Source organism: Sebastes umbrosus, chromosome 24, assembly GCF_015220745.1.
Source record: "Sebastes umbrosus isolate fSebUmb1 chromosome 24, fSebUmb1.pri, whole genome shotgun sequence".
Classification (NCBI taxonomy): domain Eukaryota; kingdom Metazoa; phylum Chordata; class Actinopteri; order Perciformes; family Sebastidae; genus Sebastes; species Sebastes umbrosus.
Window position 1 is genome coordinate 9,286,151 of NC_051292.1, and position 242,158 is coordinate 9,528,308.

Consider the following 242,158-nt stretch of genomic DNA (forward strand, 5'->3'; position numbering starts at 1 on the left):
ACAACTAAACTGCATTGTGAATTATGTTTCGAGGGAAGCGTGTTTTGTCGCGGATTGCGCTTGTTTTTGTCACAGGGTGACATGTCAAAATTAGCACAAACTGTAGTTTATTTTCAGATAATCCGACATGCCTCATCCTACTGCTGTAACTCACTAGAGCACCAAATGTGTATTCATCCACCGCTGAAAATAGTCCCAAACAAATGCACTATTTACTCCTGTTTGAGTAACGTTTGCTAAAAAAATACAGTGCCCTGCTGTTTTAGGAGATTATTTAAGCTTAAAAACAAAACAAAAAATATGTATTCACGACCAGTTTTTAAAGATTAACAACCCTAACTACGAACCTTTTGGGGAATTAAAAAGTGCTGAGAGAGAGAGACGAATGCATTCTTGGGTTTTTGCCTATTTGTTTGTTGACAATGAGGAAAACATTTAGTCTATGCAGAGTATAAATAGGTACATAATGGATGATGTAATGTTACAGTAGGTCTTTAGTCACCGTTACAGCACGCATACATAATGTTTAAGTGCCTGACTTCACACGATAAAGACTCGATTCTTCTTATTCTGGTAGCAGCAGACAAAACTGTAGCTCCTAGCCGTGCAACACTTTTATCCCCCCCCCACAGAAACCTCTCTCTCTCATTAGCATGCACTTGTCCTCCAGTGTTTTTCTCTGCCCGGTTTGTCAAGCGCTGATCTTTCCTTCAGAGGCCGAGTGATAAAGGCCCCGCCGAGTAAACAAGCCGTGGAGAATGGCCTCTTGTCTTTTTATTATTGCCTCCTAATGCGGCACTCATTCCTGCCGTGATGGAGTGGGGTTGGAACCAACAAACGCCGTGTTAAAGGGGAGGAGGGGGGTTAACTGTCATACACCCATACACACAGGAAACAGACAAATATATACATTTATATGCATTTCTCTCACTTTTTCTGATCCTTTTTTTATGTCAAGATTAGCTGTAACATCTGCAGTGAAGTTTTGATGTATTTCCATTGTTCATTGAAAACTGCTCAGCATGTCAGGTATTGTAGTGCTGTCTGGAAAATACATGTAGTAAACCCCCCTTCTCTCTCTCTCTTTCTGGTCTCCAGACTAAAAGGAGGGGTGGGTGGTGGGGGTTTTGGAGGGAAAAAGGGTGGCGAAGGTCACTTTGATGTGACTATAAAGACACACAGCAGGCCAGTGGAAAGAGATGAAAGAGACGGGGAGCAGAAGTAAAATAGATCCTGGTTGGAGGAGATGCATTCTCTCTCTTCTTCTCCTTCTCCCGCAAAACATCCACAGGATAATGATGTTGTATCATAAACAAGAGGTGGCCGGGGAATAGAGCAGGCATCTCGCAATTAAAGTGAGCAAACAACATTTTTTTGAAGCGAGCTGACAGCAAGCTACGGGGCTGGATTCACGAGTACTGCAGCTATGCTGAAACTAAGCTCATGTCTGAATCAAAAAACAGTTAATAAATTCATTAAAATAGGGCATTTGGCACATACAGATCATCCACTGTGACTCATTTACTGAATGATTAATACATTCTGCCGCCTGATTTTTTAAGATGCTCTTGATTACGCCATGAAGCAAAGTAGATAGCTGTCATGAAATGTAGTTCGCCTGCATGTTCATGTTTAATATCTAAAATCGTTTTATAATCAGGTTTGTTCATATTTACACCATGTTCCTAAAGATTGCATGGAGTCTGGCGTGCTTCATGCAGTTGCCTGCCCCCGTTAGGCTCAGCTGTGTACTGCACATGAATCACCAGCTCTGTGTCGTCCTCTCTATTGCCTGAATGGGGTGACAAAGTTTAGCGACCACAGAATGTCAGATTTAAGTATGTTAGAGCGCTGATGGACAGAAAACCTGCACAGTGAGATGATGAAATCTTGTGTTTCTGGGTGTCTACTTTGAGGTTTTCCCTCTCTGTGTGCTCCTGTGCGTGCTGCTTCTAACTGAAAGTGTTTTGATGATTGAGCTGTTTTTGGTATTGAAGGTAGCACATACACATGGGAGGAGGAGCGGTGAGACAGCAGCCAGACGCCAGATGTTTCCATAGAATCCAACCAGCCAGCACAGCAGAAGCTAGATTAGTGTACGCGGCACAGTGGGTTGAAAGTGTGTGTGTGTAATTATTACCCTGGCCAGGGCATGCCCATAGCCTGGGTGGCCCAGTAGGAATTCAGCAGTGGCAGAAAAAGTCTGGAAATAGCGCAGGATGTGAGAGATCTGGTGAAAAGGAGGAGGGAGAATCCTGGTGGAGTATTTGGGGAAAATATATATCACAGGGGCAGACGAAGGGGTGTGCACGCGCGTAGATGTGCTTATAAGATAAAGATCAGATGAAACTTTAATGATCCCAAGGGGAAATTGGGTCACTGCGGCAGCGGAGGGGAAGTGTGAAGATAAAAATACAACAAACAGAGCAGTTTTTGGAGATTAAAGATGCTGCGGCTGCATCGTTTTAATGCGGCGCTCCTGCAGTCTGTTAGAGCTCTCAACCTGTATTTCCTTATGCATGCTTAAAAATGCTCTGAGGTGTCACTCAGTGAATACCAAAGGGGATCACTTCTTGACCCTTGATGTGCTCACAATGCCCTCACACACACACACACACACTCTTTTCGAGATGCTGATAGGGTCAAGTCGAGGCTATCTCCAGCTTATCTCCCCCACCGTCAGATCTGAAGCCGTCAGTGTCTGTCGGTGATGAAGAGAAGAAAAGCTTGAAGGCCTCGACTGGGATCACTCAGCCCTCTCAGAAAACACTACTAGACTCTCACGCGGTTTCCTCCTTGAACCTCCAGCCGGCTGACTGGCGAAACACACATATGGGGAGGGAGGTGTTGAGAGAGTGAAAGAGGTGTGTGTGTGTGTGGGGGAGAAGGAGAGGGAGAGTTATCAGTCATGCTGTCAGTCTCCGGGGCAGCTTGTGATAAGAGAGGCAGCGGTTGGTATCTATCTCCCCCTCTCTCTCTCTCTCTCTCTCTCTCACACACACACACCAAACGGGGGAGAAAGCCCCTGTTGTGTTCCCCTCCGCCACCCATGAGCGAACGCAGCGCAGGTGTGCCGGGGTGAGGAGTCGGTCTGTACAGAACGCCGGCCATTTGTCGACTGTATTTTGGGGCAGAGAGGGAATACAGATGGGCTAAAAAAAACACATTAGAAGAAGAGGTTCACATATCGCAGCGGAGTGTTTGATTTCACTGCTGCGGAGCTTAAACAGCCTCTGACACTGAGACATGCAGCTGGGGCTCATACTATAGCAAACTTTGGTAACACTTCATTTTAAAGGTCCGCAAATTTCATGGTGATTAGGTGATCAATTTCAAATACATTACCTAATCACCATGAAATTTGCAGACCTGTAAAATGACTCATCGTCAATTGAAAATCCAAGAAAAACAGACATCACAGAATAGTATATATGAAGGTTCCAGCATGTACTCCCTTGTGGGAGATCAATACAAACATATTCCGCCCACGACATCCCCCCTCTATATCTCTCTCTTTTTCCTCAGCTTCTCTCGTGGACGGTTGCCCTCCATTAGCCATGCGTTGACCTAATATTTTGGGGGTTGAAAGCTCACGGTGGGGGCAGAGATGTTGACAAATGGGAGAGAAGGGTATCAAATGACCCTCAGGGAATGGGAGAGAGGGGGGGGACGGAAGAGAGCAAGAAGTGACCCAGCGTTGCGTGAAGGTTTTATAGTCAGAGTTGCCAAGTCGGCTTATTATAAGTGACTTTGGGCTTGTTTTCTTGAGAAGTCGCTTACAAATATTGTTAGATGCCGGTTGCAGTTTTTTGGGGCCTGTTTCTTAAGTGTAGTTGCGTATTTGGGCTCCTGTCTCTCTCCTCTATACCCGGTCGATGGAGTTTAGCTAACAATGCCAGGTATTAAGTGGGCGAAATATGGCAAAAAGTACAACACAGAACGGGAAAAAGAGAGCGGACTTAAAGGTTAGATTCGCCCTCAAGCGGGGCACGATTCAAAGGCAGTTTGCCGTTTATGCAAGTGTGATATACGAGCACATCGTGCCAATCTGGTTAGACAAGAAAGAACATGAAAAATGTAAAGTTACAAGCTAAAAAATGAAATACAAAAATGTAATAAAACTTCTTTAAGTTTAGTTAACAAGAAAAATGTAAAGTTACAAGCTAAAAATTGTTGCAAAAATGACATGAAACGTTCAATTTCTTTTAGTTTATAACATAAAAGTGGATGCAATGCAATGCAACAATGAAAGGAAATGCATGCAATCTAAAATACATGTATATGAAGTGATCAAGTGTCTGTCTCTCTCTCTCTCATAATGTGTTAGGTAGTTAAGGTCGCTTGTTTTGGGCTTTTTTTCGGTGGGAGAGTTGCTTCTTTTGGGCTTGTTTTTATAGACCTGGTTGAGTTTAAGAGTTCAATCAATGATTTCTCAGCACAAATAGTACAACTCGCAAGCATAAACAACTCCACACGATACGGCAAACTGGTTGACGCCAGTGCCGACCCCCCACCAACCCGCCCACAGGCTCAGATTAGCCAATCAGAGTGACGCCTGACAGCCGCAGCACCCTCAGGCTAGAGGTGGGCTTAAAGAAATGACTGACAGGTCGTATAAGAAAGCTGCAAGTTGATGGCATCTAGTCGACCTGGAGGGGGTGGGGGGTGACAGTTGACTGAGGTGACAGACAGTGACACCCAGACCTGTCATACAACCTTCTGTCAAGGGCACGGGGGTCTTTTGTTGACTTTGTTTACAGCTCATGGGAGAACGAGGCAAGACGATGACTGTAAAAGCCTATTTTGTTCACCGTTAAGTACTATAAGGGGGTAAAAGTTCACACGAGAGAAGTTGTGTGTTGTCAAGAAAAAGTTTCCCATGACCTGTAGGAGCACACCTAGCTGTTTCCAAATATAAAGCTACATACTGTACCTCATTACTCAGCCACTCCATTACATTACACCGCTTGTAACACAAGCCATACAGGCAGGGACACATGGGCTGGACGCTGCACGGAGAGAGAGGCCTTTCTCAGCAGATTATTTTGGTCTCACTACTGTGTCATTACACGGCCCCGCCGCTCTGTATTTAGGCCGGCTGATTGCAGGGCACGGATTGGGCAGGGCCGAGGGCTGAGGTGGGCTCTCCCTCCAGTTGAGTTGAGGGCTCTCTGACATTGGCTTTGGGGTCGTTTGATGTGTTCTTGCGGTGAGAGGCGGCCTTGTGCCATGTTTGCTGTGCAGCCGCCCCTTACCCAAGTCAGACACTCCCTCCTCTGCCTCACTCTCTCTGGGGGTTTTCTCCTCCTCCTCCTCCTCCTCCTCTGTTCCTTTGAAAACAGCCTTTAGGAGAAGTTGTGCACCCTGGTTTACCATCACTGTTGCTTCCAACCCAATCCTGGTACTGTTTTGGAGCGGGTGTAATATAGGCCACTTACCTGTGAGCTAAAATCAGATTGAGTACCGGATGGAGAATGTTAAAGTCTTTCACCCTTAAGAAGTCGATGCATTAATAACATAAGATTACTACGTACCTCTTATTTTTTTGTCACTAATTGTGGTAAGCATGGTAATATATTGATTTAATTTGTTTATTGTGCAGAAAAATCATCATCAACATCCATATCTTCATCATCCCTTATCCATCCTTCAACCTGCACCCATTAACCTCTCTGCATAAATGGTTAACTGGCTCTTGGATCCTGGTGTTTAATGTGCATCCCAGCTAGAAGCTCAACGGTCCAGCATTAATACTTTCAAACAAGGCAACAATGATCTAACTTAAAGGCCCAGATTATTTAGTCTTTTTTTTTTCCAATCACAATATGTGTCTTATCTGGGTCTTATCTGTGGGGTGCTTCATATCTGTGGTATCTTCACACAGAGAGAGAGAGAGAGAAAGAGAGAGAGAGGGAGAGAGAGTTGGGCGCGTGCATGTGTGCTCTCTCTCTCTACTGGAGGTGGGCGGAGTCGAGGCGTCGTGGCTGTAACGCGATAGCTGCTCAGCTCAAAATCATTCTCACACACACACACACACACCTCCCAGACTGTGGACACACTTACCGGTCCGGTGTCATCAGGCAGTAACGGAGCCGCCGCTACCAGAGAGAGACACAGAGAGACAGGAGGAGAGAGGAGCGGTGCTGCAAGGAGGTGGCACACGGACATGAGCGCTCTTCTTTCTTTTTTGGAGAGCTAGAGCGCACACGTCTTATTTCTTATTCTGTGGACTTGCCGGCGCTTTCTGAGAGAGTCTCTCTCACTGTGGACTCCAGCGTTCGAGAAGCCATCCAGCGTTCGAGAAGCCATTCAGCGTTCTGGAACCCTCGCGTGCGCAACGTTCGGCGCACCTTGGAGCCGCTCTGTCTCTGGCGCGTCTCTGGAGCGCACCAGCCTCTCCAAGCTGCGGAGCGCACAGCACTAAATCGATCCAGGAGTTTGTTTTTGGTCACTATTTTTTTTTTTTTTTTTTGTGGATGAGGTTGAGTGGCTCTGTTTATAAATGGACTTAAATAGAAAAATCTGTGAATTTCTTCAAAGACATGTAGTTGGCATATAGTTCCCCTCCAACCATGGTTTAATAAACGGGATTATTGCTTTTTTGACTGCTGCCTGGTGCTATACAGGGGTGTGGATTTTTTTTTGCAGCGTTTCCTCTTCTCCAGACTGTGGAAAACACTATAAACTGAGCGAGTTTCTTCATCATCCAAGATGGATTTTGAGTCATCGCTGATTGGATTTTTAATGGCAATGTGTCATCTGGCGTTGGGAGTCAGAGGAGGAGAAGAGGGTGAGTTTTTAGTAGACTTCTTTGGGTTTTGACGCACGCCACCAGAAAACACTCAAATGGGGAAAAAAAAAAAATCTAAATCAGTCTAAACATCACATTAGATGAATCTGCTGCTTTCCCAAGAGATTCTTGTCATGTGGTTCATGTTAATTCAATAGCCTGGCATGGTAAAGCCATTGTGTGACACCCAAATGGATATTTCTTTTTGCGTAATTATGGGAGACATTGAGAAAGGCTCATGGTTTATATGTATATATAGGCTTAATGTGTGTGAGTTCCATCAGAATCACAGATGACTTTTTAAATGAAAGTGTGCCAAAGCCAGCTGTTACACATCTCCAACTAAAGAACTTGGGATGCTTTCATGAAATATTTAGAAGATCATGAAAACAGTTGTGTGTCCCATCAGCTCGACTGGGAGCTGATAGACTCCTATATACCTACCATCTTCTCACTGGGCTGGGAATGAGCTGATTATATGCATGAACCTTTTTGGAAATTCATTGTTTACACAGAGTTTTTCTATCCGATTGAATTATTCATCAAGGGAAATAAACAAACCGGTGTAATTAAAATGATCTCTCACATCCGGATGGAGACAGGTTTGAGGCGTGGGTCCAGACTATTACCTGCTATTTTAGACATCCGCATGGTGTCCAAGACACCCGTGCGTAAAAGCGACACTGTCACCAGTATGATTCCACTAATAGGACTGTAATCATCACCATTATAATCTTCATCAGCCACCACGAGGCTCCTCTCCTTCATTACCTCCTGGTATACTCCTTGGGGTCTTCTGTGCAGATCCTTTGCTTTAAGGCACTTAAGAAGGGCTAATTCTCTCCATAACGCACAGAAAACGACAAAAGCTCGAGCACCAAACGGCTCCAGATTTATTTGGGAGCCTCATTAAATGTGGATTTAACACCAGGGAGCACCCTGTTCCATCTGGAGACATGATCAGATCATGATAAGAAGGAGTCGTTGCTCCATTATGTCACCAGAAAATGAGCAGGGTGATGGTTTGTGTGTTTTGCCACACAAAGAAGTATATCCTTGATGCAATATACACCTCAAGTGCAACTTTGTGTACATTTTATTTATTACATCTACCCATCTACCTATTTTACAAGTGCAATTACCTCTGTTTGCATTACATCTATTTTTATATTTATACTTATAGTGTAACACTTCATTTTCTATTTATTTATTACATCTTACTTTACCTGTTTTATTTGTCTTATTATAACTGTGTGTGTGTGTTTTACCTATCTGCCTTGTTTAGTCTTGTCAAGTAGTTGTTTTAAAGCACTGACCAGAAGTTGCAATCTCATTGTATTTAATACAATGACTATAAAGCTTTCTATTCTCTATCTATTCTAAGTGACGCCACGCGCTGGTGGGATGACACATGGCCACTCTGGTATTCCTGTTGGTTTTACGGTGGTTTGACTCCGGGGTGTCACAGCTTTATGTTTTAATGTGGATGCATGTGGTGGATTTTATACGCACAAGGGACATTCACACAATTTGATTGATGACACAGTTATCTTTCCCTATCATAATGAGTTGATTAGTCAGAATAATAGTTTTTTTAGAGTGCTGTAGTTGCTTTCATGATCCATGATGAGTGTTGAAGCCTTTACTACACCACCCTGCTGGCCATGTCTCTAAAGGAAGCCAGGCTCTGTTCCCTTCATACTGGCTCCTCTGCCTCTTGTTGTGGCTACTTGTTTGAAATAGGACAGTCACCCCATCTGAGTTTCTGTGTGCGTGTTTTACTGGCTGCCTGTGTACCCCCCTTGATCAGACACAGATGTGGGCCTCTTGGCAGCCATCAGGCAAGCAAGAAGCTATCCCCCCCCACTCTCTCCACCTCCACCACCACCACCACCACTCTCTCTCTCTTCCCCCTGCCAAGACACTGCACCGCATGTCCCTGCCTCTATGCTCCCCTCAAGAGCCACATTACACACAGATGCCAGAGGGAAAGAGAGACTGAAGGGGGGAACAGAACGGAGACAAGAACGGGGAGGTTCAGAGAGAGAGAGATGTGAGAGGGGGACAGAAAGACAGAGAAGAATGGAGGGGCAGATGCAAAAAGCTATACCTAAAGGCATAGAGAAAGTGAGCGCCGGCATCCACCGGGTCTTAATGTGAAGGAACAGAAGGGAACGAGGAAGCGTGGGGCGGGGGGTGGATTGTGCATCAAACAGAGTGAGAGAGGAAAAGGGCAACATCAAAGCGTGCAGGGGTCACCGGACTTAGAGGGAACAGATCGGTTTATGAAGTGACACTCGTCTGGTGCGACATGGTTAAAGTGTGGTAAGAGGTGAAGTGTGTCTACCATTAAAAACACACACTGTTACCAAAAGTCACATTCCTGCTTTTAATGATGGATTCCATCTGGTTTGAGCCACTTGGTACATGTCAAGTAGATGCAAGACTGAAGCGTACGTGTAGAAATCTTACGTGGTGTAAAAGGACCCATGAAAGATTGGACGTTTCCAGTTGTGGCCAGCTGTTCTCTGCTGGTGCCTTGTAGAAAAGGTCCCATTTTCATGTCTCAACACCTACTGTATTTGCTGCGATCTTTATATATCCGAGATATAGAGACCTCCACTCCACTTGTACTGTAATCACAATAGTTTGACTCGGTGACATGTACATCAATTACTTCTTACCACAAGCATTAATATTCAGGCCATTAAGCAGCTCATTTGCATGTTTATTGAGTGGGCGGCTGTGCATCCTCTCCACCTTTTCGTATTGACTTCTTCCTATTCTTTTAATCATTTCTTTTTCCAAATGTTAGCTCCTGGCTGAATGGACTTTTTTTTATCTTCTTTGTTGGTCTTTTTTATCGTCCTCTATTTGTTTTATTCCTTCGCCTTTTCTCTCCTCTCCGCAAACCCTGCCCTGCAATTCTTTGCATTTTCTCTGTGTTTTAATCTGCCCCAGCTCTCAGAGGTATCAGCTGCGAAAACAAGGTCACCTATTAGCATTCATAGCCAAAGACAAACCGAGCGGCCCCGTTCAATACCAGTCAGGTATGAGAGTCACAGGCTGACGCAAAAAAAAGCCCTGGAACAGCCCTGCCGCGCTCGGGGTGAAATTAAAAACAAGACCCCCATAAATAAAACAGAGCTGGGTCTTTCACTCTGCCGCATTAGCCGCACAGGGGGGTCTTAACGGGTGCTCAGGGACGGGTTTAGATGGGAGCTGGAGGGGGGTTAGCATTGTCAAGAGGCAAAGCGTTTGAAATTTACTGTAATTCACAAGCAGGGTTAAAGAGGAAAGGGTACAAGTGTGAATTAAAAGAAACTGCTGAGAGATTGTAAGAACTGCAATTCTCCCCCAGAAAGGTTTTTTTTATAAGCAGTCAGTTCCACTGAAAGGTAACATCCTGTAAGGTGGGGGGTAGAGGGCGGCAACAAATCTCCAAGACTCTCGCAGCAATTCTTCACAGCTCTCCGCGGCTGATGTGGGCTCAGCCGTCTCCACTCGTTACACAGGGAAATCTTTTGTGAAAAAGAAGTGCTTCGGCTGTGCAGGTTTTTAGACAAAAGAGCGCTCCAAGGGAGGAAGAGATATGATACTGTAGTCAGTCAGGTAGTGTTTAGGATTAGGCCTCCTCCATTACCCCCCTTCCTGCAGGCAACCAGCAACCATCTGTTTACTCGATTGATCCATTGAACCATTGATCACGATGGCCAGCAACCGTGCATTTAGCTGATTAGCATGGGGCACTTATCCTGTTAGGGAGGGAGGAGGAGGAAGAGAGAAAGAAAAGGGAGGCAGAGAGAGGAAAAGAGAATTTGGGGGATATAATCTGCCTTTGATGTAGCCTTTGTTAAGTCTTAAAAGAAAAAAAAATCCTCCCTTAAACACATTTAACACTGTTTAACAAAAAGGCATGTTGCATGTCTGGGCTGATTGATGTTTGCTCAATTTTTATCTATTCTGGTAGATAACAGAATATGTTGAATCAATCTAAAGCATCAATACATATTATTTTGTGAGAGTGAATGGACAGCTTTTGTACAGATTGTCGCAAATATCTATATATGTAAATATTAGGTCTGTCCTCGACCAAAAAATGTCTTAGTTGACTAACATACAATTTTGTCGACTAATCGATTAGTTGATTTAATCGACAGAGTTTCTCCACAAAAGCACCACTTAAATCTTGTGTTTACCAGAGATGTGCTCATAAGTTTCTTGGAAATAAGTCATGAAAAAAGCATAAAAAACGACAAATCGGGTAAAGAAATCTTAGTCGACTGAGACCAAAACGACCGATTAGTCGACAAATTGACTAAAAGGGGGCAAATATATAGATAGAAATGCATACGAGAAGACATTTAGCTCACTAGCAAGGGTGTAATGTCCACTTTTGAAGTAGCATTCATATATTTTTAGGGTTTTGTTGTTGTTTATTTAGTTTTTTACTTAATGTACCCCCCATCAAGTTAAAAAAAAGTCTCCCAGAAAGTTTAGAAACCCACATCTTGATGATATTCAATCGTATATCAGTGAGGATTTTTCATTAACTGCTATTAATACCGCTCATATACCACCGCCTCTATCCCCTGAAGCACCGTCATTCTACCTCAGCATAAAGGTGTTCAAGCACCAATGAAAGTGAATCTCTTCTTCTTCGCCCCTTCCTCCTCATCCTCTCCCTCTCCTTGGGTCCAGTCTAGTGTGGAATGGGTGAGATTAAAAGCAGTCAGAGAGACAACCCCTGCTCTTGACTGAATGGATGAGTGCTGCCCACTCTCCCCTCTCATTCCCTCACTCTGGGCGATAGCACTTTTTAATTAAGGTGGGGGGGCGGGGCGGGGGGAGGCGAGGGAGGGTGGGAGGGGCGAGAGACACTAGGAATGATGGAGGGATTTATCAGCGCCTCTCCTCACACTCGCAGCTTATCCCAGAGCGTGACGCCATACTTCTCCCGATAAGGCGGCTAATAGAAATGAGAGCGCGGGCGTGCACGTACACACACACACACACACACACACACACACACACAGAACAGAACGTGAGCAAAGACATGCAGACATATGCACATTTTCCGAGATAATGAAGATAAAGGCACAGCGGGTACAAAGACGTCTCTGGGTTTGACTTGATCTGGAGCGACTTGAAAATGTGCAGATTTGACTTAACATTCATTTCATTGACACAATCTACGCTGGAAACAAATGATGTGACATATATTTATAGTATTTCTGCTGCATTTCCACACAATACTCGGAATAACAATGAAAAACACACTTTTGCAAATACACTTTCGCTCTTACATACAGTGTACACACATAGTGGGGACATAGTCCTCATAAAGCCTAATAAATGCCTGGTCCCCGCATGGTAGAAACATGTGGTGCTTGTGTGTGTGTGTGTGTGTGTGTGCAGACATATGCACATTTTCCCAGATAATGAAGATAAAGACACAGCGGGTACAAAGACGTCTCTGGGTTTGACTTGATCTGGTGTGACTAGAAAGTGTGCACACACTGATTTTACTTAACATTCATTTCATTGACACAGTCTACACTGAAAACAAGTGATGTGACACACACACACACACATATATATTTATAGTATTTCTGCTGCATTTCCACACAATACTCTGAATAATAATGAAAAACACACTTTTGCAAATACACTCTCGCTCTTACAATACAGTGTACACACATAGTGGGGACATAGTCCTCATAAAAGCCTAATAGATGCTCGGTCCCCGCATGGTAGAAACATATGTGGTGCTTGTGTGTGTAGACAGATTGGCTCCTCTAGTAGAAGAGACAGTGTAATTCATGAAGCTCGCTGGCAGCTCCTGAGTGCTTCCCCTGTGTTACTCATCCAACACCACAAGTTCTGTTCTCACCGACACACTCTGCTTAACAGTGAAACACACACACACACACACACGCGTCATATGCATATATTTTGTACTAACTAATTGCCAGGGATATTCAAGCAATTAGGACAAAAATACACACATCTGTCTTCTCACGGCGGTTCATTTAGTGCAGATATATTGCTGCTGCATCCCCATCATTCTTTATTTTTTTTCTTAGCAGCAGCAAACAAACACACACCAACCCACGCACACACACACACACACTCAAACACACATGCTGCCAGTGCTAGTGTGTGTGTGTGTGAGCTGACTGACAGAGGTTTCCCAGTGGGGTCAGTGTCTACAGGGAGCCGCTGGATAGCAGGCATGTCTTAATGAGGCTCGTCAGGCTCTCTGCGCCGCACACACACACACACACACACACACACACACACACAGTCCCTTCGCTCCATCTCTTCCCTCACTCTCTTCCTCACCCTCCGTATTTCTCCTTCCTCATCACCTTTTGTCGCCTCCCTCTCTCCCTCCCTCTCCGGCTGTCACTTCGTCTCCTCTCTTCCTCGCTCTTCCCACCTAGTGCCTCGCACCCGCCCATCGTACATCAACCCCACCCACCGCCTTCGCCCTCCTCCCTCGTCCGATCAATCTTCCCCCCCTTCCTCCTCAATCCATCTTTTATCCGTCGCCTCACTGTCTCTCCTCCTCTTCAATCCACCCTTCTCTTTCATCCTCTCCTTCGCCTCCTCCATTTTTCCTCCCCGCTGTAATCCTTTTCCCCCCCTCCTCCTTCCCTTTCCCACTCCTTCTCGCCTCCACCTCCTCCTCTTCATCCTTCTTGGAGGCCACTGAATGGGCAGCTCAGGGGAAAAGTGTCGAGGCTGCAGGATTCTCCCCCAAACGGCTTAATCTGCCGAGGCTCCGCGTGCTGATAGCCTCCTGCACACCGTTCCCTCCATAGGCTTCCCAACAATAGCTGTCTGTCTGCACAGCAGATAAAGAGATGTCTGTGTGTGTGTGTCTGTCTCTGTCATTCTTTGCTATCCCTGCTATCTTTTTGAAATTTTTCAGTTAGCTGTTTTTCCCACCTCTGTCGGCCTCTATGATTGACAGGCCCTCTGTATGTATTTGGATTTGTGCGTGCGTGGGTGGCCGTTTGAAGCAGCGACTGTGTGTGTGTGTGTGTAAAAGCGTGGGTGTGCGTTTAAGCACGCATCCCCATACGTGCCTTCATATGTGCACACGCAGCTGAACTTGTGTGTTTGTGTAACAGCTTGTGCGTGCGTGTGTGTGTGTGTGTGTGTGCATGGTGGGCGGCTGGAGTCGTGCACTCGCGCGAAAAATCACCGGCAGCTGTGTGCGCCTGGTGTGTGTGTGTGTGTGTGTGTGCGAGCGTGGGCATCGCTCCTCTCCAGCAACAAAGTAAGGAAGCCATCGCAGCTCTATCAAATGTCAGAGAATCTTAAGTGTGCCTTTTAAGCACAATAGGCGGTGGAAATGTCAACACTTGAAGGGTCTATTACACTTCAAGCCTTTGGTGCTGTTTTTTTTTTTTTTTTCTTCTTTCTTTTCCGCTTCCTTTATTGATGCTTTCACAGAAAATTTTGAAAGAAACAGGCGAGAATATCAACCCATTTATGTCAAGAATAGATGCATCTCAGCTGGCTGAGTGGTTAAGCCCACCATTTGGCAGCGTATTGTTAATGGCGGCATACCATGAGCTTTAGTTTGTTGTCTGATATAGCAGTTTCCCTTCCTTCCGCCGTCTGGATGTTGTTTTCCCTTATTTTTTCCGACGCGCTTCAGCTGCGATATTAAGAAAACAGTCGTCCCTTTGAGTTCAATATCACAAAGTTCATTACATTTAGAGATCCCCCTGGTGCACCGGCAACCACACACATGCAGACATAGAGCTAAAACACCCTCCCGCTGTTGTCATGGAGAACACGTTGCGCCTTTGCCTCCGTAAAGAATAATAATGCCTGCAAATCTATTGCAATGCAAGAGTAATAAAAGAACCATTGTGCTGCGTGTGTGGTGTCCCATTGGGTGTGTGCATGCAAAATACATGTTTCTTTTGTATGTGAGTTTATGTGTTTAGCGTGTTTATGGGAGATAACGCAAAGCGCGAGCACCGCCGTAGCTGAGCAGAGAATAGGGCCTTTTGTTGCCGCGTGAGCTTCTCATTACAGAGTCGGGGTGACCCCCCAGAACCCCTCGCTAGACAGGCCGTCTGCGTGTCACTTCCTGTCTAAGCCTGCCGAGCGATGCCATTGGCAGGCTATTGTTCCTGGGAGAGCGTGATAGGATCAGGGAATGTGTCCTAATGTTTGCAGATTGGCTTGCCGGAGCAACAATTACACTTGGTGAACGCTCCCGACGGGGGAACTGGAGAGATAAGAGCCTGGGTGTGGAAGAGGGTGGAAAAGGCTCTCTATATATGTGTGTGTGTGTGTGTGTGTGTGTGTGCGCACTCACTAAATGCAGCATTGATGATCTTTTATTGTTTTAATAGCTTACCCATGTGGCTCGCATTGAGAATCCACAATGGAGAAGTGGTTTTTTATTTCCAATTTCCTCCTAACTGACGGCCTAAATTGCTTTTCTTTGTTTTACAGTTCATTTGTTGCTCATCACATCTTCATACAGAGAAAAGTGAATGAAGGAGCATCTCTTATAGGGAGTGTGCCTTTTTTGCTGGGGGATTTAAATGGGTTTTGACAGATGTCAAAATGTATGTTTCAAATAAAAACATACTGTATTGTTCATGTATTTTTGTCTGTTTTACAATCATTAACTCTGCACCCTCTCTCCCACAGCGCCAGAGTGCGGAGGCGTCTTCGATGCCAGCGAGGCCGGTTACATCACCTCCCCCGGTTACCCTCTGGAGTACCCGCCTCACCAGAACTGCCACTGGATCATCACGGCGCCGGAGCCCTCGCAGCGCATCGTCCTCAACTTCAACCCGCACTTTGAGATCGAGCGGCTGGACTGCAAGTAAGACGAAGGGGGGAAAAGGAGTCATGTCACGGTGACGTCTGAAACCAATAATGGTGTATTATTATTCTGGCTGAATGATGATTTGTGTTGACATTTTCATTAGTACGCTGCAAAAAGCATTTTCATCTCAAACAAGTAATTTCCTACTATTATAATTTACTGCCGGCGGTTTGGCGTGATTCCCAAAGTTGTTGAAACATTTTCCACATTTTGACCACAACAGGTCAATTGCAACGGATATTTTAGCACAGGCTCTCTGCAGAACGCAGGCCATTAGGCCGACTGTGGTTTTTCTTTTTGTGCGAAATAATTATTTATGGAGAGAATGGCGAGCACATTAGATCCTTCAGCGCCGTCCCTTTTTGCATTCACACCATTACACCCAGTCCCTGCCCAGTGCGGCCGCAGACTTTTAGCGTTTGCCTTTTTTTTTAAAGGCAATTACTGGCTTAAATTCCTTGCTCAAGGGCACGTCAGTAACCTCAACAAAATGTTTTTAGTTTCCACATCTCATTTCGCACAGCGGTGAATACAGATGAGCAAAGACCGAATGGAAAGAATGATTCAAAGGCCATGTGCTTCTTCCACTGGTTAAACTGCTGATGTAATACATTTTGCCAAAAGATATTTTGGTTTTATTCAGCTTGGAACTATTTTTTTCATGCCGAAGGGCCAAACAGGATGAAAGAAAAGGAGTCATGATGTAGTTGTAGTTTGAGGCAGAGAGAGGATAAACAGAGAAGAAGAAGAGGATGAAGGCCAGCTGTGTGTCTGGATATGACTGCGTTGGTCAGTTTCCTTTCTCAGAGACATGAATAATGTGAATCATATGCTCTTCTATTGTCTTTGACCTCAGAGGAAGAAGTCACGGTCTCCACTGTTTAATCCACTTTTATACAACGGAGTCGGGAGAATGTTACACAACTCACCCACTTTGAGACTTTTGGGGTTTTAAAGTGAACACAGATGAGGTTTATCAGTGTAGTCTCTGCAATTACGACTCTCCTTTCTCTCTTAAATTGAAGAATTAATAATCCCAGATGGGTGTTTTTTTTGCATTGTTCCCTGACAAAGCACTTTCGTCTGGCCTGGAGAAAGCAACTTTCATGATGACATCAATGGTGAAAGGGTTTTGTAACGATTGTCGAGGCTGGGAAGCGTTATTTTGACGTGTCGGCTTTGTGTCTCCAGGTTTCTGTCGCTTCTGTCAAAAAGCAAAAAATGTTGCATAATTATATCTCCCTCGCAATATGTTTCTCGGTAATAAAGCCTTTACACAGTAGCGGTGTGGACTTCCCCGTCGTAGTGGCAGAAGAGAGGAGCGGCTCAGCTGTTGATAAGCAGTGTGTCAAGCAGTTTCTCACAGCCCAAGGCGTGCAGGGCAGTAGGAGGCCGAGGGAGGAGGAAGAGAAACTGAAATGCCTCCTCTTTTTCTCCACACACGGTTTTATTGGGATGGTTTTTTTTACAATCGCCTGGAGGGGCTGAGGCCTTGGCCTGCCCTCTAACACACACTCCCACTCAATCTCCCTTGTACGTATGAGTGTGTGCATGTGTGTCAGCGAGCGTGGGTGGTGAAAAAGGCGTCTCCGTGTGAGTAACTCTGCAAGCATGTAAGTGAGTTTGTAGCTCCGCTTTCGCTCTCCCCTCCATCCATCCATCCATCCTCCAAGCCTCCTTGCGATGACCCCCGTTTTCAAGGCGGATCACGCCAACATTTATTTATGCATAACCTCTAGCACTAATGTGTTTGCCCTTCTGTGTTTCATGGAGGAAGCATTTCCCTTTGGGGGCGCAGGAATAAGTGGAAAAAGCCAAAGTACGGCTCGATATCCCTGCTCTCTCCGTCCTGTGCTATGCTTTTTACCCGGATTGATCCGAGCCCTGTAGCGCTGTTACGGGCTGCTTCCTTTTTCTTTTTTTTTTTGCCTGTATGATTAGGCACGGCAGTGTGAGCGAGCAGAGTCGATTTTTGCATGTTTTCACGGATCCTCGGCGAGGGTTAGGGCGCGGGGAGCCGGAGGGCTGCAGAGGTGGAGGGGCCCACCATCTTGGTCAAGGCTGGAAATGTGCGTGACAGCTGGGATTTAGAGAGACCGGCAGCGCAGAGAAGCAGAGCTGTGTGTTACCTGAATGACGCAGAGCTGTGTGGTCTGGACTGCTGATTGCAGAAAAGGAAAAAATACGATATCATGCTCATAATATATGGACATATGTTTATACGCTTAGCATGCAACCTGTCTGCGTAAGAGAACGCTCATGAGCCATCATATTCCCCCTTGGGCACTTTAGGCCCCTTATAAAACCCAGAAAAGTGCTTGGTCAGCCCACGCAAAGGGGTCTGAACCCTGGCTAATATCCCTGGCCAGCTGGTGATTTCCCCTCAGTGGGTTCAAACAGTCAGCACAGACGATGTAACGCAGCCAAACCACGCCTCCACTGCAGCAATCAAATCGGCAGCCCTATGCAGGCGCTCCGTGTCTGAGGTGGCACTTTAATTCAGGATTTCATTTCAGGGGGAGTCCGGCCGCGTGCCAAATAGCTCTTACCTCCAGGTTGCCAGCCGATTGATGTGAACTAAATGTAATAAAGGCTAGATGAAATATCAGGCCCATATCTCTAATGCAATCTGCCATCACCGAGCCCCAGGATGCTACCTGGTGATATACCAGCAGCTGAACTGTTCTCATCTTCCTCCCTCCCTCTCTCTTGATCTATCCTCCCTTTTTGTTCTTTCATTCTCTCCTCTAGCCCCGAGGACCAAGTGTTTTATTTTTACACACTTGAATTAAACATACAGATGCGCACACAAGACGCCGTAAAGCTGTAGTCATTCCAGAAGATCCATTTCTTCCACCTTTGTGGTTTTTATTTTCTCACTTTTATTTGGTTATTTGTTATCGACTGCAGCCTGAGGTGGCAAGATATAACTTTATACACACATGGAGCTGCAAATCCCTTTGGCCTGTCACATGCCTGCTCACCAGCACCAACACATAGCAACGACTCTCCTGTGTGTGTGTGCGCGCATGATATCACCCTCTTTCCAATACCCAAAGGGGGCGCAGAGAGGTGTGGGATCAATGTCTGTATTCCACTTGTAATGGGAAATCGATAGATGATCAGCAATGGCCGGGGGACACGGATGAGAGAGAAGGAGGTGAAGAGGAGGAGGGTGATGGTTAAGGATGAAAGGAGAGACAGATGAGTTGCCAGAGGTCGCGACTAAAGGGAGTTGTTCAGGTTCGGATTCGTCAATATCTGGCACTTTGCCGGCGTTTAGGACAAGATCATGGTCATCGCCGTCCAGCGGTCATGACTATTACAGTTGTCAGCGCTGTAATGATGATATAATAAGTATGATTAAAGCTGGAGGAGGCGAGTTGGAGCAAATATGATTACAAAAATATATAAAACGGTCACTATGTCCTGACAGTAGTACATGAGACGGAAGAGAAAAATGATGTGCCTCTGCATCCTAATGTGCTCCTAAAGGCATCTGCAAGATTTCACAGACCGGAGGAAAACAACCAATCAGAGCCGAGCTGGAGCCTCGCCGTCTCTGAGCAGCTGTCAATCACTCGTGAACTCCGATCAAAAGGTCAAACTAGGCAGCGCTGATCAAATATGAATCAATATTCTGTTACTGTAATGCCTATTTCTGGCCTCAAATGTTCTCAGAAACATCTTGTAGTGTACTGTTTAGCTGTAAAATGAGAAAGTTTGTGACCATGATGAGATCAGTTGAGGAAATACCAAGCACCGCCCACCCGCCGGAAGCAAACTTTCTCATTTTACAGCTAAACAGTACACTACAAGATGTTTCTGAACACATTTGAGGCCAGAAATAGGCATTACAGTAACTGAATATTGACTCATATTTGATCAGCGCTGCCTAGTTTGACCTTTTGTTCAGAGTTTGCAAGTGATTGACAGCTGCCTCCGTTGAATGAGCAGCCAATAGGAACACTCTCTCTCTGAAATGACCTGTGATTGGCCATAGTCTCCCGTCACAAGTTAGATTTTCTAAAGCCTGAAAACAGAGCCATGAGGAGGTGCAGAAGTCTCTCTCAGAACACTTGAATTGCAATATGCTGAAAGGTTATTATGGGATTTTTGCCCAATGATGCCAAAAATATACTGCCTACTGCTGCTTTAAATATAAAAAAAAATTATCAACCAGCTTTGTGTAAAGCTCTACAGTCCAAATACATATACGCAAAGTGGACTGGAAGGTCTGAATAGTGTCTGGATGAGTTGCAACCATCATCTTGAATACATGTTGATAGAGGTGGATTTAAAATGCATCCAGCGGGGGCGGCGGGGTCACGGCTTCAGCTCAGACAGCAGTTACAGTCTGATGTTTCAGATCGATGCTGCACTAGAAGGTCCGGGGCCGAGCCCAGACGGCCTGTGGTCAGCGGTTTGGCCTCAGTCATGTGTAAGTATGAGCCAGTGACGGACAGCGGGAGAGGGAGGTGAGGCGGGAGGAGACGAGGAAGAGGAGGAGGAGTGCTGTTTGTTTTTGGGGCTAGATTGAAGATGGCAGGCCTCGCGGATCTGCAGGGATTTCACTCGCAGTATCTAGTTAATATTTCAGAGGCACTTATGGTTTATTAGAGTCCCCATCGAGGGCGGGAGGAGTGGGTGGTGGTGTGTGTGTGTGTACGTAGATGTGTGTGTGTCTACTGTACACCCTCCGCCTCACTTAATTTCTGCTTCTGTACATCACCGAGAGGGAGAAGAAAAGAAGCGACAGACGTTTCTTTTCTTCATTGTTTACCCGATCGGGAGGCTCCGAGGAGTGGAAAACAGGGGGGGAAAAAAACACACACACACAATGGAGCGAGAGAGGGAAAAATCATTTCAACCGGAGGCCTCAAGTGTCTGAGCGCCGCCAAGTTTGGTTTGCCGAAACAGCTGTTGCTCTTTTATAGGCATGAACAAAATAAACGAGACGAACCGTGACGCGCCCACAGCAGATTACGTGTTAATCTTTTGTGTAATGTGTGTAATGCTTTATGTATTTTATGTAGATGGAGCTAAATGAAACGCAAGCTTTTTTTGCAGACAGGTAAATGAGAACTCCTTTGATGATGAAAAGATGCACAGATAGTGACCAGACCTATAAATATACATGCGACGTGTATGTACTGCTGTTTCTCTGTGGCGAGGTGCCGATGCCTGCAGGGGACATCCCTAGTCCTCGACAAACAGCAAAGGTGTGAAAGGCAATTAGTTGTTTTGGCGGAGTGATATATGAGAGCAGAGGAAGAGGAGGCATGTCTGGACTGGTGCAGGATTACTAGGCCCTTAAGGGTTTTTAGTTTCCTTAACCCTTCTCCCTCTGCTCCAGCTATTCTCTACGGGCGACATGAGGAAGAGGGGTTGTGAAACTGGTGCCCCGTAATGGCTCCCTAAACACAGGTCTGGGTCAGACAGACCCAGACAGAGCGCCAGACAGACAGACAGAGAGCTGGGAATGGGGGGATGGATGGTGTCAGACATGGGCGTGGTTTGAATCCAAAAAAAAACGAATGGAATCTGGGCTGCGTGAACATGCGTGTGAGTGGTATGCGACGCTAATGTGTCTTCACGTGTGCGAGTGATTTATGTATGTGTGTCGTGGAATGCGTGCGTTTCGAGAGAGACAGACAGACTCTCACACGTCAGGCCCTCATGCATGTATTCATCAGAGCCTGGGGAGAGGCTGAGCGAACAGGTCAATAATCACATCTGAGGAACACTCACTCACTGACGCTAATCCACGACAGGAGAGAGCGAGACAGAGAGAGAGAAGGATAGAGGCCCACTCCAGAATCAATTAAAACCTAATTAGGCTCTCAGCTCTTTTATCCTCGGCGTTGGCGATACTCGCTGAGTGTGTGTGCGCGCACGCACCGCGTTTGTCCACATCTGTACGCGTCCGCCCATGAGTGTGTTTGTTGGCACGGTGTGTGTGTTTTCCCCGAGCATGTGTCAGTTACAGCCCTAAGCAGGCGTGCTTAGGGATAGCCGCGGTGGCTCTTACAGGCTCACCGTGGGAGCTCGCAGCTAAAGCCGCCGCGATCGCCTCTGTAATGCGGGATTACAACCAAGACATGTATAAGAGAGTTGGACTTCTGTGCTCTTCAGGCCTACTTTGGTGCAGATTTGCCTCAGCCTCAACCGTCACATACTTAAACACTGCTAACACTGGAACTTTTACAATAAGACAGCACAAACACGTGGAGGAATGACATCTGTCTTTGAATAATTCACGTGTTCTTCCATGCTGGTGCGCAGATATAATGTGAATTGGTGAAAGAGCACTCCAGCGATTTTAGTATTGCACTTCCATACAGTTGAGGGCCTCAAGGGAGAAAGAACAGGCAGCATCGCCGCAGCAGAGGCAGATAGATCCGGACCTTTAGTCAAAAATGATGGATCCAGCAATAGAGTGCTGCAGGAATGAGTCCTAAAACCGGGAAATGAGTTAGTCATTTTAGCACTTTCAGTTCCCTGATCTTGAGGTCAGTGTTTTTTTTTAGTTAGATGCCTGGAATAAGGTCTGTGGTCTCATGCAAAAGTGGTCGTTTATAGCCTGACGTTAGCTTTTTACTTCTGGCGATTGCTTCAAAAATCATAAAAGTGGTGTTCATTTGTGGAGATTATCTTGCTGAACAAAACGTGTAAGTAGAGTTTATTTTCCGCAATAATCCAAAAGCCAATGGAAGAATCCCATTGGCTTTTTGTCAAGGGAACCCAGGTCGATGCTACCTTCCTTGTTGGCCTACAAAAATACCCTGCAGCACTCTATTCCCATAATCCAACTGGAAACCACCTTTCATTAGACCCCTCCATCCCTGATGACACCCTCATCACACCCACCAAATATTGGTGTTTTCCTAAACATATTTCTGATGCCAAAACATGCCAGAACATTTCCTACTTTTTTAGTTCCACGGTGGTGACAATGTTGTGGTGATATTACAGGCTCATTGCAGCGTTTTCACAACCAGATCCTCACCTGTACATGCGCCACTCTGACCCACATTAATGTGGTTGGGATTATCCCCCCATCAGCAGTCTTAGTTTGAATGCTCTGTGTAGGAATCAGAAACACTGCAGGAAGGAGATAGCCAAAAAAGAGGCTTACCGACTCTACTTAATCCACGCTTTATTCCAAGTCGCGGCACAAAAGCCGCTTTAGATGTCATAAAGGAACACAGCCTAGTGTTGATTGGTGCCTCTCGGCTTTACTGGAGACTTTTCAGTTTGAGGAAGTAGTAGAGAACAAAAAAAACTGTTTCCTGTTTAAAAAGTGGCTGCAGAGACGTCGGTGATGCTTCTTCGGCATCAAAGCGCCCATCACAGTAATTAGTGAGACAACAGCGGCCCTGTTGTCTTTTTGACGGCTTCGTCATGTGAACTAATTGAGACGAGTGTGTGTGATGGGAGGGCGAGCTCGGTGTAGCTGCGGGCTCCTGTGGCGATGCAGTTAGTTACGCAGGAAATCACAATATGGGGGGGGTGAAGAGACACTTGATAGGAATGTAGAGAGAGAGAGAAGCAGGGATGAATATTACGGAGACCAAAAATTACAAGGAAATGTTTCACGGTTGCGCAACTTGAAATACAATAACATGCATATTTAGCCAAAAATGTAAACACATGCTTACAAAAAGAGGTAGAAAAGTGAAGTTTACTTCTAGTATGATTGCCCGTTTGGCAAGTCGAATTCAGTTAAAACAGTACTTAAGCACTGAGATGGCAACAAACAGAAATTAAGGAGTTTTCCACACCTTCCAATATTGTCACAACCCCAAATTATTACCTTTTAAAAAAGCCGGCGGTTCTCCTGTCAGCTGGCAAGCATGGGCTGCTCCTTGCTTAATCATATCAACAGAGCTACGGTATCAATTATTGGAGGTAATGCACACTGTGTTTTATAGCAAATGACAGTTTGCATTGTGCAGCAGTCGCCCGTCTGAGGCCTCAGGATGTTGTCGAGTAAATAGTGACATTGAAACTTTCTCTATAAACAGCATGGTGGAGCACTTACAGGGCTGTAGTAGCTATTTAAACATACTGATAGAGATGGAATTTAAGCCCAATGATGCCAAAAATATTCTGCCTACTGCCACTTTAATCTCTCCTTTCCGTCTTATTCTGTATTTATATGGGTATATAAACCTATATTTGACCCGGCAGCCGTGTCATGTTATGCATACTCTGTGTGTGACTGTGCTGCTGCATGTTTCTAATAATGTTAGAGGGATGACACACGGCACTATGAGCTAATTCTGGATCAGCCAGGTGGGCTCTACTCCCATAAACACACACTGACCTGACAGTTAAGAATTTGCTTTCATCGTTCGGGGTCAGTCGGCTAGTCAAAGGTTATAATGAGCTGAGGGCTCAAGCATGTGGAAGCAATTCGTGTTTATCTATGCTAATTCTTCTTGGCCAACGCCGTCACCTTTCCTCTCTCTAAGCCCTCGCCTCTTTACTTTTTCATGACTGTCTATTTTTACGCTTCTTATTAATGAATCCATCCAGCCGTCTGTTTGAATGCATCTTCGCCCTCTGAGTACGTTTCTGTTTGAATCACAGTCCCTCCCTCCGTCTTCTTTCCTTGTGATCCAACATTCAGTGATTTGAGGGATTGCTCGCCCCGAGCTGATGTAAAAGGGATCTGAGCCCGTTGTCCCGAGCAACAATGGGGTTGTAAGAGCTAAATTTATTGAATGCAGCTGAGGGGAAAGAGCACAAGTAAGGTGGAGGAGCTTTGACTGAGAGCCAGGTCTGTGGCAGATATATTTACTTGTGTCTTAATGTTGTGTTCCTGAATGCTTCGCATGGACACTGTGTATTCTGTCCTGAGGCTGAACTCTGATGGGAACACCTGTCTGGTTTTTATTAGCTTAGCTTGTTGCATAACCCCATAACTATCTATCTATGTTTATCTCCCCACCGCTCCGCCGCTCTCCTTTTATCTCTTCACCTCTCTTAATTCCTTCCTGCTGCATTAATAAGCCCAACTGAAGATTGTTTTCTGCAGGGAAACGTTTCTTTAAAGCAACAGGAAATAACCATCTTTCTTTGTTATTTCTCTTCAGGTATGACTTCATCGAGATCCGCGACGGGACTTCGGAGAATGCCGACGTTCTGGGTCGACACTGCAGCAACATCGCCCCGGCGCCAATCATCTCATCCGGAGCCTCCCTCCAGATCCGATTTGTATCGGACTACGCCCACCAGGGGGCGGGCTTCTCTCTGCGCTACGAGATCTTCAAGACAGGTGAGGGACCTGAAACATGATTGGCAGTTTAGAAGAAGAGAGATGTGTGTGATTGGTTGGTCAAAGTTCGGTTTATAATGCTAATCAGCTTTGTGATTTTATCAAAAGTGCAACATACTTTATTGTATAGTCACACCTACAATATCATTGTTGATATATGAATTGTTATTTTATAGTATTTAGTTTAAAATTCCATTTTAAATCTGCCAACTGAATGACTGACATTTACTTAAAGGTGCAGTATGTAAGATTTGGCGGCAATAGTGTTGAGGTTGCAGATTGCAACCAACTGAAACGTCTTCTTCTAAATGCTCCGTCATATTTCTACAGTAGCCCAGAACTGACAAATACATAGATACACTAGATAGGGCCATTTGTGTTTCCTTGTTTTCGTCCTACGAGAGAAGTTTTAGTTGGTTGCAATCTGCAACCACACCGCTAGATGCTACCAAATCCTCCACACTGCACCTTTAAAGCTAAATATTAAGCCAGCTAGAACTGTATATGCTGATCTTTTACCCTTTGATTTATTATAATCTTGTTTCAGTTTTACATTTTGCTGATGTGCGGTTTGGAATACAAAGCATAGCAGCAGCTTCATGTTTGATTCATGTTGCTTATTTTTACGATACGGACGTAATCTCGCTAAAAGTGCCAGAGCTACTCTGTGTCTGTCACCACAGTTGGCCAGGCTCCACTGCTCATTGCATATCATTTATCTAAATGTATTCAAAGACCTCTGTGGGAAACGCAACTTTTCCACACTCTGAACCAAAACACTGTGCTTTAATACTTAAGTTAATGATTTTGTCTTTGCCCCGTGTTAATGGCCCGAAACCTGTGATCATTCACCCCAACTCTCTTACAACAATTTACATCAGCAGAGGCAGCCGTGCATATAAACAAAAGTTAAAGAGAGAGGAGGAGAAAAAGTACTTTCAAGCCTCCTGAAAGCATGTGAGGAATGCTTGCTTAATTGGAGCGGGATCCGCTTCCTCTGGGAAGATGAAGGGGGGGTTGGTGTAGGAGGTGGCGGTGGGATGATGGAGAGAGCTTCAAGGCAACTTGGAGTTGGACTTAAAGGTTAAAGGTTTATGGGTAGAGGCGGCGGCGAGGAGATTGATGGGGATGAGTGTGTGCGTGTGCCGAAATGGAATTTTCTCGAGGTCGCCGAAGTGCACGAGGCGGAGCGCACACTGCAGGTGAGATTGTAGTGGGAAGTGTATTTGTTTTGGTGGAGGTGGAGGTGGTGAGGTGTGTGTAGTAGAAGGAGAGGTGAAGTGGTCAGGCGGCCTTGAGGCAGCTGAAGGATTTATATCCAAGAGCCAGCTGATTGGCGCCCCATTCATTTAAATTCTGACTTTTAGCACTCTAAATGTATTTTGACTGAAAAACAAAAAATGAAAGGAGTGTTTCTATTAAAAAGCCATTGAAGAAAAGTCAGGGTTTATGGAGCACAAATAAATGAGCATTCATCCCTACAGAGAGCACTGAGTTATCACCTCCTACCTTCTCCGGTTTTGTGTCAAACGAATGTGACCCACATTTGACGTTCAGCTCCGTTACCAAGGCCACCAGCTCGAACCCCGACGATGTAATAGTGTAGATTGCATCTGTATCACACACACATACACACAGATGGATTGAAGGCTGCTGGATAGGGGATGCGGTTGCCATGGCTTTAACAAGATCCTGGTATAAATTCAGGGGGCATAAGAGATTGTGTCACCGTGTGAGCACATGTAGGTGTCTGCTCGCTGCATGTGTGGGTGGTTCCACTCTGCTTGTTGTGTGAGATTCTGTCTGTCTGTATGTATGCGGAGGCGGGAGGATAGATGTTTGTGAGAGAGAGAGAGAGAGAGAGCTGGTGGGGAAATGATTGGGGTGAAGGGAGATATAGGCCGTCAAAAGCAGGAGTGAGTCAGAGTGAAAATGTATTCAGGATGCGTGATTGAGGCCATGTGTTAATTACGGCGTCTCCAGCGCCTGCATGCTCTTCTCATCACGGCTGTTTGTCTTAGCGTGGCAGGCCCGGGCCACGAGGTTTCCACTAAACACAGCTCACAACTTCTGACGGGAACGCGGCGATCCCGGCGGAGATGTGTTTATTTACCGGAGTGGAAGTAATTGCGCCGCCATTACTTTTACCCTCGCTAATGGATTTTAGTTGCATTTTTCTGTGTACCTGTAATTACTGAGCAGCTTCGGAAGACTTTTTACTGACGTATGATTTGATGTATTTTGTCATTATGAAAGCTGCGAAAGTGTGAGGAAAATCCTAGATTGCACTGGAGCACAATATTTGTGTGTGTACGGTGTGTTTGTCTATGAGTGTTTATGGGGGCGTATGTGTTTTTAAAGGGTGCGTCCTCGCAGAGATCGAAATCTCAGCACGCAGCTGGGGAGATGTGTGTTCAGCTTCCTTCCCATATTAAACAGCTTACGGGCCAGGCCGACCCCGCCACACTGTGTCTAGATGTCAGACAGTGTGTGTCTGCTTTTGGCTGTGTGTGTGTGTTTGTGAGTGTAAGACGCACATCTTGGCCCGCTTTTCCGTACTATGAACTAATGACACCGCGGCTTGTTTTTGTTTTGTTCATTCAACCCTATTACATAAGCGGTGACTGTAACAACTCTAGGGGGTTTTCGAGCTGGACAAGCAATCTGTTTGTCAACGCGCGCGTATGTGTGTGTGTGTGTGTGTGTGTGTGTGTGTGTGTGTGTGTGTGTGTGTAATGGGGTACAGTGCCGCAAAAGCTAATTATTTCCAGCGAGGAGGAGCAGGAGTCGACCTTTGACTCTACATCCATCCTGATACCCCTCCACCCTCCAGTACACCTCCCGAGGGGAGCGTTTGCCCCAAAACAACATCCATCCACCTTACACACACACACACACACACATTCAGCACACGTATGCCTTAATCCCGGCGTACAGTGAAAGTGCACGCCTCCCCTCCTCCCCATTATTGTTGTGGCCTACTTTACCCCTACTCATGCGTGCTTAACCCTTTATTCAGCCCCGTCTACCACCCCCCCACACACACCCCACCCATTCCTCATACACTTTCACTTACAGTCACGTGCTTCTGACGCTGTTACCACGGCTACAGCGGGAAGACTTGCCAGTCAAGCCCCCTTTTTTTCCCCAGTTCCCCCCAAAGCCCACCACTAGCGCGGCGGGGGCAGATAACGTCGCAGCCAATCCCGAGTTAAGACGCCGGGGCCGGGAGCACCCCAGGGCGTTGGGTCCCCTCCGTGACCGCTGCGGTGGCATCTGTGGGGTCGCGGCGGGGAGCGCACGCAGCCTTAGGCGGGACCGCCGACCAAGTGCCAGTCACAACATTGGCGATGTATGTGTTTCTGCTGCCATCGCATAGATTTGAATGCCAACGGTTGTTACTATATGTGGTGTTTATTCATGCCAACGCTGAAATCAAGTCATTAACCAGCAAAGGTAAATTAAATTCATGAATAAATAAATTGGATGAGCGCAAAGAGTGTTTAAAACTGATCAGTGATGAAATGAATGAGGAAATCAAATGACTTTGATCACAAACAGCAGGAGGCTTTTTTGCTTTTTTTTCGAGATTAAAACAACTTGATGGTGGCGTTCCATTCCTCAACACATAACAGAGGCATCAGCGTGATACGTGACTTACGAGGAGCATTCCTTTCTATATAAAGCTGCACCAGACTGATGTCTCTCTGGGTCCATAAAAGTGTCGAGTTGCGGCGCGCCGACAACGCTGTTTTTCTTTTCCTGGGTCTTCTTCTTGTTCGCGGTGTTGTTGTTGTTATTGTGGATTTTCCAGCCCAACCCCACGCCCCTTCACATTCACGCACACGCACACCCCTCCCCAGATGCCTCGGGAGAGATTTTTTCTTCAATGAAATGTGGAAGTGCGCTCCGGCAGGGTTACATGAGAGACCCGCGTGTGTCTGAGCAGCAGATGCATGTCAGACGGAGACAGGCAGGTAGAGAGCGGAGGAGGGGCGAGACGGTTTTTTGATGTGCCGCGCGCCGAGGTGAGCCCTCAGCGAGAGTTGCGTGCCGAGTACAGGACGAGCGAGGCGACGGCAGACGAGTTAAAAGAGTGAATGAACACAGACTCGGCTTGTCGCTGCTGAGAAGACAGGGAAACGAAGGAGAGGAGGAGGGAGGGAGGGAGTGAGGGGGTTGCCCTGACACAACATGTGGAGCTGCTACTACATCAGGCACTCATGTGCGAGAGTCGAGTGCTTTCTACCCAGCAACTCGCCCTCTCGCCCCCCATGCGTCACGCTCGCACTCACACCATGACCTCCCCCTTCTTTGCCAGCACACAGCTCTCGCCAAATGGCAGCTCACGGTGCGACGCAAACACCAACCGGGGCCGCGCATAAGGCGAGCATGTGCGAGCGTGTGTGTGTGTGTGTAAGACACGGGCCGAGGGTTGACGGAGGGGAGGCAGTAACGGGGACTTGTTTTTGGCGTGCTCATATACTGTGAACTAATGAGAAGGTACTCATGCATACCCAAATATATGAGCACATGCACGCACACAGCGTTGGCACGTGGCTGCGCGTGAGTGTGTGCGAAAGTGACTATTCCGTGTGTGTGTGAGTAAAAACACACAAGAGTGGTGTGTTTGGAGGCGATGGAGTCAAGCTGTGCTCAGATTGAAGTTTTTCGGCAGCAGGGCTCCAGACTGCTGCACCGTGACCCAGTAAGGAAACAAGGCCAGTGTGTTACTGGGTCTCACGCTCGCTGTGAAGCCATCACACACACCTTCAGCACTCACGCAGGGAGACAAACACGCCAGCAGCAAAAAGATACACATGTGAGGAGCTTAATAAAAAGGCGTGCGCAACAAAAAAAGACATGGCATATGGGCTCATGCATACTGCATTTACTGTAAGCACGTTACAATCACATGCATTTTAATGGATTCATAGCATTCATGTTCAGTAACTGTAGACGCAAAAACACACAGAGAGGTGAGGTCGAGGGGATCGGGAGATATTGCCGGTAGCTTGCTGCAAATTGCCGTCATATTTCAACATGCCTAGTTTTCTGTGTGTGTGTGTGTGTGTGTGTTCTTGTACAGCTATCTTTGTGAGGACCAATTTGAGTTTTAGAAGTACAGAGTGAGGACATTTTGGCTGGTCCTCACCTCTGGACAGACCTTCAAAGGCCTGTTTGACGCTTCAAACTTGGTATTAAGATCCAGGTAAGAATTAGGTTTAGGTTAGGGGCTAGGGAATGCATTATGTCAATGAGTGTCCTGGCAAAGATAGAAGTACACGACTGCGTGCATGTGTGTGTGTAGGCAGCCAGGCTCCCAGCATGAAGGCAGATGATCCACGGTTGTGTTTTGATGTGTGTGTGGGAGTCGAAACACAAGAGGTCGAGTGCTGCTTTTAACATGCGTGGGAAGATCGCGTACGTTCGTGTCAACATGTTCGATCGAGTGACTGGTACATACATTGTAGAGGCATTAATGCACACACATGAGTCAACGAAAACATGTGAGACAGTTTGGCATTGAAATAGAAAAAAAAAACAGACAAGAGGAAGCTGCTAGAGAAGAGAAAAACAAGGCGCGAGAGAGATACTGTACAGACGGTGCTGATTGGGGTCAGTTCTCTGCCATTAACCGAGTGTAGACAGGGGGGAGGGCCGGAGCAGCCAGCCGACCCCTCAGCTTTTACAAGGCTGTCTGATAATAAGGACTGGTGCCTTGGAGGAATGCTGCAGACGCCGTTCGTGGAATGTCTGCGCTCCCTAAACGCTGCTTTTTCCGAATGTGTATCTGCTTATCAAACGCTGCCTGGCACTTCAGCTGCTGGATGCAACAACACTACTCCCAGGTTTGAAATCCACCAGAAAGCTTCTCCCCGGAGTCTCTTCAACCTGGCCCTCCCTATCTGCCTGAACGGTGGGAAAATACAACCAGAACAGACTCTTTTCCTTATGCTAGTTAGACGCTCGCCAGTTGCGAGCGTCTTGGGAAAGTAATGAAATGTGTCTTCTATTAGATGTAATTGAGAAGTTGGGAAAACCAGCGTCCGACTGCGAGTGCATTTTATAAATAGCCACAAGAAGAAGCGGTGATTTAAGTGGCATCGGTTGGCATTTGTGACATGTGCAGTTAGACGGAGAGCTAATGAAAATGCTGTCTCTTAGCAACATTACCGCACGGAGATACTCGCCTTCCTGGCAAGCGTAAAAATAGAGACACAGCAAGACAGACTGTTTATAGCCGACATGTAAAGATAGAAAGCAAATGGACAGGGTTTGTGAATGAGACTGTGTGTGTGTGCTGGACCGTCAGCTCTCTCTCTCCCACCCTCATTGATGTGCCGGTCCATAAACACTCGGCCGTGACTCAGGCTCCCTAGCGGGGCCGTGGAGCAGTGGCTGATGGGTAGATGATCTGAGCCACACAGCTGCTGCAGCTCAAGGTGAGCCGCCCCGGGCGCATAAATCTGCATGGGTAATGAGGAGCCGCCGCAAAGGGCCCACTTAGAGCCATTACACAACGTTTGTGGAGAGTGTGTGTGTGTGTGTGAGAGAGTGTTAGAGAATGTTTTGAATATAGAGCAGGGGTCAGTCTACTACCCGCTTTAGCCTCGCATGTATCGTTGAGTTATGTAACGTATAAGGATGGGGTCGCAATAAAGCCATCAGACATAATATAACTTATTTTCTGAATCACGTCTTTATTGTTTTTGAGTGTGTCAAATATGGTGGCGGAGCTATTAACCCGCTCATATGGCGCGCTGCTACGTTAGATACTCACTCGCTGTGTATTTTCTCCTCCATCAGTGATCATAAACTGTGTATTTGTGCGCCACAGCTACTGTATATTCCGGCGCGCTGTCAGTGATGAACGACTCTCCGAAACACCCTCTGCAAGTCAGATGAGATCTCCGAGCGTGATCGATCGCTCGCCGCCTGCGTCTCCTCCTAATACGACCGATTGCTTATTCCTCTCTAACTATCCTCTTATCCTCGGCGACAGGGTCGGAATTCTGCTTCCGCAACTTCACCAGCTCCTCCGGCATGATCGAGTCCCCGGGCTTCCCGGATAAGTACCCGCACAACCTGGAGTGCTCCTACATGATCATCGCCCCGCCGCACATGGACATCACGCTCACGTTCCTGACCTTTGACCTGGAGAACGACCCCCTGCTGGTGGGAGAGGGCGACTGCAAGTACGACTGGCTGGACGTGTGGGACGGGCTGCCACAAGGTGAGGGCACACATACCGACTCAAAACACACATTATTAAGGTGCCTGGAAACACACACATCATATCCACATTCAGAACCCACACAGACTCACGCAATCCCCCACATTCCCACACAGAAAATTTGCATACCGGTCTCCAATTTCCTGAGCAGCCGTCGCCCTCTTTGATGTATGCAGCCTCACCGTGCATTCCTCCACATTACATAGAGGAAACATTATTTCACACAGGGAGCCGAAAGTGCCTCGACACCCCTAAGGAGCAGCCCTTTCCCATGCCCCTCTTCCCTCTCCATAATAACACCCTTCATCACCCCCTTCCTATCCTCCCTGTCCTCCCTCCTTATCACCTAGCGCTTCCTTCCTCCCCCGGGCGAGCGAGAGTGATGGCCCGCGATGCGTATCTGTTTTGTATCCAATAGGAGGTGGCGAGCGCTGCGAAAGTGGCCGAGATCAGGAAGTGGCGAGGAAAAAACATTTGAGGATAATATCAAGGGCTTTGATAGTGACCGCCATAGGGTGATGTTAGTTGCTGTAGAGCTGATGAAAAGCGCATTAGCAGCGGTGAGCGGTTTATTCCCACCTCTCCTCTTCTTTTCCCAATTCTTTTTTTTTTTGAAATATGAAGCACAGAGCTGAGGATTTGCTCTAATTATTCTATTTTCAGTTGCTAAAAAGGGATCCAAGTGGATTTAAAATTCCAATTATAGCCTTGAATTTGGGGAGCTTTGATGGCTGAAAACAATTTATACCATTCAAAGTTGAGAATTAGGAGGAAATTAAAGTGTAACCCAGTTCCAGTGAGCCGAGTCCTCGGGCATGAAAGGGGGGACAAGACGGACGGGCGAAGAATTTGGCGTCTGGTGAAGGAGCTCCCCTTGAGACTGTTGTAATCCTCGCTGCTGTGTGTGTGTATGTGTGTGTGCAGCTGATCCCAGTGCAGCTTGCGTTAAGGCAGGGATTCCAGTCCCCCTGCTGGGCCCTGGCTGAGACACACATGGCAGATGGAGGGATGGACAGGAGAGGAATGATGGGAGGAAGCATGCTGCGACTCATTAGACAACACTTACTGAAGCAGCGTGGCCACTGGAAACCTGTCTTTGCAGTGCTGGGCTCATTTTCCTATTTTACTTTGAAAGGACAGCAAATGCAAATACATACTACTCAGTTTTTCAAAATAAAAGCACAAACTTTTCCAGTTTTGGCGTTTTATCACCCTGAAAACGATTTAAAAATGGAACTAGACCAAAAAAACAACATAAAACATGTTTACATCAGTGTGATTCATGTGTGTGTGTGTGTTTGCAGTGTCTCCTCTGATCGGCCGGTACTGCGGGACAAAGATCCCCCCAGAGATCCAGTCGTCCTCCGGCCTGCTGTCCCTCTCCTTCCACACCGACATGGCCGTGGCCAAAGACGGCTTCTCCGCCCGCTACAACATGACGCACAAAGAAGTCAGCGACTGTGAGTGCGAGATAACTTTTAGCGAGTGTGTGTGCTGTGTCGGTTTGTTTACCTGCTTTTTTTTTTTTTTTATCACCACCTGTATTTCCTCTCTTTCAACCGCCTCTTCTCTGCTGACACTCATCTTTCTTTCTACATCTTTCACTCCTCTTACCCTCTCGATCTTTTCAGCTCTGCCTACTTTAATGCTATTTAAATCTCCCTCACCCCTCTCAGTCTGTTTTGCTCTCTCCTGAGAGAGCATGGTTTCTCAGAAAATCTTCTTTTAGAATATAAATTAACTTCACCTCAATTTGCCTCCGCTCACCTGTTGGGCCGCTTTCTGTCTCCCTTTGCCCTTTCTCTGTCTGGATTTACCTTTCCGTCTCCATCTCCGAGCTCTATAATGTGCTGCTTAGATCTTCCCTGTCAGTCTCTTTAAAAAATGTTCTTGCATCTGTCATCCATTCTATTCAACTTCCCTTCCTTCCTCTTTTTTTTTTTTTCCTTACAGCTTATTTTCCGTCTTCACTGTAGAGCCACGTCAACAAATATTAACGCTCTGCTTTCTCCATCCTCCCCTCTCTTTCTCCCCCCCGCCAGCGTTCCACTGCAGCATGGCGCTCGGCATGGAGTCGGGGAAGATCAGCGACGATCAGATCACCGCCTCGACGACCTTCTACGACAACCGCTGGTTGCCGCGGCAGGCCCGCCTCAACAACGACGACAACGCCTGGACGCCTTCAGAGGACAGCAACAAGGAGTTCATACAGGTGCGGTTTTAAACGTGATGTGACCATAAAGACCACACAGATCTGAGCGTTACTTTCACTCGCTGAGGACAATAAATGCAGAGTGTCTCAGTGATACTAGAGGAGCATCTCGTATACAGTGAGGACACACACACACACACGCTGAAAAGGAAATAGAGGAACTGCGAAGTGATGATAAGGAAGTGCTTCTGCGCTCTCAATCTTTCCTGTCTCAAACACACGGCGGCCCGCGCGCGTGCACGCATACGTGGACACACACAAGAGCGGGCGGGAACGCGGCGTGATTGATGAAGGCGCTCTTCGGGAATGCATCCGAACACCACGCCATTGATCTTTGCCTCCAGCCTTCCTCCCCTTTACACACGACAATGCAACGACACACACACACACACAGCACCTAAGCTACCGCAGCAGTAGGCCACAGTCGGCGTCCATCTCCTGCTGTCTGTGTGACAGATAGACAGACGCAGCAGCTGTTATCTACATCAGCGCAATAAATCCCTACAGCCGCTCTATTACTCTGTTTTATTCTAATCTATTTTAAATTTCTTCTTCGCTCCCTTTTTTTTCCAGGTCGACCTCCACTTCCTGAAGGTTCTGACGGGCATCGCCACACAGGGGGCCGTTTCCAAGGAGACGCAGAAGTCCTACTACGTCACCACATTCAAGCTGGAGGTCAGCACCAACGGGGAGGACTGGATGGTCTACCGGCACGGCAAGAACCACAAGGTAGGAACTAGTAGAAGGACGTGAACTTGTACTTACAAGCTCCTCTCTTTCTCTAACCTTTACACTGCCAACAACAGAGGCTGTTGTGTGTGCGGCGTCCGAGAGCCGTATCACTACATGGAACATTCCTGAAGGAGTCGTAGGACTGTTTATGAACCTCAGTCATGACCCCAGTCATGAGGTAGAGAAAGAGGGGACGGGAGGGAGGAAGAGATAGAGATAGAGAGAGGAGGGCAAGCTGACAAACAAGAACAATGGAGTCCTCTATGTGCCCTTATCTGGGCTGGCTATTCATCATCTCTCTCTCACACCAACGTGCACACACACACACTCATAAACACACACGGTTGTGGAGTCAGACCAGGTGTGGACGGACTGAGCAAGTTTTAAGAGTTTCATAGCAGCGGGGTGTTTTAAATCAAAAGTGCAGCGCTATTCGGTAACTAAAGAGGAATGACAGGTATGAGTATACATTAATAGCAGCTGGCACTCATGCCAACAAATAAATAATATATAATCTATGTATATCAACAACAAGACTCCCCAGTCACTGCCAGCGAATCACGCTGAAAGCTCACTGTCACGCCAAGGACTTGCAATGAATGAGTGAATAGTGTGTGATGTAGTCAAGCTGCACTTAGCAATCAAGTATTTACAGTGTCTGGAATGTAGAGTCTCTAATCTCAGGATACATGCAAGATAGTTTTGAGTTATGAGCCCTATGCACCACTTTAAACTGAATTAGGCAGTGATGAGAGCAGCGGGGTGCTTGTGTATGAATGTATACAGTGCAGGTTGTTGTTGCAGTAAGCCCGTCTCCAGGGGATTTGAACTCCGTCCCTCACATCTGGGTTAAGGTCACTGTGGATTTCAAGCAGAAAAATAGAGAGTGGAGGGGGAATATGTATGAAGGGTTAATCCACAATCACACACCCACACAGACCGGGGGGCCCCCTTCTGTGCTACGCCAGTGATTGGTTTGGGTGCGATCGACGGGGGGTATTTGAAACGGGAGATTATTGAGCGAAACGTGGATTTGACTTAAAAAGTCAACATCTGTGCAATTTATTAGAACCCCCTACCCCGCACTCGTCCCACATACACACACATACAACATCCGCGGACCCCCCCTTTTAAATAACCTCTGGCTGATCCCTCCGTCTGGAGATCAGTGCGCTGCGTATGTATATGATGTCTGTCTGTTCCGTGTAATCTGAGTCCACTAATCCGTCTGAGCAAAAACTCTCAGACTGATGCATCAACATGCATTTAGGACGGGTATGAGTGGTTGCTTTGGAAATTTGGTTATGTGCTCAGCATACACGCAGGAATAAATGAAAGATCAATAAAAGATAGCAGACACATTGGAGTCAGTATCAGCCAAGCGAAGAGTTTAATATTCCTCCAAAACATTATTTATATGAAATGTAGATATGATTAAATATACCATCTGTTTGTGATGATCATGAAGAAAAGATGACTCCATGCGTGATAGGGCTCTCGAATTACACTTAAAGGATTTATTGAGCGTTCACATTCTCTGATGTGTAATACAGAGATCTCAGATTACGTCGGATCTCTTTGTATTTGCTGCGGACAGTGACGGATGGCTCAGGAATACCACTTTAGACTGATCGCACACAATTTGCAGCCCATGATTTGCCTCACTTTTGTCCACTGTACTCAGCCAGGTTCTTCCTCCGGGTCCCCGCGGGTTTTTGCGGTTGAATCTTCCGTGACTGCTAATCCACCGGTCTTGTCGTACAAACTCCCAGTTAGCCCGTCCTAAGCTCCCAAAAGAGCCCTTAAGTGGGTGAAACTGAATTCTCGTCAGGGGGTCCTATAATGACAGGGATTTGGTTCTTCTAATTGTCATTTAACAGTGAGCTGGAAGCTAATGTGGCTTTGGAATTGGGAGCGCGCGTGTGTCCGTGCATCAGATATGAATCAGCCATGATATAAAAAGGATCGGCTTGGCAGCTCTTTGCCTCGCTGTGTTTGTTATTCCGGGGGGGTAGCAAGAGCGCGTCACCATTTATTGTCAAGATTGGTGTTCTTATTTGTTAACAAAGACCGGAGGATTTAATGCCAATAAGGATTATTTGACAGAAAGAGAGGAGCTAAAAAAAGGATTGCGGGAATGGCGCTTTTTTTTTTTTTTAAAGAAATGAAAGTGCTGTCGGAAGAGAAAAACACCAGCGCTGCAGATTGCAATCACCTCAGTCACACCGGCTTTGTGCACATGTGTGTGTGTGTTTTTCACTCACTTTCTGCACGCCAACACATTTTCACTTTGACACCCATGTGACTTGTTAATTTCTAAATCACACTACTCACATATGCACCTCATTACTTGATGAGACGCTGGCACACTGAGGAATTGAGGCAACACATAGATACACACACACACACACACACATACGATGATTTTTTTGTTAACATTAAAGGCACACACACTGAGGAAAATCCCATCAGCCCCAGCGCTAACCAAGCATTGTGTTACTGAAAAGCATTGTGAGGCTGTGCTAAATCTGTCCAACACACACACAAAGTAACCTGGGAGAGAGAGAGCGAAAAACGCCCACGCAGCGTTTCAGCCCGCTCCTCCATCACACTGTCACACACCCTCATACAGACACTTTTTTTACTCACTCGTTCTTCAAGCTAATACGTTAAACAAACATCATACTGCATGTGCTCACACACACTTTGACACCGGACAATTTCTAAGGATCACTGCTTCAACCTCACACACACACACACCGCTAGCTCCTCTTAGAGGCAGTAAAGGAGAGCGGCCAGCTGGAACCAGTTCCTACTGTCAACATCTTCATAGCGAGGACGAGGGAGGGTGAGAACGTCTGGAGGAGAGAGAGGGGTGGTGGGGAGGGGGGAATAACTAGAGCAAGAAGACGAGTGTAATGGACAGAGAAAAGAGACTGGGACCGAGGGAGCGACGCTGGGATGAAAAAGCGTCCGGGAAACGAGTAATGTCTTGTGCAGAGCTCGCCGCGTCTCCCCGCGGTGCCATCAGCTTGAAGGAAAACACTGGCAGAGGAAGCAGACATGTGCCAAAAAGCACAGAAACAGAGCGAGATGGTGAATGAATCAAGCTGTGATTGTATACATCTATCCACACCTTGTTTTCCAGAGAACAAATTCTCTTCGCTCTAACCAGACTCCAGTGAAATTTACTCTGTTTTTGAGCTTCTTTTGTACTCAGAGGGTGTTTACTACTTCCACGGTGACCTCGTTCTCCAGAGAGGTCATCAATAGTTAAATACCCATGGTGCCTGTGTCCCGCCAATGTCCACACAAACTAGTCTGGCTGCCCCATGCTGCTGTGTGTGTGTGCGGGGCTTCGTTATATTTTCATGACTCTCCGCACTAGGAGACACAACATGACAACGTTAATTATTCAGCCCACCTCGCCTGCGCGTCACGTGACGGCTCGCATATACAAAAAAAACACGTCGGTCGTCAGGCAGATTAGAGAGGCAGGTCCAGACAGCAGACTGGCAGCTGTGCTCATCTACAATATCCATTTCCAATTCACGCCACATTCCTAGTTAGTCAAAAAGTAACCACGTTATCTATGAAATTGGTTAATGAGCAACCATCTGCTTCCTCAGGCAGTTGACCTTTAACCTTGGAAGTGATGAGTTAGGGGTCACATGAGCGACCTCACAGGTACCCCCCGACAATAGACGGGAGGAAGTGGAGGAGACAGAAGAAGTCTTCTGTCTAACTTTGTTCTCTCACATCCAAAGGAAAAAATGTTAAAAGCCTCCAGAGAGCCGATTCGTATTGAACACATTGTTCTTTTTGTTGTTGGCCAGATTCTCTGCTTTTATCCAAAGATGAAAAGAAAGCAGAGCAGCTGGCAAATATTGTAATGCACCCGACTAATGGCCTCTTAGTCATGACGGGCATCTCCTAAGACATTTCTGGGAAGTTGTAGTGGACGAATATTTTACAGACTTTTCCAGAACTTTACATTTTTGAAACTTTTTGCGCACCTCATCATGCCATGTTTACATCTTGTTTTGCCTTGGCGGAGGTCTGCGCTCTCCGAGTGCACTTCTAGTTTACTTATATTTCTCTACATATACAGTATTGTGTTATATATTGTAGCATTATGTCCTTTATTTGTATTTTCTTACATTTCTTTATGTTTTAGAGCAACTTTAACGCCCCAATTTCCCAATAAGTATATCTGATTCTGATTGAATGATGGTGTTTGCCAGATTATGAACTTTAAATAATGATTCATTCATATCAAAATGGAGGAAATTCCATTGGATTGAGCCTTATTAGGAGATAAATACTTCGACGGCGCATTTCCTGTTTCAGTGATGAATTTGTTCGTTGTTCGCTCGCCACCACTCCCTGCCTCCTCTTCCACATTCCTCATTCAGTTCTATCTGCTGCCCTCCATTCAACCTCTCTCCCTCTCACCCGCCTCCTCATCTGTTTTTAACTATTCTTCCGAGGACTCGTCCTCCCTGCAGTCATCTTCTTGTTTTTCCTGTCCTTCCATGCTGCTCTTTGTTTCGCAGACAGAATATCTGGGAGCGGTAGAGATGGGTTCGCTTGAACGCGAAAGGCGAACCCCCCCCCCCTCCATCATACGCTCGTCTTTGTGTGTGAGCATGCGTGGGTGTTTACATAACCCCCATAAGAGCCCACATCCACTGTTTGGCCTCTTAGGTAAACACAACGGCTGTCTATCCTCAATCCAACGGCAGATACAGCCGAGATATAGACCCGCTTATCTGTTCAAACACTCCCGCTGCTTTGTATTACCACTGTCAGCTCCACTTGATTAAATCAGGCCATGCCCAAAATCAAATAAAACCCCTCGAGTAGGATTTTGAAGTCTCTCATATTCCCACTGCTTATGGAATTTCTGGATCATTTTTTTTTTTTTTTCTTGAAGCATGCGCCAGACAGGGAATTTTACAAATAGGTCACTTTACACCAAATATGGCATATTTTTTATCACTTATAATGAAAAACAGCATTATGAAAACAAGAGGGAATCAGATTTTTAGGCTAAGGGAGCTCTGGTTTGATCATCCTGAGTAAAAGAGAAATCATGTAGGGATCTTTTTTTTTGAAAGAAATGATGCCTTTTAATCTTTAATTCAGCTGCTTGTAGCAGTTGTCTTTCCATCTTTCCGTTGTGCACAGTGGCCGTGACGCTAGTGAGTGTGGTTTTTGCGAGTGGGTCTCCTATCAGCCAGGCCCGGTCGACCACAGACAGATAGAGTGAATGACACTTAACACAGTCCGTTAAAAGACACTTCCTCCGCTGAGTGTGGAGGATGTATATGTATGTGGGATCCTGTGGTTTCCTGTGTGCGGTTTCAGTTTGTAGCCACCAACAAGAGGAAGAAAGGCGATGTGGGTGTGAGAGGATGTGTGCAGACGTATCAACAGTACGGTTTTGAAGAATACATTTAAATGGATGGATGGATGTGACACAAATAAAGGAAGACTCTTGTCTGTCATTGAATGTGCATCCAACGCCCTCGAGCATCATGGGAAGCTTTCCCCGACCCACAACAGGAAGTAACATGACCACCCTGGTTCCATTTGCCCTCCGACCCCTTACTGCCGCACCCCGCCGCTTGAGCGCAAATGGAAGGAAAGGGAGTGTTCGCGGAGAAGAAGTGAATGTTATGGGAAGTTAATTTCACTCGCATCCTGCCCACCTGGACGCGCTTCCTTTCGTCTGACGGCCAATCATGTTTCTCTCGTGTCAGGTCATGTCTCCCACCGCTTTCTACGGAGGACGTTTGAGTGAGCACAGTGTGTGTGTGTGTGAGAACCCCTCATCCATCCTTGGGCTTTCCCAGCCTCCTAGCGTCGAACCTTTGACCCCAAAACACATCGACAGCTGTGCCGGTGACACCGGATCCGTGTTTGGGTTGTCTCCGCTTTGTCCGGCCTGCCACTGTGTTTTGCGTGTAGCCAAGCGAAACCGTGCACCGTGGGTGGGTGGGTGTGAGAAAGAGAGAGATAAGATACTGGCATCTCCTTCAGACAGTAACCTCTTCTGTTTATTTCCCCAGATTTTCCACGCCAACACAGACCCAGCTGAGGTGGTTCTGAACCGAGTCCCGCAGCCAGTCCTGGCCCGGTTCGTGCGCATCCGACCACAGACCTGGAGGAACGGCATCGCCCTGCGCTTCGAGATCTACGGATGCCAGATCACAGGTGTGTTTTCTAACTTTTACTTTGCCCTAAAGAAGGTCGACTCTGCCAGAATCATTCTTAAAGTTCGTTTCCTGCTGCACTTTTGGACTCGGCTTCTTGTTCAAAGGCGATTCCAACAGAGCTGATGAGAGATTTAGGGATTCAAACCAGCAATATCCTACTCTGAAGCCTTCCTTTTCTGTTGTCCTGCCATGATGAAAAGAAACGCCAAATATAAATTTGCTTAAAAAAAGAAACATCTGCAAAAAATAACTGTAAAAACCAGGAACACACACACTCACTCACTCACACATCACATGTGTGTTTAGACTTTTTTCCCACACTCCTCCCTGCTATCTTTTAAACATAGCGAGCCTCGGGCTAATTAAAGGAAACTTTTACTCTATTCTTCCTTCCAGTGTCATTTCCCTCTCTCTTGACGCTTCTTCTTCTCGGCGCTCGCTCTCTGTCTCCATCTCCCCGGCGACGCCTCTTTCCCCCCCTCTCATGGCTTTAGATCCGTTTTTGAAGCGTCCTCTTTGCTCCGCGAGCTCGTCTATATTGAGAAATGAGTTTCGATCAATCATTCATGGCTCCCCCGTTCACTCGTACATCAGAAACTGTGATTCGCTTCAGCCTCAACAGCTGCTATTGAAATAACTATTAGCTCTTACAGTACAGGTACACACACACACACACACAGGTTCTAAATATAGCGGATGACCTCAAAAGCACGCACACGCTTTGGGATGTACACAGACACCACCCACCGACACAAACACACACGTATATACACTTCCTGCGCCTTTTATTCATTATTTACATCTCCTGCTTTTGCAGTGACATAACAGCATGAAACTTTGATCTGTGTTCTCTTAAACCGTCAGCACAACTAACATCTCCCCGTCTCTCTCTTCCTCTTCCTCAAGCTCTCTCCTCCTCCTCCCTCCGTCCTTCCCTCTCCCACTGTTTGTCTCTCTAGGAGTCTCATCTTCCTCTCCTCCCAGCTTCCCCAAGCCTTCATCCTCTCCAACTCTATTTCTCTCGCTTTTTTTTTCCTCCACTCTTTCCGCTCTCTACTTCCCTGCCTCCCAACTCCTCGTATTATACCTCTCTTATCCCCTTAATCCTCATTTCTCCCTCTCACACACTCCCTCGGCAAGTTACTTCCAACGCTACCCGCTCATCCGTATCTGAATGAGCTTCATTTCCAAGTGCTTTTGCATGTACGTGGAACTTTCCACCCCTCACCGTCTGTAAATATACATAAAATGCACAGTGATGCTATTGTAGAGAATATAAAGATGCAATATTTAAAATGTTTGTGTGAGATGTGAAGTACACGAATGCAAAGCAGGGATGCTTTTATCCCACTAATGGCGGTCTAATTGAACATGAAGCAGTAGTGCTGCGCTGCACATCTCTTCTCCTCCAGTCTCTCCCAGTCTACGCTCTTAATGCTCAGTGGCCAGTAGTGCAATCCTGTGGTGAGGCTTAACAGCTCCCAGGTGGGAATGTGTGTAACAGCGTGAGTGAATGTTAGGTCGCCGTGGAAACTTCTCCATCAGCCCCCACCTGAGGTGAAGGTTAAAGTTGTGTCTATGTCCTCTCCAGATGCTCCGTGTTCGGACCTGCAGGGCCTGCTGTCCGGCCTGCTGCCCGACGCACAGATCTCCGCCTCCTCCAGCAGGGATATGGTGTGGAACCCCAGCACCGCCCGCTTGGTGGCTAGTCGCTCCGGCTGGTTTCCCGCACCCGCACAGCCCCTCGCTGGAGAGGAGTGGCTCCAGGTACAAGATTTGCATTTATTCTACACTTCGACTGCATGTTTCCAGATGACATCACCAACAATAAAATATGATATTAATGTTAAAATAAATACCGAAATACATGCATCTACTGGTACCTATAGTGCATTTTATATTATGTGCCATTGGGTCAGGTTTAGTACGACGGAGTATTAGGACCACATTAAGGGGAAAAAAATAAATCAGAGATTTCGAGAATAAAGTCGTAATATTACGAGATTAAAGTCATAAGTTTACGAGAAAAAAGTCGTATTATGAGAATAAAGTCATAGGTTTACGAGAAAAAAGTCGTAGTATTATGAGAATAAAGTCGTAATATTATAAAGTAGTAATTTTACGTGTTATTTTAGTGGGGAAATAGAGCAGCATGTGAAAAGGAGGAACGTGGAGCATCTTGTGAAGTTATCTTTTAACATATCAGCACCACATTATCATTAGTATCAGGACCTTGAAAAGATTGTGCAAGAAACTGCGTTTATTCCGAAGAAAGAACCACAAAATTGCCTCTTTTGTGGAGGAGGAAACAACTTTTTGCTCATAAAGTTCTGACTTTTTTTTTCTTGAAATACTATGACTTTATTCTCATCAAATTACGACTTTCTTCTCGTAATTTTATGACTTTATTCTCGAAATCTCAGATTTTTTTTCCCACCTCCATGTGGCCCCTAATACTCCGTCGTAGGTTTAGTGCTAAATATGCAAGACGAAAGCCAGCCTGCTTGTGGTGTCATTTGTTCAGGCGTCGTTCCAGCCGCCAGAGGCGAGCGAGCTACAAAACAAGAAGCACAGCTGCAATAAAACACAACCATGTGTTGTTTTGTGTAAAGTGCAAATTCACTACAATGCATTTATCTGAATCTAATCTCTGCAGGTGGACCTCGGCCTGCCCAAGACGGTGCGCGGCGTGATCACCCAGGGAGCGAGGGGAGGCGACGCAGGAAGCGGGGCGACCACAGACAACCGGGCGTTCGTCAGAAAGTACAAAGTGGCGCACAGCCTGAACGGGAAGGAGTGGAATTTCATCATGGATAGAAAGACCAGCCTGCCCAAGGTATGTGAGGGCGGGAGATAGACGGGGAGAAATTGCAAATAACCTCCCCCGTACAGACGTCAAGATTTATATATTTGTGTGTTTTTGGACAGATCTTTGAGGGTAACACACACTACGACACCCCAGAGCTGCGCCACTTTGAGGAGATCGTGTCCCAGTACATCCGGCTGTATCCAGAGAGGTGGTCTCCAGCAGGAATCGGGATGAGAGTGGAGATACTGGGCTGTGACCTTCCAGGTAGGACACTCTGCTGTTGCGTAAAATGACAGGGAAGCATTTTTATGTATGATAATTTGCTGCCTGCAGTGCTCTATTCCAGGCTGAATTATTTCCCCCCCCACCCCGCGCTGTAATGAACTGATCTAACCAGAACTGAATGGACCTTGAGGAAAGCGGCTCCACCAGAAAAAGTGATCCTCACATTAGATATGCATGAGAGGCATTAGAGGCTTGAGAGGAGAAGAGACACATAGTGGAAAGCTTGGTTGTGATTTTTTGAGATTGTTTCACCTGGAAGATATTAGTTAGCTACAACAAGTGTTCATCAGCAGGGAGTGGACAGGGTTCGGTTTGAAGGAATGCGTCCCCAGAGAGAAAGAGAGCATTTGGTTTGTTCACTCTCCAGCGTGGTCTGTTATCCAGATGTGAGGTAGCAGTGCAGAACACCGGCACACATATGGACTCTCACTATTTACCACTCCCTCTGTGCCTGAACAGGACGACCGGGCTGTATAGCACAACATGCTCAACACTTACATACACACTCTGCAGACTCCCAACATTCACACACACACCACTGTACTGTAATCACACCACCATAAATGCAAGTTAGCCTTCACTGAGGTGACTTGTGTGTGTCAGCGTGTGTGTTTGATGAAGTGCACTGCTCTCTAGTTGAAATAGAGACGAAAGTTACTATAACAAACTTTCATTTTGTGTTGATTTTGGCGGCACCTGTGGGCAAAAGCAGTTGTGTTTCAGAGAAACAAGACTCACAAACCTCTAATTTTACTGCAGTACTTGTGCGGACATACAGTCAAAGACGCACAGAGTAGGTCTGCTCTGAAGTGAAGGGTGCAATACGAGTGTGCTTTAATTCACATGCAGTCCATTTGCTGCTCTAAACACATATGTTATCTGGTATGTTTTGCATTCACCCTTTTTCATTGACAAGTGACTTGTGCGAAGGGCACGACAACAACGAATGAACAGAAACGCCAAAATGAAAGAGGGGTGATTTTTATCAGATGGTACGGAGGGGTTTTAGGTGAAAACGTGTCGCAACTGTTGAGGGTCACACATTGTTCACAGGCCTCCAAAACTCAGCGGGAATAGAGAATTACTGGGTGACATCCTGTAAATCATTCACTTCCCTTTTCACTCAAACTATTCTTTCTGTTCCGTCTTCAGTTGAGCGCTCTTTTTCAATTCCTTCTCATTGATATGGTTTAGCAAATGGATGTATTTTTTTAGCCCCAAATCTTAGTGTATAATAGCAGCAGCTACCACAGTGAATCAAAATAAGGTCTCTCCGTTCCTACACATGGTTGCAGTTCGTTCTTTTCCCACCCTGAGGCCCAGTGCGTGGGTCCATAAATGTTTTTGTTCTTTTTTCTTTTTTTGCCTCCCCTCCTCCTCCTCCTCCTCCGTTACTCATCACTAGCACCTCTTTTCCATGCTCACTGCCGTTGCTCCTGACTCCTTCTGTTTACCCCTGTTGATGCACTACTATCTCACTCACACACACACACACACACACAGACTCTACAGTGATAGTTTTTTCTAGTATATGCGCTCCAAAAAATGAAAAATGTATGAGCTCAGGATGGAAATTTTAGAGACTGATCTGTAAAAAAAAAAAAAAAAATGCAAAATATCATCTCTGCCTTTTTCCAGGAGGATCATTTCAGTCTTAGGAGCACACTGAATTGTAGCTGCACATACACACCTGTAATGTAAATCTCTAGGTGTCTCCTGGTTTCCTTCGTAACATCAGTAAATATGGCGGAGCTCAACTATAAAATGATTTTTCACAGTTGGGTCCTATACTTATTTTGGCGGTTCATATACATCACTGTGAAAGCATCCCATCCTTTAGGACCGCTTCAGTGTGTGTGTATGTGTGTGTGTGTGTGTGTGTGTGTGTGTGTATGAACGTTGATCTGAGCACTTAACCCCACCCACCAGCATATCAAACAATGGCTACTTGTCTTTCCCATCATGTTCTTTTGGGGTGTGTGAATATGTGTGTGTGTGTGCGCATCCATTCATCAGTGTGTGTGTGTGTGTGTGTGTGTGTGTGTGTGTGTGTGTGTGACTGCCAAGCGGAGATTTACAGAAAAGCTTTCTACATAATTGAAGATTTTTTTTTTTTCTCTTCTCCGACATATCGCTGAGTCAGATTCTTTTGGAGGGAGCAATGTCTTTTAGCAGAGAGCTCTTTCCACCCTGTGTGTACGTGTGTGGTGAAAAAATAGGCATGTGTGTGCGCGAGTGTTTTTTTTACGAGCATATGTGTATGCATGTGCAGCTGCGGGCGTACGTGGGAGTGCGCACCTCCATTATCTATGCCAGCAGCTCCCCTGGGTCCGGTTCTAAGTGTTGGCGTCTCATCCCGTGCATGATGATGACTTGCATCATCACCTGCAGCAAGCAGACACATTATGTAAGACAACACTCCGCTGCAGAGGGACTCTTCCTGCATTACAAGGCCCCCCCCCCCCAACTCTGCTGCGCATGTACAGTAGGCCTCCTCGCGCAGCTCCGTGACATCACCAAGGGCAGGGCTCGGGGTGAGGTAGGCAGGTCACATACGTTCGCGCACATTCCCTCACGTAAACATACGCACCCACACGAAGTCGCTCCCATTCCCATTGCCCCCGACACTCCTGTCACACCCTGGAAAGGTCAGCGCATTTACACTGTGACAAGGCCTGACCTTTGAAAGCGTAGAGTGCTCAGGAGCTGGGGAGAATCTTAATGGAGTAGGCCGTGTGTTTATGTGTGTTTAGTTGGGCCCGCACACATGGGAGAGCGTGTGCTCCAGCGCCCATAGGTTTATTTTAACGCCCGGTCCCAAGACTTAAGTGGACTCAAAGGTTAAACTGGAATAAAAAGGCAAAAAAGAAGAGACAGAATAAAGAGGAGAGGAGATGGAGGTTTGAGGAAGAGGGGTTGCTTTCCCTCGCCTTACCTTCCCGGTGGGCCGGCAGCGATAAGAGTCTCATTAGGTGGTTAATGACAGGCATAAAGGACGTGACATTAACGCTGGGGTAATGTCAGAAGCCGTCGCCAGCTGTGGCCGGCCCTTTCATGTCTGCCATTTCTCCAGCTGGGGCGCCGCCGCGCTCGTTTCCACAGGAAGTTCCTTTAAGCGGATCAATTGTGTATCACGCCGCGTTTGTTGCCCTTAGTGCCTTTAATGATAATGGTTGTCACGCCGAAAGACCAGTAGGAGGCTCTAATGTGTTGCCACTAACAGCCGGCCAGCAGAGTAAAGTGTGGGGATGAATCCATTACTTTTTTGTTGTGTTTTCGTTTCCAACTGATGAGCTTCGTCTCACAGGAGATCTTCAGGCTTTGCAGGGAAAGTTAACAAAGCGATATGAAATATAATATGCTTAATGTGAGTTAAATAAGAAAATGAAGCCATGGTCATATATCTACGACGAAGTATTAGGGCCACATTGAGGAAAAAATAAATAAATCTGAGATTTCGAGAATAATGTCATAATATTACGAGAAAAAAGTCGTAATATTATCATTTTTATAATTTTAAAATATTATAATAATTGATGTGCAAGTTATGACTTTATTCTCGTAATATTACGATTTTTTTCTCGTAAAGTTATGACTTTATTCTCGTAATATTATGATTTTTTTCTCGTAAAGTTATGACTTTATTCTCGTAATATTATGATTTTTTTCTCGTAAAGTTATGACTTTATTCTCGTAATATTACAACTTTTCTTTCTTGAAATAGTATGACTTTATTCTCATTAAATTTACGACTTTTTTCTTGTAATATTATGACTTTATTCTCAAAGTCTCCGATTATTTTTTCCCTCAATGTGGCCCTAATACTGGATATACAGCTTACACAGTTTATTCACATGATAAATTTGGATCATAGACGTGACCCAAACCTCCGCGCAAACTCCCACAACACACCAGCGTCGACCCATCTGCTCCTAATAACGCAGCGCTTTCTCCCACTTCACATTCCAAACTGCGGCCTGCTCAACACGTGTCTGTTTGTGCGCACATGTGATGTGTTTTAACGAGCAAACTGTTATGCCTCGGTGTGTTCTTTCTGTGTGATATATGCGTGCTTCAATCGATGTTAAGGGGGCAGCGCGAGAAATCATGCATTTCACTTTGTGTTTGCTCTCCCCTTCTTCTGAGCGCGCGTGAGTTATAGAGTGAGCGAGACACTCGGTAAAACACACGATAGCTCACACATGACACAGGAAAACAGAGTGTGTGTGTGTGTGCTCTGTATCGCCCCTGACAGCCAGTGAGTAGTCCCAGAGTGTGATCAAGCCGTCCAAGGTCGAGGGGAGTTTGTTGGACACATCCATCCATCAGCTTTAACCCCACTTCTGCATGTGTGTGACTCTGCATCTGTGTGTATTAGCATGTGGACACGTCTGCATAGTTGAGTCACTGTTGGACAGACACTGACGCCGGAGCATCCAGTCACAACATGACCGGGGCCCCCCTTGGGTGCTCTTGGGCTATCTGTGCTCGCCTCTGTCTGTCTCCGGCACTCTGGGTGGGATGGAGACAGGAGACGGGAGATAGTTCAGTTTCAGACAGTGACCTCACACCCTCGATTATGACATGCGCTTTAATTCACTCTTAATATACCGCACACTGAGACACGCTGTTTACATGCTGAATTATGCGTAATAAATGACTCAGTTTCCTGTTTAAAACATCGTCTCACTGCTATTAAAGCGAACCTAAACTGTTTGTGCAAAAGAGAGTTATATGCAAGGGAACGCATGTGAAACATTGGTCCCATAAAACGGCAGATTTTCATTTTTACACTTTACCTTTTCTATGGATTAAAGGTCCAGTGTGTAGCATTTAGGGAGAAGTTTCAGAATGGATGGTTATTAAAGATGTATTAAACACTATACCTCATTACTTCCTGGTCCTTTGTTGCTTATCACTTCCCCTCCCATCTGTATTTCCCGGCCCTCCCTCACGTATGCTACCATTGAAGGAGAAACTCCACATAAACAATCTCTCAAACAAACATCGGGTGATTAATGCGTCCTCTTTACACAGTCATCTAACGTCTGAGGATTGTTTCACACGCCCACCTTTGACCTGAGTTGTGTTTGTTTCCGTAGAAACCACCACGACGGCCGACACCGTCACGCCAACTCTGCCTGCTGACATTGAAACCACCACCATCCCCATTACGACTACAGGTGAGTCCAGTACTTCACATTAGGTAGCAGTAATAGAACAGATGAAAGGATATTATGTAGAGCAGTTGTGAATGCTTCTTTATCTGAAATGATTCCTCATTTGTGGTCTCCCGCTCTGACTCTCTTTTCCTCTCCGCCTCTACAGTCGCCACCTCTCATCCACAAGGCGTGTGCGACTTTGACCACGACCTGTGTGGGTGGACGCACGACCCCAACGCCCCTCTGCTCTGGTCGCTGCACAGCCACGGTGAGTCTCCTCAACAGTCATGTTTAAGGTCGTGTCTGGTTAGACAACGACTCGGAGCTACGACGGGAGTATTAGGGCCACATTGAGGGAGGAAAAATCTGAGATTTTGAGAATATAGTCATAATATTACGAGAAAAAAGTCATAATTTAATGCGAATAAAGTCATACTATTTCAAGAAGTTGTAACTTTACGAGAAAAAAGTCGGAATATTACAAGAATAAAGTCTTAATACTACATAATACTACTAGCCCTAATACTCTAATCCTGAGCTGCTTCAGGGAGCTGAAGTTTCTCTCAGTGTAGCATCTGATTGAAAGAGACCTGCAGAGGATGCCTGGATGATTTTACAAACAATACAACAGACATCTCAGATTCGATTTCGGTGCTACATGGGAGAAGCTTCTTTTATGTATGCAGCTGCAGGGAGAATTTCATTTGGGCGCAGAAAATTGCACAAATGCATTAAGTTTATTTTATCAACTTCTGCAAGTCTAGACCAGACGCTAATTAAATGGAGTCATTTTGTGCTTGTGCGTCTTCGTCGAGTCCTTTTTTTCAATTTGATTAAAACAATTCCTTAAATTGAAAGCGGTCTAATTCAGCAGCGACATCATCCAGCCAGCCACGCTGCTCTTTGAGAATGAATCGAGAGGGAAGCCGCCGCCGCCGCCACCGCCGCCATATCAGGCAGCCTCACATGTGACATGCACCATCTCTCCGTGTGTCAAAAACGCGTGACGTCTCGGCAAGAAAGGGGTTAAGACCCAGTAGCTCCAATTAAGTTCAGAGCAGGAGATTCCAAAGACGACGTATTCCCAGCCGTCCATTGCTGCCCCTCCATTACCGCAGGTTCATCCCCGATGATGCTGTGTAGACTTCCATCTTACATACTCCTTGAAGAAATAATTATTCACTTTCCCTTCACGCATACACGCGGATCACAAGTGCAGCTTTTGGCGTGTTATTAAAAACTATAGAAGACGTATCCTGCTGGGTTTAGGGAGGAGTTTTTTTTTATAGCACTATTTATAATTTCTCACAGGCAGGGTAAGGGATTGTTATCCCAACCTTGTTTTAAAATTCACTGGTCTCGAGCAAGTCTCCATGAAAGATTCAGCATTCCTCCAGCTGGAGAGAATTAAACAAGAGGTTCAGCATGCCCCCTTTTTATGTCCAAAAATTTGTGATGTCACCTGGGTCGTGTTCGGCGGGGCAAAACGGATCACACAGCAAAAGGCAGAAACGCTCCCGAAGCGTGACCGATTTAGGTCATAGCCGTCTTTGACAGGGGGGGGCTTCAAAGCAGCGTCTTTCATCACGGCCCGGATTGGAAAGGGTTGCCTAGATTAGTCCGGTTGCGGCTTTCATGTATGGAGTATCATTTCCAGCCGTTTTGACACGCCACGCCAGCCTTTGATTCTCCTGCCGATGTCAAAGGTCAGGAATCCCAGCCAGCAAAGGATCATTATTTCACTGCTATCAAATCACAGTTTAATCCTCTACAGGGGACCCAGAAAGAATGATCTCCTCACCTCTTGACCTCAGCCATGAAACCAATTATTAGACACAGAGGTGGAATAAATACTGCGATATTTGGTTTGATATAGTAAAAACATGCTAAACAGGCTTCATAGAATCCTTGTTTGCGTCTCGCTGCAGGACACCGCTGTGAAATGGATTAATAATGCTCTGTCGTGCCGCGTACGGCGAGGCGGTCTCGATTATGAGCTGTCTGGCGAACAAGAGGCACAACAACGGGGGGGTTCGCAGCAGGACGCCGCGGCGGAAGAGGCTGCAAAACACCTCGCGGAGTCACAAATGTTTCACTCGCACCTCCTCCTATAGGCGAATCCACACACATATATACACAAGAAAATAGTGTCATGTGGCGCACACACACACACACACACTCCATTCCAGGGCTGCGAAGGGCCAAGAGACATACTGTCACACACACTGTCTGAAGTGTCACACACAGGCGAGCCTGGGCGTATGGCGGGCAGAGGGGAGCTGTCAAGTCGGTGGAAGATTTGTCCCTCCAGATACTGCTTGTCGGATCGGCTGGAAAGACCGCACACACACACACGCACACACGGCGAAAGGTTATCGACCCAGTCACTCAATAAGTTGAGCGTGGCTGCATGCTACTGTAAGGTGCTTTTGGATAAAAAGCAGATGCTTGTGGTGTTACTGGGAAACTAAAACAACACACTCTGGAAAATATTCCTCCCTGATTTGCTGCTTTTTCCTGGCCTGTAAGACGCGTAGCTGCTCCGACACACACACAGTTGTACATGATAAAGCAGGTGATTTAATCTGCAGATTGTTGATACTGGACATTTTCCCACAGGGCCCACTTAAGAAATTCCTCACCAGACGCCTCCTCGACTCACACACACACTCAAACGTACTCGCCGATCTCTCACAATGGAATTCATGTCGGCATCCAATTTGCAAACTAAACATCCTCTGGTGTAAACAAACGGAGCGGCGTTGCGTTTTTTTCCGTTGGACCTTTCCGTTGTTTAAGTCATTTACCTGGAAGGGAATGAAGAGAAATAGTCCCCGAGGGTCTTGGCTGGAGTTCTGGTAGCACTCACCGGACCTATTCTCCTGCGTGTTTACATTTGTCATTTCCCTATTGTTCGCCGCGACTATTGTGTATGCGGGCGATCCCGTTCCTGTTAGCAACTGGTGATTCATTTCGTTATTGTTCGACATATCTGTAATTGTGTGAAAAACATACTGTACATGTGTGCATATGGATATACTGTATATATGTGATGATTTATGGTTTAGAATTGTGTGAATTGTTCCAGCAGCATCCATTTACAACCGTCGACACGTCCCTTTCATATTTCCTACTTTTTATTGCCTCGAGGGCTGAAATGAAAAGCCATTAAAATCTCTTTTTTCACTTTCATTTGACTGAAACAACCAGCAAACTCAAGGTTAAAACAAAGCTCTGCTCATTTCTTGCCAATGTGTTACAAATACTAAAAACAGCTTGGTTGCATATCGTTGCTGTGAAATGATTTTACTTGATCCAAAGTTTATCCGATTAGGTTTTTTGAAAGAGTTTCATATGTTCAGAGTTAGTCTGTAAGCACATCTGGATTTAGGAACCGTACTTGAAAGAGCGTGTGGTGCCTCAACTGTACATTTACATTACACACACTTAGTCAAACTAATCGTATCATCCCCCCTCCCCTCCAGAGCTCAACAGCTATCTGTACATGGACGCCAGCCTGAAGACGGAGCAGCAGCAAGCGCGCCTCGTGAGCCCCGTGGTGGTGGCGGAAGCCGGGCCCTTCTGCCTCATCTTCTCCTACCAGCTGTCCGGGGAGGCCCAGGGCCACCTGAAGGTCCTGCTGCGGGACGCCCACAACGAGGAGAGCGTAGTGTGGACGCTGAAAGACGACCAGGGCCCTGTCTGGAGGGAGGGTCGCACCATCCTGCCGCAATCTCCTAAAGACTTCCAGGTAAACCCACATAAAGATTGGAATGCACTTTATCTTGTATGCTGAAAGAGAAAAAGTCATAACTTCTAGCCAATATCAGCTATATTAAAGTATGTCTGCTTGATAATACATATCTGGGTCAAACCCTTTATTATATATCTCCCCGGAAAGTGAGTTGTGTCTTTATCCAGGCTGGTTAGAGGCAGATACGTTCATCTTCGGAGCGTATGAACGCATCCGTTTTAATCTCTGTCACCTTAGGCCGGGGTTTGACTTCAAAAAGCAGCTAAAGTGAGCCATATTGTCTCTATTGGCTGCGTGATTGTTTGGGGATCGCTGCGCATTTGTCAGAGACATCACAAGCAGTTAACGTTCTCATAAAAAAGTCAGCTCGCAGAAAGACGGCGGAGGATGATTGCGAGCGTTGAGTGTAACTTTGAATATCACAGGCGCTGTATTAAGTTTTTATCCTCTTTCTCCTCCTCTTCCTGCTTGTCCCCATTCTCAATTTTTCCTCCACCCCCCTCTGCTCCTGTTGCCTTCATCCGTCTACCTCCTCCTCCTCCTCTTCCTCTTCCTCCCCTGTTTTGCGGTAGGTTGTGATGGAGGGTTTCTTTGTGCACGGCACCAGAGGACACATCTGGATAGACAACATCCACATGAGCCCCAGCACCCCTCTGAAAGAGTGTACACGTAAGTCACACAAACACACTCCAGCTCTCTGACAGACAGACTGTATTGTTTTTCTGCCTCCAAAATATCTTTTCCCTCCAGAAGAATATTGTAAAAAATAAACAAACCCACATCCATTTGACCCACAAGCTCCCTCTCATCCTCTGTCAACCCCCAACATCTCCTCATCGTCTCGCCCTCCATCAATCTGCCATCTCCCTTCCACCTCCTCCACTCTTAGCCCGAAGGTCCTTGAACAGTGACACACACGGAGTGATAAACACCCTCGATCCTCCCTCCACTCCCTCGCTCTCCCATCCCAGCTTTCAGAGACTGCCTCCCCTCCCAAAGAGCCCGCCGAATACAGAGATGAAAGCAGGAAGGAGAGGGAGGGACAGCGTTTATTCCTCCACAAAAAGAAAAAGAAGAATAGGAAAAGTAGGCCATAAACGCCCCGTGGGCCCCGGCGATGCTAATCTATGTTTCATTAGATTCCTCTTTCTCTCCTCTTCCTCTATCTCGCTGCTCTGTCGTATTTGTAAACAGAGCTTTTCCCCGAGCCGTCAAAGGGAATTACTAGACAGGCTGTTTCCCAAGCAACTTTCCGGGCGCTGCCTGGTGTGAGCCGAGCGCCAGCGCGGCCCCCTTAATCTGGCCAGAGCAGGGGCTTTGGAGAGGGTCTTAAACAGATCAGAGACCGAGCCGGGGGTTCAGAGCCAGAAAACCCTGCCGTCATCACTTCTGACTGACTTCCAGTGTGCTGCGGAGCCGGAATCGCGGCGGGGAGCAGGCGGGGCGGCGTTGAGGTTTGCGGCAAACACTTGTGTTTGTTTTAGCGTTGAGTCTTGAGCGAGTCAAAGATGACATTCCCAGCCCACCTCCTGCCTCCACGCTGCTGTGTTTACTCCTTCCTCCACTCCTTCGCCACTCCCAAAGCATTCTGGGATGTTGCTTATCACCCAACGCAGTTGAGTTTTTCACAGCTCGTTGGGGTTCCCGCCAAAAGGCGCCGGTTCCCGAGTCGGTTTCCCTCTTTCTCCCTCCAACACACACACACACACACACCAGGTCTTTGTGTTTGCATTCCAGGCAATCAAAGTGAAAGTTCAGCTCTGTGCATTTGCAGCAAGCCAAAAAAAAAAAAAAACAGTTTAACTGGACTCGGCAGATAAACAACTTGAAATGCGTGAACTTTGCGAAACGCACACACACACACACACGTATACACGTATAACTCATAGCCCATCTCAGATTCCCCACTCGCACAATGTTTGAAATTGCGTTCTGGCAAAGGAGCCGGGTAAATGCCATAACTCATGTGAGTTATCTGAGGAATTAAGTTAAATTTCCTCAGGAGGACTTTGATAGTCTTGTGACATTTCTGTGACATTTGGCTGACTTTTTCCCGTCGTATTTAAAAGTTATCTAACAGTCTCTCTCTTTTCTCCTCCCGTCTCTCTTTCTCTGTCCTCGCAGAACCCTTTGCGGCTTTTTCTCCCGAAAATTCAGGTGAGTTTGACTTTTTTGGTATGACGTCACTTCCTCTCTGGTCTTGCTTCCTGCCCGTTGGTATGCACTAGCCTGGGGTTTTTTGCTTGGTGGCACTAAGTTGTCTCATCAGCCCTAAAGCGGTCCCTTCACCGACAACACCGAGGCTGCTAGAGTGAATAAATCTGCATTCATTATTATTAAAACTAGTGATTCATCATCACCAAACACATACTAAACCCCTCGCTAAAATCTTAATTATCAAATTTGCAAAATACAAAATGAGTTTCTCAAAAATTGAAGTTGGGGAAAAAGATTTTAATGTGCTGTTGTGCACTACTTTTTTAGTTTTTACCTCGTCAGTCTCAGCGGAAACAAAGGATTAGTCTCAAAAGAGCCAACTCTGCGTGCAAGGCAAGCTAAATCAAGCGCACCTCATGGAGCCAGATATTTGAAAAGAGCTACATATTCTCAGCTCGGCGCTGCCTGACACAGCCTGAAGGGTTTTAAATAACTGTCTGCCTCATGAAAAATATTTAGAGCATCCTGGGGGACTCTATGAGATTGATGTTGTGTTTTGGCATCTCATAATGTCTTCCAATAAGATAAGAGCTCGGCGGTTTCAGTGCGAATGTGATGTGTGTGCACTTCCTCGGCTTTTCTACTCCTGCGCCTTCACACACACACAGAGAGAGAGTCTCTAACCCTTGACAAACACACACACGTTAATATCACCACACACACCAGTGTCCCCAGTGAAATGCAATCAGATAGAGTGACTGAGCAGCGGCAAGCACGGGTGTCTCTCTCTCCTCTCCCTAACTCAGCTCTGTCTAATGAGTGTGTGCAGTGTGAAGTAGCAGCAGCACGCACCATTTCCCTCTGTAATTATGTGACACGGTCCAAAAATCAGGATGTATTCAGCTCTGCTTCACTTTCCCTAGTTCAATTTGACATTCTCTTCTCTCCATATCAAGTTTGGATGGTGCATTTTTTATTTTTTTTATTTTAGTTTTTCAGTGTCTTCAGGGGTTCGTTTTTTTTGCATAGTCGACTAGAGGCTTCTTGGAAGGTGGTTAGCTTGTTCTTACCAAGAATTTGAGAAGGGGGTTCAAGCCAGGGGCGGCAGAGTAGAGGATCTGTGGAGATAGTCTCCAAGGAGACAGAGCTTGGCTTGAGGAGGAGAGGACTGGCCAGGAGGCTGATGCATGAGAAAGAGGAAAAATGAAAAACGAAGAACAGAGAAACAGGATAAATTATGCACTCAAAACAAATCTGCCAACTCGAGCCAGCAAAAATAACAAATCCCAATCCAATATCGGCTCATGAGAGCTCTGGAACACTGGATTCCCAAGTGGTGTCCGTCCGACTGATTCTTGCATGGTTCTGAGACTTTATCAGCGGGCTGTTTTTGTGACTTCCTGTGCCAGTTGCGAAACAGGAAGAGGAAGCTCCTTAATTCAATGTGTGTGGGTGCTTTTATGACTAATTATTTTGGCTTTCACACCAAGTCATTTCCATTGGAGCTTTTTGAAAAATTGCATAGACTGGATGAACCATTGGACTGATTTCAAACCAAATCTCTTGATGATCTTGGTGTGAAACCTCCAACTGCAACCCAAGCTACATGAGAGACATGGATGCATTTTAATTTTTTTACTTTTTTTGTTGGCCTGGGAGGTTTATTTTATTTTTTTGCAACTGGCATGCTTGTGCATGCTCACATGAGGCCTGCTGTTCGTATGATGACGACCAATAGGGATGGAAAATAGAGAATTAAATGTAGAAAAAGTGCCACTCCTCTCTTTTCCCCCTGGCCAATATACTCTGTATCTCTCCACCAGGGGGAGGCGTTCCTGTGCCTCCCTTGCCCATCCACTGGTATTACATTATGGCCGCCGGGGGCGCCCTCCTTCTCCTTGCTGTGGCCATCTTGGTCAGGGCCCTCTGTTGCTGCCGACAACACCTGGCCACCAAGAAGAGCCAACTGTCGGTGGCCTATCACAGCTCCTCGCAGTGCTTCCAGTACTCTAACTGGTCCTCCAGTATGGCCGCCCCAGGGGTGGAGCCAGTCCTGACAGTGAGGCTGGACAGCCGGGACCGACACCGTACCCTCTGCTGAAAAAGAAGCACTTAGCCGCGTTGTGTTTGGCAGAGCAGGACGCCAACTCGTGATGTCGGTGGCGACATCCACTCGACGAAAACCCCCTCCCTCATTTAGTTTACAGTTGCAAAGGGTGATGATGACTAAACTGCCAAGTGGGAATTTGCAAAGAAACACTGTGCTCTCTCTCTCTATGTGTCTCTAATGGATGTAGCTGCGGTTGCTGTTTTCTTCTTTGTTCCATTAAGGAGTTTGCTGTTGACATTTCACACTATGCTGCTCCTGATGAGAGGACTGAAGTCTGTTATTTATCCGAGCAGCTTGCCTCGGACCATTGAGTGCCGTCTGGCTCCTCATAACCCCAACGGTCCTCCTGGAATGACCCCAGCACGGACGTACACACAGACATGTGTGGGGCTGGGAAGAGAAGGGGGTCGAGCCGGTTTCCGCCGCGAGAGCCAGCCAGAGCTGCCAAACCACAGGCTAAAACAAGACCCCAGAGACACGAGGAGCTCTGCAGCACTGAGAGAGAGAGAGGAGAAAACTGTTAGGCTGAGAGGCATTCAACGTGCTCGCTGTGGAAACGATCTGGCAAGCCCCAGAAAATAAAGCTCTTGGTACCTCTGTAATAACAACACGAGATAGCTGTGATATGAGTTGTACCAATAGTGAGGGGGTTGTCCTCCTTCCATTGTGCTTTTCAACAGAGCATGTGCACATTTAAAAACAAAAGGAATGCAAATCCATCATACTTTAAGTCCTGCATCACAAATGGAGATAACCAGCTCGTTTGATTGAACGTCTTGTCTCCTCCTGATAAAGGCATCAGTCAGTGATGGATGCGGCCGTCTTCAGTGTTTAGTGTTTCATCTTGATTCTCTGGCGTAATAAAGCACGTTGTTCCCACTCCCACTTAGGCTCCGCACCACCCACTCCCCCGTTGTTCCCCCATGTCTTTTTGAGCTGCCCAGATGAAAACTCGTGCTGAGCCGAGCCTCGTTGTGATTTCAGTGGGAATATGTGCTTGTTGTTTTTAGGGTTGTAAATAGACACAGCTGTCTGCCATCACCGTTTTCTGTCTTGATTTATGCTCCTACAAATCCCACAATGCCGCCGAACCAGCTGGATGCCATAAGTGCAGTGTTTTGTTGTATATGTGCACCCTTGAGAGGGATCCAAGATGTTATGGAAAACAGAGCGGAGCTCCAGCTATCGACGGTTCTTCCTCTAGTGCCATAAGACGCCATGAATGGCTATTAACATATAATAAGACGTAGCTATTGCACTCATACTAATGTTTAACATATCTAAAAAGCCTATTTTATTGTGAAATTTCTCCAACCGAGAGACAAATTGGCACCAGTTTCTGTCTCATCAGTCGGTGCAAGAGGTGGGGAGATTCAGTTCAACACCCCAGATTGAATGAAATTGAGGTCTTCACTCTGCGGCTTAACGGGCCGTGCTTTCGTGATCTGTCACACCAGCAAAAAATCCATCACCCCCACTATAGCCCCGCAGCTCAGCAGAACGCACCTCCATTTGTCGCCACAATTTCCAAGCTGCACTTTTCTCCTCAGAGTGAAAAAGAAGTGTTTTTTGGCACGCTCTCGCTCTGCGCTTTTAAATCAGCTCGGAGAGGAGGGGATTGGACACCCTACTCGGGCCATCTCGACACCGTTACGCTCCAAGCCTCTAATAGTTGTAATTAGTTAATGGACAGATAACATTTATTAAGGCTGCGGTAAGCACTTTTCCCTCCCATCTACCGCACCTCCGCCGCCCCGATCCGCTGCCAACTCCAGTTGCCCCGGAAACAGCATTAATAACGCCATTGGCTATCAAAAGACCTCCAGATCTAGACGTGTGCCTTGCCAAGCAGCTACTCCCACTCCCGCACGCTTGCCAAGAGCAGCGAGCGCAAACTCACACACGTAGACACACAAAGTGAAAAAGAAAAACTCATCTAAAGTATAAGTACACTTGAGCTATTTGGCTCCAGCCATCGCTAGTTTTTACCCCACTTATAATCTTCCACTTCACGTACATTTCAATTTTCGGTTCACACCCACCTGGCAGTGAGTTTTCATAGAAGCACTACTTAAATGTTGTTGTTGTTTTTCCTTTCATCATCTTATACACCACTCTTAAACTTGACAGTTAACAGTGTCGATGATTTTAACGGTGATAATGATGGGTTAATGTTAATTATTTGATGATGTTTGCATCTTTATTCACACGGAATGAACAGTCTTATACCATCAGTATGCTATGTGATGACTGTGTGTTCGACAGGAATGTATCATAATGATCTTTCTCTATTAATAAAGTCATATTTTTCTATTATTCCGAGACTTATGTGTGTGTGGATGCAGAATAAGCACCAGTGAATATGAGTTATGTATCAGTGTGGTTCTGTTATTGTTGATTTCAGTACAAAAGGTGTTCAATTAGAACCATAAACAGCCAAATGCTGTGCTATAAAGACCATGTTTCCTGTGCTTCTCTCCAACAGTTAAGATACCAAATGAATTTGGAGACGGACGTCTTTTCAGTGGCAGAGACCCGCTAGGTGGAGGTAAAGCACCTTTTCATGAGTAAAGGCAGAATTTTAGTCGCTTCTCACGTCCGTGAAATTAACTTTTCTCGTCCACTTTTGTTCGCAGTGTTACAGTTCCCCGAGTGGAACACGGCGTCCCCGTCGTCCGAGCCCCCGGTGACCCGCGTCTCCGAGAAGGACAACTCGTGGCTGTACACCCTGGACCCCATCCTGGTCACCATCATCGTCATGAGCTCCCTGGGAGTGTTGCTCGGGGCGGTGTGCGCCGGCCTCCTCCTCTACTGCACCTGCTCCTACAGCGGCCTGTCGTCCCGCTCCTCCACCACGCTGGAGAACTACAACTTCGAGCTGTACGACGGCCTCAAGCACAAGGTCAAGCTGAACCAACAGCGCTGCTGCACCGAGGCGTGAGGAGGTTTTTTTCAAAGGGGAGGAAAACGCAAAAAAAGGAGAACAAGGAAACCTCTCACTATTTTCTTCATTTCCTCCAGTTCACTTTCAGTTTGGTGGTGCAGATCCCCTGGAACGCATGGACAACGAGAAAGCCACTTTTTTTTTTTTTTAACTGCTCGGAAAAACGTGGCACAGTCCAGTGTTGGTAGTTTTTGTGTGGAAGGAACCAACGAGAGAAAGACTGGGGTGTTACCCAGACGGATCGTTCCACTGCGGGGACGTTAGGCCTCAAAAAATATCTACACATATCAATTACAGATTCCTGCTCCACCAAAAGAGAACTGTCTTTAAAAGCATCATAGACTTGTTAGAGGTCTAGTTTTGAAGCTGGATACTGTTAAGCTACACAGTCAGAACACGTCGTGTTGGAACGGTGGTAGGTTAGGAACGTGCTTAGAAAGCGTCTTTTTTGATCACATGTGAACACAGTGGCCTAGAACTTAGCTCCTTTGTGTGGCCCGTTGGCTTTTTTTTGTTCCGTCGTAGACTCTGCTACCGATCAGCCTCAGTTATCCTCTTAGTTCCTGACAGTCTGTGGTATTTTTAGTCCCAGACGTCCATCGAGTTTCTGCTCGGTCACTCTCTTTCTGTTTAATGTTTTCCTTCTGGCCTATCGCCAGGCTGCGATGCAGATAAAAAAAAGAGGTGTATGTGTGTGTAGAGGTGGGGAGGGGGAAGGAAGAAGGGTGGAGGGGGGGGGATTTTAACACATTCTTTTAATGACAGAGAGAGTTATTGTTAGATTTAGTTGTTACTGGTTCCTGTCAGAGAGAAGGTCATGTTTACATTGTGGTTAATGGTGAAAGGTCAAGGAGCTTTCGGTCGGTGCAACCTATGGATTGCTGGTAAGGGCAGGGACTGAAAACCACTGACAAACAAAGAGAGAGTGAGACTGACGGAGCTTTCTCTCTCACAGGGAGGCGACGACGTTCTCCCCTTGTGCTTCTCCATCGACTGACCGTGTGCTTCGGACACACAACAAGCCTTAAAAGCAAAACTGTATCGCGGAAAATGTTTGAAAAAAGGAAACGTTGAGGCGACGCAAAGAGAGGATCTCTCTCTCTTTGTACATGTGGACCTCAAAAGCCATGATTTAAAGGACCTACTCCCCCCCCAACTCACACACAGATCACACCACCACCACCTCAAAACTACCGGCTAATCGTGGCCTGTTTTTTTTTTTTAATGTCGGCTCTTGCACAGCAAGGCGGGACTGTTTTGAATCAGAAATTGTCTTGCACGCTCTGAATGGACTCATAAGCCATGAGAAAAGGAGAGGGCGAGAGAAGAAGAAGTCTCCCTCCCACGCACATGCACACACACTTCACTTGTATATACAGATGTATATACAGAACACGAACACACACCCTCTCTCGCTCACAAACACACGCAGTGAGAGGACCGAAAAATGAAGGGAACAATAATTGCTGCTGACAAGCTCTATATTTGATGCCATGGATTCACTCGAACATTTCATCCCACCGTCACCATGTACACACACGCACACACACACACACACACACACGTGCTGTCCCTCTCCTCTGAGGCCCGCTTCTCTGGACCCCACTGACTCTCTTCAAAGTGCCTTGGAGCCTCGGGGGTCCAGTTTGCCTTTGGAGCCGGTATCAGACACAGTAACTTGACACTGACAGTGACAGTAACACAGCGCCCCCTTCTGCCTGGGAGGACCAAACAACGTTTAAAAAAAGGACAGGATCCCCCCACACCACCCCCCTTTCGCACTGCTCAGACTGCTGTTGTTGTTGTTTTAAAGGGGTCTTTGTACAGAAATGCTCTTTTTATGATTGTTATTATAATTATTGTTATGATTATTTAATAAAGGATTTATACCATACTGAGGAAAAAGATGGCTCTTAAATTTTTGTTTATACTCGCGCGACAGCCATGGATGTATTAAGAGAATTGAATACAGCGTTGGATGCGGGGCCCCATTCATTCCTATGAAAGTTGCTCAGTAACTCTGGATTCAGCTATTTGTGCGTTTTACAACTTTTAGGACCTAATGATTTAAAGGACTATTCAAGTGTTCATACTGGGAAGTTGATTTACCTACAAAAAGTGAGTCTCTTTCCCAATATAAGTCTATGGGAAAAAGTATTTTTTGGTCCAATGGCATCACGTGACGGACTTTATAGTACCACCATTTGGCCGCTACGAAAATTGGCATCAGCGACCGGCGCTTTTCCTGGGGGCTTGGTTTATGATCAGCGCGTTGTTCGTTTGCTCCGAAACGCCAGGGGGAAACAAAATAGTCTGCGGATATACCAAGAAGTCAACGAATTTTACCGGAAGAGCGTAAATAAAACTATGTACAAAAGAGCAGCTTTCTCTGCTTTATTCTTTGGGAAGTCTGGTACCCGAAGCCTGATGTGTATATATAACTTTTGTTTTCCTTGCAGGGGAATTTAAATATTCCATGAAATCTTTTTTAGCTTTTGCGAAATAATCTTTCATATTCTTCTACTTTCCCCCAGTGTGCTTAGTTACAAAAAGTTCAGAGGTATAAACCCACCTTTACTGTGATACATTGTGTAAAAAAGAGCAGAAATTGATGCGTTTTTCGTAGCATTTTTGACATCCCTGCGATACTACCCACAAACTCCGTCTGAGACTTTGAGCCAAACTCTCACTTTTAATTGCAAAATGAAAACACACACACACACACACACACACACACACACACAAACTCATGTTCTCCCTCTCTTTCTCCGTCACATATAATACCATGTTGTCAGCCTGCTACACTTGGCCTCTAATCTCCACATGATGTCCCATTAGTCCGGACCTCTGGTGGCCCTCATTTAGGAGCTCCAACATCAAAGCTTTGAAGTGCCCGGCGTCTCAGCCACACACACACACACACACACACACACACACACACAGAAACACACACACTCATACAGTACACATGCAATTACCCTGCTTCTCTTTTATACAGCTTGCTGAGTCTCCCACACAAGGTTCCATTTATCCACATAAGCTTCCCTCACCTAAATGCAAACCCACTTAGCAAATACAGCACCGAGTTTCAGATCTAGAATGTGATACCTCTGACTCTTTGGGGTCTCCCGGACGCCAAGACAGCCAAAGTGGTCCACATTTATTCACGGGGGGGGTCTAATGGTGGCTGTTACAGTCGTGATTTGGAAGATTAATGAGAAGTTAATGTTGCTTATCTTGTACGCGCTCTTGTAAATGTGTTTTTCCCTCTCTGAAATAGACGTAACTTTTTAATTACAGCGACGTTTAACACAACTTTGATATGAAATGGAGCCTGTAGCTCAGGTAGCACATTATGAGCCGTACAAAGCAGAACGACACGTGTTGTCGCTGCACAGCGGCGAAGGCAGTGGCTGTTAGCACGCTCCGGTCCGTGACATAGCGGGCCAATTACCGCCTCTGAAAAAAAACACAGACTATCCCTAGTCCGCCGGAGGAGCGCGATGCCATCTGCTCGCAGGTTTGATTGATCCCGGCAGAACAGTCACGACCACATCACACGAATGAAAGCCGACAGGAAATTACCAAAGGAGCCAGATTGTCATTGTTCCATACCGCCTCTTGTTTTCACAACCAAATTATTCTTAATTTTTTTTTCCCTGCGAGTGTGTGTGCTACCCAAACGTTGTTTTTCGAGGTTTTTATCAGTCCGTAACGGCACACTGCGGGGGCCCTTTTCCTTTAGCCGTCAGATCAGAGAGTTCTTTTTGCCTCTGAAGCCGAGGCGGCCTTCAAAGAAAAAGCTCTGGCACCCTGTAAGTCGATAGGCCAGATTGAGGAGGGAGCCCATTTGAGGGTCGCGCCACAGGAAGTGACTGCAGCACACAGCTAATTAATCTGGGGATTATGTAATCAAGATGGAAGAGAGGGCAAACGGGCAGTCAGTCATCACAGTTAGGGAGGAAACTTTTCTAACTTAATCATTTCCTTTATATTACTACACTTCTCACTAGCAGCTTGGCTGCGTCAAGGCACATTGGTTTTTGTTAACCCTTAAAAATATCTCGCAATGCAGAATATTAATAAAACCAAATTCAAAAATCCTCCATATCCTCCTCCTAAAGCTTCAGTGACAGTCTGAAGAACCACCTGGAGACTAAACCTTCCATCTCTTTCAACAGCATCCAAAATGCTGTCACAAACTGCACACAGACATGCAGAGACGTACATGTTTCATGCACACACACACACACACACACACACACCAGCACGCACCCACATCCCAATGGTCTTACTGGGAAGGGGGCCCAGATAATCTTGTCGGGCCTGCCAGCGGTTCAAAGCACCTATATGGGTCAGAGTGGGGAGGGGGTGTGTGTTTGTGGAGGATGGAAAGGGGCTCTGTGGCAACTTGCCCGCCAATGACGACAGACCCAATGACAACAAATGCCAAAGTCTTGTATAAACACCAGGCAGACCATCACTTTGCTTCCTCCGTGACATTATCATCTCGCCGCCGCCAGAGGATACTGCCCCCGAAAACAAATACATGGAGGAAATGATTGGGATGAGAAGAGCTCCATTCAAACTAGGCCGCCTTCTTGTCATTGTGAAGCAGCACAGAGGAAATTAACTTGATAAAAAGATACTGAGGGTGATTTGCGGCAATTTTTGGGAGCACAACAACACCGACGCATGGACGCTACTCCCTCTAGACTGGAGCTAATACCTCATGCTGACTGCCTTCAGCATCGGATTTGATTTCCCACAAGCGTCTGACATTTTCTCCATCAACAGATCATATGGGGATCTGGAGCATTTTCCTCGTGACTGAACTTTTGTTGTGGACGCGCAACGTGACCAGCGTGACCTATGGGGTGGCGCCACCTGTTCGCTCCACTTGAGGCGGGTGTGTTTACAGTCACGCTCGCCCTATTTAGCACAAGAAACTTGTTATCAGGCATTGCGGGAGGCCCACTCGCAATGGGTCCTAACCATCTGTCTGGGGTGGTTGTGGTTGAGTTTGAGTGAAGGTGTTGCAGACATGCTTGAGAGACCAGTACAAGAACAGTGTGGAGCATTTAGGGGGATCTATTGGCAGGAAATGGAATATATTATTAAAAAGTATGTTTTCTTTAGTGTATAATCACCTGAAATTAAGAATCCTTGTGTTTTTGTTACCTTAGAATGAGCCGTTTATATCTACATATGAAGCGGGTCCTCTCCACGGAGTCCACCATGTTTCTTTTTGCTGGTTGCAATCTGCAACCACACCATTAGATGGTGCCAAATCCGACATACCGGCCCTTTAAGTAATTGCTTAATCAAAATCAATGTTGCAGAAAACAGAGATCTTTTTTATTCCATTCTGCTTCCTTGTCAATACCTGGCTCCTACATTACCCACAATGCAACTTCTGTCGCAGATTCAGGTGTGTTTAAAGTGGCTAATGAAATCTCGAGCCTCAAGCAGAGATGGGAAGCGGCTACAGACGTCTGGTAACAACCCAGTTGCCAGAAAGAATGTTGACACTGTACGTTTCTGATATGTTGAATGTCAACATTTCTGAAACAAAAATACATTTCATAAGCAGATTTGTTTCCTTGCGAGTGGGCTGCTGGTAACATTCAGTAGTACATCCCAACATCTGCAGACTTTTATGTGTAAAATTGGTGGAGATCCACTGTAATGTGGGACAGGAAGTCACATCACAACCTTTCCTAACGGCCTGTTCACATTTGATTATAGATTATGGTTATATCTCTTAAACATCCAGTCCACCCCATCAGCAATTACGTCTTTAAAATTGTATTTAGGTAGAAAGAGTGATCAGTGTGTTGGTGCTTTAAAGATTAAGGAAAAGTTTTAACACAATTCTAAAAACAGATCAGATAACTTCTTAATCAGTATGAACTCTTGAACCTGAGAGGAGAAAAAGATATAATTATATCTGCCAATCACAAGTGAAGTAAAGGAAAGCTGTTAGTGGAGCAATCATACTTGACAGGTTGTCAGGATTCTTCAACAAAACATCTTAAAAAACTTCTGTAATAATCTGTTCGATGCCGGCGCCGTAGACAATTCTTTACTCTGAATCTGTCAAATGATTTCTGCAGAGCCGAGTCGCCATGCCTGTTATTATTTGAACAAGCGTGTCGATAATAGAAACGAAAAACAAAGTTGTATTTCATGAAAAAGCGTTGATCAATTAACAATGACAAAAAAAGAGCATCGCGCTTTCAAGAATGCAGCTGGGGCAGATTTCAGAAAGAAGCAAATAAACAGCTGTGCTCATCATGATTCACTCGCGCTGTCATCGTTAAAGGGGAAGAAAGGAAATAAGAAATAGAAAATCGTCTGAATGCCTGAGTCGGCTGTGTGACGCTGACACCCCGGTTTAGTTTGTGGAGCAATTGAAATGGCCTTTTCTCATAACTTTCTGCTCAAATTAGGGCTCTTTCATTATGTATTCCATCGAGGAGATAATCAAATTCAATTGCACTTTGAGACCCATCTGTTCCAAAATAATTGACGATTCTACCCTTCAAAAAAAAACAACCTCCCGAGTCTCCTCGGCTCTGCACATAAATCTCCTCATCTGAATCAAATTAGCTCCACGAGTAACGTGCGTTTATGAAGCGGTCGCCACATTTCCCCTTTGATGGAGTCGGACACTGCAGAGTGATGTCAGCAGGAATGCAGCAGTAAATGAAGAGGTGCATTGCAAAAGCATGGAGCGTTATTTTACCCTTAAAAGGCACTAATAAATGCTTTTAACCCCCGGAGACCCACGATCCCAACCGACTTTACTCTCTTTCAGAGGCTGTAGCAGGTTCAGTTTTAGAGCCAGAGTGAAGCTACAGATATGATATGAAACTAGAAAACCTGACCATGTCATACTAGCGACCCTTGACCTCTGACCTCAAGATATGTGAATGAAAATGGGTTCTATGGGTACCCACGAGTCTCCCCTTTACAGACATGCCCACTTTATGATAATCACATGCAGTTTGGGGTTATTTCCGCCTATTCTAAAATGAATATTTCTGCATACTGGGGTCCCTAAACAGTCTTGAATTACATAAATTGGGTATCACTGTGAAGCTGAGACTCTTGTGGATCCAATGAGCCCAACTGTATTCATGTGTGATGATGTCAGTCCCCATAGTAGTCATTTCAATGTAGTGAGACCATTTTTTGAGACATGACCTCACTGTATAAAATGAGCTGTGGTGACCTCTAGGATAATCACAGCCTCATGAAACTTTACGGCCACAAACTAGAGACCTAGAGCATTCAGAGGATGGATGGCGTTACTAGGTAGATTGACAATAAGGGGGTTTCTGAGCAGTTTCCAGAACAGAAGCGCTCGCCATCGAATCGCCGAAAAATGCAATTCTTGCAGAAAACCTCCAAATGTGAAAAGTTTTTGAAACCAAATCACAGCATGGCTTTTTCTATGGTGTTCCTCAAGGTCTTGGTGTCTTAATGTGGTATTTTGATAGTTTTTATCAATTCTCAAGTGGTAAAAAATTGCTAAATTTAGCACCAAATCTCTGTAACAAATGGTTTCAACCCAAAAATTGCTGCAAGAACTTATGAGACATACTAGAGCATGAGAAACGTTCTAAACACTTATTACTGCATCTTAAATTAATCCTCAGGTTCCCAGCTTTCAGATGATGTACACCACTTCTATGTGACATCTACTGCTGACCTGCTATCTCCCCCTAAAGACCCCCAGTACCTCCCTAAAAAAGACAAAAACGGGTCTATTGTGGGTTTAAGTGAAGATGTAATAATACATTTAAATAGTAGACACATTTCTTTATACACAACGCTGATTTCCATTGTGGCGTGACAATTGTAGCTGTCTGCCTTGTTTTGTTGTTTCCCTTTCTACTCTGTTTTCATGATTTGATCATAAGCAGTGTATACGCCGCGTGGAGAAGTGTTGTGGCAGAGGCAGATTATGAGGCCTGTGTGGATGCGAAGCCTCAAGAGGAGAGATCTCTGTGTTTGGTTAATGTGGGATGGAGCTCTGTGCTCTGTGTATATCCTCAATCCTCTGAGTGGGTTGCTGTTGATGGTACGGGGTTATATTTTATGCCTTGTAGGAGGCAGAAATAGCGTGTGTGTGTGTGTGTGTGTGCGACAGTAATGTGGTGACATCCTTCTCGCTGTGATAGTTCTGTACCATGGCGCTCTGAGTAACTGCACCCAGGAGAAAGTGGATTTACAGCCTCATTCAACTGTGCTGAGCTCCAGTTAAACATCATTCAAACCGCCAACTTAGCAATCCCTCTCTCTTTTTTTCTCTATCTCACCACACACACACATACAAACACCCTTCTTCATAACAGACACTCGCTGAAGGACGAGATTCATGGGGCATTTGCAGTAAGTGTTTTGGAGATTTATCTCGGCGCACTCCTTTCATTTTTCCCTTCCACTTCTTGTGTTGCTTTTCAACCCGAACAATTACATCGCAGAGGTGAATCTCACAGTCGCATGAAGCTCGAAGCCGCCGAGCTTTTGGCGAGGAAATATTCATAAAAGTGATTCAGAGAGAGAGAAGGCAGTAAAACGGAGAAAACACACACAAACGAAACAATCGTTCTGCATATAAGCAAACAGAGCAGGGAGGAAAGGGGCCGGCTCAATTTGCTTATCAGTCCCTCTCAAGCTACAGTTCGAGGCCCTTGGAGACATAACAGCACCAGGCCACTGGGGCACACAAGCGGGGAGTCGAGTAAACACATCGTAGTAGAATAAGCAAGCTGCACAAAAGGCCTTCCTCCCGTGACCAAGGCCACACACAAAGATGCTGCAGTTTCCATATATATACACTAGAAAAGAACAACAATCCACTGACAAATACGGCTGAAAATATCAAATCAATATCCCGTTTTTGAAACTGTTTGGACTCGGCGTCATCGTGGGATTATTTGTAACAGTAATAACCCCTCAGAGGATGGAACCAGGGGAGCGTGCACACCTGGCCTCTCCTCTGAACACACACAGGGAGGGAAAACAAGACTACATGGACGGATGTGTTTTTCTTGCATGCGTGGGCCTGCTTGTTTTATGATGTGCACGCTCAGGTTTAGTCCCCATGTGTCCTCCCACCCCGTGCGTTTTTTTTGGTTCACCTTAAAGTTGTTATGGAAACAGGAGCAGCATTAGCATGGGATATTGTACGTTAGAGCATGGCGGGTCAACTCTCTCTCGGCACCTTGCCAAAAAAGTCCTTCTGTACTCGGGCGCTTCTGTATTGAGTGCCTCCCAGATTTATATAGAAGTGAAAAACACAAAAGGGTTTTGCAAAATTATGCGCATATAAATTTCTGCACTGCTGTTCACCTGTATTTTCCAGCCATTTGTGTCCAAAATGTGATTTTTCAGAGAGAATGTGAGCCTCCCTGCTGCACAGGCGTGTCCCCCGCTGAGTGTGACACTGTGTGAAAATGTTGCCACTCAAAAACAGCTCCCGTAACTCATGAATATGATATTTTTCTGCATTACTGTGTCTCCTTCCTTCCCACCAATCGGCCTGCTGACAACGTCTGGTGCTGTAAAGGTATAGCCTTTGACACAAAACAACCACTGGCACTGCGACGTGTCCGAGAGCATCGGTTCTTCATCAGCAAGAAGATGCTCCCAGTATTCCCACGACCCCCAGCCAAATAAATAACCCGCCTCCGCTTGACACCAGTGAGTCCTTGTCTCCAGATGCTCTGCCTGCCTTGCATCTACCCAGAAGGCCTCCTCCTCCTCCTCCACCTCCCCTCCCATAAACACACTACTAAAGCCTTGAGGAGAGCAACGCTACCTGCATACAATCAGCACATACTGTACACACACACGCACAGCCGTGATGGATGGCCTTCCGCTCTCGGTAATGCACAAAAGCATTATCCGTCACCCTCCAGCCCAGAGGAAAGAGATGCTCTTTTAAAATTGACACTCTGCTCCGTGACAGCGTCCCCGGCAAGACGGCCCGGCTGCCGAGCCACTCATGCAGGAAGGTGCCCCCTCCTCCTCCTCCTTCCTAATCTGTCTTGGGGTGGGGGGGATCATAGAAGCACTTCCAGTTCATTTAATACTTCTCACTTCATACTCCATTATTCAAAGTTGTTAAATCACAGTAAAGTGTGCATTTGTGCCTCATGGCATGTTGGGAATACTGTAAGTGTTGATGATGTGAAACCCGACCAGCGTTAAATCCTGGACTAGATAAAAGGGCAATCCAGGATAGAGAAATGTGCCAGAGTGCTTTGGATTATTTACATATTTCTTGTTGCTATGTCATACATCATACATATTTGCATTCACTGTTTTTATGCTCAGTTATTTTTGCACATGCTGCATATTTTGCAACGTTACCATGCTTTTATGCATTTCATGCACGTGTGTTTCAGCAAAATATGTTGTGTTATGTCCCGTATAGTGTGTCTGTCTGCTCTCGTTTCCTTGTTTCAAGAAGCCACGATCCAATCAGTGGCACCTGGCAAAGCAATAAAGTGCTCCTCCTCCATCTCCCTCTCAGCCGGCACACTGCAGGAGCACCGTGTCCTCGTGATTCTACCTTCTGACCCAGGTTTGTTCCATATATTAGGCTTGAATGATGCAGAATTTAAACTGTTTTTCTCATGTGCTACTGGTGCTACTAACTTAATTTACCTTACACCATTAACATAACTGATTAAATATGACACAAAAAATGTATTTGGTTACTTTTCATTTACAAATCATATGTCATCATCCAGACAAGGAAAAGCGACAATAGATAAATCGAGGTATTTCTGCTCTGCAAGGCGTGGATAGCTTGGAGGCAGAGGGTGACGTAGGGGCATCAAATCAGGCTCTTCATCATCAAGAGAAGGAAACCTGATGTTTTTCAAATCTGGGTACTTCTTCTTATAACTCATGTGAAGCACAGCATCACCATATGGACAACTTGGCGGCAGTGGAACCTCTTGAAGCGACAGGTTGGGACGCTTTGGATCGTCATCCAGACAAGGAAACACAATGTTTTTCAAATCTGGGTACTTCTTCTCATTAGTGTCCGACACATCATCAGCAGGAGGAAGAGGAGGACTTGGAGGCAGTGGAATCTCATGAGGCGACAGGTTGGGACACTTTGGATCATCATCCAGAGGAGGAAACTTGGACATCAAACAGGCCATCTCATCATCCAGAGAAGGAAACCCAATGTCAGATAGGTTCTTCACATGAGTGTCTTCTATGTCCAACACATTCTCGGGAGGAGGAGGGCTTGGAGGCAGTGGAATTTCATGAGGCAACAGGTTGGGATGCTTTGGATCAGTGTCGCCATCCAGAGGCGGAAATCCAGTGTTTTTTAAATCAGGGTACTTCTTCAAATCAGTGTCGAACACATCGTCAGCAGGAGGAGGACTTGGAGATAGTGGAACCTGGTGAGGCAACAGGTTTGGACGCTTTGGATCGTCATCCAGAGGAGGAATCCCAGTGTTTTTCGAATCCGGGTACTTCTTCTCATCAACGTCCAACACATCGTCAGCATGAGGAAGAGGACTTGGAGGCAGTGGAATCTCAGCTAGCCAGCTGAGGGGCATCAAATTAGGCACTTCATCATCCAGAGAAGGAAACCATGTGTCAGAAAAATCTGGGTACTTCGTCTGGTGAAAGTGTCTCACATGACGTGCAGCGTCAGCAGGTGGAGGACTCGGAGGCAGTGGAACATCACAAGCCATTAGAAGCCGGGACATCAGACAGGCCGCTTCATCATCCGAAGAAGGAAACCCAGAGTTTTTCTTCTCATGAGCATCTCCCATGTGAAACACATCCTCAGCAGGAGGAAGAAGAGGAATCTGAGGCAGTGGAACCTCAGGAGGCAACAGGTTGCGACGCTTTGGATCGTCATCCAGAGAACGAAACCCAGTGGTTTTCAAAATATTCTCCAGAGCGTCTCCCATGTGAAACACAGCGTCAGCAGGTGGAGGACTCGGAGGCCGTGGAACCTTCTCAGCAAATAAGTATACGCAGGGGGAGTATTTCATTGCAGGAGGTGGTTTAGTGGCTGCCTCTTGAAAGCTGCACAAAACAGGGTCAGCAGTTGATTTTGGCATCATACAATGCAAACAGATAACAAAGGATGCTTTATTAGACAGACTAGTCAATATATTTTAATTTTTATAAGTTATAATGATAGTTTCTTTGATATTTTCAGGTTGAAACATTGGTTGCTGCACCTTATTAAAAGCTGTTAGTATATAACCATCCAGTTCTAGATCTTATTTGAAGTGTAATGCAAGACTCACCTGTTAGTTTCATCACAAGGAGCTGCTGCACTACAGTGCATTTTACTGGCGTGATCCATTTTCAGGCATCGGCCAGACCAAAGATCCATGGTGGATTTGGTTTAACAGTCTGTATAATATCACAGAAAAGTAACACAGTTTTAAGCCTACCATTCAAAACTGCAATGTTAACACAACATGTGTTTATATGAAATACCCATGATGCTTATTAGATATCAATAAAGTTGTTTTGGCAATCTTTGAATGAAAGATCCATAAAGCCTTACTTCAGTAACGTTTTCCAATCTCCAATATCTCCTTTGAGGTTTTCAGTAAACTTCATGAGAGAGCTGATGGAATTCTTTGGTTTTGTGTTTTTATTCAAAGTTCAAAAATACAGTAAAATGCAACTTAATGTTCTAAACCGAATAGTTCATCTAAGCTCGTTGTTTAAGAACTGCATTCAGCCTGCTAAAGTGATGTTTTTACAGATTAGTATATGCAAAATTTAAAATTAGATATTAATATGCATGTTGAGGAGCAAAGCCAGAACAATTCCTGTCTAATTCTAGCTGGGAAGATGATGTTGTTGCATCCCTTATAATTATTTATTCCACCTGAAACTCTATTATTACATCAGGGCTGTCAAAGTTAACATGTTAACACAAATTCATTTTAACGGCACTAATTTCTTTAACGCATTAACACAACTTGTGATTTTTAGGTTGTAGCGGGCTCCGTTTTAAAGCTAGAGTGAAGATACTGGCATCATATGAAACTACAAAACTTAAGGAATGTCATACTAGGAAGGAGGCTAAATAACGCTCCAAACTTGCGCTAAACTTTGGCGAGGAAAAAACTGGCATGGCTATTTTCAAAGGGGTCTCTTGACCTCTGACATCAAGATACGTGAATGTAAATGGGTTCTATGGGTACCCACGAGTCTCCCCTTTACAGACATGCCCACTTTATGATAATCACATGCAGATTGGGGGCAAGTCATAGTCAAGTCAGCCCACTGACACACTGACAGCTGTTGTTGCCTGTTGGGCTGCAGTTTGCCATGTTATGATTTGAGCATATTGTTTTATGCTAAATGCAGTACCTGTGAGGGTTTCTGGACAATATCTGTCATTGTTTTGTGTTCTTAATTGATTTCCAATAATAAATATATACATACATTTGCATAAAGCAGCATATTTGCCCTCTCCCATGTTGATAAGAGTATTAAATACTTGAGAAATCTCCCTTTAAGGTACATTTTGCACACATAAAAAATGTGTGATTAATTTGCAATATATATATTTACCCAACAAGCATTTTTATTTACCCATATCCCACTCACTGAGGAGGATGAGGATGCAGTTTAGTGGTCGTGTTAAAGCCACTGCAGCCCGCTGTAGGGGTTGAGGATTTGGCAGGAGTTGCATCAAAGTACCTGAAGGTCAAACGCATCAACCTCACGACATTTGCAGCAGGCCATTGGAGGGCGTGAGGAGCTGGATTGCCTCATCAAAGACTCCATCACTGGTGGTGGTGGTGTCAACCTCCACATCCACAAATCTGTGACTGTAGGAAGGCGGGCAACAGGAGACTGTTTAACCTCAAATGGCTCAATGTCTGTAGATTAGTGCTTATTCTTCAGTGGCTTTAATAATAATAATACTTTTATATTAAAAGTGTCATTGTACGGTAAAGTATTGTGCAGTAGCACACGTCTGAGGGCATAAAATACCCACTTTTATTCTGCTTATCAGCATATCCCTCCTCTCACGGAGCCACGTGTTGTGCTGCTATGATGTGAGGCTGCCCCTAGTGGTCAAAGCGCAATATTTGAAAGATGATTTTGGAGAGGTTTGCCATGAAAATGCTTAAAGTAACTAGAGGTTGCAGCTCAAAAGGGCAAATCCACATACTGTGCAAGGTGTTTCCATGTGTGTGTGTGGTGTACAGGAGAGAGGTGCTGCTAGTTTTCCAGTCCATTGTGCCTGAAGTGTGTAGATAGGTTAGTTTGGGGCTCTGCGTTTTCTCTAACAATACCTCTCTGCCTCAGCCTATCTGCCTCTGTATCTGTGACAGATTCGCCCACACACTGACGCACTGGGGCGTCAATCTGGTTCCTCTAGCCTGCGTTATCTTGTACATACACACACACACTTCTCTCCTCTCTGTCTTTCTTCACACCACTTCTACCTCTCTCATCGTCTGGCGTCCGAGCCCCTGTACGTAGAGGACCACTGTGGCGAGGGGCGCAGTTCGGCAGCAGTGGAGGTAGCCCCTTTTGTGTTTATCAAGAGCAGTCTGACAGGAGATCTTATCCCCCTGTATGTGCTGCTCAGCAGGAGAAGGTGGCTGAACTACTCTCAGTGGGCTGCCGGGGTCGGACAGTTCGAGCTCAAACTCAGAGATACAATGTCAGGCTCAGTAGGCCAAGTGTAAAAAGCTCTTTTAAGCTGGAGGTCATCGACCCTCATGTGCTGAGAAGCTGGTCACCCGTTTAAAGGCTTTGGTTTGTAAAGTATCAAAAAATAGGAGCATCCCATTCTTAGAAAATCTGTCGAGTGTGCCTCAACTCAGCACGACGACTGACGGTGGTCCATTCACTCACGTACCTCACAATCACCCGATTTGACTGTTATCAGGCCATTAAATAGGCGTTATCAGTCGCTATAAGCACCGTCGATGAGGTTCAATAGGGGCCTACTACACCTACTACATTGTAAAAGTGAAACTTAAAAGCAACACGTTCTAACATGTTGTTAAACCGAATGTAACGTCACATTTTGAAAACAGACAAAATGGCTTATTTAGGTTTAGGCAACAAAACTACAACTTCTTTAGATTTAAGCTATAAAACTACAATTTCTTTAGGTTTAGGCAACAAAACTACAACTTCTTTAGATTTAAGCTATAAAACTACAATTTCTTTAGGTTTAGGCAACAAAACTACAACTTCTTTAGATTTAAGCAATAAAACTACAACTTATTTAGGTTTAGGCAACAAAACTACAACTTCTTTAGATTTAAGCAATAAAACTACAACTTCTTTAAGTTTAGGCAAAAAAAACCACTAAGTTAAGTTTAGGGAAAAACATTGTGATTTGGGTTAAAATGCGAATTCCAGTCTCCTGGGTGAAAACCCTGTGTTTTGTGTCCCATCCATCAGCCCTGTCCTTTACCTTTGGAGTTTTAGGCTGTCTATACTACAGCGCCTGACTTCTGCTTCTGCTCCTGTCATGATTACTACGTTCACTAGAGATCACCGTCATGTTCTTTTATACCTTCTTTTGGTGATCTACCATGTGAATAGATGATAAAACCTACTGGGTGTAGTTGGCCCCTATTGATCCACGTCTATGGGGCTTATAGCAACTGATAAAGCCTATTTAATAGCCTGACAACAGTCTAATCAGCTGTCACAATGATGAAACCGGTTGAAAACTTCATGAATGGAGAATTCCCCCTGCAGACAGCCGTCAGCATACAGGTCAGAGGAAGAGTCTAGACCAGATGTCTGAACCAAGAACTTGGCGCAGACAGGAAATTCAGTATGTGATTTTTAACTGTGGGTTGGTTCTGGCAGATAAGCTTGGAAAACAGACATTCAGTAGTAGTGAGGGTGAAGCTGTTGCATGAATACAGATGTTCGACACATGCCTGACTGTGATGTAGCATCATACTTTCAAATATCTAAAGATTGTGTGGTAGTCGATCTACCACACAATAGATCACGGCTGATTTGTGAGTATTAAAGGTAGCAAAGGTCATCTGCCAGTGAGCTAGTGGTAAGAGCTGTATTCACCAAAACCTAATCCTTCAGCGAACACTACATTCAGCAGAACCGAAAGCTTTATTGATCGCCCTTAGTACTAATGAGATTGGACGTAGCATTCCTAACACCGCCAGTATCCTTTCCTCACTAAATCAAGGGATTAGATTGGCATACACATCCGTCTTATCCCCGCCTGTTACCATCCATATGTGTCAGGCGGCTTCAAGCGGACAAAGAGGCATAAATGAGAATGAGAGAAAAGGTGCGATTGAATACAAGAAAAGACACACCTAAAGGACTTATAGGGTCTCCAGCTGAGTCTGTATGCGGAGGTGGAGACGCCCACAAAAGGGGAGAGAGATGAGGGTTGTGATGGGCAGGCCATCACATCCACTGGGAGACAAAAGAGCGGGGTGACAAGCAGCCCGATGGACAGAAGGTCCATTTCCACTCGCACAAAAGAGCCGGGGAGATGAAGCAGATTAGCAGCTCTTTATGCCCATTGTGAAAGGCTCTAAATGATAAGATTTACCCCTTTTCCCATCCCGGCCTATGTGTGTGAGTGTAAGCTCTTTTCTGTTTCACTCCACCAGGATACGCTTCCCATATTCTTTCACATGCAGGTATATATATACACACACTTTTTTTTCCGTCTTTTATTCATCCTCACAGGAAGGACCGACGCGACAGATGGCTTTTGAGTCACTTCCCTTCTTTGTACTAAACCCTGAATTTACAGTTACAGTTTGATGGGAACGCTCTTAGCTTCAACCCTCTCATCACTGAAAGACGACGTTCTTTATACGTTCCTTTGATTTGAAAATTACTCTTTTCAGTGGCACACTTGTTTCTATGATCATTAATCACTCATTCACTTGCAATACAACAGTAAAAATGATACGGCGTTAGCAATTAATATCATATATTATACACTATATAATATTACATTATTATGTTCCATCTCCAGGAGTAGTATGACTGTTGAATACAGTGGTTTCCTCTGATTATACCTTAGTATTTAGTGCCATCTACTGATCATTTTGTAACATTACCAGCTCTCGTTTTCCCCCATTTGATCATACAATCCATTGTATAAGATATAGCATCTCTAAATTGTATGAAATTAGAGTTGTGTAGGCATATACCAGTGTAATTTAACTGTAAAAAGGTGGCACACTGTTGGAAGTGACAGAAATTGGCTTGATAATATTACCACTATAAAGTTAAACTAGATCATATGGGTTTAGCCATGCTCTTCATCATTGAACTGCTAATGAACTGCATTTCAACTTTGAGGTACTTTACTTGAGTATTTGCGTTTTATGCCACTTTACACTAATTTCAAAGGGAATACCCTTACCAAAAAGAAGTCTATTCAAGTGCGCTATAGTATATTTGATTTACTTATGTATACTTGGTTTCTATTGACAAGTATACAGAAAATAGTTTAAGTATACTTGGCTTATGCTTACTTTTTGATAGAGAAGCCTATTAGAGTGTGTGAGAGTTTGTAAACGTATGTTTTGATATGAATTTACTTCAATTGACTTTATTCTCATAGTATTACTTTTTTTCCACGTAAAGTTATGACTTTATTCTCATAATATTACTTTTTATCTCATAAAGTTATGACTTTATTCTCATAATATTACTTTTTATCTCGTAAAGTTATGACTTTATTCTCATAATATTACTTTTTTCTCGTAAAGTTATGACTTTATTCTCATAATATTACTTTTTTCTCGTAAAGTTATGACTTTATTCTCATAATATTACTTTTTATCTCATAAAGTTATGACTTTATTCTCATAATATTACCTTTTTTTTGGTAAAGTTATGACTTTATTCTCATAATATTACTTTTTTCTCGTAAAGTTATGACTTTATTCTCATAATATTACTTTTTATCTCATAAAGTTATGACTTTATTCTCATAATATTACTTTTTATCTCATAAAGTTATGACTTTATTCTTATATTACTTTTTATCTCATAAAGTTATGACTTTATTCTCATAATATTACTTTTTTTTCTCGTAAAGTTATGACTTTATTCTCATATTACTTTTTATCTCATAAAGTTATGACTTTATTCTCATAATATTACTTTTTTTCTCGTAAAGTTATGACTTTATTCTCATATTACTTTTTATCTCATAAAGTTATGACTTTATTCTCATAATATTACTTTTTTTCTCGTAAAGTTATGACTTTATTCTCATAATATTACTTTTTTCTCGTAAAGTTATGACTTTATTCTCATAATATTACTTTTTTTCTCATAAAGTTATGACTTTATTCTCATAATATTACTTTTTTTCTCGTAAAGTTATGACTTTATTCTCGTATTTTTCAGAAGTTTTTATTTAAATGGCTTTTTGTTGTTTGTTTTTTGTTTTTGTTTTTTCTTCTCTTTTCTTTTTCTGTAGCTGCTTGCCAATTTTGTATTGATTAGTACATGGACATTTGTGATTAAATTCTTTTACTCTATTGGTGATCTATCAATTTGTAACCCCTCCCTATATAATTATGCTTAAATACCAATAAAAAAAATGATCACAAAAAAAAACATAACTCCTGTCTCCAGGTCCTGTCTCCAGGTCCTGTCTCCAGGTCCTGTCTCCAGGTCCTGTCTCCAGGTCCTCTCTCCAGGTCCTGTCTCCAGGTCCTGTCTCCAGGTCCTGTCTCCAGGTCCTCTCTCCATCCTCTAGAGGGCGCTGAAGGTGAGCGTCAGGCCATGCAATCGAACCCAGTGAGTCAGAACCCTGTTGCGTAAAAGGCGTCAACTGCCGAGTCATGGCTCGGTGTTGTTTAACATGCAACGCAACAAGGACAACATCCTGTAACAGCACGAGCATGCAGGTACACACTTGATGGTGAAGGTAGCGATGACAGACAACCGTCCAGGTATCACTTCTGCTCTCCTTATATAGCCTGTGGTCTGTGTAAAAGCTGTGTTTATATATTTACTAGTTGCTAGGGAACCTGCTAGTGGAGTAGTTGCTAGGGAACTTGCTAAGTTACCTGGAGGAGCAACCAACGTAACTGACACGAGGAGCATCTCAGAGGAACCTGTGTGAAGTTGCCAAGCAACCTGCCTGCCATATAAGGTAATGTATATATACATATAGGAGGTAGCTTGATGTGTAGAGCCTCTGAAATGCATGCTAACTGTGTTAAATCCCTGCTTATTCTCCTCTTTAAAGTGAGCTAGCTTCTCAATGTGAATGATGTTGTTGTTGTTGGTGTACTAACAGTGTTTCTGTTATGTGTTGGTGGTCATTTATAAGCAGCAGCTAAAGCAGGTGCTGCAGTGAACCATGACTCAGCTAATAAAGATGTCACTGAAGTTCACAGCCTAATATAGCAGAGCTAAGCAGCCTAGTGTGGAGACTAGGCACTCCTTTGTTTAGAGGTTATTCTACCTAACAACTGGACATGTAATACATTTAATCTTGTGCTTTTGGTTGTACTCAGGGAATGAAATGATCACCTGCCAAATAACAGGGTAAACAGGGTAGACATGTTCAGTGACCTGCCACAGTGGCAGCTGAGGAAAAAGGTTGATTTCAGATCCTGATTGTACTGTATGTCTCCCCAGCTGTAGCCATGCTGTTCATGCAGAGCTACTGTGAAGCCAATGCCTCCATCTCCCACACCTGGGTGGATCAAGGCATCTCCCCGTGCTTCTACTTCACACTGGTCCCCACCATCCTGCTCACCATCGCCTTCTTCCTCGGCACCATCCACTGCATATTCTACCAGAAATATGGCACGGAGATGGAACCCAAGTTCATCCCACGCTCGCGCCTCTACGGTTTCCAGCTGGCCATGTCCGTCCTTCTCCTGATTCAGTTCCTGGGTGGGATGGTGTGGCGGGCTGCCAGCGGAGGAGAGCTCCCAGGCTATGTGGTGTTATACGGCTGCTTCTCTGCGCTGGGCTGGGCTTGGTCTATAGCTCTGCTCAGGGTGGAGAGACGCAGGGCACTGTTGATGGACCGGACAAGGGGCCACAGCGCGGCCCTGCTGCTGTTCTGGGCCGTGGCGTTCTCAGCTGAGAACTTGGCCTTCGTCTCCTGGTACAGCCCTCACTGGTGGTGGGGTTTGGAGGACAATCAAGAACAGGTGAGGAAACATCCAAATGTCACATAAAATACTTTTTTTTCACCATCATTTTGAAAGTAAAACCCCAAAAAGAGACTTTTTTTCAAACTGGATTTGATCAAAATACTGTCCACTGCATTCAGATCATATGCATTACTTCACTGCTGTCCTCTGTACCAGCATGCAGTGTGTTTTATGCAGTTTATCTCCATTCCTATCTAATCAGGTACAAGTTTATTTCTCTAATCTTAATCCAATAATGCACTGATAGCGTATGCCCTTATTCTGCGTACTATATTTTCTGTTAATGTTTTATAGTGTTGACAATGTGTGCTTTAACAGTCTAATGGGCCAAAGGTAAAGATAGGTGCGTCACTTTGGTCAAAAGCTGTGCATCCGGTTTTGTTGCAAGTGTAACAAAATACCAACCCAGGCAGCAAAGATACAAGCTGGCATGCGAAACATGCATATCACCAATGATAGTGAAAGCCGCGAGACTAGAGCCTTTTTTTTTTTTTTGCTGAGTCATGGCTCAGTGTGACTTTCAGATTCCAGAAGCTACACCGTTAACCAATCAAAATGTAAGACAAAATCTTGCCCCTACCACGCTGAGTCAGTTGCACTTTCTGGTTATATAATTGTAAGCATGACTTGACGTTTGTATTATTTTATCTGTCCTTTACTCTACATGTTGTTTTGTAATATGCAGTATGACTCCTCAAACTATGTTTTACTCAATTTGGGTTATTATTATTGATGTAACTTACTCAGAGGCTTGGTAGTTGTATTAGTGACACATCTGATACAGTCATCAGTTTAGTCATATTCTCATACACAGCTGCATTATGTGCATTAAATTGACATCTCTCTACTATCTCATGCTGACTAACTGTGATGTGGTATCTATATTGTGTGCTTTTTTTTATTATATTATATTTTTATTGACACTTAGCAATAAACATACTTCCATGAATTAAGTTACAGACTCTGTATACATACATCACCCACCTATGTCTGTCTAAAGTGCCACATTTTAAGATTTGTTATACATAGAAAAACAAAAAACTATGAACAAGTAGGGAGTGATCTTTTCCATTCTTCCTTGAACCCTTTCAGGTGCAGTTCGCCCTGTGGCTGATGCGCTACACAGGCACCGGGCTGCTCTTCTTCATTGGCCTCAAAGCTCCCGGGTTGCCACGGAGACCATACATGCTGCTGATAAACGAAGATGAGCGGGACGTAGAGAGCAGCGGACAGGTAAGCGCTGTGACGCTCCTATTTGGCAACAATATTTTCTATTCCGCTGCTATACTCTTTGCAATGTTAAGTATTTCTTTCTCTATCTCAGAGCCTTTTGGGCCGAACAGAAGAGAACCAATCTACCTGGCAGGGTTTCAGGAAGAAAGTGCGCATGCTTGTTCCCTACATGTGGCCCCGGGGCAACATTTACCTCCAGCTGCTGGTCCTCTTCTGCTTAACGCTGCTGGGAATCGAGAGGGCCATTAACGTCTTCGTGCCCATTTACTACAAGAATATTGGTGAGGGACATGTCTTTTTATCTAACCTTGTAGACTCAAATGTGCATTTACTTCACAGCTGCTTCTCCAGTTAAATGGTGCAACAAGCTTGAGCCACGAGCTGTTATTTATTCAGTTTATTTCAGCCTCAAGAGCTACATAAAAACACGCCGAAAAACAATGTTGAATACACCACCTACAGTAGTTGCTTGCAAACAGACTCATCAAGCTTAACACGCACTGCTGCTCAGGATGTGATGAAATTGAGACCTCCGTCTCCTGATAGCTTCGCGCCTCCAGAGGGCCAGAGAGAGGAATATAAAACACCCTGTTGTCACCCTTCTGAATTTCACTTGTTTCATTCATCGTGTTGTTTCTCTACCTTATCTTCAAGCCAAATACCGTGACCGTGTGACTTTTCTCTCATTTACCGTGATGTCTTTGTCCCTCTCTCTCAGTGAATGAACTGACTGATGGCAGCAGCTGGCGCACTCTGTCTACCACCGTGTGTATTTATGTGCTGCTCAAGTTCATGCAGGGCGGCGGTGCAGGTAAGACCGAGACAAGTGACATTGATTTTCTGTCTGCGATCACATTTCCCATGACGGTGTGTGATAATCCGTCACTTTCCTCTTCCCAGGTGCCTCAGGTTTTATCAGCAACCTGCGCTCGTTCCTGTGGATCCGGGTGCAGCAGTTCACCAACCGCGTGGTTCAGGTGCGACTGTACGCCCACTTGCACGCCCTCTCCCTGCGCTGGCATCTGGGCCGCAAAACCGGGGATGTGCTGAGGAGCATCGACCGCGGCACGTCCTCCATCAACAGCCTGCTCAGGTAAAATGGTTTTCCTTTGCTGAGATTGCATCCTTTTATTTCATTTGAAATGTGACTCAACTGTCCCCTTTTCCCCGACAGCTACATAGTGTTCAGCATCATCCCAACCATGGCTGATATTGTCATTTCCATCATCTACTTCATCACTTACTTCAATGCCTGGTTCGGCCTTATCGTCTTCGTCTGCATGGCCATGTACCTCAGTGAGTAGCGCATGTTAAACCACAGCTATCCTAAATCATTATCATATCCTCAGATAAAACATTCTGATTGCCTGATACTATGTCCACCAGCTCTGACCATCATCATCACCGAATGGAGAACCAAGTACAGGCGAGACATGAATCAGCAGGACAACAATGCCAAATCCAGGGCGGTGGACTCCTTGTTGAACTTTGAGACGGTACATCATGTCATGTTATTTTGTCCATGTGTATTTTGGTTCATTAAGACGTCAAGTTATTCCTAAATGTCAACTCATGTTCCATGTATTTTTTTCCTTTTGTCCGTTCAACAGGTGAAATACTACAACGCAGAGAACTATGAGGTCGGCCGCTTCGAGGATGCCATCTTAAAATATCAGGTAAGTCAGACTAACTGGTCTGCACGGAGCAAAGTCAACATCCTATAAGAGCCTATCAAATGTATCCGTTATTACTACGTAACCAGGCATGCGTCTGATTGTTGTTGTTTTTTCTCCTCCTGTTTTTAGGTGTCGGAGTGGAAGACCCAGGCGTCCCTGGCCTTCCTCAACCAAACACAGAACCTCATCATCGGATCAGGCCTGCTGGCCGGCTCCCTGCTCTGTGCCTACTTTGTGACAGAAGGAAAGTTTCAGGTACTGATCACATGCCTTTAAGTGACATTTCATGATGTCATTATTAGTCTGAAATATTTCTTCTTCTATATTCTCCAGTCCCTACCAGTGGGCTTCCCATTCACTTTAACTGTGAAAATAATCCTCTTATCCTAGGTTGGAGATTTTGTTCTATTTGGTACCTACATCATCCAGTTGTACACCCCCCTCAACTGGTTTGGAACCTACTACAGGTAAGAAGAGGCAGAACTATGGCCGACTACAGCGCAGTAGGATCTGCTTCGCTGTTCTTCTGGTTAATTCTTCATATTAATGTAAACCGTTGGCTCTGTTTTCTTTCCTGCAGAATGATCCAGAATTCTTTCATTGACATGGAAAGCATGTTCAAACTTTTCGAGGAAGAGGAAGAGGTACTTTTGAAACTGGCCGATGATTGTTCTGTGTTTTCAAGTACTGACTTACAGTGTGTAAAAGTAGCAATATCACAGTGTGAAAATACTCAATTGCAAGTAAAAGTCCTGCATTCAAATTCTTACTCAAGGAAAAGTATAAAAGTATCAGCATCAAAATATACTTTAAGGTACCAAAACTCATGATGCAGAAGGCCCAGTTTAGAATAATGTATATTACTGGATTATAATTAATGATGCATTTATGTGTTCATCATTTTAATGTTGCAGCTGGTAAAGGTGGAGCTCATTTTAATTACTTTATATACTACTGGGTAGCTTAATATGTAATAATAGATCATAATTTATTATTTTATTTTTTTTTTTTTATTATTATTAATCAGAATTTTCAAAGTAACTAGTGACTAAAGCAGTCAAATAAATGTAGTGGAGTAAAAAGTGCAATATTTGCCTCCGAATTGCAGTTGAGTAGAAGTATAAAGTAAGATAAAATGAAATACTCAAGTAAAGTACAAGCACCTCAACATTGTACTCAATACAGTACTTGAGTAAATGTGTTTAGCTCCATTCCACCACTGACTGTATTGGCATCCGCTTTTTCTATATTTTCTGTATTTGCTCTCTTGTGCAGGTGAAAGATGAAGTCAATGCAGGGAGTCTTCAATACAAACTGGGAAAAGTGGAGTTTGAGAACGTTTACTTCAGCTACACAAATGGGTTGGTTCACATTTGATTCGATTTGTCTGTAAAGTTGTTATCTAGATGTTAGCCAACGTGTAGATGAGTTTTATTTTACAACATTCACTTCTTCCTTTTTCCTCGCTGTTTCACAGCAAGGAGATCCTCAAAGATGTTTCCTTCACTGTACTTCCAGGACAGACGGTTGCCCTGGTAAGGAACTACTTCAATTCGATATACTCTCTCATGCAGTTAAAGTGTTCTGTTAAGACGGTACAATTGTAATTCCCTCTTTAATCTCCCCAGGTGGGACCGTCAGGCTCTGGGAAGAGCACCATCATGCGACTCCTCTTCCGCTTCTATGACGTTCAGGGAGGCAGCATCAGCATCGATGGGCAGGATATATCTAAAGTAAACCACCACAACTACTACATTAAAACACAATGGAGCATAACGGCACATAACACACAGTGTGTGTATATCCCAGAGGTGGACACTAACATGAATACATGTCAAATAATACAATTCCCTCTTTCCTCAGGTGAAGCAGAGATCTCTGCGAGCTCATATCGGCGTGGTTCCCCAGGACACTGTGCTCTTCAACGACACCATCCGGGATAACATCCGCTACGGCCGCATCTCCGCTAGTGACCAGGAGGTGGAGGAGGCCGCTTTGGCTGCTGACATACATGATAAAATCATGACTTTCCCTGAAGGTAAAACCCTCCTGCATCATGAGTTGAGCCAGTGTTTACGATATTAAATATTTTAATCGGTACAACCCTGTTTTTTTCAAAGTGACAGACAATGAGAAAATGTAACGCATCCACTGCACCTACCTGTATTCCTCTCTGGCAGGTTATGATTCGCAGGTGGGTGAAAGAGGTCTGAAGCTGAGTGGAGGAGAGAAGCAAAGGGTGGCTATCGCCAGAACCATCCTCAAAGCACCGCAGATCATCCTGCTGGACGAGGTGAGACCTTTATTGATCGACAGTGGGTTTTAGAATAGCCATGCCACTTTGAATGCTTGAAGTTACTTCTGCTTTTTCCCAATTGTAACCAATAATGTCTCTCTGCAGGCCACATCTGCACTAGACACACAGACAGAGCGCAACATCCAGGCGTCACTGGCTAAAGTCTGTGCCAACCGTACAACCGTTGTCGTGGCTCACAGGTAAGAGATGCTTTTTTTTCCTGAAGGGGTTTTAGTTCTATTTCCTTTGTTTCAATGGTTTAATCCAATGACTTGTGTGAATCTGTATAAAAGGTTGTCCACCATAATCGGAGCAGACCAGATTCTGGTTATCAGCGACGGCCACATTGCTGAGCGAGGACGGTAAGTGTGACCCGTGTTTCTGAATGTCATACTGATTTTTCACTGAGCTCCAAGTGACTCCCTCTCTCTCCACCTAAGACACGAGGAACTGCTCGTCAAAGGAGGCTTGTACTCCGACATGTGGATGATACAGCAGCAGGCCCAGGACTCGGACTCCTCGTCAGACACGGAAGCCAAAGACATCACGTCTGAGAAACTGCAGCCGCAGTCGACCTCTTCAGGCCACTGAATGTATTTATAACTTTTTTTTAGTATTGTCAAACTGAATGTGCGATCGCAGGTCATGGAGGAAAAGGGAAGGTGCCTTAACCAAACGGAGGAGGTACGAACAATCTGTCCAAATGTACCTAAAGACTTTTATGGTTGTAATTATGGTCAAGGTTTGTATGAAGGGATGAGGCAAAAAGATCAAATTATTAGCGCATCATAATATGTATTTCAAGCCTTTATTTACGAAGCTAAATAATGAAAAGAAGTGCATGTCGTCTCATGCCTTCATCCGGGGGACACCCTGAATTTTTTTTATTAATTTTGAGGATATTATTATTTTTAGAAAACACTCCTGACATCTTTTTAATGTTTATTTTTGTTAGTTTGTGCTGTCAACTAAAAGCAAAAGCGTTTTCTTAATAATCTCTGACCTGACTTAGATTATTTAAAGATACAAAAGGGAGAGTTGCAAGAAATAAGGGAATAAAAAACACACTAATCACACTACATCGCGCATAAATGATAACTCATTTTATATGAATGACAATGGATTGGTATACAAGCTGTCAGGGATTTTATTCAGCTTTGTTTTATTTTTTAAGTTTTTGGTAGTCGATTTCTGAGCTCTGCTGTTATTTAAGTTGAAAGTGGCACTTTAAAATGTGTACGCGTCTTTATACTTTTCATCACTACGGTAAAGCAGGGTGTGTTGCTCGTCTCATCTGAATTGTTGTCAAGGATACACAAAAAGTAAAGGCTATTGTGAACATTTTTAAAAACTGTTTTAGTCTGGCTGATGTACATATAAAGCTGTACCATCATATAAAGATGTACCATCAAACTAAATACTCCATGCAGTAATAATACCCACCATTATTCTCACTTAATGTCATATATAAGTATTTGCAGTCATATACATAATTTCTGAATAAGAATTTGCAATCATTTGATGTTTTATATCTACCTCACAAAAAGTTGTTTGTGAGTATTATGTTTTATAAATATTCTGTTTTGTCTTGTACATCTGAAAATAAAAGGTTTTTTTTCCATGATCAGTGTTTTTTTCCAAAATCCAAACATTGCAGGTATTTTCCACCGATATTTCATGAATGTGACTCGCCAAAATAAAATAGGTTTAAAGAAAGGTATCAAACTATTAATCTGCATTTGGTGTAGGTGTAATGAGGTATATTTTGATCTCTTCAATTGTCAGGATGAGTCTAAAATCTGTCCAGAAGAGGGAATGCTCTGAGTTAATATATATTTTTTTCCATGAACTCTCAACTTTAACAATCCTAACTTGAGGTCAACAGATGGATCTCCATGACAACCGAGCAATCCAATGATGAGGACCTTGTGTCACAATTCAAAGCAACAATTGTGATTGTTGTTGAACTGTGTCTGACAAAGTTATTCCTCTGAGGATGCATATAAAAGCGCTGGACGAAGGAATCTATCAAAAAAAAGCTGGATGTCCAGATTATTAAGATTTACACAATGACGTCAGGTTTTTACTGCAATATTGTGAATATTCCTGGACGTTCATTAGGCCGAATCTTAACCATAAACTAAACTGAACCATTTGATTGTGCCAACCAGTCACTTCACATTTTAGCAGTTTTAAAAAAAAGCAAAGCAAGGCGAGTTTTTTGGATAGCATATTTGAGGAACAGAGAAAATCCTTTATATACGGCAAATACATCATCATGACATTAAATAACAAATAATAATAATAACAAACATTTAAAATTATAAATAACAGCAGAAAACAAAGATAGTATAAGATTAAGTTTATTTAAAGTTCAATTAAAAGCAGCAAACACTTGTGATTATATACAGTATATACACACAGATCAACATCTAGCATCAACACAGAGGTAGACTCAGGAACTGCTAATGCTTAAATAACATATACATTATTCAGGTTAAACAACTGGTTGATTAAAAATGGCCAGTTGCTAACTTGACCTGTGTATTTAAATTTGTCAAGATAGCATCAATGCAGCCATATTAATATATTATGGGAAAAGTACACTTTCTTAGTACATTACATGATGCAGGGCTTTTCTATTGTTTCATAACAAAGCATACATTAGAAATACAGATAATATTATAAACATATAAATGTCTTATTGATTCCTCTAAGAATATAGTCTTTATTGAAATCTGTATTATTCCTACTAAAGTCTGAAATGGTGCGACCTTGAAAAATGATATGATGCAGTTCCTGCCTGTGACCACTGGAGGGCAGTGAACACTCGTGTTTTTGAATACACAGGTCATCTCCAGTTAGTGCTGTGTTCTTGTTTTGTTTTGTTTTATTTATTTATTTGTTTGTTTATTTATTTTTCTTTGTTTATTTATTTATTTTTATTTTAAATTTTTTAATTTATTTAATTTATTTTTCTCTCCATTTTGTTTTATCCATATTTCATTTTATTTTGTTTTGTTATGAGGAAAAGGAAGAAAGGGAGAAAAAAGGGTATGATATGTACATACACACATATATAAAAATAAAAAAAACAAGAAAAAGAAATAAAAAGAAAAAGAAAAAATAATAGAAGTGTCCCAGGTCAGGGCAAGGCCTATTGAAGGAGGATGAGTCACGCGTCATCAACGTGTCACATGCTATGGGGTATAACACATGCGCAGTAAAAGCTTCAGTTAAACTGCGCATGCGTCATACCCCTCATCCCAAAACCGATGTACCATCCTCCTTCTCTAGTCCTTGTGTCAGGGCGTGTAGTTACTAGTCAGACCAAACAGTCGTCTCTTCTTCTCTCAGCGGACTAATGTTTAATCTATAGTAAATATGGATTTCGACGCCTTATTTAACGAGAAGACCTTTCAGTTCTCGGACTTCCAGGAGTTCACGGTACGTTGCAGAGTAACGAACCACGATAAGGTCAACAAGCTACGGAAGCTAAGCTAAGCCAGTTAGCATTAGCTAGTTAGCTGGTCGTTAATGTGTCAGTTGGTTGAGTTAATATTGTCCGCTACGACCAAGCTACGTTATCTTTACATTCATTAGTGTTTCTAGTTCAAGCTAAACAATTTGTCGTTTATAAATCAGACATTTAAAAACACGTTTCTATCTCATGACGCTAGTACAAAGCTAAAGGCCAAGTGTTAGCTTAGTGTTAGCTTAGCCTACGTGATGACGTCACAGTATGGCATTATATGTAACGTCAATTGTTGTTGTTGTCAATGATCAACCCAGGTTATGAAAGCATGTGCGTGTTAGTGTGAAGTGTATTGCTTTGTTTGCAGGTAATGTTAGTGTTTCAACCTAGCTAATGGTTAGTTCCCCAAAACTAAAGTTTATATAGTTTATTGTTTATTTATTTTGCACAATTTAAGACTATACAACATAACAAAAAAAGAATAATATACAGTGCAGGAAGAGGCAAAAAAAACAACTGGGCTTATCTGAAGCCTCCACCTAAAGACAAGATTAATATAAATAAATAATATGACTACATAATAGTGATAGCAAACAATTAGGACAAGATATATATATAATAACAACAATAACAATACAGTAAATATATCAAAAAAGACAAGTGGGACACAACATTGTGAGTGGGAAAAAGATAAAAACAGATACATGGGGAAAAGCAATTACAAGACAGCAATTAAATGACCCTTTAAGCGACTTTTGAAACATTTGACAGATGAACAGTTTATTGATAGATGTGAAAAGCTACTCCATAATTTTCACTAGTGAGGAATTTAGGAGGATGAAGATCTAGAGATTGATGGGTTGAGTAAAAATGGACCTGTGAATTGGTTTTAAAAGAGGTCTTGAACTGCTCAGGAATATTCCCTTCACCAGAAAGTATCTTATAAATAAAAACACATATGTGAGAAATATTGATATCATAAATAGTAAGATCCTGGAGTTTCTGAAATAGAGGAGCAGAGGAGATGTTGACTGATCGAGTTGCAATCCTCACAAAACGTTTTTGGAGAACTCAAATTTTATGAATGTTTGTAGGAAAGGTGGTGTTTTACATACTGCGTTTCAACTTAGCTAACGTTAGTTCCCCAAAACTACAATTTATATAACTTAGCTAACGTTAGTGTTATTGTTTTTTTTACAGTTTCTTCCTGGACACCAGAGGTTGACTGATCGAGTGAGAAAGCGACTGTACTATGGCCTGGACAAAGATGTTTCTTTAGATGCCCTCTCTTGTCCTGTAACAGGTGAGTGAAATATGAGCTTTTAAACTAGTACAGGGAACTAAGCTCCCCCCGAGGCACCTACACAGGAAATACTGGATGTGCCAGTTGCCACATAGATTGTGATTGCACACAAGTTCACTTTTGTCTTTTCACTTTTTGTGATTCCAGATATCGCCGTCGAAATATTCCAGAAGTCTGCCCCAAGCCCAATACGAAAGCTTCAGAAGAAGTATGCCGCTCATGTTTCCAGGTTTGTACTTTGTATCTACTCTATGTGTAGATTATACATTGTTATAGGAACAAAATAAGGGGGTCGACGGTATACAAAATTCATGGTTTGGTATGTAACTCGTTTTTTGGGGTCCGGGTACGAATACACGTACTGCTGCAGCCATAGAACTAAACATAGCACTGCCAGTCATACATCTAAAACTGATCTTTTTTTATCTTTTTTTTTTGCTTCAGGGAGGCTTGCATCTCTCCATGTGCCATGATGCTGGCTCTAGTTTACATAGAAAGGCTCCGACATAGAAACCCTGAATACCTACAAAAGATCTCCTCCTCTGACCTCTTCCTGATCTCCATGGTATGTGTGTGTTAGGTTCAAAGGTCATTCCAAATGTCTTAGTGTTATTTCTGGCATGGCCACCGCTCAATATAGAATGGAGTTTGTTTCCAGGCTGTTGGGTCCTATACTGCTGTTTTCTCCAATTGATAAAGTGAGTATAATGATATTACATTGACATACACACCGATCTCTTTGAATTAGATGGTTGCCAGCAAGTACCTGTATGACGAAGGAGAGGAAGAAGAGGTTTTCAACGATGAGTGGGGAGCGGCTGGGAAGTTGGACGTCAAAACGGTCAATAATCTGGAGATGAACTTCTTGAATGCCATTGTAAGTGTGTGCATCTGCATGGGATTTTGTGCTTACTTGCACGTTCGGTTCAAGTTCTTTGTCCCAACCATTGTGTCCTATATCTTTAGGAGTGGAGCCTCTTCACAGAGCCAAATGACTTATTTGATATACTAAGTCAACTGGAAACCAGGTAAAGCTTACACATTGTACTAAAATAGTGTCTTTATCACCACTGTAGTGGCATAACCAGTGTGTGTGAAAAGAGTGTTCCTGACTGTGGCCTCTATGTCCCCAGCATTGCAGAGCGGCAGGGGATGAAACGCGGCTGGTTCACCTACACCGACCTCTGTGTGCTACTGGAGCAATCAGCGTGGAGTCAAGCCCTCACAGCCATCTACCAGCACTTTACCAAGGTAAGAAGGGAATTTTAGCTGAATGGAGCCAAGAGGATCTTTATATGCGTTGAATATTTCAGTTGCATTTTTTCTCCATTTGTAACTGAACTGTGCAGTCAAGTCAGCCGTCACTCGCGTCTCCGTTGTCAAATCATCCGACTCATCAGATTTGTCCTCCTTTTATTTCCAGGTATCCTGTATGCTCGGCTTAGTCTATCTGACCAGTGTGGCTGGCCTTATTGCCACCAGCGCTGTGCTGCACCAGCTCAGTCTCTCCAGAAGCGGCCAGTCCCTGCTCCCACCTCCAGCTGAGATTAGCCCGGACCTTCAGACCTCCAACCTAAATACAGAAGCTCCTCCTGCAGCCCCACGCGTCCCTTGTTGTGTTCTGGCCAACAAGAGTGTGAACCGTCAGACCGGTGCACTCGGAATCAGCCAGGAACACATACAAAGTCTCCCGTCGGCTTCCTCACAGACATCGATATTGTGTCTCTGGGGCTCCCTCCTCGCCTCAATGGGTCACATACATCCTGAAACGGATTCTGATATGGAAGCTCCCCAAACCTGGTCTCCCGTCTCCTTCTTCTGTCCTCGCTGTCTCGCATCGCTCCCTCCTCTTCAGTGCGGGCTTAGAAACGCCTCAACACCCTTCACTCATGGTCCCCTTGATAATCATCAACGTCATGCACCGTGGCTGGCCTCCAGCCTGCTTGGAGGGGCGGAACCAAGTCTGAACTCTCGCCTCGGGGGGTTTCCCCCTATACAGCTGGGACCCTGCCATCCAGAGGCTATGTTACCTGTCGACAAAGCCCAACCTCTGCTCATGCCTGGCTAGTGACTGGCAAACTCCACTGCTGTCAACCTGTGGTAATGGACTCTGGAAGTGAAACCAACATTATTTTCATGACCCATCAACTGCTTCAAGTCATGTTTTTATTTACTTTTAGACACAGACCGGGTGAAAGTTTGGAAGTTCATTTATAGCTCAGCACTGCAGAATACATTCGCCATAAATAAAATGCCATAGTGTTCAGTTAATGCTCTGCAAATTGTTTTAAATGCAGAGATCATCACAAGGAATTTGAAGATAAGTTGATATGTTTTTTTCTTGGCTGCAACCAAACCGTTTTGCTACACACATTTATTGTTTGAAAGTACAGACCTGTCGGGTGATGGCGATGTAAGGCCTTTGTGATGAGTGTGTTTTGGGGTTATTATATAATATTAAAGCTGCTTGCTACATGGCAAGTTGGTGGTTGGTGTGTGGAGGTTTCACAGCATATCTGAACGTTGAATTTCACAGTACGTTGTTGTTTTAAATGATGGGGCTCTGTGAGAAGAAGGGACTAAACCAGTTTACTTTGTCTACTTCATTTTGGCTTATCCATATTTGCTTGGTTAATTTTTCATTTATGCATGTTGAGCTTTACATCAGACATTGGTCACACATATGCAGCAAAGCACTGATTTTGTACACCATCTTTTTGTTACTGTTTGTGAAACAAATTGTCTCCTGTCTTTGTAAACGTTCCCCTTTATTCAGGAGAAAAGATCAAAGAAAGGAAATGGGACAGTTTGAACGCAGACGACGTCTCCATACCTCAGTGTAACAACATCAACTCCTCTTATTCTGCTCATTTATAGCTCCAAAAGTGTGTCTCATTTTCTTTTGTGTGGCAACAGGATGTCACATAACGTTAAAGCCACTTCTCTGTAACAGGGTAATGTAGCCAAATTTAAGAGATTAACCTATACGTTTCCCATTCTCCAAGGGGGAAGAAGGTCTTTATAAAAAAAAAGGATGGACTCTTGGGGTTTCATGCAATTTCTAATTGGTTTCTGGGGGGTGTTTTCGAAGCGAACATTTTTTAATATCACTTGTTACAGGCTAACTGCAGTGTTTCTTTGTTGATGCGGTCTGGAATTTGCACATCTGGCTCCATTTTCACTGCCACAGGGACACGTTTCACTCCATTATTACAGCACTGTCATGTGTATCTTTTAAACACCAGAGGATTAATTTTCATGTACAGTTACACATGGTCCCTTAGGACATTTACTTTGTAAGTGAACCTTTGACAAATGGCTCTGAGCATCTGAATTTGATACAGCACGAAGTCCTTTAATTTTGTACATGGTGTAAAATGCAAATATTGTACAAATCTGTAGAAAAAAAAACCAAGAGCTAATAAAGGATGCAATTCTTTCAACATTTGTTAATTATTGTTTGTGTCAACAACGTAGCGTGGAACCCAGGAGAATCATATCAAACACACTACTGTCACAAGTTGACGGCCAACAATATGTATGTTAAAGCTCTCGGAAAGACCGTATGAAGCCTTGACATTTACTCTTTATAGGCCAGGATTTCATGCCATTTAAATTTAGCAGGCCTTGATAAATCATTTGTAACACAGCTTCGAGGATAAATTCGGGCGCCAGAAGATCCACCCCGCCGCAGCCAATAAATGGTGGCAAATTCATGTGATCTCAGATGGCAGTAAGTGTTTTTAAAGGAAAGCCTTTAAACAAAACATGAAGGCAACACAAGTGTGTTTTAAAGGGACGGAGAGCAGATCTTGAGTAACCCTCCCTCCTGAGTCTGTGCCAGCTTCTCTTTACACCTCCCCTGCACCCCTGGCATGACATATACCACTTGAGAGCTCTTAATATAGACCCAGCTGCTTTGTGGGAAAGGGTAACAAACGGGAGCGGAGTCACCAGCACTTTCCTGCTTTGAAATCAACTTTTTCATGGACACACAACAGAAATTATGGAGCCTCCCTCGCAGGTGAAGTGTTACTTTTTGGTTGAGTTTAACTAGAAGACGAGTGTTTGCAGACCATTATTGGAACCGAGCAGCCTTGTGGATTTCAAACTATTCAGACAATGTCATGTGGAGAATGTTTCGCTCGCTCTGTTGCAGGTGTCACTCCCAGAAAAGAAGCAGGACGTAAAGAAAAAAGGTACGCTTATAGTAATCTTTATAAATAGGGTTATATGTACACATGTGAGTATATGGATCTGTGCTGTTCATGCATGTTTTGTAGCCATGTGTTTGTAGGTGTGTGTGTGTCTGTCAGATAGTGTGATCAGCTATTGTAATGTGTGATTCCCTCACAGAAGCTGATGCCACAATCTACATGAATTTCATGAAAAGCCACACCTGCTATGACGCCATTCCAACCAGCTGTAAACTGGTCATATTTGATACCACACTGCAAGTAAGAAATGTGCATAGAAACTTGAATCTGTTGTTTTTTTTTGCTTGTAAATCCTCTTGACTGTGTGAATTTATGACTTCCAAAGGTGAAAACAGCCTTTTTTGCACTGGTGGCAAATGGTTTGAGGGCTGCGCCTTTATGGGACAGCAAGTTACAGAGATTTGTGGGTAAGACGAAGGACTAATGGAAGAGTCAGAGTGAAGTATTGGCCGATGAATTGTAATAATGGGAACCTTTTCACTCACAGGTATGCTGACTATTACGGATTTCATCAACATCCTCCACTGCTATTACAAGTCCCCTGTGGTGAGCCCTAATGGATATCATAAATTATTATTTGACACCACTTTTTTTTATTATTATAAGCCACATATAATCATAAAGAAATGTGTATCTGATTATTTAAGATGTGAGCTACCTCAGTGCTGGCAGTACAACACAGTATGAAACTCCCAACACTTGACAGGAGGTTTTTGCAGGGTTGCAATATTTGATTTGACCTACTTGATATGTGTAATTATTGACTCATATCTTGACGTTTGGGTTTCCCTCCAAAGGTTCAAATGTACGAGCTGGAGAACCACAAGATTGAAACATGGCGAGGTGATTCATTTCAAAGTAAATAACCAACACGGATCAGTGATATTATTTCTCTGCACACATCTCTGTGAATTAACATTATGTCTCTTCTTCTGTCTAGATGTCCACTTACAGTGTTCCAATCACTTCCTCATTAGTATTTCTCCCGAGGCCAGGTGAACACACACAACACTCTCACATGTAATCTTATTATTTTATATTATTTGTAGTCAACTGACTTCTACTCTTTCCTCTTAGCCTCTTTGATGCCATCTATTCCTTACTTAAATATAAGATCCACAGGCTGCCAGTCATCGATCCAGAGTCTGGAAATGTCTTGCACATTCTCACCCACAAAAGAATCCTCAAGTTCCTCCATATATTTGTGAGCAAGCAGGTGTTAAAAATGTGGTTTGCTTACATTTAATTTGTATGTTTGCACGCATTAATGTTCTTCTACTGTGGTGTTTTCAGGGGGAAAAAGTTCCCAAGCCTGCATTCATTGGAAGGCCGATCCAGGAGTTTGGGATCGGAACTTTCAGGAACATCGCCACCGTTCAGCAAACGGCAACACTTTTCGACGCCCTCTCCATTTTTGTGGACAGGCGGGTGTCTGCACTACCTGTGGTGGACGAACAAGGTATGCTGTTAAAGATTTTACATTATAGAGCTGTATGTATTAGTATTGATGGGTATTACAGTTTACCTGTTAATACATTGAAGAAAGTACTGATATTACTGCATCCAACATTTTGTTTTTTCAGGCAAAGTGATGTCACTCTACTCAAGATTTGATGTGATTGTAAGTACTAAGTCTCACAGTTTATTATCCTTGCATGTCATAGCATTGTTTGCTGCTCAGACACTTGCGGTAATCTGTGTTTGTTACAGAATCTAGCAGCCCAGAAGACTTACAACAATCTGGACATGCCTATGCAGGAGGCCGCTCGCAGGCGCTCATGTTTTGTTGAGGGAGTGATCAAGTGCTACCCTGATGAAACCTTGGAAACCATCATAGACCGTATAGTCAGCGCTGAGGTAGATATTTTATTCAAAAGAGTTTCGAATATATCTTATAAAATCTTCAAATCTGGGAAAGAACATTCTATCATTTTCCTCCTTACCCCAGGTCCATCGGCTGGTCCTGGTGGACAGGGCTGACGTTGTGAAGGGCATCATCTCTCTGTCTGACCTGCTGCAGGCCATGGTCTTAACCCCTGCAGGTATTGATGCTCTTCTGTCCTAGCACCAGAGGACACACAGGGTCAACCTTTTCCCCCTTTACCACCTGTGTAGACTTGCGTCATGGCCATGTAACCCAGCCCAGGTAGGCCTCTGTTGCCTCTTTTTAGGATAATCATGATAGTTGTTGAGTAGAATAATCGTAGCTTTAGTTTATGTCTTTCAGAAATCAACGTGTGACTGAAACGAGAGGAAGAAAAATACCCCCATTAAGATGTCTTCCGGGATCTGTGTTCCGTGACCTTATTAACTTATAAGTAGTTTCACAGTCTAGTGGGACACCTGGTCACCCTATCTATGTGCTGTGTTCAAGTAACAATAATGACAGTGAGCTGACCTTGATGCTGTAATTAATCTCTATAGGTCTCCAGCACAATGTGGCTGCATTTGATCAAATTGATCAATATGTGTTTACTCAATACTGTATATTTCTGTGTTAAACATTTATATCAAAACTTGCTGGTGTGTGGTATTTCCTGGATAAATGCAGTATATGTATAATGTGTATTAAATACATAAGCTATAGTCCTACTAAAAATATATACAATAGAAATGATCAGTAATAGCAGGTGCAGTACTAGAAGATCTTTCTACATTGAATATCTTTGTTTCACATATCTTTGTACAGTGAATATCTTTGTGTCAAATATCTTTTTACAGTGGGGTGTGGGGGGAGATTGGCATATTTACAAAGATATGACACAAAGATATTCACTGTACAAAGATAGATGACACAAAGATATTCACTGTACAAAGATATGTGACACAAAGATATTCACTGTACAAAGATAGATGACAAAGATATTTACTGTACAAAGATATGTGACAAAGATATTCACTGTACAAAGATAGATGACAAAGATATTCACTGTACAAAGATATGTGACACAAAGATATTCACTGTACAAAGATATGTGACAAAGATATTCACTGTACAAAGATAGATGACACAAAGATATTTACTGTACAAAGATATGTGACAAAGATATTCACTGTACAAAGATAGATGACACAAAGATATTCACCGTACAAAGATAGATGACACAAAGATATTCACTGTACAAAGATATGTGACACAAAGATATTCACTGTACAAAGATAGATGACACAAAGATATTCACTGTACAAAGATATGTGACACAAAGATATTCACTGCACAAAGATAGATGACAAAGATATTCACTGTACAAAGATAAATGACACAAAGATATTCACTGTACAAAGATAGATGACAAAGATATTCACTGTACAAAGATAGATGACACAAAGATATTCACTGTACAAAGATAGATGACACAAAGATATTCACTGTACAAAGATAGATGACAAAGATATTCACTGCACAAAGATATGTGACAAAGATATTCACTGCACAAAGATATGTGACACAAAGATATTTACTGTACAAAGATAGATGACACAAAGATATTCACTGCACAAAGATAGATGACAAAGATATTTACTGTACAAAGATAGATGACACAAAGATATTCACTGTACAAAGATAGATGACAAAGATATTCACTGCACAAAGATAGATGACAAAGATATTTACTGTACAAAGATAGATGACACAAAGATATTCACTGCACAAAGATAGATGACAAAGATATTTACTGTACAAAGATAGATGACACAAAGATATTTACTGTACAAAGATAGATGACACAAAGATATTCACTGTACAAAGATAGATGACACAAAGATATTCACTGCACAAAGATAGATGACAAAGATATTCACTGTACAAAGATAGATGACAAAGATATTCACTGTACAAAGATAGATGACACAAAGTGAATATATTTGTGTCGTCTATCTTTGTATATGATGGAATAGTAGCAGTAGTAGTAGTAGTATGGTAATATATAATATAATAATATCATATTAGACTAGGCTTGCTGGCCTGTGTCTAACCACACGGTGGTACACTTGGGCTTTCTTTAACCCTATTCTCTCTTTACAGTAAACAAGGAAACACGTGACTATTTTTCTTGTTCGTCATCCGTGACGTGTGAATAATAAAGCCGGAAATCAATTTTGCCTTCAAAGTAAAATAAGCGCACCGGATATAAAATCTCTGGAGTTTTAATGAAATCCTTATATTAGACATGTAGGTGCTGTGTGTTGCTGAGTGCTGTTGTTGAAATTGTTGTGTGTGTTTTTTGTTGTTGTTGTTCTTCTTCTTTGAGGTATTTCTTTTATTGTATTTGTTTTCTTTGTTAGATAAGTGAAATACATGAAATGTCATGTCTCTCTTTCTTTGAAATTCGGACTAAACATTTCATTGTATAATTTAATTATTAGTATTGTTAGTCTGTCTGTATGTGTATATGTGTATATATGTCTATATGTAAAATTCAATACATTTTGTTTAAAAAAATACATATTAGACATGTAGGTATGTGTAACAAAAACACCTTTTTTATTTTATTTATTTATTTGCACATATATAAAACTGCAAAAATTCCAATCAATGAAAAAAAAAAAAAAAAGTGGCAGGAGAGGTCAAGAACCCACAGGCTAATACAAAGGACCGCCTCCCAACCCCAGGAGAAAAAACTATAACAAAAAAGGAAGAAACTAAACTAACATAATTTTAAAAATACAACAAAAGTTAAACAACAACAAGAAGTACACAAAATTTGCAGGAAAAACTTACCCAAACAGTGGAAAATAATCCAATAAAAACAATTAAATACATAAAACAGTACAGAAGAAAAGAAAATATATCTAAACATATCAAAAGGTAATTAGACATGATGATAATTTCCAAATTATAATTTTCATTACCTTTAATTTTCAAAAAGTTGTATTTTTTTATTAACCAAATAAATCTCTTTTAAACATTTTTGCTATATACATGTTTAAAATACAATTCTAAAGTCTAAATGAAATATGTTATAACACTTTTACAGGTCCACAAATTTCGTGTTAATTAGGTGATGATTAGCAAGTAACCTATGTGAAATTTCTTTGAAATTTCTGCCAAATTACCCCAATATTTACCTATACATTTATTTCTTTATTATAAACATTATTTAATAATTATATTCTGCTATTTCTCAATAGCTGGTAATTTATTTAATACATTTCCAGGAAAAGAATACAAAGTGAATTGGTATGCTTTATTTCCATGTCTGCTGGTAAATAGATTATTAATTACATTATGTATATAATATAAAATTATATATTATTAATTAGCAAGTAACCTATGTGAAATTTCTTTGGAATTACTGCCAAATTACCCCAATATTTACCTATACATTTATTTCTTTATTATAAACATGATTTAATAATTATATTCTGCTATTTCTCAATAGCTGGTAATTTATTTAATACATTTCCAGGAAAAGAATACAAAGTGAATTGGTATGCTTTATTTCCATGTCTGCTGGTAAATAGATTATTAATTATATTATGTATATAATATAAAATTATATATTATTAATTAGCAAGTAACCTATGTGAAATTTCTTTGGAATTACTGCCAAATTACCTATACATTTATTTCTTTATTATAAACATTATTTAATAATTATATATCTGCTATTTCTCAATAGCTGGTAATTTATTTAATACATTTCCAGGAAAAGAATACAAAGTGAATTGGTATGCTTTATTTTCATGTCTGCTGGTAAATAGATAGATTAATCCATGACTATATTTACTAATTACTATTTACTACCAAATTACCCCAATATTTACCTCAAAATGTATCTGAAATTACATTATTATAAACAACTATTTCCTGTTGAGATATGTTTTATTTTGAAAAGTCCAAACCGGAAGCGCAACGTCTTATTAAGTCCGTCTCGCTTGACGCTCCCTCCTTATAAACCCCGTGATACCCAAAACAACATAACAAAAGTAAAGGGGGAAACATGGCGAGCGGAGAGGAGGCCAGTAGACGCCCCTCGGTTCCCTCGGTCACCTCCTCCTCCTCGGTCGGCCTGGACTCTCTGTTCCCGGCCGGGTCGTCGGAGCAGGTCAGCGGAGACCAGGACCAGGACCCGGAGCTGGTCCGTCTGAAGGAGTGTCTGCAGGGCTGGTTATCTCAGTACGAGCCGCTGCTGCTGCGGCTGCAGAGGCTGCTGGTGTGGGAGAGGCCGCTCTACAGCATCTCTGTGGCTCTCACTCTCAACACACTATTCTGGTAAAACAAAACACCTTTTTAACCCTCTCTTTCTCACACATCTTTATGGTTTCATTAAATAACTTTACTGGCTAACAAACAGTGAGTGAATGTCAAGATACACCAGCTAATCCCACCTTTATCCTAATGCTAACGTGGCTACCATGACAACCTTAAACTTAATGTTCCAGCACAGCAAATGTGGCTTCATCTCTTAAACACTATCAGGACAAACTACAGAAAACAGAGTTATTGTGAGTTTTTACACCTGTTATGTTATGTTATTGTGTTTAATCTTAACACTCATGTCATGCTGCTTGTGGCCCAGGCCTTGTTAACCCAGTCAGTCACACAGACAACTAACAAGAGGTGCTGTGACTGTAAACAGGGAATGCAATGAACACCTGTCACCTGACAGATAATACAAGTTGACTGTGGCAGGTGAAAATGTCAGATCAGGTGTTCCTTATATTAAGAAATATTATTTATAATATATATATATTATATATATAATATAATTAAATATATAATACTTCATTTTACAGGTCCACAAATTTAATGGTTATTAGGTGATAATTAACAAGTAACCTATTTGAAACTTCTTTGGAATTACTGCCAATATAATATACAATATTTACCTTTTAAATTTATTGAAAATAACTTTATTATAAACATTATTTAATAATTATATTCCAATTATAAACTCACTTCCAAATAATAAATACACATAGTCAGGGAATGAAATCAACACCTGTCACCTGACAAATATACAGGGTAAATGTTGGCTGTGGCAGGTGAAAATGTCAGATCAGGTGTTCCTTATATTAAGAAATATTATTTTTAAAAAGCAATTCCTAAATTAAATATATAACACTTCATTTTACAGGTCCACAAATTTAATGTTTATTAGGTGATAATTAGCAAGTAACCTATTTGAAACTTCTTTGGAATTACTGCCAAATTACCCCAATATTTACCTTTTAAATTTATTGAAAATAACTTTATTATAAAGATTATTTAATAATTATATTCCAATTATAAACTCACTTCCAAATAATAAATACACATAGTCAGGGAATGAAATGAACACCTGTCACCTGACAAATATACAGGGTAAATGTTGGCTGTGGCAGGTGAACATTTCAGATCAGGTGTTCCTTATATTAAGAAATATTATTTTTAAAAAGCAATTCCTAAATTAAATATATAACACTTCATTTTACAGGTCCACAAATTTAATGGTTATTAGGTGATAATTAACAAGTAACCTATTTGAAACTTCTTTGGAATTACTGCCAATATAATATACAATATTTACCTTTTAAATTTATTGAAAATAACTTTATTATAAACATTATTTAATATTTATATTCCAATTATAAACTCACTTCCAAATAATAAATACACATAGTCAGGGAATGAAATGAACACCTGTCACCTGACAGATAATACAAGGTAAATGTTGAACTGTGGCAGGTGAAAATGTCAGATCAGGTGTTCCTTATATTAAGAAATATTATTTTTAAAAAGCAATTCCTAAATTAAATATATAACACTTCATTTTACAGGTCCACAAATTTAATGTTTATTAGGTGATAATTAACAAGTAACCTATTTGAAACTTCTTTGGAATTACTGCCAAATTACCCCAATATTTACCTTTTAAATTTATTGAAAATAACTTTATTATAAAGATTATTTAGTAATTATATTCCAATTATAAACTCACTTCCAAATAATAAATACACATAGTCAGGGAATGAAATTAACACCTGTCACCTGACAAATATACAGGGTAAATGTTGGCTGTGGCAGGTGAACATTTCAGGTCACCTGCCACCATGGAGACAGGTTTTCCTTATATTAAGAATTATTATTTTTAAAAAGCAATTCCTAAATTAAATATATGGTAACACTTCATTTTACAGGACCACAAATTTAATGGTTATTAGGTGATAATTAGCAAGTAACCTATTTGAAATTTCTTTGGAATTACTGTTATTTATTACTTTATTATAAATATGATTTAATAATTATATTCCACTATTTCTCAATAGCTGGTAATTCATTTAATACATTTCCAGGAAAAGAATACAAAGTGAATAGATATGCTTTATTTCCATGTCTGCTGGTAAATAGATTATTAATTATATTATGTATATAATAATATATTATTAATTAGCAAGTAACCTATGTGAAATTTCTTTGGAATTACTGCCAAATTACCCAAATATTTACCTATACATTTATTTCTTTATAATAAACATTATTTAATAATAATATAATTATAATAAGAATTTCTTTAAAAAACCTCCCTGAATCATTACAAGGAATGCAATTAACCTTTTTCCTCACCTGCCACTGCGGCAGGTCACTGAACATTTCTACCAGCCACTTCTGAAATCTATATGTAGAATACTTTAAAACTGTAAACACTGAGTCAGTGGTACCAGACTGTAGAATAATGGAATATATCATGTAAACTTAATGCATGACTATATTTACTAACATTTCATTTTACAGGTCCGCAAATTTCATGGTAATTAGGTGATAATTAGCAAGTTACCTATTTGAAATTTCTTTGGAATTACTGACAAATTACCCCAAATATTTACCTCAAAATGTATCAAAAAAATATCATAAACATGATTTAATAATTATATGCTAAAATAGTATATATCGTTAAAATAGGGCCCTGAGGCGCTGCTCTTGATGTGAGGTGGAAAACTAATAGAAGACACTTCTGATCAGGCACAGATCTCACCATTGTGTTACTTATTGTCTACACAAATGTAACCTAGTAGCTGATGTCATGATTCAGGGAGTTTTTAAAGAAATTTAAAATAAGTTATTTGCTAATCGTTATCTATTTATCAGCAGACATGGAAATAAAGCAGATCAATTAACTCTGTATTCTTTTCCTGGAAATGTATTAAATAAATTGCCGGCTATGGAGAAATAGCGGAATATAATTATTAAATAATGTTTATAATAAAGTCATTTTCAATAAATGTATAGGTAAATATTGGGGTAATTTGGCAGTAATTCCAAAGAAATTTCAAATAGGTTACTTGCTAATTATCACTTAATTACAGTGAAATTTGTGAACCTATAAAATGAAGTGTTACCATATATTTAATTTAGGCTTTAGAATTGCTTTTTAAAAATAATATTTCTGAATATAAGGAAAACCTGTCTGCCACTGTGGCAGGTGACCTGAAATTTTCACCTGCCACAGCCAGAAGTGAGTTTTGTGTGTGCAGAGTATGTGTTGGACATAAGCCAAACGGTAGGCTGTTTATGTGTCTCCACAGGTTCCTGTCATCCACCTCCCTGCGGCCTCTGTTCCTGTTGAGTGTGTCCCTGCTGGGACTCATGCTGCTGGAGAGATGGAAGCCCAAGTTACCCAGCATTACCGGTAAGATCCAGGCCTTTATGTGATTTGAAATCTGGCCCTCAGGCTTTGTCACTCATTGTCCAAGCAAGTGTGTTAACATTTGTGGAACACAGTACCTTCACAGGATGGAGAAGCCTGCTTACGACTATTCCAGTGTGTTCACTGTGTCTGCTTCAAAAGTATTATTCTCAAGCAAAAATGTGACTGCAAGATCATAAAATTACTGCAAAAATCAGCGTAATGTTCTTATGCATCAGATACCTGATGGAAATCTCACACTCTTATTCCTCCCCCTTGTCATTTCCTTACAACACCACATCAAAGAAACATACAGGAACAACACAACAGTTAGAGTCCAGTAATATGTACATTAATCTTAAAAAACTTATTTGATAAAACACCTTTTTTATTCATGATCTGCTGCTAATTGTGTGTTTTTCTCCCACGGCAGTTCAACCTGCAGAGGCTCCCCCTGAACAAAGGTATGTAGTGTGTACATGATAAACAGATTACTTGTAATCTAGTTTTCTTTATGACACTAACCCTTATATCTACACATCCTGAACTAATTCTAAATAAGAGCATCGGTTAAATCCGAACAGTGTGAAGTCTGTCTTTATGTTTATGGCATTTCCGTCACATGCGACACCATATCATCAGAACTAGTTTAGTCTGTTGCACTTGTGTGCATCTCCACCATCATTACATTAACATGGAGTCTCTGCAAGCATTTAATTACAGCCTGATGCACTTTAAGTACAGATTTTTGTTCTTTACAAAGTGTCCTCTCTTCCTGTTTGTTTGTTCTTGTTTGCATACAGTGACACAATGAGTGTGGAGCAGCGTATGCTCAGTATTCCTGAGCTCAGCCACCACCTGGCTGAAAGCTACCTGACCTACTGCCTGTATCTGCAGGAGACGCTGCAGTACAAACGGCAGAACCACGGCAAGGTACGGCACTTTGCCACATTGACACACGAGGAAAGGAATTGACAGGAGTAGTGTCACATATTTCAGACACCCCTAAATGTTTTAGTTAAATGCAAATTCACAGTGAACGCAATTGTTAAGTGTGAGAATCTACAAGGCACGATGCAATCTGTCTGATCTCGGCAGGTGCTGCAGTTTGCGAGTCTCTTTTATCATACACAAACACAGCTGCAGAGATGTTCACTTCCTCATCTTGTACCCCAGTGCAGCTTGTATGATTTAATAGCCTAATTTCTCTTGCTTGTTCTGTTTCCCAGTTCTGTGTGATGATGTGCAGTGGCTGTTTTGTACTTGCCGTGGTTGGGCATTATGTACCAGGAATCATGATCTCCTATATTATTGGTGAGTCACCTCTTGCCTAATTGGCATTAAAAAAACAAAAAACTGTTGTGCTAAGCCCTGAATTTAAATAGGATTGTGTGCTTGTTCTGACAAACAGAGGATGTGTGATAATAAGTAATGATAGCAGTTAATGGAGTAATTACATTTTCGTCTTTGTGCCAAGCATTGTTTACAGTCCGATGAGCAACTTTAGACATGAGAATGGAGTTGGAGTTTACTCCTCGGACTACAAACGGAAACCAAAACCCTTCCGATACCAGATGCAAATATCGGTTTATAGAGATTTAATGTCAATCTAATAGGTCGTGCTTGTATTTTAATATTTTGTAGCAAGTGGATATTTATCACACTAACTGCTTACCTCATTCATAGATCACATAAATTGATCCTCGCTACAAAAATCAGCCTATTTTGCGTGCATTTGCAACATCTTACTTCGATATTGTGAAGAAAAAGGGACGTTTTTAAGTCGTCTTTGTTTTTTTTTCTGTGCACCTGTTCAGTCTTGAGCGTGCTGTTGTGGCCGCTGGTGGTGTACCACGAGCTGATCCAGAGGATGTACACGGGCTTGGAGCCGATCATGATGAAACTGGACTACAGCATGAAGGGAGAGACCGAGCACCGCAAGCACGACAAGAGGAGTGAGTGCTACTGTGACACCTTTCAGGCTATACATTCAGGTTTAACTTGTGTGCATTCAAACCCTGCAGCTATTAAAACACACGCTTGTGTTTGTATTAATACAGGCAAGAAGGAAGTGTAACATAAGGAGCTTGAATCAATGTAGATCGCCTTTCTTGACCCTCTCACTGATAACAAACCTCATTGTAATACCACGTGTTTCATAATTGTGTAAATAGAACAGTGTCGAATATCAGGGAAGTGTGATTGTAAGTTCCTCTGGTTACATTTGTACATAGATCCCCATACCTACCTCCCAGTATAACAGGATGTTACAAGCATACTGTCATTTGTTCACATGCATTTTCTTTTCCAGGCTGACATTTTTTTAAAAGTGTGCATGTGTGTTTTTAACAGAGGTGAAGAAGGAGATGGAAGAGGGGGACGAGCCAAGAGCTGAAACGGAGAGTGAGAGTGAGGAAGAGCTGTCCTGTTTCGCCCCGACGGTATGGAGACACACCTTAAAACCCAACCAGCATTACACTGCCACATAGGCCCAACTCCAAGTAGTTAAAAGTGCGATTCAGAAAGAGACAATGATACATGTTGTGTTTTTAGCAGTGATGTAACGCTGTGGTTTTTGTTGGTCAGGTGGATGCGAAGACCACGGCTCTGGCGATGGCCATCACAGACTCCGAGTTGTCAGATGAGGAGGCATCTATCTTGGAGAGCGGAGGGTTCTCGGTGTCCAGAGCGACCACTCCTCAACTCACTGACGTCTCTGAAGGTAAACGATCGGCCATATCAACGTCGCACTTGAATTTAGGCCTAAACAAAAGTTGTTTTTTTTTGCTTGGGAGGAAGTTCTAAGGAATTCAAAACAGTGTGAAAGTGTACATGCTGATTTATTTTTTTAACCATTGTCATGCTTCTCTGGTTCTGTGCACCAAGTAGTTTTCTATAACCTGGAAATGAGTTAGTATTTTAGCTCGTCATACGTCATCCCTTATCCCTTTTGCTGTCTCATCTCTACTACAGATATGGACCAGCAGAGTTTACACAGCGACCCAGAGGAGGCCTACATGCGGGATCTCCCCGAGTTCCCCTCAGTTGAGGAGTTCCCGTCCATCGATCAAAAGCTGCTCCACTTCCCTCTGCGAGGCGCCGGCCAGGGTGACGGAGCCCAGGCCGGCGCTCAATCGGAAGGGGAACCGCTGAGCCCCTGCAGCCTCCTTATCCAGCACCTGGCATCCCCGCTCCACTTTGTGAACACACACTTCAACGGACACGGACGACCACCTGGGAATGAGGGGGGCGCGGCGCCTGTGCCGAGCGCTGGGGACGAAGCGGGGACGCAGGAGGGAGAGGAGAAGGAAGCTGCGGCGACCCAGGGTACACAGCAGTCCTTGGAGGCGTTGAGCGAGGAGATAGTGACCACGGCCATCTCCGCTGTGGTGCAGAACACTCTGTCAGCCCTGCTGCGCTCCAGCGAGGCCAGCGAGGAGCCCACCCTGGCCGAGTTCCTTCCCACCGAAACTCCACCGGGCGCTCTGGAGACCTCCGACCCACCCACCGACACCACTGCTAACACTACAATAGGCTCCTTGGGGGCTGACGAGGACCCGGATGAGGCGATTACGGCAGAAAGCGGCACCGGCGAGGAGATGCCTGACGACACACTAGTTCCGACCGAGGAAGAGGACTTTGAGCTTCTGGACCAAAGTGAACTGGAGCAGTTTGATGAGGGGCTGGACCTCATCTCTGAAAGACAGGCGGCGGGAGGAGCCTCAGCAGCTCCAGAGACACCTCCGTCTCCTCCGTCTCCTCCGTCTCCTCAACATCAACAACAGTCATAGCTTCCCTGTTGCCTCCCCCCCATCTGTTTTGTTTTTGTTTGTACTTTAGACCTACATTATACCCATAATTACTGCTATATACGAAACATTTATCAAAGAGTTTGGCGTTTAATACTGTTGGTTAGCGATTGTGTGGCATATGGTTGAGATTACTCGGCGCGTTCTGCTTTCCTAGTCTCTCTTCACAAGGGTCTGTTCAGCCTTCGGTACCCATTTGCAGTAGTTTCTTTGTGGCCTGCTGGCCTGATAGTATCAACGAGAGCAGGCTCAGGGCAGAAGTGGCTTGGGTTAACAGTTATATCATGATTGTCACGGGTTTGCAAAGCATTTTTATATCTACTTGGTCATCTAACATTGAAATTGGCTTGATAAATCAGCAGGCTGCGCAGTGAAAACCTGTCCATATTCAGTCCCTCGTCAACTCTCTTAACCGCCCCACCTTGTTTTCGTTCAGATGTTTATCTAGATGGTGTTATGCAGAGTTGAAATGTCGGATTATATAACTATTAATATATGCTATAGATTATTTAATTTAACGGTCAGTCGATGAAACTTTATTGTTAAGCAGAGGTAAATTGAATCCCCTCTGTTGCCCATAATGATTGTATGATAATTGTTTTAATGATGACGCCGTGGACGTCCGGGGGTTTAAAATGTAATTGCGTATTCCCAGAGTTAGACTTATAGTATTATCCTTCACGTTATCCTTTACCTCAGAAGTCTCCAAGGTTCCAGTTTTGACAGAAGCATTCAGTCATTAGTGGTCTTTCACTTGTTGCCTGGAAATGGAAACTTAAATCTTTGACATTGTTGGATGTTGACAGGTAGTAGATCTTTACCCCCCTACACATAAGTGACTTTGATGTGGCAAGATAAAAAAAGAAATGTTCCTGAATCTCCTCTCTGTGAATTGATGCCTCATTTTTATGAATATATGCAGATTTAATTTCACACATCCAAATGAAGTCGTCCCATATATAATTGAATTTATTCTTGTTGAAAGACTCGCGCCTCTTGTTGGATAGGTCTATATCCAACTATTTGTTACCTGTATAGTCATCACTGGGATATGTATATTTACCAAATAACCTCCTTTGTGCCACGCTAAGTCCGTCCATGCATGCCATGCATCACGCATGTATTTACCATGATCAATATTTGAGGTCAATTTTCAAAGGAGTGTTACTTTTACTGGAGTTTCTGTTTTCGGAGGGATTTAAAAGTTTAATGACACATTATGGATCTGGCCGCCGCTGGGGATTTGCGGGCAACTTTTGGCGTGACAAAAAGAAAATCTAGCACTGTGCTCGACTGTAGAAAGAGGCCGGTTTTTTGCTTTTGTAAACCACTCAGCATCCGAATCTCAGGGGTGGGTTGTACAAATTGAATATATAACATTGCAGAATATGTGTCCATTTCCCGACTTGTCGTAGTGCACTGTATTTGTACTAACCTTTCCTTTTTTTTTTCAGTCGACGCCTCCTTGTGTATAGTGTAGAAATGCTTAAAAGAAAAAAAAGAAACGTGTATATTCTGCATGTAAAAACAGCACCCTGTTCAAGTTCTCCTTGTCAACTGACAAAGTACTGCACAATTTGTGAGAAAAAAAAATTTGAATGTTACAGGTTAAAAGAGCCCATTAAATGCAGTTTGTTTCATATTTAATTACCAACAAGGGAAAGAAAAAGATTTGATGTGTCTTCATTTTTAAGAACTGAAAATGGAAAATGGGTGGCAAGTGATAACATCTAGAGAAGGATATTAACAGACTAGTTTATGTATGGTAGTAGTGTGTTTTATGCTTACGCTTCTTGAACTATAAAAAAAAAAAAGGCACTTACTGAACTGTACAATTTAAAAAAAAAAAAAAAAAAAAAAAAAAAAAAAGGAATATATTTTCTAATTTCTCCTTTTTCCATAAAGTACTCAGTTTGATCTTTTACATCTTAAAAATATAACAGCTATGGACGAGTTTCACAAAGCGGAAAAGATTTATTGTCATTAAACTGGTAAAAATAAAAGTGCAACACCACATGTGACAGTAAGAGAATAAAAGAACAAACTGAAACAAACTTATGATGTATACTGAAATGTATCTGGATTATTTCCTTTTTATCATTTTAACCAACTTTTATCATGTGTTTTCAGTCTGTGTTTTCAGTCTGTGTTGTCGATATGCAAATGAACATTTTCTGATCCGAGTTCCTTTTCCTGGAAAGAGAAACACATCTGTTAGTATCTTAGAAATGTGTGTTGTGCGACATCCCTTGTTATCTTTCTAACTTGACATACCTGCGTTAGTTCACTTGCAGAAAGCTGAAGTCTCTTCTTCAGCTCGTCTCCAACAGTCACGTCAAACAGCGCCGACCATTTACCGTCTGTGAACGTTACTGGGATTGAGAGGACGATGCCATCCGGGAGATTGTAGTAGCCTGCAAGTAACCAAAGACAAACGCATTTCAACACCAGCTAGATCGGCCAAAATCAATATCTGATGTCAGGTTGTGTCCTCACCTGGGCAAAGTACACCCATAGAGAAGACCTCATCTGGACTACAGATGCCATTCCAAGCTTTTAGGACAGCGAGGATCCCATTGGCGACCGACATGGCAGCTGCTCGGCAGGTCTTTGAAGCCACAGCTGCACGCTGACAACATACCAAGTCTTGAAAGTCTGTTTCCAACCATTTCCTGGAAGAGAGAACGAGATTATTGGCTTCTTTGGCATATCCCAGGATGTTTTGGGTCAGAGCAGTCAGATGTACTGTGCAATCAACATTGGCACATCCTGAAATCACAGCTGGGTTGGCAGTTTTGTAATTTGATATTTGACCTTATCGTGTTGCGTTTGTTTAGCCTGCAAAGTGCCATGTGGGTCGAGTTAACCAATAGAAATAGATAAGCCATTAATGTAGTGTTTAAAGCACACTAAGACTTATTGAAATCCTTTTTTTTTATTGTAACAAACCTTTCATAGAGAAGGTTTTTGGCTGGTTGGGAAAAAAAAGGTGGTCCTTTGATTGCCCCATCATAGTTGAAAACCTTCGCCATCTGCAGGTCAATGTAGAAACTACCACTGATGTTTCCCCACACAATGACATCTGTAATATCTAGAGCAGAAGAAGGGAGCGACCATATTGCGTGAAAATGCTAAAATGCAATGGGAATACACGCGGAGAGAGAGAATTACCTACCTGGAGTCCTCACTTTCAGCTTCTTCGCAATGATGGCTTTGGCTTCATTCTCCAGCTGAGTTGCCATGGCGACAAATTGGTGGCTGTCGATGGAGCGCGCGTTTTCCAGAAGAAGTGAGCATCTCAGGTTGACTAATGAGTCACCAGACACAATCACCTTCACCTCCTTTTTGGCTCTTGTGTCAATCAGTTGTCCATACACTCTGTACCTGTCTGAGATCCACTTCACCTTTTTCTTCTTCATTTCCTCTTCATCCTCTCCGTCAGTGTCATCAGAGTACCTCTCATCCAGCAGTAGAATGACATCTGCTTCTTGGAAGGCCTGTTTCAGATCTGTGTGAATGGTCACCTGTGAATAAATATAGTTAGATGGCTTTATTTTTCTCCCTGAAAATGATCCTAAAAAACTGCATACTTGATGGAGCAGACGGAGCGCCAGGTCCTCCGTCTCCATCCTCAGCCACTGCAACTCCTCCTTGTACACCTCCAGGTCCAGTAGGTGGAGGCTGATCGCGGAAATGTTGGGGAACACCTCAGCAGAGAGCAGATTGGGGATCAGGAAGTGGCAGGTTGGGCTGAGAGCACTGGAAAGGAAAAGGTATAAATATTAAAAATATATATATATTTTTCTTTGAGTATTTCACACTAACCTACCTGCTGATCCATATGTGAAAGGGTTTGATGAGACTGGCACGATGCTGCTCCTCTGCAATAACATTCATCTTGGTTTCCCGATTCTCTGCTGCAACACTCAGCATCATATCCGTAGGCATGTCTGATGTGATGTTGTAGTAGTCCTACACAAACATTGATTACAGAAATTGGCAGGTATGAAAGTTTAGAAGTGATTTTGACTGGTTGATGCAGACTTATATAACCCCTGTCAAATTGAATAAATATAACAGTAATATACCTGACACTTGCTTCAAATGTAATGAGGCTCAAGGAACACTTATACATTGCATTTGGGAGTGTGACAAAATTAAGAAATTCTGGAGGGAGGTGATCAATAAAATCAACAAAACATTCCACTAGATCCCAAAATCATATTGCTACATTTGTACCCATCAGATCTCAATCTGAGAACCAATGAATGTAAATGTATTGATTTTGCTATATTGCAGGCAAAACGAATGATTGCTTTTAACTGGAAGAAATCCGATGCACCTGCAATGGGCGCTTGGATTAAAAATATGGCACAATGTATGTCAATGGAGAGAATAACATATACCTTGAAAAACAAACTGGGTGTTTATGAGGAAATATGGAAATCATTTAATGATATTGGAGAGCTTCTACAGGAGGAATAATTAAGATAAAATAATTCACAATAGCGGTAGACCTTCAGAAGGGAATGAATTCTTGTTTTTGAAAATCTTTTTATTTTATTTATTATTTCTTTTCTATATATTCATTTTGTTAGAGGTGCCATTTAACTGTTTAATTGTATGATTGATACTGTGAATAATGATTGATTTTGGCCCTGTGAGAAAGGGAAAAGTTAAGAGAGAACGGGTGGGTGTGTGGGGGATGTTATGTTTGTTAAAGTAAATCCTGTATTGAATATATTGCGTAATAATGCTGATGTTTGTATAACAAAAAAAAGAATTAAGACATTGTTAATGAAAAAAAATGTGATTTTGAAAATTGAAAAAGTGATTTAGATTAAAGAAACCTACTAAGCCTACCTGACAATGCTCTAGGAAGTCACTGAAGCCTCCTAAGAGCATCTCTTTCCCACCTTGGTCCACCAGCTCCCTCCAAACCAAAGGGGACTGCTCGTGTGTCCATCCATTTCTCTTGCAGGTGACCTCCAGCCAGTCCTGTCAGTGAGAGGTCACATTGAGGTGACAAATAGTTAATTACACAAAGAATATGCTAATGTTTAATGAGTTTTAAAACAAGATTATTACCTTCCACTCATGTGGGAGGATGGAGATCTTATGGATGCTGAAGTTTGGCAGAGATCCCTGCAAACTGTCTGCTAACAGTTCCGCTTTGGCGAAATGTGGACAATCTGTTTTACCTGTAGGTGTTAAAAATCAGAATTAGAAATAATAAGTGTAAGATATAAGTGTAAAATGTGTAAAAACAAACTTTTTACCAGCAAGCACAAATTTTGCCATGGTTGTTGATTGGTTGCTAGGAAACCGTGGGTGTTGCGCTTATTTGAGTCCGTGTAGGAAAATACCACAAAAAAAAAAAGATAAGGACGTGTTATGATGACTGTGAAACCCTATTATTTATTAATCGTAATAAATATCATACTTGAGATTTTTAACATCACAATAAACATCATATTTTTGGACGCAATACGTGGTGTAACCCGGATGTACCAAGTTGACAACAGGGTGGGGGGGGGACGAAATACGGCAGCGCACACAGTCGGAAGTAACCTAGCACATGAGAATGGTAGCTAACAAGGCTTGGAGTTATCTATCTTTTTAGTGTTATAAAGCGTTGTGTCTCTTCGCTAAACCATTTTTAATCACAACTGTTACATGGTTTAGCATTTGGCATGTGTTTTGGATCATTATTGGTATGTTTCTACAGTTAAAAGCAGCAATAAGGTAGGTTATATTGAGCTAATGTAAGCTAACTAGTGTATAACTGGAGGGATGCTGACCTTGTTGTCATCTTGTACTTTGTAAATACATCATTTATACGAACTGATTGCTAAATTAAACTGTCTATATGGTCAAGAATGTCAAGTGGAGACAGTTGCAGTGTTGACATTTGGATGCTGTAATATCTTATTTCTATTTTTTGCCCTTTACAGAGTCCACTAAGTTATTAGCTAAGGCAAGGCAGCTTTATTTATAACCTGTCCTGCAGGTTTCTGGGAGCTTGTTCCAGATATTTGGTGCATAAAAACTGCTTCTGCATGTTTAGTTGTGACTCTGGGGACACTAAGCAGACCTGATCCAGATGACCTGAGAGGTCTGGATGGTTCAGAACATAGCAGAAGATCAGAAATGTGTTTTGGCCCTAAACCATTTAGTGCTTTGTAAACCAGCAGGAGTATTTTGATTAGAGAGCCATGTCTGCCTGGGTGACAGAAGAGGTCCTGAGATGGGGTCTGCGCTTTTGCAGCCGCAGATCTCTATGGCAACAGCGCAGTTGCCTGGTGACAGCATCAATCAAGGACACATCTACTACTCAGCAGTTAGCAGCACACATATGGGGCATAAGGAGAAGCCATACATGCCTGGATAGTGTCAGCTCAGTGAGGTTTTACTCCCAGGGTAGGATTCACAGTGACTTGGAAGAGAAGGAGCATCTCTCTTCTGAGATACAAACTGATGAGACAGCCTCAAGGCAAGTACAGAAGAGGTCGCCCTTCTCGGACCACCTGCAACGCTGTGGCTCCCCATCAGACGTGTTAGACCTCTCCTGTCAGTACTCGCCCACGGTTCGACAGGTGAGCAACTGCCTGACCCACATGTGGTCCATTACGAAGAAGATGTCAGATGAGCAGCGGCGCTATGAGCTGCAGCTGATGTTTGAGCATCCTGCGTTTGACAAGCTGCTGCAAAAGGCCATGAAGGGAGTGGGGAACATGCGCAACGAGGACTTGGCTTATTCTCTCTTGGGTATGGTCAAACTGGGTGTCCCCCAACGGAGCCGTGTGGTCCAGACTTTCCTCCGAGCCTGCCAGGTAGAAAGATTGTCCACCAGCAAGCAAACATGTTGTTCAATATTTTGGTTTTATTGTTCAACCAAATATATGTTATTGTCCAACAGGAGAATCTGAGTAACTTTGATGAGAAGTGTCTGTCCGTCTTGTCCTCCTGTCTGGAACATGTGGAGGACGGTGCCAATGTTGGTGCACTTAAGGAGGGAATGAGGTCAGGATTATCAAATGATGCTCAGCCAATTCATTACTATATAGATACAATCTGATTGATGTTTATTGTGGCTGTGTCCTAGGTTGGTTGTTGAGGACCGTCTTCCCAGGATCAAGAATGTAATGGCTCTCCAGACCATGATGCGTCTGGTGGGGAAAGATGCCCCACTGGACCTCAAACGGAAACTTGAGGTTGGTTTGTGAGGCTTAGTTTTGACCATATTTGGTATTCATATCCCTGTATATGTGGATCTAAAAATATCCAAGTTTATGATTGCCAAATCTTGTACAGGAATGTCCTTGACTACTCAACATTCTGTGATATCAGCTTTCTCATTGTAACATTTCATATTTTTGAACTACGGAGTTAAATGTCCTGTAACTGAATCCATTCTACGTTGACATTCATTCTGTACACTGCTTCCTCCAGAGAAAGGCGTTATCAATGGCCGACCAGTTCAGCCTTCCCAACACCCAGTACATGATCTCCACTATGGCCACAATGGGCTTCCACTCCAAACCACTGCTGGATGTCTGCAGTAAGACGATTAAAGGTAAAAAAAAAGAAAGATAGAATTGTTGAATACTTTGAATTATAGTGGATTTCATATTTGTTGTCAGCACAGAATCAGTTGAAGGAGCCTGAAATACATCTGTCCTCTCTGTTAGAAAACCTCCATGGAGTCCCCTTCAACAGATTGATGACAGTGCTGCAGTCCTGTAGGGAGCTGCACTACAGAAACTTAGATCTGCTCACTGGCATTTCAGACTACGTCGCCTCTACGATGGACATATGGACTAAAAAACAGGTGCAGCAACAGACAACTGTCTTCTAACCCCTTTTGTGAAATGTTAAATATTTTTAATAGGGCTGTCAAAGTTAACGCGATAAGGCATTAACGCAAATTCATTTTAACGCCAATAATTTCTTTAACGCATTATCGCAATCTGACTTCATGCCTGCAATCACATTCTAAGAGTTTCCTCCTCTCTGCTCAGGTGTTCCTCTTCCTGTCCGTGTTTGAGAACCTCGCCTTCTGTCCCACTGCCTTAATGGAGGCATTTGTTGAGAAGGTGATCGCCGATCCAGACGCCCTGACACTGAAAGACCTCCTCTGTGTCCTCAAGGTGTACTCCTCTCTTAACTATGATCTGAGGGACCAAAGACAACAGTAGGCCACTCGCATGTCTTTCAAATTGTACTCATACCCTTCATATAACAGTAGATATAACTTACATGACCATTTGTTTTCAGGCTTGATGTCTTTGTTTGGGTTTCATCTTTGCTGTTCTAGGTTCCTGGATAGTTTGAGCCAGGCTCTGGACTCCTATCTGCCCAAGATGTCCGCGTTTGAGTTGTTAAAGGTTGCATACCATCTGTGTATGCTGGGCCACTTCCCCTCTGCACCACTGGAGCAACTCCTGCAGAGCAGTACACTGGAGAAGTTTAACTCTACAGGTAAGATCATTGACTCGCTCGTGGACTTTTTTGCTCTCCCCACACTTGGGTTCGTGAATTTCATCCGTCTTCTATTTCTCCTCAGCACCCAGGTTTGTCCCTAGCCAGGAGAGAATGTTCAAGACCGTCAACTCGTGCCTCCGTCTTGATCGTCCTCCGCTCCCTCAGCCCCTGATGGTCCCCCCATCTTACCTGGGAGACCCCGTCCCCAGCAGTCCACCAGTCAACCTGTTGCTCTCGCAGGGCCTGCAGAGTGTGTTGGCGGACCAGACAGACACAATGCTGCGGGAGATGGTGGTGGTGGAGAACGTCTACATCATAGGTAAAGACAGAATATTACAGGAAAGAAGCTGTGAGTGTGTCACAATTTCATATTGTCTTTAATAACTGAAGAAGTGTTGATTCTTTCGCCTGTATTTTTGTGCGTCGACTCTCAGACGGCGTGATAACCAAACCTCTGCCGAACCACACCTCAGTGACTGAAGCGGGTAGCTGTGCAGGAGAAGAGAGTTCTCCAGCAGAGAGCAGTCAAAGGTAAGATGCCGGTTTGCAGTCGACAGCATCACCAGACTCAAATCTTCTATTTCAAAATCTGCTGCGGTGGTGTTTTGTTTTCGATTATAATGTGCTTATGTCACGTTTGGTGAAGTTTGATGATGTGGCAGCAGGTGGTGAGGATGTTTGGGCGTTCTGTTCCGACAGTGGCGGGCAGTGACGCATGTGATTGCGTGCATCAAATATCTGATTCCACAACTTTTGCATACAACAAAGCGCTTACATTTCAACTTAAGGCAGTTTATATAAAGAGCATAAAATAATGCTCTGACAGCAGGACTTTTTGTAACTTGCATTTAACACCACAGATGCTTTAAATTCTATTTTGAACTCATTTTACCTTAAGAAAGGTGGAAAATTAAGCGTTAAAAAAAGCTTAATCATAAACAGAAATTCAACAGAAACTCAAAAAAACGTATCCAACTATTCTAAACAATAAATAATTTTAACACACGCTTTAAAATTTCATACAGTAGTGTATTTGCAGTTGTGTACGTCTAGTTTATTTACAACCTTTGAAATGGTTTTCATATGACTTTGCATTTACTGTTTTACTTTTTATGCACATATGTTGCCTTCTTGGTTCTATTTTATATATTTTTTTGTTCAGCTCTGCACAGGGAGTGTCCTAAATAGTCATTTAATTACATATAACATGTACATAGTCATCTCTCTTACCCTATTTTTCTCACTATTTATTTAATTGTTCTTAATTCTTGTCATTCAGTGCGGTAGCTTTATTGAGCCTGCTGATTTACCCGTGAAAATTCAACCAAACGGTTCTGATGATGTACTGAAAAAAATGAGTAGAAACCTGTTCTGAGCTTCTATCAGCATAAAAGCATAGAATTTAAATCGTTACACGTAGACAAAATCAAATTAAAAATCCCAACCTATATTACCCCTACTGAGTAAAGATGTGTAGTTAAATGTGTGTCAAAGGAAGTCAGAAGTTCAAAATGCTTCCGTTCAGTTTTAAAGAAAAGCCACAGTCTATTTTTCAGGTTTCAGGTTTTTGTCTTCTCATCAAACTGTCACTTTCACACTTTTGATGTCTGTACCTAAATTCAAATTTTGACCTTTTTAAAGCTGAGAAAACTCCTTCTCTTGGTGTCCTAGAATCGCAGTGGTTTGCACATCACACTCTGGTTTCTGCTACGGCACGTCCAATCCCCGCGGCCCTCTGGCTGTCAAGATTCGCCATCTGAAGATCCTGGGTTATAACCATGTCTTGGTGAGACTCGCAGTTTGATTTTTGGAGTACTTACTGACACTTTAGACAAGTGTTAGAATAATATTCCCACATTTGTTGTAGCCACTGCCTTCAGCCACATGTTCCTTTCAGATATGAATGTTTAATTTCCTCAGAATATATATATATATATATATCTAAATAATGTGTTCCTCCTGACCTTTAGTAAAATGCTTCTTCAAACAACAATACTACTAATTGAAGAAGAAACAGTGCTGATTTACATTATCCTAATCCCGTTCACCAGGTAACGGAGCAGGAGCTGCAGTCCGCGTCTGAGGAAAAGAGGATAGATCTCCTCAGGGAACGGATCTTTCCAGAACACCACCGATCAGACGCACAACCTCAAGCAGAGCAACTGGGATCTTGAGGACAGATGTCAGTGTTAAAAGGATGCAAACAGTCAGGTTCAGTAGTCGCAACCTGTGCAAACACACAGATTTAGTTGTGCTAATCAACGCTTTGTAAACACTTAAGAAGATAAAAAATATATTAAAGTGTTAATATCAATTGAGAACCTGAAGTTTTTTATTTGGGTGTGAAAGAGTGTCATTCTTCATGCGAGGAGGGACTGTGGGGAAATCTTTCATCGTTTGTTTTTAATCATCCGTCCCGAAAATGGCTTCAAAAGCGGAACAGAAACAACGTGTTAATCTTGCTGATGCTCGTAGTGGTTCGATGAGTAAGATCGCGCTGCTGAATGAAACCAAATAAAAGCAGTGTGTGCACTTGCAATAACTGCAAGGTGAGCGAGGTAAAAGGTAGCATCCCCTTTTGAAGCATAACCATCTGCAGAGAGTATGAGGAAGGAAAAAACAACAGTAGAGCGAGGAAAGACAGGAAGCGGTGCAGATTGTTATTGTTTGAAGTGTGTTTGCTCTCTCCTTGTTGTATATCTGCGTCTCGTCGACCTCAGCGATGTTAACTATCCGAAAAAAACACGCTCTGATGTTTCTGTTTTCTTAGAAATAAGAGCGCGGAAAGAGATGTGCGAGGTGATGTTAATCCGTCGCATGATATCTCCATTTTTTGACGCCGTAGATTTGTAGAGGCTTTTTTTCAGTTTGAAATTGTGGTCACTTGTGATTCAAATATCACCACGCTGGTTCGCAAGCTGTGTGAACCCTTTGAATGTGGTTATATCCCCTCATTTAGACATCACCTTCTGTTTCGACCACAAATAGGGGTTCCAACTACGGTACAGATCTGTGTGTGGGTGTGTGTGTGTGTGTGTGACAGTGAGTGAAACGGGAAGTTGGGTGCGTGATGTTTTTTTTATTGTTTTATACAACCACAACTGTCAAAGGAAGACTGCTACTTTCGCTGTGTAGACACAAAACAAACTAGTACTGACAACAGAACGGACTCAACAAAACCTCAGTCGCGATGTTCTATTCAGGGCAAGCTACTACAAGGACACCGCCCTGTGTTTGGGATGGCTGTGCAAATGGTGAAGTGATGCACACGGTGTGATCAGAAGTGACGCGGTATAGGAATTTGAACCCCTCGTTTCTTCTTGCGGTCCCTGGACGCTTTGGGTTTGGTGTTCATGTAGTCACTCTGGGAATCCGCCCCCCTCCACTTGACCTGTAAAGACAAGTTAAAACAACAGCATTATGTCTGTGAAGGTGTAATATAGTGTATGATGATGTAGCTATCGTTGAGGACACAGAGGTCATGTCATCAGGATTTTTTTTTTATGGGAATTTGTGGACTTGATGTGTGGGTTATTGTCATAATTTAAAGGTTTCTTCAAGGTGGGATTTTTAAAGGCAACATTTTTTAGACTTGGCCGACTATTTTTTTGGCCAAGAAAAAAATAATACACAGTGAAATACAACAGTTTTCCCAAATAATTTAATTGCGAGAGTGATACAGCTCAACAGTTTTAGAGCACACAGTGGTTTCTGAATGGAAAAAAACACATATAAGTGAAAAAATAATAATGTAAGGCAGTTAAATAAATTTAAAAAATAAAGATTTCACTTTCAAAAATGCAACAGGATCACTAAATTTACTACAATGTCTTGCAAAATAGATAATTTACATTTGTTTTTTGTATTTTACTGCCACACATCTACTCTATTCTCCAGCTCTAAAGAGTTCCCATATATCAGGTATCAGGTCGTCAGGTGATAACTCTCTAACTCCCAATAAACTGGGGGAAAAATAGATTTCACATTTTTAAAATTTTGCAATCTTTGCATCTTTTGGTTAAAGATAAAAAAAAAGTGTTTCCCAGAAAAAAAGGTTGAATATTTTATAAATATATGTGCTTCAATATATAATAGATGTAATAATTGGTGGTATGTGTTTGAGGACATATCTTACCCAGATGACGGCGGCAATGATGGTGACAGTTACGCCGTAGACGCCAAGAAGCACAAGCGCCAGAATCCAAAGCCAGAGAAATTCACTTTTCTGATTTCCAACTGTTTCAGGCTTCTCGTCGTCTGTTTCAGGCTTCTCGGTGACTTTATCTAACTTGCATTGATGTTCTGGAAGAAACATATTAAGGAAGTATTGAGTGTACTGCACACAAAATTACAGATGTGCCCTTTTAAAAACCTCTGCACCTCATAGGAATATTTACCTTCTACCTGTACCTGGGTGCACGAAGAACATGCTTTTAAGAAGGGAGGAGGGTACATGACTCTGACCTCACAATTGTAGATGCCAGAGCTACTGACATTCACTCCAGTGAGCATGAAACTGTCACGCAGCTCCACGCCCAACACGGTGTGTCGCGGCTTACAGTTGCTATGTTTCTCACGGAAGCACGTGTGGTTGTAAATCACTTTATCATCCTTGAGAAGGTAATATGTCACTTCTTCGCCGGTCAAATTCGGGCAGGGCACGAGCACGTCGTCTCCGGCAGCTACGCAGACAATTTTCCGTTCTGGAGAGAAACAAAATAATGATTCAGGGTGCAATCTGATTTCTTACATACACAGTATAAAGTCAGATCTCTGGTTTAGGTGTCATGAACTAAGGAAATGGAGAGCTGCGGTAGGCCAGCGTTGTGTGTTTGTTGCTGTAAATTGAGTCAGGATGCCTATTGTGTCTGTAACCAAACACCTTTGCAAAAGGAAATGTCTCTCTTACAGCTACATCTCCCTGCCAAACATTGATTTATTTGCATTTAATTCCCCCCAACTGAAATTCAGACTTATTCAGAAACTCGTCATTTCACAGCAACTTCCACCCCCGCACGGAATTTGTTCAATAGCAGCACATCTAAGCACATTTACCTCTTTTTAAGCAGCCTCACATTTCACATGAAAAAAACTGATATTTGCCATGTGAGTGAGTGAGTGAGTGAGTGAGTGAGTGAGTGGGACACTTGAGTCAGCCAACTGACTGACTCAAGTGTGCCACTCACGAGGTGAGGTGGTCGTGGTTTCTGTGATTTCAGTGCTATTTGTTGCATGGATTAGTGTTGAAATGAAAGCATTTTGCTCTCTATATGAACAGGAATTGGACTTTATTTTGATATTCTTCTGTTAAAACCCCAACATATACAGCCAGAATTATACGGATCATCTTAGGTACTAATAATCAACAGATAAATAAGTGAAGCTAAATGAGAAACACATTCCTATTTCTCCATTTCCCACATTTGATGTGTCTAAACTTAAACGCTGTGAGTAGCTACACTACTTATCCACTGCTGCAATTTATTTCTTGATGCTCAAGTTTCACTGCACTACTGCTGAGGGTGTTAACCTCAGTGTTTACAGGAGAAACCAAACAACACTGTAACCGCATATACACAGTAAAGTCCCTTCTAATAGTTATTTCTTGCAAATTACTTCTTCTACCACCTGAATACTAATAATTGAAGAAGAGTGTACTACTTACCGTTGCAGGTGCACTTTTCCTTAGTGGCGTGAGATAACCTGCAGCTCAGGAGGATCATGAACATCCAGCAAGCTCTCATCTTGATCTTTTTTGCACCGAGAGTGTGAACCCGCCTCGAGGCTTTCCCTCATCACCCAAAAAAGTTCAAGCTCCTCCAGCAAATTAGAGATCTGATCCGCTACTCCGATATCATCAACCCTGGTTCCGTGCACGCTTTCACCCCAGACTGTAATGCATCATATCTCCGTTGTGCCTCAGACTGAAGTACTCCCACGGTGCTGCAGTAACTGAACCTCGCACATCCTCTCTTGAGGGAAAACATCCTGTGGCAGAAAACGCCTCCTCTTCTGAAGTTTCCGCTCTCTCCCAGAGTTTGTGACCTTTGATGACTGTAAGTGTTTATTTAATGTAAAACTACGGTGTTCATTTAGTTCCAAAGGTCAATGCCAGACAGCTCTGTTCCCGTCAAGTGAACTAAATATTTGTTTTTGCATCATTGTGTGATGGCAAAGATTAAGAGAATGAGGAACATTTTTAAAAAAGTGGCAAACGCAACCTTTCATTACCTGTTTTCAACATTTTAATGCTCCTGGTTGCCTGTAAGCATGTTGCATGGAAGTACACACATTAGTTAGAGTAGCAGTAATAACATGGAATGCAAATTATGGGAAATTAGAAATCCCAAATCATAAATATAAATATAAATATGATGTAACGGATCTTCCTGCAGTAGGCCCCTATATGATAAAATATGATGGTAGTGAAGATGACAGAAGTTGAGTTGATTAACTAGATTCACATGATTTGAGTCAAGTGATTGACCTGTTTTGTTATTTCAGAGTTCTTTTTGCCATAAGTTTATTTAATAAATAGTTTAATTTAAAATCAATACACAGGCTAGATACAACCTGGGATATCTTTGTACAGTGAATATCTTTGTGTCATCTATCTTTTTACAGTCGGGGGAGCGGCATATTAACAAAGATAGATGACACAAAGATATTCACTGTACAAAGATATATTAATCTTTGTGTCATCTATCTTTGTACAGTGAATATCTTTGTTTCACATATCTTTTTTACAGTGAATATCTTTGTGTCACATATCTTTTTTACAGTGAATATCTTTGTGTCATATATCTTTTGTGCAGTGAATATCTTTGTGTCATATATCTTTTGTACAGTGAATATCTTTGTGTCATATATCTTTGTACAGTGAATATCTTTGTGTCACATATCTTTTTTACAGTGAATATCTTTGTCATATATCTTTTTTACAGTGAATATCTTTGTGTCACATATCTTTTTTACAGTGAATATCTTTGTGTCATATATCTTTTTTTCAGTGAATATCTTTGTGTCACATATCTTTGTACAGTGGATATCTTTGTGTCACATATCTTTGTACAGTGGATATCTTTGTGTCACATATCTTTTTTACAGTGAATATCTTTGTCATATATCTTTTGTACAGTGAATATCTTTGTGTCACATATCTTTTTTACAGTGAATATCTTTGTGTCATATATCTTTGTACAGTGAATATCTTTGTGTCACATATCTTTTTTACAGTGAATATCTTTGTCATATATCTTTTTTACAGTGGATATCTTTGTGTCACATATCTTTTTTACAGTGAATATCTTTGTGTCATATATCTTTTTTTCAGTGAATATCTTTGTGTCACATATCTTTTTTTCAGTGAATATCTTTGTGTCACATCTTTTTTTCAGATTTACAAAGATATATGACACAAAGATATTCACTGTAAAAAAGATATGTGACACAAAGATATTCACTGTACAAAGATATGTGACACAAAGATATTCACTGTATAAAAGATATATGACACAAAGTGAATATATTTGTGTCATATTTTGGGACCCTTAAAGTAACTGTGTTTATTTCCATTGAATAAGAGAGCATTTATACATTAACCATCTTTGTGTAATGTCTTGATAAACCACAGTGAATGTGTCAAGTATAATATTTATAATAAATAAGATCCATTACTCTAAATTAGAAAAGTTCTGATCTGTCAGGAATAGATGTGGTTTTAAATATTAATAACTATTACAGACTGTGGGCTAAAATGCACGAGAAGCCTTTACAATAATTCACTAGCTACATGTTTACAATCAGGCAGGCAAACTCATTAAAATACATAATAATTAAGATCAGTGTATATGATGGAATAGTAGCAGTAGAATGTACCAGAGGTCACCAAATCTGGGCTTTTATAAAAAGTGTGTATAGTATATACATGTAGTTGTGTGTTGCAGCCACAGTTGGAGGTGGAGTGAGTGACCGAAAGTGCAACGACCCAGTGTACCATGTGTACTGGTTTACTGAACACTATGAGAAGCACCAAACAGGTTTGAACTGACATTTGTGTGTGTCAATACCTCACAAAAAAGACTGTCTGGAAAAGAAAAGTGAACAAGAAACTGTCTCTCTTTACTGTATGGGACATTGGTAAGGCACATGTACAGACACTGGCACAGTTAACATATATCTGTGAGGAAAAAAATGTATAATACCAGCTATAAGAGAAGGTTCTTTGATTTAAAACCCCATGGTTGTGTGCACAAAATGGGGTTAAGTTCAAAGTGCAGTATATTTCTGTGTCCACTAGATAGCGACAAAGCATTTGATTTTGACAGTTTTCATCTAATACAAGCCAGGAAAATAGCTGTTCATATATAATATTGTATTAATTGCAGCAATATATTACTTTGCCTCAATGCCTGTCCCCTTTTTATATAGGTTTAACTGCCCAGAGTTGGGATTAGAGACCATAAAAATGTACTTTGTGTGACAACACATGGTGACAGATTCATGGGATTGTGAAATGGGGATTATAGCATTTGTAAAATGTTGTCTGTAATTCTGACTCAGAAAAATGGATGATGGGGGATTGACGGGTTAGTAATGCCATGTGTCCATATGGATAACACGCAATAATCTCCTAATCTGGAACAAGTCCCTTTGTCTGGTGGTGGTGGCTTTAGGAGAGCATCAGCAAGAACCCCCGCAGAGCTCCAGGGTGGTTAAATGTAGATGCACCCATCTTACTATATATATTTTAACATATTTTACCTTGATTTCTTTCTTTTTTTTTCATTTTTATAGTTTGTAAATCTCCTAATCTGGAACAAGTCCCTTTTGTCTGGTGGTGGTGTTTTAAGGAGAGCATCAGCAAGAACCCCCGCAGAGCTCCAGTGTGGTTTAATATGGATGCACCCATGTTAGTATATGTATTTTAACATATTTTACCTTGATTTCTTTCTTTTTTTATCTTTCTAGCTTGTAAAGTATATTATTATTATGACTATTATTGTTTTTTTTGTTTTTTTTCAATATTATATTTATTGTTTTTTTGTTCATTTTGAAACAACAGAACAAACATTCACAAACGTCCCCTATAATAACATTCTCAGTACAAAGAAACTTAACAAACCTAATATTAATATAAAAGAAGCCAGTATAGATACAGGAAAAACATATTATATAAAAAAAAATAGATATATAAGTAAAAAGAATATACACAAGTAAAAATGTTTTAATTTAAAACAATAAAATAAAATAAAATAAATGTATATATACATATTGTACTGCATACATATATACATACATACACATACAAAAACACATTAACATATAATCAATTTATGATTATTATTGTTATTATGATGTACTGACACTGACTAGTGGGAATAGCTTCTGGAAACTGATGCTGCCTTCACTGTTCCTCCAAAACTCCTACTTTCATGTACATATTTGTTTTTTTTGCCAATTAATCATCAGAATATCTGTGCTGAAATATGTCAATAGGTCAACTCGTGTAACACCTCAATGTATCTGTGCTCATATCTACAATTCAGCTCTCAACTTCTCTGCGATTAACTCTAATATAAGATATTTCCGACGGTCCGTGGAGGCAGCGTTGTGGTCCTGGGCTGGACCGGAAATGACGTAGACGCACAGCGTGTCTCCTCCTCAGCAGCTCCGGCAGAGAGAGAGAGAAGAATAGAGGAAAAGGGAATGGGATTGAGTATGTAGAGACGAGGTAACGTGAGGAAAAACATGAGGATAACGGGCTATTTTAAACTTTTAAATGTAAATTTTCTAAATTTTTAAACTAAATTCACCTTTTAAAAAGAGAAAATTACACATAAGGCTTATCATATCGGGGGAGTTTTTCCTTCTTTTTTCCACCCTGAGGGATATTTGCTCGGGAGAGGAGAGGAGAGGAGCCTCTTTGTGAATCCTGTTTAACTGTAAGTGCATTTTCTTTTTAATATCCAGTCATATTTTAATATTTTCTCTCCTTAGAATAAGCTCAGAGAATAAAAATATCAGAAATAAATAACAAATATTCATCCTAGCGTGTGTCCTCTGTAAAGGAGACCTATGCTGTTATGTTTACCATACTTTTGCAAGGTATTAAGAAGCAATACATTGTGAATGTGTTAGAATAAGTGTGTGTTTGAATGAATGGGGGGGTTGTTTTATGAGTGCCCCCTATGCGGCCATTGAACAATCCCTATGTTGGGGAGAAAGGGCGTGCAGGGCCGACTGGGAAAAGAGCCGCAGTTTATAATGGGAGAGGCAATTGAGTCTATTGTTATTGTTGTAGTTGATGGTTGCCAAAAGATGAGCCATTTACACTCTATTTATAATCAACCTAATTTCCCTCCCCTGCATCTAGAGGATGTCTAGCCTCCACCCTGTTCGAGGCTATACAGCTTCTGGTCATAATGGCCGATGGTTTTTGTCGCTCTAATGTTTCTATCTAGCTGAAACACTGCATTTTATGTATTTAGAATAACCTGTGCAATAAATGTAATGTTAGTGTGGCTGGTGTTGAGCTCATTATGAGCTGCCTCCCTTCACTGCAGATGGTGTTTTAATTCCCTTTGTTGGCTGCTGTGGCCACTGGGCCGGTGTTTCGGTTTAACAAGTGACCGTGTTATCTGGTGACTCTCAGCCAGGAACACAACATAGGGTGTCCTCATAAAAGCCTTACATTTGACTCTTTTTTTTTTTTTAGATTATTTTATTTTCAATTTTTTTTAGTTCACCAAATATACAAAACATACAAAACACAAACATGGCTCCATATTCCCTCCCTAACCCACCCACATACAAACTGAAAAAGAACCAGAAGGAGTATAGGCTAGTTAACTATCAATTGAATTAAAAAGGATATAAACTGGGGGAAAAAAGTTTGGAAATTTGTGTTTTGGTGGATTATTTCTCTGTTGTTACAATGCTAATTGTCATTGTATTTGACATGGTTGGAAAGCCTGTTTATTTACCTTCACAATGATGTCCAACTTGTAAGGATCATGCATTTGTGGGATGAGCAGCACAGCAACAACTCAAAACAAGAGTCAATACCAACAGGAGAATACACTGTTTACCATTGGTAGAGCATTTTGGCAAATTGTTCTTGGGCGCTCCCCACATAATCAGCTGTGCTGCTCATCCCACAAATGCATGATCCTTACAAGTTTGACATCATTGTAAAGGTAAATAAACAGGCTTTCCAACCATGTAAAAATACGATGCCAATTAGCATTGTAACAACAGAGAAATAATCCACCAAACACAAGTTTCCGAACTTTTCCCCCCCAGTATATTTGATATCTAAGGTCTATATTTATGCAATCTCTGTGGTGGGAAATAGAGTTGGTGAAGAAAGTTATAATGGATCAATCCTTCAATTTGACTTTAATCAATTTTAAATACATACTTATGTGTGTATTATTATCAACGTAAACCGACTTTGCTTGCAGTCACACTGGCAAGATAATGACCCCTTCATTGACAGTGGGGTTCAAAGGTCATTTTGCCATGCCACTGCCTGGCTGGCTACCATATGGGCCCAGGTTTTCACCCAGTAAACATACTGGGTGTGTGTTATTTACACTACCAAGGCCAGGCGAGGACAGTTTTTTTAACTGTATCTCTTCTATTCAGGGGTGAATACACAAAACAAACACACAAAAAGAGCCACTAAGAAGCCACTTGGCCCTGCCTTTATTCCCCTCGGTGGCATTATAATAGGCCGTCTGTGTCCTAAAGGCACGCTTGATTTGCATCCACAAAGCAGTAGACTAGAAGCACATTATTCTAGGCATGGAGACAGTGCAGGGACAATGAAACCCATTCGCTTACAGTGCAAGTTAATGGGATGAAAATAACTACTGGCCTTCTGGTCGCTTCCCCTCAAGGCAGATGCCTTTAAGCTTGTTTTTTTTTTTAACATAGCGGGAGTCAGATGTCACTTACTGTCTTGTCAGGGACACAGAAGAGGACAGAAAATGAGTGATGACACAAGGACATCTGGAAAACCCAGTGACTTTTTGTTTTGTTCCTTTGGGTCTTGTTATTGTGTCTCTGTTTCCTGTGTCCCATTATGAATGAACTTTTATTATCAGCTGGTAAAATGGAGGGTTTGAAAATATGTTTTTAATCTTAGAAGCAACTTTTTCAGTCTTAGCAAATAATTTAAGTTCAACAAGTTCATGATTTCTATACGCCAAGAACGAGATTTGGTTCTGGTGGCATTGGTGCAAAAACAGTAACATCATGTAGTAAGATCATACAAGACATTTCCTCAGTGGATTTAATAGTCCTGAGTGAGTATGGCATACAGCTCAGTCATAAAAAGCTCAGTCATGGATTAAATTTCCAGCCACAGAGGTAAAACACATGTTAGAAGAGAGCGTGTCATTTTCACTGCTCCTGTTTAAAAAGCACATGTAAGGAATGTTTTTCAGCTTTCTTTCTCGAGGCTATTGAAAGGAGAACCTAGAGGGAGAGAGTATTTTGGAAGAGCTCAAAATACATAACCAGAAACATGGTTTTCTCATTCATCCACTCTGTCTTGTTTTGCCAGAAGAAGTGGAAGAAAAAATAAAAAAAAAGGCCCTTCTGTTTTTCTCCTTGCTGCCTTTCATCGTTTTTTTTTTTTTGTGTGTACGCTTGATTTCCTCGGGACGTCGTTGATTAGATGAGAAAAACAGTCGTCAAATAAATTTTGGGCTTGAGGGATGATCCCTCGAGACCGTTAGAGAAGAGAGATTTGTGCATCTCGTGCGCTGTCCGTCTGTCAGCGTTTTTACTGGCTCTGTCGTGCGAGTCGCAAGAACCATGTCTGACCTCCGCCCATCCATCCATCCAACCCATGTCCCTGGGCATAAGATAGCTCTGCACAAAAGCTCCAGACGATGGTTGGGGGTGGCGATGGTGTAAGTTTACCAAGGTTATGTTACAGCCGAGAGGCGGGGTGTAGGTGGGTGAAGGGAGGATGGCACTTCAAACGCAGCCTTCAACACACCCCCCGATGGAGACCCGGAGGCGAGAGGGTAACCTGATATTTGCACTGATAGGAGCTACTTGGGTTGTGAATAAACTGCAAAAAAAGGCCACCAGCTGCAGCTCCGTGATGCCAAACAAGATGCCACATTACGGGTGTGTTGTGAGAGAGAAAGTTATTCCACCTGGGTGTGTCCCCCCCCCCCCTCTCTCTCTCTTGTCACACAGGCGCGTGGTCCCCGGCCTCTATAGGGCCTTGTTCTGGTAACATTTTGCTGACCTTTTGGTGGCAGCTGCCCCTGCCATTTGGAAACAAAGACAAATGGCTAACCAGGCCGCCCTGTAGCCTGCAAAAACCTCCACTGTTCCAGATAGTGAGCCGCTCTTCCTGTTGGCCTTTTCATGCATGCTTACTGACTTTTATCAATGCCCTCTGTGGCAGGAAATTAATTGTTTGAGATCCTTTTGTGATGATTGATTTCTGTTTTGTTTTTTTCGACAAGGTGAATAGTAAGGATAAGGTTGTGGAGAATGATAAAAAACATGCACTTTTACTGTGTAATGTGGTGATCAAAGTGTGTCATATCGTCCTCTTGTGCTAAATACGATGTATGGACGATGCAGCCTCGACTCTCCGGCTGCACCGCTGATCGGAGGAGGCAGAAGGAGGACACCCTCCTCTCATGATCTGGGTCCTCGCTCAGCAGGTGCACTCAAGCGCACACACACACACCGGTATATAAAGACACCTAGAGATACAAAAGATTGAACTACGACTGGATGTCTTTGCCGTGTTCGTTTTCATATCTGTGCCATTTCGGCGTATACATTTTTAGTACAGGGTCAGTCCTGGTGGGATTTACACTCTTAAAGGAAAAATCCACTTTTAGATACTTTTTAAATCGCTGAATATTATTCATTCACAATTTTTCAGTGTGTTCCAGGCGTTATTTCATGATGAATTGTTGTCATTTTCCTGCAAACAGCATCGTCTACCGCCCTACATTTCCCAGATTACCTTTCAACAACCATCAGAGAACGTACCTGCACTTGTTGCGTCTAGTTTAGGATTATAATTTGTAGACTGCGAGGGAGTGCGAGTTTGCAATTGGACAAAAAGTGATAGTTGCACACCCTGACTCACGTCACAACATGGCTTGTTGTGGCTGCATTGCATTCTGATCTACTGAAACTTGGAGAATCTGATACCTCTGCTTCTTTTAAGATGAATTCTTTATCTCCACACCACTTCTTCCATGACCTATTTTCCTATATTTGATCTAATCTGCTATGATACAGTATTGTTCTTTCATTAGTTGTCCCTTTTTGTGTGCTTCCTCTTTCACTGTCCGGTGTGTTTAAGCAGCTTAGGCAGCTATTAATCAGTGTGACTTTGACAATGGCAGGTGGCTCATTCTCACTGCCGGGCTGCTGACGAGGACTCCCTCCTCCTCCTCTACTGTATCACAGATGGTCTGTTCCATTCACTGTTGCAAGGGGGGGGGTCAGTCTTTGTCAACTTAAAAGTGCACGTGACAGGAAATGGGTCTTGATTGTTGCTCTCTATCACACGCAGTCAACACCTGTGACCGCCACAAAGCCTTGAGGTGCTGTGTTTTTTGCACACCTGTCTTCAAGTGAAGTAATAATCACCCTGAAATTGATCTTAGCAACCAAGGTTGGGAAAGGGAATCTCATCCCAGTGGGAATTGTCAGCTAGAACGTCCAGCAGCCTCAGCGTCAGGTATCAGCGAGTAGACGGTAGACGGTGATTTACGGTATCATGTTTCTCTCTCTACCCCACCTGCCTTACATACATGTATGTAATCCACCACAAAGTCCAGTTAAAGCTGCACCACAACAGTCACAGGACGGCTTGATGGATGGTGGCGGCCTGTCTGTGCGGATTGAGCCGGGGCCACGGATAATGGGTCTTTGACATGGAGAAAATGCTTAAGGCAAAAGCAGGAGTGCTTCGGAGAGAGTATAAGAGCATGCAAAGTGCTAACTCAGAGGATATATACTATATGTGCTGTCTAGCCGCTGTATAAAAAAATATGCATTATCGACTGGGTGATGTATGATCTGTCTGGTGCGAGACGTAGATTTGGAAAGAGGAAGTGGATTTATTTCCTACTCTCCGTATTGCTTTCTCTCACATGTTTGCATCCCTAATTGAATTAAATGACCAGCAGCAGATCATGCAGTAGTGTTAAAGCCTCCAGGAAGAGCGCCGGTCCTTGATGCCAATTTTCGTAGTGGCCAAACGGCGGTACTACAACTTCCGTGTCCGTCACGTGATGCCATTGGCATCATGCGCCACTGAGCAACTTTCATAGGAATGATTTCCCGCCTCCCAACGCTGTATCCAGTCCTCTCAATACATCCATGTATATCCTGGGATAAACATAAGCACGGCCACTTCCTGTGTCGTCTCTTTTGGAGTTCAGCTAGTTCTCATGAAACCATAACAGCAGATAATGCGTGTCTGTGTGTTTACGCGGAAGGATTGATGGTGTTTGTTTGGCCCTTTTTTTGCCGATTACAGTCCATCACCCAAACACAGATGCGAGCAAAGTGAGCTGCACTGTTTTCCCTCACCCCCCTATGAAATGCCTGGCCCAAAAGTGTTTATGCTTGTACAGTTGCTTCCTAATCATTGACCTCCGGGTTACATTCCTGTCAAATCCACCGAGGATTCAGCTTCATATGCCACTTAGAATACACCAACAATTGCAGCATTATGAGACTATCGGAGAAAGTCGGAGGCTCCGGTTACAGTGATTATAGTGTCCTTAGGTTAGCATCACATTGTGTGGGGGTGTCATGTTTGTGTGTGGTTACAGAAGCCTGAATCACTGGAACAAACTGTATCTTGCCACGCATAGAAAATAGATTCCAGACGTGAGCGTGCGCTGGATTTAAGTCGTCGTCATCTTTCCAAATTGTAGTAATCGTGGGGATTCTGCTACGTTGAAGTGAAAAACAGGCTACATTATTTAAATGTTCCAACTGTTTCAAGTGTTTCTGTGTTCAGTTCAAGCCACGAACTAGCAGTACACCCACAAACTGGAGCTGTAATGGCGTGTTTTTCCATTAAATATGCACTGCAGCCTACTTTTCCCCCCTCTCAGACTTTAACTACACCCGCGCCCATAATCATGAAAGTTACTCTCAGCTCATGTCTGTTAGAAGTATAGCTACACTATCCAGGCGGTGCTTCGGCGTGCGGTGAAACCTCAGGGAGAAGGGGGTTGGAAAGCAGCCCGCCCTTGTCACGTCGCCCGTTCGCAAGAGCCACAAGGGTCGCCGCACATCGCCAAGTCACTAGCGACTCCACGACCGAGCTGGAAGAACACCTGTGAGGAAGATGGTGAAAGAATGTAAGAGGAAAGAAGTATAAAGGACAGGAGAGGTTTATGAGAGCCAATAAAATGTTCTTCGGTACAGCTGATGTCATGTGAAATACGACGGCTTGGAAACACTGAGGTCATCCTTCGTTTTTCCTCTGCCAAAGTCTGGAAGTCACACTTTTTTTTCAAGCGAGTGCATTTACTGTACAGCCTGTTGGCAGGCTGCTCCGTTTTTTCCTTTTACACCCATGTAGGACACTGAAGGAATCTCCAGTTTCAGTCAGTGACCTACAACCAACGCAGAGAAGTGAAAACAGCCGCGGTAGAATCGGATTTTGCGAGAGAATCCCTTGACAGTCACTCAAACCTGCAGGCCTTAATCTCACAAAATAGCACTCTGTGTATGTGTGTGTGCTGCCTCTTGCCAAATCTCATTGACTAATACCCTGGCAGCTCCAGCGAGTGAGCCTCTATTGAATGAGTCTCTGGGTTAAGTTAGTGGCTGAGTAGCTTGCTAATCTCTCTCTGCTCCGCTGATCTTCACTCTCTAGTGATTCCTGATTATTTCGGCCCCCACGTGCCACACGGGCAACTCTCCTCGGGGACTGGATCCAGATCTGCCTCCGAGTTTGGCACCATGACCGGCTTTGAGGCTATGCGGAGGGTCAGTGGCATATTTGAGGCCAGTCGGCTTGACCTCTCACCTTTCACTGCTGTTGGAATGAAACGGTGTAAATGAGAAGTCTGTCTTTAACCTGATGAGCTGTGAGCAAGCTGTGCTAATAATGAGCTTTGAGAGTTGCTACACAAGAGGAGCAAGTGTAGACTAACACAAGAGGCATTTGCTCATGTAACCATGTATGTGTGTGTTACCATTACCCATAAACCCCGCTGGCAGCGAGCCAACTAAGTGGGACCTCCATCAGATCCCACTGGCCATCGTGGGAACATTCCTGACGCAGCGTTATTCCATAATTCCCACCATGTGTGGGTTTTTTTTTTTTTTCCACAGCGGAGCGCTACGCCTGCACGGACCGTGGAGAATCCCACTGAGGAGAGGAGATCAGCTCCTTGTAATCGCAACCAGACATCGCTGTGTGTGTGCGAGTGGGAATAGCAAAAGCAGTCTGTAATGATAGTGGAAGGTCAGTTCAATAACGCTTTCACCGTGGGGTAGAGTGTTTGCGTAGCCTCGGTACAGACACTCGCTTGTCATGTGACCAAGAGGTGCTGTAAGTACCCACATGAGTAGTTGTGTTAATATTTATCAGTGATGAAGCCACTTAAAGTGAATAATCCAGTATTCACCAGCTGGCATTTGAGGGACGCAACGATAGAAGCTTTTTGAGTTGCACTTGACTCGGTATAAAAGCAATACGCTGATCAATACTAATGCACCTTCCCAGCGAGGATCGGCTTTGTAGCGAACCATCAATCAGCCGACTGATGGTTTACCTCAATGCCCTTACCGGACCGCTCATGGTCACTGCTGCTGAGGCCATATCTTGTTCTGAAAGCAGATTAAGATGCTGTTGGGCGTTGCTGATCAATAAATCCCTCTGGCTCCAGCCGTTATTATACAGATCATTAGTGATTTAGGGGAGTATATCTATTTTGTGTTGTGAATGGACTTTCAGATTTCCAGATCTTATCATGCAACGCAAGAATGAGTGGAATGCATCTTTAATCATTAATCTGTTGCGTCACTACGACATGCTGTTTTTTGTGTGGGAATGGTTCAGAACAGACTTCCTCCTCCGTTTATAAAATGGTTATGGTTTATTATAATCCAATTGTGAGTAGTTTTATTATCTCACTACATTACATATATTCCATTTAATGCAATCCACCCCCACCGCCCTGCAAGATTATGTTAAGAGATGTGTTAATTCAACTGTGTAGTAATATATTTAAGGCTATTGGTGGTGTTGTACTGGATTTGTATTCTTCTTCAAACTATTCCTGTTTTATTAATATCCAGGTAGTTTTTTCGGTAACACTTCATGTTACAGGTTGGCAAATTTCACGATAATTAGGTGATAATTAGCAAGTAATTTGAAATTTCTTTGGAATTACTGCCAAATAATACTAATAATTACCTAAAATTGCATTGAAAATTACTTTATTATAAATATTATTTAATGATTATATGCTAAAATAACATATATATGGATAGAAGACACTTCTGATCAGTCACAAATCTCACCATTGTGTGACTTATTGTCTACACAAATGTAACCTGGTAGCTAATGTCATGATTCAGGGAGTTTTTTTTTAAGAAATCTCAAATAAGTTATTTGCTAATTATTATCTATTTATCAGCAGACGTGGAAATAAAGCAGATCAATTAACTTTGTATTATTTTCCTGGAAATGTATTAAATAAATTACCAGCTATTGAGAAATAGCGGAATATAATAATGAAATAATGTTTATAATAAAATATTTTTCAATACATTTTGAGGTAAATATTGGAGTAATTTGGCAGTAATTTCAAATAGGTTACTTGCTAATTATCAACTAATTACCAGGAAATTTGCAGACCTGTAAACCAGTTTTTCCTTCCCAAGTGTGACAAAGATATAAAAAAGATAGCTATGGAAATGCATGTTGTATACACAATCATGTATGTATTGAAATGACACAACAACATCTTAAAATTTGTACAAAAACCTTCCATGGATAATTTCAAGTGCTTGTGTCAGAGAAAAATATGAGAATTTTCCTTTAATGTGTTGGTGTGCCAAAGCCTAAAGGAAAAAAATACTTTATTTTTTCAACTAGGGCCTTACTTTAGTTGTTTTGGCTATCATTTATGTTAATTATATTGTTGTAGAATGACTCATAACATGTGGATTGGGCACATATGGTCGATACCCAGTCCATTTATTATGGTCTGATGACACAAATACAGTTTATTTTGTAAAGTACAGCTTTTTCTGATGGTGTTTATTGGATGATCACAATATAATCTTTCCAAAAATGGGAATTCGTGTGAATGACTAACACAACTGAAGTTCAGTATGAGGGCTGTATTCTCCCTTTAATGTGCCTAAGGGGCATAATGTACACCAGTTAATGTGGTGTGTCATCGTGAGAGACGCTGTGCAGTGGTGTGTGTGTCATTTCTGCCGTTCTTTAATGTCAGCTGGGGACCAGTCTGTTATGTGGTCATGTAAAAACCCTTATTACAGCACGTGTCGTTCTATGGATGACTAGTCTATCACGCTAAAGGAAGTATTTCTTATAGTCATATTTGGGATTTGACAGTACCGACATGCACTGTACCGAGCGTTTAGCTCTGCCTGCTTACTCATTTTGCTGTACTTCCCCCGACAACAGTCCCGTCTTTCTTTTCCTGCTGTGACTTCATCATCACCCCTGCCTCACTCAGTGCCCTGCCCTCCTTCCCACTTCCTGCCCGGACAGGAAATGAGCTGCCCCAGTGGATTACTGTTAATGTGAAGGAAGTGTGGGTGGACAAGGACACACCTGTGTCCACTACATAGGACTCTGTGTTTCCACTTGGTCTGTTGTTGAAGTGGGGCGACAATCTAGGCCGCATAAAAAGTCAAACTGTTGTAAGGGCAGCGATATACAGGGGACCTTTTGGGGCAGTTGTGTGTTTTCATAGGAGTCGCCTCAGCATTCAGTCATAAGGGAAGATAGTGTTTCCAGGGCATCTTGCTCTATATATAGCTTAATGCACAGGCTCCATAGATAAATTCAATTCTTATACCCATTCAAGTTGTGTGCCAGTACTGTAATGGTGCTGCTGGAAAAAGATAGAGATATCCAAATAAGCAAGTATTGGCTCGCAGCATTGTTGTGTATTGTTAACCCAATCCTTGCTAGATTCACATCAATCAATCAAGTGTATTGTTTCAGGTGATACATGAACAAATACATCAAGTGGTTTGACACTATGGCACCGTTTTGATGGTGCAAACATCTGCCATTTTTATTATAGAATTTAGATGAGAAACTTAAAGGTGCAGTGTGTAGGATTCGGCAGCATTTAGTGGTGTGGTTGCAGATTGCAACCAACCCCTCCGTTCACTCCTCCCTTTCCAAGACTGCGGTAACGTGAGCCGCCGAGTGGAAATACTGGTAACGCCGTTCGCCTCGCTCAGAGGCCGTCCATACCATAATAACACTACATTAGCAGCAACAGAAGTCAGACAGCGACTGGAGATACCACGGTTTTGCACTCTGTGGTTCACGTTACCGCAGTTTCACAAGCGTGTCAGAGAACTACGGGGGCCTTCAGGTAACGTAAAAATGTGAAAGGCTCTCTCTAGAGCCAGTGTTTGGTTTGTCCATTCTTGGCTACTGTAGAAACGTGGCAGAGTAATGTGGGTGGACTCCGTGAAGAGGACCCGCTCCCTATGTAGATATGAAGGGCTCATTCTAAGCTAATGAAAACATTGTAGTTTCAGATGATTATACACTAATGAAAACTTTTTATTTTCAATTTCTGCTAATAGAAATGTTACACACTGTTCCTTTAAGTGGAAAATGTATGAATTGAAAAGATTTGAGTCTTTTTAATATTTATATTTATTAATAATTTTTTGTCCTATTGATTTTTCTACCACCATTGCTTTTTGATCCCATCGATGATGTCCATCTGTGCATGTGCCGCAGGCCCCGCCCTTTGTCTCCGGCATTGGAAGCAGCTGCCTGTGCTGTTGTGACTGGAGCGACTGTGTTCCCCCTGCAGCTGCGTACATCCATGTGTCACTGCCACACCTGTTCAATGGCCTTGTGTTGACTGAGTAATATCACACGTTTTAACTGTGTGCAAATTACGCCACAGAGATGGGGGTGGGGGGCGGCGAACTGTAATCTGAGAAGGCAATTGTGTGTTTTTGACACACATATATATGGATGACGTGCACAGACAAAGTCATACTCTTCTCTCCCTGTTACGAGGAGTCTGTTTGCTGTGAAAACACACATTTTTTCCGCTAAGCGAAGGGCCACATGCTGCGGCTGAACAACAGTTGGTGTGTCGAAAAACGAAAGAACAGCTGAAGCCAGCGGGAATAGCTTCCTAGTAGGCAGCCACAACATCAGCTGCCTACACACACACATACAGTGAATACACACTCACCAAATCATAGCATTGATATTTCCTCGCCAGCTCAGCATGTTGTAACCTCCAACCCATCAGGCTGTGTGTCTTTATATTCCGAGAGCAGACTATGATTCAGCATCCAGATTGTTTTAGATGGAATAAGGTGAGGCTGGTATGAGTCAGCACTTATTCGTTATAATGTTTAACGCTCGGTCAGCGTTGTTGACACCCGGCGGAGACTGATGACTCACGGTCGATAGTAAGTTTTGACAAGGTTTCTGCTTCTGACTCATGAAATGATTAGCCCTGCAGTGGTTGCCATGCTTATTAAGTCGGCGGCGTGTGTGGGTCTGAGAGGCTTCGCAGTCAAATGAAGAAGGGGCCTCCGCGAGCTCAAATGTCACACTCTTAATCTCCCCGTAATGATGAAGACGGCTTATAATGAAGGGAGAAACCGCCGCTTGATTGCTTTCCAGAGCTTTGCGATAAGTGTCTTTTCTGGCTGTGCGTGTCATTTTTGCCCGTGCTTAGTTAAGTCTCTCGCTCAAGCACACTCCACAGTTAATCCTCTGCATTCTTGTGACAGTGAAATCGGTCTGCCTTCCTCTAGCTGCCGGCTGGATTCTCCTGCAGTGCAGTGAGAATAATAAACGCAGTGGATCCTTTTTAGTTTGGCATTTCACTGGCTTTGGATGAGGAGACAAACGATTGTGTTTTGCTACTATAGTCATATCTGATAGATTTTATTCTACCTTTTTCTTTCAGAGGATAAAAGCCCCGTCACAGAGTGGAGTGGAGTGGAGTTGAGTGGTGGTTTCGTCTGACCTTTAACCTCAATAGGAAGGAGAGAAAACCACTTCAGAGGTAAGAGTTCCTGTAAACTGGAGTGAGTAAATGGTGCCAGTGCTACTTTCTGTGGGTAATAAATTCAGAGCGGAGGAAAAAGGAAAAACACACTGCTGCCAGTAAGCTTCGCTGCTTCCTCGCACAAATGCCACAGAGACTGTTATTTTGACAAGTCGCCGCTGTAGCAAGCAAGTTCTATTTAAGGTGGTCTCAATTGACATGCATGAGGTGTCATGTGCTCACATCATCTGTCATTTCCACACTTTTCAGAGAGTGGAATCCCCAAGTTGACAGTGTGGATGTTTGTTGTAAATAGAGGTAAATCTGGTGGAAGAGATGGAGGCTTCGCCCCCTTAAAGCCTCCGTCAGAGAGGGCCTTGTAAATCAAAGCCAAATGAAAGAGGAGTCAAGCCTCTGAGGATCCTGTCAGGGGAGAGTCTTCCTCGCCGAAGGAGATAATTCCTGACTAAAGTAGAACCATGTGAGGGCGAGCTGGGCTGTGGTCTGCAGCAAAAAAGAGCTGCTCCTCAACAGTGAGCCTTTATTCTCTCTCTCACTATCACAGATCTGCGTTGAATTTGCAACCCGGAGTTTCAGTATTTCCACTTGTGTTTCTACAAGGGATGGCGACCAAGTCATTTTTCTAGAGTGCTGTCTTGGCTTGGTTTTATGGAAAATGCACACATGACCACACACATCAGCACCTAGTTTTTTTTTCCTGTTAATATTTTTGCCTTTTGTCAAACCTAAAAGTGCGTTATGGCTTACATAAGTAGCTCGGGGCAGAACAGCAGAGAGAGTAAACAAAGACCCAGAGCATAAGCAGCAAAACAACTGGCTTACTGGGTGCTGTTTTCCATGATATGTAGTTTGTTGTTGTCTGTTTGCAGTGGTGGTGTCCAGGAGGAGTAAAAAGATGAATCTATTACTTGTACTCTTTCTTAATTTATACCTAGACATGCCTTTTTCCATTTGTGATGGGGAATATGGCTGTTACGGTGAAGGAAGTATGCTGTATTATTGCAACTTTTTGTGAAAATTAATTAATTTAACCTGATTTTAGGGCTGTGTAATGGCAAGAATCTGACGATACGTATCATGATACAGGGGTTACGATTCAATATATTGCGATATATTACGATACTGTAAGCAAGGCGATATATATTGCGATTTAAAAAAAAATCTAATTTTAGGAAAACTGAAAACACACCACCATATGCCTAAAATCTGAGTAAAAAATCTCTATATCATAGCACTACTTTGAGAGGGCACACATCTTTGCAAATGCAATAAAGTATTGACTGAGTTAATCTTGGCATGTAAACGTAGTTAGTTAAGAATCGATACAGTATCACAAAACATAATATCCCCATATTCATATATTTCCGATATTTCCTTACACCCCTAGTATAAATAAGCTTTATTGTAAGGCTATTATTAGGTATAGTGTTGCTTTTTAAATGACAAAGAAGGGCAATGAGGCGAAGCGTTTTTTTTTTTCCAGCTGCGCTTTTGTTGCGTCTGGTTGCTATGATACGGAATATCACAATGTCAGCACAAGGTAGAGGTAGTTGCTCTGGATGAAGGGAAGGTCGAAGCACGTAGGGAGAGAGGACGGACCCGCCGGTCTATGTTTGTTCAGTTCTCCTCCGTTGTTGTTGTCCAGCACTTGTAGCTACATGTAGGATGAGATGGTATTGCGATATTGCGTTATTGCGACAGCCCTAATGGGGAATGAATATAATGTTCTCATTCATGTTCTAAAAGTTATAGACCATGGCTTGTCAGTTGGGAAGTGCACATCTGGACAAAGTCTTTAAAAGTGTCTCGAAAACACTAATGAGACGGGAATGTCCCAGACGCATGCTGTCTTATTTTCTTGGGAAACAAACCTGTGATGTGTAAAAAATCCCAGCAGTGAGGATGCGGAAGGAAGCCGGGTTTTAAACTGGGACCCCGGCAGCGGTGATGGAGCCCGAGGCTGAGAGGAGGAAGCCCGCTCGCCTGGACTTAAACTGTTCCAGGAAGTCGGGATGCTTATGTGTCAGAGAGGTTTATAGCTGTGTGTGTTGGCGTCTGACTCTGTGTGTGTCAGTGTCATGTGGGCGGCTGTCATGTGGAGACGCTTACCGACTTTGACACTCAGCTGTCGATATTATTCCAACATGCACTGAACATGTGGGGCCGTGGTTAATATGTCATGGTGTCATCTATGATGCGGTTGTCATGGCGACTGTTTCATTCATGCACCGGGCAGGCTTAAAACAGACCGTCCTTGAAACTATCTCCGCCGCTGTTCCTGAAGACAACAGGTTGTGAAGACCTTTGGGATTTGTGGAAGTGTGTGTGTTTGTGCATTCCGAAATTGATATGATGGCCACATCGGCACGGCAGGAATGCTTGAGGTGGCGTGGCAGGAAACAGACTGGCACATTTTTTGGTCTGTTTTTGATGAGACGCACAAACACACTTGGGACAGTTGCTTTGAATTCAGATAACAAGAAGTCTGTGGCGAGCTGCTGCATGGGGTTATGGGGTGAAGGGGGAGATGGGAAACGTAGTACGATAACAGAGGAAGACATTCCCAGCTGCTGGTGGCATGTGTGCGGACGTACGCGTATATTTCTCTTTGGTGCTGCACATTGCACATGGCTGGCTTGTTGCAGTATGAATGTGTTTCCATCAGTGTGTGTGTGTGTGTTTGGGCATGTGTTGCCCGTGCAGTGTGTCATACCGACTGTGCTTTGTATTCCCTAACAGGTGGCAGATGTAATCCTCCTGTTCCACTAGACCAAACAACTAAAGGATGAGGAAACAAATTCTGTTGGCACCATAATGATTTTATTTATCGAGAGTAAATGAGAGGGTTATGAAAAATCCATTAGGAGTTTTATATATATATTATTATATATAATATATATAATATAAATATATATATATATATGATATATTATATATATATATATATATTATATATATATATATATCTTATATATATATATATATATATATATTCTAATAATTCCAGGTCATATCGTCCCTGCTGGTGTGATTGTGAAACAGGGTATTAAACTGCATTATATATTTAAAAGGTCTTAAATTGAACTCTGTGAATGCTGCAGAAATCTGAAGTGACACTAATCGCAGAACGCAGTCTTTGGCAGTGTCCTCTTATACAACCACAACCCATTTATCTAAATCAGTTACAGCAGGTTCTTAATGTTCTAACGCTGCACATTTAGCATTACTAAGCAACAGCCTTCGATTCCACAAAAAAGCAAACACATGAAATAACACCCCGGATTTACTTCACAGCATTGCAGCTCTTTTTTTTTTTTTACTTTATGCTTTACCAGAGCAGTGAGTCTGTTTTTTTTTAATGTCTGGCCAGTTCTTCTCAGCAGTCAGCCTCCGTTGTGTGCTGCTGCAGTGCTGCATCATGTTTAAAACTGTGTGTGTGTGTGTGTGTGTGAGCCCACTGCAGCAGACCACCTGAGCCCCGGTATGTGTGTTTATACGCATGTGTGTGTGTGTGTGTGTGTGTGTGGATGTAACCCAATCACCCGAGGGCTGAGACAAGACTATTGATTTCACATTTGGACTGCTGCCCTGGAGGGAAGCAGGGAAGCTGACACATCCTCGGTCGGTGGGTTTGTGTGCGAGGGAGGATGGGAGAGCGAGAGATGGGAGGGAGGGAGGGTGACTGTCAGAAACAGGGAGAGAGAGACACACAAATAAGACAAGAACAGAGACATGCCCACTTGTGCTTGATTTGTAGCCTGCTTTTACATTGAAATCAGCCATTTTACCCCGGCACAGACCACCTCTGAGTCTTTTTCTGTTATCACCACAACAAGAAGTATTGGGACATTATTGAAATCCATGCAAAACGTCCCCTGAATGCTCCGCGGTTATATGATACAGATGGGACGTGCTACAGTACAGGCAGGCATGTGGAAACGTCAACATGTTAGTCATGACTGAGGATGTAGCCCAAGCATTGTGATAGCTGCATGTCTGTCCGCGGAGCACGTCGACGTTGGAGATGTGCATGTGTGTTGCCATGGCAACGGCTGCTCGAATAGATGCAGGGCAGCTGAAGTTTTGGCTCGCCTCTCTGATGCCGCCCACCAGTGTGACCGTGCATTTTCACACTCCCATCTCTTCCCTCGTCTCAGTTTTGCCTTCTCTCTCTCTCTCTCTCTCTCTCTCTCTCTCTCTCTCTCTCTCTCTCTCCGTTTCCTGCCCCCCCCCCCCCCAACACACTGACTCCATCTCCATCTGTCCACCTCTGACATCCTCCTCATCTTTCTCCTCTCTCTCTCTCTGTCCCTTTCTCTGCCCCTCCTTCCTAATTGGCTGTATAAGCCAGAGTGTCTCACTGTGTCACGCTGTGCTTCAGTGAGCTCGTATGTGTGTGTGTGTGTTTGTATTCGAGTTCCTCTTCTGCTTGCAGGCTGTCGGTCGTGCTTGACTAATGACATTGAAGCCGTTGCATTGGCCATCAGGGCCTCCCCTTTATTCTCAACCTAATAGCCGGCTCCCTCCCTCCATTATTGTACCTATTCATCATTCCCTCCATCACTCCCCCCGCTTCCTCGCTGGCCTCTCTCACCCATCTCATCTCCCTTTCCCCATCACTCCTTCCGCTTAATGCGCCATCTCCTCTTTTATGTGACGTGTGGCAAGTTGTATTCATGATTTGTTGTTTGATTCTATAAGACAGAATTTTCTCGACATTGGTGCGCAATTTTTTAAAAATGTTTTGCTTTGGAAATAGGGGTCGGGCAATATTGTCTTGAAATAATATCGTGATACGGAAGGGTATTTTTTGATCCCAATATTCATGACTCATCATTTAGCCAGTGCAGTCACAAGGTATATAGCAAGTGTTTATATACCATTCTGTTTTTCCTCATTTTAAGTGTAAAGGTGGAGGTAAAATTGGAACAACAAAGTGATAAAACACAATACTCATTAGGAAGATCTCCAACACATCACCCATTCATGGTACGTAGAGTGTATACATGTAGATTTTTGCTTTAAAGGTCCCATATCATGCTCATTTTCAGGCTCATACTTATATTTTGTGTTTCTACTAGAACATGTTTACATGCTTTAATGTTCAAAAAACACATTGTTTTTCTCACACTGTCCATCTGAATATACCTGTATCCACCCTCTGTCTGAAACGCTCCGTTTTAGCACATTTCAACAGAACTGGAACGGAATTGAGTGACAACAGTCCACGTTTACTTCCTGTCAGATGATGTCATTCACGTACACGGCAACCGGAAATAAACTGGGACGCATTTAGAATGTTTAAAACTGTGAAATGGTCTATATATATTATAGAATTGTGACATCACAAATTGACAGAAATCCTGACGGCTTGTTTCTGAATGCGGGCTGTGTGTATTTCTCCGTGGATTGGGCGTTTGGATACTTTCACAGTATTTATATAGCAATTAAACCTGCTTTATAATATAAAAGCCATGAAAAAAATCTCACCTTTTACAATATGGGACCTTTAAGTTCCCCGCTATAGGCGTTTCTTGTTGCATGAAGACAACATTCTCCATCCATCCATACTGTATGTTCCTCTCCCTTTAATTCAAACCTGTAATCTTCTTGTCATGAGCTTGCTTCTTTAACCTTTAAGGCTTCATCTACACTACATTTCTCATTCATTGAGGATGCACACACACACACAGTTTTGAATGTTGTGTCATTTTTAGCGTCCGACATCAGTGGCCGCTACAGGTCAGTAGTTGACAACCACACCCAGTTTGACTTTGGACAGTAGCCGACTAGCCGCTCCCTCGTTCAAAGAGTTCTTTTACTGGCACTACAGCTTTTAGCCACATTTCCTCTTTCCACTTTTAAGCATAATTGACACAGTGACGTCTGTTCCTCTCCTTTGCTCTACCGGTGTAACGTCTGTACATGAAGGGAGTCGACCAGGAAAGAAGGCGAGGGAGGAAAGTGAGCAAATAACCACAAACTGAGCCTGGAAATAAGCAGTATTTCATGCTCGTACATTTACAATGAAGTGAAACCAAAACATTTGAGAGCAGCAATAAAAGGCTTTGTTCAGTCTAGCCACACACAAGATCACTAGACCAGATCTGAAGTGTGTATCGCCTTTAAACAGTTTCACTATGACACGGGACGTCATTACGATATCTTGACACACATTTCGGCGTGTGTTTTATGGCTGGATTTTATAGACCATGTCGGATATGATGACAATCAGACACATGTGTGTGTAAGAGGTGATTCACAGTCTGTCGGGCCAGAGGCGCCGTTCGCACCAGATGATGGGTCGACATGAAAAAATAGAGAGAAGGGGAGGAGGTCAGGAGGAGAGGAGAGGTGTATGTGTTTCAGTATTGGTCATATATCTCTCACATATGGAAACTTATGATCATATAATATTCAAGTTATTTTAATATGCTACATTTTAAAGTTAAATGCGTCAATCGGGTGCACTTTGAGAGCAAAAATAGCAACAATAAGATGCTAAATAAACAATTTTATGCTCTCAATTTAATCATAAACACATTGGTTATATAGATAACATCTCGATCGCCGGCTGGTGGCTGTTCTGTTAGTTTAGGAAGCGCTTGATTTGATAAGCTGCAGTGTTTTCTATGAGCAAAACGCGCATTTTAAACGTCAATATCGCAATATACCCATGTTCATTTAATTGTGGGAAGCCGAAATCGCGATTAATATTCGATTAATTGTGCAGCCTTAGTAAGTAAACGGTAAAAAAAACAAGATATAAAAAATAGACTTACTGAGTGATTGGGTTCACATTATTGCAAATATGAAATGTTGATATTGCACATGGATGAATAAATAATGTATAATAATAATAATAGAATGTTATGTAAAACATAATATAGAGAAGCATTCATTTAGTTTATGTTTAGTTGAATAAATTAGCTGCAGTTTTGGGAACAACTAATCTTACATTTGCTGGATTTTAACAAGGAAGTCAGTCACTCACAAGGGAATTTACATAAAAATGTTTGTGCTTGTATTTACATATATTTATACGCAACAGTACTGGGACGCACAGCAGCTTTATTAAAAAGAAATTACGACGTCCATTGAAAATGGCCTTTCAAAACATGCATAATGACACCACTTCTCCTTAAAATCATGCTCTCACACACAATTTCCCCCGAGGCAATCAGCAGCATTTAGAGTAACGGGAGCGTACGTCGTAGCCAGGTCGGCCTGGTGGATTGACCGGAGCTATTCCTATCCATGGGTATGCTAAATGTTTTACTTGTTTGAGCTTTGTCTGCATCTTGCCCCCGGAGGCTCCTGTCAGTGTGAGCGTTTGTGTCCCGCTAAAGAATTCCCACTCTTCTATTTGCAGCCAAGCCTCCATGTGCTCCTCATGCCTCCTAAGAGTTCACTGAGTTTCTATAATTGCCATGCTGTTTTGTTTTCTAGCCCCGTGCCCAATCCTTTTCCGGTCCTCTTTCTTCTTGATTTTCCCTTTGGTGGGATTATATGATGTGTTGAGAATATATTTTTAGAGGAGAGGTGTCAAAGACAGTTGCGTAAAGTTATTTTTGTACAGATAATTTAAGAGGATGTGGAAGTTTGTGTGTTATTTACAGGGTTTTTTTTCCGATGATGAGAGCCAAAGGGCTGATGCTTGGTTTCATTAACCTCCGCAGTCCTCATAACAACACTAACACACACCAGTATTCGGTCCAAAAATAGTCCATTTCAAAGTGCTGGATGGAAACATCCACTCAGTCGTCATCGCAGCAGGAGTATCTGGCCACAATAGTGTTTACACAGCTCACATCCCAGCCCGCCCATTTCCTGCGTGATTGAAATATGAAAGGATTTTTTTATTTGTAACTCAAATGTTAGAAGCAATTCATCATGTTTGAATGTCAAACTGGGGAACAGAACAGGTGGCGCTGAAACAGGCAGTGAAGGGCTTTGGCTTTGTGACCTGTTTTCCTTTCTCTTGTAGTTTGGATTCAATTAGCGGTTTCACAAATAAGTCATTAAATTCAGTCCAGTAAACAAGCATTTTATGGAGAAGAACAGAATATAAATCCGGGCGTCTCAAAGCATTACCAATGTTGTCGCCCTCGACTGGGATAAATGCCCCGAGCACACAGGAAGACACTTTTGATTACCAACACCCAAACTGCCCAGAACTAATACGATGAATCGTAAAAGTTGTCCATCCCAGATTCAGTTTAATGTGAACCAAATAAACAACAGCTCTCTGTTCCCATCATGCAAACTGGATTAAGAAGGAGCGAGCCATGGAGACCTACTCTGACCTATGATGTCATGTTGCACTCTCTGTCTGTCGCACCCAAATACTTGTGTGCCGTTTTTCCTGAACCCCTCTCTTTCTCGCCTCCTCTCTGGATCTTTTTTGCCCTACAGCGACAAGTCCAGGGGCCTCCAACTGGACGCCTTTCTATGTGAAGCTTGTCTAGTCTTTGGGTGCTCCACACTTGCCAGTTTGAGACCTACTTTGTATTACTATTCCGTAGGATCCCAGCAGTCTCAGAGTTGGTTGTTAGGACTAGGAACTATTGAAAACTCCTCTTTGTTCAGCGACTTAACATCTAGTCTTCATACCGCTCCCTTTTCCAATCCTCTTGACACACTCTGATATGATACGACTTAGTCTAAAGATAGACATGTCCTCCTCTTCCTCCTCCTCCTCCTCCTCCTCCTCCATCAGCTCTTCATCCTCCTCAGCACCGGATGCTTTGCCGTGTGCTTTTCTCTAAGATTTAGAGCGATCCGTTTTCCCCGAACACACTTTTTCATCTTCCCTTCACTCCTCACCTAGCTTTTTTTTTCCGGCACTGCAGCATCAGCGGGAACTGCATGTGTTCGGGGGAAAAAAAGAACGGCTGCAAAGAGAGAGACTCCACTGGGTAGACCTTTTGACCTTTGACCTTTCACCCTGGACCTCTGAGCCACCCGGCGGTCACAGGAGACACATGAGTGCTGGTCATGCTCATACAAGAGAGAGAGGCCGTGCGGGATCAGGGGGGGGAAAGGCCATGGCTGTTGTTTGGTTTGCGATGATGGCACACACACACACACACACACACACGGCTTCCTCCCATCCCTGTGTCTCTCTCAGGTCATGCTCCATAAGCTTAAAAGCAGGGCCTCAGGTGGTAATTCACTTAAACCTGCAGCATCGTCTGCAGCCGAGGCTGTGATTCCATTAGAACGACAGCTGCAGAGCTCAAAGTGCTCTTTTGTTTTTTGTGTGCATCATTTTTTAGTTTTTTTTGTGCAGTTTTTATTCTTCTTGCAGTCTCATTGAATGTGCATCTACAGCATGTGTATATTTCAGTGTCTATTTAACTCTTATGAAAGGCCCACGGGCTTGTTTAAACACAGCTGGTAAAAGTGTCCTGCAGTTGGACTCATTTCTTGTGTATTTACATATGAAAGCAGTGCACCTAAGCTCATTTGATTATAGCCATTTCCTCTTCCTGTCTGCCTTCCAGCCAGCCATGATGTCATGCCTCAACTCCTTTCATACTGGGGAATCCCCGGATAGATATGTCTGTGACCAAATGTGGGGGGTAGCCACACAGACAAATGATTCTTTGGTGGTGGTATGGCATACTTTTGTAATTTTCTGGGTGATCCTAAAGGACGCGGTCCCTCCCGTCCCCAGTTAAGTGGCACGGATTATAAACCGAAGGACAGCTGGAGTTTCCTGCCAAGAAACAGGCCATGGGGGAAATTAGGAATCCTGCACATCCTGGCCATTTCCTGTCCTGACTCCCACACGCGTTCATGAGTGCATGGATGTAATTTCACACACACACACACAGTTGGTGGACTTGTTTACATACTTAAGACTCCATCTTTCCCGACAAGATGACAAGTTCCTCATGTGTTTGATATGCGTGACAAAACAGGAAACTATCCATCATCAACACTGTAATGAGCTCTCACACACACACACACACACACACATGCAGCAGTGGCAGCTCTGGCTTGTAATACCAGCTGTGGCGACACAAAGGCTTCGGATGGGAGATTATATTTAATATGTGCACCGCATACAGTGACTTTAAGGAGCAGAACATGTGTGCCGTCTGGAATGTGGCCGCCTCTGATGTAAAACAAGCGCCCCCTCAACCTCCTGTTATGTGTGTTCAGCTGACCGATTATCAACGGCGTTGCTATCATATTCCAGTTTGCTTTGACAAACGCAGAAGCACAGTTTTATCACCTACTGCTCGTTTTTATAACCTGCTTTGATCACCTTCTAACAACAAAGCATGACTTTTCAGATTGCTCTCAAGTACTCGGTGTAACCACAAACGCACACACATATATACAATAAGCCACGCATACACATTTTTTGCTGGATGAAAAGAACAGGGGTCGTCGGAGGGGTTAATCCCGGTTTGGTACAGTCCCGACTAGTGACTGTCACCGCGCGGCGTGGTAAATGGGAGGCAGTGACACCCCCTGAAAACATCAATGGGATTACCCGGGACTATTCCAACTGATTGGACTGTATTTGGGGGGATTGGACTGTACCAAGACAGAGGCACTCTTAAGGGGAACTCAAATTATTATAGAAAAAAATGTGTCCTCAATGTATGTTGGCATTCATGTGTCTTTATATTCATTTCCCAGGTTGGGTAATATCACACTGTCTAAACAGTTTGACTGCCCAGCTGACCTAGACGTGATATGAAGGACGTCAACACACAAGTAGGACTCATTTGTGCACCGATCTTGAGGTCTTATCTGCCAGGCTATGTCTCCTTGATTTCCATATTTTGATTCTGTCTACTGAAAGGTGTCCTTGTGTAGATACTGAAAAGGGTTGGGTAGTTGTCACTTGTATTCAGGCCACTCTAACTCAATACTAGAAGGCTATCTATAAGATGCTTTTTGGAGCCCATCACCTGTTTCTGTTGCATTACTGGATTATGAGTCAACCAGCTGCATGTTTTGTAGTTGCACCACTTCCCTTGGTGTCCGGTAGAGGGAGCTCTGCCATCACCTTTGACAGCTGGGCCTCTCACAAAGCTGCGCCTCCCTTCACTCACTACTGGCCCACATAGCCATTAATAGCACCTGCTAGTGTTGTTAAGTGTGGTTTGATTGATATCTTCTCCACAGGCGCACCACTGGTGTGTAGTGATTCACTGCAGGTTTACAGATCCCAAAAGCGCTCGGCACGTCAATTTAGCTGATATTTGATGTCTCCTCCTGTCCTGTCCTGTCTTTCGGGTCCTTAGCTGGGAGTAGAGGTGTTGGGTGTGTCCGTGGTGAAACGGCACACAAGAACGCTACAGGACATTTCCACCCATTAGACTGCACAGGGTGCCCGCTAGGGGTCCGTGAGCGGTTGTCATGGTAACAGGCAGTGAGGTTGGCATGAGCTGAGCTGTTTTTTTGTTTTTTTTTCTTCCCTCCTCCTTTAGATCATTCCTGCTATGTGGGTGTGATCTGATAATGTGTGTACATGTGTGACAGTTTCTCCTTTTTTTTTTTGCTTTCCTCTGTTCCTGTGTGTAGATGGAGCAGGTATCAGACGACGAGTTGGACCACGGAGCCGAGGAGGACAGCGATAAGGAGGACCAGGACCTGGACAAGATGTTTGGGGCTTGGCTCGGGGAGCTGGACAAGCTTACACAGGTTAACACACACACACACACACACACAAACACAAATAGAGAGAGAGTGGTTGGTTACATAGATACACAGGTAGAAGAGCAGAGAGAAAGGCTGTATCCATGGCAACCTTAACACTGCTAATCCCGTCTCCCTTTACTGTATCCTAGCAACTCCCCTCCCACCACCACTTTGTATTGTGTGTTTGTGCAGGTTTATGTGTGTGTGTGTGACTACACTAGCACGCAGACAGGGTTGCTTAGATCCTGTGCTTTGACTCTGATGTCAGAGTGCATGTGTGGTTTTTGCATATGTGCACCTCATGTTTTGCTTATTTGTGTGTGTGCTCTGTAGAGTCTGGATGACGGCAGGCCTCAGAAACCGCTGCAGAAGCCTCCTCTCAGGCAGGAGACCAACATGGCCAACTTCTCCTACCGCTTCTCAATGTACAACATAAACGGTGAGACCTCACTCATCTGATCCAGATCGGTATAATAACAGCACAGATCCAAAAACAGAAATTAAATCATGAACCCCCTCCCCCCATCTTCCTCCATCCTTCATCTTGGCTCCCTGCAGAGGCGTTGAACCAGGGCGACACAGTGGACCTGGACGCCCTGATGGCCGACCTGTGCTCCATCGAGCAGGAGCTCAATACCATCTCCAAACCAAACTCGGCGCCTCGCGGCCAGAACAAAGGCCAGCAGCGGGGCCCTGGGGGGCGCAGTGCCAGCACCAAGCACCCAGGCACCAGCGGAGGGGGAAGCAGCGGAGGTAGTCCTGCTGAATAATGTGCATTTATGACGGTGCTTCATGTAGTATTTTAACAGCAATAAAATAATATACGCCAAATCTACAATGCATGACCTCTTTCATCTGAGCTGTGTTTAAACTCCCCAACAGGAAGCGCCAGTAGCAGTACCCGCGCATCGCCGGCCAACACAGTGCGAGGCGGCAGCGTTAACGCCCGCCCCGCGGCCTCCAACATCTCCCTGGACGACATCACCTCCCAGCTGGAGAAGGCCTCCCTCAGCATGGACGAGGCGGCGCGTCAGACCTCCTCCTCTTCCTCCTCGTCCTCCTCTTCTTTCTCCTCCACCACGCTGCGGCGGCCCTCGTCGGGGTCGTCCGGCGGCGGCCAGCACAGGAGGACGGGCTCGGTGGGCGCCGTCAGCGAGCAGGAGGCTCCGTCCCAGCGGTCCAGTGTAAATTCAGCGTGTGCCTCAGCGTCCAGCATGGACTCCCTGGACATTGATAAAGTGATGGCGGGCGGAGAAGCAGAAGGCAGCCCGAGCTCACAGGGACAGAACCAGACCAGCACAGAGGTACGACTGACACTGAAACACACACAGAAACACACTAGACATAGTATTATCAGCTAATGAGAAAGTGTGTGTGAGCCACAGCGTGTACATTTCCACATGTGATGGTAAAGGTAAGCCCTGATCCTGCATGTTTAACCACACAGCATGATGTATTGAGAGTCAATCCGCAATACGGCGTGTATTGTGCATTGGACGGCGTGTTAATGAATGCATTGTAATCTCCTATAAGGCTCCCTTAAGCGTGGATTACAATGTTAACATCTACCATTTCTGAATTCCTTTGCTCACTCACTAAGCTCTCCAACTAAAGTCTCAGAGGAGTTTAACTTACAGAAACAAAGACCTGAGCTAATATACTAAAACAGATGTGTGTATTTAGGGGTAAAAGCTAGAGAAAGGAGGAGAGGTTTTTCAGTTCAGAAGAAAACATGTTCACACGATTTCATGCATGTCCCCTGTCCCCCCTTGCATGTCATCACATTATCTGTGTTTCCATCCCTTCCTATATCTGTGGTCTCTATCCACACACACCTTGCCTGCACCTCCTGATATTCCCAGCATGTCACACTGCGACGGCCCAGACGGCAGCTTGACTTCACCTCACGAGAGGGTGAAGTGGATCGGGCCACTGTAAGTGTGTGTGTAAGTGTGTGTGTGAGCTTGCATGTGTGCATGCATGTGTTGTAGGCCCTTGTAAGGCTGCAGGTAATCACATGTTGAAATGTTATTTTCCACCAACAGATACAATTTAATTGAATATCAGAATCATTTCTAGCTGCAGACGTTGGTTTTATGTGTAAAAACTGGTATTCGGGACATCCCTAGTGTGTGAAAGAGGGATGTTTGTGAATGTAGCTGTAGGTTTTATAGCCAGAATGCAAAGTATACTTTCACTTCACACACTCAAATCTATTGCAGTGTCATGTTTTTGCTCTGTACATATCTCCTTCTCACAATCGTTGCTTCTTTACCCACAGCTGCAGCTAATGACAACCACAACTGCTGAGCGCTCCATTTATGGAAAAACCTTCTCTCGCTTCCACGCTTCTTTTATAAAAAAAAAAAAAAAAAAAAGATCAAAACACCCTGCGATTAATAAACCCTCCCAAGAATCATCTGGCACTGACTTTTCTATATTTTGTCTGCTCCTGTTTTATCCTCTCTTCACCCAAGCACTCCTATCTGGACCGAGAAACCTCGCTCATTCTGAAAAGCATAGCAGGAAAGCCTTCTCACCTCCTGACCAAGGTGACCGCCTCTTATACTCGCTTCTTTGGTTTCTCTCTCTCGTGTGTGTGTGTGTGTGTGTGTGTTTTCACTGCTTCTCTCTTCTGCTTTGCATGTCTTGGAAAAATCCAACAACTGCTTGAAATCAGACCAACTATTTTTTTATTTGACTTAATTAAAAAAAGAGGGAGAGATAACAATAAAAAAGTGGATGTCAGCTTTTCTCAACTGGAAAAAAAGCTATCTCACTGTTTCCATCAGGATCAGAAATACATGAGGCAAGTTGAGCCAAAAAATAAATTACAAGACCATATCCCAAGTAATGAAAATATTCAAACATCTAACAGAGTATGTGGATTTTTCCCTTTTGCATTTACCATGCTTATACTACACCGTGCTTATGGATTGAATACACTTGATTGTTTTGTCCTACTTGCTTCCACACTTATCTTTCACTGGCATGCACTCTTTTGTGTATGGGTCTCTATTTTCCTTCATTTTCCCTCTGTTTTTCTCTATGATGCTGGCTTTTGATTTATGAAATGACGCCATTAGAGCCACAACGATTAATCGATTAGTCAGTCAACGGAAAATGAGTCATCGTCTAAGTCATTTATGAGTCAAACGCTGACTGTTTATTGTGAGGATTTGCTGCTTCTCTTTGTTTTTATATCAGAAATTGAATATCTTTGGGTTTTTGGACTGGTTGGTCGGATAAAACAAGACATATAAAGTACCTTACTTTGGAAACATGCAAGAACATAACAATGGGTCTCGTTCACCAACCGTTCTTAACAAGAAATTTCTTCTTCACCGATGTTTTCGTATTTCAGATTTGATCTTAGGTAAGAGTACACTTACGCACATTTGAGTGCTGATATGTTTGTGCAAAAGAATTGCGTTTTCTTCCAATCTGTTTGTTTTGTTTATTTGTTTCACACATATAAAAAGACAGTAAAATACAATTCACATGAAAGGAATGTAAAAATACGTGTGAGGGTGTTGTAGAAACCTATAATGGCTTATATAAAAACCACACCCAAAGAACATACAATAGGTAATAATATTAATATGACAAACAGCACCTGTACATTTTAGATATTAGTGTTCAAAACTTTTCACATATAAAAATATACAGTGTAAAGTGTAATAGTAAAGTTCAAACAAAACAAACAAATACAAAGAAGTGGGAGTAATTGCAATTTGTTTTCCAAATCAAATGTTTTCAAAAGCATTTGTAAGTCTCTTTTTATACATAGATCTACATTTTTATAACATACGATTCAAATTACAATAATATTTGTATTTGTAAAGCATTATTAAAATAAATACGCACTAACACTTCAACTCTGAGCAAGTAATAGCATCCCTTGCATCTTTTTTGGGTTATTTGATATCCACTACTGACGCTACTAAATATGTGGTTTCCAACATCATTTATGATCAATTATCACACCTAGAAATACATTTTTATGCACTCATTTATCATCATTTTGACTTGATTATTGATTTGCCAATTACTATTATACACAGGAAATAGGATTCATCATTATAAGCACACCGGTACGAACAATTCTGCACTTTAAGAACTCGTCATGAATCTGATGTAGACTTTTCTTAGACCCGTAAGAACAAATTTAAGAAAAAAGTTGGGAAGATATTGGTGAATGAGGCCCAATGTTCATACAGATACAATACGTGTGTCCGAGCAGTGAGGAGTTTGACGATAGGAAGAATCATTTGGAACGAGAACCCTCTGTGCTCCACCGTTTACAGTATCTCTCACATCTGTTTATCCATCATGTGTCGGCCCTCCTCAGTTCCCAACTCTCTCATCACTGTTTTACTGTAAACCTCTTGGCAGCAGTCAGCGTTTCGCAGGGAATGTACTGTATTGGTTGCAGCCTTTGGCTCCCGTGCAAAGCTTATGCCGATCAGATGTGTGCAGATTTGTGGTTCAAAGTTGGCCGCCGTTGATTGTGATTTACGCTGCCGTCGCTGCACGACACACGGCCAAGTGCAAAGCAGGGGACTCCAGGAGAGGTGGACGATTCCTATTGAGATGTAATATACCAAGAGCTTTCACTGGATATGAGACAAACCTCAAATGATGCTAATCTTATATTTGTGGAAAACTCTGGAGAGTGATTTTTATTATTTTCAGGACTTTAAAAGTCTTTTTAAAGACTTCAAAATAAAAGCCAGCCTTGTGCTACTCATGTAAGAGCAAACTGAAAGATCTCCGTTAGTGGTCATTGGCATTGAATTGCAGATTTCTCTCCAAAAACCCTTTAATTTATTTCCATTTATTTGAATATAATGGGTGCCAAGAGTGAAGCTGGCTCACAGTAATATCCACACAACAAATTTTTACAGCCACAATCTTTGGAGTTGCTTTTTCTCTTTCAATTACAAAACAACGGAATTGATTCAGTGCTGTAGGTTTGTGGCGTATCATGCTCTCAGTCTGTCCGCGTATGCAGAAAAGCATTTGACTGGTTTTAAAGAGGAGGATAGATTGTCGTCGGCGTACAGGCTGTGAGGGAGTTTACGTGTTAGTGTTACACTTTTCCACCAGAGAATGGGATCGCCCCGACTCACAAATTCTCTCCCGTCTCCTCGCCCCGCAAATCAGAATAGTGAATGAGCGTGGGCTGTTTGGGAACAAGCAGAGAGAGAGAGAGAGAGTGGAGAGACATCAAAGGGAGAGGGTGCCAAGATATTTTTTTTCCAGGCTAGGCAGAAGAGCCTTTTTTAAAAATTGGCTCTGGTGTGGCTGAGTGTGAAAGTGGAAAGGGGAAAACGCCTGTGGAATAGGAATCAGATTAATGTCTAATAAAAAGCAGGGTGGAGGTGTCATGTGGAGAGGGAAAATAAAGGAGGGGGAGAGGGAGTTACGCCAACAATTATGGGGCTGAACCTACAGATTGACTCTGGACTGTAATCTGCACAACCCCCGTGACCTCTTCTTCTCTCGCCGTTTCTCTTCCTCACTCTGACTTAAAAAGCCTGCCACTATGTGTTGGCCAAACATAGTGTTGGCGTTAATGTGGAGCTGGTCATGTGGAAAAGGAAGTCTGGGTCAAACGTGGAGGTGGGGGGGTGCTTGAGATAAGAGGCTTGGCGGGCGTTGTTACACGCCTGTGTATACACACAAGACTTCAAATATTCAGCACCTCGGCTTCTCATTCACCCAAATTCCACTCTCCGTCGTTGTCACTGTGGTTTAGCTCCGGGGCCGGCGCCCGGTCACGGTCTCCCCCGCTCGTCCTGATTGGCTAGAAGGTCTTGCAGTAGGGGCTCGCTGGTTGGCTGACCCCCTCATTCTACTAGTTTTATGGGGATTATGCTCCATTGATTGGGCACGCTCCCAAACCCCCTGCATCTGCTATACAGAGAGAGAGAGGAAGAGGGTGATGGAGAGAGGGGAGGAAGCAGGAAGAGAGATGGTAGAAGGGGGAGGGGCGTCGTCCTCCCTGCTGTCTCGTTTGGGGTTTTAGTCAAGTTGTGCTCATCTCGGGCGCACATGTGCATGTCAGTGAACCTGTGCTGTCATTGAAAATCTCTGCTCAGCACAGACAGCTCATCGTCTCTGAGTGATGGAAGATGCACGGCTGAATTTCACCCACTGAGGATCATCGTGGAATAACTTTTTATACGCTAAAAAAAAAAATACAACTGAGAAAGATCCTTTTTGTCTTTTTTTGTTCATTAATTATGGACGAATCCGGATATCTTTTCCATTTTTTGCCCTTGAGATCTGAATATGATCTTTGCTGGAGATCATTGCATCTTTGAGTGGAGGACATAGAGGCTTTTCCGAGCTGATCCTACACTCATCCGCAGCCTCTCGCCCTTCGGGGATCTTCTACTATTGTTTCCCCTTCTGCTGCTGTATAGCGAGATCAAAGGAAAAAAACCACTGCAGCTCCATATGAATCCACCATGGAACCATAGACGGCAAAATGCAGCGCCATATTTGAGGGAACACCGGACCAATGTCGACAATATAGCATCGCTGTGATCAAATATTCACACACAAGTAAAAATCAAAACACGTGGAAGCGTACACAACCTGCGGAATGGAGGTGATGGCATCTTGCTGGAGGGGGCAGGTAAGCAAACCCAAAGCATGGAAAAAAAACGGGGTTTTGCACATGACACCATGCGCCATCATGCCCGAAGCTTTGGCGTTTAAATGGTTTAGACGGCTGCTTACTATTTAATGAAGTTGTGTGTGCATGATGTCTTGTTCCTGCCAGAGGAATGGTGGAAGACGTTGGTGGGGGAAGAGGATGAGGCAAGGCTTGGAAATCAGAAACCCTGTTTACGTGTTTTAAATAATGTGTTAACCATGCTCCTGTGTGTCCAATCTAGGAGGAGCAAGCTGCCAAATTGAAGGCGGAGAAGATCCGAGTCGCCCTGGAAAAAATCAAGGAGGCACAGGTCAAAAAGGTACGTCCACGTCTTTCCTTTGTACACACACGCTCTCGCTTACAGATTCATTTCTAAAAGACTCCTTCTGATTCATGTAATAATCGCTGTCTCGTCATATTCTACCGCACGCTGCGTTTTTTCTTTGTGAACTTCATTCACGGCGAAGGCAGCGAAGCGCAGAGAAAAATAGGTCAATGCAGTGTTTGATTATGTGTGTGTGTCTGCCGGGTAGGGGAGCAAGACATCAGAAAGAGCGCTGCGAGACAATGCAGACACATTCTACACAATCTCATTTACCACGTCCAACCAAAACAAGCACCATGGCGTGTGCATGTCTCCATTGGGATGTCCGTATAGGGAATCCACAGTCAGGCCATTTTCTAACCAGTGTTTCCGCCAGTGAATGAACTGTCTCTGTGAATGAGAGCAACAGAATGGTGTCCCTTTTAGATGCCATGAATAGTTGAGACCCAACAGTGTTTCAGCGAACAGGGCTACTCTTCACTCTGAATACAATATGACAAGATAAAGAGTGCTGGTACAGCCGGCACATAAAGAAAACCTCGGGAATGGTGCGATGTGATGAATTATTAGTCATGCAGTTGTCAGCAGTCTACACAGCCAGCTAGATCTCATCATTTACTATATTTTGGATTCATGACATTGAAGCGGTTTGATTGCATTTGGATAAAAAGGTTCCATTGAAGACTTTTTGGTTTGATTTAACTTTGATTTTTCTGCCAGACTAGAGGGCTTTTTAGGGGTCCCTCCTGTGAGAAATGTAGGTCAGACTCCCCATGTCTAAGTCTCACAGCTCTCTCACAGCATTCTCATTGGTCCAAGCCTCCCTTCAATCAACTGTACCCACCTACTGATTGGATGTCAGGGTCCCCGGTGGGAGGGAGACAAACAGGAGGTCAAGGAATTGAGGGCTTTATTTGGTTTTTCTCACCCCAGGACCGAGTCTTATGTAGGCTGCGATTGTGTGAGGCTGGATTTGTCTCGTTCAGATTAGTTTAAGCTCGAGGACTTCAGATTATTGGATTTTTGTCTTTAGCGCTTGTATATGCGACATTGTGACCCCATAAGTAGTTTGAAGTATTTGAAACAAGCACATGATCACATTTCATCCTCCCCAACCAGACATTATGTGGCTTCATTTCAGATGGACTGTGCTTTGAAATATGTTCACATAAAGTTAATGGATGCAAATTGCCTTTATGGAAACGTGAACTTTGAGGGTTATTGCTCCTTTGGTCAAGCTTCCTGCTAAGTGATAAGAGACAATAATCACCCAGAGATTCCTGTATATATTCTTCAAAACAAAAGGGACTGAATATGGGGGCCAATGTAGAATAAAAGATTGTTGTTGAGTGTATGAATACATGGTTGGAAGCCTAAAATGGTAAAAAAAATAAAATAAAAAATAAATAAACCTACATGTGTCATAAAAAAAGATTGATTTTACATTTGATTGAAATAATCCATATAATTAAAAGCACTAATTTAAGACTAACTGGAAATGATGACGCCATGTACTTTATTATGCTGAAGTGCATACATAGGGATTATATTGGTGTCTCTTTTGTCTTAACTTTTAGCATTGAAGGTCTTATTAATATCATTGTTATATAGACAAATATTTTTTTTAAATAATACATCTACAGAGCCTTTAGAAAAGTGCAGAATAAAAGTATGGCTTTTCCTAAACAAAATATATTATGATTGTGAATTAATCATTTTCAAAATGTTGGCAGGCTCCAAATTTTATTTATTTTATTTTATTTTATTTTATTTTATTTTATTTATTTTATTTATTTTATTTATTTTATTTATTTTATTTAATTTATTTATCAACTTGTTGTGAAGTAAATGCGATGCAACAGGGGAGGGAGAATGCGACATCTAGTGGCTGAATGTTATCAATGTTATCAGTAGCACCTTTATGGTAAACAACAAGTCTATCTTCAGAAAAATCACTCTCCTTTCTCCTTGTCTTCCTCAGCTGGTGATCCGGGTCCACATGTCCGACGAGAGCTCCAAGACCATGATGGTGGACGAGCGGCAGACGGTCAGGCAGGTGCTGGACAGCCTGCTGGATAAGTCCCACTGTGGCTACAGCCCTGACTGGTCTCTAGTGGAAACCATCACTGAGCTACAGATGGGTAAGAGAGGAGTCACCACACCTGAGTCAAATAAACATCGGTTTTACTTTAGTCTGTTTGTATATGGGTGGGGGCACTAATGGTACATGCACTGTATTATAATTATGTGATCTAAAAATAGTCACTGTTTGCGCCCTCGGGCTAATCGTCAGGTTTACAGTTAAAGGTTGTGCTCCACCCAAAAAACAGAAATCCCTGGAGGGATGTAATTAAGAGCACATTTGGTGTGTCAGCAAAAAAAACCTGCATATCTTGCATCTTCATCGCTCCCTCCTCTTTCCTCCCTCTCTCAGAGCGCATTTTTGAGGATCATGAGAACCTGGTGGAGAATCTATTAAACTGGACCCGGGACAGCCACAACAAGCTCATGTTCATCGAACGCATCGAGAAATACGCTCTGTTCAAGAACCCTCAGGTGACTGTCCATTACACTACAGGGAGACGGGGGGTCCGATCATCTTCTCAATCTGCATCCAGCGTTTAAATGCTGACAGCATATGCTGTACACACAAACACATTGTTTATGCATGCTGAGTGCCGGCACGGCCCAGAGAGCCAGGGAGTGAACAAGGGAGTGTGTTTGTGTAGGAGAGTCAGAAGTAGGTCAAAGCTTTAAAGCGAGTAAAGGTGAATAATTCATTTAACATAAGACGAGGTGAGCCGCCCCTGCCTTCTCTTCACTGTTCCTCTCAATCATCCCCAGAACTATTTGCTGGGGCGGAAGGAGACATCGGAAATGGCTGACAGGAATAAGGAGGCTTTATTAGAGGTGAGATCATACACAAGCGAAAATGTTTTTTTTACACAGCGGGGAGGATCGAAGATAAACTTTTTTTTTTTGTTCAGGAGTGTTTCTGCGGCGGCTCGGTGTCGGTGCCGGAGATCGAGGGCATCCTGTGGCTGAAGGAGGACGGGAAGAAGTCGTGGAAGAAGCGCTACTTCCTCCTCAGGGCTTCGGGGATCTACTACGTCCCCAAAGGCAAAGCCAAGGTCAGTGAGACTTGGGATGGGTCGCCGGGGCTCAGACAAAAATGAAGATGGAGAACAGAAATGTGTTATGAGAACCAGATTCATGCTCTGTGGTATTTCCTGTTGCTGTAGTGCCTGATCACTTTGAACACAACAGAAACACATGTGCTCTATTTTTAGCACTGTCCACCAGTAGCTGCACTACTTTCTACAATTATCATTTTGTTGCCTTTATTTAAATTCTACAACCTTGTGAGCTACAAAGTAGGTTGAGTCCTACAAAACATTAAAGCACCCGCTTGAATAAAACATTTTATATTAAATTTAGATCTGTGTAACCGCCCTTAAAAACATGCACACTTTCACTACAGTGGGATCCTCTTAGCATAATTATTTAAAGCCCATTTAGAGCGACTTCACTCAAGCATAGAAACAGCATGTGCTCCAAAAATACTTTTAGACTTTTAATATGTAATTAACACTTTTGCGTTGTTTTTAAACATCTAGTCGGTCCAAACCGTCTCAGTTCACTCAGTCTCAGACCCTTTTCCAAATCAATCCATCCTCCTCTGTCTCCCTCTCCGCAGGCATCCAGAGATCTGGTGTGCTTCCTGCAGCTGGACCATGTGAACGTGTATTACGGCCAGGACTACCGCAGCAAGTACAAGGCTCCTACTGACTACTGCCTGGCCCTGAAGGTGAAGCCCTATCCCCTATATCTTCCTTCTGAGTGGAGGCGTTTTGTCAGTGTCATGGAAACGTATCCACGGATATGTAACACGCTAACACGTGACAGAGTGTGAATTTCTCCTCCAATGTACAGATTTAAAATAGCGTGTGTGGGAACATGTGAAATAATTCTTATGGTCCCCTAGAGACGCATTAGAGCTTCTCACTGTCAGACAAACATCCACAATGCATTAGCCCTTACTTAAAAAAATTGCTTTCTATTAAACATGCCATTTAAAATTGTTTAATTTCATTTGATTGCCATGTAACAAGTAAATAAAGTGTTATTACTCACTGTATTATTTGTAAAAATGAAGAAATTGTCTCGTAAATGGCCAGAAGTCACATTTCGCATTTTTTTTAAATTAAATGTAATTCAATTCAGTAGGCTTTATTGGCATGAACGCAACAAGGACAATATTGCCAAAGCGTCAAGTAATAATGAGATTATAAAGAAAAAGAACAATTCATAAAATCAAGAACTCAATCTTGCATGTGTATCACTTTTCCTCTCGCAATTTTCAGTTATTACATCATGAGATGCTACATGCTTAAAAGCCAAAAGACTTGCAACCATTATATATCATATATAATACTTTTTTCAGTGGACATGTGAGGTATCGGTGTAATAAAATACATATTTCCTTCTTTTTGCAGCATCCACAAATCCAGAAGAAGTCGCAGTACATCAAGTATCTGTGCTGTGACGATGTCAGGACCCTGCACCAATGGGTGAATGGTATTCGCATCGCCAAGGTGTGTTTCTGCAAAAAAGAAAAAAATAGTTCTTTGACACTTCTTAGAGAAATGATGTTGATTAATTACATCCCATTGTGTGTTTGTGTTTAGTACGGCAAGCAACTATATGTGAACTACCAGGAAGCCATGAAGAGGACAGAGGCGGCCTACGATTGGTCCTCTCTCTCTACCTCCAGCATCCGATCAGGCTCCAGCTCCGCCAGCATACCTGGTCAGTTTAATTCACCAGTGGAATAGATGTCAAATAGAGCTCCTAAATAATTTCATACTGATTATACATCATCATTTTGCTCTACGAAGAATACACTTCTCTCAGAAAGTCTTACTGTCATTTGTGTGTGCTTGCAGAGTCCCAGTCTAATCACTCAGGCCATTCAGACAGTGGAGTGGACACGGGCTCCTCTCATGGCCGGTCCCAGAGCGTGGTGAGCTCCATTTTCTCCGAGGCCTGGAAGAGAGGCACCCAGATCGAGGAAAGCTCCAAGGTATGGGCTTAAAATGTGGGCTTATCTGTTATAGAATAATGTGATTCACGTCACTGAGCTAACACGCAGTCTCTTTTTTAGCATATGAGAATGGAGACGTCGAGAGGGGCCACGCTGCCGCACGCTTCCCACAGTCACCGGCATCACAGCCAGCATTCGGCTGATCACCCAGCCCTGACGCCTCCTCCCCAGCCGCAACCTCAACCTCAGCCCCACCAACAGCACCCACCGCAGCATCAGCACCCCCAGACACCGACCCAGCAACAACACCAGCACCTGCCTCCCCAGCACCTGCCTCCGCAGCATCAGTCTCCTCAACAAGCCGCGCAGCCGCCAACCCAGTACCTGCCTCCCCAGCATCAGTCTCCTCAACAAGCCCAACAGCCGCCACCGCAGTACCTGCCTCCCCAGCATCAGTCTCCTCAACAAGCCCTGCAGCCGCAGCCGCCACCCCAGTACCTGCCTCCTCAGCATCAGTCTCCTCAACAAGCCCAACAGCCGCCACCCCAGTACCTTCCTCCTCAGCATCAGTCCCCTCAACAAGCCCCGCAGCAGCAGCCGCCACCTCAGTACTCTCAGCGCCCTCAGCAGTCACCGCAGTCTCCGCAGCCGCCGCAGCAGCCACCGACCATCAGCAGCTACAACCACATGCCCCCACAGCAGCAGCAGCAGCAGCAGCAGCAACAACAGCTGGCTCCTTCACCCCCACCTCCTCCTCCTCCTCCGCCTCCCCCTCCTCCCCCACCCCCAGTTCAGATCGTGTCGCATCACTCGCCGGCTCCACTCATGTACAAGTTCAGCACCATCACCAGGCTGCAGAACCAGATGGCCTCCCAGTCGGCCAATCACAACAGGTTGCCCAGTCACCTCCACGCGATAGGTCATCAGGTTCTACCCATGGGTGCGACGCCGCTCGCAGCAGCCGTCAAACCCAATGTGAACCACATTGCGGCAAGGACTAATGTCCCGCCTCCCCCTCCTCCTCCGCCTCCGCCGTCCATGCCGACGCCAGGGTCAGCCATGGCTGTGTTGAGGCTGGGCCCCCACAGCCCAGCTGCTCCGCCTGCCTTCATTCCTCCGCCCCCAGCCGCACCTCCACCTGCGCCACAGACCAATGGATTATCATTTCCTCCCCCTCCGTCTCCCCCGCCAGCACCTCCCGCACCGGCTCCCATGAGCCAGCCTCTTTACCCCAACGGGCTGAAGCACACACTGAAGGAAAGGTTTCCCAGCCCGCCACGCGACCTCCTCTCTCCAAACGGAGACCTTGAGGAGTCCCCGCCGCCTGCACCCGCTCCACCGCCCCCACCTCCTCCGCCGCCACCTCCGCCACCACCTCCTCCTCCTCCCCAGCAGTCCCCAGTGCCAGCCCAGTTCCCACCTCCTCCTGCACCGCCACCAGCGCCACCCAAAACCTTCACCCCAGGATTTGTCCCTCATACTGCCCCCAAACCCGTGTCACCCGTCTCCCCGTTTCCTCCCGCCCCGCCTCCCGCTGCCCTGAGTGGCCCGACCCCACCGCCACCACCACCCCCTCCACCTGCACCCTTCAAGAAGCAGTTCAGCCTCCAGGCGAGCCACATCTCCGGCCAACCGCCTCCGACTCTCCCCAAGCAGCACAGCCTGTCTAAACAAGCGCCCATCTGCACGGGAGCCGCTCCGACCATGTCGTTGGTGAAACAACTAGCGAGTCAGTTTCCGGGAGCTTCATCCAAAGCAGCCAATCACACGGAGAGCCCCAAAGCCCCCCTCTCCCCACCTGCAGTCAAGACCAAACCAAGGTGGCAGCCCGGGGGTGGCCAACAGCTGCAGTCTCCAGAGTTCCCCCCTCCTCCGCCAGACAGCAACGTCGGCTTCCCCGCTCCTACACCTGCGCCTCCTCCTCCTCCTCCACCACCTCCCCCAGCCCCCGTCACAGGCCCGACTCCACCTCCTCCTCCTCCACCACCTCCCCCAGCCCCCGTCACAGGCCCGACTCCACCTCCTCCTCCACCACCACCTCCCCCAGCCCCCATCACAGGCCCGACTCCACCTCCTCCTCCCCTCCCTCCTGGAAACCTGGGCTCCCCCTTGAGGAGGTCACCCTCTGGATCCTCTAATTTCGGAGGCAAGAAAGCCCCTCCCACCCCGCAGAGGGCCTCCAGCATCAAGTTCAACGCCTCCTACGAGGAATCCAGGAGGAACTTGCTCAGCAAGTTTGCTCCCCAGAACAGCGGCCCTCCTTCTTCCCCGTGTCCCGCGTCCTCCTCCACCAGATCCCCTTCCAAGGACCCTCCAACTGGACCCCCTGCTCCGCCGAAACCAGGCAAACTCAACCTGGCCAACCTGCCCTTGGCGCTCCAGGCCAAAGTGAGCCAGGTAAAGCAAACAGGTGGTGACTTCCCTTGTCCACCACCTGATTGCGCCTACTTCCCACCTCCTCCACCGGCCTCTGAGCTCTTCCCCCCTCCTCCACCTCCTGGTGGTGACGCCCATAGCGGAGGACCTCCTAGGGTAGCCGTGGTCAACCCCCAGCCCCAGGCTCCCCCTCCTCCTCCGCCCGTCTCCCTCGTCAGCAACTCGACATGGGGGAAGAGCTCACTGAAAAAGACTCCTCCACCAACACTCGGGCGGCGTAGTAACGCCACCCCGGAGCCGCCTCCGCTCTCACCGCCTGCACCCACCTCCCCAAAGGGCAGCTCAGGCACGCCCAATTTCCTGGATGATCTCCACCGGACACTGAAGCGAAAGTCAGTGGGTCGCCAAGGCTCTCTCAACTCGGCCGGCCTCTCGGGCAAGTTGGAACCCGCGGGAACAATGGACGACATGGCGCTGCCTCCGCCGCCCCCCGAGCTGCTCCTGGACCAAGGAAAGCAAAGCAACGGAGGAAACGGCGGCTACATGTCCGGAAACATCTCAGGCTATGCAACACTACGACGCGGACCCCCACCTGCACCACCCAAACGGGGGGACGCCACCAAACTTACTGGAGAGTGTTGAACTTGGCGATCGGGACACTATAAAGATGGATGAATAGACAATGAGAGAATATATGGAAGTGAACATTCATTAGTGAAATGGGAGCGAATTCCTGAATTCCTTCTGGGATCACAATGATACTGTGTATATACTAAAACCCCAACCAGACCATGGTCAATTCGTTTGCTAATTATTGTTTTTTAACATGCTTGGCATTCTGGATCAGTGGGGTTTACATTATCGGGACAATTAAGACTGGAGCAGGTAAGTTTGACGTCACAGAAATGGTTTCTGTGATCGTCTAAACTCTCTGGAAGACTATTGTACTGCCCTGTATGGTAAACCCCACCCATCTGGTACACCAAGCACATTTAAATAAACACTAATAAGAACTGTGCAAATATTACTGGATCCAGGTCTGAGCCAAAACCATGTTATCCGCTTCTTTGCCATACGTTTGTGCCACGTACTGGAGAAAAAAAAAATCTTTCTGCTTTGGTACTGCATGGACTTCATGTACGAACGAGCTGTAAAACACAAAAGCTGTTCCGGTGTGTGTGTGTGCATGAGCGAAAGAAGAGAAACTGGATATGCATACGTGCATTGTGTGCATGCATGTGTGTACGATTATATGGCGGTGAAGTAGTTAACCATTAGAGAAAGGCCTTCGTGAAGCGGGGACGGTTTGCTTTTATATAAAAAATTATTTAATGATCGATAAATGGAAGGATTTTTTTTTTGTTTTTTACGAGTCTGTCTTTTAATAGATGGTCAACAAAGTCTAGAGAGGAACAAAACGAATGTATATGGGAAGGTGTAATTGACACATGAAGGCAGTGACTCAGCAAAAAAAACGTTAAAATCTGTCGTCCCAAGCATTTCTAGACTCACCACAAATCAGAAGGAAGCCTTATCCCCAAAGTCTTGCACAGAGGTCAAAAGCAGAAAGGAGATTTCTTCCAAATGCTCAGCAAAGTCTGAACTGTGCAACTGGAACAAAAAAAAAAATTTTTTTTTTTTATTTAATGGACTGTAAATGGAGGAGGAGGCCTGAGACGGTGTATCTTCATTGGACTGTGTGAGTTCCCCGTGCGTTGGCTTGATTTTTGGACCTTTATCCTTCAGTTTGTACCTGTACAGTTGCAGCTGCTACTCCGTTTACTGTTGGTCCCCCCCCCCCGCCGCCTTCTAAAGTCACATGGTCTCGCAATTCACGAAGTCGAATGTACAGGTTGGATTCAGTCATGTGAAGTATACTCCATCTTACCCACACAAGGTGATCCCCGTTGAAAAAGATGTCTGGTTAATGTACAGAGCGTTAAATCATAACTGGCATTAGACTGAATGTTGCTCGTCTATCGTTAAAAGTGGATCATGAAGGGTTTTCATTTCAAGCAGCGATGCCTTCATTTTTAGGGGTGCTAGTCGTGTCCTTTAAAGGAACTCATCACCAACAATGTCCTTGTGTGCCAGGATGACATATCATTAATATTTCAGACCCGTTTAAACTGGTTTTAAATTGGCTTCAGTGTGGAAATGTGTGCTTGAAGTGTCATGATTTCCCACACGAGCCCCAACATCTTTTTGTCCTGCTCGGCCCACGGCGGTTCGATCGCCCCGCTCGGAGCGCAAGCGTGCCGTTTCTTATAACTGAATATCATTGTCTTTAACAGGATGTTTGCTACAGTACAGTATGTAAGTTATTGATGTGCTGATGTGAACATGTGGGGCCAAGTGAAATGAAGAAAAATGGTTGCAGATGTGTCCTCCTGCATATAAACTGAAAAATCACAATATAAATGTTCAAACCAGACCTCAATCTGTCTCCTCGTTTGTTCAAGTGATTCGGATAAGGAAAGGTGTAGCTGGGAAATTCACTTAAAGTAATGCATTTAAGCATCCATGATGTCACAGTCCAAATACTAATGATTAAATTGGGAGCAGTATTTGTTTGTCAGTGAACCTTAGACTCCCTCTAGTGGTCTTATCCGGTCCAACACTAAGAAAATAAAACAGCATTTAGGAGCCAAATAGAATCATTTTAATTATGGGGATTGAACCCTGAATCCAAAAAGTGATGAATCAATTAAATAGCATGAAAAAGGACAAAAATCATGACGTGCAAATTCAGTTTTTTTTAATTCAAGTTTGTCTTCTAAACAGCAACTAAGTGTTTCCAGAGTGAGCTGAACTTTCACACCAGGTAGTTGTTGAAAGTGTCGCCTCTGTGCGGGACCTCTGCCGTCTGGCTTTGGAGGAAGAGACCAGGCTGGACGGGTGGAGGAGGAGGAGGTGGATGAGTTGGAGGAGGAGCCGGTGCTGTTGAAAGACAGCTTCAGTTGGTTAGTTACATGCATTGAATATCACTGGTGAGTGTATATTGAAGTACTGAAGGCAAGCCCTGTGAATATGTAAAAGAAACATAATCTTGGTTGAAACACTTCAGTAACTGTTTCTGTACCATCAATAGTTAGTTTACCTCTATTTGCAAATGGGATGTTGAACTGGTGTCTCCCTCTTGAAAACATCTGTGGAATCAAAGCCTTGATATTATTTACATGCACTATATAGTTAAGTTAGTTTGCTGTACTAATTCAATGCAAAACCTTCCAAATTAATGTCATTTTTAACTTTTTGGTGCTTTTTCCAATCAAAAAAATTGGAAAGTGAGCTTGAGAAATTAGAAAATAAAGTGTAAATGACAGCACTGCTATTCTCCCCTCTGTCTGTGTCCTCACCTCCTCGCTGGAGGAGCTGGAGCTGGAGCTGGAGGCGTCGCGGCCGCATCTGAGAGACACCACCTGGGTGGAGGCGGCCGACATCCGAACCCGACTGGAGCAGGAGAGGGATGGCTGAGGTGAAAGGAGAGGATGGTATTTTTTAAAATTCTGTATAATGCAAATATCTAGTCAGCGTCCCACTGCATCAGAACAGATGTGAACCCACTGTCCTGGTAAATCCATGCCAATGTTTGCCAATGCAAACAGTGGGCTGCATCAGTCTGTCAACATGTGTCCTACCCAGAATCTAGATATGAGGCATTCACAGTATCCAAGAGTGGTGTACAGGTACTATTTATTATTTAACTGATAAGTGGTAGTTTGCAGAAGAGCATTAATGCTGAGTTTTTACATGTTTTAGTCCATTTTTTTTTATTTCACATATCATTAATGTGGCACCAAACTAAACCTTTCACCCCCTGATGACATTAAAATGTCTCACCACAAAGAAGCCAGGTCTGAAGGCACATGTCTGGGGGTTGCTTCTGGAAGTCTTCACACACTCCGTCTCTTTGATGCCAAACACCATCAGCAGGTCAACGGTGTTCAGGCCCACGGGAATAACCTGGCATACATCATGTGATATGTGTCATAATCCCCTAGTACTACTGCTACACCGTAAATAGAATCCACTGCAGCTATTGCTACTTGCAAAAATGGAAAAATGGGTATAGACGCTGCAGACTCACCCGTGAGACAGAGCCCCGAGTTACCCGGTAAAGATGACCGACAGCATACGCGGAGTTGACCTCAGCCAGAGCTGCTCCAAGCCCCCTGTCTGCCATAGACTCCAGCTCAGAGTTGTACAGCGGGACTCCTGCAAGATGTGGAGAAAGTCAGTCTACTTACTACAGTATGTGTGATCAATATAGAGAGCACCACTTACCTGAGCATCCCAGAGCCAGGGCCAAGAGAAGCACGTATGTCTTCATATTTTCTAGCACCGCACCAAAAGTGTCTCAGTCCTTCATTTACGTCCCTCTAAATATGTTCAGCGTTTGTCCTCTCACCCCTATGCGCCGCCTCTTATCCTCCATAACCCCTTAAAAAACACTCCCTCCCCTGCTGTCTGTCCCGCTTCCTTCACGCAATAGCTGTTGACCTTTGTTCGGCACTATTGATCCCGCGGTGATGCCCTGAAATAAAGAGCACTGCGATAAGAATTCAGATCAGACGACTTTCTAAACCCTCTAATGTAAACTCAAATCTGACTTATTGAGGAGTCTTAAGGGTCTTTAGGCCTATTTATTAAGTATTCTAATTAGTTTAAATCAATAAATACAATGTGCCTAGAAAATGAAATTTCATTCAAGACATTTTATAGACCAGAACAATGAATCAATCAGTTGAAAAACTACACCAATCCTTTATCATATCTTTATTACATTCATCATCAATATCAAAAATACTTCACATTTTGGGCATGTAGAGAATTCTAGCTCTTGTAAACAATAAATATGTTCCCCGTTACATTTTTCCAGCACATTAACGAGCTGTCTCTAAAAGAAAAATGTGTTCCCCTTCAGCCGTTTACACGAAATATAATACATCTCTTTTTTAATTAAACTGACACTACTGACAAAGGAATACGTCCTGTATAAATGGGATAAGAGCTCGAACTGTCATTTTACAGGATAATCTAGTATTTACAAATGAAACTCTTAACAGAACTACAGTTTTCTGTAGCTGGATCAGATTTTCTCACCAGTCCTACAGTGTAAATGCAGCTCTAAGTGCATCAAAGTAAAAGGTGCTCAAAGTGTCAAACAGCCACTACCACGTTAACTGTACATGCACACACACACAAAGAATGAGTTCTCTTCTCATCGTTCCAGTGTTCCCATCAGAGGCTCCATGGCGGCGAGGAAGCAGGCTTCAAACTCCTGATCTGAGAAGCGAGCCACGGACTGGCGTGCGTTGCGTCTGATTTGCAGCCGGCTGGCGGGCGGGAGCGCCAGGATCCTCTCTACGGCCTCCGCGTAACTGTCCTCGTCATCGGCCAGGAAGCCTGTCTGGCCTCCTTCGAACGGTACCACGATGTCCAGCTTGGGACCGCCGGACTTGTGCGCCAGAATGACCTTCCCTGCTGCCATACACTCCACAATGCCTAAGAAGAAGAGAGAAGATGCACTTTTAATATCATGGAAATTAGATTAGACATCTGAACATAACCCCGGACAGATTAATTACCTATTCCAAAGTGTTCGTTCCACATGGTATGCAGTCCGATGGTGGCTTCTCCCAGCTCTCTCTTCAGCTCCTCAAAGGGTACGTTCAGTTTAAACTCCACCCTGTCGGCGACACCAAGCTCCTGGCACAGCCCCCTCAGCATGAGCACCCTATCCTCGTCTTCCTGGTTCCTGCATCCACCGATCAGAACCAGCTTCAGCGCCTCCCTGCCCCCCGGCCCCGCCCTCCTCCTGTCTAACACCTTCTTGAAAGCTCTGATCTGCAGCCGGTGGTCCTTCTCTGGCCTGAACTGCCCGATGGAAACGATGGAGTGGCACTTCTTGTCCCCGTCCTCCTCCAGCGGGACATCCAGGAACGCGCTGACGTCGCAGGGTGGGTAGACCACGCTGGTGCGGTTGGGGGCGCGCCACAGTGACAGGATGTGATCGAGGGTCCAGGAGGAGTTGACCATGATGAGGTCGCTGCAGGAGCCGGCCATGCCGTAGAGCAGGGCGAGCAGGCAGTAGTAGACCACCTTGAAGGCACTCAGGAACAGACTGTTGGTGACGTAGTCTGGGTTGTTGAACCTAGGACATTATGAATCGAGGGGTTAGCAAGCAGCACGTTTTAGTTATGAATCCCATTAGCTACTAACTTTGCTTTGTGACACAATTGTCTTTGGTAAAGACACAGTGATTACCTGGGGTTCCTCTCTCTCACTACAGACAGCATGTCAGTGCTGATGGTGGGGTAGTGGACGTAACTCCCCACGCTGCAGCCTCCCAGGTAGCGGAACAGGGGCAGGGTGAAGGCGTAGCCCATGGAGTCGATGTAAAGGTCAGGGACAAACTCCGTCAGCGCCTCCCATCCCAGAAAGATGGAGCCCACACTCTGTCCCAGCAGGGTGAAGTGAGGAAACAGGCCGGGCTCCACGAGCAGCCGGTGCCTCAGGAACACAAACTGAACTGGGCGGGGGAGCACGATGTTGAAACGACGTCGCGCCCCATCCAGGATCTGCTGGCCCGTCACACCCAGGTCCCCCGTGTACACCACAAAGTTGATGTCCGCGTACCTGTGCAGATGTGGGTTAACTTTAAGAAGAAGGTATTTTGATGCCATTCAAAATTACCTATGCTACACCTTGTTTTGGATGTATTCCTGACTCATATTCCCTTTCTACTCAGGTCTGATTCAGTGACTTATCTAGCTAGAAAACATCAGCTTTACCTGCTCTGCAGTGCCCTGATAGCACACCAGAGCACCCTCTCTCCCCCACCACCAGCATTGCAGTAGGGGTGGAAGAAGGCCACCGTGGGACGGCCGTCCCTCGCCCGCCGAGCGTTCCTGCTGCTCTGAAGCCAGAAGCGCACCGCCAGCACCAGCAGGACCAGGACGGCGATCAGCAGCACGCACAGAAACACCAGGGGCAGCAGCAACTTCCATAGCAACCTGAAACAACAAAGACACAACACAGTGCGTTATTAGCAAGCAAGATGTTCTTATTTATGGCACTTTTCAAAATAAAAGGGCTTTTGAAGAAAAATAAAAGGAGAAAGGGGGAGAGAGAATATATAAAAGATAGTAGAATTAACTCACAAAATGAAAGGAAACAGATGCTTTTTAAAGATGTGCACAGATTTGTCTTCTTAGACTTTGCATAAGGCTGTACCAGAGTCATAGGGAGACAAAGGAGGACGGTCTGCAGGACAGATAATAATGCACTATACTCACTTTTAACAGTCTCTTCTGCACTATATTCACTTGTTTTAATTGTCGTGTATCACAGCTGTTAACCTGCACTATATTCAGTAATAACAGTTTTCTTCATCTCCTTGTATTTTTATATTTTTTTGTACTTTGCACCACTAACTTTTTGACTGTCTTTTTACTAACATGTTTTTGCACTATGGAACTGTGATGCTGGAAACTTGAATTTCCCTCAGGATCAATAAAGTAACTATCTATCTATCTATCTATCTATATTAAAGACTATATTTATAAATACCCTTATGATTAAAGACTGTGACCCTAAAAGAGTCAACAAATACAGCAAAAGCTTAGATGTAACCAAGATGTGGGAGAATTATAGGAACATTGTTGTGACATAGGGCATTGTATAAGTCATAATAAGCTCATGTTTAAAGGAATATTGCTACATACAGTTAGACTAGCATATATAGCTAGACTACAGCCTGTACTGTATGACTATAAGGAGCAAAGGGCTGCCTACATGTGAGTGAGTTAATAAAGAGCTTGTTCATGGTAATGCTAGTAGTAGTAATGTTAAACAAACTACAAAAATGTGAATCTAAAGATAACAACCATCACATGATTGCTAAATAACCTGAAATAGTGTCAAACTGTAGCAGTGTCTGTTATTACTATCTAGCTACCAGCAGAGCAGCAGCTTGTATAGCAGCTACAGTTACATAAACAAGCTATTAACATGTTAACATTTAAATAAACACTTTGTTTTTAAAGCTAGTTTCATATCTTACCTTGTTAATTCACACAAACAGAGCACTAGCTGATCGTGGCCTGACATCTTGCCAAAGAGAAACTTAACAACACATCAGCCTCCTGGTTGTCACTCTCCTCTTCCTCTTCCTGTGTTTGTCCAACGCAGTTGTTATATTTAGGTGGCGCCACCCAGCGGCGAGGAGGTGGTACTGCACACACTGTTTACCAGCTTGTATTGATGAAGAGTCATATTGCAGCTTGCATTAATTTAAGATAAGATAAGATAAGAACTTGTAATGGCAATTTTCATATCTGCAGTTTAACACTGTACCTTTAGATAATCTCAGGGCCTCACATGTTCAACTTCGTCACCATAGGACAGTGACCTGACATTTTAGTTCTCTGTAACTGCAAACAACAGATTGCTGAAATACTTGTTATGTCTTGTGATGCTCTGTTGTCTGCTGTGTGCTGACGCATTGATACACTTTCTATCCTTCTCTTCTTTTCTTCTTTGCACTTATCTTCATGTTATGCTTTAAATGTATAAATACTGACTACTCTTTGTATTCGGGGCTCACTTGCCACAGTCCACAACAGGTGGCTGTGCTCGTGAGTCCATCTGCAGTCCATCTGCAGATGTTTTAGTTATTAATGTATGCCTTTTTTATTAAATTCACTGAAAGACAAGTTGTTACGTTGGTTTGTGTCTTGTTTTAACAGAAACTGCCACCACAAACTGCATGCAGCCAAATACATAGATCAGTCACACAAATCTTGGTGGACCAAAGTTTTATAAAAGTCTTTTTAAGGGTCACTTGATCTAAACTGTGTTGTGTATGTGTGCTTGCTTTTGAACACTTATCTGCTCCAGTCAGGGAAGTGAATAGATGTTAATCTGACAGCTTACATTTTGAGAGAAAGGGTGCGTTTGTGGATGTGTGTACATGTTTGCGTGCTCGACTGTCTGGATATTGTAATAGCTAAAAAGTTCAAAAACATTGGCACTATTGCATTATGTCTCTTAAGTTGTGTTTTTGGTTTTTTTTAGCAGCATTTTGTTCCTGTTTGTGTTTTTTTTTCTGCCAAATGCAATAAGAGAATATTTAGTTTTTAAGACGAAGCAACCAACTGAAGGCATTTTCTATTAAGATGCCAAAATCCTACCATACCAAGCTGAGCTGGAACAGTGTTTTACAGACACGTTAAAGACATTACCTGTTATGTTTTACTGTTTGTTTTGTTTTTGTTATTATGTATCAATTTAAATTACTCTAATAAGCTCTAGATCGATTTATTAAGCAAGTATGGGACACTGATTTATTCTCCTCGCAGGTTATTAGTCCATTAACTCTTTATGTAAGTACTTATTTAACATCCCTGCTTCCTGTGTAGTGTTAAGATAAGATAAGATAAGATATTCCTTTATTAGTGGGGACATTTGCAGTGTACAGCAGCAAAGTGGGTAGTGCAAAAAACAAGATGCATCAGCTAACACAGTAAAAAATAATAATATATAATAAAATATATAAATAAATAATAAATCCAGTTGTTTGAAGGAGACGTTTTCACAGCAATATAAAATAGATAATAGAGAGAGAAATATGACCTGTTTAACTTCCTAACACTATAGCTCTAAGCAGCTTATAATATATAATTAAAACTACTAATGCCAAGATGTTTTAATCAAAACAAATATTTAGTGAAAATACAGTAATTTCTTTTCTAATCATTTGAATTGATGCAAATAACCACTATAAATGACAATAACAAAGTAAAAGGATATAACATTCAGAGTTTTTGACATGGAACTGAAAGCAGCGCTCTGTTTATTTAAAACGTGAAATTGCAATAGAAATATTTTGTCCCTAAAATCTGTGAATAATGGTGATAAATAATCTCAAAATTGATTAATAAAATAGCATTTCGAACCATTTAAATAGAAGGAAGTATAAAAATAGGAGCAGTATATACAGTATTGACAATAAACAGACTATTAACAAAATTGCACAAGTGGAAAATGATATTGCACAGTGACAATGAATGAATGAATGAATGAAATTCCACCTGAAGATATCAGGTTATTGTCAGTTTACTGGGAGCAGTGCTGGTTGTGGTCTACTAGGAGCAGTGCTGGTTGTGGAGTCTGACAGCTGCAGGAAGGAAGGACTTGCGATAGCACTCCTTCACACACTTTGGGTGGAGCAGCCTGTCGCTGAAGGAGCTCTCCAGTGCTGAGATGGTGTCCTACATGGGGTGGGAGTCATTCTCCATCATGGATGACAGCTTAGCCATCATCATTAGGCATTTGTAAATTATACAAATATTTTAACTGCTGAAAATATAGCACCAGCAATATACTAACTTGCTGCCTGTCAGCCATGACCTATGCCCGCTTTGTTTTCAAAAAGAGTAATGTTTAACTTCTAAATAAACACTGTTTGAATCAATAATGTGCTCTTATCCCTCATGGGTTGAACAGACCGCTATCATTTTCCAGTCCGGATCCTGACATCATGAAGGCTCTTTTGATTTTGTTTTTTTTAATGAATTTGGACAATCTCCTGAAGACAGGACGCTGCACAGAAACACAGTAAGTTGATTTGTTGAGAATGTATTTATTTGTTTTCTGTGTTAACTGTTGTCCCACTAAGAAAATAGGTTGTGACACACTTATGCAAACACACATCCTCATAACATGTATGTTGTGATGCAAACTCTATAGGTCAATGACACGCTTTTAACAAAGCTTCTGGACATTTTACACCTCATCTTTGTATTCTGGCACACAGGTGACATATTTGTTTATGATTTTTCCCATTACTGATGTCTTTTTATCCAGAGACCAAATTCTATCAATCACACCGAAAACACAGGAACAAGTGGACATCGTGAAGAATGTTTCCACTCAATATGAGGTAGAAATTGTATTTTTCTTCATCAGTGATTGCATCCCTCTATTTATTTTTTCCTTCTATGATTCATCATGTGACATATTTTCTCCCAGACAGCCTTATGGCAGCCTATTTCACCTCACTACATCAAAGAAGAAACTGTGGTCCACCTGTTTGTTCCTGCAAACAGCTCAGAGACTGTCAAGGATCTGCTGCAGAGATACGCCATAACACATGAGTAAGAGGCTTGTCTGAAAACATATATTACTCACAAAGCATTGTATCATATTTCATGTCATGTATATGTTTATTTTAGGGTGTTACTGGCCAACGCCAAGGAGCTGATTGAAATGCAGACGAGGAACGACTCCACCGACCCACGAAGCAGCTCAACTTTCTACGAGAGATATCACAGTCTGGAAGATGTATGCTTTTAATCTCTACCTATCAGATTTCAGCTTCATAATTCAACAAATTGAACATTTTAAGCGTCACAAACAGGCTTTATTACAGGACATATTGGATATATTGCATCCAAACACCCTGTCTCCATTGTAGATCTATTATTGGATAAACAGGACCCAACAGGACAACCCGAGCACAGTCAAAGCCATTCTCATTGGCTCCTCATATGAGAAGCGACCGCTTTACGTTCTGAAGGTACACTCATCCATGATAAAGATGTTTTTTGCATACATTCAGCATTAATCAGCATTATTTGAGAGCTAAACAAAGTCTCTCTTTCTCAGTTGTCTCTAAACGACAGGGCGAATAAGAAAGCAATGTGGATCGACTGTGGGATCCATGCCAGAGAGTGGATCTCTCCTGCTTTCTGCTTATGGTTTGTACAATATGTGAGTATATCTAATGTAGTATCAATAGGGTTTGTTTGTTTGTTTTCTATCAGGTCCGTTTCAGACTGGTCGAGCACTAAAATCAACATCCTATTTTGCACAGTCTTTGGGATTTTACAAGATAAACCAAGACATTACTGACATCCTGGACAACATGGATGTCTACATCCTGCCTGTTTTGAACCCTGATGGATACCAGTACACGTGGACAACAGTAAGAATAGATATTTCATACATTGTTAAGTGTCATAAAGGAAGCTATTTCAATGGATTTTTATGATTTGCCCCTGTTTGTTTTTGTCTCAGAACAGGATGTGGAGGAAGAACCGCGCCGTCAGCAAGAGCAGCAACTGCATCGGGGTCGACCTTAACAGAAACTTTGATGCCAACTGGTGCAGTAAGTGTTCCTCTCACATTCACTCCTTTTTGATGAACACATTGAACTCTTTTTTTTTTGTTTATTAAAGGTCCCATATTATAAAAAGGGAGATTTTCATGTTTTTTTTATTATAAAACAGGCTTAAGTCCTATATAAATACGGTGAAAGTATCGAAACGCTCTATCCACAGGGAAATACACACAGCCCGTATTCAGAAACTCTGAAGCTGTCAGGATTTTTGTCCATTTGTGATGTCACAAATATACAATATTTAGACCATTACACAGTTTTAAGTGTAAACAATCTAAATGTGTCCCATTTTATTCCTGGTTTCAGTGTATGTGAATAACATTTACTGACAGAAAGTACACATGGACCAAAGCTGTTGCCTAGTAACACAATTCTGTTGCAATTCCATCGCAATTCCGTCGAAATGTGCTAAAACGGAGCGTTTAAGACAGAGGGTAAATACAGGCGTATTCAGGCCAACAGTATTAGGAAAATAAAGTGTTTTTTTTAACATAACAGCATGTAAACATGTTCTAGTAGAAACACAAAATACAAGTATGAACCTGAAAATGAGTATAATATGGGACCTTTAACTGATCATAAATGACAATCTCAGTAGCATCTATAAGATAAAGTGATTGTGTGTCTTCCAGCGGAGGGAGCCTCTGATGAGCCCTGCACTGAGATCTACTGCGGTGCGTTCCCGGAGTCGGAACCAGAGTCGGAGGCCGTGGCCAACTTCCTGCGCTCTCACAAGGACACAGTCCAGATCTACCTCAGCATCCACTCCTACTCTCAGATGCTGCTCTTCCCGTTCTCCTGCACCTTAGAGGAAGCAGAGAACCACAAAGACCTGGTGAGGGGTTACAGTCATAGCTTACATGTTTACACAGAAAAGCACTTGAGATAAAACACAGAAACTCTTTTTTTTAAAGCTCGAGATGGTCCAAGAAGCTGCCCAGAAAATCAGAAGATATTACAGGAGCACCTACAAATATGGTTCTGGAGCAAAGACAATATGTAAGTAAAGCAAAAATCAGCTTGACTTGGTTCAGTCACTCACAAAGTACACATGAATGTCGTTGTCTGTTGTCCAGATTTGGCTCCTGGTGGCTCTGATGATTGGGCGTACAACCTTGGCATCAAATACTCCTTCACATTTGAGCTCCAGGACCGCGGGCGTTACGGCTTCCTCCTGCCACCATCTCACATTTCCGGGGCCTGCAATGAAGCCCTCCTTGCTGTGAAGACCATTGCTCTCAAGGTTATAGAGAAAACACAAGCTCCAACAAGTCCTCCTTAAACCATCTGAGCAGTTACACCTGCCACTGATTGAAGTTACAGATACAATGTCTTTCTTCTGTTTATTGTTACTTACTGAGCACATAGCGTGTCACACAAACTACATCATCATGCATATATCACACAGATATTGAAATTGTTTCTTGGAGATATCAATATTAAGGTTATAGTTGTGTTACTGATGGTGTTAATAATGTGTGTAGTCTTAATATACATTCAGTTATCCAAACAATGTGAACCCTGTACGATGTGATGCAATCTAATGCAGTAGCTCTGCATTAAAAATAAATAAGAATTTAAAAAAACGTCCTTGCTTTGTGAATGTGTTGACCACGCCTATACACTAACATAAACTAGACAGAATATTGGAAACACTTGTGTCTACATGTGGGATTATATTTTGTAGGAGTAAAACAGAAGTGGTATACCTATCTGCCTTGTAGAGTGGGCTTCTCATGATATTTCACAACAGTATTAATTGTCAGAATAACCTTTATTATAATCAGCATCAGTCAGTCAATATTAATAACTATAAAATACCATAAAAAACATCAATATTGGTATTTTTTTCCAATACTTTATTTAGAAAGTTCAATACAGTAATTATATAAACTAGTCTACATGCTACATGTTCATTACAAAAATATCAGTAAAATCCAATTGAAATTATATTTTAATATTTAGTCTTGTTTTTTTTTTCTGTTGTTTTTTTTTGTGTTTTCTCTCTCCACCTTGTTTTAAGCTGTAAGATTTTAAAAAAAAACTATGAGACAGCTATAAAAATGAAAATACAGTGGTATAGAATGTTATTATGATTGTATGAGTTGCTGAAACTGCAATAAAATTTAAGTTAAAAAAAAAAAAAAAATCAGTACTGTCAGTAAATATATTTCACAGTATAAAAATAAAATAAATAATACAACAAATAAAATGGAAGGAAAGGAAAAAAAGATTAATAAAAGAAAAAAAGAAAAAACAATTGGAATAAATTTGAAATGTCTAAAGAATCTAATAGTTTTTGCCAATTTAGAATTTTTAAGTTTTCAATCGTAGTCAAATATGTTTCAAATCATTATCTTTAAAAGTATAAAAGAAGGGCAGTCTTTTAAGGCATATCATTTTATGGATATATTTTAATTTAATCAAATTAATTATGTCAATTCATCTTCCTGAAAAAATCTCAATCTTTGTTAGTATGTTTTTCAAAATGTTTTTATGGTGGCTTTTATGTAAGAAAGAAACACATTAAACCAGGTTTCACTTTCATATACTTGAATTTGTGCAAATAAAATTTTCCAAGAATGAGAAAGTCATCTCTTGTCATTGTCCATGAAGTACTACAAAATAAAAGCTCAAAAACACACATCCGGTGATCGGCGGGCGTGCAACACCCCGGAGTCCAACCCGACCGCCTCTATTACACCACTGAAGAAGACGCGGCCCATATGATGCTCCACTATGAAGGCTAGCAGGGCAGCTTCTGCCTCTGACTTCACAGAATAAGCCTTGTTCTTTCTTACAAGTGCTGCATCCACACACTACCTGGACTCAAGTAGATGCGACGCCGAATTAATATCTTGGGTGAGCGGTGTTTTTAAACTCTATAAAGTCTGTTTAGACACAAAGCTCCTTAAAGGAGGCTGGAAGGCCCCGCGCAAGTCATTAGCTCGTTATGCTAACTAGCGGTAGCATTAGCCTGCGTTAGATGGTGTTATTAAAGCATGAGTTAGTCAGTCAGCACGTGGCTGCACATTTAAACCTCACACACACGTGTATGATTGTAAAACACGTAAGCATTAAAAGCCCTGTAGTTAGTTAGCAACTTGAGCTAGAAGTCCTGCTGCACAGACAACAACAGGCCATTTGCATGTGTTTATGTTTTGGATATGTGGCTCCCTATATGAGAACTACATGCAACCACATGTATAGACATGCAACCAAATGTATAGATTGCAATCTTTCAAGAAAAGTTGCTGGATTAAATTTATTTTATTAGTCAAAATTGAGGGTGCTAACATGTGTAGCACTGCATCATGAATGAATGAATTCAGGGCTGGCAGTGCAACACTGACAGACTGGCATTGCAACACAATACTGGCAGTGCAACACTGACAGACTGGCATTGCAACACAATACTGGCAGTGCAACACTGACAGACTGGCATTGCAACACAACACTGGCAGTGCAACACTGGCACTGCAACACTGACAGACTGGCATTGCAACACAACACTGGCAGTGCAACACTGGCAGACTGGCATTGCAACACAACACTGGCAGTGCAACACTGGCAGACTGGCATTGCAACACAACACTGGCACTGCAACACTGACAGACTGGCATTGCAACACAACACTGGCAGTGCAACACTGGCAGACTGGCATTGCAACACAACACTGGCAGTGCAACACTGGCAGACTGGCATTGCAACACAACACTGGCACTGCAACACTGACAGACTGGCATTGCAACACAACACTGGCAGTGCAACACTGGCAGACTGGCATTGCAACACAACACTGGCAGTGCAACACTGGCAGACTGGCATTGCAACACAACACTGGCAGTGCAACACTGGCAGTGTAACACTGGCAGACTGGCATTGCAACACAACACTGGCAGTGCAACACTGGCAGTGTAACACTGACAGACTGGCATTGCAACACAACACTGGCAGTGCAACACTGGCATAGTGCAACCAACACTGGCACAATTTAAGATAAGATAAGAACTACATGCAGCCAAATACGTAGATTGCAATCTTTCAAGAAAAGTTGCTGTATTAAATTGTTTTATTAGTCAACATTTAGGGTGCTAACATGTGTAGCCCTGCACGAGGAATGAATGAATCCAGGGCTGGCAGTGCAACACTGGCACAGTGCAACGTGCAACACTGGCACAGCAGTGCAACACTGGCAGTGTAGTCACACAAATGTTGGTGGACCAAGGTTTTTAAAAGCGTTTTTAAGGGTCACTTGATCTAAACTGTGTTGTATATGTAGTCATATATCCTTGATTAAGCTCTAGATCCATTTATTAAGCAAGTATGGGACACTGATTTATTCCCCTCGCAGGTTTTTAGTCCATTAACTCTTTATTTAAGTACTTATTTAACATCCCTGCTTCCTGTGTAGTGTTAAGATAAGATAAGATATTCCTTTATTAGTCTCGCAGTGGGGTAATGTGCAGTGTACAGCAGCAAAGGGGATGGTGCAGAAAACAAGATGCATCGGCTAACACAGTAAAAAAGAACTAAACAAAGTGTAACAAAATATGAACCATTTAAATAGAAGGAAGTATAAAAATAGGAGAATTATATACAGTATTGCCAATAAACAGACTATTAACAAAATTGTACAAGTGGAAAATGATATTGCACAGTGAGAATGAATGAAATTCCATCTGAAAATATCAGGTTATTGTCAGTTTTTGGTGTGTAAGTGGTCTACTGGGAGCAGTGCAGTGTTATATTGATGCAGATGATGACTCACTGACATTTCATAAAGCATTGTTTGTCATATTTCCAGTCCTGCAGAATGTCCAAGATCAGGCGGAAGGTAACAGTGGAGAATTCAAAAACCATATCTGATAGCAGCAGCAGCAGCAGCACCACGACCAGCAGCACCAGCAACCCCGCCCCCCCTTCCCGCCGGCCCAGTGTGTTTGAGAGACTTGGCCCCAGCACTGGGAGTAATGCTGCTGATGTATGTATAGTGCAAAATACTTCCACGGGACAAACCTTTTAGTAGTCTGATTAAAACCTGTTTTGTGTTCTATACTGAACTTGATGTGCTCATTGTGTCCCTATTGTGATGTTTGTCTCATTTTAGTGGACGTTCCTTTCTCTCATCAGGCTCATTTGCATGTGTCTTTCAGAGTCACTGTAGAAATTGGCTGAAGACCGGTAATTGCAGTTACGGCAACACTTGTCGCTACACACATGGAACTCAGCCACGAGGCAAAGGATTTAGCTTTAGTCGGTAAGATGGCTTGTTTTGATTTATTATGGCAATCACGATTTCTGACATATATTTTAGTTATATGATTTTCAGGACTGTTTTTTTTTGTGGTCTTGTCCACATCAAAACAAATAGCTTGGTATCTATAGTTTTAAAGTTTTTGCACAGAACTTACATGTATTTATGTTTGTGTATGTCTTAACGGAGCAGGTCAGCCGAGAGACCCACAGGTGATCTGCGGGAGAGGATGAAGAATAAAAGACAGGATGTTGACCCAGAAAACTTGAAACGAGACTTAGACGAGCCCACATCCCCCACAGCGAGAGTGAGTTCTCTATGTGTAAATAATGGCTGGTATTAAACCACCCTGACCCTGATTCTGAAGCTGATTTTTACTTGAAATGTGAATTATTTTATGAAACTGCAACACACGTAGCCTATATAGAATAAGCACAGGAAGTGGCGCAACATGTGGGTGTCATTCTAACATCTGTGTGTATCCATCTACAGCAGAGAGACTCCTCCCGAGGCCGACACAGGGAAAAGGAGGATATAAAGATCACAAAGGAGCGCACCCCAGCCAGTGAAGAAGAGCCCACAGAGTGGGAAACCAATCGTGAAGGTTAGCTTGTTTTGTTCAAGTTTTAAGTACAAATGACCCGATGATTTGTGAATGTCTGTTTGATTTTCTGATTCAGAATGAACTAAGATTCTAAGATTTGGACTTTTCTATAGAAGCCTCTGCTTTTTTTTGTTGACTTTTAGACTCAGATATTGGTGACTACGACTACGAGTTATCACTAGAGATGAAGCGCCAGAAGATTCAACGTGAGCTGATGAAATTGGAGCAGGAGAACTTGGACAAGAGGGAGGAGATTGTCATCAAGAAAGATGAGACCCCCACCAAAACAAGAGCCACCGCCATGTCGAAGGTAAATAGCTAGTTTCTATCTTTGCTTGGATGTCAAAGAAGAGAATGATTTATAGTATTCAGCCTGAAAGTGTTTTCTAAAGTAACTCAGGACAGCTCACTGAAGTAGCTGTCTGTAGGAGGGACTCTGATTTGAAACCTGTCTCTGTCCCTCAGGCCTCCCCAGAGCCGTTAAGCAGTAAAGATTCACCCTCATCCAGGAAGTCCAGTGGATCCCCAAAACACAAAAGTGGAACCAAAGGCCTGGGCTCTGGGAAGAAAGAGAAGAAGGCACCGGTGTCATCCCCTGTTACAGAATCTACCAGGTAAGAGTCTGGGGTCATGGTTGTTTTTTAGTTGCCAGGATGTCTCATGAACTACTCACCAGACTTCAGGGACATTTGATGGAAAGTGAGGCCATTTGAGAAGCAAGAACTCATTGAGAATTATATCACGTGACAGTCGTTTTCTATCCTCTTCCAACCAGGCCTTCAAAAGGGAGCCACAGTAAGAAGAAAGGGCCCCGCACCCCCAGTCCTCCTCCCCCAGTCCCTCTGGACCTTCCTGTGATGGGGAAGAAACACAAAGGCAAGCACAAAAACAAGGAGAAGTCCGAGGAGAAGCAGAAGGAGGGGAAAGATCGGGGGCGAGATACAGAGAAACACAAAGAGAAGAAGGAAAAACGCAGGTAAAGTGTGGAGATAAGAAATTCTTCTTCTTCTTCTTTGTGTTCATTTATGCAAGAATCCTCTTTTAACATACCCGTGTTGTTTATAGGGACCGATCAGACAGTTCCCACAAGGCCAAGCGGTCAGTGGCATCAGAGGAGCGTTCTGGTAGCGTGTCATCTCCCTCTAGGGGCACTTCACCCCCAGCCAGGAAGAAGTCCACCTCTCCTAAAGCTTCGTCCCATAAGACGCCTGCACTGGCCTCCCCTCCCCGCAGGTGAGCACATGTGGGCCATTAAGCAAAGCTTTTCTTGCTACTTGGACGACTACCTAAAACTAATGCAACAGTTCTTTGGTATTATTTGATAATGATCATAACAGTATGGATAGGAAATAACCGTCCTTTATCACTGCAGGTCACCAACTCCCCCACGCCACCAGCGCACCCCCACCCCTCCCCGCCACCACTCCCCATCCTCCCACTCGGGTTCCTCTGCGCAGCGGCACTCTTCGTCTCCTCGTCGGCGCCGCTCGTCCTCACCCACCTACCACCGGAGCACAGCAGCCCCGGCCTCCGCCTCCTCCCCTCCGAGCTCCCGGCGCTCCCGATCACCTCCGGCCTCCCACAGCGCCTCCTCGCCCCACCGCCGATCCGACCGATCGAGCCCCAGCCAACGCCGCTCCAGGGGCCGCGAGAGGAGCCGCGAAAGGAGCCGTGGTGAAAGAGAGAGGAGTCCGCCTGCTCAGGAGCGCAGACAGGAGCGCAGAGATGGTAAATTTATGTTCTAGTAATGCATTTTCTTGTTTCTGTCATGTCTTTTTATAGTTTGTTTGTTTTTACCACATTTACCACATAAAATATGGTCATTTTACCTAAATTTTTCACACAAATCCTGCTCTTTGGATTTTGGATCTTTGGATTTTGGCTCTTTGGAGGGTTTTAAATGATTCCTTTCATCAGTTGTTAACCTTTGTGTCTCTCTTTATAAACAGAAAGCCGCAGCAAGCGAGAGAAGGACGGCGTCCGCGACGACCGCGACTATGACTCTGAACAGGTCTCGTCACGGGACGCTCGTGACGACCGGGAGACCAGAGAGGCTCGCGAGCGACGGGACGCCCGCGACCGAGGAAGGGAACCCACTCGAGACTCTCGCGACCACCGAGACAACAGGGACGTAAAGGACTCTAGAGAGAGCAGGACAGAGACCCGCTCCAGTCGGGAGTCGCTGGAGCGTAGAGACCGCGAGCGGGAACGAGAGAGGGACCGGGAGAAGGAGAAGGAGAGGGAAAGAGAGCGAGAAAAGGAGAGAGAGAGGGAGAGGACTGACACCCACAGGAAGGATGAACCGGCTCCGGATGACAGGAGTTACGGGAGAGGTCATGGACGCGAAGATGCAGGCAGAGCTGAAGGAAGGACGGAGAACAGGACGGACAGAGCTGAGAGGAACGGACGAGGGAGAGGGCGTGCTAATGAAACATCTGATAAAGGCAAGCTGACATCACATTCAGCCTTCATTTCCATAGTTTGTATTGTATAACCATTGCATCTTTACTCTGTGTGTCTTTTTTCCCTTTTTGAAGTAATCTTTTATCTCCTTTCAGGCACAAACAGAAACTCCCGGGGTTCCCAACTGGAAAGCAGCCATGAAAACTGGGAGTCACGGAGCGGCTCGTTGCGTGAACGGAGCGTGGAGAGGAGCACAGATCGCAGTGCAACCGAAAAGAGCTCTGAACGGGGTTCAGACCGAGACCGCTATGAGGGTGACAGGAGAGGAGAGCAGGCCAGAGACTCCTCATACGACAGGAGAGGAGGGCACGGAGAGCGGGATCGCAGAGACAACCGAGACAGAGGTGGAGGTAAGGGGTTTACTTCTTTTTTTAAGCCTTTACGTTGTGTGAGTGTGTTGTCTGATAGATTTTTAATTTAAAATGATTTTGGCTAAGCTTTTTAACTTTCTGTTTTCCCAGATCAAAGAGCAGCCTCCCCAAATAGACACCAGAGATCAGAGGAGTCTGAGAGGGAGGAGAGGAGGGAGGAGCGAAGGACAGACAGAACGGACGAGAGACGAGACGACAGGACCCGTGACCGGGAGCGAGAGAGAGACAGGGAGAGGGACAGGGAGCGGGAGAGAGAGAGGGAGAAAGAGAAGGAGCGGGAGAGGGAGAAGGAGAAGGAGCGAGAGAAGGAGGCCGAGAGGGAGCGGGCCAGGGAGAGAGAGCGAGAGCGGGAACGAGAGAGGGAGAGGGAGCGAGAGAGGGAAAGGGAGCGGGAGGAGAGGGAGCGAGAGAGGGAGGAACGGGAGAGAGAGAGGGAGAGGAAGGAGCGAGAAAGAGAGAGGGAGAGGGAGAGGGAGAGAGAGAGGGAGCAGCGGGAGCGAGAGAGGCAGCGGGAATGGGAGGAGCGAGAGAGAGGACGAGAGGAAAGGCGGGAGAGGAGAGATGACACCAGGGACGACCGGTCCGTCAGAGACACCCGGGACGACCGCAAGACGAGGCATGTATCAGTCTACTTGGTTTATTCTCAAGTTTTCTTTGCCTCTACCACATTATTCAAACTGTACGCTACATTTATATACAATATATACGTTTTGTTGTAATAATTCTTCTCTTCACTTCTTCCTTTAGTCGGAAAAGGCCCAGGGTGGAGAGCAGCCCGAGTCCCCGATCCTCGCCTAAGCGAGCAACGCGTGACGTCAGTCCTGCAGACAGCGACGGCTACAACAGCGCGGAAGAGAAAAGTGAGCGCCCGATTGGCCGAGGGCAGGCCAAGCTCCACCCACAGCCCCTCCTCCCCAGCCCAGTGTGTCTGCATCCATCTGACAGTAGGGGAATTCTTTTTGCAAGGACACACTCCTATTTATTGGGGAACGCACCTCTCGTATACTGCAAATACACTCTTTGTTAAAGACAAACACACTGTTAATCACGTTATGGCAAATGCCTCCAATGAAGAGCCCAGAATGTCAGAGAAGCAGCCTGTTGTCAAAGCTGTTGTTTGGCTTAAAAAGTACTGAGTGTGGTTATGTGACTGTTCATGTGCAGGTGCCGAAAAAAAATCGCTTGCTGAGCCAGGTGGTGCGGCCCCAGGAGCCATTGTTGCGTACTCCGCCGAGGGCGACTCCTTCTGATGAGAAGCCCAGTCACTGGAAGGAAGAGGAGCGCAGAGGAGCCGGGGACAAAAGGGAAGTACGCAGCCGCCACGAGGACCTGGAGCCTCGCGTGGAACGAAGCAGAGGCGAGAGGCGAGGAGAGCACCTCGCAGACGCCCCGTCTGACTCCCGTAGCAGAGGCAGAGACCAGCGAGAGTCCACGCCGCCTCCTCCCCCTCCCCCTCCACCTCCTGCGGTCCTCACCACTGGCAGCGAAGACAAAGACACCGCCGGCTCCCAGTCCCACGAGGAGGGCAAAAAGAAGATAAAGTCGCAGAGGAAGGGCTTGAAGAAGGGTCGCAAAGAAGAGGAGATTGCCGTTAGCAACAGCCTAGCTGGCGCAGGAGATCGTTTCAACCCCGAGCCTCCGACCAGCATTCCTACAGATGCACCTCCACCCTTACCCTTACACTCCCCCAGGAAAGGAGCCAAGAAGAAGGCGCTTGATCGGAAGAGGAAACGGTCACGAGAAGGAGAATCCGATGTGTCTGATGAGGATTTATCTGCCCCTCAGCCACATAATAAGAAGAAGAAAGGTCCTCGGACGCCACCACCCTCCATGAGGCCTGATCTTCGCGGTACAGTAGTTAACACGGAGCCATCTCCTCTGTCCAAAATGGACAACTTCAGTGACTGGTCAGATGAGGAGGTCACAGACCGAGGAGTACCACTGGAAACACAAGCTCCACCGGCTCCGGCTGAGCCTCTTAAGAGAGCTGGTGTTCCCAGAGTGGGCAGGGACAGGGAGCGGTGCAACCCTCCTCCCATCGCCCCTCTGCTGCCCCAAGATCCTCCGATGCTGCTGCAGACTCTGACTCCGCAGCCCCTCATGTCCCAGCCGCTGCTCCGCAAACTCCCCCCGGAGCAGACGCGCAGCAGCAGCATGGGGAGCAACCAGAGCCGCACCTCGTCCAGACGCCTGCGATCGCCCTCCAACGAGTCGGCCCATCGAGATGACCCCCAAGGTCCGCGACCCCGCCGGGGCAGGCTGCAGGGCGCCAACTCTCGGGACCGAGAAAGAGAACGCGAGAGGGAAAGGGAGAGAGAGAGGCCCGTCGTGACTGAGCCTCCAGGGGCCGAGAGGAAGTCTCGAATTGACCAGTTGAGGAGAGGAGAGCCCAGCCGCAGCACCTCCTCAGGTAGATAAACACACTAACACACTTAACCATAAACCTTTTGTAAACTATACTGCCATCATGCTTAATTAAAACACCTGATCACGGCCTAACTTATATCCGTCTTTATTGTCTTACAGACCGGCAGGATTCCCACAGCCACAGCTCCAGGCGCAGCTCTCCTGACTCTGAGCAGCAGGCCAGGTCCAGGTCCCGCGCCGGCTCCTACGACAGTCGAGAACGGGAGAGAGAGAGGGAGCCGTTTGAGCGGGAACGAGACCGAAAGGACCTCCGGCCTCAGCAGCAGCAGCAGCAGCAGCAGCAGCAACAACAACAACAACAACAGCAGCAGCAGCAGCCGCCGCTGCTCCTCCAGCAGCCCCTACAGCAACAGAGAGACTGGGAGCCTGAGCCTAGGGACTGGCCTAGCAGGGGACGGGAGCCCCTACTGATGCGTCCTGGCCGGGAACCTCTCCTGAGGGAGCGGGATATCAGGGACAGGGAACGCTTACTCCCTGAAGGACTCCTCCAGCAGCATGATCGGGAGCGGGAAAGAGAGCGAGAGAGGGAGAGGGACGGTAGAGGCGACAGAGGCGGCGATCGAGAGAGGGAGAGGATGATGATGATGGACCTGCCGCCCCACGGGGACCCCAGGGCCCCAGGACGAGGGGACCTGAGGGGTGATATGAGAGGAGACCTGCGAGGGGAAATAATGAGACCGGAGAGGAGCGACTATGAGCCTCTGCTGCCGAGAGCAATCTTCAGCCCCGCAGAGCCGGAGAAACCGAGCAACAGTCACCATCCCATCGGAGAGCAGCGGGAGCTGGAGAAGACCGACAGCATCGATGGTAAGAAGATCAAAACACGTTTTAATGTGACTCTCTTTCCAAATTTCCAACCTTTTATTTAAAGGAGTCTTTTGTGTGTTGTGTTCACAGGAGACGATGATGGGAAAGAAGACGATGGCCAGTCAGTCGCATCTATGGTAGAGGAGTATGAGCCAATCAGTGATGACGAGCTGGATGAAATTCTGGCTGACAGCCAGAAAAAAGAGGATCAACAAGACGAGGAAAAAATTACAGGTACCGGGAAATACTTTCTTTCTGGAGAATGTCTATGTGGAAATTAATTTCTGTTATGCTTCCATTTAATTGGGAAAATGATTTGTTTACTTCTGCTTTGAGGGATTGATTAGATTTATTCCAAAACGTTTTAAACATCTCAGGAAAATGTTGCTGAAATCTGAGATATCTGAAATTCATCATATCCTCAGAAACACTGACAAAGAAATGTTAGTACACTACTCAGACGTTCCTTTGTGTTGACAGGTCCTCTGGATGTCATTGATGTGGACTGGTCCAGCCTGATGCCCAAACAGAAGCAGGAACCCCGGGCAGCAGGGGCAGCCTTGCTCCGGTTCACCCCAGGGGCCGTGCTTCTCAGGGCGGGCATCTCCAAGCGACTTGCTGGGCCTGAGCTCCTGGAGCAAGTCAGAGAGGTGTGCAAGTCTGAGCTGGACGACCCCAAAGGTGAGAGTTTTGTCCATCTTCGACATTTAATATCGACGCTTGTTCTTTTTGCTTTCCTTATGTTTCCTTTATTTTAAATTGGTAACATGATTACAGACATTATTGTACAGTATTTATTCAAATTTATCTCGAATTCTGTTTAGTTTAGTCTTTTTTTGTTTGGATCCATTTGTCTAAAAACTTGTCAACTCTGTCCTGCCAGATGCTGACAAGCTGTTTGAGCATGACCTGGGGGCTCTGAACATGGCAGCCCTGAACAGGCGGGTGGAGAGGGCAGGTTTACTGAGAAACCTCGGACCCTGCTGCAAGGCCCTGTGTGCCCGCAGGGACTTCGCCATCCGCCGGCAGCTGTTAAAAAACGACAAGGTAGATGTCATCCAATCACTGACGGAACGATGAATTTAATACTGCGGTTACTGTGTGTCGATCTCGGTCGTTCTCATTTATATATGCTGACCTTACAACTGCATGTTTAAGAGAGATGTGTTTTAAATATCCTTCTTCAGGGCCTAACCAAGCAGTACCCCACCACGCCCGTGGTAGACAACGAGCTGCTGCAGATGAGCATGCGTCTCTTCAGAAGGACCATGGCCGGCCAGGCCTCGGCCCCAGAAAGGTCCGACGCTGGGTCGGCAGCAGCAGCACCAACACCAACACCAGCACCAGCAGCAGCAGCAGCACCTGCAGCAGCAGCTCCACCACCAGCAGCAGCAGCAGCCGAGGCCGCTCCAGCTCCAGCTGATAGTAGTAAGCTCAGCACAGCACAGCCCGAGGTGTGCGTGTCCTGAAAGAAATGGGTTTAATTAACATGAAAGTGAAGACGTCTAACTCTCCCTGACTCTGTCCCCTTTCATTTCATACATAGCAGTTTTTAGTCAGGACAGGAAAAATTAAGGAAAAACAACAAAATTGTGAATCTTAGTCGTGCTTTACATGTTTTGGATGATCTGCAAGTGCTGTGCCATAGTCTACTGGACATTCTAGCCTATGGAGGTGTGAACCCATGAACCATGTATGAGACGCATAGAAACACACCTAAAAATGACTTTGTTTTTTTTTGTGCATTTCAATGTTTTAGAGCAGCTTTTTAATTGTCGGTGTCACCTGCCTAACCAAGTTCAAATGTTTTGTTTTTCGTATATTGTGCATTGGTTACTACGACTGTGCATTAAAATGGTTAGATGTTGATTTCTGTAACGGGTCTTTTGCTTCGTATAAAGTGACTGTTCAGCCTTCAAAATAATGTGACACTTGATGTTCTGATTATTTTTGTTTACATCATATTACAAAATATCTGCGGAGCAAATCTACAGCATTTGCCGCAGAGTGTTACTGACTAACAACACTGAAACATCCTGCAGGGACTTGAATGAACTCATGAATAAGCACTGCCAAACTATTCCTCCTTTTGAATGTTATTTGTTCTAACTGTTAGTCTTTGGAAACATTATTGCTTTTTTGCTTGATGTATTTGTTTTTTTGAATGGTTTGGCAATGTCTACCTGAAATGAACTGAAGTGAGTGCAGAGCACAAAATAGACTGCAGAGTACCAGATCTCCAACACTGCCATGTGGAACTCCTCTCCTTAACGTTCACCAGCCCACATCATCCAAAAAAGGAGCCAAAACTATCCCAATAGGAAAAAGACACTAGACTTCTTAGATAAAATGACTGAAAGGATAAATAATTTGGAGTGGTTGACCATCCAGAGTCACAATAAAAAGACTTCTGAACCTCTGGGATGTGGTTCTATCAACACTCTTTAGTTCAACAGTGACACTTGAAAAGAGCAGGTTGTGCATGCTGAGTGCTTGGACACAAATTCAATGGACAAACCAGCTTCTGAACAGCTTAAAGAACATAATAAGAATGGAAAAAGGCTGTTATCTTAGAGCCCTGGATTCAACATGACCCCCTCCTCTCTGCCATGCAACTGTGACTTGAAATCTAAGTGACATTACAGACATTGGGCTCTGCTGTAGCCCACTATCTTTTAGTCTGACCACAACTATGTGGTGTTGGAAAACACTTTTCCTACTACATATTTATTTTTGTTTAAGGTATGTGGTCAATTTTGAGATGTGCAAGTAATATCTGGTTTAACGCTGTATTTTTTTTTTACTGTAAAATAAATGTAGAATGACATTTTTTTACATTGTAATGACATTTTACCGAATAAGGACAAAACCGGGGACCTGAAGGAATTCAAATATAGAGCTAGTTTATTGAGAGTATCACAATAAATTACCACAATGCGCTATGAGGACAGCCACTAGATGCAAGCTTTTTGCATTTTGAGGTAAGTGTTGAATTTTACCTATAACCATGATTTTTTTTCCCTAAGTGTGATTCCTAGTCTGATTCAGGAAATATGCAGTTTTATAATTTATACAATGGTTTTAAAATTACAGTTTTCAGGCATTATTTTTTAGGTTTGATACCAGTATATGATGAAGACTGAAGACAATCAGCAGCTGATTGGCCTAACATACCAAATATTATATTGTGAGTGGTTGAAATGCCTCTTCTTATTTTCTGTCTTAAACTGGTTCAAAGCCTTGTACATTTAATGATTCTTTGTGGTACATTATAACTGCAACGACCCACCTCTTCTGTGATGACCTTATTCACAATAATACTACACTTAGTCCTAAAACATAAATACTAGCCATACAACATTTATTTCTGTGTCCATGCTGTGTTTAAATAGTATAATAATGCAAAAATGTATTTTTGATATCTCAAAATCTTCTAAAAGGTACAGTATATTTAAATTCTATTAAATATCCAGTATCTTTGAAGTATATTTCTATTTAAATTTCTTTCTTTCATAATAATGCAAAAATGTACACCTTATTTTCAATATCTCAAAATCTTCTAAAAGGTACAGTAATATTTAAATTCTATTAAATATCTAGTTTCTTTGAAGTATATTTAATTTCTTTCTTTCTTTCATAATAATGCAAAAATGTACACCTAATTTTCAATATCTCAAAATCTTCTAAAAGGTAGACTAACATTTAAATTCTATTAAATATCCAGTTTCTTTGAAGTATATTTCATTTTCTATTTCTTTCTTTTTTTTGTTCTTCTTTGAGGTATTTATTTGTTTTGTCTTATCTTTTATTTTCTTTGTTAGATATGTGAAATACATTAAATGTCTCTCTTTCTTTGATTACTGTGGACTGACTAAACATTTCATTGTATAATTTAATTATTAATATTATTAGTCTGTCTGTATGTGTATATATGTATATATGTTTATATGGAAAATTCAATAAAAAATATTGTTTTGAAAAATAAAAAAATCCAGTTTCTTTGAAGTATATTTCTATTTCTTTCAGCTCTGTCCTCGGAATCTGTTATTGACGGACATAATATAAAACGCACCGGTTTCCTTTACCCACAATCCTCTGCTTTAAGTCCGTCCTTCCGACTTCCGCCTCTACTCCGAGCTGAAGTGAGTACTTTTTACTGAAATCATATTTCTACAATCTATCGCCATCCTGCGAGTTTAAAGACAAAATTAACTGCGTACTAATTCTAAACATACACATAAGTGTTTTGTTGTCCTTTACGTGACGTTTTTGATGAGATTTAACGCATTTAAAGACGTTTAAATTTACATTTTAGAGCAAGCTAGCTTTATGCTCACGTTGTTTTGGGATGCCGGTGTCTTGCCAAAAAGTGATCCTCCACCAAAAGTGTATTTCCACTGTATATTGCCCAGTTTCTAAGCTACAGCTGGTGTTTTCTGGACCAAACAGTCATAATGTGCAAATACACATACCTGTATCTTCGTGGTATAATGGCAAATAGCCTTGGGTATGTCTCTATGAAACCTTAACAGAACGATCACAATATGGCCAAACAAGTGCTTGCAGTTTAGTTGTCAGGCATGTTATTTAGGTGATATAGGCAATAATAGGCCACTATTGTATTCTGATGTGTCTGGAATGTCTACAATACTACTTTTTACATTCTCATGTGCAATATAGCTGTTCATTGTGTGTAATATTAATGTCCAACATGTGCAATATTCATCTTATTTACTCATTTTACTAAAGGTATCTTACTTAATTGTTGTTCTTTTAGGCACTGGTGCTAGAAATAGTACTTTTTATTTCATACACTTGTATTTTATCTCTTATTTTATCTTAATATCCTTGTTTATATTTGGATTTAGACTGTAATAATAAGGATGGGTTATAGAAATGATCTCCTCTGCATTATTTGACCTGTTCTGTGCCCTAGATTATATAAACCAGCACAGTACTTTTTACCTTTGCACATAATGTCTGTTTGATCCAGATAACAGCAGCTGTAGACTATAAATTGGCCGATGAATCCGTTTTTGGTGGATGATCACTTTTTGGCAGGACACCGGTGTTACTGGGTTTAAGTCTGTGTCGTTAGATGTAATGCTTCATATAATATTCATATGCACAAGCAGTAACGTTAAGCATGTTGTTCCTAGATGGCCCCAACCAAGAAAGGAGAGAAAAAGAAGGGGCGTTCAGCCATCAACGAGGTGGTGACAAGAGAGTACACCATCAACGTCCACAAGCGCATCCATGGAGTGTGAGTACTGCAAGGACACAGAAGACAGTGGAAAGCAGTGTCTTCAAACTGTTTACCTAGAGTATTTGGATACAATGAATTGACAACAGTAAAACTTCTATTTGCACAACATAGATACAGCACATGATTAGTATTAGATTAATGTCAAAATAATTATCAGTGTTGGAATCAGTTCATTGGGTGTGATTAATGGTGTCTTCCTCTTGCAGGGGTTTCAAGAGGAGAGCTCCCCGCGCCATCAAGGAGATCCGCAAGTTCGCCATGAAGGAGATGGGAACTCCCGATGTCCGCATTGACACTCGCCTCAACAAGGCAGTGTGGAGCAAGGGTGTCAGGTGAGATGATACACTGTTAGTACTCATATCTGAGCAAAAATGCTCTGCCAACTTGGTCTAAGTAATGACTGCCCACAACTATGAAAATGTTGAAATCGTGCCACCCTACTGTCAGCTCAGACATGATGTGCCTTCTGAACACACATGACGGGGAAGTCACTGGTTGATTTTAAGACGGATGTGTAGGAAGTGAACATACTATGAATGCTGTGCGTTATGAGTGAGGTGGTGGTGTCACCTTTTCTGACTTCAATACTAAATCATTTGCATTCAGTGAAGATGGTAACCTTGTGTTGTTGTGTGTTGTGCAGGAACGTGCCATACAGGATGCGCGTACGCCTGTCCAGGAAGCGTAATGAGGACGAGGACTCCCCAAACAAACTGTACACGCTGGTCACATACGTTCCTGTCACCACATGCAAAGGTAAATACGCCGCTATGGGACTTTGTCATTCACCTACTGAAGCAACAAAGACATTTCATTAATCTTTTCCCCCCTCTCTTCTTCCAACAGGTCTGCAGACAGTCAATGTTGATGAAAACTAAACTCTGCGAGTCGAATAAATAAACTAAAAGGAGCTCTTGTCTTGTGTCTTTATTTCTGTTTATGCACTTTACTAAATGTTATATTTGGGGTGTTTTAGATTTTGATTAATGGTTATAATCATTTTAGAGGAATATCCTAAACAGTAATATTAACCCTTCAAAAATGCAAAAAAAGTCCATTACAATTCAACCCCATACCCTGAAAACATGGTTTGTTTTGCCTTTCTTGTAATTGTACTGCTCCTATCTTTTCACAGTGAAGAGAATTATTGCAGTGCATTTCTTTTACCTGTAGTCTACACCACAAATGCCTACACCTCAGTCTGGGTTTAGTAATGACACTGACAACAGAGAGGTGACAGTGGAGGATATTCAGAGGGTTCTGCACCCTGCGTTAAAAGCTATTAACACCCACACAGGTGTTTTCAGTTTACCTGGTTGATTAGATCTCTGCTCACTGTAATTTAGTGACATCTTCTTGAGTCTCCTGTCAGCTTTCATTGCACCTTCAACCTGAGCAGAGGTCTAATCAGCCAGAATAAGTGAAAACACCTGTGTGGGTGTTCAGAGGACAAACAGTTTCAGCTTATACAGAGTGAACAAATTGTTCAGATGTACAACCAAAAACAACATACGACTAAAGATCTTCCAGTCCCTTCGAGTTGGTACTAAATGTGATTATTACATTATGAAAATGCCCAGTGATTGGCAGTTTGGTTATAGCAAGTTCACTCTACTCGACTTTAGCCCTGATTTTCCGCTTCCCAACTAGTGACTAGAAAGGAGCCTGTAAATTGAGAAATTTGGTCTGAGATCTGCAAAATGAATTTAATCTGTGTCATACAGAAATATAAATTAATTACTGATATAATGATCCTTAACAAATTATAAATTTGTTATCAATTCAGAATACCAATTCATTACTTATAATATAACTTAATCACAATATGAATTCATTACTAACATATTTAACTTAAACATATCGACTATTTATCTTTTCTTATATGCACAATTATTTATAATATACAATTTATAATATACAATATGCACATGCAATATATACATACACACATACATATGACATAGTGATATTATATGGCCATATTTTCAGATGCATTACCCGTCTGAAAATAGGACATACAGGATTAAACCAAACACTCCATAGAATAGGCAAGCACCCAACTGGACTAATGCACGCACTGTAATAAACCGGAAACTGTCAAGCGTGTTCTTATAGAGTGCAACAAATATGACAAAGAATAAATCTAAACCTTAATTTTTTGTATTTGAACATGAAACCAAACAATAAATTAAATTGATTCTCTCCTCCGAAAACAAAAACGCTATTAAGACGGTAACTTTATGCACCTCCTTTAATATATTTATCTAAAAGTGTATTTTCCCTGGCTTTGTACTTGTAAGCTGTTTATCCCCTGGCATCTGTTATTTTGTCTTGTTGTTCCTTTTACAGTTTTGCACATGTCTTTGTAATTGAACCTGTATGACCAGTTTGTGAAATAAAGGCAATAATAAAAAATAAAAAAATATGACAAAGAAAGAAGGGAATATTCTTAATAATTATTATTTTTTATTTTATTTTGTTGTTATTTTTTGTTATTTTTTATTTTTTATTTTTATTTATTTATTTATTTATCAACAAATATGACAAAGAAAGGAGGGAATTGCTATCAGGAGTAGATGATGGAAATATTACAATGGGGAATCTGCTAGGAAAGATGTCTAAGAAAGTACACAATCTTTCTAATTAATTACTTAAGGGCAACAGGAATAATGGAGATAATGTAATTATTATTATTATTATTGTTATTATATAGTATATTATTATTATATTATAAATTTCTCAATAAAATAAATAAATAAAAAAGAATAACCCCAAAAAATAAAAATAAGGTGCGTTTCCACCATGCTGCCACTAGGGGGGGGCAGCTACTTGTTTTGTTAGCCGGATGTTGTGAAGAAGAACAGGGACGCAGCAGCAGAGGCAGCAGGCTAGGAGCTAGGAGAGGAAGGATGGCATCTACCAGCATTTTCCTCAAGAGTTTGTGCAGCTGTTGAAGTTGTTGTAACTCAATAAGAAGGTGAGACTGCAAGACTGTCTCTGCTGCTGTGTCTGTTTGTGACATATTGATATTAATCCTCACCAAAGAAAGGAGTTTTCTGCTCTTCATGTGTGTGGAGGGACAGGTGTGACTAGCTGGCCTGCTAACTCACTGACCAGCCTGTCTGTGTGTCTGTGTGTCTGTACAGGTGTGACAGCAGCAGCTCTCTGTTTCCATGGCCGGCGGCTGATGGGTGAAGCGATGCGGCACCACTGGCTGCTCCTCGGGGCTTGCGGCTGGGTGCTGCTCATCCTCATGTTTGTCAGCAAGTTCATCAGCTTCAGAGGTGTAGATGGTAAGTGTCTGATGTTTGATCACTACAGTCTGTTATAGGGCAGGGGTCAGAAACCTGCAGCTATCAAAAGAGACATTTTAGACAGAAACAAATCTGTCTGGAGCTGCAAAACATGTGAGCATTGTGATGAAGGTAACACAGTTTATAGTCTAAGTATGTAGTATATAAGTCTGATGTAGTGAGGGCCAAAGAGCAGATGTACTACAGAGTAATAACCATCTGAGATTTACAGAATAAACTCATAACTTTACAAGAAAAAAAGTCATATTACCAGAATAAGGTCATAACTTTATGAGAATAAAGTCATAATTTTATGAGAATAAAGTCATAACTTTACAAGAAAAAAAGTCGTAATATTACCAGAATAAGGTCATAACTTTATGAGAATAAAGTCATCATTTTATGAGAATAAAGTCATAACTTTACAAGAAAAAAAGTCGTAATATTACCAGAATAAAGTCATAATTTTATGAGAAGAAAGTCGTAATATAACGAGAATAAAGTCATAACTTTACAAGAAAAAAAGTCGTAATATTACCAGAATAAACTCATAACTTTATGAGAATAAAGTCATAATTTTATAAGAAGAAAGTCGTAATATAACGAGAATAAAGTCATAACTTAACAAGAAAAAAAGTCATAATATTACCAGAATAAGGTCATAACTTTATGAGAATAAAGTCATCATTTTATGAGAATAAAGTCATAACTTTACAAGAAAAAAAGTCGTAATATTACCAGAATAAAGTCATAATTTTATGAGAAGAAAGTCATAACTTTACAAGAAAAAAAGTCGTAATATTACCAGAATAAAGTCATAATTTTATGAGAAGAAAGTCGTAATATAACGAGAATAAAGTCATAACTTTACAAGAAAAAAAGTCGTAATATTACCAGAATAAACTCATAACTTTATGAGAATAAAATCATAATTTTATGAGAATAAAGTCATAACTTTACAAGAAAAAAAGTCGTAATATTACCAGAATAAGGTCATAACTTTATGAGAAGAAAGTCATAATTTTATGAGAATAAAGTCATAACTTTACAAGAAAAAAAGTCGTAATATTACCAGAATAAAGTCATAATTTTATGAGAAGAAAGTCATAACTTTACAAGAAAAAAAGTCGTAATATTACCAGAATAAAGTCATAATTTTATGAGAAGAAAGTCGTAATATAACGAGAATAAAGTCATAACTTTACAAGAAAAAAAGTCGTAATATTACCAGAATAAACTCATAACTTTATGAGAATAAAATCATAATTTTATGAGAATAAAGTCATAACTTTACAAGAAAAAAAGTCGTAATATTACCAGAATAAAGTCATAACTTTATGAGAATAAAGTCATAATTTTCTGAGAATAAAGTCATAACTTTACAAGAAAAAAAGTCGTAATATTACCAGAATAAAGTCATAATTTTATGAGAAGAAAGTCGTAATATAACGAGAATAAAGTCATAACTTTACAAGAAAAAAAGTCGTAATATTACCAGAATAAAGTCATAATTTTATGAGAAGAAAGTCGTAATATAACGAGAATAAAGTCATAACTTTACAAGAAAAAAAGTCGTAATATTACCAGAATAAACTCATAACTTTATGAGAATAAAATCATAATTTTATGAGAATAAAGTCATAACTTTACAAGAAAAAAAGTCGTAATATTACCAGAATAAAGTCATAACTTTATGAGAAGAAAGTCATAACTTTATGAGAATAAAGTCATAACTTTACAAGAAAAAAACTTGTAATATTACCAGAATAAAATCATAAATTTATGAGAATAAAGTCATAATTTTACGAGAAAAAAAGTCGTGATATTACGAGAATAAAGTCATAATTTTACGAGAAAAAAAAGTCGTATTATTACGAGAATAAAGTCACAACTTTACGAGAAAAAAAGTTGTAATAGTACGAGAATAAAGTCATAAGAAAATAACACGTAAAGTTACTACTTTATAATCTTATGACTTTATTCTCGTAATATTACGACTTTATTCGCGAAATCTCAGATTAATTTTTTTGTCCTCAATGTGGCCCTAATACTCTGTTGTACCGTGGTACTGTTATAGGGGATGAATGTGATCAGCCAACTCTAATATGTGTTTTCAGACTATGGAGAGAGGGTTGGTGGTCAGAGTTGGACACTGCCAGGCACCAAGGTGGTTAAACCTGTTCCTGTTTCCAGCCCAGAGAAACCAGTTCCAAAGCAATCAGATCAGGTGACTAGTCACTGACATGTCAAGTCAATTTCTGTCATAAAAAAAAGCTCATCGGTGTTGTATATGTGTGTGTCCTCAGTCCTCAGCAGTACCTACAGTGACAGACTGGCAGTCGGTCGTCGAGAGGCGAGCCGAGTTGCTCTCAGCCGTGTGCAAGAACAGCAGCCTCAGGAATCTGACTCACGTCTCCATCAGCAAATTCGTCCTGGACCGCATCTTTGTCTGCGACAAGCACAAGATCTTGTTCTGCCAGACGCCTAAAGTGGGCAACACACAATGGAAGAAGGTCCTCATTGTGCTCAACGGTGAGTACGGGTTGGCTGGAGGTAATAACACTGTTTACTGTAATGATAAGGAATGGCGGATGAATACCATTTGTGGTTTTGTGAGTGAGTAAAACATGGGTTAAGCTCAAATGAAATGAAAAACACGGTGTTATATATTCACTGTGACTCAAAGTATGTTCATTTGTTGATCCAGTTGATGACTTATGTTTCTTAACATTGGTAGGAGCATTCCCAACTGTGGAGGAGATCCCAGAGAACCTTGTTCATGACCATGAGAAGAACGGCCTGCCCCGTCTCTCGTCGCTCACACCGCAGGAAATTACTCACAGGTTAGTTAAGACTTGCTGTGATAAATATAGTCTTGTCTGGTAGCAGGTAGCCGGATGTGCTTGTGGTTAATGTGGATGGATGACATCCATTTTCTCATAAACCCCTTTATGTGCCTCAACAGATTAAACACTTACTTTAAGTTCTTCATCGTGAGAGACCCCTTCGAGCGCCTGATTTCCGCATTCAAGGACAAGTTTGTGAAGAACCCGCGCTTCGAGCCTTGGTACAAGCACGACATCGCCCCGGCCATCATCCGCAAGTACCGCAAGAGCCACCGCGACAGCGACCTCGCCGCCTCCGGCCTGCACTTCGAGGACTTCGTCCGTTACTTGGGCGACGTGGAAGGCCGCCACCGCATGGACCGGCAGTTCGGCGAGCACATTATTCACTGGGTGACTTACGCGGAGCTGTGCGCGCCGTGTGAAATACACTACAGCGTGGTGGGGCACCATGAGACGCTAGAGCAAGACGCCCTGCACATCCTCAAAGCGGCGGGCATCGACCAGATGGTGTCCTACCCGGCCATTCCTCCAGGCATCACCCGCTACAACAGGACCAAGGTGGAGCAATACTTCTCAGGCATCAGCAAACGGGACATCAGGCGTCTCTACGCACGCTACCAGGGTGACTTCCACCTATTTGGCTACCCAAGCCCGGACTTTCTACTGGACTAAAATGATTAACACTCACTGAAAGACATGTTTTCATATAAAATCCTCTCAACATGTTTGGTTTACTGAGATAGAGGTGTATTGTAGCTGACAGGCTGGTATGGCTGTGATGTTCTTATTTTAGGAATACATGACATGATAAATGTTGAGGCTGTGTTTGTAGTGACTGAAAAGTACCTCCTAATGTTATTTATGTTTTTACGGAGCTATCACGGTACAGTGAAGAGAAAAAGAAAGTGTTGCTGTAAAAGATTAGCTGGCAACGTAAGATCACAAAATGAGAATCCGACAAAAGCTGCATAATTGTGTGGAAAAAAAGTCAATATAAAGATCAAATACAGGTACAGACACACATTTGTTTTCTTATATTTAATGTTCATGACTGAATTATCCTCATTTTGTCAAAGAGGTGTGCTCTGTAATGCCAGGGATACAGGCCCGTTACCCTGTAATGTAGCTATTATACTGCACTGTATGAATCACCAGTTACAAAGATTCATTCTGTCAAGGAAAGCTGTGGGCAATGCTATGCGTTTTTGACATGTTGTGTCTTTTCTGTACTTCTTGCTATCATGCTAGACGTAGACGAAGATAGTCTGTATCAGGGATGATAACATTTTTGGACAAGGAGAGCGAACGGCTAGAATATAATACAAACTGATCGGACATCTATTCTTATATAAGACAGTAAATTACTCTTCCAATATCATGAAATACTTTCAAACTGATTCGACGACCTTGGTCCTGCCCTGATCCATAGTGTAGCCATTGTTCTGGTTGTTCTGCCTTTACTGAAACTGACCGATCCAATGCTTTTGACTCCATTTTCTTCAGCTGTTACATTGAAGGAAAACTGGCGCTGGATTTTAAAGGATCATTTTTCTATCAGAAAATGTTACTGTGTAAATGTTCTTAACATGACTTTCAACTCAACATTTGTATTTACATGTTGCTATTTATAATGCAGTATTATTAACCTGACACCAACGGTGTCTCAATTGTAAGGCCTCCCTGCAACCACCTGGTGACCTTTTGGACAGGCGGTCATAATACGAGGACGACACGAGTTAGTAATAAAGTTCCGTGTGAAATAATGTGCTGTTCTTTCTTCTTAATAGGAGAGAAAAAAAAAATTTAATTTCCAAAATTGTTGTAGATGTGGTCCACATGTTCTGGGTATGTTGCTGCAATAACATCAACTATCCACAAGGTGGCAGTAAACCATTTAAAATGTAACTGCTTAGTTAAGAAGCCACAAACCTTGTGGAAGACTTGGATTAAATGTCACCACATAGGGTTGTTGACAGTGACATTTGAGCCATGGGAATGAGGGCAAAACAATGACTTCATCGCCTTATATCAGCAACAAACAATTCAAGACAGTACGAGGTGGAGCAGTATTTACATTATCAGTATCATCTTGCACCAGCTTACTTTATGTCAGATGGATTTAAGTTGCTTTACGGAGCTTAAGTGTTAGTTAAGTGTCTTAAGTGTTACACTGAGCTGGCTTTGTGCCTGCATGCTCTTGTCTTGTGTGTGTGTGTGTGTGTGTGTGGGGTTGCCTCTCTCATCCTGTCAGACTGGTTTCGCCCTGCCCCGTCGATTCAATGCTGAGTTGAAGTTTGTTTAACCAAAAGCTTAGCTTTGTCTGCTTGAAAGTTTCATTGTGGATTTGTGATAAATTACAGGAGCGCTGCAGCTGAACATTTCCCCTCTTTGCAGCAGTGCCCTATTAACACACTGCCTCTTAGTTTGGTATTGTTAGTACAGAATCCATACAGGGGAGTGCTAATATTTTATAAAAAAATCCCTCTGTTTATGTAACAAGTGTACTATATACTATGTATGTCAAGTTATTGTTTAAATATTTGCAGTATCCCACCTTGAGAGAGATTGAAACAACCACTCGAAGATTTTTTTAACTGGAATCCACTCAATGAAAAAACAGCTTTTCCTTTTTCCCTTTCTTTATTTTGTAGGTTGAGTTGAAAGTTCAGTTCATTTTGGAGTTATTATTATTAGCCATTAGTCATTAGGTGAAAAACCTTTGAAATAGAAAAAAATACAGAAAAGAAAATATACACATTATTACAAAATAAGTGTAAATAAGAACTAATTCATAGCTGCAGTATATTCAATTATATCATACATTGAGAGAGTTCAGAAAGATGAATCCAGTAGCCTGTGCATTGATTTGCTGTGATGGGAAACTGCAGGCTGCAGCAATATTCTTGGACTGAGCTCTAACAAATTTCATAATATTAATTATCATAAACCTCAGAGAGTGACCCTGCAGAACATCACTGACAAAAAAAAATCATAAACATGATCATGATCAATTATTTATCAATAATATATATATCACTATTTGAAGATTTTAGTGAACCTCTCACCTTAAAAGCCAGTATATTATATTATTATACAATGATTTGTTCCTCATGCCCCATGCTGCTTTGCGAACCACTGCACTAGCCAGCATCACTCCTGAGATTGCTCACTTGCCACACCCATGATTACCAATATTGACAGTGGAACATGCGCATGTCCATAAGGATGCTGCATGATGGGAGGTCTGTCTGCTGTCTGCCTCTATTTATTTCTGCTCGTGTGTTTCTATATAAACATGCAGGTTGGTATAAATGTGGTAAGGTGAGAGTGTGTGTGTGTGCATTAAAGATCATCCTCCATGCTTGATGTACTGAGGCCCAGCCCTTTTTCTTTCTGTGTGCAGCCGACCGGCTTCCTGTGTTTGTGCGGTTCTCAATCAGAGCTGCGTCAAGTCACACAGAGGCAGGGAGGATGGAAGAGGAAGTGAGGAGGTTTGGCTTTCAACATAAAAGATTTTTGAGAAAAATGTGGCACTCAAAATAAGAAATACACAACTTGGTATTTTATTTTATTTTATTGTTTTTTAATTATTATTTTTCTTTTACTTGTGTATATTCTTTTTACTTATTTATATATTTTTTTGTATATAATATGTTTTTCCTGTATCTATACTGGCTTATTTTAAATTAATATTAGGTTTGTTAAGTTTCTTTGTACCGAGAATGTTGTTATGGTCTTCAGCAGCTCCTCAATGTATGTTCTGTGTATGGTGTAGAACATGATATCCAATACCAGTAAGAGTGTAGTCATGATCTGTCGAACGAAGGAGGACAAATATCTAAAATTTCCAAACTTCAAATTGTCTTATAACATTCTTTGTGTCTGTAATAAGGTAAAATACCATGGACATTTCATTACTGAAGACATGACAGATGATGATGATATTTATAGGCAATGCCGCAAGTTGTACGCACAAGCAAACATTCTCTTACGGAAGTTTAGTATGTGTTCAGAGCATATTGTACCCCACTGTATACAGCCCATTTGTGGTCAAACTTACCACAAACGCTTACAGAGACTTCAGGTTGCATATAATGATGCAATGAGAATATTATTAAAAAAGACCAAGATGTTCCAGTGCAAGTGAAATGCTTGTGTCTGCAGGCATAAATACTTTTCAAACTGTATTAAGAAATCTCATGTACAAATTTATATGCCGTCTTAATCACTCTGAGAATGACATAAATTGATGTTGAATGTGAAAATACATGTATCTGGACAATTCTATATATTTTTTTCCTTCCTTCATAAACTTATGATTTTAAACATTGTTTTATTTGAGATGATCTTTATGGGTTATTTTTTGCTTGTGCAGTTATGGACCTACAAGTGAGGCGTTTGCCATCTTACAGGGTCGTACGGTGATATTTTATTTTTTCAAACGATCTTATTGATCCAGATATGCATTGATGAGTTTACATATCACAGACCCTGATGCTTTTAGTGTTTTTAAACCAACAACACCTTCAGACTTGCCTTTCCGTCAAATCAGTCTAACATCAGATTTAGCACTACACGGTACCGATCACAGCTGTGGAGGCACTGGTATAGTTCCTTATATGTAAGGCATTGACGTATGTATATATTTATATTAATATTTATATTTTGAATCATGACTTTTTATAGTGCTTCCTGTATTGTAATGTATAATATGTAATGTATTATTGTTTGTTTTTTCTTATCCAGACCTTGAGTCTGCAATAAAGTTTGAATTGCAATAAAATAAATAAAAATTGCAAAGTGAATAAATTGTAAATAATATCATAAATTGAATCTAAATATAAGCTCATTTTAAAGATCTTTAAGAACACTTATTATATTGTTTAAATTCACATTTTGTAATGTAATCCAGTGCATTTGGTTAAAAAAAACAATGCTATTATTGAAGCTTTTATTTTGAAACTCCTAGGCGGAAGTGGTGGTTTCCCTGTGTAGCTTGCTGCTAGCAGCACTAGCTCACACAGAGAGAGAGAGGAGCGGACAGGGAGCCCGCTGCTGCTTCTGCTGCTGCTGCCACCTCAACATGGAGTAGAGAGACCTCCAGCGTTTACTGCTAACAAGCGGAGCCCACAGAGAGGAACACAAGACGGCCTCTGTCTCACTTACCCCTCGACGTCCTCCTCAAATGACCCAGAGGCGACGTTTTCTCGTAAAACACGAAGAAAAAGCCCTAAAAAAAGATGGCGAACGACTCTCCGGCTAAAAGTCTAGTAGACATAGACTTGGCTTCATTGCGGGTGAGTGCTAGCCTTGTTTTTTGTTGTTTTTACCATCTTATATTTACCATTTTCCTCGATAAAAACACCCCAACGTCTCACTAACATCAGTTTTAACGTCTTTTCAAAATGCCGCCTCTTGTTAGAGCCGTTAAATGACGGTTAGAGCCGTTAGCGAGGTGTTGCCATGGTGTCTGGGTTTCCTTTGTTCGACATGCATTTGGCATGTAGAGGAGAGAGACCAGGGCGCAACAGCTGGCTCACACTGGACACTGCTTTGTGGAAAAGACATATTAACATTGCTATTTATTTACTGAATCCTGATTCTGTGTTTTTTTTCTTTCTTTTCAGGATCCAGCTGGGATATTTGAATTGGTGGAGGTGGTTGGAAATGGCACCTATGGACAAGTATACAAGGTTGGTTGGTGGTTTGGAGGTGCAGTGCATGGCCCTGTCCTCTGTTTTCACTGTGCATTGTTGTTTTCACCCTTATCAAACCTGGCAACAAAGACATAAATGTCTTTCAAATGGTGGTTGGAAATGGCACCTATGGACAAGTATACATGGTTGGTTTGGAGGTGCAGTGCATGGCCCTGTCCTCTGTTTTCTACTGTGCATTGTTGTTTTCCCCCTTATCAAGCCTGGGGACAAAGGACATGCATGTCTTCAAATGTTGCTATCAGACAACATCATGGATGATGAAAACAAATGTTGCTATCAGACAACATCATGGATGATTGTTGGAGGTGGTTGGAAATGGCCCCTATGGACAAGTATACAAGGTTGGTTGGTGGTTTGGAGGTGCAGCGCATTGCCTTGTCCTCTGTTTTCACTGTGCATTGTTGTTTTCCTGGGAACAAAGACATACATGTCTTTCAAATGTTGCTATCAGACAACATCATGGATGATTGGTGGAGGTGGTTGGAAATGGCCCCTATGGACAAGTATACAAGGTTGGTTGGTGGTTTGGAGGTGCAGCGCATGGCCCTGTCCTCTGTTTTCACTGTGTATTGTTGTTTTCCTGGGAACAAAGACATACATGTCTTTCAAATGTTGCTATCAGACAACATCATGGATGATTGGTGGAGGTAGTTGGAAATGGCACCTATGGACAAGTATACAAGGTTGGTTGGTGGTTTGGAGGTGCAGTGCATGGCCCTGTCCTCTGTTTTCACTGTGCATTGTTGTTTTCCCCCTTATCAAGCCTGGGAACAAAGGACATACATGTCTTTCAAATGGTATTTGAATTGGTGGAGGTGGTTGGAAATGGCACCTATGGACAAGTATACAAGGTTGGTTGGTTTGGAGGTGCAGTGCATGCCTCTGTCCTCTGTTTTCACTGTGCATTGCCAGTGTTGTTTTCCCCTTATCAAGCCTGGGAACAAAGGACATACATGTCTTTCAAATGTTGCTATCAGACGACATCATGGATGATGAAAAAAACAGATGTAATGTGAGAGTTTCTAGTAGATTGTTTTGGTATCAGTCAGTTAATTGTTCAGCTGGGAGGTGTGTGTGTAAAGAGTGAATCAGACTGTCTACTGTCTGATGCATCACCTGTCTTACATCACCTGCCTTTTTACTGAAAAGTGGGTGAGGAGGCAAGGATTGAGAAACCATATCTGTCTAATCCTGCTGACCTTACATCTCTGTCTGCAGCTCATTCATATATATAAACCAGATTTCATATCCTGTTTAAATCAGGACTTTTCCACTTCACTGGATGGGAATCCCACTCTTCCGGGGCCATCTGCTCCTGGTGTCACATTTCTCTGTTGAAAATTAACATTGCGGCTGTTGAAAGACATTGCCAAGGAGGGAGAAGTCAAAGATGTGGTGTTTGATGGAGGGATGGCCTTGGATTGGGCCTCCTTGTGTTGTTATTGCTGCAGCTAGCTAGTCAGGAGGCTCCATTTTGTTCCCTGCTGCTACACTGTAAGATGACATTTAACCACATGCCTATATGTTAAGCACTCATCTAGTTTGCTAAGCACAGTGCAGCCAAAAAAACATCAATTTGCTTGTGGACTAAGCAGCAAGCTTAGCTGAGTATTTAATTCTGACAGCCCACAGTGCTCCAGTGACCTGCATTCAATCCCCCTAGTGCAGTGAACTTCCAGGATCTCCCCCCGCCTCAAACTCACAGAGCGAACCCATCTGTGTGCATCATATGATCTGAACGCCACACCTGAAATCAGCCCTGTGCAGTGCGGAGAGAAGGAGCTTGTCATAGGGAAGTGTGATGCTCGCATGCTATCTTGCCACCAGATGGTTTTGAGCCGGGCGTGTGGGACAGAGAATTACTGCTTCTCCCCTCTTTTTGTCCCTTTAATCTCTCGCTCCATTCACTGTCCGATGCTAATTCTATTTGCGAGTGGCTGCTGTGCGGGAATGGAGCTCGTACAAGAGAGGGGCTGTCAGATTAGCCTGCAGTTAACACAAAGACACGGTCGTAACAACCTGCACGTCTGCAGCGAAGTCATAGCTTACTGTAGCTTGCTGCAGTAGCCTCCCATTCGATCAGCTGTCGGTCACTGCATTGACTATCATGTTAACCAGTTGAATGAGCATGTGGCCCGAGGGGGGGTGGCTGCAACTGGTAGAAGAGCAGCTGTCCAGTTCCAGACAGAACCTGCCCACCACTCTCACAAAGCTGAGTTTGTCTCCTCGCTCTTTTAGGGCTCTCAGTCAGTTAGATCCACAGAAAGGAGGAGTTTGTCTGCAGGGTTTCAAACGCCAACCGACTGAATAATCACAACAGCCCCCCAACTGAAAACAGGGTGGAGTTTCTTCTCTCCTCTGAGGCCTTTTTTCTGCTTTGTCAAGCACTTGGTCACAGATTGCAAGGCCCTTTTAGATCACACAATGTGACCAAGCTTCTTTGCTCTTTGATTTGTGTTGACTTTTTGATTCCTTTTGAGACATTTTCCTTTGGCTTTTTTTGTTATTTAAGGCAGACTACAGGGAGTCTGATCTTGATAAATATTGAATTTAAAGTTGGTTTTCACAACAAATGTCAAGCGTATACGTGCAGTTTTTGCATTTATTTCTTGCTATGAGAATGTTTATTTTGTGGGCATATGCTCTGAATAGTTTTTGCTGCATTGCTGTCTGTTTAAAAAAGATTTTAAAAACATCACACAGAAGTAGTGTAATGTTACATTTCCCAGATCCTACCAAAACCTATTTCTATATCTCCGCTGTGCTGCGCTACTTGCAGCTTTACCCAGAAAATTAAAGAACCAAGCTATTCTCTAAGACCCGAAATGCCATGTCAAGGTTCTTGTGGCCGTGCTGTGCTGCTGCAGGCTCTCTGTAGCTGTCCTCCCTGCCAAGAGGGCAGCCGTTGCCCCTGGAGAGGTGCCAGATTACAGGCAATTTCTGAACACACAGCACAGCACAATTTGACCAACTGACAGCCATAATGAAAATTATGCTATAGCTAAAAAAAAAGCCCTTTTTAAATCACTTAATTTTGCTTTGGCTTGCTTGTTTATCAGAATAAAAGCCCAGATCTATATACAGATTGAACAAACTTGTGTACAGTATTATCAATTTGAAAATTAGTCATATGCTTGGGCTGAGAACTAGGCCGCAAACAGAATTTATTGCAACCTATACTTTTATATCTTTGTGCTGTAAACAAGTGGATGATCTATGTCCATACCTCCATGTTTTTTGCAAATAACGATCTACTGGAAGAGTTGCATTATATATGTTTGCCAAGTCATTTTAAAATAATGCATTTGTATCCACACTCTTTGAGAGCTCTGCTCCTGCACCAGAGATCCTCTCCCAGCTTCACTCTTTATCAGTTGGCAGTGAACCAGAGACTCTCTCAGGTGCCTCCGTCTGGATTTAGGAATAAAAAAAAAGAAAAGAGAGCGTAATGATAACAAAGAAAAAGACATAATTCCTCAAATTGTGCGTGGTATGCAGGGAAGATCCCCTCCGCGCTACAGAATGGCCATATATAGTCAGGCCTGAGGCACCAGAGCCCCTACTGACCTGCCTCCCTGCCTGCCTGCTGCTATGCATCCACGGGGTGTGTGCCAGCACCAACATTTTCATACCGGTATGTAGGGCCGCACAATTAATTGTACCGTGAATATGGATCAATCTTTATTTCGATACAAAGATTTGTACATTAACAGGAATGTAGCACAACATGGAAGTGAAAGCAGTGCTGTTTTTTTAAATGTTCAGGTGCAATAAAAATATTTTGTCCCTAAAATCAAGGAATAATCCTGACAAATAATCGTGATCTCAATATTCATCAAAATAATCGTGCAGCCCTGCTGTCATGTAACTATGGTTCATGTGCATGCATGTGTGTCCAATGGTTAAAATCTATGGTGAATTGACTCGGTGCACTCACTGATAATCACCAGCAAGGTCATGTTGCTGAATACTCAACAAAGCATCAAATGGAAAGATGATTTATTTTTTATGTGCTCATGCATTACACATAACAGGCTTTTCTTGTAGGCTTACTTGACATCCAGATGTAACATATGCAAGCTAATTCAGGAGCATCTTCTATTATATTTCCTCCTTTCCCAGCGCCGTCCTCCACCTCCTCCCTTTGTTTTTCTCCCCCAACCTTTAGGGGCAGCCTCGCCCCTGCCCTCAGGACAAGAAGCGCTCTCCTCAGGGGGCTAGCGATGCCTGATGGGCACACGGGGTGGGAGCTGCTGCTAAGGAGCCTCTTGTGCAATCTTAGAAATGCCTACCGGTGCCATATGGTGCTTGGTGAGACTGGTGCTCACCTCAGGGCAGTGGTTACCAGCGATCGAAGCAGCAAGGTGCTTTGGATGTTTGTTCAGATTGTGGATTTTTCTAAAACAGGCTGGTGATGGACTCTTAATGCAAACAAGTGGGAGATGCTCCAGGTTGCACTTCATGTGTGATGATGTAGGCACATCAGCTCACCACAGAGAGGGTGGGAGATGTTGTCAGCTTAATCCACATGATGGACCCCCGTGTCGCTGCCTGTAGTCATCATCAGTCCTCAGTCATGTGACAGAGCGAGGCCATTTCCAGCACTTTGTTGTACAGCCAGCTGGACTGATACTGGATTATTGACATCAGAGTTAATAATAATCCAGTATTGGTCAATCACTATCAATATTTGAAGTAGACATAACAAATGTGTTTTTTATTGGCAGATGTTTTACAGTTGACTAATAACCTTTATTATCAGCTGGCAGTATCAGTAAATTATATATTTGGAAACTTAATTTGGTAACATTTTTATAGACTGATTTGTACTTAAAAAGAATCATGATTGTCGGACCTAGCAGAAGCCTTGTGATTATTATTTAATATGTAGGAATGTATGACTGTCTTGCCAGCCAAATTAACTTTAATGAATATAATAACACTGTTAAAATCTTATTACTAGCAGAACAGTGGATTAGATGCCATTGCTGGGCTTGCCTAATGAATGACTCTTGTATAGAGCTCATTGGTGAAGGTCCTGGCTGCTGATTGGCTGTGTAGTGTTTAGGTCAGAATCAGGGGTTGTTGAATGTGTCACCCAGGCTGCATCAGGGACTGCGGTCCCGTATTGTGTCACACTCGTCTCACGCTCTGTTTCTATTATCCACACACCGCGTTAGCACACAGGCTAGCAAGCACATTTGTTTGTGCTCCTTTTAAACAGCTGAAAGGCATGTGTGAAACATTTGAATCTCAAGTTAAAGCTGACACACACTCTCCTCCGCTCTGCATCCTCTCTAACTGACACAGTGTGCGTCTCTTTTGTCCCCTATCTCCCCCACAGTGACCCTCTCCCTAATGGGTGTCACAAGACTCACAGCGTCCGTTGACTGGCCACACCGCCTGAACAAAACTCTCTGTGTCTTTCTATCTGTGTGTGAAGCTCATTGAGAAAGCTCATTACCCGAGTGGTGTTCAGATGAGACACAAAGGCGCTGGCGGACGAGACAGTCTCTTGCCTTGTCTTTCTCCAGCGCCGCCGCCTTTACTTGACAGCTCTTTTCTCTTCGAGACCACATTTCTTTAAGACATTTCTGGTTTTAATGCGCTGGGACAAATGGATCTTCTCATTTCCCAGTCCAAATCAGGGATGGGATTTTTCTCAAGGGTAAAAGACTTACCACATGCAGTCAAAAAACAATTCCGAGACAACAGCTCAGCCTCTAGTTTTATGTTATTTTAATGACATCATAGCAGGGCTAAGGATGTTTTCTCACAGTGAGAATCCCACTTGCATATTTCCCTGCTTTAAACTAGCTAGTGAAGTAGACATACCCATCAATTACAGACATAATTTAGCATTCCATCGCTGGATGATTTTCACCTTTACACCCTTCAGGTGTAATATTTTAATTCCTGTTTAGACCTGAGGAAAGTCTCCACCGTGCATCCTTGATCCCTTACAGCAGCCAACTACTGCACTGGGATCAATAGAGTCACATCATTTGGCCTCCTGTTTAAGACTTCCCATTCACACGTCATCTTTCCCTTTTCCCAGCTTCTCTCCTCATCTCTCCGCTCACTTCCTATCTTTTATTCTCCGTCCAACCTCATCACCGTTTCTTCCTTTGTCTTTGCCACTTCCATCCTTACTTCTCTGGGGAGTGCTGGAGTGGAAGCAGCAGGGCCGTGGCTGTGTGTGTGTGTGAGAATTGGGTCAGTGTGCTGGTATGCAGCAGCAGTATAAAGTGGAGGAACCCAGAGCCCTGGATGTCATGTGCTGCTGCTTACTGCTGATTGATCATTTCTTTCTCCCAGCGTTCATCTGATGTGTGTTGTGGTTGGCAGAAGTGTGTGTGTGTGTGTACGCAAGACGTCTTGTGTCGTCCCTTCCCAAGGTAGATGGAGGTTGTGACCCGCCTGTTTATCACCTCCTGTCCACCCGCCTACTCACTCAGTGAGTTCGAATGTCACCTTAGATCTTCACATGACCCTCATTACCACAGCTCCACCAGCTAACACCAGTGACCTTTCGAAGAACCCAACCGCAGCATCCAGCAGTTCTCTCCCTCCCTTGCTGCGGTGTGAACTAATAATACGAAACCGAGTTAGTTTTGCACCTACATGGCTTGTTAGAAAAGCATGTCGCACACTCCGTTGTGCAATGGCTGCGTGACTGAGCCAAGTGTCTTGTCGGTGGGGGGAAAAAAGGGTAGGTTGACCTGGTTTGAAAGCCAGCCAGCGTTTTGAAGTAAGTGTGATTGATCTTACATTAAAGTGAACGGTGCAGGGAGGGAGAGGTTCTTTGTGTTCTGGTCAGTCAGGATGAGGAGGATACGAGCCTTGTGGAAAAGTGTATGGGAAACAGTACTCCCCCTTTGTCCACACCGGCTCTGTGGGCAGACCACTAACGATACTGCTGAGCATTACTGCTCACTCCTGTTAAGTGAAAATCCACCCTAAAACACAAATCTCTGGTGCTTAATTTATGTACACAGGGCTGTCAATCGATTAAAATATTTAATCGCGATTAATCGCATGATTGTCCATAGTAAATCGTGATTAATCGCAAATTAATTGCACATTTTTTCTCTGTTCAAAATGTACCTTAAAGGGAGATTTTTAAAGTCTTTAATACTCTTATCAAAATGGGAGTGGGCAAATATGCTGCTTTATGCAAATGTGTGTATATATTTATTATTGGAAATCAATTAACAACACAAAGTGAGCATGTCTATAAAGGGGAGACTCGCGGGTACCCATAGAACCCATTTTCATTTACATATCTTGAGGTCAAAGGTCAAGAGACCCCTTTGAAAATGGCCATGACAGTTTTTCTTGGCAAAAGTTTTGCGCGAGTTTGGAGTGTTATTCAGCATCCTTCCCGACAAGCTGGTTGGTACCAATGGATTCCTTAGGTTTTCTAGTTTCATATCATGCCATTATCTTCACTCTAGCTTTAAATCTGAAGCTCGATTGCGTTAATGTGTTAAAGAAATTAGTGGCGTTAAAACGAATTTGCGTTAACGCGTTATTAGCGCCTTAACTTTGACAGCCCTAATTTACACTAAAACTAAAAATTGTGACAACACCTGATAAGTATTTTTTTTAACTGACACCGTTTGTAGTTAATACATGAAATACTGCTCATTTAATGGGAAAGTTCAACTTCTACAAACCCCTTATGTCAATTTAATAGAGCCTCGCTTATCAAGTTTGCGTTGAGTGCCATTTCTTCTCCACAGCGTTATTAATAGAATTTAGTTTTAGGGTAGATTTTAACTTAATGTCTCTGGCTCTGAAGGCAGTACTGTAAGTCAGTCAGTGGTTTAGTGCTGAGCTGGAGAGAGGCCAGCAGCACATCTGGCCATGGTTAAGAGGAGCTGCGATGGAGGAGTGGAGATGGAGGCCAGGGAGGGCTGAGTGATAGCTCGGTGCCTCAGATAACCCCTCCACAGCCACGCCTAACTGGCTGCTTCACGGGGCCCTGTAGGGCCTCGCCGCAGCCCTCCTGTGATCAACCCATGCTTGTTACAGGGGCCCGACCACAGAACGAGAGCAGAAACCATCAGGCGATCATCAATTAGTATATCGTGATTTTCTGTTTAATATAAGTGAAATGGATCATGTTTGTGTTTTGGACAAAACAAGACATTTGAAGACTTTGGCTCTTTGAACTTATACATTTGCATTCCTCGTACTGTTCTGACATTTTTTGACTAAACGATTGCTCAAATAATTTGAATAATAATCAACAGATTAATCAAAAAAATATATAATCATTAGTTGCCACCTTATATAGGACAGTTGGCCTTTAAAAGTAGAGAGCAGAATATGCTGTCATATTGTCGGTCAGTTCTGATGGAATGACACGCGGCAAAGTTAGCATAAACAACATATTATTTTCCTTTAGATTTGTTTTTGATAACTATTGCAGAGATTATTGTCTTTATTTACATTGAGCCCTCTTCATGTTAATATTATGATACCCAAAAAATGATGACCCAAAAACCCAGTGTATGACGAGAGTACCAGCATGAATTTATAGTACAAATTCAATATGTCAGATGCAGCATTTTGTCTCCTAAGTCAGTCACTGAATGCAGCAAATCATGCCCTATGCGATGATGAAATATCCTTGTGATTGAGAAGGGCATAATTTATGGCTCAGAGGACTAGAAGTGGTGACCAATATCTGTAATAAGTTAATAGTAGTGTAGTTATTGTAGAAACCCGCCCTTCCCTACCAGAGCAAAGGAGTGCCAGATGCTGAAACTCGCGTTAGGAGCATGGTTTCAGTGCCTGGAGGGATAGGATTTTTTTTATGTGTTTGCAAAGGAAAAAAAATGAATATTGAATGATGTATTGTTGGAATCAGCCTCAAAAACCCAGTATCGATGACATCACTTATTATTAGTTGATTTTAGCTAATCACAGATATAAGTTTATGACGGCCAATAAGTAACTATTTTATTATACTCTCAAATCCACCGTTGGTTGGGCACAATTATAAACAAATCTTTGATTAAAGCGTATATAATAATAAACATAAAATACTTGGTCAAGACTAAAAGCACACAGAACTACATTTACAGCCACAGCTGTTTTGATAAGTGATAAATCATTTATGTCATTTTTCATGCTAAAATGCCAAACATCACTTACAAGCAACTCAAAGATGAAGTGATGCATTTTTCTCAAATTTCTGACATGTTGTAGAAGAAGATTAATCTATTTATTGAGGAAATAACCTGCAAATTAATAATGAAAATAATCCTTAGTCATAGCCCTAATCTACAGCCATAGCTGTAACTTTAAAAGTGCTAAATTTATAGTCGCATGGATGACAAATATGCTGAATCTGATATCAACTTTGGCGCTCTCCACCAGCTTGTTTGGCAGTCCCTCTTAGAATAACCTAGTTATTAGTAGAATTTTAAGATCTGTTGAGCTGATTTGGCAGCATCCTTTCTTCCAATACAACTTTCCAAAAACTGACTCACGTCATTTGTCATTAAATGTGCAGCTTAGTGTCAACCCCAAAGTAACTAAAAGCTCAGTATTTTCCGTATTTCAAGGACAATGGATGCATGAAATGAGGGGATTGGGCCCGTCAAGAAACTTGACTTGTGCAATCCAGCCGCTCATCTCATTACTCATAATGTTGTGCAACCCAGTTGTTTTGTGGTATCAAGATGCAATAACCCTTTCTCCACCCACACACCCACAAGATGAGAGATGTTTGGGTTGATATGACCATAAATTATCATGGCATATTCATATCCTCACCTCCTGGTGTCTCTTCCAGACCACATATCTTTAAATCACCAATAAACCCAATGTAAACAGACCGTTTTGTTAGGCTGTCATAGGCTTAAACACATGCATCTAGGCACTGACAAGTATGAAATTGTAAGAATTAATAGCCAAAAAGAGAGATTAATGGCATTGTTGGTGAGTTGGCCGTATCCCACAAATATCCTTGGATCAAAGCAAGCTTTGTCTCAAAAATAGTATTAAATTCAGAGTGAGCTGTCGGGTCGCTGGAGAGCAGAGACACAATTACCGTTTTGATTCTTCGATTCCCGACCTCTTTCCTTTCTGCCCGTTTTTAAGACGGAGAAAGAGAAAGCAGTCGCCTGTAATTGACACCATTTAACCTCTACAGGTGCGGTGTTTACACCTGGTGTTGGGTGTTTACACCTGGTGTTGGGTGTAGGCTAGACAGCTTTAAACAACATTGATTCGTGTCATAAGAGAAAGGAGAGAGAGTGGTGGCAGTGAGTCAGTGTTAACTCTTTGTCTGGGGTTTGTAGTGTACAAACAAAATGGTGATTCATGCAGTAACATAATTCTTACAAATTTCTCATTCTTTTGACTAGACATACAGCAAGTGTAGAAATTATTAAGGATGTGTTTTTACCTATGACTGCTCCTGTCTGTACCTTTAACTCACTTATGTCAGTTTTTTTTCAAAACTGTAGATAAGGAAATGTCCACGGTATAATATCGTCAATTTTGATACCACGGTATACTGTTACAACCCTATCACATACTGTGGCATCACATTATTCACAATATGCCTTGGTCTTTTTAAGAACCAGACTTGGAGATCTCTCTGCTTGACTGTATTCGTCTTTTTTTTCTTTAAATCAACTTGTTTATTAGTTCAGTTAATAAATCCTGTGACTTTACTGAAGGACAGTCCAAGTGCACTCGGCTACTGAGTTCCTCCTGGCATCACCTGTGACCAGTGAACACAGAAAAGTGGGCCGCATCAGCTCTAGGCTAGCAGCTAGCCAGTACATGTGGAGCTGACAGCCTCACTGTTGTTTTTGTGGTGGCGACCCCTGGGATCAAAGTGGGGAGGATTAAAGGCATTGTAAAGTGTCCCTCTCATCCCCCTCTGCTGCCCAGTGAAAAGAGAGGGCCCCTAAGCCTGCATTGCTTTTATTGTCATAATCCATACAGTTTCAATTGACTATGGAATGCACTGGCTAAGATGATGGTGTTGGTTGTGGTGTTGGTGTCCATATGTGTGTCTGAATGTGCATTTACATGCCTCTGTAAGCATGCAACTGGAGGTCTGTACAGTGTATTGATGTATGTGTCTCCGATACTGCAGAGACCAGCAGAGACCCAGCAGCGCTATCACTGCAGTGTTGTCCTACAGAGTCAGAAGGGGAATACCCAAAAATGTCCCATCATGTTTTATCTCCTCTCGGGGTTGGGGGTGGGAGGGAGGGGTCGTAGAGAGGCCTCTATTTCGGTCCTTTGTTTATGTAAGGAGTGGCAGCAGGGTGTTAGGAGAGCAGAGGAGTCTGGGAATGTTGGGATCTATATAGCATGGGAATAATATGCTCATCTGTGGTACTGTATATGTACTGTATATAGTAGGTTACTTATACCGTGGGATACATTGGGTTTGAGATTGTAATCTTCGATGGGAACAAGTTGATTTCAGTTGCAGTCCAAACCCCAAAGATATTCAATTTACAATGACATGAAACAGGATCACATTTTAGAAAATGTCTGGCATTTTTACAAGAAAAGTAATCCATTATTAGGAATTGACATCCAGATGACCCAATCTCACGTGACCACGGTGCAGGATCCATCACGGCGGCACCCTGCTGGTCATTTCAAAGCAACATCTTAACAGCAAAATTGCTGATTCATTTTCAAAACAACTATTCCGATATGAAAATTAATATTTGATTGTGGGAAAAAAAAAGCATAGAACTGGCATATTTTCACATCTAACTCTGTGAAACAAGGATTTGTTTCAACCAAAACAGAGTTAGTGATTGTTGGAAAGAAGACTATTTTGTTTCTGTCGAGTTTGAATGAAGTGTGTTTTATGATGCTCCGCCATTAGAACAGCTGATCTCCCGTCTGAAACTACGGCGGTGAATACATATTCGAATTGTTCGAACCTGTATGTTTTTTTAGAATTAATTTTCAAATGTTAATTATGGCCAATTTTGACAGCCCTAGTGTGTTTTGAGTTGACATTCTGTGTGTCTGTTACACTTCCTTAGTTCATTGATAATCACCCAGTTTTAATAAGAGTACAATGAGTTTGTGGAGTGTGGATGCTCACCTCTTTTTGTCTCTTCACAGGGACGACATGTCAAGACTGGACAGCTGGCTGCCATCAAAGTCATGGACGTCACAGAGGTAAGGCTAAACAATACATTGTTCCATCTTCGACATCACAGTGTAAGCATGTGCGGTAGTACTCACAGTATGATAGAAAATGAGCTAATGTTCTTGTATAACAAAATACTTGGATGTGTTTGCTCTTATTGTGTGGTTAATATTTAAATCAGCAGACATTCCATCAGATCTGACGTCTAAATGTTTTTGAGCTGAAAATGCCCCGCTCTGTAATGAGTCCTTCCCCCCATAATAAACAGCAGGGGAGGGGTAGAGGCAACAGGATGCTTATTGAGCGAAGTGCGTCATTTAGCGGCCGGCAGGCTGCCCTCAGCCGTGGGAGGTCCCGTCTGCAGATGAGAGAACGCACACAACCACACATGCAGAAACACAAAGCAGAAGGTTTCAGAGTAGCAGCGAAGGCCAGCAGGGCCAACCACCCACACTGCCGTAGTAATGATGGAGGAACATGGCTGTAATCATACTGTACACACACATGTCACCAATAACGGGCTTTTACTGGTGAATCCTGGAGCCTGGTGAATGAGCTGCGCTCGCGGCGTTCATCATCATCCTTCCTGGGGGAGCAATGTCATCAGCTAAATTTCACCCATGCATCACTGCCCATACAAGGACACATTTACCGCTATCGAGTGCCACATACACTGTGATCAACATAACCCAGAAAGAGGCCACTGACGCAGCAGCAGATAGCGGCCCGTGTGCCCCGACTTGCCTGCTGCCGCTCCTCACATAAGCCTACGTCATGATGAGTCATGAGTGACACACTTGCCTGATGTGCTATCATGTGTAACCGGTATAGCAAATATTGCTCAACCCTTTCCTGTTCTGTGTGACAGGACAGTACCGTAGGTGCGCCTCGTAGACATGTAGGAACTTATTTGACGACACATAAAGCAGGTGCCCACCGAGGCTAAACCGGTTTTACCATATGTTGTTAAAATGAGTGCTGCAGGTGATGTTGGGTGTGTGCCTTTAACAACACTGCAGTAAATGTCCCAGACGGCTATCATAAGTCATATCTTTATTACCTGCACACGATTGAATGATTCATTGTGTTTTGTCTCCACCAGTAATCTGATAAAGCGTACTTACTGGAAGTAAATCAGCGTGATTGTTATTTAATTTGTGGGCTTACCTCTAATCCAAATTTTCACAATTTTTCTGACATTTTATAGCCCAAACAATCAATCAAATCGTTTAGAAAATAATCAGCAGATTCCTTAATAATGAAAATAATTGTTAGTTGCTAGGGATGTCATGGGAACCGGTAATTCGGTATTGGAATCAAGTCGACTGTTGGCTAAATAAAGGAGCTAACGTAGGTTGCACTGAGTTTCATTATGGTGCTAATTATAACGTTGCCATGATGTGTTCAAATGTAATCATGTATAATTTAGTTTTGGGAATGACCTGTTTAACTTCCTGACACTAGCTCTAAGTCATTATTGTTTTGTTTGTGTTTTTTTTGCTGTGGTATTGAATCAAGAATTGTGGAGTTTCACTGGAATTGACATCTTAATTTCTGGTATTGTAACATCCCTATTAGTTGCAGCCCTAAACGTCATGGTCACTCATTAAAAGGAAGTACCTGGAAAGATAGAGAATATATATTGCGTTACCAAAGTTAGTAAATTAACTTCTAACCACTGACGCACTTTACTTTACACTTACTTTACACTGTACATTCTATATGTAACTTTATAGAGCTTGACTTGAATTTATCTTAAACACAAAAACAAGTTCTTTCTCATCTTATAATGTAACCTGATCATCATGCTATGGTTTAGTGAGGCCATGTTGCTCTCTCTCCTCCGTCCTGGCTGTAGAGCTCATCCACAGGCACGCTGGCCTGTCCAGTGTCACTCTGACCCACATTCTCATCCCTGCTCCACATTCTCAAATCCAAACACTCCTCCACTCCTCTTCTGCGCCGCTATATAGCCCCGGAGCTAAAAATGGATGCCTTTCTACTTCGGCTTTATATAATTAAAAGCATTTCCAATCATTCTGGTATAGAGTTGACTGGATTTGGGCAGATAGTGGCTTTGTTTTTGTGTAGCTGCTCTGTACTACTTCTTGAAAATCAGTTTTGGGACCCAGCATTTAAACACTTCTTATGTTCAAATTTTGTATTGACACAAAAGGTTTAATACAACAATACAACTATAGAGGTATTTTACATATTTAGAACAATGTTATCCTAGACCCATATTTCCTAACCCCTACCTATTAAGTGTGACCTACCACCACAGATTAATAACCTCTTTTGTGTGTGTTTATTGTACATTGGGACATTGTTTCCCATTATATCTACTGTGCGGTCATTTGACAAACCTCCACTCCTCCTCCTCCTCCTCCTCCTCTTCTCTCTCTCTCACATCACCATATGATTGTGTCAGTCTTTCCCTCACCGTGTGACTTGTGGCAGCGAGGCATCCACAGCTTGATAATCCAACAGCTGCACAGCAGAGAGGGGGTAGATGGGAGAGGGAGAGCTGGAGGAGGAGGGTGGGGGTGCGCACAACAGAAAGGCTTACGTCAACTCAAACGAGTCATGCAGCAGCAGTATGGCCGCCTGCACACACAGCCAACTGCCATTTTGCTATAGGTGATGCATGCACACAACACAGTGTAGGAACAGCATCACATTTCTCTCTATTTTGGTGCTGTGTGCAGCCTGGTGATAATTAAATACAATTGGTTAATATAAAGAGGCACACATTGTAGTGTGCAGTGATGATGCTGGTTTCTGTCCCCCCTCCTCCCACTGTACTTTCTATAGGAGAGGCCATGTAACCATAAAGCAGAGCACTCGCGGGCTGACCCCTGCATGTGTTCAATTAGTGTGTCACTGTTAATCATTGTCAAGTCGCTACTTGGTGCAAGCACTGCAGCTAGTTGTGACCTTTTTTTTTATCAAGATGTGAGACAGGTTTGCGTCTATTACTTTACATTTCCAACAGAGACTATAAAACGCTGCATTAAAGCTACATCTGGCAGTCGATTTAGCTTTCCTTAAATTCACTGATTTCCATATGGTGTTCTGTATCTACAGGGCCGTTATCATGTCTGTTTTTTAGGTTGCATTTGATTTTTAAAGGCATCCATTTCCTGCCGGTTATTACTCTTCCATTACCGCACCCAATATGCATGATATTTACTGTGTTTTTACTGGTAAAATAGTAAAGACAGGATCCTTAGCTTCCCAGCTCTAAGCAGCTCTTTTCAGGGTAATGTCTGCCTGATACTAATGGATATCTGTAGGGGATTTGCCATCGATCTGATATATGTTACGTTTTTTTTTTTAAACAAGAGATTACCGATAATGGCTACTGTACACATCAACTCACAATGAGACTCACTCATGCATCATTAATCCCTAAACAAAAGAATCATTTGCCAGTAGACGGACGGCTCCTACTGCATTGTTATAAAGCAGACGAAAGATGAATAAGGCCCGGCTGAAATGAAACCACACCAGGGCGTTGTCACATAGCTTGACACTTACTCTGACCCCAAGTATGGAAGTGAATTGATTTGGAAACGAAATGTCACTCAAGACCAAATGATGATTAATAAAGGCCGATGCCACACAGTGATTATTGTATTTCATCAAAGATTTGCCAGGGGAAGGACAAACTCCCTGTTTATATCTCTGTAACGTGTGTGTGTGTGTTTGTGTGTCCAGGATGAAGAGGAGGAAATTAAACTGGAGATCAATATGCTGAAGAAGTACTCCCACCACCGAAACATAGCCACCTACTACGGTGCTTTCATTAAGAAGAGCCCCCCGGGACACGACGACCAGCTATGGGTAAGTCCTCAAATCCCTTCAAGGTATTAAGGTTGAGGAAGAAGTATGGGAAATATGTGACTGCCATGATTATTTCCTCCACTAACTTGCCTTTTTCAGGCATCTTAAGCTCTGTGATCCCCAACTCTCTAGTATTTACATTTCTATTTGGGTCATGTATTAAAGTTATTATTGTTTGGTGAGATATCACGGACTTATCTTGACGATTCGTACCTGTTTTTCAGTTGGTGATGGAGTTTTGTGGAGCTGGTTCGATCACAGACCTGGTGAAGAACACCAAGGGGAACCAGCTGAAGGAAGACTGGATCGCCTACATCTCCAGAGAGATCCTTAGGGTGAGCTCCTCTCCTCTCCTCTCCTCTCTCCTCTCCTCTCCTCTCCTCTCCTCTCCTCTCACTCATGCTCTGTGTCTCTCTCTCCTCCTCAGGGTCTGGCCCACCTACATGCCCACCACGTCATCCACCGTGACATCAAGGGCCAGAACGTCCTGTTGACTGAGAACGCCGAAGTCAAACTAGGTGAGCGGCAACACAGATCAGTGTCTGAGGTGTACAGCACCCTGTTGACTGTCGTCACTCTGATTTATTTATTGCAGGAGCAGCATCTTCCTATAAAGTGTACATAGTCACAACAGTTTTAGAGGTACTTTGAAGCGGCCCACAGATGATCACCGGCAAAATGACTGGCTGCTTATTCATTCAATTATTTATTTATTAACATTACATTAACAAACGGACATCTGTGCCGTATCTGGCGGAGAGCAAAGAGCAAACCAGTGATCATGTGTAGTCCAGATCGCTCATGGATTCCCATCGTCATCACTTCGTAGCATATCCGACACATTAACGTTCCCAAAAAGTTGGGTAAAAGGTCCCCAAACCCTATCAAAGGTGTAACTTTTCCTTTTCAGAATATGTTATCTTCTCCATAGCACAACAATTACTCATTTCCTTAAACCACTGGCCCGCCTGTGGACTCTGAACATTCTTCCATGATAAGGCGATTAAATGCTTCGCTTGAATTAAACACATATTTATAATCATTTGTTTATTCCTTGGTATGACTAAGGTGGCAGGATATAGCCATAAAATACATATTTTAGGATCAAGGGGTAGCTTTACATTTAGCAGTTTGTGTATTATTCTTGAGATCTCGCACCAAAAAGTTGCAATCTCTTTGCAGTCCCACATGCAGTGAAAAAGTGTGCCTTTAAATGTATTATAGATATCTGGAATATTATTATTAAACTGACGTAATGTGGTCACTCTGATTACTCTCTCTAGTTGACTTTGGCGTGAGTGCTCAGCTGGATCGGACAGTGGGGAGGAGAAACACCTTCATCGGGACCCCTTATTGGATGGCCCCCGAGGTCATCGCTTGTGACGAGAACCCAGACGCTACGTACGATTACAGAGTAAGAGCCTCCACACAAAACTGAACAACTTGATTTGTCTGTGTGCTCGCTGCAGTTTTGGTTAACGTGTGTCGTCTTTTCTCGCAGAGTGATCTCTGGTCTTGCGGTATCACAGCTATTGAAATGGCTGAAGGAGCACCACGTGAGTACCAGTTTTTCTTAATATTGGTGTTTTTGTGTTCAGTCTCTTGAATGCTTATTGATTCTCTGTACTTGTGCGTCTTCTTCCAGCACTTTGTGACATGCACCCAATGCGTGCGCTCTTCCTCATTCCAAGAAACCCTCCTCCCAGACTCAAGTCTAAGAAATGGTGAGTACCACACAGAGAGGATGTGTTCTTTGTGCATTTCTAATCCTATTTGCACCCTAATAAATCCTGGCATAGAAGGTTTTTATAGGAAATTTGATGTATAGTTTTCCTACTTGGCCTCTTTGTGTGTGCTCTCGTGCATTTTATCTCTGAACTCAGACCAGGCAGCTACAGAGGCTTGAATGGTCTTTTCCTCTGTGCTTTGCTGCCGAGTCGAACATCTGTGGTACACCTGCTCTGGCAGGCTCAGCCTCTGCTGGCACGCACTGCAGCGCTGCTCTGGACGCACTGCAGAAAAAACACTTTTTTTTTTTAGCTGGCACTAGAGCTGAGATAAATTAGTTTCTTTTTTAAGAGAAGTTGTAGTATGGGCTGGGCTTCTACATTATTATGGATCCTATCTTGCATTAAATAATAGACTGTTTTGCTGTTAAATCATGTTTTTCTTAAATTGTTTTAATTAAAACTGAATGAAACCCACCTCTTAATGACAGCAGGTGCAATGCTTATGATAATTTCATTGTACTGCGCCCCATATTTCAGAAGTTTCATGGTATATATGTGGTGAAAGGTTCAATGCTGCCTGTCCACATGTATAAACCTCAATTTACACAGAGAAACCAGAGGCTGTTGTGTTTCCAAGACATGAAGGGAGGGAGTTTTGCTAGGACTGATGGGTAATTTGTAATCAGAGCTTGTTTGCAGAAACGTCCGTTTTACTTAGGATCTTTGGACGTGCTCTATGCTTTCATGGTTGAAATGTTTCTCTGGCACCCGCTGTCTCTTTTTATATGTCACCCTCTCTGTCATGCATTGTTTCTCTCTGTTGACTCTTCCTCCGCACTCCCCACAGGTCCAAAAAGTTTTTCAGTTTCATCGAGGGCTGTCTGGTGAAGAACTACACGCAGCGCCCCCCGACAGAGCAGCTGCTGAAGCACCCCTTCATCCGAGACCAGCCCAACGAGAGGCAGGTCCGCATTCAGCTTAAAGACCACATCGATCGTACCAAGAAGAAGAGGGGAGAGAAGGGTGCGTCTGGTTCTCTTTGTCTTCACTTGCCAACTGTTTGCTTTGCTTCTCTTTTACTGATTTATTGTCACAGAAATGTGACAATGTAATTGTGTAATAGATAATCTATTCTAACTTGTTGATATTTTCTTGTACAGATGAGACAGAGTATGAGTACAGTGGCAGTGAGGAGGAGGAGGAGGATCCCCCAGAGCAGGAGGGAGAGCCCAGGTATGCTCATCGCTTCTTTAAAACACCTACTTAATGGAAGGCATTACAATCTCTCTGATCTAACCGTTATGTCCCGATTCCTCCCATCGTCCAGCTCCATTGTCAATGTGCCAGGTGAGTCAACGCTGCGCCGTGACTTCATCCGCCTGCAGCAGGAGAACAAGGAGCGATCTGAGGCGCTCCGCCGCCAGCAGCTCCTCCAGGAGCAGCAGCTCCGGGAGCAGGAGGAGTACAAGCGCCAACTACTGGCCGAGAGGCAGAAACGCATTGAGCAGCAGAAGGAGCAGAGGAGGCGGCTGGAGGAGGTAGGATGATTTTATTTCTGTCACGGAGCTCTCGAGCTGAAACTGATCTGACTGCCGAACAATCGTGTTTTTGTTGAGAAATGTTGACATCTCTTTGTCTTCTGCCCCCTCAGCAACAGCGACGTGAGCGGGAGATGAGGAGGCAACAGGAGCGCGAGCAGCGACGCCGCGAGCAAGAGGACAAGAGGCGTGTTGAAGAGATGGATCGTAGACGTAAAGAAGAGGAGGAACGCCGGCGGGCTGAGGACGAGAAGAGAAGGAACGATCGTGAACAGGTCAGCTTTAAAATATTTTTTACTTAGAATGTCCTCAGTGTATGTATGTAAGTCTCGCTAGCTCTGGCACACTGATTTTGAGATTAAACTGGAGGTGTGTCGTTCACACCAGAAGGTGGAATTAGCTAGTCGAGGCAAAAGAGAGGATGCTTGTCACTGAGCTTCAAAATGCTGTACCTAAATCTGTGCAACAAAAACAAACTCGGTAGATCCTTGTGCAGTCGGGGAGCTGATTCAGCAACATTGCCTGTGAGAATAAAACAAATTAGATATTGACTCCTGGCCTAAATTACTCCTGTGAGATTTTCAAATGGCACAGGTAAAAAATAAATATGCAGACAACATATTTCCACTCTTTGGACGCCCACTAACTGCACTGGCTGCTTTGCTTTGCTCTGAAATGACAGGAGTACATCAGACGTCAGCTGGAGGAGGAGCAGAGGCACCTGGAGATGCTGCAGGAGCAGCTGCTCCGTGAACAGGCCATGTTGCTGGTCAGTCACACACACTTGCTGTCCGTTATAGTCATGTTAAAACAAGTCTTTTACAGTAACTTGTGCATCCAAGTTCAGTTAATCACTGGAATTCATGCCTGATTTTCTCTCCTCTTAAAGACTGATTTCAGATGTGTTGTTATTGGCATCTCCAGATCATCAAATTGTTGAATCATTTACACAAAAAAGAAAAGTGAGCCAAATCAATAATTTGCCAAATGATTGGAACTTTAAACTCTTCTTCTGCATTTTTATATTTAATTAGATTCATTAGTTTCATTCAGTCTGCACCATGTATTCTCCTTGTAATAAGGATTAAAACAGTGTGTTTTACTGGGGTGTAAAACAGGCAACTGCAGTAACAAATGCTGCCAAAGACTGACTTGTGATTTAAGGAAAGGATTTAAAAGATGGCACTGATTTTTACTGAGTTCGGCTGCCAGCTCTCCCGTTTCTTCTCACCACCTTGAATCAACCCCACACTCTGCAAAATAGGAGTTCAAGTGGCGGGAGCTCGAGGAGCAGCGCAAGGCCGAGCGACTCCATAAGCGCCTGCAGCAGGAGCAGGCCTACCTGCTGTCGCTCCAGCACAAACAGCCGCCCGGCGACAAGACCAAGCTCCCTTCAGACCATAGCAAACCTCTACAGAGCTCCACCCTGCCCCCTGACAGAGTCCTCGCCACAACCCCCAAAGCTCAGGTCCTTGACTGTGCTGCTTCTGCAGCGAGAGGCTCATGTGATTCCTCCAGAGCCCTTGAGACAATCCCCTCAGACAGCCCTAAATCCCAGGCAGCAGAGCCAGAGAAGACTGACTCTGATGAGCCCTGTCCCAGCCAGCTCTCAGACTCCCCCAGCCCCTCTCAGACTGAAACCCCCCCTGACTCTGAACCTCCCCAGGCAGAAAGCTCGGAGCCCGATAGGCCTGCAGAGCCCGTCAGTCATCCTCCTCAGCCTATCAGAGAGGTGAACCTCCTCCTTGGCTCTGCCGACCCCGCTGCCTGCTCTTTCCAGCTTCTTCTTGCTTGTCTTCACACAGCCTCAGTGGCCACGATACTAGAGGTGGTGCGAACAGCAAATAATCATTTTCTTGAGCCTAGATAGTTACATTTAATTTCACACTTTCTGTTCTGGATGCTGTGGCGGTAATCCAAAGCAATAACTAATATGTTACAACGCAGGCCCTCTCAGCCAGACCCTTTGAATGAAACAAGTAGGGGGTACGGTGGAGAATAGAAGGCCACGGGCTCGCAGCCACCAGCAACCAGCCTTTTAATGTCCTGAATAAAACAGAGCTGTTCCCCTCCAGTCTCTCTTGGCACTCGCTCTCACTCGCACTGTTGCTAGTCTCCTTGACTACTAAAACCGTCAGGATGTCTGAAATACTTTCGTCTTAATTTTCACTTGAAGCAGGCTGAGCAAGAGAAAGAGAAATAATTCCCCGATTTACTTCCATTAACATCTTTTAAGCTCCATTTTCAGATAATTAGTTTTTCTCCATAGAAATAAAGATGAGTCATTCCTTGCTTACACAAGCATCTTTTAGGCTTTTATTTTTTTGGTTCCCATAATTTTCCACTTTTATCTACTGTCACTTGGAGTCCAAATCATCCTTTTCTCTTAGAGGTTTTTCTCCTCAGAACAATACAGTGGTGTTAGGAATTTCTCTTGATCTTGGATGGCCGACCTGTGAAACTCTTCAATGTGGCTGTTTTTACTCTCGATGTGTGCGGATCGGGCCGTTGCATGTGGATGGCTGAGGCCCAGACTAACATGCAGGACACCCACGCGGTGTCCCCCGTCATCAGCAGAGCTGTTTCCGTGTCATTAACAACGATCTTTCCCACCGTTTATCGTACAAATGTCGTTTCAAGGATGTACTTGTTTGTCTGCACCTCTGTTTGTGCACATGTACCTGTGTCTGTACGGCTGCCTCTAATGGGCTTCAAGCATGTCACCAGATGTTGATGTTTGTCAAATATGAAGGTTTCTGAGTATTTCTAAGGGACAGTAATATCAGAAAAACAAGGAGATGGGAACCATTTTTTACCAGAAAGGAAATTTCCGGCTTATTTTAAAACATTGGAAGTGGTTCCCTTCTACTTGATTTTCATTTATTTTATGTCAATCATTGAAATATTTCCCCTGACCCTCATTTCATCTTTGTCCTGTACCATTCCCTCATCCCAGGCCGACGAGCGCTACCGTAAGAACATTCAGGGCTCCCCTCAGATCGCCCCTCCTCCCAAGCAGCCCCCTCTGCCTCCCCGCTCCTCTGAACCGTTCTCCAATGGCGGCTCCTCCTCCGAGGCCGCCGCCATGCACCGGCCCATGGAGCCTCAGGTAACTCCTCCTCCTCCTCTTCCTCCCTTGCCTTTTCCTCTTCCTCCTGTCGCTCTCTTCCTCCCCTCACTGCTGGGTTCGTGTACTCTCACGGTGTTGTCAAACAGCGGGGTCAGTTTTTGGTCAGAAGGGCAGTGAAGTTTTATATATCTTCCTGCTGTGCGGAAACAGTTGGAGGCGTAGAAAGTAACCTGCAACGAAACAGTTTAACGGAATAGTTCATAGGAAATATGCTTATTTGCTACCATTCTCATATCTATACGCAAAATATTAAGCTACCACCAGCAGACGGTTGGCTTAGCTTAGCATAAAAACTGAAAATGGTAGGAGACAGCTAGCCTGGCTCTGTCCGAAGGTAACAAAATCCACCAACCAGCACCTCTAAAGCTTTTTTAACCCATTCAAAAAACAAACAAGTTGTGCTTTTAGCTTCATATTTATGGACATGAGAGTGATAACTATCTTCTCGAACTAAATAAGCATATTTCCCAAAATGCTGAACTGTGCCTTTAAGCCTTTGCATCAATCTAAAGCCCAGACAATGAATCACATCATCATGTCGTGTTGTCTGCTGTATGCATGTGTGTATATATCTAAGCACATGTATGTGAAAAACCACACACATCTTCCCTCATGTCTCACTGTGTTGTCTGCTTGTTTCACCTCCTCCTCCTCTTGTCCTCCTCCTCCTCCTCTTGTCCTCCTCTTGTCCTCCTCCTCCTCCTGTCCTCCCCACCTCCCTCACTCCCTAAAAGGTCCAGTGGTCCCACCTGGCTGCTCTAAAAAGCAGCAACAGCGCCGCCCCCTCTCCTCCTCCTCCTCCTCTTCCGCCCGTGGTCTCTCGCTCGCAGTCCTTCAGCGAGCCCGGCGGCGTGCCCTCTAGCTTTGCACAACTCCACCTGCGCTCCCAGGACCCCCACCATCACCACCACCCATCACCCGCACGCACTGACCCCCAGCCCCAACCTCCCCTCCACCACCCTCAGGCCCACACTAGGGCCGAACACCAGGTCGGCAGCGAGGAAGTACCGCCCAAGGTAAGGAGTCGTTGAGGGCCCCCTACCCCCCCCCATCCCTTTCCTTCCCCTGACTCCCCCCCTCCCTCATTCACTTCTTCTCATGCCAATCACTTCACTTATCATGCTGTCTGTTTGTGTTTGCCTTGATGTGTTCATTCTCAGTTCTTGAACATCACCATACAACTACTATAAGTTGTGTTCAAATTAAACTGGGAATCGTTGCATTTCTAGGCCTACAAGTGACTTTGCACATTCAAAACGCAGTAGTGATTTAACATATCAATAAACAACACAACCTAAATTAGTTCTCAGTGTGTAGTGGGGGTGCTGGTGCTGGTGCTGGAGAGGTTCTGTACAGCTTTCTCTGAGTGCTCACTTGTTGTGGGTTAAGGGATGCTTTTGTACTGTATTTCACTTTTGATACATCACGTCAAAGATAAAGAAAAGAAAATGAAGTACACATCTGTTTTCTTACCTGCCACTATTTGAGGACTTTTGAATCTGTTTCCTCCAGGTACCAGTGAGGACAACATCCAGGTCTCCAGTACTTTCGCGCAGAGAGTCCCCTCTGCCGTCACAGCCCGGCATCCAGGGTGGACAGAGAAATGCTGCCGGGTAAGTTAAGAAACCTCAGATCTGGAAGATCCTTGTGAGGCAGTTGCACACATTTAAACAGTTTAAAGTTGGAATAGAGTATTATAGGAGCATTTGTTGATGTGGCGTTGTTCTCTGTGACAGTAATGTGGAGCAGCGGCCGCTGTGGGACCGAGTGGAGAAGCTGCAGCCTCGGCCAGGCAGCGGCAGCTCCTCCGGCTCCTCCAACTCCAGCTCCCAGGCCAGTCCTGGTGACCGCTTCAGGCCACGCTGTGAGTCCCCTGGTACTGTACTCCGCTACATTTCACTAACTGCTTATTATCATATTAACATTATTACTATAATAACACCATCGCGCATTACTGTGCTATCTGCTCCAGTAGGTTTTCTGCTGTTTTTATTCAGATCGTCTGAGAGCCAGATCTGTTTCCCCTCACTAACTCTGCCTCCTTTTGTTCCCTCAAAGCTTCCTCCAAATCTGAAGGATCGCCTCTCCAACGGCCTGAAAATGTTCCCAAAAAACAAGATGAAAAGAACGTCGCGAGGCCCACTCGACCAGCTGTAAGTCCACTGTTCCTAAAGTGCTGGTTGAACTTGTTTGATGCTGAATGGGTGAAAACTGTTTTGTGTTTTTCTCTATTTTCTACTACTCTAATTATTCCACCACCTGGTGCAACTTCTCATGAATCCAATGGTTCGTGGTTGTTGGGGAACCTCTTAGGGTGATGCGGTAAGCCTATTAAATGAGATCACACCTATGCTATGCTTGCACCATTGCCCCACTCATTGCATTATATGATAACGGTTTGTGATAAAAGAGCCGTTTCTCCTTTGTGAGGATTAATACAGTAATTCCTACCTCTGTCACCGGTTCCTGTCCTTTCTGCCTGTGATGTGATTGCCTTCTGCTGGCGTCTTTCCTCGTGCCTGCATAGTTCTTTCCCACTTTATTGCTTGTCGTCAACACATATGGAGTCATACGAGTGCCATAATAAAGAATAAATCTGTAAAAGAATAAGAAAATAAATGTGGAAATATAAAGAGGAATGAATATATAAGTAAATAAATAAATATGGAAAGATGAGGAATAAATAAAAGAATATATAAGTAAATAAAAAAGGGACTATAAAGAGAGAAAAATAAAAGAATAATTGAGTAAATAACAAAATATAAAACAATACTTATAAGCATTTTCATTTACTTTCACATTTATCTGTTCATTTATGTATGTATTTTTAGAAAGAATATATATTTAATTTTTGCATTTACATTATTGATTTTATGTTTTTGATTTGTTTTTAATTGATTTTTAAAAAATCTATGTCATGTATTTATTTTCACCCCTTTTATTTTTGAACCATGAGCCAATGCTTTTATTTAAAAAAATATGCAGAGTTAATTAGTAATTAATAGAGTAATTTATATGAAAATATAAATAAATATTTATATTTTTAAACTACATAAATAAATATATACAGAAGTAAATAAATAAACAAATATGAAAAGGCTTATAATAATTCTTTTATATTTTGTTATTTGTCTTTATATGTCCATATGTATTTATTCTTTTAATTATTTTTGATTTACTTATATATTCTTTTATTTATTCCTCTTTATATTTCCACATTCATTTTCTTATTCTTTTACAGATTAATTCTCTATTAAGGCACTCTGACTCCATAGCCACATGGCACTAGAAGAGTTAACCCTCTGCAGCAGCTCCCTAAGCCTGGATTTGAATGCGAATACCACATTTGAATGCAAACACACTCCTCTTGTTTCCTTGTTCTTGCCAGAATCGCTCCTAATCTCACCTGGTTTTGTTGTTGGATAAATTGTGGCACATTTGCTTTGTTGAGCATGTCTGGGGAAGTGTCCCTCCTCCCTTTGTTGCTCGTCACTGACCTTACAAGACGCCATTAATAAGAGTCTGCAAGGAACAAGCTGAGGGCAACATGGTTACAAGACATTGACTCTAGAGGGTACAACACTAATCTAGGAGTCATAAAACTCAAGATTTCAGATTGTCTAGAAAGCGACAGCCTGTTATACAGAGTTTTACTCAAGATGAGTTCATTTCTTTTAGAATTAAAATGTGAATTAGCGTGGCATCAAGCTGTTTGGTCAGTGCACAAATTTAGAAACTGATGAGGCGTCATTCTAGACAACCTGAGTTTTTCCAAAATGCCCAACTTGAGTCTTTTCTAAGACTTCCTTACTGTCCCTCTTAGGATCTGACTGCTCTGGCCAAGGAGCTCCGTGCGGTAGACGACGTGAGGCCTCCCCACAAGGTCACCGACTACTCCTCCTCAAGCGAGGACTCGGGCACAACTGACGAGGAAGACGATGAGGAGGTGGACCAGGAGGCGGGAGAGGAGTCCACCTCAGGAGCCGAGGACTCCAGGGCTGGGTAGGTAGAGCTGTGATGATGTTGTCAGTGTCAGTCTTTACTGTCTGTTGCTTTTTTCGCAAGAAATTATTCAGTCTCTTCTCAAGTGTTGCATGGCTTCTATGCATGGCTGTTAACGCTGGTCTGGTTACGGACGTCAGATTTTCCCATGGCTTCCGCAGGAGGCTGAGCAACGGGGAGACGGAGTCGGCTAAGACCATGCTAGTTGAAGACTCAGAGAGCGACCAAGCCAATACGCCCTGCAAGGACGGCACGCTGGTCATCAGACAGGTAAGAGGAGACTGCATGCTTCCTAGTTTAACATGAAGGTAGTTCTTGAGTTAAAGGCCCATTCTGCTTGTATTTAGTTGATAGAAATGTCATTTCCCTTTTTCTTTGTCCAGTGTCCGTGTTGTTTATCCACTCATTCTCCACCATTTCTTCTGTGTATACCATGCCTTTTTATGTTTTTATTCATTATAGACTTGCTGCTTCACATTTACAGATAGGTAATCTAATACCTCAGATTGTTATAGATTTCATTTAACGTGAAATGCACAGCAGCGGTGAATTAAAAGTGATACGAAGCAGCAGACTAGCAGCCAAACGTACATCTCCTTCTCTCCACCTGCTTGCTCGAACCCCAAGTGTGCCTGTTCTTGCTTCCAGAGCACCGCCGACATAAAGCGGTTGGTCAATCTCTCCTCCTCCTCCTCTCCCTTGGCTGGCCCTGGTCACGTCCACGGCCAGCCCCAACCCCCCAGCCACGGCATGGCGGAGAAAAACGGCTTTGCCGGCCGCATACACCACCTGCCAGACCTTATCCAGCAGAGCCATCATTCCCCTTCCTCCTCCACAACCATCCCTTCCTCCTCCTCCACCTCCTCTCCCTCCTTCCCCTCATCATCTAGCTATGCCAGTCCTGCCATGTCCCCACAGAACCCCCTGGACGATCTCACTGCCATAGAGGTATGTCACCCTCACATCAGCGAGACTAACAGCTGAGGAACGGACAGTTGCAGAGTGGTGCAGGCTTAGACATGCAGTACAGCAAATTTGGCAGTTTGTTTTATCTAGTTTGTGTCCAAAATGATAGAGGATTTACTGCTTCAACACTACCACAGAGAAGTAGTGTAAGTTTGTATATGGCCATCCTCTCCCTGGACATGAAGCTAGGTAAAATAAATTAGTTGCAAATGCTATTTTCTCTAATTATATTGAGCAGATTTGGGTAATATTCACCCCTGTAGGAAACACACCTGCATCTCCAAGCCTGTAAAACACCCGCCGTCCAGTCCTTGGTTGTTGGTCGGAGCCTCTCTGCCCCCTCTGTGTCCTCCTTCCTTCACTCTGGCTCTCCTCTGCCCCCTTCTGGCTTGGCTGACGCCTCTGATCTGCAACCTCCTTCCCTCCTCCGATTCACTGCATTGCACTGTGTCGCTGCTAACACTGGTGCCTCCTGGTGGTAGAGCATGGTCCGAACTAAGCTGGAGCTTCTTGGGGTGAACAAGCATCTCTTAACAGTGCATTACTTTATAACCATTTTGAGTAGTGTTGGGTGATGGCATGCCTGGTGTGATGGTAGGGTGACATTTATTTCAGTTTTTAAATAGGCACACCGTTCTTACAGAGAAGAAATCACATTTATTTTTAATGTTTATTATCATAGATTACCGCCTCTTTTGTGGTGTGACACATGCGTTGCATTCAACACGCCTCTCCGGTGGTGGTGTGCTTTATTAGCAGCAGCTTTTTTCCTCTAACACTTCACAGCAGCCAGCGTGTCGACCGTTTCTCATTTCCCATCAACACGTTTCTTCTTGTCGCACATGTTGTTTTCCCTCTCTAACGTTTCTGTCCTCGTTGGCTTCAAAACAAACTAACACAACTGCACGTCATCTTTTTTCCATTTGATTTGACATCGACTTGAATTTGCGGTGCCAACTATGTATTCCCAGTTGTTTGTGTCGTAAAAATGTAGTTTGATTGAACACAGTTGAGCTGTTTTATGAGCCCCCGGAGCTAGAACTGTAACTCATGTGCTCTAAACTGAGGGGGCCTGTTGCTATTGTAGTTTAAATCAACAGTTTTATAAATTACAAATCAGTGTAACAATCATTTATGTCCAACGGCCTAATCTCTGATTCCTGTCTGTGTTACAGTTATGTTGTAATAATTAAATCCAGTTTTCTCTACAAACATGAATTGCTTTCTATGCTGGTGAAGCACAAGTTCTCTAAATGTCTTTTTAAATCTCCTTCAGTCCCAGTCAGAAAGCAACTCCATGTCCAAACACAAGTCTTCCTCCTCCTTCACTCCCTTCATCGACCCTCGTCTTCTCCAGATCTCTCCATCCAGCGGCAGCTCCCTCAACAACATGGGTAGGTCGACAGATATCTGAGCCAACGTGTTTATTGGCTCAGTAATTAAAAACTGTTGAACGTAGTCCGCTTCAGTTCTCCTTGAGGGTTTTTTTTTACGAGCAATGGCTTCTCCCACAACATTTTTTCCAACACTGATAAAGAAATTGTGTTGAAACATCTGAGCTGAAGTGATGAGTCAGGTTCTACACCGAACAATACAGTGCTATGCAAGGGAATATTGTCAGTATATACTCTTTACTGTAACAAGTACAAGAGTAGCGTTAATAAACTGAAGAGATAAACACACACAGATAACCACCATGTGTCCAAACCAGACACCAGGTTGTTCATTAATAATCTAAATACCTCTATGTGCCCCCTCCAGCAGCATTTGGGCCGGACGGACGGCTCGCAGACCCGCTGAGGTCCGACCCGTCCCGTAAAGGCTCAGTGGTCAACGTCAACCCTGTTAACACGCGCCCGCCCAGCGACACGCCAGAGATTCGCAAGTACAAGAAGAGGTTCAACTCTGAGATCCTGTGCGCTGCACTCTGGGGTAAGTCACACTGTGGGGGAATCATGGTCTTCCTCAGAAACACCTTACTAGGGCAGTTGCTTGTTAAACCTAATTATTCTACTCTAGTATCCATCAAAGCTCTACTAACTGTGGGTGTTTCATTTCTGTTTGTGATTGTTCCAGGAGTGAACCTGCTGGTGGGAACAGAGAGCGGTCTGATGCTGCTGGACCGAAGCGGTCAGGGGAAGGTCTACCCCCTGATCAACAGGAGACGCATCCAGCAGATGGACGTCCTGGAGGGACTCAACGTCCTGGTCACCATATCAGGTACAGTGCATGTGCTGCCTTTGGCTACTGAATACAGATGTTGTTTTTTGTGGTTTTACTCGTTGGACTCTTGCTGTCACTTCTTAAAATGCATCTTTGGAGAAACTTAATGCCACAGTCTCACTCATCTCACAAAACGAATTGTTGTCAGACATATATGCTGTCTAAAGTGTATCATTTGTGACTACATAGCTGTGAAAACCATATTTCTTTCTCACCTCCACCTCCTGCAGGTAAAAAGAACAAGCTGCGAGTGTATTACCTGTCGTGGCTGAGAAACAAGATTTTGCACAACGACCCCGAGGTGGAGAAGAAGCAGGGTTGGGTTAACGTGGGCGACCTGGAGGGTTGCGTCCACTACAAAGTCGGTACGTTTCTATCAAAGATTCCTGGACCTTGATTTATCCTATACATATTATTACTGTCAACGTGTACTGTATTTATTATTGTTATTTTATTTTACTTTATTTTTTTAAGTCTTTTTTCTTTTTTCTTTTTCTTTTTTAATTTTCTTTTATTTAATTTTCTTTCATTTAATTTTCTTTAATTTAATTTAATTTAATTTAATTTAACTTAACTTAACTTAGTTTTTGTTCTTTATCCTTTTTGCATCGGCAATTGGTGAGGGACAATCATTTACATTTGTTTCTGTACACCTGATGTTACTCCCAATAAATTATTACGGAAAAAAAAAGATTCCTGAACCTCAAATGTATAATATGCACAAAGAAAAGGGTTAAACTTGACCAAGATTTGTAAATAAGCCCTACTATAAGCAACACTGTCACTTACAAATGACTCTCTTTTCATTGCAGTGAAATATGAGAGGATTAAGTTCTTGGTGCTGGCCTTGAAGAACGCTGTGGAGGTGTACGCCTGGGCGCCCAAACCCTACCACAAATTCATGGCCTTTAAGGTAAGCATGATTATTCTGCAAGTAGAATTACAACCACCGAAGACGTCTAAGTTGACCCGACTAACTTATTTCTTCATGCTTTAGTCTTTTGGTGATCTGGTGCACAAGCCTCTGCTGGTTGACCTGACGGTGGAGGAAGGTCAGAGGTTAAAGATCATCTATGGCTCCTGTTCAGGCTTCCATGCTGTGGATGTGGACTCCGGTGCCGTCTACGACATCTACCTGCCCACACATGTAAGCCCCTAGCGCAGTCTGACCATACTTTACTTTGTTCAAGATGCTCTTTACTCTCTTAACTCGTCCTCCCTTTTCTCCCTCAGATCCAGACCAGCATTCAGTGCCACGCCATCATCATATTGCCCAACACCGACGGGATCGAGCTGCTGGTGTGTTACGAGGACGAGGGCGTCTACGTCAACACCTACGGGCGCATCACCAAGGACGTGGTGCTGCAGTGGGGAGAAATGCCAACTTCAGTGGGTAAGTAAAAAAACAAGACAGTCCAACTCATTCTCGCAAACTGTAGTGCCTGTTTAAATTTAGTTTAATGAGTCTGTGCACCTCTAGTCATCCCCTATTGATTGATTGATTGATTCTGGTGTCTCCCTCTGTGTCTGAGCAGCCTACATTAGGTCAAACCAGATCATGGGCTGGGGTGAGAAGGCCATAGAGATCCGCTCAGTGGAGACGGGCCACCTGGACGGCGTCTTCATGCACAAGAGAGCCCAGAGACTCAAGTTCCTTTGTGAGAGGAATGACAAGGTGAGACCATAACTCTTTTCTTTGCTTCCTTCCTGCGGTTTCTCTCCATTTTCCAACTATCTTAATTCAGCTCTGTTGTCAGGGAAACAAACAAACAACACAGACACTACTATCTGGCTTACGGATGATTCATTTTTGTCCTCTGTCTACCAGGTCTTCTTCGCCTCCGTGCGCGCTGGAGGTGCCAGCCAGGTGTACTTCATGACCCTGGGACGCTCTTCCCTCATGAGCTGGTAGTCGACATCCCACCACTCCAGCCAAAAAAAAAAACGACGACCATACCTAAGCAGTGACCAACAGATGACGATTGTGACTATGACCGACGACGATGAAGAAGAGAACAGCCCCGAGTCGTCTCGACGGAGGGAACAGCTTCCTCTCGCCTGCTCGGGGCAAAACAAACAACGGATTGGACTGTAATCATCAAAAGAAGCTAGGGGGCGGGTGTGCGTTCGGGGGGGGGCGAGGAGGTGCGTTCTGTTTGCGAGTGTAAACTATATTACGACAACAGAAACCCCCACCCCCGCGACCCCAACCTTTGAGCCGATCCCCTCCTCCTCTTCCTCTGCAGGACGTGGGATCTGTTGCCTGTTGATCTTTATGTGTCATAGTAAAACTTTGCATCGTGTATGTGTGTGAATGGAGGAAAAACACTGAGCATGTGAACGACTGAAGGGACGATAAAGAGGCTAAACGCGGCTGTTACTGTATCGGAGAAGGCGAATACTTTTACGCGGCGCACCTCGAGTGTAGCCGCTTGTAGCTGTGTTTAGTCCCAAGTCCTGTTCAGGTGAAATTATCCCCCCACCACGGTAGATTTCCACGTCAAGCACGTCATTTAACACTAGTTCACAGCCACATAAATAACGCTTGACTTGTAAATCTGCATCTTCACTCTTTTTGCCTTCTCTTCCTTAAAGTGAAGATTTTTTAAGGGACCTTCTTGATATATCCATTAAATACAGGGTACTGGATATCAGCGTGTACATACTAACTACATCTACCTTGTAGGCTTCAGACTCTCCCAGGTTTTACAGACACTATCTCGACTTTTACCACATTGCCTCACGTACTGTAGGTTATGTCGGACAGAAGTAGCCCTGTTTATGACGCGGCATGTTGCTTCGACGAAAATTAACTCCAGTTTTTTCAGACACTGTATATTTTGTATGTGACTTGCTGCACATAAATAAAGCATAAGGATGCAGGACACACCCATAGATGAGTTTTTAAAGGAAAAATCCACCCTATTCATCGAGCAATTTGCTTCTCTGGTCAAACCGGCTTCTACTGGAAATATGAAAACAACCAAAACCACAAATTAACCCAGAAATGTGAGACGCATTACCTATTTTTTTTCGGGGTGGATTTTCCCTTTAACATCAGTCATAAGTAGGGCTAGGATAAACTGTGAATTAGACATGCAGAATTAGCAGGTGGCCATTAAGGTAGCATGGAGGTGACGGAAAGGGAATGAAGGCAGTGTGCGTAGATCTAGAGGAACATCACACTCCACAAAAAGGAGGAGGAAATCAGGATCAGCTGATTGTCCTCCGTCTGCACGACGTTTGAATTTCACATCTACAATCATCCAGCTGTTTATTGAAGGAGACTTTAGCTTCATGTTTAGCTAAACAGTTGCCTTATAGAGGGGTCTCCAAACTGCTCGAAATCCTCTGCAGGTTTTCGACAAGTTAAAAGTGAAGAACTTTTATGTACTGTAGGAACACTTGAGTCTGAACCAGCCATGTGATTCAATATTGGACCTCTTTTTTTTGCCGTTTTGGGCTTCAGACAGGCAGTTTGTTTACTCGGTCCAGTCTGGATTGAAGAGACAAATACTTTAACTGGATCATTATTCCATCCCTGAATTGAATATCCTACATTTTCTTCCCCTCTCATCCTCTAAAAACCCCCGAATGACAAGACTTGTTTGTCACTTCATGTTAAGACAGTCTCATTCCACTGTTAAAATGTAGAATCTGTGTGTATGTCTGAATGAGAAAACTATATAACGGGACTCTAGGAATTCGCAAGGTTTCACTCCCCCACCCCCTTCACCGAAACCCCTCTTTGACCCTGCTCTCAGTAAAGGTTGGTGCCTTCACTGTCCAAGGTTGGACCTGCTGAGAGCTGCAGAACACGGGAATGACATGCTTTCACTGTCCGGATCATGTGTGAAAAGCAAAGAAAGTCACGTTCTAATAGCAGTGTTACAAAACCACTTCAGACGGCGTGAACTAAGCGGCATATTTTTAACTCTGACTTAGTTTTTAGTCTTGTTTCTGCAATTTTTATTATGTAACCCTTCAGATAAGTATGCGACTGCAGTGGTTTTTAAATTGTAATGCACACACCTTATGTTGAAAATGTTTACAGAAGCAATTGTTTTGTTAAACCAATGTGCATCGATATGAATATTTATGGTTTATTTTGAGGGCAGTTTTTTTTCCCTGTTTTTGTATTTTGTATTATTCCCTTTTTGTACTATCATTTAGACGTTTGTGTACAGGAATAATCTTTTTTGCTCACGTTATACGAATTACACAAGTCAAAACGTGTGATTTCACTGATTTCCTCTACATCCTGCATAGTGTGCACAGTGTGCCCCTGGCTGTGTGGCAGCGTGGATCAAATGTTTTCTACCACCCAGGTGCCAGGTGACATGTTCCCCCCTTCAGACGTCTCTCTGCCATGCCTCTCTAATTTATGTCCTCTCTGTGTGTACTATGGGAATTACTGTATTTTCCTGAAGGTCTTTTTTTCCATTGAATAAAATCAGAAGTAATTTACAGTGTCGAGTCTTTCTTTTTAATAGAGTAAAAGATAAAAATGCTTCTACAGTAAAAGTACCTATTTAAAGTATTAAAAGTAAAGGTACTGATACATACACTGTTGGGTTGTTTAATCTATAACAATGTATCATATTTTATAAGCTCATGCCATGCAAAAGCCACATTCACAATGTGTTTCATGACAAATATAAGTGTTTTAAATCGTCAGATTCTCCCTTCATGCCTCTGGGCTCCTTTCTTATTCTGCTATATGCAATTTACAAATGTTGTAAATTGAAATGTGAAAGATATGTATGTCAAGGGTCTTTCTGGTTAAATAATTAAATGTGTTTTGCATGTAAATACAAGACATCTGTTAAGGCCCATTTTGTTGTATATCAAATTTATACTATTTATAAATTTATATTTTATATATTTATTTATATATATTTGTTTGGCTTGCCTAGTATCAACCATATTAATTAACCTATTCCATAACTCATTTATTCTAACACATGCCTCAGTATTGTGTAAAGGGGGAGAAATTACTTATAAAACATACAATTAACACCACATTTTAATAATATAAATGCTACAAGGTGTCTATAATTAAATAAATAAATAAGCAAATAAATATTCCAGTGAGTCTTCTGCCCACATCCCCCATTAAATCTGGATTTAAATGTACTCTCCATTATTTATTTTAACCACAAGGTGGTGCTGTTGCGCACCTCACTGCCCATCCCACCTCACTTCCAAACGTGGTGGCAGTTTAGTAAAGCCAGCCTCCATAACTCACTATATAGTTTCCTCTTGGTGGACATATTTTAAGAAATCTAATTCTGCAATATATATATATAATTTATATATATATATATTACTAACAGATATTCACTGTACAAAGATATATGACACAAATATGAATATATCTTTGTACAGTGATTATCTTTGTGTCATCTATCTTTTTTACAGTGAATATCTTTGTCATATATCTTAGTACATATGCACTGTAAAAATATACTTATATTATATATTATATATATATATATTCACTGTACAAATATGTTCACTGTAAAAGAGATATATGACACAAAGATATCCCAGGTTGTATCTACCCCATGTATTGATTTTAAATTAAACTATTTATAAAATATACCTATGGCAAAAAGAACTCTGAAATAACAAAACATGTCAATCACTTGACTCAAATAATATAAAAATAGATTTTATTTTATTTTATTGTTTTAAATTTAATTTTAATTTTTTTTTGTACCTGTGTATATTCTTTTTACTTATTTATCTATTTTTTTGTATATAATATGTTTTTCCTGTATCTATACTGGCCTATTTTATATTAATATTAGGTTTGTTAAGTTTCTTTGTACCGAGAATGTTGTTATTGTTTGTGAATGTTTGTTCTGTTGTTTCAAAATGCACAGAAAAAACAGTAAATATAATATTGAAAAAAAAAATAAATAGTAAACATGTTAAATAACATGCATTTTTTTTTTTTGGACAGTTAGTTTTTATTGCAGTTTCAGCAACTTATACAATCATCATCACATTCTTTACCACTGTATTTTCATTTTACAGCTGTCTCTTTGTTTCTACACAAAATTTCACAACTTAAAACAAGGGGGGGGAGAGAGAGAAAACATCTTAAAATGTCATTTC

At 43.0% G+C, this 242,158-nt stretch overlaps 17 protein-coding genes and 3 long non-coding RNA genes across 46 annotated transcripts; 12 read left to right on the forward strand and 8 right to left on the reverse strand.

The window, feature by feature from the left end:
* Positions 1 to 5,577: 5,577 nt before the first annotated feature.
* Positions 5,578 to 6,203, reverse strand: LOC119483598. Its single transcript, XR_005205749.1, has 2 exons — positions 6,064 to 6,203; positions 5,578 to 5,874 (listed from the first exon to the last, which is right to left on the reverse strand). It is a non-coding gene; the product is annotated as an uncharacterized LOC119483598 (long non-coding RNA).
* nrp2a (neuropilin 2a) lies at positions 5,867 to 62,467 on the forward strand. 2 transcript variants are annotated; one of them, XM_037761825.1, is made up of 18 exons: positions 5,867 to 6,790; positions 15,476 to 15,653; positions 24,758 to 24,939; positions 31,946 to 32,176; positions 33,481 to 33,636; positions 34,219 to 34,388; positions 34,962 to 35,117; positions 41,195 to 41,339; positions 42,933 to 43,108; positions 43,998 to 44,177; positions 44,270 to 44,414; positions 49,538 to 49,618; positions 49,764 to 49,865; positions 53,083 to 53,348; positions 53,924 to 54,020; positions 55,476 to 55,508; positions 60,104 to 60,166; positions 60,255 to 62,467. In XM_037761825.1, exons 1-18 carry the CDS (start codon positions 6,712 to 6,714, stop codon positions 60,557 to 60,559), a joined length of 2,745 nt encoding a protein of 914 aa, XP_037617753.1. In that variant the 5' UTR covers positions 5,867 to 6,711; the 3' UTR covers positions 60,560 to 62,467. The 2 variants fall into 2 exon arrangements, with proteins under 2 accessions (XP_037617753.1, XP_037617754.1); XM_037761826.1 differs by lacking the exons at positions 60,104 to 60,166; positions 60,255 to 62,467 and adding an exon at positions 57,332 to 59,934.
* Positions 62,468 to 71,272: 8,805 nt separating this feature from the next.
* Positions 71,273 to 73,230, reverse strand: LOC119483419 (nuclear pore complex-interacting protein family member B11-like). The gene is made up of 3 exons (XM_037761510.1): positions 73,131 to 73,230; positions 72,865 to 72,973; positions 71,273 to 72,637 (listed from the first exon to the last, which is right to left on the reverse strand). Exons 2-3 carry the CDS (start codon positions 72,951 to 72,953, stop codon positions 71,314 to 71,316), a joined length of 1,413 nt encoding a protein of 470 aa, XP_037617438.1. The 5' UTR covers positions 72,954 to 72,973; positions 73,131 to 73,230; the 3' UTR covers positions 71,273 to 71,313.
* Positions 73,231 to 79,348: 6,118 nt separating this feature from the next.
* On the forward strand, positions 79,349 to 87,571 carry abcb6a (ATP-binding cassette, sub-family B (MDR/TAP), member 6a). Of its 4 annotated transcripts, none has more exons than XM_037762412.1 (21): positions 79,349 to 79,476; positions 79,588 to 79,724; positions 80,216 to 80,739; positions 81,835 to 81,975; positions 82,067 to 82,256; positions 82,694 to 82,786; positions 82,876 to 83,068; positions 83,150 to 83,271; positions 83,362 to 83,471; positions 83,586 to 83,651; positions 83,781 to 83,906; positions 84,042 to 84,118; positions 84,232 to 84,295; positions 84,927 to 85,012; positions 85,129 to 85,186; positions 85,280 to 85,384; positions 85,515 to 85,689; positions 85,832 to 85,944; positions 86,053 to 86,147; positions 86,241 to 86,309; positions 86,388 to 86,538. In XM_037762412.1, exons 3-21 carry the CDS (start codon positions 80,224 to 80,226, stop codon positions 86,536 to 86,538), a joined length of 2,550 nt encoding a protein of 849 aa, XP_037618340.1. In that variant the 5' UTR covers positions 79,349 to 79,476; positions 79,588 to 79,724; positions 80,216 to 80,223. The 4 variants fall into 4 exon arrangements, with proteins under 4 accessions (XP_037618340.1, XP_037618336.1, XP_037618339.1 ...); XM_037762411.1 differs by having other exon boundaries at positions 79,387 to 79,496; XM_037762408.1 differs by lacking the exon at positions 79,588 to 79,724 and having other exon boundaries at positions 79,363 to 79,521; positions 86,388 to 87,571.
* A 1,595-nt stretch (positions 87,572 to 89,166) lies between these two features.
* cnppd1 (cyclin Pas1/PHO80 domain containing 1) lies at positions 89,167 to 94,168 on the forward strand. Its single transcript, XM_037762158.1, has 8 exons — positions 89,167 to 89,394; positions 90,623 to 90,725; positions 90,873 to 90,954; positions 91,170 to 91,290; positions 91,474 to 91,602; positions 91,692 to 91,753; positions 91,859 to 91,976; positions 92,149 to 94,168. Exons 1-8 carry the CDS (start codon positions 89,332 to 89,334, stop codon positions 92,791 to 92,793), a joined length of 1,323 nt encoding a protein of 440 aa, XP_037618086.1. The 5' UTR covers positions 89,167 to 89,331; the 3' UTR covers positions 92,794 to 94,168.
* A 273-nt stretch (positions 94,169 to 94,441) lies between these two features.
* Positions 94,442 to 97,533, forward strand: prkag3a (protein kinase, AMP-activated, gamma 3a non-catalytic subunit). 2 transcript variants are annotated; one of them, XM_037762145.1, is made up of 13 exons: positions 94,442 to 94,749; positions 94,885 to 94,924; positions 95,082 to 95,182; positions 95,268 to 95,349; positions 95,430 to 95,488; positions 95,740 to 95,800; positions 95,883 to 95,937; positions 96,020 to 96,146; positions 96,236 to 96,401; positions 96,526 to 96,563; positions 96,653 to 96,799; positions 96,891 to 97,088; positions 97,170 to 97,533. In XM_037762145.1, exons 1-12 carry the CDS (start codon positions 94,732 to 94,734, stop codon positions 97,005 to 97,007), a joined length of 1,011 nt encoding a protein of 336 aa, XP_037618073.1. In that variant the 5' UTR covers positions 94,442 to 94,731; the 3' UTR covers positions 97,008 to 97,088; positions 97,170 to 97,533. The 2 variants fall into 2 exon arrangements, with proteins under 2 accessions (XP_037618073.1, XP_037618074.1); XM_037762146.1 differs by having other exon boundaries at positions 95,740 to 95,785; positions 97,170 to 97,532.
* Positions 97,534 to 100,829: 3,296 nt separating this feature from the next.
* Positions 100,830 to 110,031, forward strand: retreg2 (reticulophagy regulator family member 2). The gene is made up of 9 exons (XM_037761531.1): positions 100,830 to 101,159; positions 104,453 to 104,556; positions 104,987 to 105,017; positions 105,357 to 105,486; positions 105,783 to 105,867; positions 106,371 to 106,508; positions 106,906 to 106,994; positions 107,140 to 107,275; positions 107,527 to 110,031. Exons 1-9 carry the CDS (start codon positions 100,888 to 100,890, stop codon positions 108,342 to 108,344), a joined length of 1,803 nt encoding a protein of 600 aa, XP_037617459.1. The 5' UTR covers positions 100,830 to 100,887; the 3' UTR covers positions 108,345 to 110,031.
* Positions 110,032 to 110,313: 282 nt separating this feature from the next.
* Positions 110,314 to 113,784, reverse strand: mdh1b (malate dehydrogenase 1B, NAD (soluble)). Its single transcript, XM_037761532.1, has 10 exons — positions 113,642 to 113,784; positions 113,451 to 113,563; positions 113,226 to 113,360; positions 112,192 to 112,334; positions 111,953 to 112,121; positions 111,538 to 111,886; positions 111,312 to 111,453; positions 110,859 to 111,034; positions 110,637 to 110,776; positions 110,314 to 110,555 (listed from the first exon to the last, which is right to left on the reverse strand). Exons 1-10 carry the CDS (start codon positions 113,661 to 113,663, stop codon positions 110,502 to 110,504), a joined length of 1,443 nt encoding a protein of 480 aa, XP_037617460.1. The 5' UTR covers positions 113,664 to 113,784; the 3' UTR covers positions 110,314 to 110,501.
* Positions 113,785 to 114,436: 652 nt separating this feature from the next.
* Positions 114,437 to 119,166, forward strand: fastkd2 (FAST kinase domains 2). Its single transcript, XM_037761530.1, has 11 exons — positions 114,437 to 115,195; positions 115,282 to 115,385; positions 115,468 to 115,576; positions 115,815 to 115,938; positions 116,054 to 116,193; positions 116,384 to 116,556; positions 116,680 to 116,843; positions 116,929 to 117,165; positions 117,281 to 117,377; positions 118,518 to 118,632; positions 118,898 to 119,166. The coding sequence occupies exons 1-11, from the start codon at positions 114,578 to 114,580 to the stop codon at positions 119,018 to 119,020; spliced, it is 2,004 nt and encodes a 667-aa protein (XP_037617458.1). The 5' UTR covers positions 114,437 to 114,577; the 3' UTR covers positions 119,021 to 119,166.
* Positions 119,167 to 119,905: 739 nt separating this feature from the next.
* On the reverse strand, positions 119,906 to 122,831 carry si:dkey-1h24.6 (cytotoxic T-lymphocyte protein 4). Its single transcript, XM_037761533.1, has 4 exons — positions 122,512 to 122,831; positions 121,244 to 121,549; positions 120,982 to 121,148; positions 119,906 to 120,237 (listed from the first exon to the last, which is right to left on the reverse strand). Exons 1-4 carry the CDS (start codon positions 122,588 to 122,590, stop codon positions 120,124 to 120,126), a joined length of 666 nt encoding a protein of 221 aa, XP_037617461.1. The 5' UTR covers positions 122,591 to 122,831; the 3' UTR covers positions 119,906 to 120,123.
* Positions 122,832 to 126,485: 3,654 nt separating this feature from the next.
* On the forward strand, positions 126,486 to 167,645 carry raph1b (Ras association (RalGDS/AF-6) and pleckstrin homology domains 1b). 5 transcript variants are annotated; one of them, XM_037761521.1, is made up of 18 exons: positions 126,486 to 126,790; positions 139,034 to 139,132; positions 150,683 to 150,802; positions 151,133 to 151,238; positions 151,358 to 151,552; positions 151,682 to 152,103; positions 152,662 to 152,733; positions 153,277 to 153,351; positions 157,708 to 157,785; positions 159,773 to 159,932; positions 160,226 to 160,347; positions 160,636 to 160,701; positions 160,779 to 160,922; positions 161,489 to 161,599; positions 162,288 to 162,386; positions 162,480 to 162,600; positions 162,738 to 162,874; positions 162,956 to 167,645. In XM_037761521.1, the coding sequence occupies exons 3-18, from the start codon at positions 150,683 to 150,685 to the stop codon at positions 165,851 to 165,853; spliced, it is 4,926 nt and encodes a 1,641-aa protein (XP_037617449.1). In that variant the 5' UTR covers positions 126,486 to 126,790; positions 139,034 to 139,132; the 3' UTR covers positions 165,854 to 167,645. The 5 variants fall into 5 exon arrangements, with proteins under 5 accessions (XP_037617449.1, XP_037617452.1, XP_037617451.1 ...); XM_037761524.1 differs by lacking the exon at positions 153,277 to 153,351; XM_037761523.1 differs by lacking the exon at positions 152,662 to 152,733.
* Positions 161,994 to 162,352, reverse strand: LOC119483438. The gene is made up of 2 exons (XR_005205683.1): positions 162,227 to 162,352; positions 161,994 to 162,196 (listed from the first exon to the last, which is right to left on the reverse strand). It is a non-coding gene; the product is annotated as an uncharacterized LOC119483438 (long non-coding RNA).
* A 302-nt stretch (positions 167,646 to 167,947) lies between the features above and the next one.
* On the reverse strand, positions 167,948 to 169,658 carry spp2 (secreted phosphoprotein 2). The gene is made up of 6 exons (XM_037761527.1): positions 169,499 to 169,658; positions 169,302 to 169,429; positions 169,055 to 169,177; positions 168,571 to 168,684; positions 168,312 to 168,360; positions 167,948 to 168,151 (listed from the first exon to the last, which is right to left on the reverse strand). The coding sequence occupies exons 1-6, from the start codon at positions 169,542 to 169,544 to the stop codon at positions 168,027 to 168,029; spliced, it is 585 nt and encodes a 194-aa protein (XP_037617455.1). The 5' UTR covers positions 169,545 to 169,658; the 3' UTR covers positions 167,948 to 168,026.
* Positions 169,659 to 169,974: 316 nt separating this feature from the next.
* Positions 169,975 to 173,420, reverse strand: alg11 (ALG11 alpha-1,2-mannosyltransferase). Its single transcript, XM_037761526.1, has 5 exons — positions 173,280 to 173,420; positions 172,009 to 172,230; positions 171,482 to 171,853; positions 170,803 to 171,368; positions 169,975 to 170,719 (listed from the first exon to the last, which is right to left on the reverse strand). The coding sequence occupies exons 1-5, from the start codon at positions 173,324 to 173,326 to the stop codon at positions 170,436 to 170,438; spliced, it is 1,491 nt and encodes a 496-aa protein (XP_037617454.1). The 5' UTR covers positions 173,327 to 173,420; the 3' UTR covers positions 169,975 to 170,435.
* Positions 173,421 to 175,676: 2,256 nt separating this feature from the next.
* Positions 175,677 to 178,984, forward strand: cpb2 (carboxypeptidase B2 (plasma)). The gene is made up of 11 exons (XM_037761511.1): positions 175,677 to 175,834; positions 176,084 to 176,159; positions 176,249 to 176,373; positions 176,452 to 176,560; positions 176,694 to 176,795; positions 176,885 to 176,989; positions 177,093 to 177,203; positions 177,296 to 177,386; positions 178,031 to 178,233; positions 178,313 to 178,397; positions 178,475 to 178,984. Exons 1-11 carry the CDS (start codon positions 175,758 to 175,760, stop codon positions 178,678 to 178,680), a joined length of 1,290 nt encoding a protein of 429 aa, XP_037617439.1. The 5' UTR covers positions 175,677 to 175,757; the 3' UTR covers positions 178,681 to 178,984.
* A 1,084-nt stretch (positions 178,985 to 180,068) lies between these two features.
* zc3h13 (zinc finger CCCH-type containing 13) lies at positions 180,069 to 191,570 on the forward strand. Its single transcript, XM_037762048.1, has 20 exons — positions 180,069 to 180,260; positions 182,206 to 182,382; positions 182,555 to 182,658; positions 182,848 to 182,962; positions 183,148 to 183,259; positions 183,403 to 183,569; positions 183,725 to 183,873; positions 184,035 to 184,235; positions 184,325 to 184,492; positions 184,632 to 184,987; positions 185,209 to 185,703; positions 185,818 to 186,072; positions 186,184 to 186,709; positions 186,841 to 186,962; positions 187,271 to 188,503; positions 188,620 to 189,327; positions 189,418 to 189,561; positions 189,808 to 190,008; positions 190,211 to 190,374; positions 190,515 to 191,570. Exons 2-20 carry the CDS (start codon positions 182,215 to 182,217, stop codon positions 190,794 to 190,796), a joined length of 5,670 nt encoding a protein of 1,889 aa, XP_037617976.1. The 5' UTR covers positions 180,069 to 180,260; positions 182,206 to 182,214; the 3' UTR covers positions 190,797 to 191,570.
* A 1,824-nt stretch (positions 191,571 to 193,394) lies between these two features.
* Positions 193,395 to 195,503, forward strand: rpl31 (ribosomal protein L31). The gene is made up of 5 exons (XM_037761346.1): positions 193,395 to 193,469; positions 194,487 to 194,590; positions 194,800 to 194,925; positions 195,237 to 195,349; positions 195,440 to 195,503. The coding sequence occupies exons 2-5, from the start codon at positions 194,487 to 194,489 to the stop codon at positions 195,469 to 195,471; spliced, it is 375 nt and encodes a 124-aa protein (XP_037617274.1). The 5' UTR covers positions 193,395 to 193,469; the 3' UTR covers positions 195,472 to 195,503.
* A 1,791-nt stretch (positions 195,504 to 197,294) lies between these two features.
* On the forward strand, positions 197,295 to 202,495 carry chst10 (carbohydrate sulfotransferase 10). The gene is made up of 6 exons (XM_037761400.1): positions 197,295 to 197,570; positions 197,740 to 197,886; positions 200,004 to 200,113; positions 200,193 to 200,418; positions 200,624 to 200,729; positions 200,852 to 202,495. Exons 2-6 carry the CDS (start codon positions 197,781 to 197,783, stop codon positions 201,402 to 201,404), a joined length of 1,101 nt encoding a protein of 366 aa, XP_037617328.1. The 5' UTR covers positions 197,295 to 197,570; positions 197,740 to 197,780; the 3' UTR covers positions 201,405 to 202,495.
* Positions 197,810 to 206,034, reverse strand: LOC119483362. The gene is made up of 3 exons (XR_005205660.1): positions 205,899 to 206,034; positions 200,210 to 200,370; positions 197,810 to 197,946 (listed from the first exon to the last, which is right to left on the reverse strand). It is a non-coding gene; the product is annotated as an uncharacterized LOC119483362 (long non-coding RNA).
* Positions 205,715 to 240,504, forward strand: LOC119483360 (mitogen-activated protein kinase kinase kinase kinase 4-like). Of its 18 annotated transcripts, none has more exons than XM_037761381.1 (33): positions 205,715 to 206,029; positions 206,360 to 206,425; positions 218,573 to 218,629; positions 222,321 to 222,446; positions 222,671 to 222,781; positions 222,874 to 222,964; positions 223,730 to 223,860; positions 223,948 to 224,002; positions 224,092 to 224,170; positions 225,024 to 225,199; positions 225,337 to 225,409; positions 225,504 to 225,714; positions 225,828 to 225,989; positions 226,397 to 226,483; positions 226,979 to 227,446; positions 228,671 to 228,823; positions 229,579 to 229,860; positions 230,357 to 230,457; positions 230,581 to 230,720; positions 230,903 to 230,997; positions 231,158 to 231,166; positions 232,668 to 232,846; positions 232,987 to 233,116; positions 233,495 to 233,794; positions 235,089 to 235,206; positions 235,577 to 235,744; positions 235,889 to 236,032; positions 236,266 to 236,400; positions 236,848 to 236,948; positions 237,033 to 237,182; positions 237,269 to 237,428; positions 237,571 to 237,710; positions 237,864 to 240,504. In XM_037761381.1, exons 1-33 carry the CDS (start codon positions 205,973 to 205,975, stop codon positions 237,945 to 237,947), a joined length of 4,539 nt encoding a protein of 1,512 aa, XP_037617309.1. In that variant the 5' UTR covers positions 205,715 to 205,972; the 3' UTR covers positions 237,948 to 240,504. The 18 variants fall into 18 exon arrangements, with proteins under 18 accessions (XP_037617309.1, XP_037617314.1, XP_037617319.1 ...); XM_037761386.1 differs by having other exon boundaries at positions 233,008 to 233,116; positions 235,574 to 235,744; XM_037761380.1 differs by having other exon boundaries at positions 205,716 to 206,029; positions 235,574 to 235,744.
* The last annotated feature ends 1,654 nt before the right edge of the window (positions 240,505 to 242,158 follow it).

Excerpts from the sequence above, each read along its gene's own strand:
- chst10 (XM_037761400.1), top strand. The coding sequence starts at position 197,781 with ATGGGTGAAGCGATGCGGCACCACTGGCTGCTCCTCGGGGCTTGCGGC. Across the intron at positions 197,887-200,003 it reads CAGCTTCAGAGGTGTAGATG|ACTATGGAGAGAGGGTTGGT; the intron begins GTAAGTGTCTGA and ends ATGTGTTTTCAG. Across the intron at positions 200,730-200,851 it reads CCGCAGGAAATTACTCACAG|ATTAAACACTTACTTTAAGT; the intron begins GTTAGTTAAGAC and ends GTGCCTCAACAG.
- cpb2 (XM_037761511.1), top strand. The coding sequence starts at position 175,758 with ATGAAGGCTCTTTTGATTTTGTTTTTTTTAATGAATTTGGACAATCTC. Across the intron at positions 176,374-176,451 it reads AGATACGCCATAACACATGA|GGTGTTACTGGCCAACGCCA; the intron begins GTAAGAGGCTTG and ends TGTTTATTTTAG. Across the intron at positions 177,204-177,295 it reads ACCAGTACACGTGGACAACA|AACAGGATGTGGAGGAAGAA; the intron begins GTAAGAATAGAT and ends TTTTTGTCTCAG.
- mdh1b (XM_037761532.1), bottom strand. The coding sequence starts at position 113,663 with ATGGCAAAATTTGTGCTTGCTG. Across the intron at positions 113,361-113,450 it reads TCCTCCCACATGAGTGGAAG|GACTGGCTGGAGGTCACCTG; the intron begins GTAATAATCTTG and ends TCTCACTGACAG. Across the intron at positions 111,454-111,537 it reads GCTGAAAGTGAGGACTCCAG|ATATTACAGATGTCATTGTG; the intron begins GTAGGTAATTCT and ends CTTCTGCTCTAG.
- spp2 (XM_037761527.1), bottom strand. The coding sequence starts at position 169,544 with ATGAAGACATACGTGCTTCTCTTGGCCCTGGCTCTGGGATGCTCAG. Across the intron at positions 169,178-169,301 it reads CTCGGGGCTCTGTCTCACGG|GTTATTCCCGTGGGCCTGAA; the intron begins GTGAGTCTGCAG and ends GATGTATGCCAG. Across the intron at positions 168,361-168,570 it reads CCAGCTCCTCCAGCGAGGAG|ATGTTTTCAAGAGGGAGACA; the intron begins GTGAGGACACAG and ends TTGATTCCACAG.
- abcb6a (XM_037762408.1), top strand. The coding sequence starts at position 79,488 with ATGGTGAAGGTAGCGATGACAGACAACCGTCCAG. Across the intron at positions 84,119-84,231 it reads TGGTTTGGAACCTACTACAG|AATGATCCAGAATTCTTTCA; the intron begins GTAAGAAGAGGC and ends TCTTTCCTGCAG. Across the intron at positions 85,945-86,052 it reads AGATCATCCTGCTGGACGAG|GCCACATCTGCACTAGACAC; the intron begins GTGAGACCTTTA and ends GTCTCTCTGCAG.
- fastkd2 (XM_037761530.1), top strand. The coding sequence starts at position 114,578 with ATGTCTGCCTGGGTGACAGAAGAGGTCCTGAGATGGGGTCTGCGCTTT. Across the intron at positions 115,577-115,814 it reads ACCTCAAACGGAAACTTGAG|AGAAAGGCGTTATCAATGGC; the intron begins GTTGGTTTGTGA and ends TGCTTCCTCCAG. Across the intron at positions 117,378-118,517 it reads CCAGCAGAGAGCAGTCAAAG|AATCGCAGTGGTTTGCACAT; the intron begins GTAAGATGCCGG and ends TTGGTGTCCTAG.
- si:dkey-1h24.6 (XM_037761533.1), bottom strand. The coding sequence starts at position 122,590 with ATGAGAGCTTGCTGGATGTTCATGATCCTCCTGAGCTGCAGGTTATCT. Across the intron at positions 121,550-122,511 it reads GGAAAAGTGCACCTGCAACG|AACGGAAAATTGTCTGCGTA; the intron begins GTAAGTAGTACA and ends GTTTCTCTCCAG. Across the intron at positions 121,149-121,243 it reads CACCCAGGTACAGGTAGAAG|AACATCAATGCAAGTTAGAT; the intron begins GTAAATATTCCT and ends TGTTTCTTCCAG.
- rpl31 (XM_037761346.1), top strand. The coding sequence starts at position 194,487 with ATGGCCCCAACCAAGAAAGGAGAGAAAAAGAAGGGGCGTTCAGCCATC. Across the intron at positions 194,591-194,799 it reads CACAAGCGCATCCATGGAGT|GGGTTTCAAGAGGAGAGCTC; the intron begins GTGAGTACTGCA and ends TTCCTCTTGCAG. Across the intron at positions 194,926-195,236 it reads GTGTGGAGCAAGGGTGTCAG|GAACGTGCCATACAGGATGC; the intron begins GTGAGATGATAC and ends TGTGTTGTGCAG.
- raph1b (XM_037761521.1), top strand. The coding sequence starts at position 150,683 with ATGGAGCAGGTATCAGACGACGAGTTGGACCACGGAGCCGAGGAGGAC. Across the intron at positions 151,239-151,357 it reads CTCAATGTACAACATAAACG|AGGCGTTGAACCAGGGCGAC; the intron begins GTGAGACCTCAC and ends GGCTCCCTGCAG. Across the intron at positions 157,786-159,772 it reads AGGAGGCACAGGTCAAAAAG|CTGGTGATCCGGGTCCACAT; the intron begins GTACGTCCACGT and ends TGTCTTCCTCAG.
- cnppd1 (XM_037762158.1), top strand. The coding sequence starts at position 89,332 with ATGGATTTCGACGCCTTATTTAACGAGAAGACCTTTCAGTTCTCGGAC. Across the intron at positions 90,726-90,872 it reads CCTCTCTTGTCCTGTAACAG|ATATCGCCGTCGAAATATTC; the intron begins GTGAGTGAAATA and ends TTGTGATTCCAG. Across the intron at positions 90,955-91,169 it reads TATGCCGCTCATGTTTCCAG|GGAGGCTTGCATCTCTCCAT; the intron begins GTTTGTACTTTG and ends TTTTTGCTTCAG.
- LOC119483419 (XM_037761510.1), bottom strand. The coding sequence starts at position 72,953 with ATGGATCTTTGGTCTGGCCGATGCCTGAAAATGGATCACGCCAGTAAA. Across the intron at positions 72,638-72,864 it reads CCTTGTGATGAAACTAACAG|CTTTCAAGAGGCAGCCACTA; the intron begins GTGAGTCTTGCA and ends TGTTTTGTGCAG.
- nrp2a (XM_037761825.1), top strand. The coding sequence starts at position 6,712 with ATGGATTTTGAGTCATCGCTGATTGGATTTTTAATGGCAATGTGTCAT. Across the intron at positions 34,389-34,961 it reads GCAACAAGGAGTTCATACAG|GTCGACCTCCACTTCCTGAA; the intron begins GTGCGGTTTTAA and ends TTTTTTTTCCAG. Across the intron at positions 43,109-43,997 it reads CTGGAGAGGAGTGGCTCCAG|GTGGACCTCGGCCTGCCCAA; the intron begins GTACAAGATTTG and ends TAATCTCTGCAG.
- retreg2 (XM_037761531.1), top strand. The coding sequence starts at position 100,888 with ATGGCGAGCGGAGAGGAGGCCAGTAGACGCCCCTCGGTTCCCTCGGTC. Across the intron at positions 101,160-104,452 it reads ACTCTCAACACACTATTCTG|GTTCCTGTCATCCACCTCCC; the intron begins GTAAAACAAAAC and ends GTGTCTCCACAG. Across the intron at positions 107,276-107,526 it reads ACTCACTGACGTCTCTGAAG|ATATGGACCAGCAGAGTTTA; the intron begins GTAAACGATCGG and ends TCTCTACTACAG.
- prkag3a (XM_037762145.1), top strand. Across the intron at positions 95,350-95,429 it reads CAAGTTACAGAGATTTGTGG|GTATGCTGACTATTACGGAT; the intron begins GTAAGACGAAGG and ends TTTCACTCACAG. Across the intron at positions 96,800-96,890 it reads ACCGTATAGTCAGCGCTGAG|GTCCATCGGCTGGTCCTGGT; the intron begins GTAGATATTTTA and ends TCCTTACCCCAG.
- alg11 (XM_037761526.1), bottom strand. The coding sequence starts at position 173,326 with ATGTCAGGCCACGATCAGCTAGTGCTCTGTTTGTGTGAATTAACAAG. Across the intron at positions 172,231-173,279 it reads TGTTTGTGTGAATTAACAAG|GTTGCTATGGAAGTTGCTGC; the intron begins GTAAGATATGAA and ends TTGTTGTTTCAG. Across the intron at positions 171,369-171,481 it reads GTGAGAGAGAGGAACCCCAG|GTTCAACAACCCAGACTACG; the intron begins GTAATCACTGTG and ends ATAATGTCCTAG.
- zc3h13 (XM_037762048.1), top strand. The coding sequence starts at position 182,215 with ATGTCCAAGATCAGGCGGAAGGTAACAGTGGAGAATTCAAAAACCATA. Across the intron at positions 184,988-185,208 it reads CAGACAGGAGCGCAGAGATG|AAAGCCGCAGCAAGCGAGAG; the intron begins GTAAATTTATGT and ends CTTTATAAACAG. Across the intron at positions 186,963-187,270 it reads GGAAGAGAAAAGTGAGCGCC|ATCGCTTGCTGAGCCAGGTG; the intron begins CGATTGGCCGAG and ends TGCCGAAAAAAA.
- LOC119483360 (XM_037761380.1), top strand. The coding sequence starts at position 205,973 with ATGGCGAACGACTCTCCGGCTAAAAGTCTAGTAGACATAGACTTGGCT. Across the intron at positions 229,861-230,356 it reads GCGAGGAAGTACCGCCCAAG|GTACCAGTGAGGACAACATC; the intron begins GTAAGGAGTCGT and ends TGTTTCCTCCAG. Across the intron at positions 235,745-235,888 it reads CCTGTGCGCTGCACTCTGGG|GAGTGAACCTGCTGGTGGGA; the intron begins GTAAGTCACACT and ends TGATTGTTCCAG.